This window comes from Rattus rattus, chromosome 14, assembly GCF_011064425.1.
Source record: "Rattus rattus isolate New Zealand chromosome 14, Rrattus_CSIRO_v1, whole genome shotgun sequence".
NCBI lineage: Eukaryota > Metazoa > Chordata > Mammalia > Rodentia > Muridae > Rattus > Rattus rattus.
The window spans coordinates 37,762,325-38,042,127 of record NC_046167.1 but is presented as its reverse complement, the minus strand read 5'-3'; the positions used below and the strand labels follow the sequence as shown (position 1 = coordinate 38,042,127).

The following is a 279,803-nucleotide window of genomic DNA, read 5'->3' as shown; positions in this document are numbered from 1 at the left end:
TTCATGTTCAGTGTTCTCCCAACGAATTATGTGGTTACCTGCATATTGCTGTTGTGTTGACATAAAAGTCATGGACCCAGGAGGTTGCATAACTGCCTTTTTGCATCATAAATTGCCCAGATTCCTATAATCTTCTTCAACTGATTCAGTCTATTGATGGAACCTGAGTCTCAGGATGCTACTCACATCTACCCAACACTACTATGAAGGAGTCTACTGTGTCTGCGGCTCACAGCCTACTTTATCATTGCTTTCTCTGGAAGAGCAGTTTTAAACCAAAGACAAATGTTCCGTGGAAAGCAGTGTGGCTATACCATTTACATCAAGTGACACAATTACAGTTATTTTCTACAATAGATAGTCGAAGGATGGGGAGTAAGAATGACAAGCCAGTGGCATAGAGTAAACATGAGTTAAACAGATGAACTCATAAATCTTTAAGGAAATCATCACAATCCTAAGGAAGCAATGGATATCTTAATATTTTGTGTGTTTTTTGATTGACTATCACTAAAAGATAAAATACGGGGTACATCAATGTGCACACACTCTGTGTCTTTCTGTCCCCCTTTTCCCCAGTGGAGATCAGAGAAATCTGGCTTTAAATTATGAGTGCTTCTTCAAACAAACAATCTCGGTTGTGAGATCAACTCTCTAATCTGTGAACTGTGGCCCATAATTGTTATCTATCTCAGAGGACTGTTAGAGGATCAGGGGTTGCTTGATGTGTAGTACAGGATACAGTACTATAGTGCTTTCCCATGCTTCCCATGGAAAAGAATGGAAGTCACGTGTGTGTGTGTGTGTGTGTGTGTGTGTGTGTGTGTGTGTGTGTGTGATCTATTCTTTTTAAGCTATAGTCAAGGGCCTATAACAGGACTCTCCAGGGCTTGTTTGCACTTGCTGTTACTAACTCGCTAAGCATACACAGTTCTAGGAGACAGAACACTGTCTGTTCATCTTACAGAGGGAAGCTGTGCTGTGCTGCAGGGAGTCTGGAACCTGAGGTTTCACTCCATCGCCTTTTCCTCTCTAGAGTTCTGGTAGCATTCAGGAGACAGTCCGAGGATCAGAAAGCATACTACTGTGAAATACAGGCACAAAGCTGAGCCCAGAGAGTATGAGTCATGTTAGACATTTGTTCATTGCCTCAAAAATGTCAAAACCAAATGAACTCAAAATCTGGTAGCCTTTAAGAGCAGATACAGTGATTTTAATTGCCTACGGCTCCTCCTATACCCACTGTCCTAAAAAATGTCATTACCACAGAGTCTGAACCAAGTTTAGGAATGTGTTTTTAGAGTCTTGTTACCAACTGTCACCAAAATGCCATGACAATTGTCATGTTGTTTCATACCAATACTTTCAACATTACTAAATGAAAATAAAGACTGACAAAAGTAGACTTCTGATTTTTAAAAAATATTTATTGTCTCTAATATGAAATACAAGGCACAGAATCCAACAATAAAGAAGGCTCTTCAGGTTGTCTAGAGCGGAGGCTTTCAGAGAGTTGGCTGCTTCAAGAGCAACAAATGCCGTGGGTAAAACCTGCAGCCTATGTGTACCAGAGCTTTGCTACTTTGGGCTTCTGGGGGAGGGGACTGCTGGAGAGGATGGAATCAGGAAGGAGGTGAGCTCAGTTAGAGAGAAGTTGCTGAAATCGCTTACAAATGTGAGAAAAATGTTTGCACAATACAGAATGCTGTGCATGTGACTTTACAGAAGTCAAAGCCAGCAAGAGAAGGCAGCTGGACCCCCATAAGGCACCTTTATGACGATAAAAATCAACGGACTTGCTGGTCCACCGTTTATTTCCTTAGGATCTCTTCTTATTGCCACAGGCAGCTGTTCTTCTAAGCAGAAAGAAGCTGATGATGGCCAAGTAGAGCACGCTCTTGAGGAGCAGGAGCAGGTAAGTATAGTAGGCAGAGGTGCCCGTGAACTGGAGCTGCAGCACATCTGAAAGAGTTCTTTCAATTAGCTCCATCTGCCCTTCCGGTGGCATAGCGTGTTAGCAAGGAGGGGGCAGTAGGTACTAACTCTGATGACTTACAGTGAGTAGCAACTCTCCTCATCCAAACCTGAAACTCACCATTCACCAAAGAACCACATATAGGGAGATTGAACTTGGAAAGCAGTTTGTCTAAACCCATCAGTGCCCAAAGCTAGTGAGTAACTAGATGACTTTAAAAACCTAAGCTTAGCTTTTATCATACTTTCTTTGGTGGTTAAAAATAAGAGACACATGGGTAAATGAATTTTTTTGTTAATATAGGTTAGGCTATACCCATCTTTAATTCACTTATGCTTGAATTGGCAGTTCACTATGTTGCTGAGATGTCCGTGTAGTGACACACTAGTTGTAAATATCAGTCTATTCTGTAACATGCAGACATTCTGATACTTTTACATTAATTCATGGCAGCTCAGTACTCTTATACTCAAAAGAGAAAGCACTGTAATGTCACACAAAAGCAAACATATACTAAAACCTACCATCTTTATCTTGCCAGCAAGTTGTAGGTTGGGTACTCACAGCAACTAAAAGAAATAGGAATAAGAATTCGTTCATTAACATGCACATTGTTTGACAGTTCTCTGTGTGCTTGTGAATATGCATATACCTACATATAAATGAATACTTATGTGTCTTCACATAGACAGATGTGTATTAAAACATGAGCCTCATAGTTAAATAATTATTTAGTTATAGAAATTAGTATCATTATATGTAACTCAGTTATGTCACTCACATGCTATATTTCTGTATACAGAGAAGTAGAAATTCAAAAGAGTTTTTTCCATTTTTACCCTAAAAGATATATAATAGAGTGTCTAAAACAATCCTCATAGAAGAGCAGCCACATCTTTCCAAAACAAGGATCCTCCCAAAGCAACTATGCAGAGTTCAGTGACCATTGAAGACACTGGGATTTCAGAGGAGAAACGCAGACAGTGAACAGCGAGAAGCTCACACGTTTCATATCTGTTTATTCCTCGCAGGTTCAGAAGGCTCCTGGAGCCTCGGGACTATTGTTCATTACGAGCAGTTGTGGCATACAGCGAACTACAAGTCTATCAGGCCCTCTGCCTGGCTGTGCATCTGTGTACCGCACTGAACTAAGGGAATTCCGTGGGATCTTGCATCTGAGTTATTCTGAGTACTTTTGATAGATTATGCATTGTTCACTGTACAACCCCCTCCATGTTGGGACACTGACTAATCCTGGTCTACCCCACACAGCCCTACCTGTGATATCACAGAAAGGGCTTTCCAAAATGCAGAGATGACAAGAGATGCATTAATTATGAAGACATCACCATGCTTGCATCCATCCACTATCCTCACTCCATCTTTAATAAATGTTCTCTCTGACAGTGATATACATAGCAATAAAATTCTGAAAGTGTCAAGGTTGCTAGGTCCACTGCATTTTGTAACAGGGTTTGACTCTCTCATTTGAATATTTGGTTAGCTAAGGCATCCGCTTCTATGGCATCAGGTTCTGGAGGTTGAACTTTGTACACAGTGAGACTAAAGGGCTTTGCTTGCGTGGCTGAGCATTCCTAATTATGGCATCCAAGGTGGAACCTCAAGGTTCGCATTTATCATGCACTCAGTTGCTTGTTGTTTTAATGCATCATTTATTTTTAATTCAATTAACAATTCCAGAGAGAGAGAGATGGGGGTGTGTGTCATTAGATGTGGATATTTTGGATAATGACACTATAGCCTAGAAAGTTTTAGCAAAAAATCTTAACTTTTCTCCCAAAGCCTCTGCCAGCTTAGTATCATAGTAAAATAAATGCAACGACCCCATTAAATGTCACATTAATTTTATTGATACATTATAGAAAAGGATTGGGTATTTTCAAACACATTTTCTAGAAGACTATATTTCAGAGTATATATGCACATACCTTTCTTTATTGAAGGAAAGAAAATCTCTTGGTCTGCTCCTCCTTTGTTGTTCTCGTGTTTGACAATACATCTGTGCTCTTTACCCATTGACCCTTCAGGGACAGTAAGCCAGCTAAACTTCATGTATGTGTCGTTAGTCTTCAGCGTCTCCCCTTCCTGGGAGTCCAGGACCGCATTGCTGTCCTTTTCTTTCCAGTACACCCTTATGACATCGGGGAAGAACTTTTCAAGGAGGCAAAGGTATGTCCCAGTCTTGTGGAGATTTGTTTCAGCAGAAGAAGGAAGAAAAATGGTGGGCTTGGGGGAAATGTCTGCATTAAAGCTTTTGTCTGTAAGGGAAAATAGAAAGTTAATAAAGATAAAAATGATAGCAGGTACTATCATTGAGATAGAGTCTCATAGGGTTCAGGTGAGAATTAAACTTGTGACTGTGGACTGCCTGAGCTACTCGTTCTTCTGCATAAAGTGCTAAAATTACAGATTAAATCAGACACACACCACTAAATCCAGTCACTCAAAATAATATTACATGTCTGACAAAACACGTCTTCTGAAAACAGCATTCTACCCATGAAGGGTACCACTGTTTAAAATTATTTTTCATTCTAAGCTGTGTTTTAAATTTATCTTTCCTTCAAAATTGTGATTTCCATATGGCTTCCTCATATATCTTAGTTTTAAGTAACCCACATCTTTCCTTCTTCTCTCCTTTATCCCCTTGCTCACTTTCATTTTTCATTTCTGGGTTGTAAGATGGTGGTTCCCTATGGAATCTTTTTATCCATTGTTTTCAATCTTCTGTTTTGTTCCCATCCACATATCCACGATCTGCCCCAGTGCCCCACTTCTGTATTTTCATCTATGTTGCACTGAACTCCCTGCCTTAATGCGCCACCACCCATGGTTCATTTCTAGTTGTGACCTCTGAGGAACCAGAGGTTCACAGACTCCATCTTAGAGAACCCGAGCCAAGAATGAACTGGAGTTAACCAACAGGCCCGTGCCTAGCACTAGTTTCCAGGTTAGTCTCTACAATCCTGCTCTTGGTACTTCACTTCCTAACAACCACCAATAAGGAGGAAAGCAAAAGTTAAGTTCATGGTTTGGTTCCCAACACCAGCCAATTATTTTAAGGGGCAACAAAATTTCATAATAACCTCCTAATCAGACATGTGCCAGGCCAGAAACCTTCTGGCTTGTTTGCTCACCTCCATAAATGCTTGTCTGAAACTAGGCTTGGGGCTTCATGTTTGTGTCCGGCTGCATCAAGCTTGAGCTTGAACAAAAAGAACCTACTATGATTACATGAGAATGAGCCCCGTAGTGGTCCTTTGGGCTCAGGAACAGGTGCAACAGCCTCCATGAATACTCCACATTAAGAAGTACATTATGATAGAGAAAATGTGACACATGTGTTTTCTTTTAATCGCTAAATAAAATTCCTTAATGGATATGTGCAAAAACTAATATTACATAAACACAAATGGTTAAGAACAATTTATTTCTTTACATACCTTTATTTTCTCATAGAGAATCATGATTCGTGCTGGGTGGATAGATGGGAGGGTAAGGAGACCAAGTTGCTTTTATGGTCAATGTATAGAGGAAACTCTCATATCATTTCTAACATGCTTCACTGTCACCCTGTTACTTTGTTCTATGGCTATGCCATTTAGTGCAATCCACTGTTAATTTAGCTGACTCTACAATGAGCTCTGCATTTCTATAGCTCAGGGAAATAGATGTCAGTAAGTAGCTTTTATTTCTTCTTTGTAACTGTATACAGTCAATTATATAATGGAATTATCCCGCCATGTGTCTGTTGTGCTTTGGACTATGTGCCCATTGCTCTATTCACAACATCACCTTTGGTTTTTACATGATCGTGCTGTTCTCATGGCCTCATCTGTCTTACTAGGCACTGAGCACAAAGTTTCCCATGTCCTCTGGGAGTGAGTGGAGAAGCCAGAGTTCAAAGCGCTGACTTGTTCAGAGTGTACTTGAAAAGAAAAGGGAAGGTGCCTGTCTATTGAGTCTATCAACTTCTTGACTATAGTAATAAATCCCACGTCAATGTCAAATGATTTAATACGACCTTCCATACATGATATAAATGTTTAAAGGAAGTCCAGATGTCTGCAAACATTGCTAGGATGTTTGCACAGTGCTCTTACAGCATTTCTAATTACAATCTCTGGAAAGTGTTTCAGAAAGTCCTTCTCACAGCCCTCTTCTTTCTAAACATTATCACCCTCACCTCACCATAGCCAACTTTGCCTTCCCCCAACTACCTTTAAAATACATCCCTTCAGTAACCACCCATGATGACCCACTTCATTCCTACACCAAAGATGAAGGAAGAGCACAACGATTCAAATTATATCAAATCTAATATATTAGCTAGTGTCCCTGGTTCTTCAGATTCCAGAGACATGATGGTCGGGAATTCTTACAAGAATAGAAACTTGATCCTGACCTAACTGATTCATAATAAGTTCAGCAACGAGTAAGCCGAAAAACTTCTAAGTTTTAGCTGCTTTATTTTTTTTTTACAAAACATACATTTTATTGTAAACCAATTCAACCTCAGTACATCAATGAAATGAAAATGAAACAAGATGAGAAAATTAATTAAGAGAAATAAAAATGTAGAGGTTATTACTGTTGTCAACATGACTGCTAATAATTGCAATTTATTTTCTATGACTTGTGCTTGAATAAAACATTGTTATTTATGGGTAAAAGCTTTGCTATTAATCATAGAATTGGAGGGTGTGGATTGTAATTAAATCTAGGTCAAATAAGGAGAGAAATGGTGTTTCTTACCCACCAAGCTACAGTCTACTTTGCAATAGTATACCGGGGTTCCCAAATCTACCATCGCACGAAGCCTGATGCTCTCAGGATAGCAAAAGGAGATACAGTCGTCTAGAGTGCGTAGCAGTGCATGAACACTGCGTTTCTGCTGTCCAAAACAGTGGCTGTGCTCCCAATCGGCACTGTAACACATGAGATTGCATCTTTTACCTAAAGTTCTGGTACTTGGCTTCAGTCAGCTCACACCGAACTATTCTTCACCTGGTGGCTTGGCTCTTTCTTGAAAACTGAGTGAAGTAGTATCACAGGGCTGGTTCTCGAAGACATCTCAGGACACTGCTGTCTGCCTGACCTCATAGGCTGAGTCCTGATGTACATGTGAGGTCAAATGTTATGATTTAGTGCTAGTGTAGGTGGGCTCGCTTTATGGCCACTTCTTTGCATTTCTCAAAATAAATGTTAGAAATAACGTCCACTCAAAACCTACTTTCCTTCCAAAGAATATATGCTTTGAGACCTTTTCTTCAATTTTCTTTAGCTCTCTGTGAATATGGTGTATGTATAAGGGAGCCTGCAAAGTTCCTGTGTGGGGATTCAGGAACACACACCTCACATGCCCCTGTGGCAGTCAGAGGACAGCCTCGCTCCTGTCCTCAATTACACTTTGTTTCAGACAAGATCTTTTTGCCATTTACCAGTCCATATTCTAATGTTGCAGGCCTGTGACCTCTAGAGCTTTCCCTGCCTCAGTATTCCGCCCTACCTTAGTAAAACCTGTGGGTACTGCAGTGCGTGACTTTACACTGACTGAGAATTCAAACCTGAAGTCACCTCCCCAGGTACTTCTCTAACTTTACAAGGGGAAAGTTTTCACATTCGAAAGTTGCCGAGGTTCATTATGCAGGTGCTGAACTACGTTTTAGTTTAACCTCTGAACATAAAACTTGGTGCTTCTAGCGCTGAAGCCTCTTCAGTTACTCTCCACTCCCTGCTTATGTCTCCCATACCAAAATAGAAAGCACAGACTCCTTAGTTGCAGACAGTAGCCTGACCTCTCTGGACATCACGGTTAAACCAGGAATAATTTCAAAGGTTCTGAGACTGGAGCTTGCAGCACCTGCCCTCCCGTCTCCCTCCCTGCTTTACTCTGCAGAATACAGAGAAAATGTTCCTGTAAATATAAACTTTGTGCCAGGGTCAAGCGCTTAGATGAACTAGCATATAATCCACAGTACCTGAAATTTATCTTGTGAACATGTAAAAAACAGACAATATTTTGTTACTATTTATATGACTACATAAAATTGACTCTGTGGAGACAAAACTCAAACAAAGTCTAAGTGTAATCATGACTCTAAGGACTGAACATACTCTGCCTTGAAACTTGGGTCATGTTCATGTAGGTTGATAAGTCTTATTTTACTTTCTCCAGGATTTTCCAGAAGTTAATATAGTTATTCCCTTAAACAGTTGTCATTTATAGATCAGTCCTTAGCCTAGAATATAATTTAGAGTTAATTGAAATTTCCTTTTCATAAAGAAATAAAAGCAGTAACCATGTATCTAGGTATAACTACTAATAATTAGACAATGAAGGTGTTATAAAAAGTCAAATTAAAGAAATCAAATGTAATAATAGTCAAATGAAGATGTAAATTCATGAATAGTCTTTTTTTTTGTGGACACTGGACAGAAGTAGTTTGGAAAAACTACAAATTCCAACTGAAAATCTTCCAGATAATATTTCAAGACTCAGAGTGACGCAAATTGTGACTAATCACAATCTACCCAATATGAAGTTAAACAAATAAAACATGGCTTTATTCATGTTCTACTGTAATTTGCTGTGAATTATGATCAAAACTAATAATAAGGATTTCATTTTGGAGAATGTAGCACTAAGTTATATTTAAAAATACATATAAGTGTCATCATCAAAACTCAATTTTTGAGGACTCACACTTAAAATAACTTTTACAGCAGTATCTCGAAGCAAAGATTTACCCCAATAATCTATGCACATGATCCTCAAAATGACTCCCACTTCCTCTTTGCATTCTAAACACAGAGCTTCAATGTTTTCTGGAGGGAAAACTATTACAAAGTAGTTTTTGTTGTCATATCTAGAAATATATCCCGAAAAATGACTAAGAATATTGTAGTCAGATACAGTAGATAATAGTAGATTTCTATTTTTCTACAACCATATATGTACTTTTTATCACTGGAATGAAGCAGAAAAAAGTTACTTACCAGCAGGAATTACTATGAGTTTAGTTCCTTCTGCAAATACTTTGCTCCAGCCCGAGCTATCACAGTGTTCACAGCTTCTACAAAAATCTGAAGCTTTTCCAGACATTTGTGCCAAGACAAACAGGCTAAAATTTGTCCTCATAAACTGATCTTCTGGGTTCCTTAAAAAGCCATTGCATAGAAATTGTGTGGTATCTGATACTTTGGAACCTTCGTCACAAATAAGCTCATACAGTGTTCTTCCTGGAGGTAGTAATAATTGAAAAGCACCAACAGAAAATAAAGGGAGTTCAGTTGGAAAAGAAGTGAGTTGGGCTAACAAACTATTAAGTTTGTTGGGTTTACAAACTGTTTTTTCCAAGTAATTAGATAAAATATTCTAAGAATTGCTTTGTTTTTAATTTCCAGGAGTTCGGTTGTGTTGAAACTGTTCAGTGTTTACATCAAAGGAATGTGGTTTTTTTTTTTTTTTGTTCTCACAAGCACCAATGTTTCTTCTTTATATGTTCAAAAAGCTGCCATTATTAGTTGATATCAAGAACCATTATTTTATCCATGTCAATGAAAAAATGTAATATGTCATGGCTTATTAGAATAAAGAAAGTTATGTAAAAACCATATGTGCAAAGTGTTGTAAAGTTTGATTGGTTAACTTATTGGCTGATTAAAAATAGTATTTTAACTGATAATTTTAATATTCTACTACTTAGGACACTTTCTTACCCTTTGTACTTTACACAGGCAGGATGTGTTCTCAGTTTCTGGTGTCCACTGTTAGTCCTTGTTCCAAAGCTAGGAGTGGAATTATTAGAAGTCTTAAGATTTGTCTAAATTTATAGAATTATAAACTAATTTAAAATGCAAAAGAGTAACTACAGCAAAATAGCTCAGTAGGTAAAGGAACTTACTGACAAATGGAGGACTCTATTTTGATTTCTGAAACACACATGGTGGAAGAAGACACCCAGCTCTGTTAGTTGTCTTTCTCTCTCTGCATGCTTGCTGTGGCATGTGTACATTCACACCACACACACACACACACACACACACACACACACACACACATGTGAATACATAAAATAAAATGTAAATTTTAATGAGATAAAATGTTTCATTGCATTTATAAAAAATAGTGGCATATGTATCTTGGCAGTAACCAGCAGCTCTTATTGGACTTAAGATCCTCAACAAGAAGTATACCATGCCCGGCACGTAAACCTACTTTAGGGCTAGTGAGGTCATGTTTGTTTGCACAGAGTCTCCAACTACTAATGTATTAAACCAGCATAATTCCTAACAACAATCTATAAATATTTGTCCTTATACCTACAGATAAGTATAGTCTTTAGTCCTCATCAAGGAAAGTTCTCTTTGTAACACTTGGAAAAATTACAGAAACTGTAACCAATCAAAAAGCAGAGTTGTGGAACACAATCCCAAACATTACATCTATAAAAGACTCCCACACATATAACCTAAGGAACATTATAGAAGAGAGGGAAGAAAGATTCTAAGATCCAGAGGGTACGTTCATTTGCTGTGATAATATGTCTACAACACCAGAAGCTCTACACAAAAAGTCTTACCAACATGACTACCCACATGTGAGCTGAACAAGAATCAACTCAATGAACAGACCAAACTGGTAAGGGAACAGCCCACATGGTCTCAACCCTACACAAAGAACTACAGAAAAGTGTGTTAAGCTGGGAGTGAGAGAGGTGGTCCTCTTTAGGGACATCAATTGACTGTTCAATTCCAAACAATCAGCTCTGAAAAGATATATACAAGTACTATTGTATGGACAGAAAAAGTTATACTTAGAAATATATATGTACATACAATACATATATGAATGTAATAACAATTAATGACAAAAGAGGACATAAATTTGCAGAAGAGCAGAGAAGAGTATAAGAGAGTTTGAAGGAAAGAAAGGGCAGGGTGAAATGTAATTAAAATACAATCTCAAAAATAAACAGAAAGAAAACAGAAAAAAATAAGAACTATATGAAAACACAGTATCAAGTTTATGAATTGTCTGCTAAAATCTGAGTTCACAAAGAAACACAATTATAGAGAAAAGCTACAATTCTCAGGAATCCAGTATATGCTAGCTACAATTTCGATCTGAACTACTGTAGTAGTTTACCTTTTTCATTCTTAAGTGAGAGTGCTACAATTTGGATAAATAATATTATAGAGTCTGTGAGGATTCATGAACATTAAATAACAAAAGTCTCAGCTAGGACTGTTGTCCATAATCTTAGTTAATTAGGAGACTCAGGCTGGAGTATTACTAATTTAAATCCACCATAGGAAAGAGTGGGTTCTTAGTGAGTTTGGACAATCTATTGAGACCCTGCCTCAAAAATTAAAGATAAAGAGAGGGCTATGAGTTTGGCTTCCTGGTATAACACTTACATATGGCTCTGGATTCATTACAAGTACTGTAGATGCAAGAATCAGAAAGTAGTGAAACAAATTTTTCATAGAAATTGTCGAACAATATGTAGGTGATCAAAATATTAATTATAGATCAAAGTGTAGTGAAAACTATAAAACCAGTCAAGGAAGAAATTAGAGAAGACAGTTGAAGGTGGAAAGACTTTGTTTGTAGATAAGCAGAATAAATCTTGTTTTAATGGCTACATTGTTAAAAGTAATCTAAGGAACTGAAGAAATGGCTAGGTAGTTAAAATCACTGACAGCTTTTTCAGAGGACCTGGGTATAATGGAACTCCAGTTCCAGGAGATCCAATGTCATCTTCTGGCCTCATGGGCACCAGGAATGCAAAAAGTGCACATAAATATATTCAAGCAAAACACTTATTCACATAACATTTAAAATAAATGCAAAATAAATGTTTATAAAACGATGCACGTGTTATATGTCTACAACACCAGAAGCTCTACACAAAAAGTCTTACCAACATGACTACCCACATGTGAGCTGAACAAGAATCAACTCAATGAACAGACCAAACTGGTAAGGGAACAGCCCACATGGTCTCAACCCTACACAAAAAACTACAGAAAAGTGTGTTAAGTTGGGAGTGCCCATAAAAATTCCAGATACATTCTTCAGAGAAGCAAAAAAAAGTCATTAAATTTATATGGAACCACAAAAGGCATTAAACAGCAAAGTAGCCTAAGCAATAAGAGCAATTTTGAAAGAATTATAACACTTTATATTAAACAAAACTCTAGACAAATACAGGAACAAAAATCCCCACTGTGGTACCAGCACATAGATTAGACATGTAGAACAAAGAAATAGAATAGAGGATCTAGAAATAAATTCATTCAGCACAACTATGGTTCTTAATAAAAGCGAATAGACAATATCTACTTATTAAGTGGCCCTGGTGAAAGTAGGTACTCTACATAGAAGCCTGAAATTACAGTCTCATTTTTCATCTTCTACAAAAGAATTCATCTAAAGTGGGTTGAATGTAGAAAAATGCAAATTGATCCATTCTTTTTTCTTCTTTTTTTTTCGGAGCTAGGGACTGAACCCAGGGCCTTGCGCGTGCTAGGCAAGTGCTCTACCGCTGAGCTAAATCCCCAACCCAAATTGATCCATTCTTATCTCCTGTACAAGCTCAAGTCCAAATGGATCAAGGACCTCCATATAAAACCAGATACACTGGAACTAATTGAAGAGAAAGTGGGGAAGAGCCTTGAACACATAGGCAGAAGGGGAAATTCCTGAACAGAACACCAGTGGCTTATACTCTAAGATCATCAATTGACAAATGGGACCTCATAAAATTGCAAAGCTTCTGTAAGGCAAAGAACACTATCAATAGGACAAAATGGCAACCAAAAGATTGGGAAAAGATCTTTACCAATCCTACATCTAAAAGAGGGCTAATATCTGATATATACAAAGAACTCAAGAAGTTAGACTCCAAAGAACCAAAAAACCCTCTTAAAAATGGGGTACAGAACTAAATAAAGAATTCTCATCAGAAGATTATCCAATGACTTCAAAGTACCTAAATAAATGCTCAGCATCCTTATTCATCAGGGAAATGCAAATCAAAACAACCCTGAGATTCCACCTCACACCAGTCAGAATGATTAAGATCAAAACTCAGGTGATAGCAGATGCAGGCGAGAATGTGGAGGAAGAGGAACACTCCTCCATTGTTGATGGGATTGCCGAGTGTACAACCACTCTGGAAATCAGTCTCAAGGTTCCTCAGAAAATTGGACATTCTACCTGAGGACCCAGCTATACCACTCCTGGGCATATACCCAAAAGATGCTCCAACATACAACAAAGACACATGCTCCACTATGTTCAAAGCAGACTTATTTATAATAACCAGAAGCTGGAAACAACCCGGACATCCTTCAACAGAGGAATGGATACAGAAAATGTGGTACATTTACACAATGTAGTACTACTCAGGTATAAAAACAGCGACTTCAGGAAATTCTTAGGCAAACAGATAAAACTAGAAAATATCATCCTGAGTGAGGTCACCCAGTCATAAAAGAACACATATGGTATGTTCTCACTGATAAGTGGATATTAGCCCAAAATCTTTGAAAACCTAAGATACAATCCACAGACCATATGCAGGTCAAGAAGAAGGAAGACCAAAATGCGGATGCTTCAGTAGAGATGTACCCACACATGGGTTTTGTTGAGAAAACTTAAGATCTAGATGACATATAATAATATATCTTCCTGATTATCATGAAAGGGAAGGAAGAGTCATGTGCTCAGGTATTTTATGTTCTTTTCTCAAAGGGGTGCCTGCCATCCTAAGCTGATACTTAGTTTTTCAGTGTTGTGAATAAAATTGCTTCATTTTTCACTTCTCTGAGTCTCAAGTATAAGTGAAAACCATAGTTTCTCACAAACACCTCAACTCTGGACATAGAAAATAACTTCCTCTAGAAGATTCTAAATAGCTCAGGGAACAAAAGCATGTTTGTATTAATGTGTTTGCATTGAATTAATTAAAAAGCTTATTAGAGAAAGAACAACCAACAGAGTGAAGAAACAGCCTTACAAATCGGATAAAGTCTCTGTCAATATTCATCTGACAAAGGATTAGTATCTAGATTATATAAAGATTTCAAAAGTTGAATATCAGAAACACACACTTCCTAGTCCAATAAAAAATGGTCAATAAAATGCAGCTATTTCTTAAATAATGTTTAAATGGCCAATAAATAGTTGAAAATGTGATCAAAATCTTCAGTCAACAGAGAAGCAGAAATGAAAATCGCATCCCTTCCTAGTGAGAATGGTTTCTATTAACAGAATCAACAAATTTAAAAAATGATGGCAGGGGTAATTGTAAGGAGCCATTATGGAACAGTATAGCCATTTCAAAGGTCAGCATAAGAAAGAGTTCATCAAAAAAATAAAGTAGAATTTCAATATTATCCAACCATTCTACTTCTGTATTAGTACTCCCAAAGATTCAAAATCAGCTTATTATGGAGATATCTGCACATTTGAGGCATTGCAAGACTAGGCAATATCATAAATATGGGATCAATTTTGATGAATGGATAAAGAAATTTTTGATGTACATACACATCAATCAAAAACTTCCATAAGTTATATGTTTCATAAGAAAGAGAAGTGATTGGAGATAATCATTTTAAGTGGAATAAGTCACTCTCACAAAGACTAATCTAGCATGTTCCATTTTCCTCATTGGTAGAAGTGATGAGGAAAAAAATGGCCTGAAACTAAATATGAGAATAGTGAAAATGGAGAAGAGAAATTGAGGTTAGGGGAGGGGTAGAAAGAAAGAATAACAGAAGCCAGGGGCAATGGCTCAAAATTATAATCCTATCAGCCAGGAAGTAGAGGTAGGAGCATGAGGAGTTCAAAGCCATCCTCAACTTTGTAAGTGTGACAGTGAAATCCCTTTGAACAATTAATATACCACAAAGGCAATATAGCATTTCAGAATTGAATTATAATCATTGGCTGTATGTCTATTATTAGCCAACAATTATCCACTAGAAATATTTAGAAAAATCTAACTTCCACTTAAGATAAGTTCAAAACTAAATTGAAAATGGCAGTTCTGAATATACAAGAAAGAATATGTTGAAGCATATTGTATTCCATTCCCTAGGTTTAAAAATTCCATAGATCCTCCTAGCCATCATGAATTGTGTATTTAAGAAATTTAGTGTGGGATATTAAAATTGACAGTATTTTCAAATGAATGTTTCTAAGAGAAAAGTCAAGCAGGAGTTACTGGAGGCTCTATGGAGAAAAGTGGTATAATTACCCCAGAGTAAAAATTCCTAAGTAGGGAGGACACAACTTGGAGGTGAAAGAAAGGAATCAGAGTCAGTTGCTGCCAACAGTGAGGATTAGCAAGTGGCTGGGGTGAACGCTGAGAGGCTTAGCAGTGTTTGAAAGTCATCATATAGAAAGTTAAATGATTCCCTCAGAACATTGAAATAGATGGCCAAGAAGCATTTAGTCCAAAAGTGGAGCATCAGATGGAGTGCTTCTATTCTCAGTGATATGGCCTTGAATGCATTCAGTTCTGAAGGATCAAGTGTCCTCATCCAAGATGATGAGATCCACATTGCAGGACTTAGTGAGGTTTAAATAAAATGATGTTTCTAGAATAGACATCCAATACAGTAAGTGCTCAGAAATGATTTCTCTAACTAGTGATATGAAACTTGAGGCACAGAGCATTTTAATATTTTTACATTTATTTATTTAGTGTGTGTGTGTGTCTGTGTGTGTGTGTGTGTGTGTGTGTGTTTTCATGTAGCGCTCAGAGGACAACTTTTGCAGATCAGTCTGTGGATCCGAAGGGCTAAACTCAGATCAACAGGCTTGGTAACAAGATCCTTCACTTCCTAAGCCATCTTGCCAGTCTGATTTACATTTTAATAAAGCACAAAAACATCTTAGACTTGGTGCTTCAGTAGCTTTCCTTCTGACCTTGCTTTATTACACATACGCACATGCACACATACCCCCATACATACATATTCATCATTCATCCAGGCCTTGGGATGGCTAGTGAAGACAACTTAGATCCTAGTTCAAAGCAAGGGCTGAATAAATAAATATGCAAATAAGGTGTAAATGAAGCATCATAAAACTCAAGTTTTAATGTGATTGTGTAAAACTTTGTATTGCTTTGCAAGTTTGAAAATGACAACTTTCATAGTTGAGAATATTCAGACAAATTTGTTTTCTGATGAAAGTAATACCATACTTCAAGGTTTGGTTGCCTTCTTTTTTTTATTGGATTTTTTAAATTTACATTTCAAATGTTGTCACTTTTCTCAGTTTCTCAGTCTATAAACCCCTCCCCCGCTTCTATGAGGGGGTTCTCCCACCCACCCACCCAATCGTTCCTGTCTCCCCGCCTTGACATTCCTCTGTCCTGAGTGGTCCAGCCTTGGCAGGACCAAGGGCTTCTCCTCCCATTGGTGCCCAACAAGGTCATCCTCTGCTATATATGAGGCTGGAGCCATGGGTCTGTCCATGTGTATTCTTTGGATGGTGGTTTAGTCCCTGTGAGTTCTGGTTGGTTGGTATTGTTGTTCTTATGGGGATGCAAGCTCCTTCAGCTCCTTCAAGACTTTCTTTAACTCCTCCAATAGTAACCTTTTTTTTTACATTGAGTAATTTTCTAGAAATTATCAATTGTAATACTATTATATTTGAGTAATTTGCAGAGATTTCCAATAAGAAAACAAATAAGTATAACATTATCTTAAGAAAAACAAGCATTGGTCTGTGCCTGGAACTGAACTGAATCTGTCACACAGCTCCCTGCACCCAAATCCCATGGAGGAGAGAGCTGGACCTTCAGAAGTGCAGATATCCTGAGAACTCAGAGAGGACTACTCTTTGCCCACATTCCTGACCCAAGAGGAAATCACCTAGTTTGATCTGTGCCCCCTGGGCACAAGGACCTAGGAGCAGTCAGGGGCAGGATCCTTCTGGTTCCTGCCTGCACCAAGAGCTGGAAGCCAGTCACCAGGAGCACCTACACACCTGAGAGCAGAGCTCTCTGGTCCCAGAACCAGTTGAAAGAAAACAGAAAAACAGGTCTACAGGAGTGCTGACAGACAGGCCTACAGGAGGGTCAAGCCACTGTCATAGACAGTAAGGCAAGCTAGCACCAGAGACAACCTGATGACGAGAGGCAGGCGCAGGAACCTAAGCAACAGATACCAAGACTACTTGGCAGCATCGGAGCTCAATTTTCCCACCAAAGCAAATACTGGATATCCAAACACACCAGAAAAGCAAGATTTGGATTTAAAATCATGTTTTATGATGATGATGGAGGACTTTAAGGAGCACATAAATAACTCCCTTAAAGAAATACAGGACAACACAAGTAAACAAGAAGCACTTAAAGTGAAAACACAAAAATCCCTTAAAGAATTACAGGAAAACACAACCAAACAGGTAAAGGAATTGAACAAAACCATCCAGAATTTAAAAATGGAAATAGAAACAATAAAGAAAGCACAAAGGGAGACAACCCTAGAGATAGAAAATGTAGAGAAGAGATCAGGAGTCATAGATGCAAGCATCACCAACAGAACACAAGAGTTAGAAGAGAGAATGTCAGGGGCAGAAGATACCATAGTAAACATCAACACAACCACCAAAGATAATGAAAACTGCAAAAAAAATCCTAGCCCAAAACATCTAGGAAATCCAGGACACAATGAGAAGATCAAACCTAAGGATAATAGGTATAGAAATGAGTGAAGACTCCCAACTTAAAGGGCCAGTAAATATCTTCAATAAATTACAGACGAAAACTTCCCTAACCTAAAGAAAGAGATTTCCATAAACATTCAAGAAGCCTACAGAACTCCAAATAGATTGGACCAGAAAAGAAATTCTTCCCATCACATAATCATAGTCAAAAGAACAAATGCACAATACAAAGATTACAAATACTGCATATTAAAAGCAGTAAGGGAAAAAGGTCAAGTAACATATAAAGGCAGATCTATAGGAATTACAGCAAACATCTCACCAGAGACTATGAAAGCCAGAAGATCCTTGGGAGATGTCACACAGACCCTAAGAGAACACAAATGCTAGCCCAGGTTACTATATCCAGCAAAACTCTCAATTAACACAAATAGAGAAATAAAAATATTCCATGACAAAACCACAATATCTTTACACAATATCTTTTTATAAATCCAGGCCTACAAAGGATAGTAGATGGAAAACTCCAACAGAAGGATGGAAACTATATCCTAGAAAAAGCACGAAAGTAAACTCCTTGTAATGAAATCAAACATAATTCCACCTCTAAATAAGAAAATAACAGGAAGCAACAATCACTATTCCTTAATATCTCTCAATATCAATGAACTCAATTCCCAAATAAAAATACATACACTAGCAGACTGGATACATAAAGAGGACCCAGAATTTTGCTACCTACAGGAAACACATCTCACAGACAAAGACAGACACTACCTCAGAGTGAAAGACTGAAAAACAACTTTCCAAGCAAATGATTGGAAGAAACAAGCTGGAGTAGCCATTCTAATATCAAATAAAATCGACTTTCAACCAAAAGTCATCAAAAAAGATAAGGAATGACACTTTATATTCAGCAAAAGAAAAATCCACCAAGATGAACTATCAATCCTAAATATCTGTGCTCCAAATACAAGGGCCCCTACATACATAAAAGAAACCTTACTAAAGCTCAAAGCACACATTGCACCTTACACAATAATAGTAGGAGATTTCAACACCTCACTCTCATCAATGGACAGATCATGAAAGCAGAAATTAAACAGAGACATAGAGAGACAAACAGAAGTTATGAACCAAATGGACTTAACAGATTTTTATAGAACATTCCATCCTAAAACAAAAGGATATACCCTCTTCTCACCACCTCATGGTACCTTCTCCAAAATTGACCATATAATCAGTCATAAAACAGGCCTCAACAGATATAGAACGATAGAAATAATCCCATGCATCCTATTGAAGAGATAAATTTCAAAAAGTCAGTCACAAACAAAGTCCTGACATGCCTGAGAGAATTTGAGATAGGGCTCACCAGCCCCGGCTATCAGCCCCCAAGGACACTGGCTATCTGGAGCCACTCCCTCCCCTTCCTTCACTCCCTAAAGATGAGTCATCCCCCTGCTGAGTGAAATAAGTCACCTACCCACATTGCTGAGATGCGAGATTACACGTATTCTTTGCTGATGTAACTCCGCACCAAAAGTAACTGTGCACCATTTGAATCAGCCAATTATGTATAACCGCGCGAAGTCCCCTGGCTTTCCCTATATAAACCCCTGCCTTTAGATGCTCGAGGTCGGCTCCTCTATCTCCTGCGTGAGATACGTGTCGGCCCGAGATCTCGTTAATAAAGCTACCTCCTGTTGTTACATCAAGATCGGCTACTCGTGTTTCCTGGGGCACACCATCCCGAGACTGGAGCGAGAGTCTCCCCAAATTTGGGGTTCTTTCTCTATCAGATCACCATTATCTAAGGCTGGTCTTCAATAACAACAATAAGGAAAGAACACCCACATATACATAGAAGTTGAACAATGCTTTATTCAATGATAACTTGATCAAGGAAGAAATAAAGGAAGAAATTAAAGACGTCTGAGAAATTAATGAAAATGAAGGTACAACATACCCAAACTTATGGGACACAGTGAAAGCTGTGAGGAAAACTCATAGCTTTGAGTGCCTGCAGAAAGAAACAGGAAAGAGCATATATCAGCAGCCTGACAGCACATCTAAGAGCTCTAGAACAAAAAGAAGCAAATATACCCAAGAGGAGTAGAAAGCAGGAAATAATCAAACTCAGGGCTATAATCAACCAAGTAGAAACAAATTGGACTATACAGAGAATGAATAAAACCAGGAGCTGGTTCTTTGAGAAAATCAGTTAACTAGATAAACCCTCAGCCAGCCTAACCAGAGGGTACAGAGAGTGTGTCCAAATTAACAAAATCAGAAATGAAAATGGAGACAAAGCTACAGAAAAGGAGGAAATTCAAAAAATCATCAGATCCTACTACAAAAGCCTATATTCAACAAAACTGGAAAATCTGGAGGGAATGGACAATTTTCTAAACAAGAACCAGGTACTGAAGTTAAATCAAGAACAGATAAACCATCTAAACAACCACATAACTCCTAAAGAAATAGAAGCAGTTATTAAAAATCTCCCAACTAAAAAGAGCCCAGGTCCAGATGGGTTCAATGCAGAATTCTATCAGACCTCATACCAATACTGTCCAAACTATTCCACAAAATAGAAACAGATAGAGCACTACCCAATTCCTTCTATGAAGCAACAATTACTCTTATACCTAAACCACACAAAGACCCAACAGAGAAAGAGAACTTCAGACCAATTTATTTTATGAATATCAACATAAAAATACTCAACAAAATTCTCTCAAAGGGAATCCAACAACACATTAAAACGATCATCGATCATGATCAAGTAGGCTTCATCCTAGTTATGCAAGGATGGTTCAATATTTGGAAATCTATCAACATAATAAATCTATCAACTATATAAACAAATTCAAAAGAAAAAAAAACACATGATCATTTCATTAGATGCTGAGAAAGCATTTGACAAAATTCAACAGCTGTTCATGATAAAAGTCCTAGAAAGACCAGGAAATCGAGGCCCATACCTAAACATAGTAAAAGCAATATACAGTAAACCAGTAGCTATCATTAAACTAAATGGAGAGAAACTTGAAGCAATCCCACTATTTATTCAATCTCCCTACTTATTCAATATAGTACTTGAAGTCCTAGCCAGAGCAATCAGACAACAAAAGGAGGTCAAAGGGATACACAATGGAAAGGAAGAAGTCAAAATATCACTATTTGTAGATGATACGATAGTATAATTAAGTGATCCTAAAAGTTCCACCAGAGAACTACTAGGCGATAAACAACTTCAGCAAACTGACTGGGTATAAAATTTACTCAAACAAATCAGTAGCCTTCCTCTTCTCAAAGGATAAACAGGCTGAAAAAGAAATTAGGGAAATGACACCATCCCCAATAGTCCCAAATAACATAAAATACCTGTGTGGGACTCTAACCAAGTAAATGAAAGATGTGTATGACAAGAACTTCAAGTCTCTGAAGAAAGAAATTGAAGATCTCAGAAGATGGAAAGACCTCCCATGCTCATGGATTGACAGGACTAATATAGGAAAAATGGCCATTTTGCCAAAAACAATCAATAGATTCAATGCAATCCCCATTAAAATTCCAACTCAATTCTTCATGGAGATAGAAAGAGAAACTTGCAAATTCATTTGGTATAACAAAAACAAAACAAAACAAAAAAACCCAAAAAATAAAAAAACAAAAAACAGGATATGGAAAACTATCCTTATCAGTAAAAGACCTTCTGGGGGAATCACTATCCCTGACCTCAAACAGTATTACAGAGCAATAGTGATAAAAAAAAAACTGTATGGTATTGGTACAGGGACAGGCAGGTAGATCAGTGGAATAGAAATGAAGACCCAGAAATGAACCCACAAACCTGTGGTCACTTGATCTTTGACAAAGGAGCTAAAACCATCCAATGGAAAAAAGAGCATTTTCAACAAATAGTGCTGGTTCAACTGGAGGTCAGCATGTAGAAGAATGCAGATCGATCCATTCTTATCACCCTGTACAAAGCTTAAGTCCAAGTGGATCAAGGACCTCCACATCAAACCAGATACACTCAAACTAATAGAAGAAAAAATGGTGAAGAGTCTCAATCACATGTGCACTGGGGAAAATTTCATGAACAAAACACCAATAGCTTATGCTCTAAGTTCAAGAATTGACAAATGGGACCTCATAAAACTGCAAATCTTCTGTAAGCAAAGGACACTCTCATAAGGACAAAATGGCAACCACCAGATTGGGAAAAGATCTTTACCAATCCTACATCTGATAGAGGGCTAATATCTAAAATATACAAAGAACTCAAGAAGTTAGACCCCAGAGAGCCAAATAACCCTAATAAAAAATGAGGTACAGAGCTAAACAAAGAATTATCAGCAGAGGAATATAGAATGATTGAGAAGTACCTAAAGAAATGTTCAACAGCCTCAGTCATCAGGGAAATGCAAATCAAAACAACCCTGAGATTCCACCTTAGTCAGAATGGCTAAATTCAAAAAACTCAGGTGACACCAGATGCAGGTGAGGATGTGGAGGAAGAGGAACACTCCTCCATTGTTGGTGGGATTGTAAAATGGTACAACCACTCTGGAAATCAGTCTGGATGTTCCTCAGAAAATTGGACATTGAACTACTTGAGGACCCAGTTATACCACTCCTGGGCATATACCCAAATGATGCTCCAACATACAACAAAGACACAGGACCCCCTTTGGGGGAATAAGAGAAAGGACTGAAAGTACTAAACCCAATAAGAACAACAATGCCAACCAACCAGAACTTCCAGGGACTAAACCACTACCCAAAGACTATACATGGACAGACCCAGGGCTCCAACTGCATATATAGCAGAGGTTGGCCTTGTTGTGCGCTAATGGAAGGAGAAGCCCCTGGTCCCGCCAAGGTTGCACCCCCAGTGTAAGGGAATGTTGGAGGGTTGGAAGGAGAGGTAGATATGGAAAGGAACACTCTCATAGAAGTATGGGAGTGGGAGTGCATAGGGGTCTTATAGACAGGAAACCTGGAAAGGGGATAACGTTTGAAATGTAAATAATGAAATATCCAAGAAAAAAAAAAGAATAACAAGCCTAATATCTTACATGCTCGATTTATTAGTACTTTTCAATAACTCACATTCTCAGACTCTGAGTTTGCAACCCCACTTAGTATAGGGGTTATGTATACTTATGTAAGAGCAGACGTGTTCCTATGCAGAAGAGCAAGCCATGGGTGTGTTCATGGTTCTTTTCTTCAACACATACTCAAGGGCACTGTTAGAAAGTACACAGGGCACAGCTCTTGAAGCTGGTGAGTCCCCTTAGTGATTTTACCACTGTTCTTTTTGCATTTTATTAGCTAGTGGGTGAGGGCTTTGTTCATATTGAACATGTAACATGCCACTGCAAATGTTACAGAAACTTCTTAGTCTATGGAATTCTCACAGCAAGCAAGGCAGATGGAGCCCCTGGCTCCATTTGGCACATATGAATTATTTGTCTGTATTGAATAAGAATGTGTGATACACATTTCTGTGGAAATTTATACTCAGCTCAGCTATAAAATTTTCATTCTTTGTGTTCTAGAATGATCTGTCTGGATTGTAGACTCTTAGTAGTGAACAGGAAGAAAATCCACAGGGAATCTGGCAGTAACTATCATTCATACATTTACTTTTAAAGTACATCTATGCATTTTAATGACCAAGAGAAGTCACGTGGGACACAGAATTGGAGGTTTCAAAGTGAGTTGGGATTTGAGTTCAAGACTGAAGACTGCAGACCCTGTTCATTCAATTGCTTCACACTATCCTGGAGGAATGGGGAGACTGGTGTGGGTCAAGCCAGCTTTGGATTTATGCCTGGTGGGTATTAGGATCTGCATATGAAATGAACATCTACAATACTGAGTGATCACACAGATTGCCACAGTGAACAGAACTAGAGGGCTGCGGATACATTAGCTACAAAGCCATGCTACGGTCCATGTTATTGTGACTCAAGCACACATTAGGGTCGCCACAGATACTGAGTAATGTGTGGTTTTTAAATGAGATGAGACTTGAGTTTTATACCATGAAGAAATAACAAGGGTTGAAAATGCATATGTTTGCCTTGATTTTAATATTATATATTGTATGATTTTTTTAAAAAATCACATACTACTGGATATTTACACATTTGGGTTGCATATATCAGTTAAAGAATAAATGTAAATGAAAAATATTGTTGAGAAAAATTTTGTAAACTCCTTAAAATTTATGAAAATCAGGGATTAATATGCATGGGATTTCATGTATTTCTTCTAAAAATTATTTTAGCATTTCCTTAATTTCTAGTGATAGTTCTGCTAGTTTTCTGTAGAATTAGAAATATATGTAATGATTGAACGTGAGCTGTATTTACTTAGAATGCCATATTAATTCTCACTCTTCAGGGATTTAAGGGTCTGCTGTTCATATTATAGACAAGAAGAACGTGAGAGAGTGGGCAGACACAGGAAATACGTAAGAAGAGAACCCAGGAAAACTGAATCTTGATGAACTTGAGAGTCGACACATATACATACTTGATTTCCATTTTTCCCAATTATACAATTATACTGCAACATCCATGGTAAACAGATGTTTTGTCTTTGCCATCTGAGTCAAACTTATGTGGTTACTACTCTCATGGCTGCTTATTACCTGGCAGTGTAGACATAAGGAGGCCAGGGTTAGAGGAGACTTGAGTTGCCTCACCAGACCCACAAAGCTTTGGGTCATGATTCTATCCTAAGTGCCACCACAGTTTCATGCACGTCAGACCTTGGTCTAGCTGTGGTTGACTTTCTAACAGGTAAACCACAGTTAACGAAGTCCTGTCACTTTTCAAATCCCACATTATAGGAAAGTTCAGAGGAGTTGGGTCAGGGCTGGAGAGATGTCTCAGTGCTTAGAAGTCCTTACTGATCATGACGGGCGATGGATATATATATATTATATATATAATATATTATTATATATATATATACACACACTAGTGCCCAGTCAAGCTGCTTATACCTATCTGTAACTCTATCTCCTATCTCTAGGGACTTAGAAATCCTCTCTGGCCTCCACAGGACACACACACACACACATGCATACATACACACACACACACACACACACACACACACACACACACCATACATACAAACATACACACATACACACATAAATAAAAACAAAATGAATATTTTAAAAAGCAGAGTCGAATCTTCTCATGTTAGTTTTTCACTAGAGGAGACAAAACTTGTATGAGCTAAAAAAACAAACAAACAAACAAACAAAAAACCGCAAAAACATGTTGTCCTCTTCACAACACATCAACATTATTGCCGTAGAGAGCATGGGAACCAAGGGTTTGAGAAAAATGTTTGGACACTGGAGTTAGACTAGAACTGGAATCAGTTGATTTGACGGATGTGGAGACATCTGCAGCAAAGCATTTGCCTAGAGCACAGTTGCATATGTCTGGTGGCTGCTGTTCTCATTCTCTGGCAACACGACATCGGTTCACAGGTGTTGGACACAGTCAACATCTCTGTAACAAGCCACATGTCAGGCTAGGCCCATGGCCCTAGGTACCAGGATTATATGGCTTCACAGTGTACAGTAGGAAATGTAAACCTTTTATCAGGGTCCTTCCAAACCTGGCAAAGACTTATGTAAATATACAACAGACTCATGAAGAAGCTGTTCTCTGTGCCCTTCACACTCTACTTAGGCCACAGTCGCTCTTTCAGGTGTTAAGACTTCAGAACCAAGAGCAAGTTTCAGGAGAGAAGATGGATAAGTAGCCATGGGAGACTAGTGTGGAGATGAGAAGAGAGGAATTCATCTGTCGTCTATTCCCATCTCCCTTTCATCTGTGTGGCAGAGTCAGACATGGGTTATGTCGGCCAGCCACATTAGGAGTCTAATGGCATAGGGAAACCAAGGATATTTGTTCCATCGTCCCTTTGAATTAACTGTAGTCTTGCTAAAAGAAGTTTATCTTAGGAGTGACCATAAGAAAAGCAGGGAAAGGGAGTGGATGGAGATGGGAACCGTGTTGTAGTTACCTCTCTAGGTCACTGGCTTGGGACAAGTCACTTGTATTTCTGGGCTCCAGCTTCCTCCTTTGAATTGATATCTCTGAGCAAACGGAGTCCTCAGGACCCACCCCACCCCAACACCTGTGGACCCATGCATGAGAACACTGAGGGCTCTCAGTGGTTTCAGGACTGAGGGCACCCAAGGGGACAGGACGGTTTTCTTACAGGTTCCTCCAGATGCTGAGGCACTGTGAGATCCCAGCAGGCACAGTAGTATGTGGCTTCATCTGATGTGACAACATTGTTAATTATCAGGTAAAAGGTACCGTCATCCTTCTCATCGATTTCCAAGCGGGAGTGGGGTTTGTCTTGTTTGTATGTTTTGGCTGAGCCATAGAAGATTCGTTTCAAGGGCTCCCCTTCTTTCAGTTTGTACCAGTGCACAATGGTGTTCTGAAGGGGGACCCCAGAGAGCTTACAACTTATGTGCACTGTCTTGTTTGGTCTTCGAGTAAAGGACAGTTGATCCTGAGATATCCAGGAGTCTCCATCTGAAAAGCATGGACGAGAAATCAGAGATTTTCAAATCACTTTTTTTCCAGTTGGCTCAGTACACAAAAGCAATGAGAGGGAACGGGAAGCAAAATTAACTTACAAACACAAGCCAAAGACATAAGAAAAACCCAGGGGGCTGGCATTTCCAGTGGCTTTGGGGTGAGCAGCAGAGACAATGAACTGGATGTGAGCTACAGCGGATTAATATGCAGCCCTAGCTCTGTGGCGAAGAGCCAGGGGAGGAGGGCAAGACTTATTTCTGAGCTGTCGAAGTTCCTGCTGATTGAGCTGTGCCTCGGGGTGGTTTTTATCATGTTTCTGGTGCAAAGGAACTGCCGGGTACCAGAAGACAACCTTCATCAAGACACCTGCTGCAGGAGCAGACACCTTTCCCACTGGGAGCTGTTCTCCCAAACCTCTACCCCTTTTCACTTAAGCATCATTCCAGTGAGCCCTCTCCTTGACATCTTTTTCACTCCATAAGTTTAAAACCATTTCCAGGTTTGTTTGGGTTTTTTTTGTAAATATTGTGGGCGATCTCATGACGTGGAAGAAAAGTATCACTACTCTATATAGTAGAGAGAGAGACTCTCCACTGTCTTTTAAGTATGCACAATTGATACTCTAGTAGTCTGTTTTGGCTTGATTACTTTATAATAACAAGAGGAGTAATTAAAGATGTTATAGTCTTCTGTTGTGAATGAAATTCTGTTGAGGAAAACAGCATCCTTTGAATCATTCATAATTAACCTATAAGAATTAAAGTTTTGCTTTAATGTTATTGGGAGAACAAGACATGATTTCCTGAGTTTGGGAATGTTTTTATGTGAGCTGAGAGCTCACTGAAGTGACGGTCTTACAATGACTGAGATTGGTCATTTATAATGCTGCAAACTACCAAAGGAGATTCAAGGAGTCCTTAGCGTCCTGAGCACTTAGTGTTACTGTGGCTCTGAGCTGAGAATCTCTGCTTACCCTCCTCTCCTCAGTGTGTTCCTGAAGAAAACGGAATCCAGATCTATCTCTTTCAAAAGGCTTTGGGCTTTCCGTCCTGTACTCACTTGCTCAGTTATGAAGTCCATCCGCTTTCCTGAGCACTGTATTTAGGCCCCCTTTCAAGGAAGTTCTCCATAGGTAGGGAGGCAAAGACCATCAGGAGCACTGGTGAGAGATGGCCCAGGGATGGGGAGAGAAGAGGTTATGAGCTCTTGGTGAGGGAGACACTGCATTGGAACCCTGGACTTCGGGTGAGCTCAAGCTCAGAGCACATACAGCATAAGAATGCTCAGTAATCTTGGTCATATCTCTCTGGGGAGTGGGTGGAGGGAGGTAATTGTGTGTACAGGTGGGATCAGCCTGAATGACTTGCTTCTGTTGAGGAAGAGTGGTCTAGTTATAGTGGGAGGTGTAAAGGGGAGTCTTGGGGAGCCTCCTGTGGAGGGTTTTTGTTTGTTAACAGTGCAGCATCTCGATAGAGTGTATCCCAACATGCACAGTAATATGTTCCCATGTCATCTTCTGTCACTTGGTGTATTCTGAGGACTGAAGGCAAGTCATTCTGCCAAGTCCTTGCCTCAAATCTTTCCTCACTAAAACCTTTCTCATAGACAGTATTTTCACTAGACGAACTACATAGCATTCTTTGGAGAGGCTGGCCTGGTTTCTGTCGGTACCAGTGTATATATGTATTGGGCTTCAGAGCACTTGTTTTTATTTGGCATTTGAGAAACGCTGTATTTCCTTTTCTCTTGATGACATATGACACCAGAGGTGATGTGAGAATGCTTCCTCCTAAGTCTGAAAGATAACAAAAGCTAAAGCTTTGGAAAACTTTCAAAATTGTAAATTTTGAATTTCATTAAAACAGCACACACTTGGTGTACAATTCAAATCACTGGGTTTTGTGGGTTCCCCTCTCCCCTCCATGTGCATTTAGGGATTCAGCATCATAGTATAATTTGTTGGCTCAAATTGAACAGCTGTGTGATCATCCTCCCTGTGAATGTGGTGTGACCTAACTGTCCCTGTGTTTCTGTTGCCTCTATTTCCTTGAGTGAAGGACATATACTCACAAATCCTGAGGAAGGCCAGAGTGAAGATTTGCAGAAGCCACATTCTGTCTCCCTTGTCCATAAGAGGCACTGAATGTAAATTTACCCAGGACCAGAATAAATTAAAGACTAGAACAGGAAGAGGAAGTGGGAGTCTACAGAACGAAGAGCAGGGCATGGTGTTTCACCAATAGCTTCCTGTGGAAAGTGGTTTACCTAACTTGGTTATCAACAGATGTCTTCATTGTCCCTGTGAAAGCTGTTTATGAATTGTTGATTTAGATAAGCAGGTTCTTGTCCTGTTAGCATGTCTCCATTGTATGTGTCAGTGAAGTACGGAAATACTCCACATGCAGAGTATGTGCCCTTCTCAAGCCCAGTGAATCATGATTTCAGCTTCAGGTTGACGTGTTTAACTTGCACTTATGAGAGAGAGGGTTTTTTGTTCCTTTCTAGTCAGAAATGATTGTCTTGTGGAAAGATTAACATTCTTTATCAGGTTACTCCTAAAATACAAACAGACTCAATGATGCATGAGAGGAAGACAAACTGACAAGAGGGAAAAAGAGAAAGGAAGAAGGAGAGAAAGAGTCATAAATAGTAAAAAGAGGGGTGAGGTGGAGAAGAGATGGGAGGAGAGAAGAGGAGGAAAAGAAGAGAGGAGGGGAGAGGTGAGAGGAGGAAAGGAGGAGAGGAGAGGAGAGGGAGGAGGGAGGGAGGGAGGGGAGGGAGGGTGAGAGGAAGAGGAGAGAGGGACTGAAAATATTTTCTCCAGCATGCATCATGGGAGCTACTCATTGCTCATTATTGCCCTGGTATATTATCTGGTATTTCTGAGCACGGGTCTGAGACGTGGGGAGAACTTTGTTAGTTATGATCAGCGTTGTCTTCTAGGTAATCTAGATAAAGGAAATGCCTTTCTAATTCTACTTTTGAATGCTACCATTAAATGGGCACATTAGTGTGGCACTCTCAGGCCTATTCCTCCTTATTACAAATGTGTATATGTCTGATAGTGGTCATTTTAAAGCACAAAAGGAGAAGATAAGACACTCACCTTTGCACCATGGGCGGTGGTTCTGAGTAACATAGTAACATGAGCCCAGAGGCCAGACCTGGATAGAGATGTCATCATGTAAGATTGCTTAATCCCAATACTCCTTGGGAAAATATCGAACCTGAACGATGGACATGAACCATCTGTGATACAATCTCTTTCTCGAAATGTTACAAATCTCCTTGTCAGGGAGTGCAGTTGTGGGTGCAGAGTCTGATTGGGGTGTGAGGAGTTGGTTGCAATGGCAATGATGTTGGTTCCACTCCCCTCCAATTGATTTCTGCCATTTCCCATTAGCACTGTGAAGCTATTGATAAGAGGACAGCATTTTGTGCCCAAAGCAAAAACTAATCTTCTTATGGATTAATTGTGAATATAAATCTCAAGTTAGTGAAGGAAACTTGTTTTCTAGGAAATAAGGTAGCTCCTGAAAATTTGCACTGATTTTCTAATTAATCTTACAAAGAAAGTAAAAAATACATATATGTGGGTAGCACACTACACTGTACATGCATTGGTCAGAAAGTTTCTGTGCATTGAGCTACAGAGAAAACAGGTAACAATCTACTATTTCTATCAAGAAGTCAAAGGAGACACCAGATTAGCTGTTACATGCAAATGGGACCAGCTTCTAGTTGTCCTGAGCTGTGGCCTGGTTCATTCCTTGAACAGCCTGGCACTTAGACTTCTGTGACTCAGGTTTAAGTATCCCAGATGTCCTTGGGAAATGAGATTCAGACTCAGTAACACTAGACTAAGACTTGATGGTTTTTTTTTTTGTTCTTGTTTTTTGCATGCCCAATGAGGTTCTGGAAATCACATGATGATGATGACAAGGACTCAGATTATGAATCAAAATAATAACAATAACATTTTCTGGTATGTACTATCACCAATGTGATCAGCTCCAGTGGGTGAGTATTAGTCAAATGCAAGGCCTACATACATGTAAAAATATTGTCTACTATTTAATATGGTCCTTGCCACAGTTCCTTCAAGTTAGTTTTATGATATGTATTTGAAGTTTAGAGAGTGGGTCAAAGACAGGTGAGGCAATTTACCCAAAGTTAAACAACTAATGTGGGAAGGTTGGAATTATAACAGAGAGCCATTAAGAAAATAGTGGCACACAGAGAAATAAATTAAATTAGCTGTCATAAGTGCCATTCATCAGTTAGCAACCACTGGGAGCAACACACACATCTATTGTATGTATTTACTTCTGACAGGCTTGATGCATTCCAAGTTTTGGGATCATAGGTACAGAAGCCATCATGCCAGGTTTATTGTAATACCATGGAGGGAATCCAGGGCCTTGTACTGGGCAAGCATTCTACCAACTGAGCTACATACAGACTTAGCTGTAACACATATATTCTTTTAAAGTGCCAAGTAATAACTGCCTTAGGCTGTGTGAGCGTCAGTTACAACTACTCACCTTGGCTGCTCACTGTAACTTCATCCTTAGGTGGATACAGGTAACTGGAAGCTATATCTGGACCAACCTTTATTTACAGAACAGGTTTATGGGCCCAGACACAGTCTGTGACTCTTCTGCTGTTCAGGGACTGTCACCATTATAGTGTTCATGCCACTTTATCCTCTTTTGGTTTTGTGCATAGAACTATAGAGTGCTGAAATGGATGAGTGTGAAAACATAGGTAGAAAAATATACTCAAAGTGTATCATGCATATGATTATATTATATGAATAATTTCAGCACTAAATACATCAGCATGTTAGATCTATTACATGTAAATTTGCAGTTTATCACGGAAGTTTTCCCTCAGCAGCTGTAAAATCTGTGGCAGCATGAGGAATGTTGTAAATCACATATTTTTCCACAATTATTTTCTAAACTTTCTATTTATTCACTTTTGTCAATAAATATGTTCATTTATCTCAAAGCTTATAATATAAATCACCTCTGTAGCCAACACAGTCCTAGTATCTTGTAGTAGGCTTTCTAATCCAAGGCATGAGACTCCAATGCTACCTCTCCTATGAACCTTTGGAGGTCTCCAGACAAAGGCTAGGGAACTGCCAAGGTCACAAGGTTGAGACTTTTACAAAGTTTTGGTTTCTTTTTCTTCTGTCTGTGGCAATATACACTTAGAGTGGGTGTTTTAAACTACTAGGGAGTTTATATTGGGGCTAGAATGAGAAGGGCGGCAGAAAGGGGGGGGCTACAGAGAAATAGGATCACATGAGTGCAGCCTGCACGTACACACACATGAGCATTGACGAATACAAGTGGTTTTCCCCCTGTTTTCCTTCCCTTGGCCTCTAAGGGCCATTCCTTCTACTACTACAAAGTACTGAATGTTTTCCATTTTGTTAACAATTCTCTAAAGACTGTTTAATAATCACATGTAATTTTGTCACTTTAGATCCACAGGTAAGGTACCCCCTTCTCTCTTCTGCATCACCTCACATCCATCAAGTTTGCATCCCAGGAGTCTATCAGAAAGTTCAGACTGTGGCACTTTGCACTGTTCTTTTGAGAATCGAGGGGAATAATCTACACCAAGCACTTAGCTCAAAGAGAAGAAGCTTAATCCAAGCCTTTTGTCCACTTCTTTCTAGACGGGTCCTTCTCCTTAGACTGTCTGTTTTTCCACAGCCTCTGCACACATTAGGTGAGATGCAATGTCCGCTGAGATTTGGGTGACCTCCTTGTACTCATTGTAGAGCAGCGTGTTCAGAAGCCACTATACACATAAGTACACTGTACAGTATAAGTACAGTGTGTGGCACTGGGGGCTAGGTCTGTCCCTGGGGAGATGCTTAGAGCACCTAAGTGTTCTCTCATTCAACTGTCAGTGACGTCTCTGTTTAATCATTTGACCTGATCCTTAGAAGAAATGGATCATGAGCACACTGTAGATATTTCAGAGACTGTAGGTAAGCTGCACAAATGATTAGTGTACTATGACATGCTATATTGTTAATTTCGTCGGTATAAAAATATTCTACAGGGAGAATTTTTCCTCACTAGAGTTTAGGAAGGTGGCCCCTAAATGTTTATGTTTTTACATTTAACGTTTTGTCCCAGCATCCATCTTTTAAATGTTCCCAATCGTCCAAATAGAAATGAGAAAATAAACACATAAAATAGTTGTCAATATTTTTTTTTTTTTGCTTTTCCAACTCATGAGTGATAGTTATTATCTCTGTTGGTGCAAAGAGCAGGTGCTATTTTTCTTTTCAAGTCACTGAAGTTCTTATGTGGGTTTTTCATTCTTTGATTTTACAGAACTCTCCAGTACTGACTTAAAGTGCTTTCCCAGAGCAGATCGTGTTGGTCCCAGCTTTGTCCTGGGTGGCACTTTGCTGCATCTCACATGCAGGATTCTGTTTTGCTGTCATATCAGGAAGGAGAGGATCGTCTCTTATAGCCATTTTTTCCTAGAAAGATCTTAGGATACTAATAATAGGCATCAAAAATTTTAATTTGCCAGACTTTCCAACCTCTGAAAGTTCCTGATGGTCATGAATAAAATTCATTATCTCTGAAATAGTTAAACCCCTTTTTTGACACATAACTCTCTTGTCTTCCTTATAAACTTAGGTATGGGTAACTTCTGTACAGTTAAGAAAGAACCCAATCGTGCAGTGAGGCTGCCATCCCGTGTTGAACTCGTCCCCGATGTTCTCATTCAGCAGGAAACAGTGCCAAGCCAGCCTTCGATGACAATAGAGTCCCTGAGGCTTCACTTGGCTAGAAGCCACATCGTTGCATGGAAAACGCTGTGAGTGTTGTAAGGAGTGATTCAGGCTGTCCCAGGCTCAGGTGGTATCCCCAGCTGAACAGCAGCTGGCTGCCCATGCTGAGAAGGATGTGGGCTGGAACACCAGCTGGGGGGATGGTTCTTGTGGAGGCTATTCTGGAAGCTCAAATGCCGTGCGTTAGCCGTAGGAACAGTAGTAGATAGCTTCGTCTTCTTCCTCCAAGGAATATATTGTCAATATCGATGTAGAAGCACTAGAATTTTTACTTGCCTTCATTTTTTTGTACTTCTTATTTAAGAAAGTCTCGGTAGGAGTTGCGAGGACATATAATAGAAACTCTAAACCTTGGTTTGGTTTCTGCCGGTACCAGTGTATGGCTACACTTTGAAAGCTTTCAACAAAAACCTTACAGGATATTTCAGCAGTCTCATCTCTGGCTCTGGATATTGATATTTCAGGTTGCTCCAACTTCCCATGTCCAACTGCAAGCAAAAGAGAAACACACCCATGAATTATTAGCAGGGGAAGAAACACCAGTCTGGTCTGACTTCCTTCTCTGCTGCACATGGACCGGACAGGGGCAACTCACAGGTCAAGAGGCATGAAAATATGACTACTTTCAGGAGTGGATTCCCATCTGCCAGGCTGGCTTTCCAGGGAAGATGTAAAGGAAAGAGGGCTTGTGAGCCAGGGTTCTTCATGGTCTGCTGTAGTTATGAGCAGTTCTGAGTTTCCTGGCCAACACAAGTTGGTCAGATCAGTGCGTAAGTTGTGGCTGTTCTTCTCGGGTGGGGCAGCATGAGTACAGTCTCCTCATCTTTTCCTCTTCCATTGCTCACTGCATAGAGGCTGTTCTGAGTATGCTATGAAAACACACTTACTATACTCTTTCCACGTCTAAACTTCCATGATTTGCTGTTCGTTTAGGTCTGAGGAAACAAACAAACAAACAAACAAACAACTGATCTTAATGACAAATTGGTCTTTGAAATGGTTTGCTGACATTACTTAACGTGCCATGAGCACTAGATACTTTGTATATATTTTTTAATCAGTTGGGTATTACTAAATAAATTGTTCTTGGGGGGGATCAACTCATTTATACATCTAGTCTCTTCAAGAGTGAATCAGATGACAGTTACTGGGGGATGTAGGATAGACCAGCTGTGGAAGTTAGATTTTTTTCTCTGAGTAATGGGACTTTCCACGAGCAAACAACAGGGCAGTAGTATGTTTGATGAAATATGTAATGAGAACCTTAGGGTTAGCTTAGTATCTTATATTATTTACGTATACTTTTTCTATAGTCTTTCAGGGTAGGTCTTGTGAGCATATCTGTTTGACAAATAATATCATTAAAATAGTTTGATTTTTTTGTACTTATTTGTATTCATTAATAGAAATAAGGCTGTTTGGTATCATTTATACTTGTGGATGTATACACATAACTTTAAGTAAGATACACATAATTGACTTTAAATTTTATTCTGATTTTCCAATTGTGTTTATATCTATATGAAATCATTTTTAAGAACTAATGGCAATTAAATGCCCTCCTATAGATCACAATCTTGTAGAACACAGGCTGAGGTAATTAATCTTTCTCTGGTTTGATTTCTACACGTGTACCTTTCCTCTCTCTATTTTTTGGAAATGTTAGGAGATTTATAATGCTGCGTTAAACAAACACATTGCATTAAACGCTCAGATACATCTGCCCTATACATCATAAGTGTGCAATGATGTCATTAATTCTTATCAAACAACAGAAGATAACATTACTGATCATTTTTTGCAAAACTACAATATCTCATTTAAGAACAAGTACAATTTTAAAATGTATATCAAAGAAATTAAAATACCTATTTCTTTAGAAATAATTACTTTTTAAATAGAGATAGGGGGAAATGGATGAGTCACATGTCCATGTTTATTTCATATGTTTAATCATATGTTATATGTCCTGTGTTTGCCTACCTTGCAAATTCCTCAAATAAACCAACAAATGGCCGGTCCTTGACACAAGGAAGAACAAGAATGAATATATTGATGTAAATTTGAAGATTAATTAGGATGAAAAGTAGGTACAGAAAACAAAGTCATGTTACTTCTTAAAGACAACTATGAACACTGTTGTTAAAAATAAAAAAGACAAGGATTCTGAGTTGTTTTATATGAAAAAATTTAATTTAGGATTTGTTGGCATATTATTTATTCTATAAAACACATAATTATTCAAATCCTGAGCATTGCTTTGATAGCAATAAATAAAATAAAAGTATCAATAAAATAAAATAAATACAGCATCAAAAATTTACACTATGGTATGTCTCTTCTATGGAATAGAAACAATTATTTGATTCCTTTATGCCCCCCAGAAATGAAACTGTTTATAATAATAGCCCAAAAGAGCCACACTAGATGAATCTCTACCCTGATCTATCATGGATCCTTGCCTGGACAAATGCCTGGACTGATTAGTAATTCACTCATTTTCTGAGTCTGATACATTTGACAAGAAAAGAAGAATAGATATTTAGGAACTGATGTATACAAAGGATTGAGAACACCAGTAGAGAACCTACACATAGGATTAGCTATCCTCTCACAAGTTCTTTCTTGTTGTTGACAAGCATGCAAGAATGTGCGTTCACCAATGGCTGAAGTGGTCTCAGTTGTCTTTTGATAACAGCATCCTAAAAGATTTCCCTACTCCATCCAATGCCCTTTAAAGAGTCTTCTTCCATTGTAATATGCTGCAAATATCCTAGCATTCACTTCCAGAATTTTTATGTGTGGCCTTATGGTTTAGTTCAGAAAACAGGGATTTTTATCTTTGCTTGTTTGTTTCAAGTGTCCAAACTTTAATTTCATCAAACAGATCAAAAGTAGTTATGCTTCTGTCAGATGTCTGACTATATTGATCTATTGAACAAGTTAGATTCTAAGCAAATATTAAATGCATTGTATAATATGAGAGCTGATGGAAGCTGAAAATCACCTATGTTTCTTCTCAGCGCCTCTACCAAGAGTCAGTGTTGTTGGAAACCCATGGGAACTGAAACACTGGATCTTGCTTTTTTTCACTGAGATAATCAGACAATACTTAATACATTTAATGTCTAAACAAAGTCAGCAGGAAATTATGCTGACCCAGAAAGTTGGGGCCCCAGTTCCTGGACTCTGTGGGGCACAGTCGATAGCCATCAGACCCCCTTTCTGGTTTCCCTTGTTAGAAGTGCTGCAGGTGGGGATTGAGGCTGAGCAGGGCTCAGGGCTGGACTAGGCTGCCCTCGGTCAGGAAGGAAGTGGTTGCAGACACGCTGAGGGGGTATGTGCTCATTACTATAGCTCTAATCCAGGAGGCTCCTGGGACCAGCATGTCATCACATCTTGCTATTCCATGAAATTTGTATTAAGGATCAAAGAAGGGGGAGGGTTTTACGTGCCTCACATTTGTTGCTCTTTACTGTAAATGACCTTGGATAGTGGATAACCTGCAGAGAAAATAATGCTTCCTTTCTATAATGTAATATGTTCACTCGGTTTACTTGTATTCAATTTCTACTTCAAACAAAAGAAAAGTGTTATGAGAAATATAAAAATTACAAAAACACCAAACATCATATAAAAGTATCCTTCAACCAATCTTAGGAACAGAGGCTCAAACCCACTGACTGAATAGCAGATGAACATGTGCATGGGCTCCATGTCAAAGGGGAGCATGAGGCACAGGGTACCTGCAGGAGAAGGTGTCAAGCCAGGATAAAGGAATAGGGTTTAGGGAGAAAATAGAAACACCCAGAACATCCAGTCCCAAGTGTGCTAACAGGTCAGTTTTGCCTGGTTCTCTATGAAACCAAACATTTGTTAGACAGATTTTATAAAAGTTGCTACCTTGCCTGGTCTTTGAAAGTTTGAGCATGGGTCCTTCATCAACATTATTATTATATGGATTCCAAGATTTACTAAGACATGTTTGAAACATGTGTATTTGTTCAAAGTTTCTGAACATTTTACTAACTTCTTACAGATTTGTAGTTACTAGTACAGGGTATAGGGAAGGAGCTTTGAAGTCTGTGGTGTTTAGCTGGAAGTTATGGCAATTACCCAGTAGACCCAACAACATGACTTCTCCTTCTGTGACAACTAATATTTCTGTGTTGCCAGTGTCTCCTGGAGATGACCCCCAGCTGAGAATCACTGTTTTAGCCATGTGTTTAGGAACAGGTACATGCTAGCATAATTGTCTTTATCCTTAGCTGAGATGGGGACAAAGGGAGACTCCCGATGAACAACCGGCATGCAAAATTTCCCTCTTATCACTGCCATACTTCAATCTTTTCACCACCTCTCTCTTTGAGAAGAGGTTGCACAATAATTCAGTCGCTTTGCGTATAGCACTGATGTTAGTGGACAGGCTGTCTTCTCCTATTGTATCCATATCCTACTTTCTGTTAGCTATGTTGAGATCACTTGAACATTCTATAAGTCAAATCCAATTCTTTCTGCTTCTGCTGAGTTCATGACATTTCTATATTTAGGAATTGGATAATTCTTTGCAGATCATGTTGGAGATAACAAATAAAATCTTAAAAAGTCAGTACAAATTGTTGATTGTTTAAAAGTTCTGAACATTTTCTATATGTTGATTCATTTCACCTGAGTGATGAAATCAAGGAGAAAGATAATCCCAGAGGGAATGATGAATCTCAGACCTTTTTTTTTTTTTAATACCAAGTCACATGCATGAAGTGACTGTGTCCTGCTTCTCAGATGTGGCCTGACCTTAAAAACTAAATAAAAACGCCTTCTGCCTCTGGTTAAGGAAGGGGAATAGCAGGACACACAGCAACTCAGCAGCTCATAGTGTTTCCATCTCATACCTCCTTCCTCTCTCCTGCTGAAGAGCGGCCACTCAGCTATTGTGGGAGGCTGAGATAGATTTGAGGTATGCTCATTCATTCCTTTGGGGGAAAGAAATCCTTACAAACTATAGTTCTTAGAGTCTTGGGGCATAATAAATCTCTCTATAGATAACTGCTACATAAGCACTGAATTCAAATTCATTTGTATGATCTCATGTCACTTGGAAGAGCACAGCCCAAGGCGGCGGGTAATGAAACAAATCACACGATGGCTAAAACCATCATCTATTTTACCCCAAAGTGTTTGCAGGAGAGGATGTGGGGGTTAGTTAATTCCTTCACTTCCGCTCATCACTTTGCAATCAAAACAATAAAGTTCTCAGTTCAAACTGAGCTCAAATACCAGTTACCGAGTGGCATAAGAACTCAAATTGCTAACTCTAAAACATCTAGAAAATTGAGAACAATAATAGGTATCTTTCACATTTACATTTTATCTTTAATAATATTTTGATTAACTTTAAACTTTAGTGTGCTAAAGTTGTGCTCTTTAAGTAGATACAATAGTTGGCATATTTACAGGTAAAAATTTCCTTATTTATTATCCAAACAAGCAATACTATGGATGTTGTGAGGGAAAAATCAGTTTATTCAAAAGATAATGCATGAGAGAACACGGAGTCTTCAGGGAGTTTTTATTCTACCATTTCTCAGACTCTAGATAATGGAAAGTCACTGGCTGTGCCATCTCCCTGTACCACACTTACACACATGCATCACTATAACTGGTTTCCTAAAATTCTCTCCTAAGTAAATATCCTGTGACAAACATCAATCCTAAGCAAGCTTCTGTATTCTAAACTGCCAAGTGCAGCCCCTAGGAGAATTGGAAGTATTATATTTCCAGCCAGGGTTCTTCGTCAAGGTTTAGAAATGTTTTGTCTGTAGAAATGTCCAGGGGTAATCTTAGAAGCCATGGTACCACTGGCCAGAGGGAAATTGGATTGTAATCCGATAAAGATAAGGCCTGGACTCCAGAATTTCCTTTTCAGAGTAGAGGTCAGAGGGAAGAAGTGAGGTGGGAATTGGTCTGCACTAGGAAGAACTGCAAGCTAATTTTTCAGTGCAGATGAGGGCGGGGCTGAATCACTGTGGGAGCCCAGGTGGCACAGTAATACAGAGCAGAATCGGATTCCTCCACATTCCGAAGTACAAATTTATAACTCCTGTCCGTGCCTTCATAAACATGGTATTTCTCAGGATCGAGTCTGGAATCCACTACAGTTGTGGAACTGATGGAGTTATAGTAGAGAAGGTGCTGTGGGTCCTGCCCTTTCTGGAATCGGTACCAGTGGATGTAATTGTCGTTTCCGTGAATATCACAAGTGATTATGACAGAGGACCCCACTGGCCTGGTGATTGACATGATTCTTTCTTCCAAGTAGGAGGATGTTTGTCTGCCTACAGTGGTAACAGCAACAGAGAATCATAGGTTAGCAATTCATCAGCATGGCTCCCACTGACAAATGAAATTTCATGGGTATCTAAGCCATATACTTACCAGCAGGCAAGAAAGCTAGAAGTAAGGTCAGAGTCCACAGCATGCCTTGTGCTCTGTGAACTGTGTAAGTCTAGGTGCAGCAAGACAAGACAAGACAAGACAAAACAACCCAATAACCCTCTTAGACACTAATCCCTAATCTTGTGATTCAAAGCCGTTCTTGCTGACTGAATGACAGATTTAAGCTGAAGCCTCTCTTCGAATCAACCAGCTGTCCAATGGGAGGGGTGGGTGTCTGGGAACAGCCACGCCTCTCAGGTTATCTGTGTGTATTTGGCACCCTCTTGAGGTGACTGAGAGTAGACACTTCTCAGAGAAGGGAGCAAACGAGGAGAGACTGGAGCAAGCTCAGTACAGGTACATTTGGAGGCCAGGCTATATGGGTGACATTGCCTGCCATAGTGTGTGGAAAGTTCCCACAACTCAGAGTATCCATATGTGAACGTTGCTGTGGTCCTGTCCTGAAAAGTCTTCTTTATGATTGTCCTGAACCAACGTCAGTCACACATGTGAGTGGACTTTTGAGCTATTGCCAGCATCAAACCTGTTAAGTCTTGATTTTACTATATTAAAAGAAATTAGGATCAATGTTGCATTTAACCCTCTCCTAAAGGAGAAGGTGTGTGTGTGTGTGTGTGTGTGTGTGTGTGTGTGTGTGTAAGAGAGAGAGAGAGTGACAGACAGACAGACAGACAGACAGACAGAGACAGAGACAGAGACAGAGAGAGTTATAAATCAACTTGTTAAAAACCTTTTGCTGGACATGGTGAGTGTGAGTGTAATCCTATTTCCAGGAAGGTTGATACAGATGTTTTCCAAGTGAGAGACAAGCTTGGGCTACATAGTAAATCCAAGGTTATTCTAGGAACCTAGTAAGATACTGCTAGAGCACATGCCTAATATGTACACAACACTGGATCTAACACCAGTACTGACAAAAAAAACGGTAAAAGTCTTGTGAAGCCAGAGAAATGGCTCAGTGGTTAGGAGCACCACCTACTCTTTCAGAGGAACCAAATTCATCAGCACCTATGTTAAAAGTAGCTTGCAGCTGTCTGCAACTCCAGTTAGAGAGAATAAAATGCAGAATCTTTCACAATGTGGTACACATGCATACATTTGGGCACACATAATCATGGCACACATAAACATAAAATAAATATTTTAAAAACTCATGATCAAAAGTAGGACAATGTCTATTCTGGTCACTTTTTGGCCTCTATTAGGTAATTCACTTTCCAGTACAATGGCAGGTAGCCATCAGAATGCTTGTGACCAGTTGTTTTGTTTCTGGCCACAGATTCAAAGTACAAGGATGTGAAGCTGCCCTAGAAGCAGCTCTGGAATCAGAGGCCTTTGTTGGGAGTGCGAGTACATACCTAGGATAACCGTTCAGGTTCTCACAAGTTCTCTCATAGAGCCTGAAAGGACCTTGCTAGGTTATAAACCTCAGAGTTAAAACTAAGGAAGGGGAAATTCCTATCAATCAGAGTGAAAGGAATTTCCTTTACCATGTAGCCCAGGCAAGCAGAGCAAGCTAGAGATAGCCCTTAGCCAGGTGCCATGTCATGTGACCCAGCAAAAGGGTGGGCATCAAGCCTGAGATGGTTCTTGCCCATTGCCACACTGGACGATCATAGCATTCCTGAGATGACCCCAGATACCCCGAGGCCCTGGCACTACCAGTAAGGGAGAGGTGGAGAAGTGGGAGAGAAAGGGAAGTAGAAGTGTGTGTGCACAAGGAGGAGAGGTGCATTTGGAGACTCAAGGGTAGTGAGGAGCAGCCTGATTTGAGTAGACAGTGATGCCACCTAAGGCCATGGTGAGGTCCTGATCCATGCTGCCACCAAGGGCCATGTCTGGCTCTATGGTCCTTCAGTAGCAGAAGTCTGTTATGCCCAAAGGCCAGGAAGCTGTCTGTGCTACTGCCTGGGCGCATCCTAATGTCTAGGGACTGGGCAGAACCGGCCTCACTCCTCACGTCTGCATCGCAGCAGAGCTGGCCTGCCTCTTGCTAGCTGCAGCACTCAGGAGAGTCACCCATACCTTTCCCATGAAGCATGGCATAGCTAGCCCTGGTTGTGGGAGTTGCAGGTGAGCCAGCACTGAGGATTTGAGAGTAGAGACTCTGGGAAGCCACTTGCCATTCTCCTGCCTTGAGGTGGTGTGGGAATGGGAGAGATGCTGCCACCACTACCTGTGCTGGCAGAACTGGCCCTGAGGTCATGAGAGTGGGAGAGCTGTCCCAGGCCCTTGCCTGTTGCAGTAAGGGAAAGTGGGCCCTGCACCTCTCCTGGGAAGCACAATAGAGCTGGTTCTGGTGGCATGGGCATGGGTGGAGAGCTGGCACGCTGTTCTGTTTAGCAACCATCCAGAACTTTCAAATGCACCATCTATCAACATCTGGAGTGAGTGCACAAAGCTGCAGGATCTCCATGACACCAGGACAACAACAGGATATCTGAGAAAAGTTCCAGTGAGGATTTATGTATAGCAGAAGCCAGAAGCCCCAAACCAGACCAATGACTCATTGCAATAAACATTTGCAAATAAAGAGATGTGGACAAAGAGCTGCACTGTGTGATACTCTGTGACACACTACAGCTTCTACAGTGAGATTTTCTCTTTCTTTTGTGGACAAGGCTGCAAGCAGAGAGGATGGATACTAAAGAACAAAAAGATGAATGGGATTGGGGTGCATGATGTTAAATTCACAAAGAACCAATAAAAAGTTAAATATAAAAATAAACCCTTCCAGGTTAGAAGTGCCAAAGTGGGATTTTCAGGTTTTGAGAAACACAGGTGTCAGGCAACTGCTTCAATGAGTGTGGGACTAATCGTGAGTCATGACTAAAGGTCACTGCCACCACTGTGTTCCTTCTCTTTATGTAAATTAAGCTACTCATAAAATAAAGGTTAAAAAAAATCAGAAAAGAAAGCCATTCCACCAGAACCATAAGACCAACAGCAATGGAGGAAGGCAACACCAGAGTTATGACAGAAACATCAATAGAACACAGTGGAAAATCCATAAAGTGATCCATGCATATACATGTGGGGACATTCAGATGAGGGAGAAAATACCGCTCATTTTTTCAGTGCTCTTTTGGGGAATTATATTGTTAAATTTCTACCTTAACTTGTACAAAAATATTTAATATAATAAAATTGCTCTGTAATACAGCTTGAAGTCAAGAATGATGGTTCCTCCATGAGTTCTTATTTTTGAGAATGGTTTTAGCTATCCTGGGGTTTTTGCTATTCCAGCTGAAAAATAGAATTGCTTTTTCTATCTCTGTGAAGAAGTGAGTTAGATTTTTGATAGAGATTACATTAAATCTGTAGATTGCTTTTGGTAATATGACCATTTTTTTCTATGTTAATCCTGCTGATTCATGAACATAGGAGATCTTTTCATCTTCTGAGGTCTTCTATTTCTTTCTTCAGAGTCTTGAACTTCTTGTCATACAGACCTTTCACTTGCTTGGTTAGAGTCACACCAAGGTATTTTCTATTATTTGTGACTATTGTAAAGAGTGTCATTTCCCTAATTTCTTTCTCAGCCTGTTTATCCTTTGAGTAGAGGAAGGCTACTGATTTGTTGGAGTTAATTTTATATCCAGTCATTTTGCTAAAGTTGTTTATAAGGTTTAGAAGTTCTATGGTAGAATTTTTGGTGAGAAAAATCCTTTGCCAGCTGCATGTTTGACAGAAGATTTACAACCAGAACATATGAGGGACAAAAATGTTCATCCAAAAATGCAGAGTTATTTAAAGGTATTGAATAGTGGTATACTACTTGGATGGATAATGCTACTCTTAGAAGTCATAAGGTATTAGCTGAAAGTCATCATATAAAACGTATGGTACCTTTCTGTGTTACTGGTCAGGAAGTCCCCAATGTCCCAGACAGTGTAGCACCCTGTCATTGCTTTTATTTATTCACCATAAGTAGATGGTAAGATGCTTTTATGAAGACATTACATACTTTGGTTGCACATTGAGAATGTGCTGGTTAATTCTTACAATGCTTGAATACTCTATTCATGTTGCTATGAAAGAATTGTCATTAATGGTTGTATTAGTTACTTTTATACTTCTGTGATAAAACCATCTGATCAAGGTAGTTAATAGAATAAAGAGTTTATTTGACTTACTGTTCCAACAGGGTAACAGTTAATGATGGCAGAGCAGAGACATGGCAACTGGAGCCTGAGGCTGAGAGATTCTATCTTGAATCTCAAACAGGAAGCAGGCTCCAGGCCTGGAAATGGCAATGGACACTTGAACCTCAAAGCCTGCCCCCAATACTTCCTTGAGCAAAGCCACATCTCCTAAACTTACTCAAACAGTTCAGTCAACTAGGGACCAAGTATTCAAATGCCAGAATTATGAAGGGCATGTTATTCATACCACTACATTGCCCTGCCTGACACCCATACTCTTGTGGCCATACCACAATGCAAAATCCATTTAATCCCATGTGAAAAGTTCCCATAGCCTGTTACAGTCTCAACACTGCTTAAAATTTCAAAGTCCAGTGTTGGCCCTGAGACTAAAAACAATCTCTTAACCATAACCCCCTTTAGCAACCATTCCACAGTCAAAAGCTCTGACCTAGAATTGTTCCTGTCGGAAGAAACTGCAGGGACAAAAATGGAGAAGACCCTGAGAGAAAGGAGGTCCAGTGACAGGCCCAAATTGGGATCTTGCTCAAGGGAGTCCCTGGGGCATGATACTATTACTGATCCTCTGCTGTGCTTGCAGACAGATGTTTAGCATGGCTGCCCTCTGAGAGGCCCAACAAGCAAATGAAAGAATCACATGCAGATACTAGCACCCAACCAATGGACAGAAAGCTAAGGACCCCTGTGGTTAAATTGGGGGAAAGCTAGAAGAAGCTGAGGAGGAGGGAGGTTCCATGGGAAGACCAGCAGTTTCAATTGACCTGGACCCCAGAGATCTCTCAGACACTGAGCCACCAACCAGGCAGCATACACCAGCTGAGATGAGGCCCCCGACACTTATACAGCAGAGGGCTGCCTGGTCTGGACTCAGTGAGAGAAGATACACCTAACCCTCAAGAGACTTGAGGCCTCAGGGAGAGGGGAGGTCTTGTGGCATGAGTTGGAGGGATGAGAGTGGGGAGAGAATGTATGGGAATGGGGAATTGAGACGGGAGAGGGCGACCGGGAGGGGATGAAGACTGGACTGTAAAATAGAATTAAAGAATAAAAAAAGAAAAAAGAAAACAACTACTACTACTATTACTACTACTACTACTACTACTACTACTACTACTACTACTACTACTACTACTATTATTGTAGTTGTAGTTGTAGTACAACCACCACCACAGGCTACTGTTAACATACTGTGGCATAGACCATACAATTCCATTCCAAAAGGAAGAAATACAGGCATAGAAAGGAAATTCTGTATTAAAGCAAGACAGAAAGACAAGAGGGAAAATACCACATAAGGTAGCTTCATTTTTATGTCAGAGGACTTAAGTGGCTGCACTCTTCCAGGTTTGCTGCCCGTAATATACTTTCTGTCTCAAGGTGCTTCTACTTTTTGTGTGCAGCTTGCCTTGACAGGCATCTCACTGCTCTGGCATCTCCAACATCTTGAGATTTCCAACACCATTCAGGTTTTTATTCCACAGCTTACATCATGTCCTCTCAGGGCCTCCATACAGGGACTCCCCTGCCACGTGTTGCCTGGCCTCAGTAGCTCTCCACAACCATGGAGGAAGATCTCATGACCTTTAACTCATGCATCTTTGCTCATGGATAGCACTCAAGTTTGGCTGCCAGTGTGGTGTAGATATTCACCGCCTTGAACCACGCTTGCAGTCTGCTTTGTTTGTTGTTGCTTTCAGAAACTGGAAAGGAACAACAAAAGAAAAAACTCCCTTTCACAAACTAGAAGCTTATCTGGTTGGGGTCTTGCCCTGAGAACATTTCTTCTCTGTTCTACTACAGATCAAATCTTTCCATAATGACCCTAATCTCCTTAGCATTGGTAGCCTCTCTGCTAACACGAACCTTGTCTGTGACATTAACCTTGTCCCTGCATACTTCACACTTTGTATTTCTGTCTGCTCCAATTGCTCATTTGCTTTGTAGACCGCCATATGTTTGATTAATAACAACCATGTGCAGAGTCAATATTAGGCTGTCAGCTGTCACGAAATCTTCTCTGTCAAGAAAATTAGTCTATTACTTTTAAATTTAGATTCAGGTCAGTTCTTAGGACATGGATATATATATCCTAAGCCATATATCTTTTATTTAAAGGGTTTATTTATTTATTCTATGTATATGAGTACACTGTAGCTGTCCTTAGACACACCAGAAGAGGGCATCAGATTCCATACAGATGGTTGTGGGCCACTATGTGGTTGCTGGGAATTGAACTCAGGACCTTTGGAAGAGCAGTCAGTGCTCTTAACCACTGAGCTATCTCTTCAACCCATAGCCATATATCTTTAACCAAATTATTATACCAACATTTTCTAGCCCAGCTGCCAATATTTCCGCCCTCAGAAACCTCTTGAGCTGAGCCTCTACATTCCACATAGCCTTCAGCACTCTTGTCTTCCAAGCTGCAACTAAGATGGCCCATTAATCTCTACTTATAAGGTTCATGTGCTTTTCTAGTCCAAGGTTCCAAAGTCTTCAACATTTCTTTAAATCAACAGTATGACCAAGTTTGTTACAACAATAGTTCACTCTCTGTTCTAACTTCTACATTATTTAGTTTTCTAATAGTATGATAAAACAGTATGACCAAGGTAATTTACAGAAGAGTTTATTTGAATTTGTGGTACCAGAAAGATAAGAGCCCATGATGGCAGAGGAAAGGACTGACAGATGGAGCTGAAAGCTAAGAAAGCCTGTACTTGAATGCTACACTGACTGGGGTCCAAATATTCAAATGCCCAAGACCATAGGGCAATTTCATTCAAATCATTCTCCAGTTGAGAATCCTGTGAGTTAAAATACTAACTCATAAGATGGAATATATGCAGTGTCACAATAATGGGATGGCTGATATGGGGATAACCAACCGCTTTCTGATTGGATGTGAGTTCTAATCCATAGGTGGGAATTAATGATTGGCTAGTTTTATGTCAACTTTTTATAAGCTAGAATCATGGAAGAAGAGGGAGGGGGGCCTCAGTTGAGAAAATGCCTATATACAAGTTGTAGGGTGGTTTTTTTTTTTTTTTTTAAATTCGTAACTGATGGGAGAAGCCATAGCTGGTTGTTGTTTGTGCCATCCCTGGGCTGGTCTTAGGTGCTATAGAAAGCATGCTGAACAAACCAGAGGGAGCAAGCCAGTAACCAGCACCTATCTATAGCCTCTGTATCAGCTCTTGCCTTCAGGTTCCACTTGAGTTTCTGCCTTGACTTCCTTCAGTGATAGACCATGAAGTGGAAGTATAAGCCAAATCAGTCCTTTCTCCACAATTTGCTTTTGATCATGATGTTTCATCATAGCAATAGTAATCCAGACTAAATCAGAAGAACAAATCCTGGTCAAAAGCCCTTAGCAAGGATGATCATAGGTCCAAGCAGGAAAATTACTAAATAGACATGGTATCAAGCTGTCATTGACATACTTATACTTTTATTCGTAAATTAGTGCTGCTCTCATTATTGTTTAAACAAGCTCTGTTTGCAGTGCATGATGGTTAATGCAGGTAACTTGTCAAGGTTAAAAAAATGACATTTGAGTCCATAGCCATAAACAGGATGTTGATATGATGTTCTCCAAAACATGACGTGCTAGAAGAGGAAGAATAAGGAACGTTAAGAGACAGGTAGAAGAGAATACTGTGAAATGTTGTTTTCTGGACATGACATGGTCATTGTACTCATGCATTCGTAGCAGTTGTGGTTTCCTGACAAGATCTATACTAGATAGGTCCAGAAATATTCTAACTATGTATAGAAGAGGAACTCATGAGACACATCATTCTAAGGAGCTATTGGCACTTAGGTTGATAGGGGATGGTGAGACTTATTTGAAATGACATAACTATTTGTAACTTAATTGTGTTCTACTAAATAACTCCCAACTGGTATTCATGAAAGAAAACCTAGTTAATCTCAGTGGGTCTCAAACAAGAAAAAAACGACATGGAAATAGAAGGGAGATATCTTGAGATGAAGAAGGAGTTAAACAGCTTTATGAGGGGTCTAAGCCAAGGTTATGGGTTGCAGAAATGATCTCATATATTGTATAGACATATAAAATTGTTAACAATTAAATAAAACTTAGTTTAAAAAGATAAAACTAGATAGGGGAATCAAGGCTACTAATGGAGTAGTAGAGGCATAAAAAGAGAGTGTTCATGAGTGAGGTAATAGCAAAAGTTTACCTCATAATAGTACGAGGAACTAAAAATAAAACGAAACAACAATAAACAAGATAAAATCATTTTAAAAAGGCAAACCTTCCACAACTTCTAATCATAAAAAGCAAAACAAACCAAAGAGATACTATTGTTTACTTTATTATTACCATTTCATATGTAAAATATACTGTTTTGAGTATATTTTAACTTGTTTCTATGCAATAAAGCAATTGATTTTTGCACACACACAAAATAACTAAGTGAATAAAATTCTTTTAAAAATAGTTTGACTTTTCCCACACATAAAACTGTAAATGTAAAGCCCTCATGCTCCACTGTAAAAGACTAAAATGATAAAATCCAAATACCTCAGAATGAAAACACAAATTCCAGATTTAAGTAGACAGACTATGAACTATAAAAATAAGATTTATTTAAGTAGATTTATTTAAGTATTATAAATACATAGCATTAAAATATTGAATAGAGCTAGAAGACATATGGTGAATAGCAGAGGAAAGAAATCTATGACAGAAGTTTGTCTTGTCTTAATGTTTTGAATTTCCCTTATATTTATGCTTTGGAACTGAGTCTTACCATTAGCCCAGATCGGCATCAAGTTTCCTCTTCTCTTGCTCATTCTCCATATTGCAGAAATGTACCATCATAGCACTATGCTCAACTAACTTTGAATTTGATCCTTGTAATATTCTATCTACAAATGACCAAAAGGAAAAACTAGTACTATCAAAAAATAATATACAAACTCAAAGAAATGAAGCTGCATATGTATTGAAGGAATATAACTGATAAACAAAACAGAAAAGACAGAATTCTATATTTTAAAAAAGCTTTTTATTGGTTCTTTGTGAATTTCACATCATGCATCATAGTCCATTCATCTACAAACATCCTCATATCTTCTCCCTGCCCTTTAAATAAGATAAAATAACAAAACAAAGCAAAACAAAATCGCACTGAGGAAGCTACAGTTTGTCACATTGTATCATACAGTGTACTATTTGTCCATACATCTTAAATTGCAAGTGTTCATTGCAATGAGAAATCTGTCTGCTTTGAGGCCTCTGGCTTCTGCTAAAATATCAGTATAGAGTCTACACCAGGACTCCTCTGAGCTAACCTATTGTTGCCCTATGTCATGGAGATCCTGCAGCTTTGGATCTTAGGTACTGTCCCCTTCACATACTTCAGCAGTTCATAGATGTGGCAGATGTTGGGGTGGGCCAACTTCAAGCCTTGAATCTGAGCTTGAGGGGTAGTCAGCCTGTCAGCTCTCCAACGCTTGTACCACCAGTGTGAGCTCTCCAGCAGTGCCCTGGCTAGCTCACCCAGTGCTGCATCTGGCAAGGGGCAGGGTCAGCTTGCCTAAGTGTGAGAGCCAGTAAGTTGTGGGGCAGCACTAACATGACCTCAGGAGGCAGCACAGGACACTTAGATCTGTTTGGTCAGTGTCAGCACAGTCCCTGACATCATCAAGATCTCAAGCAGTATCCCAGAACACTGACATCTGGATAGCCTTTGGTAGCAACAAGGGTCACAGATATCTGGGTACAACAGAACCATGGACCCAGACATGGCCCTTGGTAGCATCCCAGTCCAAGACATCACCATGGCCTCAGGAGGTTGAGCAGCCTCCTCATATCTGCCTGTTCCTTACTGCCTTCCATTCTCCTGTTCTACCGTGCTCCTCAGTGTATGAACTTCACATTCTCTGATCTCTCCACTGCAATCCACCTTTCCCAGCTCTCCATCACATGATCAGCATAGTGGCTCCAGAGGCAGGTGTTTGGTGTTTTTCAGCTGGTCCAGTGGGAGTGGAGCTGGGCACGAATTCTACTTTTAAAAGTAGTTCTCTGAGCTCTGAGGGGAGTTCCCGTTTATGGCTGAATGTTCAAAGGTCTCTCACTATTATCTGGCTCTGAGTCTTTGTATTTGTTCCCATCTGCAGGAGGAAGCTTCTCTGATGATGGCTAAATAAGACAGTAATCTATGAGTAGAGTAGAATATTAGTAGGAGTCGTTTTAGTACAATCATTTTGTTGTTATGCACTTTGGTTTCTATGAGTAAGAATCAAGAATTTAATGAAGGGATGTCTGAAAGTTATAAAGAATCATATTGCCAGTCATCTACCTAAACCAACCAACCAACAGAGACAAACAAACAAAAATACTTTACAATACTATGTCTGTGTACATACATAGCTTAAGTGAAATTCATCTAGGGCCACAATGCTCCCTCTAAGAGCTAAAGACCATGTAACCAAGTCTCCAAGACCAGGCACAAGAAACCCTCTTTTGACTTGCTGCTTGGGGTTGTTCAAGAGACTCCCCAGGCATTACAGGCTGCTGTCATTGCTCTTGGTTGGCTTCTCCAAAGGTGGATAGTAACTCATGTTGCTGAAGATCCACGCAACCTCGAATGCAAGGTTCAGAGGCCACTGATCAGGAACTGACCTGAAAGCTTTCAGAAGTCTTCCTGAAAGCTTCCAAGGAAAGAACAAACAGCCCTGTCCAGCTATGATACCTATGAACCAGAGCAATGACCAGTATGGTACAATACCTGAGGGTAAAGTGGTGATGTTCATGCCCTGGTGGTACAACTCTAATTGGACGTAAGGACCACTGAACAAGAGAGAAATTATGCCAGGTACTAGAAATGTAGCCAGTTACACAGAGGGAGTGAAGTCCTATATCTTGGAAAAGAAGCACAATTACTGCTTTACTAAACCAGCACACTCCCTAAACATATTATAATTACTTGTCTTTTATACACAGGTAAATGCAGTTCCCACCTCTCATCAAGGAAACTTCTCTTTGCAACAGAGAACATTACAGAAAACCATAAGCAGTCAAAGTACAGGATGATGGAGTCTATCCCAATGAATACAGATAGAAAATAGCACACATCTATGGCCCAGGGATCAGTGTAGAAGACGGAGTGGAAAGATTGTCAGAGTCAGAAGCATGGGAAGATTGTGTCTCCTAGGAATATCAGAAGCTACTCCCATAAGTCTTACCACCATGGGCTGAACAAGAACAGCAGTAAGAGGCCTCAGTCCTACACAAAGTACCTTAGGCAACTAGGGAGTCTGAGAGTGGGAGGAAGAGTCTTCCCCAGGGAAGGGCACACTATCAGCACCAGATGATTATTACCAGATGCTGGTTATCAGCACCAGATGGCCACCGCTGAAAACGGACGTGTAGGTAGCATTATCCAACTTTAGGAGGTTACATTTAGGAATATATGTGTATACACAATGATCGGTTAAAAAAGAGGTCATTCATTTGAGAGAAAGGAGGAGGCCTATGGAAGTGTTTGGAAAGAAGAAAGGAAAGGGAAGAGAAAAGGGGGAAATTAAGAATGCAAATATTAAATATTTCAATTTTAGTAAAAATATATAAAATATAATTTAAATTACATATCTTTCAATACTTATTTTTAGTTATCTACAGGGTGGGGGTGGAGCACCTGAAAAGTAATAGCAATCCAGGAATCATGTTCACTTCTGGCATTTACACTGGAATATTCAAAAAACATTTCTTACTAAAACTTCTAGCACTAATTCAGAAATGGGTGACCCCAAGACTGGGACACCAGTACACAAGAAGAAAACTAGAGCATCTAGTTACCTGAGATCAAAGAAGCCCTCAGACCACCAGGATCGTGCCAATAGCAGAGATGCCAACGGCCTTGGCTTCTACTTTCCTTCCTGCCAACTCCCTTTCTTCTCCTCCAGAATCCTCAGATTTTTTTCTTCTAGGTTGGAAGAAATTGTAGCTTTGGTCTGTGAATGTTAAGTTCTTATAACTAGGCTCAAGCACATTTTTAATCAATCAAAATAAGAATCATTACCATGAAGGTGGTTTTGCCAATGAGAAATAAATGTTTATTTCTGTAGTGTAAGAATCTGCCATTTAGAACTGATAGGACTTGTGGAAAATATTTCTTGCATTCTGCTGGTTATAAAAGCACGTTCCTGACAGAATGTCTAGATGCTTAAGGAAGTGGTCATCCGCTAATTAGAAGTCAGGTGAATGTGGTAGGATGTGGCAATCTGTAATTCAGTTCTTTCAGCCTTCGAAGCGTTAGCTGTGCAATGGGTGGTTTTTGTCTGGTGCTGTGCAGAATTGGGCACTTTCTGTTGACTGACGCTGCCTGCACCAAGCTTTTCTGTGCATCTCATTGATTTGCTGAATATACATTTTGTTTGTGATTATTTCACGGGGATTCAGAAAGGACCATCAGCAGACTGTCAAATGGTGACCTCGACCTCTTTTTTGGTGCAAATCTGGGTTTAGGAAGTGCTTTGGACCTTTTTCTTGTCCAAACACTGAATGTGTCTGTTGTCACAGACAGTCCACTTTTTACCTCATTTCACCATCCAGTCAAGAAATGGCTTGTTGCTACATAGAATAGAAGATGGAAATTTAAAAATTTTTATTTTTACTTCAGTTAGTTCAGGCGATGTTCATTTGTCTAACTTCTTCGACTTTCTTAGTGTGCTTCCCCTACCTAACAACCATTGGAGGGTTCCTGCCCATTCTGTAGTCACAAGACGACGAGCTTCCACGATTGTTCTTAGTTGACCACTGCCGCTAATCTTCTTTAAGGTACTGTGTCCTCTGAAAAACTTCTTGAAAAATAGTTGGACTGTAGGTTTGTAGTTCCCCGTGCAAATAAGTTATTGATACTGTGAGTCATCTCCTCTGCTTTATAATTCATTCTGAATGATTTAAGTTCACTTCACTTTTGCTTTCTGCCTAATATTTCTACACTGTAAAGTACTGTCAAACACATTGCAAGCACTAAGTCACTGGTAGGGAAAAAAGAGAAAGAAATATGCATAAGATGATGTGTGACGTAGTGGTATAGTCACATCTATTATTATCTCAGGCTGATCAGGCTCGGCAGGGCCTTTCCCACAACAAAGAATTTGCTGTTGCCTGGGCATAGTTTTCATTCACATCATCACACATATTGTGTCTGAAATCCCCTGTGAAGGAGGATGGTGGTAGTGAATGACTCAGCACAGAAGAGAAGCACATGGAGGTCACCTTTCTGTGTTCTGCCTTGAGTAAATACCGTGTGTCTGCCAGGATCTGTGGGCCCAAAAGAAGAGTCTGTGCTTTCTCAAATGCAGCTTCTGAGCCCTCGTGGTGTGAACCCATAGTCTAAGAATTCATCCCCACCCCACCTCAGCAAAGACAAGTGAATCTCATGCAGCTTTCCAGGTCCTGGAAGCCCAGAAGTTCACTAGGTTCCCACATCCCCTCCCAATGTTACAACTGCTGCAGAGAGAGGAGACTCAAGTTGCTTGAAAGTTGTGCAGAGAGCTCAACAGAGGTAGTTTTGGGCATCACTTCTTGTGGGTCTCCTTGGTCTCTGTCTTATAATCTCTACTGTTTGATTTGTGCCTTTGTCTTTTCTCCCTCTCTCAGTCTGTGTCCATCTCTTGCACCAACACTTTTCTGTCTTATTATTTAGCTCTTTTTATCTCTCTGTCTTTCTGTCATGGTCTTTCTTCATTATAGTTCATTCGTATAAGTCATGGTCTCCATTGTTTCCTATTGCCGTCTCTGTCCCCCGTGCCCTCTAGTCCTCTTTCAACCCCCTTGTACTACTGCTTTCAAATTTCAGCCATGTCTCTGAAGTGCCTCCTTTGTGGTAACTTTTCTCTCCTCTCTGTTCCTCTGGCAGCTACCTTTGTATTGGTGGCTGAGAGTCTGGCAAGATCAGTCTGACAGGCCCAAATATTCCAAATAGATGTATGTCTTCTGCCTTTTCTGGTAATTGTACAGGCCATATATCGACAGACCTGAATCCTCACCATGATAGAATTGTAACAATTGCAGGTTATAGCAAATGTGTTAATTTCCTATTCTATTTCAGCCTGTATGAGATGCTACCTAACAATGATACAGAAATTAGTCTATTTATCATGAATTATTATAATTATTGCATTCTCCAAGGTTTTATGACCTGTAAATAGTTGTCAGATCTCCCTGCATTATGTTTTAGGCATAGTGAGGTCATTAATGTCCATAGCTAGCTCCTGGAACCATGTACACAGGATTAAGAGCACTCATCACGGAGTCTGAAACATCACAGACATTTAGTATGCATGTGCAGGGGGGGGTGTCATCAGAATATATTTTAGAATTAGGAGATTATTATAAGGGTATCAAGGAAGCTAAATTGTGTGTTACCACCAAAGGAGATGAAAAGAAACTAGCATTAACAGACCTTTAACATTGCCAGCCAGGGACAGGTCATGGATAGGAACAGTGACTCTAAAACCTTTACTGACCTAGAAGACTGAATCAGGAGTTAATAGTGAAGGAGACAGGACTCAGAGGACGTAAACAGGGGACGATGGTTCATGTCCATGTGCCTGTGTAGCTCTTACTGCCTGCAGGTTCTCAGGCTGCACAAGCATCTCTCACCAGTGTGGGCAATCTGTCAGGCATCATGCCACGGAAATTGGCTGCACCCTAGAAGCTTCAGCCAATGGTCACTGTATACAAATGTGCATGAGGCTGTCAGGAAGTTGCCAAGGACCAGCCATGGCTTGGAGAGGGGTTCTTAGGAAGAGCTGTCTGGGAGCACTGGGGAAAAAAGACTTGAAGTCAAATCGTGGGTCCAAGCTGGCAGCCTATGTTCTGCTGGAAATGGCTTTTCACCTTGCTTTCTCTCTAATCTGCTTTCTCTGGAGAGCTCCAGACAGCTCTCTATGTTCTGCTTGAGACAGTTGGCTAATCAGGTTTTTTTTTGTTTGTTTGTTTGTTTGTTTTTTGTTTTTTTGGCTATTCTAAAGATTTTATTTATTTTATCATTTTATGTGAGTACACTGATGCTGTCTTCAGACACACCAGAAGAGGGCACAAGACCTCATTGTAGATATGGTTGCTGGGAATTGAACTCAGGACCTCTGGAAGAACAGCCAGTGATCTTAGCTGCTAAGCCATGTATTCTAAAATATTCTCTGCATAACTTATTTCCTGCAGGTCATAAGCCCAGTCTTTTTATTTTACATATAATTCAGTCCAGGTTTCCTTTTCATTATCCTATGAATCAGCATATCATGACCTCAGCCCCTTAATTCTTAGGAGACAGCAAGCACACATTTTCTTTTAACAATGCAAAAGGATTTAGAGAGCTGCCTGCAGGTTAAGCATAGGTGGTGAGCTAGGTAGGTGGGATCCTGTCCTAAAATTACCATTTTTACCACACCTGGGCCTAACTTTGCTGTGTCCCAGGCTGACCTTGAACTCAGGAATCTGCCTGCCTTATTAATGCAGCTGCCTTTGTTCCTTTAGATTCATGAAGCCCCTCATATAGTTTATATTGTGTCCTTATTCTTTGTGTAGTTGAGGAATTACATATTTCTGAACTCATATTTTTAGACTCCTTTCCCACAGCCTTAAGGGCTGTCCTGAAGGTCTTAGTACATACAATTTTTTGCTGAGAGATTAATCACACCTTTGCCCAGATTATCATTTAGTCATTAACAGAGAGGACATTAATAGAGAGGACATTCCAGTGAAATGTGTAATATGGACATAATGTGAAATATGCATTTTATTATACAAACAAGCCTTAGGCCCGGGCAGCCATCAACACTCTTGGAGGGGGACATCCACTGGTCCTGTCACAGAGGCAGGAACCATGTCATTTTGTCCCCACCAAGGCCATGCTAGACCTGGCAAGAAAGCCATCAGTTATGATCAAACCCGGCCTCAGGTCCATGGCTGCCATACTACACAGTCAGTCTGAGGGGCTCATCTGGAAAGCACCGCTGAAGTATGATCCATATACAGTGCACTGGGCAGAGAGACTTCTCAAGATGGAGCTTCTGGAAGGGCACCTTTAGAGAGCCTGGCTGAGAGCCTACAACTTTGAACAGAATAGCTTTGAAGAAGGCAGAATGCCAGTCAAGCCAAGTGCTGTCATTTGGAGGAGTGTGTTCTTGGGAAGGTCACTGTCGTGGGCAATAATAACTCTTCCCCACGTGTCCCTACCATGCTGTGCTGGGAACTGCAACAACATATTGGTGTAGATAGGTTAGCTTTAAGGACCATTTAAACTTTTATAATGTTCTAATTTTAATAATAAAAATTCTTCAAGAGAGATAAAAACTGCACTTGACAGGTGAGAGAATTGGAATGTAAGAAGCATTACCTGCTTGAGGTCACTTTAGACACAAAGAAGCTGGGACTAAACTAGTCCAGGAAGTTCCCAAGAAGAAGCCACTGTCATTTAACATACGAGGAACGTTGTGTAGACAAATTTCTATCCCAGACTAGACAGTGTAAGGGAATAATGTGAAGAGAATATCTGAAGCTAGAAAACAACTCAGATGTCACTAAAGCACGCAGGGTGTCCTCAGATCAGTTAGTCGATTATCGGGGCTGAAAAACATGGTAGGCATTTCCTCCAACACGGCAATAGTTAAGGGCACTTTTTGAAAAATTAATTCTTGATGCATAAAATGATAATGAACACCCTTTAGGACATAGTTAGCCTTTTCCTAGGAAGAATAGAGAAGGTATCACTTGTTCCATTTTTTTTTTTTTCTGATGAAATTCTGGCTTGGAAAAATGAAGGAAGTCATGTATGTCACTCAGCTCTCAGGGAGTACACTAGGATTTGAGAAGGGGGGCTGGAGAGATGGCTCCATGGTCAATCACTTGCCACACGTGTGAGGTCCACAGTTTACATCCCCAGCACCCCAGTGAAGCTGGGTGCAGCATGTATCGTATCCAGAACTCCAGTGCTGACACGGCAAGAGCGGAGGCAGAGACGGACTCTCCTGAAGCTTTAGCCTTGTGTACGTGAAGAGGAACAACAAAGGGACTTTGTCTCAAAAACACTCAAGGTTGTCATTAATTTACTGTACACTGTGGCAAGCATGTGTCTACAGTCACACAAACATGCGCAAGCATACAAACAACACACACACACACACACACACACACACACCCCAAATTTTAAAATTAAAAACAAATAAAAAAGAAGTTGAAAGAGCCACTTAGTCCACTGCCTGTGCCATGAGTAAACTAGTTGGCTGAGTCAAATTAATTATCTTTGCTAGAATGCCACATTTCAAACAAGGAAACATGGTGGTGATCTACTTTTTCTAACTGTTCAACTGTGTGCTTCCTGCTTGTAAGATAGTTTGCTCTATTTTTTCCACTGATTTCTGGCGCCCCTCCTGGCCATGGCAGGCATAGCAACACACTGTGTTGCCATATTAAGGTTCCAGAAAATGGCAAGTTCTAACAGCAGTCCTCATTTAGGACTGGAAAAGGCTGAGAAGCAACACAGGCCCTAATCCTCCCGTGGTGCATACCATGGGCTTAGTTAGGACAGTCCCCTTTGCAATCTCTGCTTTCAAAACTTCAAACGTGCGAGAAATGGCTGTTGTTTGTTTTCTTCCAGATTTAGTATTTTGTGACTCTGGTTTGAATAGATGGTCCATACACTGAGGGGAAAAAAGGGTGCATTAAGTTGAAAAAGGGAAGAGTTAACATTTTAATTTTGATTCAACAAAGTGGGTATTGCTTTTATTCTCTTGATTAGACACAAAGTAGGATTGTTAAGAAAACTATATGGGATGCAGAGTGTTAGCTGCCTGGTCACTGCTTAAGGTGGGCAATCCCAGCAGACTTGATTTAGACCAATAGAATGGCAATGCTCAAATCTCCCCAAGGAAAGATCAGATTCTTGAGCTTGCAGTCGTAACTCGAATGCTTGTGGACCTACTTGGACCCACCATGAATATACACAGACACAACTAGAACACACCGGAGAAGCCGAGGCATGCTGATCCTTACTGGTGTTTGATTCTAGCTACATAGACACTGAACGAGAAGATTCCTCAAGTAAAAGTGTGGAACTGGTTTGGAGTACTCAGAATGGGTCATCTCTTGGCATTGTCTCAGGGGGATTCAACCTTGTTTACCATTTTAAACATTTTAATGATTGAATTTTACCTATACCTGGATGGCATGGAGGTTGCCTATGATTTGAGTAAGGTCTTGTCTTCTAAAAGCAAGCTTGTAACCATTCTCTTGTGTTCTATGACTGAGCTATGAAAGGCTCTGGTCAGGTTTTTACCATTCTCTAGTGTTCATATTACTGAGATATGAAAGACTCTGGTCAGTGGCCAAATCCAGTGCCCTTCATTGTCATTGTCACCATTCCAGGTTATTTCAATCACCTCAAGAAAAGAGAAGTGAGACAGATCCCCAAGATGAGTGCCCAGGGGTCAGAGCCACCAAAGTGCTCTTTGACAGATATTGGACACAGATTTTCCCTGAGAAAGGAAAAAGTCATGTTTTCTACAACCACCGAAGCAAAGGAACAATTCCTTTCACCCTGGTCTCAGTCTGTGAGCTGAGTCCACTCTCTGTGGCTGAGGATTATGGGTTGTGTAAGTCTCAAGGCTTAATGACCAGACATGTTGGGCCACACCTGAGGGTCCAGCTACTTGGGAGGCTGAGATAGGAGATGTCAAGTCCAAGGCCTGCCTGGCTTTGAAACTGAGTTTACGTCAATCATATGCAGCTTAAGATTTCCACAAATAAGTGACTAGGCTGGGCAATATCTCAGTGGTCACATGTTGCCTAGCATGACAGATTTTAATCCCAATTACTGAAAAAGAATAAAATTTTTTAAAATATAAGGTTTGGAGTCCGTTATCCAGAAATGTCATTGGTATCTTGTGGAGTTACTGGTATTGCTTTAGGTTATAGATCTCCTGTTTTTTCATCATATTTCTGAATGATGCTGTGCTATCATTACTAATCCATGCCAGTAATATAGCATAATTTTACTTATCAGTTAACTGCTGTCCTTGTTGTCTCTTCTCCATTCCTATATCTTCCTGTGCTCCCACTGTAATACATTTGATGTATGTCTTTAAAGCCTGTCAGCTGTGAAAATGGTATAGTGCTTTGTAAGTCATGTATTTTACCTCCATGAGCAGCATCCTCTTCCCACTGACTAGATGCCTAGTTCAGTTCTCCAATCTGCTTCTCTTGCTCCACAGCTGGCCCTGCTGGGTATTCATGCAGCTTCCCAGGGTTACAGTATTGGCTGTCACTATGCTTGCTATGATGTGACTGTCATGGGCCTCCTTACAGAAGGTCAGCACTTACTGGGAACTCTGTCCTAGAGTTGCTGATTAGGAAGAACACACACATGTGTAAACACACACACACACACACACACACACACACACACACACACACACACGTACTTATACAAAGTACTGAGAGTACTTTTCTTGGTAGAAATTTTAATATTTGCTGGTATAAGTGGGATCTCATTGTTTACCAGAATGTGATCTGGTGATTAGGATACTGGTATGTGCAATTCATGTTTCTAACAAATGTCTGGCTGTTTATGTCCCTAACGTATAGGACAAAAGGAAGTGCCATAGCAGAGCGTTAGAGGAGACAGTCCTCTGAGGGTACACATAGCCTGGTACTGCTGTTTACTGGTTAAATGACCTTGCTTAATTTTCCTGTTTGCGAGGCGTGATATTAATGAGAACATAGTTTTGTGTAGATCCAGTGATTTCGAACTCAGGTTTTAGAGTCTGGCAAAAACAAACATCATATTCATTATCCATGTTAATTAATAAAAATAAATACATAAACAAATCTAAGCAAGGGGCCCTAGAAATAAACTATTGCAAGGATAATTTTTGAATTCGTTCTTGGGTGAGTATTTTGTCTGTTATCTGTCAATCCTTTGTGAGTTTTGGACATAAGAAAACATAAAGCCACTCTGCCATCTACATGCTTTATTAAATAAACATTTAACCTTTTCATTTTTTCTGGCTATACACGTGATATGCTTTGGAGTTTTATTTAAAATAAACTGCATTGTGACAAGATTAGTTGATATTGCTTTTATTTTTGATCTCAGAGATCCTGGAGTGCTGTACTTGGGATGCCTCTGCACTTTTGGGCACGAGTTGGTTGGTGCTGTGCCTCCTTTTCCCTCACACATAAACAGCAGGTAGATGGAGAATATGAAGGTTGGGTGAGACTATATCCCTTAGTGTGGGGAAAAAAAGGCTGAGAGTGCTCATGCACACTCTACAAGGAGTAAGCAGTCTGAGACAGGGTTTTGTTTTTTTTGTTTTGTTTTTTTTTTGTTTGTTTTTCTTTTTTCTTTTTTTCAGAGCTGGGGACCGAACCCAGGGCCTTGGGCATGCTAGGCAAGCGCTCTACCACTGAGCTAAATCCCCAACCCCTGAGTAAGCAGTCTGAAGGGTGACAGCGCAGGATTGCACAGGTGAGAGCCTGTTAATTCAGAGGGAGACAGAAGCTGTGCTCTGAGGTGGTAGGGGAAGAGTACAGGCAAACAGAAAAGGGGACATTTGGCATTCTAGGAGAGGTTGTAGCAGAGCGAGCTAAGATAGAGTGTGTGCTGGTTTAGTAGTATAGGGTGGGGCAGTGGGGCGATTCATATGAGCGAAACCACAGGGACATGCTAGTAAAGATGGGAACCTTTGAGGGCCAAGCAATGTTACTGTGATTCCAGTGACATACAGTATCCAGAAACACGCATTGCTGTCACTGGTAGAAGAAGCAATGGCAGGAAGGGGTGCTGATGTGCTAGCATTGGTGTGCACAGAAATGAGTTGAGGAGAGGGGCGAGCTGGGAAGGCAGGAACAGCAAAATCACCTCTGGCTAGAGGGGCATGCATGCCCGCAGGACTCAGAAATAAACACCAGAACGCAGGATGGTAAGACATTTGGAGGGATGAGACATCAGTGGTTGTGTGTTCTTGGGAAATGGAGCACAAAGGAAACTCCAAATTCAGCAAGTCCAGGACTGGGGCTTGTGCTTGGTACCAGGGGAAAGCCTTGTAGAATCATTCTCCAAAAGTCATAGGAATTCACACTGAGAAGGAGATTGACAACTGTTTAATGAACATGCAGATGTGTGGACTTGGAAGCAACAACAGGACCTTCTCCAGGGACAGTCCTCAGACAGCAGAAATACAAATGGAAGGACATTGCTATCTCCCTCGTTAGTGCTCTACTCCCAGTTCCCTCAGAAAGAAGGAAAACAAGCACAGAAAACAAGAAAAAAACCAGAGAAAGAGGAAAGCAAAGGGAATTTGTATCCTGGAATCTTAGGGAGAGTGTGAAAATGATGGATCGTGTTTCCATATGCCGTAGAAATCACACAGTCGCTAATGGGGAACACGTGGCAATGTGAGAGTTCTATAATATTTATTGATAGGAGGAGAGGATAGAAAAGAGTCACCTTGTGGGTAAGTGTTTAAGGACAAGGTTCTCTCACAGAGGGTTTATAGTGCTTTGTGATGTCCAAGGATGCATGTCTCAAGAGCTAAATACATACACACCCATAAGTGCTGCAGGGAGGCAAAATCAAGCTTACAACTACATGTAGCCTTCAAGAATCAGACAACCTGAGTGTTTGACCTGAGATCGTAAGGGTCATGGGACTATTTGGATTTTAGGAAACTAGTACAAAGTTTGTTTCCTTTGAAAAGCTTTAGGGTCTTTCAGTTTGCATAGACTTAAGAGTTGTATCACAATTACCTTTTAAACTGTAAAAGTCATTACAGTCTTGAGAAAGTATAACTAATGACTCACAAACTATTTGGGGAGACTATTCTGAATGTTTGGTGCTTTTGAATCGGTTCAGCCTCTTGCTGTGCTAGGATACAGAGAACTGGTAGTCTCAGCCAAATTAGTTTCAGCCTAATATTGTAGGTTAAGAAAAATCTCAAATAATGACTGAGCCAGGAAAAAGACTGTCTCTAAGCTGAACAAAACTACATGGTTCTCGGTTGTCTTTGCCAAGAGACTGCCACTGTCTTCTTCATGAAGCTTCTAAATGTCTGTTTACTTGAGGTTCAGGAAGAGGTTCCATTCTGGGAAGACAATAGCTACCATGACATGTAGAACAGTATGATGCACCCCGTACCAAGTTATGGCACATAGTGATTATAAGAATTTTTTCTCAGCTCTATTTAAAAATTTTAGTTGAGCTTTTCAGAAAAGACTAGTAGAGACCTAGGATGGTCATTCTGTTGACTGGTGTATTTCTATAGCTTCAAGGTGTGCAGTCATGCCTTTGTGTGGAATAAAGCATTGGCCCTTAGTCACCATCAAATTCTTCATTTCTCATGTGCTTGGCATTTCCCCAAGGTCAGGTGTTTTCTTTATTGGAGCATCTGAATGGAATGCAGAATCATGATAAGATCTCTCTAATGACCCATTCATGGCTTCTATATGATTTTAAAGAGCATCAGAACAACGAGTCTTCATACTCTATCCGACAGATGCCATCATCATGGACTTCTTGTTGACTTCAAAGCCTCCCTAGCTTTGAGAGAGAAAAATCTTGTTCATAATGGGAAAGCAGAATAGTGCATGGGGCTTTGCTATGCAAGGGCATAGTCTACCCTGAGTCATCTGATTCTTGTATTTAGTACTTCAAAACCAAAGAAGTGTTTTAAAAATAGGACTAAATGATTAAAAGCATGCTGTCCTGGATGAATTTAGTAGGTCACTGAAGTACATTTGTCTAGGAAGCTCAGGGCAAAATTCACTTGAGCCACATCCTGTCTGTCTTACCGATAGGTCCTGTGACAGCCACTATGGGGAGGATCCCAGTGGAATTTCAGAGTAACTTCTCCTGAAGATGTGGCAATTAGCTTTGCACAGTTTAGGTACACCTTATTATTAAAATCATTTGTGCAGCTGGGATGCAGATACATTGTCTAGCATTGGCAAGGGTCAGAGTTTAATACCAAACACTGCAAACAACAACAAAACCAAAGGCCCTGATTGGTTCCGTCACTTTTCAACAGTCCATATGCTTTCCTGTTGGGAATGAGGTTCTTTTTAAGGGTCACCTCGCTGCACTTTGCTTAGTTCCCTGGCATGCTGCTGGACAGTGGTATTTTATTTTCTTGCAGGAGACCATCATTCACAATGACTAAGCCTTCTTTTAAATTAGCCCTTGGGGAAACAGTGGTCAACAATAGAAATTTCCCTATTGCCGCTTAAGAAACCTAAAACCCAGTGATTCGTCAGGAGAATTTGAAACACAAATAAGAAATGCATTCACATATAGTCTTGATCTGCATACACGGTATCACCGTACACAGAGCTATACTAGTAGACATTTCTTAAGATGAGGCATGCTTGTATGATACGTTCTCCTCTCACTACAATGGCTCTACGGATTCTTTTCTCTCCACTCAGAGCTCCTTCTTTATGTACTTACAAACATAAAATGCCAGAAAGAAAAGTGACTAAAAATGAAGCTGTCATGAGGCTGATTATGCATCATATGGTTGCCAGTGATTCATAGACTGAGTGTCCACAGCCAGCAATAGAAGGAGGTCTCCCCATAGCTGTTATTTGCGCTCTAGTAATTGCTGGTTCCCAGGAAGCACCAGTAACCAGCAATGACTGGGATGGAGGGGTGGGGAAGTGAGGCAGGGCCACGGAGCACAACCCAGAGGTGGAGCAAGCACACATCTGCACAAATAACAACTCCAGCATAAATTGCTCCAAAGTAACTTGTCCCACTGGAACAAGATTTCAAGAAGAAAATAACCACTCTTGAAAAAGAACTTGTAACTTGGAGATTACCAAAGATTTATTTGGAATGACACAGCACTGAGAACACAACTGTTACAGATGGTTTGTGGTACAGCACACATCACCTCGTTCATTTTAGAATGATCTGTGAAGATGAGTTGCATAAATAGAATGTGGAAGTATATAGGAGCTTTTGTAAATAGGTTCTTTAGCCCCCTCATCCAGCCAATCATATAAAGGCAGAAATGATGACTGCATAGTTGCTGGTCCATGGATTTACTGGACTGAGCAGCTGGGCAGCTATACAACCAGGCCCTGCTCTTTCCAAAGGGGCAGCAGCGTAGACACTGTATCTGTTATATCATCCTGAAAACTGCACACAACACACACAGACACTGTCAACTAACTGTTTTGGCAATGGGATGAGTGGTTTTGCCTCAAGGCAAAACTGCAGCTGTAATGTCGACGAATAAGAGCAATGCGTGTATCAATGACGAAGGCGAAGAGCTACAGTGGAAAGGGAAGGAATCAGCTATGTATATGTAGCCATCTGCATACACATAGGTCCAGCAGGCATGGGAACTAGCTTGTGCGACTGTGTGTCCGTATAGATGTATATAGAGGTGATTGGAAAAGACTGTTAAGAACGTTTGCAGCTGTTCAGTTTTAAACGCAGTAAACTTGAAAGGAAAAGAGAGCACGTGCTCACTCACATCGGGCAAGGGAGTAAGATAATGTCTTACTACAGGATAACTCATCACATCTGCAGGGCAACCACTCAACACCACACACTTGATGCAAAGAAGTCAAAGTCTGGTCTGGAGAAAGCTACTTTAGACTTGGTGGGAGGGGAATCAAGTACCAGTGTCCACGGTTAGACAAAGCACAAACAGACCTCTACTGAACACAGGGAACAGAGTAAGGACTCTTTCCTTAATTTGTTTTTTCCCCTCTTATAGCTTTTGCATACATGCTCTATTGATCGGTCTTCTCAAGCCTCATCTGGCACCTGTCTGTCAGTCATTAAGAGTGTAGTAGCAAAAGTGAACTCCTCTGCATTTCATGAAGGTTTAAAAACCCAGTCACATGACCCTTTTGCAACATCTGCAGCCCTACTCCAGGCGTCGTGTGAAGTTCTCTGGAAAGAGGCCTTTGTATGTGGCCAGGTCTCTGTACTGAAGCCAGTCTGACTCCTTCACCCCCACCAACCAGCCTGCATCCTGCAAGACAAGAACAATGTTTCAGAGTCCTGCAAACTTCAGAGTACACAGAGCTAAGAACTTACACAATAACCCATTCTGCTAGTACTGTGACCTCAGGATGCCACACTACTATAAAACACTGTAAATTTTGGTCATTTAAACATTATTTTTAAAGAGAAATAATTTGAGTCATGTATTATCATACATACTTAACTGAAGGTAAATTTTAACATTCTAATTTTCTATATGGCCTATTTAATTAGCATTATCTGAGTTATAAGTTGTTAAGGAAAAGAGATTTTACATGAAAATATGGTAAGCAAGGAATCCAACCATCTTGTGGTTCACAGTGGACTAAGGAGTGAGAGAACAATTCTTGCTGGCAGGGAGGGTCAAACACTTTAAGTTGTTAAGTTAGAAAATAATGCTGACATGGCCACCAAATGTCTGGTGCTATTTTCTTATAGGAAAGAAAGCACTGCCCCAGAGCTCACACCACATATCCCCAATAAACACTCAGTAGAGAGCTCCCTACTACTGAATGCTGGACAAGTGTTGCTGACACTGCTGTTGCTGCTCTTGCTGATATCTGATGTTTCTCGTCCATGTGGATTACAGGGATGGTTGAGGCTGTGGGGTTCTTGCTGGAGACACATGTTCTTTCTAAATGAGCTTTGGTTTTTCATAGGTTCCGCCATTTAGCCATAGAAAGGCCAGAGAATTATGGGTGACTCTGATGGCCACCTACAGAATGGGAGACTACTGCAATAACTGAGAATTACAGGCTGCTCTTTGCCCTCTGGAGGGGGTAACATGCACAGGCATGTACTACATGGAAAACAGTGAGAAATGACTATCTTTATTATGTTAACCAAGGCAGGAAAGGCAGACACTTACAAAGAGGGATGGTCAGATTTAATCTGAACCAGTCCTCCATGAAACTCAAGTACATCTGATAAAAAAGAGGTCTCAAAAATTAAATAAAAGGCTGGATGTATCCCCTTTGATATCATCAGACACTATAAACTGATGATTCTTAAAAAGACAAGAAATATGAGCACTTAGACAGGCCAATTTTGGAGAGACAGAAAAAAAAAACTCACAAAAATAGTCAAGGAAAAATTGCCCTAATAAACTGACTGATAATAGTCTGGCTGATGAGGAAAGGTGCCGTCCTTCAAATTACGATATCACCTATGTGAAGGACAGTTATATCTATATGAAGGACAGATAAGTAAACAGTCCCCAAGCCTCTAGTGTGCACAGGGAAGGTCAGTTCCCCTCCCACAGGATTCTATTTAGAGTGAGTCAAAATCTAATGAGACCAAATAGAGCGAGGCATTTTTAAATCATTTCAACGGAGAACAAAAGATAAGAAGCGACATCCACAAAGCCATAATGAAGATATATTCTAACACATTACTCTGAAATACAACTTTAACTGGAAAGTGGAGGATATTAGGCGATATAAATCTTTAGCTAAGGAAAATTAAAGTTGAACTGCTTAAAATATGTGGTAGAGAAGAATTTCCAGTTTTGAATATGGTGGAACAGTTTGTACTGGATAAATGCCTCTGCCTAGAATAAGCACTCAGACAACTATGCATGTGTATGTGCATAAATGAATCTATACATTAGCAACTGTTTGTGGTGAAATATGATTATAAAATGTAGTCTATATAAAGTGGAATGGATATAAATCAGGTGCAGAGCTAGCTGAAGGCACCAAGACAAAAAGCAAACAGAATATTTAACCCTTGAGTGTAGGGAATCACTGTGGGTGAGAAGAGGCTAATACAGTCTTTCCCCAAGAGTTGTCCTCACTCTTGTATGCTGCAGGAGCATAGAATTTGAAGACACAAGAGCAGCTATATACTAGTGGACAGGAAAGTTCTAGAAAGAGGAATCCCCCAAATATACAGAGGCACTTTCCTTTAATCCTGGGCTGCACCTATAAATGATACTTCAAGAACTAGGGGAGAAACAATAGTAAAATACCTGAGAACAGCAAGAGAGTTCCAGCACTGCCAGTAGAGGGGGAGTTTGGAGTTTATATTCTGAGTGGGGCTGCAGAAGCGACTCAGGGGTTAAGAGTGGGAACACGTGTGAGCATTTCAGGTCTAAGCATTTGAGTGGCTCTTAGAACCCACATCAGATGGCCCACGACCACCTGCAATTCAGGCCAGGACATTTGACACCCAGCTCACATCCCCACACAGCCACATATGCATACATGAAGCTTAAAATAAAAATAAATATTAAAAATAATGCAAATCAAGTTAGGAGAATAGGCAAAACTACACTATAGGCTTTCTATAGACAACTCCCCTAAAAACACCTTATGGTTTAGAGGTAGAAATATCACCCTAGGAAAAAGAACTTATGAAAAGTGTGCAGGCAAATATTCTAAGAAAATGCAGAACAAACAATTTTCCACAAATTTAGGGTAATAAGTTAGTAACTTAAGTGCCTGTTGGAACAAAAATAAATAACCTTTAGATATAGAAAACAGACTCCAGCTCCCTATAGTGTAGTGTTCATTCACTGCATCCAGTATAAATAGAAATGTTACCAGACCCAAGGGCAATATTAGTAAACTATGTCCTATGGACAAAAGGCAATGGATAGGAATATGCCCTTAAGTCCTACAGATGTCCAAATATTTGGAATCCGTTAGAAATACTGAGTCAGCTAGAAATACTGAATCCGTTAGTTAGAAATACTGAATCAGTTATTATAAGTTCATTCAAATATCTAAGTTGAAAGACAGTGATTATGAGACAGTAGAGGGGAAATCTTAGCAAGGAAATGGACACTAAATAGAAGGATGACAGAGGAGTGGCAGAAAGAATGTGCAGTGTGCTGGGATGGCTGCTGCATAAACTTAAAAAACACAGAGCAACAGAGGAATTCTTATAAATTCCCCATCCGGACTATCACGGTGAAATATATATCAATTTAAAAAGTCAGGCTGTCAGGCATTAACTTTGAACATAATAGATTAGAAATTCAGAAACAGAGAAGAAAAAGAAGGAGGAAGAAAAGAATTAAAGAGAGAGCAGTTGATAGTTTTCCATACACTGAAAAATACAATGTTGTGAGTCAAAGAAGCAAAATGAATCCCAAGTAGGAAATCACACACCCCACACACACACCACCCACCCACCCACCCACACACACACACACACACACACACACACACACATATCATAGTTAAACTCATCTGTTACATTGAAGGACCCTAGTTTTTACTGAAGTGTAAGAGCTATTAAGAGCCTGGTAGAAAGTAGGTAGGTTATGGCGTTCCTGTGAAGGACTCTAAGGGTTTTCACCAGTTTTACACCCACTGCCTCAGGTCAAGATTAGATTAAATACCAGCTTCCTGCCTCAGGTCAAGATTAGACTAAATACCAGCTTCCTGCCTCAGGTCAAGGCTAGGCCAAGTTCCATTCTCCACTCACAGTTCTTGGGAGGAGCAGGGACATTCTCGAAAAACCACAGAATGTACTGACTAATAGTCACCTGACCCTCTGGTCCCAGATAGAGTTTGAATGCATGTCATATGCTTGCTAGCCAATAGATTCAAAGGTCAATATGTTTAGCCAATAAGTTTAAACTATAACCTTGTTGATGTAACCTGTACCCCTAAAAGGTATAAAAACTGTTTGTTATAGTCATTTGGGGTCACTTTCCAGGCGTTGCCATGAGGGGCTTATTGAAGGTCGACCCTGACGCACCAGAAAATAAACCTCTTTCATTTGCTCGTTTGCATCGAACTCTGTTCTCGTGTCTCACTTTGGGGCCGGGGAGTCTCCCAGTAGTTAAGACTCACTTTGAGCCTTATAGTAGCAGCATGTTAGAAAACAGAAATGCTACAGGAAGTCACTTGTCCAGCTGACCCTCAACATGTTCAATATGGCTGAACACACCTTCCAGTCTTTACGTTACCTGGTCGGCTTCTGAGTCTGAGGGCACCACGAGCACCACATCACCCCTTTGTAGGGTAAGTTCATCAGAGTTCGCTGCCTCGAAGTCATGCAGAGTTTCCACCTGCAACATATTTAAAAGGAATTAGTTAATTTCAGAAAGAGGCTGAGTGTGCTGACTCTGCCTGTAACCCTGGCACCCAGGAGTCTGGCAGGACACTAGTCATGACTTCAAGCCAGCTTGGGCTCACTATTACGCTCCAGACAAGCAAGGGCTGTAGGCTACACAGTGAGACCCTGCCTCAAAATAAAGAGAAGGAAGGAAGGAAGGAAGGAAGGAAGGAAGGAAGGAAGGAAGGAAGGAAGGAAAGGGGAACATCATAGCTCCCAATAAGATCACGCAGACACTGCTAGAAGCTTTCTCCTAGTACATAAAGGATGAAGATATGTATTGCAATCCTGCCATGCATGGGGTGTGGTTTGCTGCGGACATTCTTTGTGGCTTCGGGTAGTAAGAGGCATGGAAAACAGCAAGACAAGGGCTGTAGTGGTGGGTCACTGGGGTAATGCCTTCAAAAGAATTAATGGGTTTCTCATAGGACCCTGGTTTATTCTCCAAAAAGAAAATGAAAGAGTGAGATTTTCCTTACTCTGGCTTTCTGTGTCATGTTACCATTTCTTCTCACAAGATAGCATCTGCATGCAGCCAGAGCAGAGCCAGGGGCAGTGCTCTTTGAACTTCCCACTGTAGGCTAAATGGATTATTTGTCTTTCTAAAGACCTAGAATCCAGCATTTTCATATCATAATATAAATTTAATATCATAAAATAGGCAAATATAAATCTCAAGGGGAGGAGAAACACCCTTGCTTCTTACTGACCTATACAAGGCCATTTGTATTTGTATTTATTAATTCAGTGCAATATACAGTAGCTGAACTTTAGGCTGTTAGTTTTCATTAGCTATTTATTGCTACTGATGACTGTTTAAGTTGAACTAAACATGCTAGGCTAAAAAGCTGTTTTAAATAATGAAAAACAAGACAAACCACCATTCGCATGTTATATAAGAATTAATATTTAATTAAACAAATGGCTTTTTAAAAATACATTTTCATCCTTTTCTATCTTACCACATTATACCACAGCAGCCTGCTTTTCCTTTGCACTAATTTTTTTTTCAGATTTATATTATGGGAAAAGCATAAAGGCTAACATACAATACCACATCCCTCAGCTAGAGGGACTCTCTACTCCTGGCCAGTTTTATTTTTCCTATGTTGATTCCTTAAAAACACCTGCACATTCAAGATGAAGCAGCCAACCTTTAAAACATGCATTTTCTGTGTACAATAAAAACTATCAGAGCTATAACTGACTGTTATCCAAAAATTAATTCATGCATGAGAGCAGAAGGCCAGGGAAGGGTTGAGAAGGGCACCGTGGGTCACACTGCAGTGAGTGGAAAGCTAAGCATGGGTCCGTCATGTCTCAGCCTTGCCTAGCACAATTTCCTGATTTTATGTGCACTGCTTAAACAACTAACCAGGATTTTAACCCCAACATTAACACACCCTCCAGTACAAAGTGGCAATTTCCCTCTAAAGGAGAGACAGAGAATGGATCAATCCCATTCTTATGAACACAAATTATTTATACGTACCTATACTTAACCTACACCTACACACACATACACACACACACACACACACACACACACACACACACACACACACACACACACACACTTTAAAATAAAAATGGGTATCCAGGCAAGGTGGTCTGTGCCCATCACCCAGATGTCTGGGAGGCTAGAGCAGAAGCTCACAAGGTAAAGACCTGCCTATCAAACTTAGCAAGGCCCTATCTCTAAATTAAAAAGGACAAAAGTTTGCAGCAAAGTGGCAGGATGCTAGCTTAGCATGCACAAAGCTCTGAGTTTGCACTCAGGACAGCAAAACAAAGAACCAACGAAGCCAAAACAAGGGCTGTTCTGAAATACACTATCATGTTATACAAACAAGGCTGTTCTGAAATACACTATCATGTTATACAATGCTTACAAGGGCTGCTCTGAAATACACTATCATGTTATACAGTGCTTACAATGTCTAGTCAGGTTCTTCTGGGGACCTTATCTGCCACAACCCTGGGCTGTAAATGGCTTTTCTGGGCAATTATTGTTGTTGTTGGGCAATTGTTGTTGTTTTGTTGACCAGTAAGGAGGCTTTATTTAGTTCCTGGCCAGAACTTTTTTCTTCCCAGGAATGGAGGCTTATCTTTCTTCCTTTTCACAGAGGGCCCTTAGTGTCTTTAGACACTTGTTTTCGGACTTTTTGTTGGTCCCTCACTCTGCATTTGGACTGCATGACTCTGTTTCCTGTCTGTTTGACAATTCCTAATGAAACATTTTGTGGAGTATGTTTGACTTGAAAGGCCTGGTCTAAGCCAGGCTACACAGACTCAGCTCTGCAGGAGGCATGGGAAGGTATTACTGTACATCTTGCTTGCCCAAAACATGGACTTGGGGGCATTTTCCTGGGAGATGTCAGGGTAAAGAAAAAGCAGATGTGAGAAACAAGAGACAAAACGATGACAACGGTGACAATGACAACAGAACCCACACACTGGAAAACCAGAAAGTGGTGCAAAGAAAACTAAAACAACAATGACCCTGAAGTGACAATACAAAGACCTTGTAGAGAAAGCCAGGAGGCAGTTCCTGAGTGGCATCCCCTGCAGACAGCGAAGCATCCACAGCACCTGCTGGTGCAGGCGTAGCAGCCTGAGAATCCAGAGGCGTGGGCTCTGTGGCCAGTTCCTGCTTCTCACCCGCTGGGCCCTGGGGAGCCACGTCCTCAGTGGCCTCCCTTGTTTCAGTACCCGTAGTGGTTTCTTGGTGTTCTTCTCCTTCATGGTTGGAGGCTGGCTCGATAACAACAGAAGGGATGACCTTTTCCTGGTGGGTAGAGAAGTGGACAGTGTCACGACCTGGGAAAGGACAGGTGTGTGTGTTTGTTCTTAGGTCAGTCTCTTCTCCCCGCCACCCACACTTTCTCTATCCCACTAACCCGCAGTTCCAAGCCCACTAAGTTTGCAGACTGTGGACCTAGTCCTGACTTTTTCACTATCTCTCTTGAGTACTAAACACTTAGTGAGAATCCTATCTCGATCCTTGAGCAGTCACACTCCTGAAAAATGGAGGATTCTATGAGCAATTCCACAGTGGTGGAGGGTCTGCCCAGAGGGGGTAAGAGGCTGTCCTGAAAAGAAAATACAAGGGAGGACTTCCTGTTGCTGTCACACTTTTCGATGGCTGTTCATGATTGTCCGTGGGGCCTGGCATGTGCTGTTTTTGACTGCTGCAGGAGAAACCAGAACCAGTTCTTACTTCCTGTGTATGCTCATCTGTTTCCTTGAAAACTAGGATTAGCATCGATGAGAGAAGCCCTCTAGGGAATCTGCAATGCTCTAACAATGATCAACATGAAATAGTAACAATAGTAACTCAGAGTCACTACTTACATTGAGTTCCCAGCAAGGGCTGGCCCTGGGCTAAGCCTTTGGGGGACAATTATAACTCAAATAGCTCTATCATTTTTATCGAAATCTTCCTTCCTCTCTCTATTGTGGATTTTCTCATTGTGGTGATCTGAATAAAAATGGCCCCCATAGACTCATAAAGAGTGTCATTATGTGGCCTTGGAGCAAGTGTGTCACTGTGGGAAATGTGTCACTCAGAGGTTTCAGAAGCAGGCATAGTGGTGCACTGTCTCTTTCTGCTGCTTGTGGACCCAGAAGTAGAAGTCTCCTCCTCCAGCACCATGCCTGTTGCATGGTACCATGCTTCCCACCATAGCTGTAATGAACTAAACCTCAGAACTAGAAGCCAATTGAATGCTTTCCTTTATAAGAAGAGTAGTTGTGGCCATGATATCTTTTCACAGCAATAGAAACCCAAAGACACTCCTCATCTGTGCTTCATTTCCTCTATCATGATTGAAACTTCTTCCTCCTTTTCTGTGCTTTGGCCACAGGTGTAGGAAGTCCATTCCATACACAGATAGCTACTGTCCAAGCCAGCAGAAAAGACCCCACTAAATAGCACTCTTATTAGAAATCTCTCAAGGAACCCTTACCTGATGAGCACCAGCTTCAAGCTCTGCTGCTTGAGGGCTCTCACTGCTTGCAAGCTCAGTGCTTTCCACATCGATTTTGGCTCCCTCAGGACTTTCGCCTTCTCCAGCAGGTAGGGCTGCCTTCTCTGCCTCTGCTTCCTCCTCTGGGGACCCCTCAGTTCCCACAGTCTCACCAGCATCAGTTCCAGGAGGGATCTGTAAGGTGGAGAGGGAAAATCACTATGCCCGTGTCTCCTGAGCCTCTACAAGGCCTCAGGCCCACTCCACTATTCTTCCCCAACTGCTAAAGCCCCCAGCACTGAGCTGCTTTGTCAGAAACAAAATCCCAGAAGTCAGAGGCAACAGAAACTGCTTGGAGCTCACTCTTCCTCAGAGCATCCTCAGAGCAGAATGCTATGGATTCTGCATCCCTTGGCTTTCCCTTCAGCCAGGTATGGTGGATGGCATTGGAACAGGTGACATATACCATTCTTTAGAGGATTTTGCTAAGTGATGGGTGGATCTTTCTCAAGAAGCTATCTTTTGTTGTTGTTGTTGTGTGAAAGCAGACAACAGTGGATTGAGCATTAGGGAGCACCTGTTAAAACACCGAAGAGAACTGGGTTCCTTGAGGCCTGGCTCATGGAGGAACACCACAGTGGGATGACATCCCATCAAGCAGTCAGAATCAGGATGCCTGCACTTTGTGATGGTCTCCACATCTGTGTGGATGAGGCTTCATAGCTGAATCACCTTCAGGGAATGGGAATGACAGTGGGGTTTTCCCCAAAGAACACTAGAGGATGAGGGGAAATGGCTTCAAAATCCAATACACATCAGCAATATATAAATGTCCATGGAGCATCTGCTGGCTAGGAAAATGGCAAATCAGACTTTGGGTCTTTACTAAGGGAAGCAAAATTGATAAAAGTTTTCAGTAGTATTTAGAATGTGTGCTGATGAAATAAAGGAGGCACCATTATGTTTTAAATTTGGACAAAATGGTTGAGTCTAGCCTTTATTAGGACTCTAACAATATCAGCATAGCAGACCTGATTCCAGAGGGTAGGAAAAAGAGGACTATTGAGAAAGAGTGTTAAGAACAAGTTTACCAGCTCTGAAAAATAGAAAAAAGAAAAAAAAAAGAACAAGTTTATATAGTATACCCAGGACATTCTGATGGGGTTAACATCAGCTGGTGCTTTCCTTTCCTGAATCAACTCTCTGCTGTTCACTATGCATTCAGGAGAGCACTGGCTCTCAATCCCGACTTCTAAAGTGGTGGAGAGTAGCGCTTATGGGCATCACAAATGTGGTATGGAATGTGAAGTCACACTCATCACAATATTTTCTAAGGGCTCTCTTCTTCCTCAAAGTCACAGCTACTATAGTTCTTAAAATAATCTTCCATATGTGGCTAGAGAGATGGCTCAGTAGTTAAGAGCACTGACTGCTCTTCCAGAAGACTCGGATTCAATTCCCAGCACCCAAATAGCAGCTTACAACTGTCTGTAGCTCCAAGATCTGACACCCTCACACAGATATACAAGCAGAAAAAACACCAAAGTACATAAAAATAATTAAAAATTATAAAAATATTTTATGAAGCACTTTTTCTAAATATCAAATTTTACTTTGTGGGTAAATATTATTTGGCACATCATGAAATGTCACTCATATTTGTAGAAACATCCATGTCTCATGAAAGAATCTTCTACTATGCAAATGCAGCCAGTTGTCCCTTTTTCTTTATTCTTACACTGTTACTAAGTACATGGACTCAAAAATGATCCTGTTGTATGAACAGTAGCTGATACTAATTGAAATGGATTTTAAATGCTGATAGCTAATTAAAATGAGTTAAAGGTTTTATGAAGATCTTTGTTTCAGTGAATGACTGAAAAGTCCAAGAACAAGAATAAATTTAAAATATAAATTATACTTCCCATTTTAAGTAAACAGTGATGTTCTTTATAGATGTTGTCACTGTTGTCAAAAAAAAGTACAATTAGTAACAACCTAGGAATTCATCTCAATCTTCGGAAGAAGAGAGAGCACTTGCTCATTGATTTAGGTGTTGGTAAAATCAGCAATTTTAGTCTGGGATGGGGCTCAGTGGTACAGTGCTCCCAGCTGAGGCCCTAGTTTTAGTGCCAGGTATTGTAATAAAAGGAAGAGAAGACTGGCGGGAGGGAGGGAATAGACTTTCACTAGGATATTGAGACCTAGCAAGTTTTCTTCCACACTGGAACTGTTCATACATATGACATGAATGAAGTGAGTCATGGACTTGAATGGGGTAGACAAACTGTCTAGCCATAAATCTGTTATTTTTGCTTTTCATTTGCCTTGAAAAAGAGTTAAACCTATGACCAATCCAATGATTTCAATAGTTCAATATCTTGGGGGTTGGGGATTTAGCTCAGTGGTAGAGCGCTTGCCTAGCAAGCGCAAGGCCCTGGGTTCAGTCCTCAGCTCCAGAAAAAAAAAAATAGTTCAATATCTTTGAACAAGATGGACTCTAAATACATGCTGACAGAATGGCAAACCAGTCACATATGCACGCAGACAGACAGATAGACAGACACATAATACTATAGATTAAAAAGCATGCATTTGCATTTCATAACATGTACCTCCACTTACATAAATTTTTTCATGCATATATGTTCTGAGCAGCACATATCATTCATTAGTAATTGGTATTGTTTTAAGTGAATTAATGTTACTTCTTTAGAAGAAAGTATATTAATTTTATGGCATATTGATGGGATTGCCAAAGGTAATTTTATGTTTTGTTTTAAGATTTGTTCTATTTTACTAATATATATGTGTGATTGTGTCTTTATGTGTACATGTGTGCAGATTTCCGTGGAGGTCAGAAAAGGGCATCAGGTCTCCTGGACCTGGAATTACAGGTGGATGTGAGGCACCCAACCGGGTGCTAGAAACTGAACTGGAGTCCTTTGGAAAGACGACGAGCACTGTTGACCACCTAGCCATCTCAACAGAAAGACCACAGCAAATCGTAAAACTCATCTGATGCAAACAGCATCATTAGCTTATGCATGATAAGTTTCTGTCTGTCTGTCTGTGGGCTGTATCCTATTTTACTATTGCAGGATATACACATTATAGTTCTCCTTTGACTGAGTGATAAGAACAGGGTTTGACAGAATCTTCTGGTTCTGGCTCCAACATTGCAGTGACACCAGCCACCAGCAGATGGCTCTGTCACATGAAAGGAACCTAATAAGAGGATGGCAAGTAAAAGTCAACCAACCAGACCCTCCAGAGCTCCAGGGACTAAACCACCAACTGTTGGAAGACTCCTCCATACTCAGTCATCAATCATTGTACGCTCTGCCATTGCTTCAGTCACGTCTATGATTTCCCTTATGGAACAGCCTCCGGGTCGTAGCTGAAATTTCTAAAATACAGCACTCGGGAAACTTAGATGGTCTTTGTCAGAATTCCCTTATGTCATCAATGCTGATTACAATAGAGAACTGATAGAATGTTTTTTATGGTGTTTTAGTGGTTTTTGGTTTCTCAATCCATCTGCATGTGCTTAGTTGTTTTATTTACACCATCTCTGGCATAAATGACATAATGATAAGTGAAGTCTACAAGAAGTATACATTGCACATTCTAAATACGTGACACAATCTGGTAACTGCAGGATGGCTTATGCTGGAGTCATGTATGGCAATGTTCCTGATGTTTGCTTCATAAAAACAGCTGATGGAAAGACCACTGAGCTCCAGGCTTTCTAGTTTATTCTGATTCTAAAGAACAATAACCCTGATGCACAGACAGACGACTCCTGCCGTTTTCATTCTATGTCCACCCTGTAGCTTGGGTAAGAAACCAGCTTTGACTGTGAATGTAGCATTCTGTAGGTGCTGTCACAGAAGTTTTGCGTTTATTGCATATTAGTCTGTTAATATTTCTATTGTAGCTTATTCTCATTTCCTAGGAGTTAACTATGATGAAAAGAGCTCAAGGAGTTTGCTCGAGTAGTGAACAGGTTTGGAACAGACTGTCCAAATTCTGTGCTTTTGTCAAACTAATATGCACCCAAGGTCTGTAGCAATCTTTAGAACTTGAGCACAGCCTACACGCATCCATTGTTAGCTCTCAAGCCACCAGTGTTTGAAGAGCATGCTAAGCATGCTTTCAAGCAGTTGATATGCATCCTTATGCACTTGGAGTCAGACATGCTGCCATTGTGCCATGAAGTCACCCCTTATACAGTTGGAATACCATACTTTAAGTAACTTTTCCTATTTTCTGTACTATTTTGGAACTAGCAACCATATCACAAAGTCTCTTCTCATCAATAGCAAATTTTGCAACAAATAGAAATCAAGACGAGGTTAGTTGGTGTCCTAGTTGGTTTTAATTAACTTGACATAGCTTAGAAGAAAGCCATAATTGAGAAATTGCCTGGATCAGATTGGCCTTTTGACATGTCTGTGGAGGCACTGTCTTGATTGTTAATTGATGAAGGAGGAATGAGTCTACTGTGGGCAGCACCATTCCCTAAACAGATGGTCCTAGACTGCATAAGAAAGGTTGCTAAGCATAAGGTTGAACAAATAGGCTATCAGGCAGTGTTCCTTCATGGCTTCTGCCTCAAGGTTCTGCCTACTCTGACTTCCCTCAATGACAGACTGTGATATGGAAAGTGAAGTCAAATAAATCCTTTTCTTCTTTAAGTCATTTTGGTCACAACAATAGAATGAAACTAGAACATCTAGGTAGAACTTTCTATATTACTTTTGACAATTATCTTCTAGATTTCACTATTTAGAAAGTTATATAGAGAATATGAAAGTGCAAAAGGCCTTGGGATCTTTGCCTAGATTTCTCCATTCCAGTACAAATAAGAATATTTCAGTTATGTTCATCAGCTAAGTATTTATGTCATCCCAAAGATAGAAGTTCCCTGGAGTTCTGTGTTCTCATTGTCCAGATGAAGAAATGAGAAGGATCGAAGGAGTGCTGAAGGCAGGGCTAGAGGTGGACTGTTAGTTCCCCTGGGAGCTGCCTGTGTAACCTTACAGAGGAAATTACTACAGGGATAGAAGCAGTGGGAGTCCCAACTATAGACTGCTGCTGCTCTTATCTCACTGTCCCTAAATGATGCTGTAGCTGAAGCTCTTGACAGACTGAATGCTATGACATTTTATGAATTATAAATTTAAATGGATTAAAATTAAAGACTAAATATTTTCTTCAGGATTTATTTTAAAGAGAAAGGCATGAGGCAACTCAGGTCTTCAAGAGACCATTATAATCCCATAGAAAAGATTCTGGTACTTTGGCATAGGATGGCAGTTGGTATATCCCTTCACAAAATGATATTGAAAACTCTGCCCATCACAGCCTTCCTGTAGCAAGACCAAGGGGAGACTGTCACCCCAGAAGCTCATATCCTATGGCCATTTCTGTTGAAGCAGTACCTGGTACTGCAAATCTGGCTCACACATTCATGCATTTCCTTCCAAAGTTACAGGGTTTTCCCATCCTCAATCGCATCTCACTTAGCTTTCAAGCTGCTACTCTAGTCTTCCCTGCAGTCCCATCAGAAGCCCTAAGCAGCTGGGTTCTAGTCCAACTCAACCAACTGCTACACTGTTACTATGGCAATAACTGTTTGAATTAACTCCACATCTTCCTTGAAAAATCATCTCAAAAGATGACAAAGTTAATGAATTTTTGTTGTTGTCAATTTGGCTTTAAGTGCAGGGCACAGTATGAACTAATGATACTTTGTGGCATTAGATGTTTCTGCAAGAATAAGTGCTGAAGGCGCTGTCCCATTCTCTGAATGTCCTACCCCTGTTCTCCCACCCTTCCTTCACAGGGGTACAAATGACCCTCTCCGCATTCCGCCCTTGTAGGAATCCATGCTGCCAGTTTCTTTTTTGGTTCCTTTCTGCCCAGGACTGCATGAGTTTCCTCAAGTGGGGGCTGCTAGGCCTTCCCTCACTTCCTCTGGGAACCAGACTTGTGCCCTGCCCTTCTTGAGCAGAGCTCCTCTTGCTGCTCCATTGGTCTAGGAGTGGGGCTCTTAGTCCCTTTGCCTTCCCCATATTACAAACCAACACTTTATACATATATATATATATATATATATATATGTGTGTGTGTGTGTGTGTGTTTTTATGTATATATATATATATTACACATATATATTATGCATAGTGTGTATGTATGTATGTATGTATGTATGTATGTATGTATGTATGTATGTATATATGGCTCACAGGAATAGTCCAGGGTAAAAAAGACTGGGTATTACTGCTTTGGGTGTAGCCATGTATTTGACTTTACTTGGTAGGAGGGCAGGACATGAAGAAAAGTCAAAGGTTGTAAAAACAAAAAAAAATTTCCATTACTGATTTATCTGCAAAGTGACTAGAAGTAGATGTAGCTTTTGAAGGAAAGGTAAATCTTGTACTTGCTTAGAAATGGACCCATTAGTAAACAGTGGTTTGGAAAGTAATCATAGTAGGTATCTTCAATGGTTCTTGCCAAGTTTGTAAGAGAGATTTATACTTAACTATATTTAACAGTGTTTGTTATTGAACCTGAGCTTCGCCATGAAGTGCAAACACGATAATACTGAGTTATAACTTCAGCCCCGAGGTTGTTTTAAAAAGTAGTGTCTTTGCAAATCTGGCATTGTGACATGTGCCTGGAATTCCAGCATTTAGAGAGTTGAGATAGGAAGACACTTGAGCTACATAAGTAAGTGACAAGCCAACCTACACACTGACTCTGACTGGAAACACTGGAAATAACAGGAACAGCAGATGGCACCTATGTGGGCTTTGGATCAGGAGGATAACAGAGTTGAGGGGAAGGAGCCAAGCACAGCCAGAGACAAGACTGGGCTGAAAATCACTGGAGTATTCTCATGTTCTGTGAACAAATCTCCCAGCCCTGACTTTGTCAAGGACCATGTACACATCTCAGAGTAGCCTGGGGTGTGAGAGGTGGCAGTGTGTGACCTGAAGCTCGAGGAGCTGTCAGCTGAGCATCACACTAGGAAGAGCCACTGTCATCCCTGTGGACTGACGCCTATGTGCAGGTGAGGGCAGGCGCGAGATAAGGCAAGGCCGGTGATTGGGTAGTGAAAAAGAGAGGTGGGGCTGAGTTTTTGAAAGGTGGAGAGAGAGAGAGAGAGAGAGAGAGAGAGAGAGAGAGAGAGAGAGAGAGAGAGAGAGAGAGAGAGAAGAGTAGAAGAAGACCAGATGGAAGAGGAGAAGGATGGCCTACCTCATGTGGCTTTAAATCACCACAGGTAGCTATGATTATCTTATAAGGGGTGGATTACTACAGGATAATTTCTTATCTAGGTGGGCAGTTTATATCAATGTCAATTGGCTCTGAGTTTATTGTGTGGACATTTTGTGGGGTGAGAATTTACTGATATAATCCGACTGATTAATTGCAAGCATCTAGAGTTTTGATTTTACCAGGTTGATGGGAATTTGAAGAGTTTGGAGCAAGAAAGCCATGAGATAGGCAGTTTCTGTATGGGACTGGTGTATCAGCGACCTGCCTTGGGAACTAGATGAATGGCCACTAATGGGGCTAGTGATGGTGGTGAGATCACAGCAGGGCCGGGAGAGTAGCTGGTGGTAGCTGGGATGGAAACTGGGAACTTAGAGAATTGGGTTGAGAAGTTTTGAGAGCTCTGGGCCAGAGAGTCTGCTGGGTCTGGCTGACTGAGGTGACAATACCCTGCAGATACCGTGTGGCCCGACTGTGCTGGCAATAGCTTGTGTTGGTGTTTTGTTTCATAAAATTTAGTACTACACATCCCTCTAACTTCATAGCTTTGGAACAGTTGTGGCTTTAGTGAGTAGACTACTCTGGAGTGATCTGTCGCCTTGACCACCTCGCAAACACAAGGTGGAAATAGCCATAAAAGAGTGCTTCACTACAGTGCAGGGATTTGAAAGCCCTTACATTTTAAAGCATTCCGTTGTAGAGTTTTAAAAGCAGAAGAACTTTATTAGGTGCAACTTCTTAAGAGATGAAAAACAGCCACAGAAGGTAGAATTATTTCCCCTACACAAACTTCTTATAGCCAAGGAGCTCATTCTCTGCATACCCATTTTAGGGCATAGCTGCCACATCCCCTTTAGCAACTGCTTTACAGTCAAAACAATGGATGGGTGCGGACACACACTGCTTTGGGAAAGCATTTTGAACAAGAGTGTCTGTTTCATTTTGATTTTTAAGTTACACCTCAAGGACATTTCTTAAGTCTAAGAATGAGTTGGGGAAAGTCCTGATGTAAGACAGAGATTTCAGCCTGTCTGGGGTCTACTGTCCTTCACTGAAGCTTCTCTTTACAGCAAACGGAGCCCCTCATGGAAAAACACAAGTGGATACCACGCAGAGATGAAACAGTTGTGGGGAGCCCTGACCCAGTAGATACACTTAAAGCACAGCTCCTGCAGATATATCTTGGGGAACAATGAGTAGAAAGGGGAAATAAGGATTGTAAGAACCAGAATACCAGGATGACTGCCATGAGACTGTCTTATCTAGAAATGAATATGTAGATAAAACCTAAATAGATAATACTAATAGATATGTTAAGTGCAATGGAGAAAATATCAAGGGTTCCCATTCATAAACAAAGAACTATAGGTGAGATCTGAGATCCGAGAGAGGGAGAATTAGCTTCTCCCTGGGATGAGTCCCTTTGGCTATTTGATACAAATGCTCAGCATTCAAACCATATATACACAAATAGAAACAGACTCAGCAGGTCTTACTTAAGTATTTTTGCATAAACATATACATATATACAATGATAATAATTAAAGGAAAAGGCTATTAATTTGAGTAGGGAAATTGGAAAAAGAAAGATTGGAGAAAGGATACATGAGAGGCACTGGAGGAAGGAAAGGAAAAGGGATGAATGATGTAATTACATTTTACTTAAAGTAAATTAAAAATTATTTGCAAGTCAGGCTTGACGGCACATGCCTTTAATTCTAGGATTCAAGAGGCAAAGCAGGTAGATCTCTGTGAGTTCAAGGCCAGCCTAGTCTTGAGTTCCAGGACAGTCAAGGACAGAGAAACGCTGTCTTAGAAAACAAACAAAACAAAACAAAAACAACAAAAAAGATACAAGAAAGAAATCTGCTTGCATAAGTATAAAATTTGGGATGAGTGAGATGGTGGGTAGTCTTGACAATTTGAGAAGGGATCATGGAGAACCATCATTTGAACCTGTGCTTAGAGCATTGACTTGTCTCCTTCATATCTCAACTCTGCCGCTCAAAGTCAATGCTTCAATGAGGATTTGCACTGGGGGCGGGATCAATGAAGTATATAAGCATGGATGCAGAAGAAGTTTTCTGACAGCTAAAATGGGAATTTGATGTGAACATTTCAGAATCAAACCATTTTTTTTTAAAAATTTAAATCATCATCCCTTTACCTTCTTGGTGTTGGCCACATTCATCTCAAAATCAATCATATCTTTAGCTAGAACAGTGGGTCAAGAATATGAGTTGTATTTTTTTCCTTCTTCTATATTTGTGTGTGTGCATGCATGAGTGAATGTATGTGTCCATGTGTGTTTGTGGAGGCCAGAGTTCAGATATTTGCTTTCCACTTTGGTTTTTGAAACAGAATTGCTAACTGAACCTGGATCTTTCTGATTGGCTAAACTGTCCTGCCAAATTCTTGAAATTCAGTTTCTGTCTCCAGGGCTTGGATTATATACATGTACCCACCATAGTTGACTTTTGGTGTGGGTCCTGTGATCTGAACTCAGGCCCACATACTTGTATAGCATGCCACCCACTGAGCCATCTCCTCAGCCTCTGGTCTTCATGCTAAGTAATGGCACAGGTTACTACATTTGCACAGAGCCCACCAATAAATTTGGAGAGACTGGAAGTTCAAACAAGGAACAGACACTTCTAGAAGGGATTCAGCTTAATGAACACATTTCTTATTTTTCTACAGGACATAGTCCCTCTCTGTATTTTCATATGGACAATATTAAAGCTTTATTAATTTCCTTTTAAATTTTTGTTTAAGTATTTATTTAGTCTTAATTTATGTGTATATGTTTTGCCTGCATACATGTATGGACACTGCCTGGATGCCAAGTATATGCGGAGGCCACAGAAGGGCGATAGAGTTCCTGGAACTGTAGTTAATGATAGTTATAAGCAACTTTTTTGGTATTATGGCCTGAACCCGGGTCCTGTACAAGAACAGCAAATTGACTGTGGACCATTGAGCCATCTCCTCAGCCTCAGTTTTTTAAAAATTAGAATTAATTGGTATTTTCTATTTCTACGATAATCTACATTTACTTTTTCATTTTATTAATAATTCTATTATTTTCATTATTTATTGATGATGTAGTAATAAGTTGTTGAGTTGGTAGATAACCTATGATTTTATACATAAAGGAACCAATTAACATATAATATAACCTTCATTTCTGCAGTACATAGTCCAGAAAATAGGATTTTTGGCAAAGCAGAAACTGATTTTCTATTTCCATATATTCTGTGAAGACTGTGGCAAACAATAACATTCTTAGGAGCCATTTTCAATTCTCTACACATTCATGGGCATTTTGCTATCCATGAGCTTGTTTACTGTTGGCATTTATTGCTTTTTGTAGTGTGGGCACAGCCATAGCAACCAGAAATGGCCAAAGCCGTAAAGCTAGCACAGTGGTTGGAAACAGTTTCAGAAAATCTGAAGCAAACGCTGCGACCGCTGTCAACTCTCACTTTTAAATTTTGGTCTCTGAATGTTGCATTTTTGAGGAATTTCTGCATTATGATTCTTTTTATGTCTCTTCCTAAGAAAACCATGGCTGAGTCCTTTTAGAAAAGTCGTAAACTTACTATCTCTTCTGCATTTAGGGAAATAACTTTATCTGGTCCTATTTGGAAGTAGTCCTTATGCCCTGCAGATTGTGATAAGCACAGATGAGGCTATGATTCTAGGAATCTTCTCAGGGTATCTGCCTCCAAGCAACTGGAACAGTATAATCGGGACAGGATAAACATAGAGATACTTGACAAGTTCTCACTGGCCAGGAGAATTGGCAACAGATTCATGACTGCCTTTTACAATATGCTTACAGCTCTCTGAAGATGTGGTTTAAAGATAGGGGATCTTCCAGGGTACACACCTGGAGTAATAGAACCCAGTAAATAAGACAGATTAACTAAAACAACGCACATGATGTAACAATATAGTAAAAAAGTTAGGTATTAGGATTTGCTAATTCATAAAAAGACCGATTCAGATCTTTTCAGTTTGTCTGGGGTGTTTTAAAACTTCAAATACTGCCAGCTGAAAAAGCAAACTGTATATAATGAATGCTTGCTTTAGTGGATGCATTCTTTAGATTCATTGAATTGGAGTTATAAAGACAACAATAAAAATAAAATCTGTTCTATTCGTATTTTCTAATTGTGACTAAACTTGTAACCATGAATATGTAATGAAAAAACAAACACATGTTCAGAGACGAAATGATGTAATCGTTACTTCTTAGATAATCGTTAGTCTATCTTTGTTCTCTGAAACCTGTATAAATAAAGAAGCCGATTGCTCTAAGATCCCCCTGACCACTGCCCCTGACTCAATCCTTATCTCCTCTCACTGCTCAACCCAGCAGCAGACACCCTGCAGGTCTTCCTCTTGGCTGTGTGCATCGTGGTAAAAGCAAGTATCTGAGAAGTTGGGTGGATCTCTAACCCAGCACAAAAGGTATCCTTAAGGTCCCTTATAGTTGCAAAGCCTGTATAGACTGGATTTATAAATATTTATAGATTCACAGGTCTAAAATATGTACCATTGGTTCAATATTGGGCCATCACCAACTTATAAAAGTAAAACCATATATGGCAGGCAAGCATAGAAGACAAGATAGTAACCATGGACATCCATATGGTTTTGAGTTATGCAGTCCCTCCCCCCAACTTTTAATAATATACAGCCTAGTTGCATCACCTGCACCAAAAAGTCAGAACCCCCTTAAACTCCCATATGCAGCCAGTTACATGTGTTTCCATTTCTGAACAATGGTATAAGTTCCCCCACCCCTGGTAACAAATTATACAGCTGCTACTCAAGCAGCTAAAGGAAACCTAGTTAGGTATGAAGACTCAAAGATGATGACATAACCTAATCAATGCGCTCGAAGGCTGCTCCAACTATGCCCCCCAGTAGCCAGCCATCCTCTTGGGCTCTATAGGAGGAAGCATAATGGGGACCCTTGGGTATATTCCCTCATGTGTCCTGCTATCCGTCTTGTCAGTGTATCTCTCCTTAATCTGAACTATTACTTTGCTACAAAGTAATTTATCTTGTTTCTTTTGCAGGTCTGTATGAAACCTCACTTTCTATTGTTTTTGATAAGAGGCCAAGGACCTGGAAACACTCTGTCCAGACATGACTTCCAGTAGCACATAGACATGAACAACAAAGTTATTTCAGGCTATATGATCCCTAATTACAGGGATTTCCCACTGTCTCAGGTGGAACACGGAAATAGGTCTGATTCTCTCCACTTTGGTATAGTCTCAAAAATAATAATGATGATGATGTCAGGGAAATGTTCAGGTCAGCTAAAGCCTGGATAGGAAGTGATACAAAGGATCATGGGAGAAGCTTGTAGGAAGCAGCAGAGTGAATAGAGGGGGAAGGGGATAGTGCTCTCACCACGGCCTCCTCCTTTGGCTCCTCCATCTCTAGCCCAAGGTCCAGCCCAGCAGTAGGTGCAGCAGCAGTGGCGGGAGGCTCCTCTGCCTGGGGCTCTGTAGGTAGAGCCTGCTCAGTTTCAGCCTTGGGTTATTTGGGGGTAAGGAGAAAAGAAGACTCAACATATGAATAGGTGACACTGCAGAACTCTGGACAATCCAGAATCCCATCATCACTCAGAACAGGCAGCCAGCTCCACTAAGTCTATTCTAGAAAAATGAATTCTCTCATCTAGTGTCATGGGCCCTTAAGGAACTGAAGAGTCATAGAGTGGAATTGTGTTGAGTTTCTTCTGAACAGGCTCCAGAGCAGTTTCCTTCAAAGCTGTACCTACCACTACATTCACCTGTGACAGTTTGTCTTCATGCCACTGTGCATTGTATTAGAGAACCTGAAATGACTCTTCTGTTGCATGGAGAGAGAGAAGAGAGGGGGAAGGGGGAGGGAGGGAGGGAGAGAGAGGGGGGGAAGAAGGGGGAGGGAGGGGGGGAGGAGGAGAGAGAGGGGGAGGGAGGAAAGGAGGGAGGGAGGGAAGGAGAAGGGGGACAGAGAGAGAAGAGAGAGAAGAGAGAGAGGAGAGGAGAGAAGAGAGAGAGGAGAGAGAGAGAGAGAGAGAGAGAGAGAGAGAGAGAGAGAGGGAGAGAGAGAGAGAGAGAGAGAATATCAAAGAGAATATCTCTAGAAGGTCCAACATTTGCCAGGTGAAAGGAGAAAGAGTCTATAGATCACATAGTTCTGTGATCCTTTGGTGTATAAATATGTACGTGCACCAAATATATCATTCTAGTTGGGAGAGCAGGCTCAGCAACCTGGCTACTTCGTAAATTGCAGAATGTTTGAGGTTTTGGTTCACTCCCTTCTTTTTGACTTCCATCAAGAAAAGGTAGCAATCAACTGAGTGCTTGAAGAATTATAAGGCAGCTTTCTCCATGGTTTTAATTAGACTTTATACTGTGGGGGCAAAATAAGATGCTGTTGTTCCCATGAGACTGCTATATACAGCCAGCCTACAATACCCCTTATAACACTGAATCAGGTCTCTAGTATCTCTTAGTTCAAAACCTTCTGCTTTTCCTGTCTACTTAATTAATGCAGTACATAATGAATTTTACATAAAAGCAGTGGGGACATTGTTCTAAAGCTGATGAGAAGTCAAGAGAAGATTTTATGCACAACTCATATAAAATATCAAAACATTGTACATTTTTAACAATGCAAAGATAACTGAAAATGCAGAACAATGTTTGGATCATTGCCTTGGATTTCTAGAAATCTGGGGAAAGTCTGGATCTATATTTAAATAAGAACAATGAGGGTGGTTTTAGACATGAGTCTAAATGTATCTATCTGTTAAAATCAAAAAGTGCACCTACAGCATGGAGTGAACAGACATAGGATTGGAATTTTCTCACCAGCACACATGTTCACTGAGTTCTAACAACTGTGACTGGGACTTAAGTCCTAGAGAAAAGTGCAGCTTACTAGTAATGAGCAAGTATGAAACACCATATAAAGCCCACTACTGAAATTAGTGTTATAGGCCTGTCTTTTATTCCTTCCGAGATATGAAAATATAAATATTTTCTTACGATATACCAATGAAGTTCAATGTTTAAGCAACACCTTATGGAAAAATATGAAGTCCTATTATGTGAATTGGGCTCTGCTTCCACTGTTTCTGTTGTTGTGCTTATAAGGTATCTGCCTTGACAGATGTTAGTGAACTGATAACATGCTATGTTTACTTGTGGGCTCTAGAAAATGATTCTTTCTTCAGAATGAAAATTTGTCAGAATAAAGTCGACTGTGTGATCTTGGATCACATATTCTGAAAACCCTCAGTGCTGAGACTAAGCCATGTCAATAAAGAGGCAGAGAAGGGCTGGGAGAGTTGAGAGTCTATTCATAAGCCAGCATGGGACTTGCCTTCTAGGACTGCCTTTTCGGGCTTAGCAAGGCTATTCAGTACAAACTCAGAGGATTGGTGACAGCTAAGGAACAAGATCTGAAGGCTTAAAACAGTTTCAACTGGTACATAGTGATGTTCTGTGGGTCATGAGACATGGACCAGGAGATATGAGCTGAATGCCAGCTTCAATGCCTTTTGTCCAGGTAGTCAATGAGTCCAATGTTGTGGCTTCTGCTATTCCTGAGATGCTACACGATATCAACATACTGGTAGTTATAGTTTTCAGTTCCAGTGCATGGTGATTGCCTACCGCCTTGTAGCAAGAACCTTAGTTACAAGTGCAATGCTGAGCAGGACAAGTTGTGATCCTCAGCAGAGAAGTATGAGGTTTGCTCAGGAGAATATGTGTAGAGAGGACTAGAGGGAAAGCATGGAAGTTCACATGACCAACACAACTAACATAGCATCTGTAGAGATTCTCAAGGCTCTAAAAGGTCATGGTTCTGAGCTTGGACTTTCTATGCTGAGGTAGTGCTATGCGTTTAAGCATGACCAATAGTTTTTCTTCTCTTCCTGAATTTCAGAGTTTTCCATAACCATTCACAACTGATAATTTTAAAAAAAGAAACCACACCATCCAAGTTTTATCATCAAGGCTGAGAATAACCAATATGAGAATGGGCATAATAAGCATCTCTGGTTTTGTTATTAATACCATACCCTTAAAAAAAGACAGAGATTCTGTTCTCCATTGGATGTGCAAAAAGCACAAAAACACGATAATACATTGACAAGGTATCAGAATATTGCAAAAATTAATGTTTAGACAAGAATTTCAGAATTTCTTATTCAAACGTAAACATGTATCTTACGGGGAAACACCAATCCAATGCCTGTTTCATGCCATAGGATAGGCGCACTTTTTGATTTTAAGAAGGAGATACAATTAGACTCATGTCTAAAGCCACCCTCATTGTTCTTATTTAAATAAAGATCAAGACTTTCCCCAGATTTCTAGAAATCCAAGGCAATGATCCAAACATTGTTCTGCAATTTCAGTTATCTTTGCATTTTTAAAATATGCAATATTTCCAATGTTTTTATATGAATTATGTATCAACCTCCTCTTGGCTCCTCTTCAACTTCAAAAGTCCTTCATAGTACAGACTCAGCTGGCCAGAGGAGAGCAATGCTAACAACCTCTTCAACCCTCAGCAAGTGCCGGCCCTCTCTCCTGCAGCAGGGTAAGCACACAGTGACATCTCTCAAGGTCTCTTCAATCAGCTTGATTAGGAAACTGCTGAAAGGCTTCCCGTAGGAATTGTCATTCCCACCTCCCAAGAATCTCCTCTAGTCTCCAGAGTAACTCTTTCCTACTCATGCCACGGTGCTTCACTAGCTGGCCTGTAAATGCTTCTCTCTAGAACTTATAAGATGAAGAGATGAGATGAGAAGTTAGTAGCTCTAAGCTCAAGGAAAAAGGCAATATGTTAGTCAAAACAAATTCTTGAGATAAATTCATTTTTAATCCTTTAGCTTAAGTTATAGCCACATAGAGACCTGTGACTTTGATCGGTTCATTGTGTTCCACTGAGGGTCATAAGTATCACAAGAAGCTGGTCCCTGTTGGTGTCACTGTGCCAGAAATAAACAAGCTCAAAGTCAGATTCTACGAATATGTTCTCATTTTTCTGAAAAAAGGGGAAGCTGTAAAAATCACATTATGTATATTAAAGTTCCAGACAGGCTAGTGTAGCCAACTAATTTTCAACTGTACCATGATAACTGTCCCCAAATATGGTCATATCAATTTTCCAAGCTACCTACCATATTCTGATCTGTCTGCATCGTGAATAATGAAGTATCCTGGGGCTGAAAAGAGAAAGAAAATGGGCCATTTAAAAAAGCCATCTAAACTCGTAACCACCAGTTGTATCAACAAATACATTTTAACGTTTTTGAAAGTTCCCTTTCAAATTATTAAAACAATACCAAGTAAGTGTTAGCATGAGTTATTCTAAACATAAATCTACACTAGCAGAGCGCTCCAGGAAACACTGCTTTCCTGGACAGAGCCTGAGTGTGGTTTGTGATCCTCAGATGCCTTTTCCCCCTGGAGAATCTCCAAACCTATCACTGCATGTGATGTGGCTCACCTGGACATTCTAGAAGGAGCGCTTAAAAATCATCAGCTCTAAGAAACTTAGCTCCTTTTTTCCAACGGCTGAGTCTCAAGTATCTTTTGGATCGGAGTCACTTCTAAGAACTAGTGGAACAAGTGGCATAGCACTATGGAGCACTTAATGTGCTAGGTCTGGGTTAAGTGCACTGACACACAACTCATTTCATCACAACAATGCTATTTCCATTACTCAACTTGTAAGTAGGGAGGTCCAATTTTGTGCTGATGCTCTTAATCCTTTTGCTGGATAGGTGACATAAAACCCACACAGAAACGACGTACAACACTCTCAGCTGGGAGCTCTCTAAGAAAACAGAATCTCCTTACCTGAGTGAAATCATTAAATGAACCTCCAGAAGCCTAAAAGAAATGGAAAGCAGGTGTGACTTTTTTCAACAATTCCACAGGATGAGTGAATATTCATTAGACAAGCAGGAAAGAAACTACTACCACACACCAATTTAAAAATAATACAACAGGCTGCTTTGTTCAGAAAGTGCTCAGGAGCTACAAAGAACCATGCTGCATTATTATAAATAGGCTGACCAAAAAAAAAAAAAAAAAAAAGCAGATGGACACGCTTCAGTGTTTCCACCAACCCTGACCTTCTAAATGATGACAAGGTGACTCTAGCAAAAACCATGGGGGTTGATATCTCTTTTCGGTCACTGATACGCATCACTGTGATAAACAGCAAGAGTCGAGAGCTTTAGTGGGACTGGGTAAAGCATTTCATGTGTTTTTACTGAGCAGAGCCACATTAGTGATAGTCTCTGCTGCTCATGGTTTAGCACATTTGGTATCTGAAACAAAAATGAAAATAAAAGGGGGGGTGGAGGGAGACAGAGAGAGGGTAGGGGGAGGGAGAGAGAGAGAGAGAGAGAGACTCAGGAAGTGGGATGGCAAAAAGGACTCCACTAATTCCCAGCACAATCATTATTTAGATTTTTTTTTTTTGGTCAACCTGTTTGTGTTTGGTTTACATAGGTTTCAAGAGGTACATATGTCAAGGAGATCAATGATGGAAAATGAAGTTGGTGAGAGACATAAGGAAAAGCAGAGCCCAAGGACGTCTGGCTAGTCTAAGCTACATTCTAGGGTATGTACCTCATCTTTATCAGCCTCTATCTCTTGGTACAACAATCCATATCTCTGGTTAGCAATTTCATCTTCAGATAAATCTGAGTTGTTGATGTCATTGTCTCGGGAACTATCAGGACTCTCCACGCTAGTGTTCCAGGATGCTCCCTGACCCAATGGTCTAGTTGTCTCCCGACTTTGATCCAAGCTGCTATCACTGATATGTTTCCCACATACATCAGCTGGTAAGTTCTCCTCCAGTCCTTTCTCATTTCCTACCAAATGTTCCCAGCATCTATGTAAACCTTCTATATCTCTGATATACCAGTGGCTATTAGATTCCTGCCATTTGGCAAATGTGCTTGTTTGGCCATCTGGAATATCAGAGCCTTCCACTATATCTACACTATTGATTCCTGACTCCAAGTCTGATTGCCAGACTTGACCTGGCTCTGTTCCCTTAGAATCTGTCCTTTCAGTTCTCGGAAATTTAATGAAATGACTAAAATTTCTGGTCATTTCTTTTTTAGTTAAATCCCATTCCCCAGTGCAGGAATCTTTAACAATAGACACGGGGTCAGTCTGGATAGGCAGGTTACTGATCCCTGTGTGATTGGCAGGTGTAGCTCCAGAGTCTTCTACCTTTTTATGATTAATTATTACTTGAGTCTTATCAGATAACTCTTGGATTCTGTCATCAAATTTATCTGTCACATGTACTCTTCCCATGTCCTTTTCTAATAGATAACCTTCCTCAAAGTCATTTTCATAGCTTTTTAGTTTTTCTTTACATATCATCTTTAGATCATTCCAACTTTCCACTTCACTACTTTCATGTGTCTCCTGCCCTTGCTCTGCTAGGTTTTTCAGATCATTTAGTGTTGTATTTCCTAGACTGTCACATACTTTCTCCTCAAATCCCTCAGGACCTTCTATTGCCTTGATATCAATACCTCCAGTGTCTACCCTTCGGTATGCCTCCGCACATCCCCACATAAGATCTTCTACCTTCTGTTTCTGTTTTATTTCTCCATCTGATATTTTAGCTTCTTCATGACCTTCTTTGAGCAGGTCAACTTTTCCGATGGCTGGTATCTCTGAGTCAAGTAATGCATATGGCTGGTCCGTCTCCATGCACGTAGGAATAGTAACTCCAGCCCCGGGAACAGGCTCTGAGGACAGCTGCTCATTTCTAGCTGGAGGGGAATCCTCACCCTGACCAGCTAGAGTAGAACAGTCAGCAGAAGAAAGCATTCCAGTGGATAATCTCATGTCTCGCTCTGCTTCAGAGAGACATACAATGTCTTCTCGAGACTCACTTGGCGTCATCTCCTGGCTGACACTGTCTGTCCTAGCATGAGGGCCCCAAGTAAATGCACCTACATCAGTTTCATATCTTTGAATCTCTTCAGCCAAACCACTGTCAGGAGTTTCCTCCATGATGAGGTTACACATAGAAAGACTTTTTGAAGAGTCAGTCTTTAAATATGCAGAAAAGCAAAGGGGAAAAAAATGAAACAGACCATGAGATATTTGATGAGAAACATACAGCTCTTCAGTAGTGTAGTACCAGTTAAATAAAAACAGAAAGTATGAGTTAATTGGCTTACAATCAAGTCTAGGACTAGCAATGTCATGGGAGAAAAGTCATTCAACAAAAAAGACCACACGTACAATGATATTAAATATCCTTAAAATAAAGAATGTTATGAAAATTAACTTACCGGTTGTACCAAATCAGTGCTTGTCTGTAAGGTGGGGAGGAGAGAAAAGAATAAAAAATGAAAAGACACATCAGGCAATGTTGAAGTCTCACACTATCTAGTGACAGCATTCTTTAGAGTGCTGTGGCTTTTACTGTCCAGGAATTACATTTTACAATTCATTTTGTGATAGGAATGATTTTGTTCTGAAAATTATTTAATGCTTCCTGTGGAAGAGGCACAAATGAGCCCATGTCATTTTTCACTATCAATGAGGATGTACCATGGCTAGTTCACAATTTCTGCCTTAGGAAACCAAGAAGTGAACATGCTTATCCAAATGAGTATGTGAATATGAGAACACCAGGATGCTATCAAACACAGAGGTCAAGAAATGACTCCATGCTGCATGTTCTATACGAGTATCAGAGCAAAATCTCCCCAAACTCATTCTTCACTAGGCTCTATCTTTGAGGAATATTCTGGATGGAGAATGAATTTGTAAAAACGACACTGATGAGCTTGAATATTCTCTTGTCAGTCTGCCCTCAACCTAGAAGCCGATTTCTGCCCACAAGAAAAGTACTGTGTAAAGTAGATCAGACTAAGAATCATGGACAGTATTCCCAGAAAGCTAATATTTCATGCATTTTTGTTAGGATTACTATTCCTAGCAAGTCTGGCCTCTATAGCATTGAAAAGCTCCTTCTAGAAGGTATCTTTGCCCTTATCTCAGTTCTTTTAGAGAGGTAAAAACGTGCTATAGTTATAATTAAAGTATAATATTCAGGAATAACTAAGATTAATATTGTTTCCATAATCAGTAATAAAAGTAACACAAAGTTGAGGTTAGAATTCTAGTTCCCTGAGTATCAACCCATCTTCACCTTTTTATAAATACACAAATAAAACTAATCAAGTGTAAATTACGAATTCAGTGTAAAAATGTCTTAGTCATGTATAGCTTCAACCAAAACTGTTAGTTTTGCTTTTGATCTGTTTCAAGGATCCTAAAAAGTGAAATATAAACTCTAGGGAAGTTTTTAAAGACTTAGACCCTGCCCCAAGGAATGCTGGGCTTTCCATGGGTGTCATCAGTCTCCTAATTTTGCAATACAGATGAATACCACCAAGCTCTACTCATCTCTCTCTCTCCCAGGTCTAAATTCTGAAAATATTCAACCTTGCACATCAGGTCAGCTTTATAAAGTAACGCCATAATCATAGCTACCTTTTGTTTATACATACTATATACTAGGATAAATGCCAGGCACCTATTTCATTAAATTCTTAAACAACCCTCTGAAGTATATGTCATTACCTTTATTTTATAAATGTGAAAAGCTGAGTCTTAGAGAATTTTAGAAATTGATCAAATTTACAAGATTATAAGTATTAGTGTTTAAACTCAACTCCACAGCTACCTAGCTCAAATTATATGTTTCTACCAAAAATATAATGATATTAAAGTTCCCATTGCCTTTCATTTTTTCATCCATACTCTGTGTTTTGATGCAGTTTAAGAGTACCATATGCATGCATGCCTTCCACTATGACAGCTCTTTAGGTCTTCAATCCCCACGGGAATACACAAAGAGCACAATGCCATTGTCTTGATCACTATTAGTTCAGCAATGTGGGACACTGACATACATTTCTCTATTACGTTTTTCAGATTTGGGAAATGCTCCAAACTTTCAGGTATTTTTTCTAGGGGAATACATTATCATTAAATAGATGGGTTTTCTTTTTCCTCACAGGTGAAAAAATATATTAAAGTTTCCAAATTTTTATAGATTAAAATATGTGGAACTAGTTCTCAGATGCCTTACCGTCCACAAGTCCCAGGGCAATGTCTGAAAGCAAACAAAAGAAACACTCTGAGTGAAAGTCCACACAGTTAGTGGTAAACATAAAGAAGCTAGGGATAGCAGCACTTTTCCCTGCCTCCACCCTTGCTTATAGAAACACCCCACTTCTGTTACCAATTTTGGTGGACACTTGTCACATGTGGCTATTGGGAACTTGAAATGTACTAGTCTAATAGAATCAAGACTTAAATTTGATATAGTTTTACTTAATTTGAGTTTAGCCACATGTAGATGCTGTGATAACAGCAGGGATCTAGCCAATCTGCCTTTGGCTCTTGAGGAAAGCTGGCTGGGTCCTGAATGTGCTGTATGATGAGTGTGATATCCAAATACACATGCCATCAAAGTAAGAATGTTTTCTAGCACTAGGGTCATCATATCATTGAGAAAATACAGATCTCAATCATTAACTAATATGCTTGCCTCTCTCTACTACCTCAAAAGCATGTATTATGACTACTTTGATAGCAAATAGAGCCTTTAAAATGCCATTCTCCAATATGTTGGATTAGAGAACATGCAAATTAATTGGCAGTCATGAACATTAATAGGTACCCATCAAAGTCTATTAACAACATGCCTGACATGAACTTTCTGATATTTTAATTACAAGGCTCACTGATCTATGGAGGACTTTGGATGGTTAGAGCAGCTTGCCCTGAGGGTGAGGACAGTGAGACAGCCTTCCTTTCTCCCAGACACTGAGAGTTGCTGCTAAAGCCACATTGCCTCAGTGACTCATTCACCCACTTGTTTTGATTCAGTAAAGGTAAACAGAAGACTAGGAAGACATTTATTTCAAATGAGTTTCTAGAGGCTACCGCTGTCTTCTATAGATGCTGTCCCATAGAAAGCCAGGTCCTGTGGTGCTGACTGATATTCCTTACTCTCTCTGGCCTTCTAACTTCATCTCTATGTAGCTTAGATATCTGTTTGCTTATCACCATTCGAAGAACAGGGAAGATAGGACAGAACGGCTCCTTTAAAAAGCACACATATTTGTATCTGCAGATGCCTCGGTGTCTGAAATGCATTTTCTGTGTTTTTGACTATCTTGATGGTCTCTCTATAGCCTCTTGCTAAGAAGAGGTAGTGAAAAACAAGTATAATATAATACAAGTCTCTGTATGGTGCAGACAGCAGCAACACTTTCTCCAAAGGAGGACGCAATGCTAACACTGGATTCATCTCTCCTTGGGAAAAGGAAAGGCTCTGCACGCTTGTGTGGACGCTGCAGAGATCATGAGATAAGCTGGTCCCTGGCACCTAGAATATCAGCTGACAAATGGGACCCAGTGGTAGGTAAAGGAGGTACCTTTGAGGGGAAGGGAAAGGGCATCTCCGAACCTAACAGACTCATGTAGTCTCCTTCAACCTGCCTTCTTCCTTAGAAAATGGACCGCTCTGTTAGGGCCACCAGAAAGCCAGAATTGCTTCCTCCTTGGCAGGGTCACAGGGACACATAGCCTGTCCTAATTGTGATTTGTGTACATTCTGAATCTCCAAGGACAGTTTAGAGACAGCCTACTAAGAGATCCTCTTTATTTACAAAGCACCAGTAAAGTTAATTACATTTGATTATTAAATTAGTATTTCTCCCATTTACAAAGAGCAGACCTTCAGAAGGCACATCACCCTAGCAAAGCACAGACTAGCAAGAAAACTGTCTGCACAGAGCAGTGTGCACTCCTCAGGAGTCAGCTATAATGATTCACATCATCAGGACTAGAAATTCAAGTCAGTTCTTAATTCCCAGTTGAATTTTAGTTCTAATTTGCACTATATTCTATAGCCTTGGATTTTCTCAAAGTTAAGTGTGAGTGCGCCTCCTGCCCCCATACCTAATGTCAACAGTACTGATTTGTGTTTTGTTCTGAGGCTCTGTAACCGAGGGTCGCTGACTTTTTGTCCTCCTCTTACATCTTCCTGAGTAATGAGTGGGATTTCAGGTACATACCACCACATTTCATTCCTCAATATTGTGTTGATTTTCTTCCACTTAAAGCAACAATTATATACTAACCACACCAAAAGCCTCATCCCTACATCCTTGGGTGTACACACCCCAGGCAGGCATCCTAACAGATCCTAAGGAGAATCTTATTACAGTGGCTACCAGAACGGGGAGAGAGCGAGGGAGAGATGAGCAAGAGTAAGCACAAGAAGCAAGGCACTCCACATCCACCTGTGGTCAGCACCAGAGCATTGCTCTGCTGGGGGACACTAGTATAGCTTCAAGCTCAGAACCATCCAGACTGCAAGTACATTTCTGTGGGGCGTGGTCTGGCAGTTATCCAAATAATCCTTGACCTCTAAAACATGAGGAAATGAGTAGGAAACTTGAAACTAAAAGAACTGTTTAGGGAAGCTGTAAGGAGTGTTATCAGAAGCCACACTCTTTGAGTGCCAGTGAGGCACTGATAACCACTCCAAAAGACATGGTTCTGAGGGAAACAGCTCTGTGACAAGAGAAAGTTAATGGCAAGGAGAAGAGTAAAATATTTCCTACAAATAGGAAATATTTGTCAACCAAACAGAAAAGCAGAAAGGCACAGAGATCTCCTGTTAACTAACTACGCACACTCATTAATGTTTATCGTCCCTAAACACCTGAGCTCACTCTATACCTGAGACATGGGTGAGTGGGTCGCTGCAGCAGAACCTGCTGGGGTCACATCAGGTTTGAAAGGGTCAAAGTCCAAATCCAGCAAAGTCTCCTCCTTCTTCACCTCCAGGACTTCATTCTGTTAAAACAGATGAATAGACATTTGTGGAAAGAGCCAGGTAGAAGGTCTCACTGAGATGGCCAAGCCATGCCAGCTCTTCATCCAATGCAGTGATAGAGTCTAGCCACACATAGCTCATGGCCCTGGATGACATCCCATCATTTCCCATCGAGGGGGAGTATTGGAATGCCGCACAGATAAAAAGATTCTCCCTTTTAGTTATCTTAAACAATGTAAATCAGAAAATTAAACAGATTAAAAAATTCCACATGACTACAAAAGTAACAAAAAAAAGATACTAAGATTTAAACTCAGTAGCATAACCATTGCTGCAGTGTATGTCTATGATGCTAAAACCTAGGAAGGAACTGATGCATGCTGCTGCCCACCTCATGTCCATCCCTCATCCTCCCGATGGTCTCCAAGAGTGCACTGAATACGAAATGTGCCCCAGATGCACTTGTATGTGAATACCTGGTCCCTACCTCCTGGCACTTTTTTTTAAGATTACAGAAACTTTATGTAGAAGTGTTGCAAGGAAATTTTGATATTGCATAGTCTACTCCCTTCCTATCCTCTCACTTCTTCCTAACTGTGGACTCAATGTGACCAGACACCTTGTATTCCTGCTACCATTCCATCCATATCATGATGAATTGACCCTCAAACAACAAACTGAAATGCATTCTGAAGTCAAGGTGCTTTTCATCAGGAATTATGACTCAATTTCTTGATTGAATTATTATATTATTCATTCCACCACTCTGTGTGTGTGTGTTTGTGTGTGCGTGTGTGTGTGTGTGTGTGTTTGTGTGTGCACGCGTGCCTTTGTGTAGAATAGTAAAAGGGGAGAAAACAGAGAGTTCTGAGCCAGCCAGTATTTGCTACAACATGACCCCTCCAACCTTTACTTGTAAAGCAGGTAAGCAACTATGACACAGGATGGAAGTCTATTACGATACTGTAAGGCTGTGTTCAACATTGACATCTGTGCACCAGTCATAATGGGAAACAGGGAAACAGCATGGATTGAAGTTGGATTAACCTGAGCTCAAGCTACAAAGTAAAGGTCAGAGCTGAGACAAGGTCTCCATAAATTATACCACAGTGACAGGAATGAAGGCAGTAACACACATCCAAATAACATGTTTTTGATATTTGGTATGTTTCATTTTTGAACATTTGGTCATGTAGAAATCGAAAGTTTATATCAATGGGCAGTGCACTATATAAAATTGAAGTGTTTGAAGAAAGATTTTGAAGGGCAGAAAAATTTTTTATTACTGGTCAAAGAAACAAACTTCAGAATCTAGAAAGGCGAGAACAGCTGAGAAGGTGCGGAAGGCAGTACGTAAACATTCCACATTCGTTATGTAGGAAAGCAGCATATCTATCAGGCTGTGGTCTCGCTTTTCAAGTGAATAATGCATTCTTATAATCCAAGTTCAAACTTTACATTTACTAGGTTATTTTTAATATTTAGAGATAGATTTTAATTGTATTGGTGTACACTATCTTTAAATGGAAGCATTTTCCGTCAGACAAACTTAAAAATATATTTTACTTCACTATGTGTCCCTGTGGCTGTGTTTTTTTCATGATGTATTTTCATTGTTTGGAGTGAAGGTTTTCATAATAATTTTTTAAGTCAATCATGCTTGACCATATTTACTCCAAACATATTCTCTCATTCCCTCCTAGTACGGTTTCTTTTGCTAGACAATTTTTCTCCCATAATTTTATATAATATTGCCACTACTGCTTCTCCTTGTGTCATATATATGCATATATATGCCCCAATATTAGTCTTTAGCTTTCTATTTTTCAGCAGAATTATTTCTCATAATAGGTTTTAAATTACATATACATTGCTCTCTCCAAAACACTTGTTTTTTAAAACTTTAAATCTTAATATCATAATTATGTTCTCTGTAAAGAGGGGACATGTACCTGGAAGGGGAAAGTGGTAGGAGGGGTCAGGGAAGAGTTGAAGAGAGAATGTTGTAGATGGGTATCATCAGAATATGTTATATAAATGTGTGGAAAGGAATAGAAAATATATACTTTACAATCTAACAGTGTCCCATGCAGAATTTGAGAAACTGTTTGCCTACAAAAGTATCACGTTTCCAACATAGCCATTTATTAGAAAAAAAGAGGTAATGCAAAGCAAATTGCTTTCATTGGATGCAAACTTGTTAATCAGACCTCAAAGCCCATATAATGGGAGAGTTAGGCAACACCAGGAAAACAGCTCTTATCCATTGTACTGGTGGGTTCTTAGCTGTATATACAAGTCAAAACTTAGTAGTATGTACATTTTAAATATGTGCACCTTAAATATATGCATTTTAAATATGTGTGTATGTTAACACACAGTATATTGACCAATGAAGAACCACCGTAGCAAGAGTTATCTAGCATGACACAGCCTTACAATGCAATCATCCTGTTGTTTATCACGATAGGATCAAGTAAAACTGACATGAGATCATCGTTTTATATTTGTAGTAAAATATTCAATTAAAAAATTTAAATTTTCAAAACCACATTTTGTTTCACTGTTTAAAGAAAATACTATGTATTATACAATGGCTAAAATATTGCTTCTTGGAAATGGAATTATACTTCCTAATTTTTATCTTGTGCTTTGTTTAATTTTACATTCTTTTTGTGTTAATTATATGTCATTTTCAGCATGTAAAGCCTTCAAAGTAATATGAGGTAGCGCATATTGGAATTTACAGCTACAGCAACAGTACATTTAGATATAAAACATGTACTTCAAAACTAGACCTCATAACTTCATATGTGTACATACACAGTGTTGAATTATAACAGTATTTTAATGAGACAGATCAGTGAGGGGATTGGTATTACTTCTAGAGATTGTTTTCCCTCTTTGTTCTTTCAACACATTTTAAGGATGTTTATTATATCTCAAGTATTTGCATGCTTCTAGAACTCTTTAATGAGCCAGAGGATGTCAAATGGGAAGCTTAAGGGAGAGAAGATAAAGCTTCTAGGAGCAATGCCAATTAGGAACAATTTTTTATGAATATAAATAGCAAAAACAATAAAATAGTTGATAATTTCTAACAATGAGCAAAGTTGTAGCATTTCATCAATACATATGAGGAAGTTGTGGCTGGAGAAATGTAATTTAAGACTGGAAACATGTGAGGAGTATGTTACAGATGGACTGTAGTTAACCTGAACACTGACATTAACTACAGTACACTGACAGGATTTAAATATTTACAATCTCATAATGGAGCAATTTTACTCAAAAATAATGTTGTCAAGTGCTTTCCCCACAACATTTATTATAGAAAGATTTTAAAGAGTAACATAACTCTGGCCCCTTTTATCTATAAACTGACTGACCATCTTCCTCCTATTTTAACATTTGCTACACTTGGAAGCCTGCAGTGTCCTGGCAAGACAGCACACAATAAGCCCAACATTCTACACAACAGATTCCCTAGTTATTTTGTTTTTGTTTTCTTGGAAGCCAGTTGAACAGAGTCATTCTGAGCTCAGCATCATGGCACTGAGGCAAGGTCTTCAACATGCTATAACTAAGTATGAAAGTCAACAGAGATAGAGAAGGCAAGGAAGATGGATGATGGCTGCTTTGCTTAGAATGAGCTTTTGTGATGACCAGTGGATTGACAGAGACCTAAACTGATTGTGTGATGAGGTCTTCCTATGGGAAGGCGACTGCTGAGTAAATTGCTTCCTATGACTAATATGACCTTTAACTGATGTAATCCCATGAAGATTGATATCAGAACGTCACTGACATGTCCATTTCAAGAAATTAAACATTGTGTGTGGGAAGCAAAACAAACAAACAAACAATAAACAAAATAAAACAAAAAACTTGCTCTGGGCCAAGAATCCAGAAGGAAGTCTCTGGTGACAGAGAACGATGGATTTGAAATTATGTTCTCAAGGTAAATTAGAAAGCACTTTAATCCATTTTCTGAAGATAAATGAGGGGAAGAGGGCTAGAATCCTATATGGGTGTACCTAGATATTGTGTGTATCTATGTGATTGCTTTATTTTTGTTATGAACTATTAAGATCTTACTACATGCATGGAATGGTTTCCCAGGGATATATAATTTAAATCTTCATTTCTTAAAATATATCACCAAACCTATTTATCAAGAACAAGGTCTGGAACCATTAGAGAAGGTAGCTTATGGAAAGATAAATTGGGGCTTTTTATTGTAGCACTTCTTAGAACCTTGAGCATGCTAGCATGAGCTATTACAAAGAGAAACTGGATAGAGATACTCTTCTCATATGACCCCCTCCACCTGAATGCCTATTTTCACAGTATGAGATTAGTGTATGTTAGGAATGCACATTGTTATTCTGTTCAAAATAGCCACAGATACTTGTGTAATATTGTCATGACACAAATATGGAAGTAACCCACCACTTTTTAAAAGCTGGACTTAAGGCACACTCCTCAAGATGAAAACCACCCTAATACTCCTGAAGTGCTTAAGTACCTGAGGCTAGATAGGTCATGGGCCCTACGGGGCAAACACACTACTATTATTCAGTTAAAAGAAAACAATTAAATGCCTCTTAATGACATATCTGGTAAACCCATAGATAAGTGTCTCACTCAACTCTCATCAGAGATGCTTTTCCTGTGGTGATTGCAACTAACACAGACCCACAAGTGGGCAATGAACAGAGAATAAGGGACTTTGGGCCACTCAATCACACAGCATGTCATTATTTAACCCCTCCTCGTTGCTCAGGCATCTAACTATGAGAAAGAGAAGGTAAAAGATTGAAAAAGCCAGAAGTTGTTGTAGATGGTCACAAGGAAGCAGTATGTTCTAGACACCACAGAACTTATATATATGTGAACTCACAGACACTGTGATAGTGTACACAGGATGATTTAAAGCACTTAAATCACTGGGAGAAGGGAGATGCAAAAATCACCTCTAATACAGAAGCTATCTATAATTGATGCCTGCTGGGAAAGAGAAAATGAGTTTTCTCTAATGGAGTGTCACTGGCTGTATCAATAACTCTATTGGAAGGCCTATGCTCACAAGTAGTTGGGCAACACAAAACAGACTCCGTGTTTTGTGTTTGTGTGCAGGGGTGAGCAGGGGCATTTTTTTGTCTTACTATTTGTTGTTTGTTTTGACTTTTGTTGAGGTGTGCTACATGCTACCAGAGGAGAATGTAACTACCAATCCACCCAGCTGTGAACCCTGAAATCGATAGTAACAACTGCTTATCAAGACATGGTCACTGTCACTAGAGTAGTATGAATATCATGGGCATAAAGAATCCCTTTTTGATTGGATTTAAGGCAAGTTAAAAACCCATTCCTGGTACCATTGTTGGGCCAAGAGCCTGAGGACGAACCGGTCAGAGAGGCAACAGGAAAGCTACTACTATTATTCTCCTAAATGGGTGTAGATTACACCAAGTCCTGGTGACATCATTATGTCTACAAACTGAGGCATCTCTCAGCTTTCATCAGACATACATCTGTAGATAGCATTTAACATAGAGACTCACAACTAGCCAAAGTATACAGAATTAGAAATTAACTGTGTAATGCTCAACTCTAATAAGCCATCTATATCACAACCCTCCTTTTTCCAATGGGGATCATTGTGGAAGAGGTGAACAGACAGATTATAAGAGCCAGTGGTGGTAGGAGACTACGAGGAAACTGTTTTCTGGACGCAACTGGGCAGTTTCACATATGAACTGACAATAGTTTAGACAACATACATAATACCTGTAGGAGTCCAAGCCAGACAAGATACCAACATGGAAGGGGGGTGTGTGTACAAAGTCACACACATTACTTGAGGCGCTGACTATAATTGAGCTTCAGTTTTGCAGAGAGTATTGGTTTTCTTTATTGATATGATATTTGGTAGATTAATCACACTTTAGTGGAAGGATACACACCTAAGAATATATGGACAGTACAAATTGAGTCTAATTAGGGAAGAGGAGGAGGAGGAGGAGGAGGAGAAGGAGGAGGAGGAGGAGGAGAAGGAGGAGGAGGGCGAAACACGAAGGACAAACAGAATGAGAAGTTGTCCTCAGTGTCAATGACTTAGGTAGATAGTGAAGGGTGTGGATCTTGGAGGAATTAGGTAAAGGTGAATATTATCAAAATATATAGTATTAAATTCTCAAAGAATTAATCAAATATTAAAACACAATAAAGGATTTATGCACAAGATTATAAGTTCTTGGGAGAAAATATTTGGAAAAAATGAACTTGTCTTTTAGCAGTTTTATTTTTGTGAACAAAACTTTGGGAAAACAGGAAAAGTATTTTCACATGCCATGCATGGTGTGCCTATGAGCATGAAAAAGCATTCCCACAGAAAATTCTGGGCTATATCTAATTAAAGTTTGGCCATTAGAGGGCTCTGCAAGCTTAGTGGATTTCTGTTTTCAGTTCCAGGGACACAACAGTGAAAGCGTTGCTGCGAGGCGATTTTCCATCAGACAGGTTAGATTTTGCTTCTTACATTTGCAGCATCTGGCCAGGATTAACACAAAAGTGTTTTTCTTTCTCATTAAGTGCGTTATAAAAATAGCCACTGTGGCCATAAATGATCTTCTAAGTGTAGGATGACTCACTTAGCAAAAATCCAAGGCAACCTGGAAAGGATCATTCTGCAGTAATGTAGGGGAAACCTTTTAGATAATTCTCAGTTTTCCAGTTTTCAATACTTAATGATTACTATCTCATTTCTCATCAAGAATTGGTATCTTTCCTCTCTTAACCATTCATCTTTGCACTGCCCAAAACATTATTATTCAGATTTTATAATCCATTAGCTTATGCCTTAATATACAGTCTGTTCAATGCATCTAATATTATAAGCACCTAACACACATGTCCAAAAATTTTAAATGAAACATTTGAAATCAGAATCTTTTAAGTGGGACAGTTATAAATGGGCCATCATTACACAGCCTTGGACTGGCTGGACATCTCTACACACAGAAGCTGTTAATTCATTGTGACAGCCAGTTCACCATCACTGATCTGAACCATGTAGACTTCCAACTGTTCAAAATAGTAGTTCTCAGAATTAGGTCCCAAGACCAAGGACTGCTGCAGATACATTAAGTGACATAAAATCTCGCAGCTGCAGAAGAGAACAAACAACTGAGGAAATTGTTAAAGGACTGCAGAGAAGACAGGTTCTGCCTATTTTAAATAAAACTAGATTTTTCTCCACTCAAAACCCCAAAATGACAAACCAAAATATAAATCCCATTTCACTTCTCTGCACATCTTGGTGTGAAACCAGGAGTCATTTGGTGAATTAGAAGCATTGGATTTCACACTCTGTGATCCAGTTATTGGAGGCAGGGGACCTCTCAGGTAAAAACACAACACACAACACACACACACACACACACACATGCACACACACACGCGCACACACACACACACACACACACACACACACACACACACACACACACACATACACACGCACACACGCACCCCAAATGAACAAGACCAGAATTCCTCTTCTTTCTCTCCTTTAAACTAAAAGAAAGCAGATTAAATGACAAGGAACATCTCTGGTGGGTAGTAATTTCAAATTCAGCTGACAGACTAACAAATATGGCACAAAATCCATCAGTTACGCCCCAGTAGAGCAGTTCCATGAGATCCTACAGAAATGGTACATAACTCAGGTGAGCAGCTCTACCTGTAAACTATGAGGTTTCTACCTTGTTCCCTTCCTCTAGCCAACTGTTTTCTGTCTCTAGCATTCAACAGTAGTAGGGTGAGTTAAGGCTCCCAGAAGTACTTACAGACTCTCCTGGCATCTGTAATTTTCAAAAGTACCTTGATTCTCCCTCTCCCCACCATGAGGGTCCTTGTAACTGAGCCAGAAAACTTGAAATAAAAACACTTAAAAAGAAAGAACACTTCTGGACCTCATCTTTACTTCGGAACTACTCTGTGCGCCACTTAAGTAGTCTCATCTCCTAGGCAGGGTGTCCTCAGCTAAGTACACAGGCTTCTAGAGGTCTAAAGTTCCCACTTATGATGTAACTGAGAGGATGCTATTGGTGGACACAGGTTAAAGCAACTGAACAAGGACAAGCCATCCTAAAATATCCTCAGTGCAAATGTTAATGTGGAAATAAAACTAGGAAATGACTCTGGCTAGTAGAAAAGGTGCAGGCTGATAAAATCTGGAAATTGAAATTTAGCCAAGAGTCAGGGGTTAGTATATCCAGTTGGTATGATAGTAATGTCCAGTGCTTTAGTTACGATAATATTGTGACATAAAACTGAAGTTACTACATTAAGACTGCATAACCACACAACTTGAATTTTAAAATGTGAAACTGACAAATCCTCAAGGACATGGTAGAAAAATTAAAAGAAAATAGGCCAGAGTGCATGCAAGGTTTTGTCACAGTGGTAGGATGACAGCAACTCCTCTTCATTGTATATTTTTCAACATACTTTCACATATATGTATATATATATATTCAATAAATATTAGAATTTTCAAATCCTATACATCTTACATTTAACAATCCTTTGATTACAAAGCAATGAAGCAAGCACAAGTGATAAAATTTTATTAATGGCTCTGATATCTACAGCTGACCTGAGAGTCCCACCCACCATGGCACTTTGATAGTCATTCAGCTGTCCTGAGCACTCACCTGGGAAGGTGTTGTCACATTGATTTCTGGTACAAAGTTGTCCTCAAAGAAATTAATGATGTTCTCCTGCTGTAGTTCCTTTGTTGGGGTGACTTTAGGCAGAGGTGGGACAGGAGGCCCTTTCCTTGTCTGGGAAGCATTAAATACAAACATAGTAGCCTTTGAGGAAGTGTTAGATGAGCACAGCTATGCAAGCAGACTGACATCTAACTGAAACTGATCTGTACAAAGGTGTAAGCCTACTCGATTCAAGTCAAGAATGCTGTCCCCTTGGGTGCCTCTCCAAACACTGACAGGCACTGGTCTAATTGGAAGAAGTCAGGTCACTTGATTAGAGTCCATACATCTTAATTTAAGCAATGCCCCAAACTGCAAGACCTATGATCTCACCCGGAAGCCATTCTTTCTCTCAGCTCATCTACCATTGATTTCTCTCATAAGAAAACAAATGGAATTTCAAAACAAAAATCAAGCCAGCTGGGTTTTTTGTTTTGTTTTGTTTTGTTTTCTTCTTCATTTGTTTTCCCCAACTGAGTCAATGAGGTCAACCAAAGACAGTTCCCACTTCTCTTTCCACTCAGGAATTTTAAACATTAGAATCTACTACACTTATTCCCTTACAATGTTGCAGCTTCAGCCATATTCATAAAGCTTATACTGGACCATGAATGTTAAATGTAGCTACAGAAATATTATGTTCACACAATGCAGGGAAATCAAAAGTGGTGGGATCTTCTCTTTAGTTCATTTTGCCTGGTCATTACTTGGCTTTCACTGAGTGGCCATTCATGTGTAACACAATTTGGGGGATGAAATGTCTCCTAACATCCCAGTTCTGTGTGGTCATTGACTCCAATGGAGCACTGAAAAGAAGATTCAGTTCAGGAGGAATGTAGAATGAATGGAGTTTTGTAGATATGGTTTTTCTTTTTCAAAGCGAATAGCTGCTCAGAGCATGGGGCAACCCAGCAAATGCTCCATCACTGAACAGACTCCTTCAGCCTCTGAATGGCAGGAGAGTCTAGGAGCAAGTGAAGGTAAAGATGAGTGTAGTCCAGGCCAAGAAGGTGGGGATGGGGCTAGAACACCCAAAAGAATAAAAAACTGAGTATAGGAGGAAACACAAAAATCAAATAAAAAAAGCAGACAATAGCAATAATAATATCACTGTCTCATGCCTTAGTCTTGTCATAGAAACTTTCTATAATGCTTAGTCACCACAAGAGAATCCCAAAGAAAGTCACTTCCCCATGAATTCTTCCATGCCCCTGATGCACACAACATACCTGTGAAGGAGATCTGGGTCGCACTGGGGCAGGAGATGCAGGTGCTAATGTGTGGTTGGGACTAGCCGTTGGGCTGGGTAGGGGTGAAGCCTCCTCTGGGGGTGATGGTGTCTTTGCAATGCGAAGAGGACCCGAATCACTGGATAGACACAGAGGGTTGAGCAAGAAGCCTTCTGAGAAGCAGGATTCTTAAAACCCAATATTCTTTACCCCAGAGAAATCCTGAAGCTTAATGTCACTGTTATTTCATTCCCCCACTTCCAGGTTATTTCTAGCTGTTAGAAGTAGTAATGAATGTTGGAAACTGTCACCACTGATTGCTCCCTGTGAAGTACGGTCAAGCATGCTTGGTTTTAGATATGTAAATAATGAGGTGTAAATAGGTTAAAAAGAAAGAAAAACTGCAGTGCTTTACGACAGTTGCATTTATATCTTAGTATAAAATCTTGTTCTTGCCACATGCCAAATCAGCTCCACATCCCAACATAAGGCATAGTAAGAAAACCAGCTTCACTTCTGCTCTACAGCAGAGTCATGTCACCCCACAATCATAGAAAGTTACCCAGAAAGCTGTGACTTTTAATTACAAAGGCAACTTGGGAGAGAGTTCATAAATCTTTCTCAGGAGTGCTTTTTGAATTATGTTTAGAGAGTTACAAAATACTTCTTTGTGTACTTTATGAAACAATGACTGACTCAGACACCTTCAGGGCACCAGCAGACCACATGACAGGTGAGATTCCACAACTTCCTAAGAAGCCATCATGTTCTAGGCACCTTGCCAGATGCTTGGGAACAGCTTAACATGATGACTCAGATGGCACATCCTACTCTCTAAGAACATCTAAAGACAACAGCAGACGGAGCAGAGTCTGTGACCTAAATAAGAGTACAGACACAGCAGCATGATCTACACATTCAGGAGCTAAGGGAGCCACATTCTTTTAAAGACACTCTACATGATTGCGGCTCTTAGCCAGCAATCATGACCTCGGACTAGAAACAGCCCAATCTATACTCTATTCTAAAGACTGCCCGCAGAGCTAACTCACCACCTCGCTCTGCAGAGAATGTTTTTAAAAAGGAATAAAAATAAGAGACATTTGTCAAGTGGCTGTAACCCGACTTCTTGCTTTAACTGATTATGAAACTGGTATTTGCAAATGCTTCTGTTGACTTCATTTCCATGTGAAGCCACTCTTAACGCGCCTTAGTTTTACAATATCCAAAAGGTAATTTGAGTATTCTTATTATTCTCTTAGTCTTAGCTCAACAATGTAAAAAAACAATGTTGGAGCCCTAATCCTGTTCTTTTCTTAGATTCCTTTAGGTCACACCCTTCCCCTGGAGAGAAAAGGCACTCTGGCTTCCCTGGCAGCTATAGCAGAGGCTGTAGTTATAGGTAGGTACTCTAAAGAGAAGTCCATGATCAAAACAGTCATCATCAGACGCTGACATGCGGAAAGGTTGGAAACTGCATATGTCAATGGATGAGTCTGTACATACATTCCTATAAGTGTTTATAATGATTGGCATTAAAAACTACAAGTGTAGAGTCTCAGAACTGACCATCACCTTAGGAATAATTTTATTCCATTGGACCCTACTTTTTCTATAGATATTTAAACGGGTTCTTTAATTACAAAGGTTATTGGACTTGAATAAGGAAAACAAAGCAAATTGACCTTAAAGGCATGTAACTGAAACCTGGGGCTTCTGACTGCTCAAGGCTTGTTAGGTGAGATAAAATCATAGGAGAAAGTAAGCATGCAGTCAAACCAAGGTAAACAGCTCAGCTGTGCCACGGGGCCCTCGGTCTCTGACTGGCCCATTCATAACAACATGCCATGGAACACTAACAAAGCCATGTTGCAGGGCAAATGGCAAAGCAGAGGTAGAGAGAGGGTGGGCGGAGAGATCTCTTCCACTCTTTTCCTTTCTTTAGTAGTGAACAATGAGCACAAAGCTGGAGGGGTTTTCTCTATTGCAGATGAAGTAACAAGGAGAAATGATGACTATCCCAACTGTTGCTCTTTGGTTCCATGTTCATCAGAAGCAGCTACTCACTTCTGCTGTGACCATTAGCATCTTGAGGTGAATGAAGGCAAGAAGTAAATGTAAGAGCCAAAAACCTAAGTTTGGGATCACTGTCCAGGTGGAAGGGCTCCTTTTAGATTTTTACAAGGTGACTAGAATAGTACAATGTGGTCTCCAGGCTCTAGAAAGTTCAATACATAGGATATCACTTGCACATGCAGCTCAGAGGACCAGTGGCGTACCTGGGAGCTCCTTGAATGCTGAAGGCCTTGTCAGCGTGCTGATCACCAAGTTTCGTCATCACTTCATAAAGCTTGTGGCAAAGCTAAGAAGACAGAAGCCTGTTAAACACAGGATATTCTGGTGGCCACCCATGTTTTTCTCCCCACGAATGAACTTGTTTAGTGAGAAGCTACAACTCTTCTGGGAATTAGATTGGTCTTGAAATTCCACATACCACATTTAAAATCTACACCCAAGTTGAAATAACTTTATACAGTGAAAAGAACGTGCTACTTGCTGGATCAATCAGATATGTATTCAATAGGACATGAAGCAGAAATGACAAGGTGATTATCTTAAATCTATTAACAAATAGTCCTATGATTGTCCTGGTGAACTAAGGTAATAGAGAACACCATTACTGCTGCTTATCTAAATAAGTTGAGACCAGGTATATATATTTAAAATTCCAACTTTTCAACTAACGGAGGAGGAAATAAAATAGTGGGGCTGTAAAAAAATCTTTAAAACTAGTGCAAATAGTTCAGAGAGTAGTAACACAGTACCGCTACAACATCCGTGTAAAAGGGTAAAGCTAGTTGGCAATTTTATACAATGCCCTTTGCATTACTTTCCGTAAGAGCAACAGTCACCATTACTCACCACTGCGATTTCCTTGTGAAACTTGGCCTCAAGGCTGGAGACGTTTTTGAAAGTATTGACATAAAACCCAACTCGTCTACCAAGGGGAAACACAAATAAAAGAGAGAGCTGTTAGCAAAAGTAGTTTTTAATGGCCCTGAAACAAATTAAGACTATGTTTCTAATATATAACTTTGAAAAATATTGAATTCAACAGCATCCTAGAGGAAACCTGACTTTTCTCCACTGTTCAGCACACGAGCTGCTCATTGGCAACATCTCAAACACATTTGTAAGGGGAAGCTATGGGAAGGGCACTGGGACATGTAGCAAATTCCGTCTGTCTTTATCGCAGTTCCCTAAGAGTAAGCACAAAAGCCAAACAGAGATTTAGCCAGGATAAATTCTTTCTCCACATAAGAGTATCTGGACACTATTTTACTTAATTCTTTTTCATTTAGTTGGGTAACAACTAGTTTAATTCATTTTATTGTTTCAATGGCATTCTCAAAAATAACTGAAGAATCCTGATTATTCAACTAGATCTGAACTCTCAGAAAAACAAACAAACAAACAAACAAAGAAAAAAACTAAGTATATAGCTTTATAGTTTGTTTTAATATACTGAAAAACAATAATAAACATTTCTCATTATCAGAAAAAAATAAAACCTCCACAAAAGCACAAAAACAGAAATCAAAATAAATAATCATAAGACCAATAAGACAAAAAATGTCCAAACAAAACAAAATGAGATAAAAAGTCTACAAAATACATCAAGTTTGTTTTGTTTCCCAACTACTCCTGGGCCTGAGGCCTGGCCTTAAATGTTATATATACCAAGTGGGACTCCATTGAAGAAAACTACTTTTTTTTCATTGCTAGCCAGTATCAGTTGCTTCTTGATTAGGGGCAGGAGCTCATGTCCCCTGCCCCTTCTCAGGGCTGGGATGTCATCTGTCCTGAGTGCTTGCAGATCCTATGCATGCTACCATAGGCTCTGTGAGTTCGTATGTGCATCAGTCCCGTTGTGTCTGGAGGACTCTGTTTTCTTTGAGTCACCCATCACCTCTGGCTTTTACAATCCATATAGCTCCTATTCCACATAGATCTCTAAGCCTTCAGAGGAGGAAGACTTTGATGAAGACACTGCATTTATAACCAGATACACCAAATTCTCTCACCCTGCACATTAGATCATTATTTCCTTATTTCAGGCAACAGAATCTACTGGGTACCGACCATTTCAAGCCAGAATCATGTAATACAGTCCTCAGCCCTGTCTGACTAGTCCTATCAACATCTTCACCATTCATCCTACACATTCTCTGGCTAAATACTTACCCACACCCACCTGCCACTGACAATGCTGTCTTCTGAAGGTGACAAGAGTTATTTTCCAATATTTCCCTTATTCTATCTGCTATGTCTGTGGCATGATTCCCCATGCCCATCCTAAAATCAATATTTTCAAACCAGAGACATCCACAGTGCTGTCCTCTCATGTTCCATGAGGTCACCAGTGCCTGCCATGGAGCCCCTGGTCCTTCCACCCATTGATCCCTCTCTGGAAGTTCGGTCAAGGTGAAATATCCTAAGTTCTTGTGCATTTGGTCTTCCTATTATAATGGGGATTCCTGGAACACATTCAACAATGGAGTGTCCTCTGTTCTCAGCTTCTTGAGGTTCTATTTTCTTTGAGGGCCCTGATAGAGCTATCATTATTTCTTCTTAGGTTTTTCTGCGGGGCCTCCTGACACTGTACACTGCTTCATATTGCCACTCAGACATGGCCATTGACACCTCCTATACTTCCTTTCCTTCTTTTTCAGTTACAGGCATAGTGAACTTACTTTATTACTTAATAAACTTTTTAATGCATCTTCAAACACATCACACATGAGATGGAACTCAGTACATTTCAAAACCTTCATTTTCATTATGTACTAAGTCCTCATCTCTAAAGTTACCCTGGGCACTCAGCAAGGCCAGTCTCAATTACATTATTTTTGCATGACATTTTACTTTTGTTTCTTTTTATCCTTCAATGTAGGCTGTAAGAAAACAAAAACGTTCAGTATAAGGTCTATAGCACATCAAAGAAGCTAGACACACAATGGGCGGCCAATAAATACTTGACAAATAAGTGAATATAACCTCTGCTCTCTGTCCTGCTTTCTCCCCACACTTCCCTCCTTTGAGTTCTCTTTTCTATCACCTTCGTGCCATATCACATTAATAAGCTTCTAAGAACCGGAGCTGGAGAAATGTCTCAGGGGTTAAGAGCACTAGATGCTCTTTCAGGAGACCTCAGTTTAGTTCACACCATTCATGTGGCAGCTCCCAACCACCATAAACTCCCCAGTTCCAGGGTACTTGACCTTCTCTTCTGCGTTTCATTGGTACCAGGCATGCATGTGATACCCAGAAACATATGTAGGCAAAATACCCATACACATAAAATAAGACAAAAATTCGAAATTAAAACCTCTCCAATTCTCACACCCTTGTTGGTGGACTCATTAGCTTGGAATATTTGTTAACCAAATACTGACTGCAAAAAATTCTACTTAAGCATTCCCTATGGAATCCCCCTTCTTTATAGTAATTTTATCACCATTTTCTATGAATCATAAGTTTGGTTAAAATGTAAATATAGGTCAGGAGGTAAAGTACCTATATGTGAGGCATGAATGAGACTCTAATCTCCATCAAATCCCCCAGAGTAGAAAATAAGTCACAGTTTTCTGCAATCTATATCTCCTTCTATGCAGTAATGTATGTGTGTATGTGCGCATGTGTGCATGTGTGTATGTGCATGTGATGACCAGAGGTAGATTGATGTCTCACCACATTCTTTGAGACAAGTCTCTCACTGATCATGCAGCTCACCAATTGGCTAGACTGACAGCTGCTGAGCTCCAGTGAGCCATCTGGATCCTCTGGTCTCTGGTACTTTTGAGCAGATGTGTGGCACCACACCCAGCTCTACTTGGCACTGAAGATCTGACATCGGGTTATAATGCTTGCATGGCAAGAACTTCACTGACTGAGTCTTCTTCCCAGACCTTGCTTCTTTCCTTTGTTCATCTACATGTTTGAAATAGGATTTTCTTTGCACGAAAACAAAAGATAATAAAAGAACCAAGGAGGAAAGGACCAACTAAAGATGAACATCAAGCTTAGTATCATCCACCCTTTAGATTCAAAGACGCAAACTGGGTGAATGGAAAAGGGTTCACCATGTAAAGAGTAAACAACAGAGTCCTGGAGTGGGTATCAGAGAGACACTTTTTAAGAGAAATAAAAGAGGATGCTTTATAGCTCGACATGGTGTGCACACTGCAATCCCAGAGCTTGGGAGGTAAAGGCAAGAGGGTAGTAATTCATAATAATCTTTTGCTACAAAGTGGGTAAACAGACAGCCTGGGCTATATGAGGTGCCATCTCAAAGTAAGCAAACTAAAACATAGGACATTTTATAGAGATAATATCCTCAATAATACGCACATCTAAAAATGAGTAAAATATATATTTTTTAAAAGCTGACAGATTGAAGAGAAAAATGGGTCTGAAAATAGCGGCTGTCAATAAGGCAGCTTCATTGATAAATTAGGCAGAGAACAGCGAAGAGAGGACCTGATGAACAGTACAGCACAACTGGACACAATTAATAATTTCTGAAGGGCTAAGATGACTTTGATGCAGGAATTCAAGCATCCATCACTGAGTACATGTTCCCTACTGCATATCCAGTCCTGTGCATTTCCCCACAGGAGACACTGAAGATTAAAAGTACTGACTTCAATTTCAGGCTTGAGCAATGTAAATGTGAAAAGAACTATGTGCTTGTGAAAAATCATGAGTGTGTGCTATTTCAGTTAAATCCTTTAACTTAGATACAAGCAGCAGGAAGTTAAGCCTGCAGATATGTTTAATCTCTTTGGGGCCACCGGCTATTTAGAAGTAGGGGGGGAGATTAACTAAAAGTAATACAGCATATCAAGCAGAGTTATATTTGAATGGCTGGCGACACGGAACTGCTAATGAGGACTGAAACCATAAGGCATCACTGCTTCCAGCAACTCCATGGTTCTAGCACAGAGCAGTAAAAACAGAATAAACTACATAAATCTCACTCAAGATCATAGACTCATGGAATACCTGTAAGTAAGAGCAGCATTTGATGTCTGAAATAGTGCTATAACTCAGGTGAAACATCCGAAGAACAATGTTAGAAGGTAAAGATGTGGTCTTAGGATACTGGAAATCCAACCAAGAGCTGAAGGGGTCTTGTTGTAAGTTTTATAACAGGAGAAATTCTCCTAGTGCCTCTGGTTATAATTCTCCACTTGAGAAACTTAACAAGGTTTAAACAGCTGCCAGACACTCATGGCTTCTTAATTAAAATGAGATACAATGAAATAAATACAAATATTTTTCCTCAGTCTCCACAGCCACGCCTCAAGTGGCTGCTCAGCAGGCCTATGTAGCAAGTGGCTTCCATATTAGAAACCACAAGTACAGAACTTCTGAATACAACAGAAGTGTGACAGACCCAGAAGAAAGCAGAGACAAGGAAAGTGACTTAAAAGAAAGCCACTCCTCTTGAACTGCTGAAAGGCGCAGCCTGGAGCAGAAGCACGCTTACCTTGACCATAGTGATGGTAATTCTTCTTGTAAGTCAACATTGAACTCTTCAAACACTTTCTGTGCTTTCTGAAACTCCTCTTCTGCCTAGAAATGACACACAACACATTACACATGAGAGATCCATTTCTGTATATAAAGGCATTACTCCATATTGAAGAGAACGAACCTTATTGTATCCTGAGAAGCTTTTTGAGGAGAGATATTTGTTGAAATCCACACCATTTTGTAATTAAATGGGCAACAGAAAGAACTTGAAATTTGTTTTTTTTATTTTTTTTTTATTTTTTTGGTTCTTTTTTTCGGAGCTGGGGACCGAACCCAGGGCCTTGCGCTTGCTAGGCAAGCGCTCTACCACTGAGCTAAATCCCCAACCCCAGAACTTGAAATTTGTAAGGCTTGAAAAGTAAGTTATAATCAAGCTATGAAGTTCTCATATGTCATGCTCGGGGATTGAGAAATTTTTCCCAATCGGATCCATTAAGAGACATAGGCAATAGGGAACCTGATCTAGAGATGCCATGTTGGAAGGTGATTTAGCAGTGATATGTGATAGGAAAGACAAACTAAGCCTGGGATCTAAGGGAATTGTGGCTAGCTGGCCTCATTTAGCTGCCATCTGCAGACTGCTGACATACACAACTGTGGTGGCTTGAGAGATAACCCCATAGTCTCTCTCAGGCATTTGATTACTTGGTCCCTGATTAGTGATGATTTCTGTGTAGGCTTGGAGGGTGTAGCCTTGATGGAGAAAGTGTGTCACTGGGAGCTTTGAGAGCTTAAAGCCTTGCTCAATTTTCTGTTTGATCTCTGTCTTTCCTGCTTTCGAACTAAGGAATGAGCTCCCAGATTCCTGATTGCCATCCCTGCCTGCTGCCATAATTCCCCCTTGTGATGGTGATGGACTCCTAACCCTCAAAACGCTAAGCCTCAAACAAGCCTAGGCACGGTGGTTTTTTTTTTTTTTTTCTTTTTTGTTGAAATTTTTTATTAGATATATTTCTTTATTTACATTTCAAATGGTATTCCATTTCCAGGTTTCCTGTCCATAAGCCCACATCCCCACCCCTCCCCCACATGGTTGTTCCCCCCATCTACTTCCCTTACTGTCCCCCCCAACATTCCCCTGCACTGGGAGTCTAACCTTGGCAGGACCAAGAGCTTCCTTTTCCACTTCTAGGCACGGTGTTTTATCACAGAGTTTAAACAGTAACTACATTTTTCTCTGGGCATTACAGTGTTGGCATCTCACCTAAATCTATATTTTATCAGTATTTTCCAACAATATAGAAAGAAGTGCAAAAACACTCCTTGGTTTCTTTGATCTTGCAACACTGCAAGAGGCTTGAAGTTATTCTGGTCACAATGTGTCAGTAAAGTTCATTCATGTGATCGCAATTCTAATAACAAAGAAAAAATGTATTTTTAATTAAAGTGACTTAGAAAGGTATGATTTAGTTTGAATTCTGTCCTAATTGGAGTCTTTCTTTAAAAGGGGAACATGGAATTTTTAAATGTTATATGCCTTAAGATTCAGAGTGTGAGTCCATCCCTGGATGGATCCAGCCCTACCTTAGAGATCCGACTCTCATCCTTCCTTTTGGAACTCTGCAGAGCCTCCAGGTGATGGCGGGCACTGTCATAATCCACGAGCTTCCTGCTGCGCTTAGCGATGCGATTCTGCCAACATGGAAAACACATGAACTGGAGAGGTGGTGTCAGTCTCTGACTGCCAAAAGTCAAAGGTCAAATGCTTTCTGTGATGAAAGTAGCTGAGGACTGTAAAAGAACCATTGTATTTACAATGTATTTATGTGCCTGTGTGAGCACAGTTAAAGAATAATCTACAGGAGTGTGTTCTCTCCTTCTAGCCTAGCATGAGGATTTCTGAAATGAACTCACATGGGTTATCAGGCTTGGTGGCAAGCACCCTTACCTTCTGAGCCATTTTATTGCCATGGAAGGTGAGGATTTTAAAACAAGATGGGGGTGAGCATGGATAAGAGTAGGGAGAAGACTGTTAGAAATCAGAATAAAGCTTCTAGACCATTGTGCTACAACAGACCAAACAGCACCCCTTCTGACAATAAAGAGGCCGATTACAAGCCACTAATAGCATGTTTCCACCAATTACTGAGAAAGCCCTGCAGTTGCTTTGGGGGAGCAGGCAAACTGGACTCTCCATTAGCATCTACTCTGATTCTTAATGTGCTGCAGTCTGCAGATAGAAAGCTATATTAGGTTTTGTTTTATGACTAAATAGCAGTTTATGATTATAATATGATTATAATATAATATGATTATAATAGCAGTTCCCTAAGACAGATTTACTGTCCGAGAAATCTGGTAGACCCAGTATATCACGGTCCTTTATGTATTAGAATCTCTAGAGCTAATGTGTCACTTTGAAAATGCTGGTGTTCAGAACACAGGGATACTGCTGATGGGATGGCTCATTCCCATGGCCACCTCATTAAGGAATTTTCACAGCCTTGGTCAGAAATCCCAAACCACTAGGTATGGATCAAGCGTTTGATCAGAACTGCACTTTGATCAACCAGGACTATCTTCATTTGCATGACTCCTACTTGCATAGGGATCATATAGCTAGTAATTATGTGCACAGTAGCCCACAGTAAGCTCCCAGAAAGGTGTAGTAGCCAACACAGGCCGTTTTCCTTTATATGGAGCAAGTCATTTTTCAGGTAGCTGCACATATGGGCTCAATCTAACCATCAAAGGGCGTTTTCAGGATGGAGCCCTCAACAAGCTCCAGGGGCCATTTCTCCAGCCCTTGAAAAAGTTGGTAATGTAAATGAACTTATTGTCCTCGAACTTCAGCTCCTATTTGTATCCTATCTATGTGTTTCTCTAGATTGGATGGAGAGAGAGAGAGAGAGAGAGAGAGAGAGAGAGAGAGAGAGAGAGAGAAGAGAGAGAGAGAGAGAGAGAGAGAGAGAGAGAGAGACTGACATACTGACGGACTGATTCTAGGCTAAAGCTCTGGCAAGTAAAGTGAGTAAAGTGACACCCTAAGATTTGTGCCCCTCCGCTTCAGAGGTCAAACTATTTAAACAATGGACCTAAAAAAATTAAAATTTAACCTAAATTTAACACCTGGGGAAGGACAACTAGAGCTCTAGCACTAGTCAAAGGAGGAACTGGCCTCATGGAAAGAGATTTCACACAGTTCAGCACCTCATTCCACAGCTAAACCAACTTATACATGCTTCCTGGCTTTTGTGTCTTACATTCTAGAAGGTTTAACCACCAGTTCAGGAAAGACTGAAGGCTGTTTCCTCTTTATAGTAATGCACAAACTGTTCATAAATCCACTGTTTTTTCTTTTAATCAACTCCTACTTCTTTGTTTCTTTGAAAACACAGGGACTGCGAGCATCAAGTTTGTGAACCTAAGTGCTCAGTTACCAAAGTACAGATTCGAGAAACTCATAAACCCAGAAGGAAAAAAATACTGACTTGCAAAAACCTAGACCTGTCATAGGCGGTTGTTAAGATAATTAATAACAAAAAACAAAGGAGGGGCAAATGGAGGGAACATGACCAATACAGTAATACCTGTATGAAAATGAGAACATAACCCACTATTTTATATGCTGACATAAGTAGTAATTTAAGACGGAGAGCTGAAACCCAGTCCCGAGGAGGAGTGACTTCAGGACCGAGACCAGAGGTAAGACCAACTTTTCTGCTCCAAGTGACCTGCCTGATGGACTTAGGACACAGAAAGGCAAAATTCCTCTGGGATCAGACATTTCCAGTTTCTAGCTGGTGACCAAACCTTGCTGATACCATCCCACAGCTCCCTGCTCCCAAACTCCATGGGAGACAGAGCTGATCACCCAGACGTGTGGGCACTCCTGAGACTGCAGGGCAGGAGAGACCGCCAGTACTGCCCACCCTTGCCCAATTCCCTGGCCCAAGAGGAAACTGTATAGGACCTCTGGGAACCAGAAGATAGAGGCACTAAAGCTGCAGAAGCCCTGTAGTCCAGATTGCGCCCGGATCTAAAGGGACCTAGTCAAACAGTTCCCTGCACTCAAATCCCGTGGTAGGGAGAGCTAGACCTTCAGAGGGGCAGACACACCTGGGAAACTGGAGGAGATGACTCTCTGCCCAGATTTCTGACTCTAAAGGAAAATGCCTAACACCATCTGGGCCCCCTATGCACAGGGACCCCGGAGAAGGAGGGTCAGGCCCTTCTGGTTACTGCCCTCAAGGAGAGCTGAAACCTAGATCCAAGGAGCAACTTCAGAACCAAGACCAGAGGTAAGACCAACTTTTCTGCTCAAAGTGACCTGCCTGGTAGACTCAGGACAGACACCCACAGGAACAGCTGAAAGCCAGTAGACAGGAACGACTACACGCCTGAAAGCAGAACACCCTGTTCCCATAACTGGCTGAAAGAAAACAGGAAAACAGGTCTACAGCACTAGGCCTGACACACAGGCCTAGAGGATGGTCTAGCCACTATCAGAAATAGCAGAACAAGGTAACACCAGAGACAACTTGATGGCGAGAGGCAAGCACAGGAAACCAAGCAACAGAAACCAAGACTACATGGTATCATCGGAGCCCAATTCTCCCACCAAAGCAAACACTGAATATCCAAACACACCAGAAAAGCAAGATCTAGATTTAAAATCATATTTGATCATGATGCTGGAGGACTTCAAGAAAGACATGAAGAACTCCCTTAGAGAAACGCAGGAAAACATAAATAAACAAGTAGAAGCCCTTAGAGAGGAAACACAAATATCACTGAAAGAATTCCAGGAAAACACAATCAAACAGGTGAAGGAATTGAAAAAATGGAAATAGAAACAATAAGGAAAGCACAAAGGGAGGAACTCTGGATATAGAAAACCAAAGGAAGAGACAAGGAACCGTAGATACAAGCATCACCAACAGAATACAAGAGATAGAAGAGAGAATCTCAGGAGCAGAAGATCCCATAGAAATCATTGACACAACTGTCAAAGATAATGGAAAATGGAAAAAGCTACTGGTCCAAAACATACAGGAAATCCAGGACTCAATGAGAAGATCAAACCTAAGGATAATGGGTATAGAAGAGAGTGAAGACTCCAAACTCAAAGGGGCAGTAAATATTTTCAGCAAAATCATAAAGGAAACTTCCCTAACCTAAAGAAAGAGATGCCCATAAACACACAAGAAACCTACAGAACTCCAAAAAGATTAGACCAGAAAAGAAACTCCTCCTGTCACATAACAGTCAACATACCAAATGCACAAAAAAAAGAAAAAAGAAAGAAAGAGAAAGAGAGAGAGAGAGAGAGAGAGAGAGAGAGAGAGAGAGAAAGAAAGAATATTAAAAGCAGTAAGGGAAAAAGGTCAAGTAACATATAAAGGCAGACCTATCAGAATTACACCAGACTTCTCACCAGAGACTATGAAAGCCAGAAGATCCTGGACTGATGTCATACAGACCCTAAGAGAACACAAATGCCAGCTTTACTGTATCCAGCAAAGCTCTCAATATAGATGGAGAAACCAAGATATTCCATGACAAAACCAAATTTACAAAATATCTTTCTACAAATCCAGCCCTACAAAGAATAATAAATGGTAAAGCCCAACACAAGGAGGCAAGCTATACCCTAGAAAAAGCAAGAAACTAATCGTCTTGGCAACAAAACAACGAGAAGAGAAGCACACAAACATAATCTCACATCCAAATATTCCTTAATATCTCTCAACATGAGAGGACTTAACTTCCCAAAAAAATACACATATTAAAAAACTGGATACGCAATGAGGACCCAGCATTTTGCTGCCTACAGGAAACACGCCTCAGAGACAAAGACAGACACTACCTCAGAGTAAAAGGCTGGAAAACAACTTTCCAAGCAAACGGTCTGAAGAAGCAAGCTGGAGCAGCCATTCTAATATCGAATAAAATCAATTTTCAACCAAAGTCATCAAAAAGATAAGGAAGGACACTTCATATTCATCAAAGGAAAAATCCACCAAGATGAACTCTCAATCCTAAATATCTATGCTCCAAATAAAAGGGCACCTACATACATAAAAGAAACTTACTAAAGCTCAAAGCACACATTGCACCTCACACAATAATAGTAGGAGATATCAACACCCCACTCTCATCAATGGACAGATCATGGAAACAGAAATTAAATAGAGACATAGACAGACTAAGAGAAGTCATGAATCAAATGGACTTAACAGATATTTATAGAACATTCTATCCTAAAACAAAAGGATATACCCTCTTCTTACCACCTCATGGTACTTTCTCCAAAATTGATCATACAATCAGGCATAAAACAGGCTTCAACAGATACAGAAAGATAGGAATAATCCCATGCGTCCTATCAGACCACCACAGGCTAAAGCTGGTCTTCAATAACAATAAGGGAAGAATGCCCACATATACGTGGAAGTTGAACATGCTCTACTCAATGATAACCTGGTCAAGGAAGAATTAAAGAAAGAAATTAAAGACTTCTTAGAATTTAATGAAAATGAAGGTACAACATACCCAAACTTATGGGACACAATGAAAGCTGTACTAAGAGGAAAACTCATAGCTCTGAGTGCCTGCAGAAAGAAACAGGAGAGAGCATATATCAGCAGCTTGACAGCACACCTAAAAGCTCTAGAACAAAAAGAAGCAAACACACCCAGGAGAAGTAGAAGGCAGGAAATAATCAAACTCAGAGCTGAAGTCAGCCAAGTAGAAACAAAAAGGACCATAGAAAGAATCAACAGAACCAAAAGCTGGGTCTTTGAGAAAATCAACAAAATAGATAAACCCTTAGCCATACTACCCAGAGGACACAGAGAGTGTGTCCAAATTAACAAAATCAGAAATGAAAAGAGAGACATAACAACAGAATCAGAGGAAATTCAAAAAAATCATCAGATCTTACTATAAAAGCTTATATTCAACAAAACTTGAAAATCTGCAGGAAATGGACAATTTCCTAGAGAGATACTGGGTACCGAAGTTAAATCAGTAACAGATAAACCATTTAAACAACCCCATAACTCCTAAAGAAATAGAAGCAGTCATTAAAAGTCTCCCAACCAAAAAGATCCCAGGTCCAGAAGGGTTCAGTGCAGAATTCTATCAGACCTTCATAGAAGACCCCATACCAATACTATCCAAACTATTCCATGAAATTGAAACAGATGGAGCACTACCGAATTCCTTCTATGAAGCCACAATTACTCTTATACCTAAACCACACAAAGACCCAACAAAGAAAGAGAACTTCAGACCAATTTCCCTTATGAATATCAACACAAAGATAATAAGTAAAATTCTTGCAAACCAAATCCAAGAGCACATCAAAACAATCTTCCATCATGATCACATTGACTTCATTCCAGATATGCAGGGATGGTTTAATATACAGAAAACCATCAACGTAATCCATTATATAAAGAAACTGAAAGATAAAAACCACATGATCATTTCTTTAGATGCTGAGAAAGCATTTGACAAAATTCAAAACCCCTTCATAATAAAATTCCTGGAAAGAACAGGAATTCAAGGCCCATACCTAATCATAGTAAAAGCCATATACAGAAAACCAGTAGCTAACATTAAAGTAACTGGAGAGAAACTTGAAGCAATCCCACAAAAATCAGGGACTAGACAAGGCTGCCCACTCTCTCCCTACTTATTCAATATAGTTCTTGAAGTCCTAGCCAGAGCAATCAGACAGCAAAAGGAGATCAAAGGGATACAGATCGGAAAGGAAGAAGTCAAAATATCACTATTTGCAGATGATACCATAGTATAGTTAAGTGATCCCAAAAGTTCCACCAGAGAACTAATAAACCTGATAAACACCTTCAACAAAGTGGCTGGGTATAAAATTAACTCAAATAAATCAGTCGCCTTCCTCTACACAAAAGGGAAACAAGCCGAGAAAGAAATTAGGGAAACGACACCCTTCATAATAGACCCAAATAATATAAAATACCTCGGTGTGACTTTAACCAAGCAAGTGAAAGATCTGTATGATAAGAACTTCAAGCCTCTGAAGAAAAAAATTGAAGAAGATGTCAAAAGATGGAAAGATCTCCCATGCTCATGGATTGGCAGGATTAATATAATAAAAATGGCCATTTTACCAAAAGCGATCTACAGATTCAATGCAATCCCCATCAAAATTCCAACCCAATTCTTCAGAGAGTTAGACAGAACAATTTGCAAATTCATCTGGAATTACAAAAAAACCCAGGATAGCTAAAACTATCCTCAACAATAAAAGGACTTCTGGGGGAATCACTATCCCTGTACTCAAGCAGTATTACAGAGCAATAGTGATAAAAACTGTGAGGTATTAGTACAGAGACAGGCAGATAGACCAGTGGAATAGAACTGAAGACCCAGAAATGAACCAACACACCTATGGTCAGTTGATTTTTTGACAAAGGAGCCAAAACCATCCAATGGAAAAAAGATAGCATTTTCAGCAAATGGTGCTGACTCAACTGGAGGTCAGCATGTAGAAGAATGTAGATCAATCCATTCTTATCACCCTGAACAAAGCTTAAGTCCAAGTGGATCAAGGACCTCCACATCAAATCAGATACACTCAAACTAATAGAAGAAAAAGTGGGGAAGAATCTCGAACACATGGGCACTGGAGAAAATTTCCTGAACAAAACACCAATGTCTTATACTCTTAGATCAAGAATTGACAAATGGGATCTCATAAAACAGCAAAGCTTCTGTAAGGCAAAGGACACTGTTGATAGGACAAAACGGCAACCAACAGATTGGGAAAAGATCTTTACCAATCCTACAACTGAAAGAGGGCTTATATCCAAAATATACAAAGAACTCAAGAAGTTAGATGGCAGGGAGACAAATAACCCTATTAAAAAATGGGGTTCAGAGCTAAACAAAGAATTCACAGCTGAGGAATGCCGAATGGCTGAGAAACACCTAAAGAAATTTTCAACATCTTTAGTCATAAGGGAGATGCAAATCAAAACAACCCTGAGATTCCACCTCACACCAGTCAGAATGGCTAAGATCAAAAACTGTGGCAACAGCAGATGCTGACGAGAATGTAGAGAAAGCCGACTGGTATAACCATTCTGGAAATCAGTCTGGAGGTTCCTCAGAAAATTGGACATTGAACTACCTGAGCTATACCACTCTTGGCCATATATCCAAAAGATACCCCAACATATAACAAAGACACATGCTCCACTATGTTCATAGCAGCCTTATTTATAATAGCCAGAAGCTGGAAAGAATCCAGATGCCCTTCAACAGAGGAATGGATACAGAATATGTGGTACATCTACACAATGGAATATTACTCTGCTATCAAAAACAATGACTTTAAGAAATTCATAGGCAAATGGAAGGAACAGGAAAATATCATCGTGAGTGAAGTAACCCAATCACAGAAAAACACACATGGTATGCACTCATTGATAAGTGGCTATTAGCCCAAATTCTTGAATTACCCTAAATTCACAGAACACATGAAACTCAAGACGGATGACCAAAATGTGGATGCTTCACTCCTTCTTTAAAAGGGGAACAAGAATACACTTGGAAGGGGATAGGGAGGCAAAGTTTAGAACAAAGACTGAAGGAACGCCCTTTCAGAACCTGCCCCACATGTGGCCCATACATATACAGCCACCAAAAAGATAAGATGGATGAAGCAAAGAAATGCAGGCTGACAGGAACCAGATGTAGATATCTCCTGAGAGACACAGCCAGAATATAGCAAATAGGCGAATGCCAGCAGCAAACCACTGAACTGAGAACGGGACCCCCGTTGAAGGAATCAGAGAAAGGTCTGAAAGATCTTTAAGGGGCTTGAGACCCCATGAATCCGCTCGGCGTTCTACAGTGTGGATATGGTAAGGATTCGTCCCATTTTATTCAGAGGGACCTGGAATTTGCCTAGAACTGTTCACCATGTCTGAGCCTAACTGGAGCAGGAATAGAGGAGGTGAGAGAAGCTGCACACAAGAACAAAGCTGACCCTGGGGAGTGGGAGGGTGGGTGTGGTGAGCATCTGCCAGAGGCAGCCTCCTTCCAACGTGCACCTTCTGAGTGCTCTCCTACCTAACTTCCTGTCAACCTTGCCCTGCTCTTGGAACGCTGTTAACAATGCTCTTCCAGTGCCTGCACAGACTCTGCTCATAATTCAACATAACTTCTCCACAAGCCACTGACACTCATGACAGATAGATTTAGAAGGTTATTCTAAATGAGCAGCTTCAACTCTTCATATTCATTTCAATGATATTTTTCTGTTGCTACCATTTCCACATGGCCAGGAAATACTTAAAGACACTCTGAGTAGCTTTATGGTGGTCACTGAGCTAGCCTAGGCAAGGGAAAACGAATCTCTTCTGCAAGACCAGCAACCTCTTGTGTCCGCAAAGTGATAAAGCCCATTATTTCTAAGCTACAGAAGCTTGTGTAGCACTCCCCACCTCAGGACGGTTCTGTAGGGATGTGCCTCGGCCCCGGGGACATCTTTAATATCTTCCGAATAGCAAATCATTAGTTTTTGAAGATAGCATTGGTCTTTGAAAATTGCTGAAATTCAGTTACTATCATGCTTCAGAAGGAGGAGGAAGAGTACAGTGTAATCTGGTTTTTGTTTGAAAAATAGGTGGGGTGAATCTTGTGAAGCTTTGCCCTCTGGAACTGGCAAGGCCCTCACAGAAGGTAGTTTACTAGGGTGGAACTAAATATTGTAAAATCTGTCATTCACTTGACACAGATAGTTTTGTGCTATAAAAACAAGTCAATCATATTCCTTTTCTATATGACATTTTGGAAGTTTGGAGCAATAAATAAATAAATAATTAAATAAACAAATACTCACTCAAAGATTCATAAAAACAGAGTTAACTCAGATTAACTTTTTCATACAACACAATTCTAATTAGGTACCCAATGCTAAACTTAAATAAGTCACTTTTAAGTAATAGTAATAAACTTAATTGAAATTCCTCACCACCTTACATTTCTGTTGTTTAGAAAATAATTCACTATTTAATATTCTCTAGCAACCCCAATTTGGAATTCAACTGGGTACACTGAAGTAAATATATGCTTAGTTATTCATGCATGAGTGCCAACTTAGAATCTAAACTATATTTTATAATAATTCTTCACAGCTGTAAGCCTGCCCAGGTTGATGACATGTGTGTTCTTATCATAATATTGATTTTAGATGTCAGCACGACACAATGGGAATCACAACATGGACTGCCCTGCTGGTCACAGCTCAAATGTCAAACATCATCCTCATGAATGGTACTTCACAGCCTTCTGTGATAGTCTGTGGTAAGTGCTTGGAAATTTGTTGAGGTTTTAAATGCATGTGTCTGTTGATCTTATTGGGAGTCAAGGAAGTCAATTTTGGTCCATGCTTTGAAAATTGTCCACTAAGTTCATCTTACCCATAGTGTTCCTTCCCATCAAAACTCCTCTTCATTACATAGTCACTAATCATCATTTTATGACCATAGGGAGTCAACTCCTACTTCTAAATCGGACTCATTGAATACATGTAAGACTTCAATATAGCTATTCTTCCCTCTCCAAGTTGTCTCTTTCCTGAGATACACAAGATATTTCCTTAATTATTTGTCATCTTGCTGTTTTCTAATCTTCTGCCTTGGATGACAATTTTGTCAATTTAGCTTAAGAGTAAAGGAAAGGGGAAAGGAGGTTGATTCAGCCTCTTCACATGACACATGGAAAGCCTTAAAGTGCATTTGCCTTCAGAGTAGCATGAGGAAGCCCTTGATCCTGCTGCTATTAAATATCTACACATGCTGCTACTGGAGGATCACCCTGTGTGTGACCGCAACTCTATGCCTCAAGAAAGGGGCTCCTTGGGAAAAGTTCTACTGAGTATCGCATCAGTTTGACTTCAAATGAATTGAAATGACAGTCTATGCATCTTTGCTTTGTAATTATACACTTTTAGGAAACACAAGCAATAAAATAACTGCCTCTCAGTAATACACTGGATTTTTTTTTCTTCTGAAATTCAGGTGCCTCAGGTTGTCTACTTATCTAGTCAACCCCATCCTTCCATAGTTAAGTCACACTATGAAAACACAACAGAGTTAGATGAGTTGCAGGTTGATTTAAGTTTTCAGGTGGGAGAATACTATTTTCTTTGTTCTCTTCTGACATTCAGATCCTGCACTTTTGGAGATTAAACTATCGTGCAATAGAGGTAACATCAGAGCACGGAGGAATGAAGCCTGGTTTCTGTTTCTCTCATGGATACACTGATTCAGACTACAAATCAATTCTCTTGTAAACAACAGATATTAGATGAAAGGCATCTGCATAAGCAGCAAGTGCAATGACAAGCTGAGTTTGGAACGCACTTTACAAGTCTGCAGCCACTTGACATAGTTCCGCTGCCTGTCACAGCCCGGCATGTGGCTGCTATGCCCTGACTCCCAGATCTTACTTGAGTAGAGACTCTTAGTCCTTCTATCTGACTTTGAACTTTTGCGTGATATCCGTAGGCTGGCTCAGTCTTAAAAGAGTATTGGCACACTAAATACTCTTAAACACACTGAAAAGCGAGTGAAATCCTGGATGACACTTGATTCTACAACAGAATTAGCCACCACCACTGTCTCTCTAAGCTTAGCACACACAAGGCTTTTTAAAAGTCCAGACTCCTTCTTCTTTGGAAAGATAAAGTTCGACAAAGTGGTCCCACTTTTAGACCTGGGGAAGCCCTTGTGCAGGGGGTCTAGCTCTCTCTAGATATTTGGAGATGTCACAGAGCAGATGGATTTGGATAACACAAAATATATTCAGTCATAAAACCATGAAATCTAATGTGAAGCTTCACAGCTTCCATTTCAAATGCCAATTTTAAGTGTAAATAAGTTTATTAAGTTTTACAGACTTTGGGTCTGGATAAATATGAGGTGTAGTAGTTTTGTTCATTGGCAAGGATTTTTTTTAATAAAGTTAATTTTAAAAGAATAGGAAGTGAGCTGTACAGGTTTCTCAAAATCAGACTGGAATGACTATTAGGATTAATCCAAAAAGAGACCATCAAGATAAGCACATCAGAAACCAATGAAATTGGGGATAAGAAATTCTCCAGAACCAAAGGTGACCCAAAATAGAGCAAGCACATTAGAATATAGCCGGCACCTTACTGTGCACAGTCAGAGCCCATACTGCCTGAAATCACCACCACTGAGCCTCTGTTTATCAACACACAGTCTGTTTCTATCACCATCGCTCATCCCTCATCTAATCACTTACTCTGAATCATGAGGACCTAGTAAATTCTAGTAGTAAATCCTCGACTCTAATGTTTGCTGATAGTCAGGTGGCTGTTCTGTCAGATGCCTGCACAGAGACTCTAAGAAAATGAGAACACAGGGAAGACATCTCTAGTGCCTATATTAACATGGCGATCCATCATTCCGATTTGTTTCATTGATGGCCAACAAGGGGAATATATTTGGAGAGATCCACTTAAGTTCCTACCCAGTAGTCCAGAAATCCCAAATGCTCTTTTTTCATAGTCTGTGGGGGTAGAAAAGCTAGTCCTCCCTTGCGTGCTAATGTGGTGACGCCATTTCATTTCACTGTGGGAACAAGGCCAGAGCATTTCCTATAGGTAGTTTCCTGGTATTTGTTCATGATTACGCAGAAGGCCAGGGAACAATGGATTTGTGCAAGATGTCACAGGTGCCCACTGGTGCTGGTTCATAATCTCCTTACCCTGCTAGAAAGCCAACATACCCTGACTCCGTTTTGATCACAGAAGCAAAAACGCTATTGCTGCACATTTGTTGCATACAGATGTTTGTTCAAACACAGCTTTGGCTACAATGACAGTTCTAGAGCTACAATATTCAACCATTCACTTCTTTACCCTCGCAGGGGAGGTAAGCGCCAAAGCCATTGCTTTAAACATAATTCTTTCACATCCTAAAAGGCTCATAATTTGATTTTAATCTGAAAATTTAAAGGCCAGCAAAATGTCCAGGTGCATTGTGACCACATGTGAAACTAACCGCAAATAGTGAAATATCAGATTTCTCCTTACATTCACAGTTCAGTTTCTCTACTCCCTCTGACCGTCATTTATTCAAATGAAAATTGCCTCATACTACATATAAAAAGACTTTAGGTATTTGATTTCTGATTTTGTATCTACAGGTTCGAAAAGACTTAATAAAGAAAGAAGCATTGAAGTGTTCACTAAGAGGAGCACTTTGATTTCTGTGGCTGGATGTTATTTCAGGATGGCAGATGAAAAATCCATGCTTAAATAAATGAAAAGTTATAAATGTCTTTCATTTCAACTTGAGAGCTTTTAATTCCCTTCTCTTGCTCTGATTTTAATAACTGCATGAGACCATTCAATTATTTCCTTCACACATGGAGAATGAAATACCTTTATGTCAGGAAACTGGCCCAGGTACGTGTCCAGTGTCAGCAAGGACCCATCCACTAGCTTTTGATGGAAGTCTTCCCACAGCACATCACACTTCTGAAAGAGAAACAGAGACAGTGACTCCATAATTCCAGACACATTTCATTAAACTGCTAAAATATCTAAAATCATAACATGTAGAAAGCCATACTTCCTGACATATTAGAAGAGATGATATGGACTAATTAGGATTCTATCAAACTTCAAGGCAATCTGGTCAGTGTTCTCATTGACAATATAAGCTAAGAGCTTGGCTTGTTTGAGTACATTACTGATTCTGAGTTATGAGGAGTGCAGAGGCTCTAACAGGTTCCCAAGTCACAGTAGATGGGTGTTGGTGTGACAAGATTAAGAATTCCTGTGAACAGCTAACTTATCTTCAACAATTAATAAAATTAGAGCCATCCCAGAAAGAACAAATGACAAAACACAGCTTAAATATCATTTAAAGAATTAAGAGAAAATTCTATTATACTGGGAGGCTATCACTATGAGGTATATAGTGGATTAAAAAACATATCTCTGGTATTTGTCATGTCATACTTGGGCTGTCACTCCAACATTTCTTTAAGTGAGTGGTAAATCTTGATCTTGTTTGGAAAGCAAACCGGTGCAATCTAACTTAGAGGTAGGGACAGTGACCCACATCAATAATCTCTTTACTTGGGAAACAGAGCTATGAAGACCAAGGCCTGCTTTAGCTGGACAGTAGGTCTGAGTCCAGTTTAGGCTGCCTGATAGCATTTCCAAAAACAAGGAAGCTTTATTTGCATTTTGTTTCCTTTTTTGACCTATAAAAACTAAATTCTAGTTATTATAATGGCCAATTTAAAAATCTTAAGCAAACAAAATAATTTAAATCCATCAAATAAAAAAGGCTCATCATCTGTTGTGAGTAGAAACTGAACATGTAATGATCGGTTGCTCTATTGTCCAAAGGATGATGTTTGAAGCTGGAACTGTGGGTTCAGAGGTCCTGGAATCCACGGGGACTAATGCAGCATAGCAGCCATTTCACTAAAGTGTCAGTGTCAATAGTACCATTGCCATGGACAAAATGGAATCATACAATGTTCTGAGGATAGGAGCACACTTTCCATTATTCTTTAAATTTTCCTTGCTTGTGATGAATTTTGAGAATATATTATTAGTCAGAAATGTACAAAGTAAGATAAACGTTTAACAACATGTTGTTGAAATACGATGTCTTCATACAGGAAAAATGTCAGATGACAAAAATACTTGGTAACTGCATTAAAAAGTAATATGTGGGAACAACCTCACCTAATCCACATCCTGAAAGATTTTGGAAGCTAGAATATATCTAACAAGAGCCCTTCCCACAGATAAATCCATTTTCCTTTCAGTTCTAATAATGTCATGGATATCAGGGTGTCAGCACTGCCAAGCAACGGCCAGAGACTCACTATGGTTGCCCTTTTGAGGCTGCAGAGATATGCAGCTCCTGAATTAACTTCCCCTGGGCTTTGGCTGCATCATCTAACTCAGATCTTCTGTTCCTAGAGGAGCTTTACTGACTCACCTGAGGAGCTGACATGACAAACAATTGCTCTCGCTTCAACAAAGATCTTGGAGGGGAGATAATTTTTGCCTAGAAGCACTCACCCATCAATGACCAGGACATGTTCTGAGCACTGGTGAGAGGACCTTATAATTGTTATTACTCCAGTCTTTTATATGGGAATGACTCCCTCGAGGATAAAAGAGCGGCCTGAGGTTACATGGCTGTTCTTGCTATTTGTTCTACTCCACTTTCCACAAGGTGGTGATACTCATTTGCTCTCTTACTGGAAGCTGGGTGGCCTAGGGCCACGGTCTTCAATTCATGTGTGGAGATATTTCCAAGTCCAAGCCTGTCATAAAGTTCAGCAGAGTTTAGTGACTGGACTAGCTGTGCTACAGAGGGATGGGTGAACTTATGAGCTTGTGTTTCTGCATTCCAGGAGGGCTGATTAAAAGGGAGAAGGAGAAAAGGGGGTGAAATTGCTGCATGAAAATCAAGTTGATAAAAAGACTCTGCCACATATAGCTGGTACAACCTATGCTATGTAAGAGACATGAACGAGTCACTGTCATTGTGAGGAAAAGCAATCTTTAACCCCAACTTCAAGTGGTTTTAAAATCACCTTCCCTCACACTACGAGTTGGTGATGGCCTAGGCAGTAGAACTCCAGGCTGCTTTTTTAGTATCTCTTCTTGATTTGTGATTCATGCCCTGAGGTGGAGAAGTGGAATGTGGGCTAAGTAGTAGAAGTCTTCTGGAAGCCACTCAGGGACTCCTAGAAGTTGCCATCCAGCTCTTACCTCACCAACCATCTTTACATCTTCCCGTCCATACCAATCTGGCTCGTAGACTTCATGTAGTGACTCGGTAAGCTTCATTGAGGCCTCCTGCATACCTGGCAATGGAGAAAACCAGTTCCGGTTATATGGAATAGGGAGGCATGGCTGTCTTATGCCCCGCTTTGCTAAGTGGCACATAAAAAACTGTGATGGAACACCTACGTCTTTCCTGGAGACACTCCTAACCTTACATTCGTTCTCATGATACACCTTTTTAGTAACTGACACAATGGTAGCAAATCACTGGGTCTCAGAAAACGTCAACAGTGTCATCATCTAAGAACTGCAACAACAGTGTGCTCTGGTTGCCTGTTAAAGGGGACCTAACAAATAGTTAGGACACGAAAATAGTAGGCAACATTGCAGAGTTCTAAAAGCAAAATTAAGCTTGGATCAATGTAAGAAATATAGCACTTTTGAAGCAGGTAGAAACAGTATAAATAGGACTTTCATATGTGTCAGCTGAAAGTGGTTTAATGATTTAAATAGTAAAATTGTTGAAAGTGGTTACAATTCAAGAGGAACTTTCTTCCTAAGATAAGGAGTAAAATGTATTTATCTCTTAAAATTGTAAATACAGTTTTGGATAAGGCCTTTTAGACAGTTTTGACTTCATCAGCCTATGGCTCTTAATTTTCTTTGCACATTGGTAGGTGGCAAACATGGTTATTAATAGTCATGGTGCGAAGCTTCTATGAGCAGCTGAGGTATAAAGCACGGCTAGGACTTTGCTAACACTACCCCCTTTTCCTCCTCCTGACATGGCCAGACCCATCAAAGCATAGAGAATAAGATGCAGATGCTGGGTCTACATGGAGGTGCCTGTAAATGACACTAGAAATATAGGCAAACAATAGGTGGAAGACCCCACATGGCCACGTTAATGTCTAAGCCTTTATCGCTAAGAAGCTGATATAGGGTAATGCAGTAAAGCAAGGATTGAAATCATTTATAAACTGAAAACAACCACATGATTGATGGGCAGACAGTAAGCAGTTTTGGATTCAGCAAGGAGCTGAACTATAATCCCAATGACAAGGCTCCTGGTATTTTCTTTAATCTCTGCCTGCAACTGAAAAAATTATTAGTAGCTAAGAAATAGGCACTAGACAAGTTGGGGGATGCCACTGTCAGTCAAATGACCTTTGTGGTGAAAAACAAAACTGGCCTCAAACAAAATTTACTCAATGATGCTAAAAACACAATATTACAGCCATGTTTCTCTTAGTGACTGTCCAATGTATGGCATATACACGGAGAATTTGGAAAAAAACATTTTAACATAGAAATGGGTTCCAAGAAGTTGACCCCATACGTACCAGGTGGATTGAGACTCAAATGAAAAAGGGGTGGACTTCCTTGTAAAGTACACAAAAAGTTTGGGGTATTTTACAGCTGGGAAATATTTCCACTTGAATGTGCCTCTCAAAGTTTATGTTTTAGAACCTTAATTATCAGTACAGTGAAGTCTTCAAGCAGAGACTGTCAGAATGCCTTCAAGAATGGATTAATGCTACTATTGAGCAAGCAGGCTCATATCCAAGAGGGCAGAGCATTCTAGAGAATGAGCTCCTTGCTTTTTCTCCTTTGTCCAGGGAATGGTTATGCTGTAGAGTGGCAGAGCTTTCCAGATGTGGGACTTCTCATCTTGAAATTCCCAAACTCCAGATGAGCCAATTAAGTTTCTATTCTTTATAAATTACCTAAAAGCACAAAACCAAACTAAAACAAAGTACTTATTCTGATTACAGAATACAACACAAATATCTAAAGTCCAGTTTCCTTACAAAGTAATTTTTTTCCCTTAGAAGAGAATTCATGCTGAAAGCTACTGCTGGCAGTTAACATCTAATACATGATATAAGATTAGTCATTTATAAGCTTGTATATCACCACAGAGTACCATATATAGGAGGAATATTCAGTTTCTATGAGATAGGAGCCTCTATTAAAAATGTTGGGCTTTCTCCAAGGTATTTAGTAAAATAGATTTCCATTTGAAGCCAAGTTCATGAGCTTCCTTTCATCCTCTGAGACTAATGGTAGATATTGCATTCCAATATAAGTATTCTTTGCTTGCATAGCCTTGAAATAAACATTTTAGTTAAAACTAATAGAGCTTGTATAGAACAAGAAGCAACCACTCCAATAAGCCTGGAGAAATATTGTCACTGGAGTCACACTACATTGGGTAGCAGTGTGCTACAAGAGGAATAGACCATGTAACAAAACCCCAGGCCCAGGTAAAGAAACCTCCCTTCCTATTGTTGGTCAGGAGTGTTCAGAACTCCCAAAACAATGTCGGCCACTGCCATTTTCATTGGCTCCCTCCCAGAACTTGAAGGTAAAATTCTATTTCTGAAGACACACCACACACTCCAGACACTGGACTTGAAGGAATCAAGCTGGACTGACCTTGGAGGCTCCTCCCTGAGGATTAACTAGCTCTCACAGTATTATAAAGGCCATTCAAGCAGACAAGGAAGAAAACAATCAATAATCCTCCCCAAATATAAAGCCTATAAAGCCCAGTAATGACAAGTGGGATGAGATATCCCCCGGGGAACAATAATAACACTTTTACCTTAGGGGCTACCAACTGTGATCTAATTGGACTTAAGGCTGCTAAAGGGGAGGGAATTCATGCTTGGGACTATACACATAGCGAGCTACCAGATGCTGGAGGAGCAATGGACCCTAGTAGATGGAAAACCTAAAACTGCCAAGTTTTTAAATCAATATGGCTTCTAACTATATTCTAAAGACTTATTCTTATACCCACAGCATCTGATCACTCAGCAAAAGAAGCTTATTTTATGCAGTAGACAGATGCTACTACAGAGATGCGAAGATGGTCAAAATGTAGAGAAGTGGCCACAGAAAAACAAACTCCAAGTGGCACAACTTCTAGACCTGAGGTTCAGTGAATGCCATAGGAGAGAGGGCAGAGAGTGTAAGAGCCAGGACAAAGGTACTAGTTTTGAGATAGCGTTTGTGAATTCAGACAGTGACTCAATGCTTCTCCCAAAATTGCCTCAGCTTCCACAAGCCTCTGGGGCTGATCTCGTCTCTTTGTACTGCTGCTGAAATGGTGCTGTGAGGTTGTGAGCACTGCACTACCATCAATTTGCCAGCATTCTTGATAAAACAGAAACTGGCCTCAAGTGAAATGTCTTCACAAGGCTAATTATGACCTATGTAATGCATGCATGAGCCTTGTGTTTAACTGTGTTTTCCAATCCAAAATGTGTTCCCATGAGCATGACTTATTCTTCTTAACACTGAGAAGAGCAGCCATCTGGGATATCCTGCCTACACCACTGAATGTCTGAAGAACACAGTGTCGTAGGCAGCTCTGAGTAGCACTCTGAGAAGCTCACCAGGCATCTGCTTAAACATTCATCATTCCAGTTTTTCACCAAAGTAACATCAACACAGAACACCGTGCAACATAACTAGCTAATACCATCAAATCAGCAGAAACCAAGGAGGGTCAAGCTCATATGATCGCTTCTCCATCAGAGAGATGTGGCCACCAGAAGTAGGCGGGTGCTGCTTTCATGAGCCACCCAGGTTCTTCAATGAACTATTGCCTCACTTAAGGAGCTTTCTTTCTCTATTATACTAAAGAAAAGAATTATACCAGTCTTTTCCTGCAGAATTCTCTATATTAATGAGATAATAGAGAGCAAATTATACACAATTATACAGAAGGAGAATCCTGTGTCATTGTCTCTTTAACCATTCTTTAGTGAGTCTTGAAGATGGCATTTTCATGTCACAGCCCTCAGAAGTTCTTTGTTACTTTCTGATTTTGCAGTGCTGGGGACTGGACCTAGGAATGGGTAGTCAACTACACAAATGACTGTTCCACCACCAAACTATGTCACCCTAACCCTGTTTACATTTTCATTTTGAGACAATTTCACTAAGTTGATCAGGGTAGCTTTGAACTTATCATCTTCCTGCCTCAGCTTCCCCTGTTTTATTTTTCTCTACCTAATTTTTTTCCTCAAATATTTTGTTCAGAGGAAGAGGGAGAGAGGGAGAGGGAGAGAGAGAGGAAGAGAGGGAGAGGGAGAACAAACAAACCTTTCTCTACTTAGTTTACTTACTAGGTTCTTTATATCTTAGTTCAATTGCATTGAATAAATTGTCAAAGTATGGTAGTTTTAAATACATATTTATACAATCAAATCTCTTGTTCTTGGTTTACATCTTTTGGGGTATCTTGTAAAGACCTAATTCATTCGAAAAATAGAGACTAAATATTTTGTGTTTTAATCTGATTTTGAAAAATTTTGCATGTAAATATTTAACTGGTTATTTGAATTAAGCAGTAGTGAAATGTAAAATCGGGCCTTCAATGTTTGGAGAATTTCCATAACACTCCTTATAGATACTTCATCCTGCTGCCACAGGTCTTGAGATCTGAGGTCTAATCCGCGGAATATCACATCTGCTGATGCTCTTGGCTCTGACTCAGAGAAGGCCTGGTGATCAATGGAGAGCAGCTTTGCTGAGCACACCCCACCACCCATTCCTCTCTCTTCCCCCTTCCACTAGCCTCTTAGTTTGCGTGACAAAGATTAGAAACCAATGCAAAGGTCTAGCTATTTCCATCTAGGAAACAATCTAGCACATTGGCAGGACTTTATAAATAATGTGTGTGGGGGAGGGGCGTTTTGTTGTTGTTGTTTTGGTTTTGTTCTTGCAAGTCACAGGCTTGTGTTCCCTGCCCAACTGCAACCAGCTTGTGCTGCAACTTCTTTCTCCCCATATTGAGAGATCTTAAGTGGGTCTGTGAGAATTGTACTCTTGGGACCTAACTCCCCAGGCTGCAGCTTTGCTTTAGTAAATCTCTAACACACTCAGTCTAACGAGCCTTCCTAGAAATCTCTGGCATGTGGGTGGTATTTATTCTTAGTTTGCAACAGAAGGGCAGATGTATATTTGTCCTTGTGTATTCTGATTATCATTTCAATGGAAATTGGAGGTGGGTGGAATAAAACACCTGTGTTCAAGTACCCTACTTGCCAGAAACCCAAGTGGCTTCCTCATTAACACTCACTCCTGTCTCCTACAAATTCTAAGAACAGCTTCGCTTAGAAGCAGGTTATAAACAACACGCATTCACATTACCTTTGATTGCCGCTAAATATCCTCGCAGTTCTCGTTGAAGTCTGGTACCCTCTGCCTGAAAAACATACAAATACAGATATGCTAAACATCCTGTCTATGTTTTGCATACAAATATCTAAGAAGCAATAAGATTTGGTTATCATTTCCAGAACCTTATTATTGCAAAAAATATAAATATGCAAGCACAATCTGAACAAGATAATATGCCCATCTATCTTGGTACTTATAAAGGTGCTAGTCAGAAGAAGAAAGAAAAATAAGATTTTGCTAAGAATAGAAAATGGGGTCCAGCAGGCAAACTCCTGTGTATTTACAAGTCACTGCTTTTTAAATTTAGATGCCAGGAAATAATGACACAGATTTTATCCCCTGTGTTTACCATGCTGCCGGCTGCTGTGGGTCTGTCTGGCAGCCTGCTGGAAGGTAAATGCTAAAGCACAATGCTCTGCACAAAGCTTAGTCTTGTGATAATGCCACAAAGGTGCAAAAACAAACTGTTCCACCTTGTGTTTAATGGGAACAATGTGGCACTCATATTTGCTTAACAAAGTAATCCAATGATTATGCCTATGATTATAAGTCATTCTCCAACACAAAGCCTAAAGTATCTAAGCAAACTATATCATACACAAATGGCATTTGGTCCTAAACAGCCATTCAAAACACTCAGAGACATGTAAGAACTCTGAAATATCATAAAAACACAAAGATTATTTTTAATCTTTGTGACCAATACAAAGAAACTCTGACAAGAATAATTTACCCGAAGAGTATGTTGGATTCAAGGTGCATCCTACAGAGCAGCAATGGAGTACAGAGTCACATTGTTTCTGTAAAAGCTATGTACGGAGCACAGAGGGAAAGTGTATACTTGAATTAAGCTCAGACTAGTTTTGCTACTTTGTATACTGCTAACATCACATAAGGGTTGAAGGTTATTGTATTTACTTAAACACATACATTTCAATCAGAGTAGTTCCATTCAGGATGGGAGAAGGAAATCCTCAAGTTTTAAATAAGTGGCTGTCCTCTTAGTGTATTGAAATGGTGTAAAATAAACACTCTAGGGTTCTCTTGACTCAATGAGCCATTTAGGACCACAGTGAAGAAAAACTGTAAAAAGCTAGGGAATGATGGGTGAAATTCTAAAGCGAGAGAGTACAGTAGCAAAGCTTTCCACAGAGACGCTAAAGATAGGGGATTCCATGTATGAAGTAAGGTGGAGAGTGAAGAGCCTCCAGAAATGCCACAGCCTTCAGGACTGCTAAGGCAATATCTCAGGAAAAGGACTTTTCCCACTCAAATCTAAATCTGAAGACAGTGGGTCATCCCCTGCCTGATCACCCTTTCACTTTCTACAGAGGCCATATCTCATAATCAACCCTGATACAAAAGCACTTAATGGAAAACTCCATCAGCAATCCTAAATTTTAATTTGTGATTGCATCGAGTCATGCCCTGATCTCTCCCTTACAGGAACAGAAAGCCTAGGTTTGATAAATGTATCCATGTTGTATATGCTTCAGATGCTTTGTTCACTATCCTTGTGTTTAAGAAAATGTTACCTTAAAATGGGCCCTGAGAGCGGGAGCACTCATTGTGGTGGTTTAGATATACCAGAGTGAGAAAGTGAGAGTTCTGAACATAAAAAAGAAGAGTAGTTTGGTGAAGTCACATGACCTTAGGAAATATGAAGTTATTGTTGTTAATCTTCTACCATGTCTCATCTATAAACATGTAGATTATAGGTGTGTACTATAGGAAAAACAATATACACAGGTTTGATATAATTTGTGGCTTCAGAAAAGTTGATCAGTATTCTTCTCAGAAAAGAAAGTATTGTATATGAAAGATGTAAAATATATATTTGGATGATTATATTATTGCCAATCTTTCCTAATCATTTTAATAGGAATAGGACTTCCGGTTAAAACATCAGACTTGGCTTCTCTTAGGCCATGGAATGTGAGTAGAAATGCCATGAAGCAGTAAGATGGGCGCCATCATACATCCCTGAATGTCTTTTCTGTGCTCTGAGATCCACAGTGTAGGACATCAGGCAGGGGTGGGAGAGCTGCTTGCCTGCACTGGATCCCAGAGAGAGAAGAAATGCAATACAGCTACTTTTTGCATTTCCAAAAGTTAGAACCATTTCTGTAGAAAGTCATGGTGATAGTGCGACCTCAGCGGAATGCAGTCAAACTGCCCAATTGAATGAGTCACAGAGAGCACAGACCGCTGACCAGTAGTGAAGGCAGAGATACAATAACAAAAGATCCCGTGGAGCTGCTAAGCAGAAAAGCATCGCTGGGATTCACAGAAATCCAGCAAAGAAAACCAACTGGAAATGTTAAAGCAGATGGTTAGAAGATAATGGACACTTTGACAACAGAAAAAGATGGTTTGTCCTTACAGAGAAGCCAGGTTACCCATCCCTAATTCCAGAGATTAGATTTAGAGAATCAGATCTAAATTCAGACAGTCTACTCTCTTGGAAAGATTTAGATTCCAAATGACCTGAAGCTAAAGTCTCGAACCAGCAAAGTAGAGAATCTGGGTCACTGTCAGTGGCTTCTCAGGAGCACATACAGAAGAAAAACATGCTTGCAGTCCTTAGGCCAGACCCGCACAGATAGATACCTTTGGTTTTTAGAGCGTGGCTGTGCTCTTCCTGGTTCTTTACAACAGTTCAGGGTCACAAAGATAAGAGAATCCCCCCTTTAGACTAAGATGCTTCGCCCTCAGCATCTCATGCAAATAATATGCAGAGTCAGCTTGGGCGGCCATAAGTTACCAAGATGGCTCGGTGCACATGAAATAGCACGAGTACCACAGCAGGAGAGATCATTCACTTCGCAAACATACATAGAACAAAGTGTGCCAAATACAGTCCACAATAAGCCACTGTCTTTCCTTTGAAAACAAGAAAGAAATTAAATTATTCATGCTCAACTCCATACACTGGATTCATCTTGCCAACAAGAAATGATTATTTTTTTTAATGAAGTGAGATTCTAAGAGGAAATTGTTTTTTAATGTAACAGTGAGGAAAAGTTCAGGCTGTACAATACTAGCTTAAATAGATGAGTTCAATTTAAGCAGAAAATGGAGCTTTAAATTACTTTCTTCTTTCCCAATTATTAAAATGTTTAATTTCCCCCACAAGGGCTTGTAAATCTTTTGGTAACAACCCCATTGAGCTCCATATAAAATTCTACCTAATTCCACAATATAAAGGCTTTGCAGGAAAATTCTTCACCTCCAGCATATGATAGGGCAGCGTCTTTTGCTGTCGATATTTCTCTCCATCATTGTGGGTGAACATAGATGATTGTAATACATCCTTACTATATGTATGTATGCTCCCTTCCTATTCATCTGTACCATGTGCCAGGATTCCTGTCACAGGTTATGTGTGTGGTCTAGCAGAATTGTCCGATGTTTCTAAGGCTTGCTTGTCGCTGGCTTATAATAGAAGAGCAGAGAGGCTCAGCCCCTTTTCTGTGGTCCTTTTCTGCTCTGTAATGGTCTGGTCAATGGCTTTCCTTTCCCTCTCTCTGTGTCTGCACTCCCCTTCTCCACACACGTTTTTCCTGTAACACAGCAGCACCTACTCTCTGGAAAATAATTTCCCTTTATTTGTTTCCAATGCACTGTGCTTTCTGGTGTATGTTTTCCTCATTCATTTTTAATGATTTCTCCAGTTTCTCCAATGTTACTGGTGCATCTCCACAGAACCCAGACCTCAATACAGTTCTCCTCAATTTAAGTTGAAAAAAGCTTATCCTGCTATTCAGATTTCACTGATCCTGAAGCCAGTCTGAATTCCTCTTAGGACTGTTATTGAACTCAATCATAAATTTTGTATTCTATGTGTGTAGAAAATATATTTAACTCCTCATACCTGTGGTACTACATGCCTTTACTTTTCCTAACTAGTTTTTTTTTTTCAATTTTCAACAAATGGTATTACGCTATTATTTCACCTTTTGATCACAGTTTCTTCAGGGATCATGGAAACAGGGGAGAAAAGAAAGCTATTATTATAATTAAGTCATATAAATCTCTTAGCAAAAATTCTTTTTCAAACAAGACCTAAGGAGGATTTGCTACCTACAAAGGCCCTTATCTTACCAAACACTATATTATTGCAGGAAAGTTCCAATGTTGGTAAGAAGTTATTTTCTTCTTTCAATTGAATCCTTTATCAATTTGTCAGTAGCTGCCTGCTATTTCTCAAGCCAAGCTGGTTCCCCACTTTAGAGCCTAAGGGAGTTGGGATTCTTTTTCTTCCACATTAAAACTCTTTCACACTCTTCCAGCACAGGGAAGAAGGAGGCACTCCCTCAGGTTGCCTTCTCCTCAGATCTCCTGGAAAACATGTGACGATTTCATAATAGAGGTTGCAAAACTTAGCAGGCACATACAAAGTTCATATGGATTAGAAGATCTCTGCCTTGCTGAGACTTATGGCATCTTGCTTCTTTCTCCTGTGTGCAGCTTTCATCAACACACTCCCTAAGGATCAGTTTGAAGTTAAAAATCAAATTAAGAGAGAAACACTGCACATTAGCAATAAGTATTTCAAAGATCTTTATTAGTACAAAGAAGTCACATTTCATGTTTAGTTTAATGTTTTCAAGTTATTATTCAACATGCTAGTTTAGAAGAACAAAAGCTCATTGATAATTTGCATTAATAATCTGTCAAGAAGTGCAGCATTGTGCGCAGTGACCCAGACAACCCAGGCTTCAAAACAGTTGCATCTGTAAGGGTCTTCAGAACCATGGATAATTGCCACAGTCCAGGAAGCACTGTCTATGAAGTCATCATCTATGAAGCACCTAACAAGCAGTAGCACCTCTGCTCAAACATTAAAAGACATTGTCTATGAAATACCAAACAAGCATGAATAAATGATACTGAAGGGAAACTCCATGATACACTCTGGCAGTGACAGGTGGCTTTCTATGAAGTGACATAAGAGGAGCTGCCATACATTTTGATAGACTTCTAGGTCTTTGGCTTCGGAACCAGGTCTCCATTAAGGTGTAATAAATAGCATTTGAAAATTAACATTGAAGAATCAAAAATACCCGAGAACCTAATCATAGTAAATACCCTAGGAGTCAACAAAGAACAATTTTATTAGCTTCATTTTTTCTCAGTTAGTTCTTTCTAGGATAAATAAGCCATATTTTAGGTATTGAGTTAATAAGATTATGAACAAAATGCATAGAGTTAATGATAGTGTAGGACACTAGTTAGTGCTAGATGATTTTAAGAACTACTTTTACATACTATATTTTGCATTGGGCATGACACCCATGGGCAGGGGATGTGAGTCTTTATCTCTCATTAACATTAGAAAACTGGACATAAGAGAAAGAGAAAAAGGGGGGGAGAAGGAGGAGGAGGACAAAGAGAAGAAGAAGAAGAAGAAGGAAGAGGAGGGGAGAGGGGAGAAGGGGGAGGAGGGGGAAGACAAAGAAAAGAAAAAATAAGAAGAAGAGGAGGAGGAGGAGGAGGAGGAGGAGGAGGAGGAGGAGGAGGAGGAAAACCAGACACGACAAATGTTATTAGTGAAGTTATGCAAGACAGGAAATTACCTTAAGGTTTCAGGAACTTGATATCTGTTTCAAATACAGTAGCATAGAATTAATGTCTGAAATGTGGTAATGTAATAACTGAATTCTCTACTCAGGTACCTTTTGCTACAAAAGTAGAAACATCTTTTTTCAAGTAGACCCTCTGTAAGAACAAGGCAATGTTCAACTCGGGGACAAAGATTGTGAGGGTCCAAGATGAGAAGCCAGACAAATATGAGTCTCGAATCCCTCAGGCACTGCTTGAACTAGAGAGGAACTCAGATCTCAAGGCACATAGTTATGGGAGCTTAACCTCACCTTGGCTGTGGAAACTGAAGTTGGTGATGATTTGGAAGTTCTCATAATTTTTGTACACGGTTGTCAACAAAAAATCATTCCAGAAAGTCCAAATCCAGCCATTGTGAATTAGAAAAAAGTTCAGTGGGAAACATGTAGTCTTCTGTGCACAAAGGATTCTGCCTAAGCCAACTCAGAAACAGACATAAACAAACAAACAAACAAAACAAAACAACCTCACTGTGGTGCTTGATGCTTTCCCAAAATTGTGGGCAAGCAGATTCATGTAAAATTAGAGGGCAGAAAGTTATAAAGATTCATTTAGACAGAGTACCTAACACACCATGGAGGGCAAGGTTGAAGCTATTTGTGATGTGTACAAGTTGATATGTATACTGCACATATAAAAATTTAGGTGTCATTAAGTCATCTCTCTAATTAAGAATCTGTAAGCTTGGGATCTGTATGCACACAGCCCACACTCCAGTTACATCTTGACTTGCCAGTTACTCTGACACATCCAGGAACACAGGGTCATAGAATCACAGAATCACAGGGTCACAGGAAGGACAGGGTCCAGACAGAGTCAGGGAGACTAGATAACACCAGAGATAACCAGATGGTGAGAGACAAACACAAGAACATAAGCAACAGAAGTCAATTGGATTGGCAATATCAGAACCCAGTTGTCCCATCACAGCAAGTCCTGGATACCCCAATATACTTATAAAGCAAGATTCAGATGTAAATTCTCATTTCACGAAGATGATAGAGGACTTTAAAAAGGACACAAAAAAAACCTCCCTTAAAGAAATACAGGAGAACAAAAGTAAATAAGTAGAAGCCCTTAAAGAGAAAACACATAAATCACTTTAAAAAATACAGGAGAATACAATCAAACAGGTGGAGGAATTGAACAAAACCATCCAGGATCTAAAAATGGAAATAGAAACATTAAAGAAAACACAAAGGGGAGAGCCCTAGAGATGAAAAACTGGATCTTCTGGAAATGGAACAGGAGTCACAGAAGCAAGTATTACCGCTAGAACGTAAGAGAGAGATGGAAGAAAGAATCCCAGTGGTAGAAGGCATTGCATCAACACAGCAGGCAAGGAAAGTACAACGCTCCTCTCTCAAAACGTGTAAGAAATCCAGGACACAGTGAGAAGACCAAACCTGAGAATAATAGGTATAGAAGGGAGTGAAGATTCCCAAACCAAAGGGCCAGCAAACATCTCCAACAGAATTACAGAAGAAAACGTCCTTAACCTAAAGAAAGAAATGCCCATAAATATATAAAAAGCCGACAAAACACGGAACACATGGGACCAGAAAAGAAATTCCTCTCATCACATAATAATTAAAACACCAAATGCACAGAACTAAGAAAGAATATTGAAACCAGTAAGAGAAAAAGGTCAAGTATCATATAAAGGCAGGCATCAGAATTACACGAGACTTCTCACAAGAGACTCTAAAAGCCAGAAGATCCTGGGCAGATATCATACAGAACCTAAAGGAACAAAAATGTGAGCCCAGCCTTTTCAGCCAGCAAAACTCACAATTACCATAGATGGAGAAGCCAAGGTATTCCAAGACAAAACTAAATTTAAACAATATCTTTAAACTAATCCATCCCTACAGAGGATAATTGAAGGAAAAGTACAATACAAGGTGGGAAACTACACACAAGAAAGGCAACATCAGTGGGCTACATTCCCCCAATAAAAAGACATAGGCTAGCAGACTGGATAGGTAAACAGGATCCAGTATTTTTCTGCATACAGGAACCACACCTCAGTGACAAAGACAAACAGTACCTCAGAGTAAAAGGCTGGAAAAGATATTCCAAGCAAATGGTCCCAAGAAACAAGCTGGAGTAACCATTCTAATATCCAACAAAATAGACTTTCACCCAAAAGTTATCAAAAAAGATGGGCAAAGACACTTATCAAAGGGAAAATCCAACAAGATGAACTCTCAGTTCTGAACATCTATGCCCCAACTGCAAGGGCATCCACATTTGTAAAAGGAATGTTACTGAAGCTCAAAGGAAATAGAAGCAGTCATTAGAATTTCGCCCAATAATAGTAGGAGATTCAACATCACACTTTCACCAATGAACATATCATGGAAAAATAAATTAATAGACACAAAGAAACTAAAAGTAGTTATGAACCAAATGGATTTAACTTATATCTACAGAACATTTCACCCTAAAACAAAAGGATATACGTTCATCTCAGCATCTCATTGTACATTCTTAAAAATTGACCATATACTCTGACACAAAACAAACATCAACAGATACGAGAACATTGAATTAATCCCATGTATCCAACTGAACCACTACGGACTAAGGTTGGTCTTCAATAGCAACAAAAACAACAGAAAGCTAAACCCATGGAACTTAAACAACTATCTTATATAACTTAGTCAGGGGGAAAAAAAAGAAATAAAAAACACTTTAGGATGCGATGAAAATGAAGATACAACATATCCAAAATTGTTGAACACAGTGAAAGCAGTGTTAAGAGGAAAACTAATAGCCCTGAGTGCTTCCATAAAGAAATTGGAGATATCATACACGAGCAGCTTAACAGCTCATCAGAAAGCTCTAGAACAACAAGAAGCAAATACAACCAAGAGGAGTAGATGGCAGGAAATAATCAAACTCAGCACTGAAATCAACCAAGTAGAAACAAAAAGAACTATACAAAGAATCAACAAATTTAGGAGCTGTTTCTTTGAGAAAAATCAACAAGATACATAAGCAGACTAACCAGAGGGCACAGACACAGTATCCAAAATAACAAAATCAGAAACAACTGAGAAAATTAAAAAAATAATCAGATCCTACTACAAAAGTCTATACTCAACAAAACTGGAAAACCTGGATGAAATGGGCAATTTTCTAGACAGATACCAGGTACCAAAGTTAAATCAGGATCAAATAAACCATCTAAACCGCTCCATAACCCCAAAGGAAATAGAAGCAGTCATTAGAAGTCTCCCAACCAAAAAAAGCCCAGGGTCAGATGGTTTTAGTGTAGAATTCTATCAGACCTTCAAAGAAGAAATAGTTCCAATACTTCTCAAACTATTGTATAAAATAGAAACAGAAGGAAAACTCCCCAATTCTATGAAGCCACAGTTACACTGATATCTAATCCATAAAAAGACCCTCAAAAAAGAGAACTACATATCAATTTCACCTAAAAATATCAATGTAAAAATACTCAATAAAATTCTCTCAAACTGAATCCAAGATATATCAAAATGATAATCCACCATGAACAAGTAGGCTTCACCCTAGGAAGGCATGGATGGCTCAATGTACGGAAATCTATCAATGTAATCATCTATATAAACAAACTCATAGCGGGGGAGGGGGGGACATATGATCATCTCAACTAGATGCGGAAAAAGCCTTTGACAAAATACAACACCTATTCATATTGAAAGTATTTGAAAAATCAGGAATTCAAAGTTCATACCTAAATATAATGAAAGCAATATACTGCAAACGAATTGCCAACATAAAACTAAATGGAGAGAAACTCAAAGCAATACCATTAAAATCAGGAAGAAGACAACAAGGTTATTCATATTTCCAGGCAGAACAATTAGACAACAAAAGGAGATCAAAGGAATACAAATTGGGAAGGAGGAAGTCAAGATAACACTATCTGCAGATATGATACTATATGTAAATGACCCCCAAAATTCTACCAGAGTGCTCCTACAGCTCACAAACACCTTCAGCAAAGTGGCTGGGTATAAAATTAACTCTAACAAACCAGTAGCCTTCCTCTACACAAAAGATAATAGGACTGAGAAAGAAATTAGGGAAACAACACCCTTCACAAGAGTCACAAATAACATAAAATATCTTGGTATGACTCTAACCGAGCAAGTGAAAGATCTGTATGACAAGAACTTCAAATCCCTGAAGAAAGAAATCAATGAAGAATTTAGAATCTGGAAAGACCTCCTATGCTCATGGACTGGCAAGATTAATATAGTTAAAATGGACATCTTGCCAAAAGCAATCTGTAGATTCAATGCAATCTCCATCAAAATTCCAACTCAACTTGTCATAGAGTTATAAAGAGCAATTCTCAAATTCATTTGGATTAACAAAAAACTCAGGATGGTGAAATTATTCTCAACAATAAAAGACCTTCTGGAGGATTCATCATACCTGATCTCAAGCAATACAGCAATAGTAATAAATAGTGATTAAAAATTGCATGGTACAGCAACAGACAAGTGAATCAATGGAACAGACATGAAAATCCCCAGAAATAAAACCACATACATATGGTCACTTGATCTTTGACAAAAAAGCTAAAAATATCCAGTGGGAAAAAAGACAGCATTTTCAACAAATGATGCTGGCTCAACTGGCAGTAAGCATGTAGAAGAATGCAAATCAATCCATTCCTATCTCCTTGTACAAAGCTCAAATCCACATGGATCAAGGACTGTCACATAAAACAACACACGCTGAATTGAATGGAAGAGAAAGTGAAGAAGAGCCTCGAATACCTGAGCACAGAGAAAATTTTCATGAATAGAACACCAGTGGCCTATTCTCTAAGATCAACAATCGAAAAATGGGAACATATAAAATTGAAAACTTCTGTAAGGCAAGCAAACAAACAAAAAAAAAAAACACTGTCAAAAAAGACAAAAAGGCAACCCACAGATTGAGAAAAGATTTTTACTAACCCTACATCCAATAGAGGGCTAATATCTAAAATACACAAAGAACTCAAGAAATTAGACTCAAGAGAACCAAACAACCCTATTAACAAATGGGGTAAAGAGATAAACAGACAATTCTCAACTGAGGAATCTCAAATGGCTGAGAAGCATGTAAGGACATGTTCAGAATCCTTAGTCATCAGGGAAATGCAAATCAAAACAAACCTGAGATTCCACCGCACACCAGTCAGAATGGCTAAGATCAAAAAATGTAGATGACAGCAGATGCTGGTGAGGATGTGGAGAAGGAGGAACACTCCTCCATTGCTTGTAGGACTGCAAGCTGGTACAACTACTCTAGAAATCAGTCTGGAGTTTCCTCAGAAAATTGGACATAGTACTACGTGAGGACCCAGCCATACCACTCCTAGACATATAACCCAAAGATGCTCCAACAGGTAACAAGGACGCATGTACCACTATGTTCATAGCAGCCTTATTTATAATAGCCAGAAGCTGGAAAGAACCCAGATGCCCTTCAACAGAGGAATGGAGACAGAAAATATGGTACATGTACACAATGGAGTGCTACTCAGCTATCAAAAAACAATGATTTCATGAAATTCTAAAACAAATGGATGGAACTAGAAAATATCATCGTAAGTGAGGTAACCCAATCACAAAGGAACCCACATGGTATGTACTCACTGACAAGTGGATATTAGGGAAAAAGCTGGGAATATCCATGATAAAAGTTAAGACCAAGTCAAGAAAAAGGAAGATCAAAGATCAAAGGTGCCTCAGTCCTACTTTGAGGAGGAAACAAAATAGTCACAGGAGGTTGAGAACAGCAGGGAATTGGGAGGAATAAAGGCGGGAGAGAGGAAAAAAGTGTGCAGGGTTAGGTGTGCGAGGAGATGGGAAAGACGTACAGAGGGTCAGGAAATTGAACAGAGATGTGAAGCAATGGTGGATGAAAAATGGGGTTTGTCACCAGAAATTTCCAGAAGTCAGAGAAGCAAGAGGCTCTGAGGACCCAATAGGGATGCTATTAGCTGAAATACCCAACAAAGGGAATCTGTAAAGACCAAATCTAGAGGTTAGGCATGCCGCCGGTTGAGGGATGGTGCCCCCACCACCTTCACAAAATTTCAACCCAGAATTGTTCCTGTCTAATGGAAATGCAGGGAAAAGGAATGGAGCAGACACTGAGGGAGGGGCCGTCCAGGGACTACCCCACCTGGGATTCCATCTGTGTGCAACCACCAAACCCAGACACTTGCTGATGCTGGGAAGTGCTCATTGACAGGAACCTGATGTAGATGTCTCCTGAGAGATTCTGTTAGAGCCTCAAAGATGCAGGCGTAGATGCTTGCAGCCAAACAGTGGACTAAGCACAGAAACCCCAATGGAGAAGTTGGGGGAAGGACTGAAAGAGTTGAAGGGGTTTGCAAACCCATGGGAGGAACTACAGTATCAACCAACCAGACCTCCCAGAGCTCCCAGGAACTAAACCACCAACCAAAGAATACACACGGAGGGACCCATGGCTCCAGATGTATATGTAGCAGAGGATGGCCTTGTCTGGCATCAATGGGAGTGGAAGCCCTGGGACCTGTGAAGGCTTGATGCTCTAGAGTAGGGGAATGATAAGGTAGTGGAGCGGGAGTGAGTGGGTGGGTTGGGGAGGACCCTCATGAAGGCAGGAGGGAGGAGTGGGGGCTTTTTGGGGTATGGTGGGGTAACCAGGAGGAGGATAGCATTTGAAATGTAAATAAACAAAATAACCCCATAGAATAATAATCTGCAAACTCATAGTTAGAAAAGGGCCTTTGTTTGATGCCCACAGTAATATCAGCTACACAACACCTCAGAAGACAAAACTTACAATGTGATTTCAGAAGATTAAACTCCACCATCTCATGCAGTATGAGTTTGGTAACCCAACTCACTGATAAGCAGATATTAGCCCAAAAGCCAAGAATACCCAAGATACAATTCACAAACCACATGAAGCTCAAGAAGAAGGAAGACCAAAGTATGGATGCTTCAGACCTTATTTGAAAGGGGGAACAAAATATTCATAGGAGGAGATCTGGAGACAAAGTTTGGAGCAAAGACTGGAGGAATGGCCATCCAGAAACTGCCCTACCTGGGGATCTATCCCATATACATACAGCCACTAAACCCGGACAATATTGCTGGTGCCAAGAAGTGCATGCTGACAGGAGTCTGATATAGCTGTCAGCTGAGAGGCTCTGCCAGAGCCTTACAAATACAGAGGCAGATGCTAGAAGCAAACCATTGAACTGAGAACAGGGTCCCCAGTGGAGGACTTAAAGAAAGGACCAAAGGAACTGCAACCCCATAAGAAGAATAACAATATCAACCAACCAGACCCAACAGAGTTCCCAGGCATTAAACCACCATCCCAAGAGAACACAGGAACAGACGGACCTATGGCTCCATCCGCATATATAGTAGAGGAAGGCCTTGTTGGGCATCAATGAGAGGAGATGCCCTTCATCCTGTCAAGGCTTGATGTTCCAGTGTAGGGGAATGTCAGGGCGGGAAGGTGGGGTGGAATGGGTGGGTGGTTGAGGGATCACCATCTAGAAGCAGGGATGGGGGTAGCATAGCAGGTTTCTGGACGGGAAACCAGGAAATGAGATAACATTTAAAATGTAAATAAATAAAAGCCATTAAAGAAAAAACAGAACCCAGTTATATTTTTATAAACATTTTTCTAATGGTGTAGATATTCTTTTGGTAAATACTAATATTAATGCAGAGTATATAAGGCAGACAAGAAGCCAGAGTGGTATTGGAAATCATAGTTCTCAATCTATGGGGATGTAAGGATGATCATGGAACAGAAAATGACAGCAAAGAAAATTTCTTTTATAACTGTATCTACTATTTTTGGACTAATTTCTAGTTTCACTAGTCATGAACTTAAAGAATACATAAAGTCAGAAGTAAAATTAAACACTTTTTGTGCCTGTAGGCAAAAGATAGAAAAGTAATTAAGAATCTTTTGCATGATTTTTCCATTAATTTCTGCTAGGCCAATTAACTTGAGTCTATACCATGTGTATTAAGAACTTGCATAGGAGTTGGGGATTTAGCTCAGTGGTAGAGCGCTTGCCTAGCAAGCACAAGGCCCTGGGTTCGGTCCCCAGCTCCGAAAAAAAGAAAAAAAGATAAAAAAGAAAGAACTTGCATAAAAGCTAACCATGAAGTCTCCACAGCTGCCACTGCAATAACCTGCAAAATGTGACCAGCTGCCCTTAGGCCATTGAGTTTGTAAGTTATTACCCTGGCTTTACTATGCACACGCATGTTTGGGGAAGAGAGAGTGGGATACTTGACTTGTAAGGTGTACTAGGCCATCATTTAAACATCTTTTCATCACTCCTTAAATATCTAGAGCACAATATTGAATAGATCAGGAAAGGAGTGGGTGAAATTAAAGGAAACTCAGCAGAAGCCCCACCCCAGCAATAGTTCACCTTACTTCCTGCTCAGTGACCTTAATGGCAGTACATGAATGGCAGCTCTACCTATCACATCCTTTCATGACTAAATTGAACAGACTTGAAAGCTCTATAAAAACGACTACTGTGTCAAGGTAAGGAAATGCATTAATGAGGAGGAGGAAAGTGACTTGACTGTCATTACTCCAGTCACAACAGAATATCTGAAAAGTTCTTGGTGCTGCCACTTATAAAAGCTGCATTGTGAGCTATTTTCTAAGTGTTTCTATTAAAAATATCATAGCATGGGGCCCTAACCAACAGAAGTGCAGTTCCTCACAGGTCTCTAGATCAGGATGCAAAGATCCCAAGCTATTACATGTTTGGTCTCTCATTTGCGTAGAAAAAGTTGACCTTAGAGAATCCTCACCACATGCACGTACTCCTGTAGTCTATGCCTCTTGTCTTAATACCACTGGTAATATTGGTTTAGGACTCACCCACATGACCTCATTTAACCTAATCAACAACTATAAAGATATCATCCCAAAATACAGGCGCATCCCTAGGTCCTGAAGGTTAACATCAACATATAGATTTGGGGGAAACAAATTTCAATTCATGACTCAACAAAGTTCTCAATAAAAGCCATAAACATGGCAATATAATTATAAAGTACGATGTTATTAGATTGTTCCTTTATTACCAGAACTGTCCCAAGTATCACAGCTCTGCTATTTCCCAACAACTCCAAAAGATGGCTGTTGAGTTTTAGAGTTTTAGAAAACTAATAGGTAGGTTTTCCCTTTTAGAAATGAGAAATTAAACACAGAGGCAGAAAACTTGCCTTCTCATAATGTCAGAAGCTACATCCATGAAGTCTAACCAACATGACTGTCTAAATGTGAGCTGATCAAGGATAACACCAATGGAAATGTCAAAGTAGATAGGGAAAAGCCCATGAGGCCACAACTTTACACAAAGAACTACAACAACCAAGAAATACTGAGAGTGGGAGAGTCTTCTTCAGGATAGAGAACTCTAATTAGTTATCTAATACTAAATGGGAAGCCTGAAAACAAACATACAAGTAACATCATACAGACTGAGCAAGCTACTTAAGATGTACATATACATAAACATATGCATATGCACATATACATATACATATACATATACATATATAACAAAACCATGACCTTGCAAAAGAGCAAGGAAAGGTATATGGAAGAGTTTAGAGGGAAGAAAAGGAAGGCAGAATTATAATTATATTATAGTCTCAAGCATTATTAAAAGTAAAAATAAATATGTAAAATATTATCTCTGTCCTCATAGCTATGCAATCTTGAGCAAGTCACTTAGTCTCTCTAATTTTATTTTCCAAAATGAAGGTGACCACAAGACTTACTTTCTTGAAAAAGAACAGAGGCTGAGCAGTGAGGTCCATGAAAGTCTCAGTAGAATGTGCTTGGAATGTTTCATGCGAGAGGCATATGCTGTATGTCACTATCACTAATCTGTTCCATGCTTTCCAAATGTTCAACTACGCCAAGAGAGAATGTTTCAATGAGGAATGGAACTAAGATGGTTCAGTGTGTTAAAAGTAGTAATCTGGCAAGCCTGCCAACACAAGTTTGACCCCTGGAATCCACACAGACTCAGCGACATATATCCATAATCCCCAGAGTATTGTGGGCTAGGAGAGAGAGAGAGAGAGAGAGAGAGAGAGAGAGAGAGAGAGAGACAGGAGGACGGAGAGGGAGAGACAGAGACAGAGACAGGAGAATCATCTGGAAGTTTACAGGACAAATACCCTGGAGTTCAAAGTTTAGCAACAGACCCAGCCTCAGCAAGGTGAGAGGCATGAAACACCATACACATGTTGTCACCATGGACCTCCCCTCCATAATTAAAAAGTTAATGCACTAAATTTGGCTCCAACCTTGATGCAGAAGAATATCTTCACAGGGAACACACCAAATTTCCCAAACAATTTCTTTGGGAATTTATAATGTGTTCTTGTTCATTTGCACTTGTGAGTATCAAATACATAATCAAGCTATTCAGAAACTTTTTTATGGTTTTAAATATTGGAGTAATAAAGAGTCCAGAGGCACATAGGAACAATTTACACAGGTGAACAGGAAAAAGTTTAACAACAGATATGGGAGACATAAAACTGATCGGAAAATTTACTGACTGTGAAAACTAGAAAGCATGAATATTAACAGCAGAAGAATAATTAAGCTAATCCCAAAATGAAAGTTTTGTAACATATCTTTAGTTTTCTCATGTATATAGCAAAATGACAATCATGGGTCACTGTGGTAATCAAGTAGATACTTTACTTACAGTTTATAATTTGGAAAGCTCTTGTTGAAGAACATTTCAAAAACAAACACCTTCATATTTTATCTGTGGTAATCCGGTGGGGCTTATAAACTTAAAACTCACAAGACTTCTTAGGAGACACACAATCGGGTATAGGTTCAAATTCAAATACAAATACAATGAAGGAGCCACTGTATCTACTGTTACTATGAAAAACCAGACTATGATTCCATCACAGGATGACTTGTTAGAGATACATTTCAAATGTATGACTCAATTGAAAGGCAGAGGAGAATGCAAGAATCAACATTTTTAAGGACCCCCAGCTGATGATTGCTGGACACTTCCTTTATTGTTCATTACAGCTATGATTGTGTGGGAACTTGGTATGTGGGCTGTATCTAGTGCACAGCCCTACACTTAAACATGTGCCTTGGTCTAGGTTCAGACAATTGCCATAGGAGATTCCAGGTAACACATTTTTCAATTAGCATGTTACTCTAATGACAAGACTTAGAATGGAATTGTAGATAGACTCATAAAAGACACAGTCCATAAAACAGTCAAATGACTGTAATCTGAAATAAACTAGAGCTTCTTTATATAGACTTACAATCATCTCAGATGGTCAATCCCTAGGTATCCATGAGAAAGATGCCTATTTCTCTGATGCCATTCCAGCATGACAGAGTCAGGAGTCATTTAGAGAGAAGTTTCTCAATTAGGTAATGAACTTTTCTCTCAGAAGAAAAGATAGATACCAAAGAATGAGAAACAATCCTCTTCATTGTCATGGTCGATACAGGTAGGTGACAGATAATTGAAGAGAAGTAACAGAATGGGGTATGACAGAATAGGGTGTATCAAAAGAAGTCTTTAGAGCATAACATGAAGAGTCTTTCCAGGAACCATCTCTTCAGCTGGGAACAGGCACCACAAGAAACCATAGCAGCAATGTTAAAAATGTTGGTAGTCCTACTGACAGAAATTTCAGTTCATTTTAAAGCTTTTGATTTATGTAAGATAGAAGGGGGATAGGGTAATCCATTGCTAATAAGGTAGACACATATGAGTAAGGAGACTAGAGATATTCAGTTATCTAACAAGTATGACCAGCTTCTTTTGTCATTAGGCATTATAGATGGCCGTGGCATGGACATGAAGCAGGTCAACTACTCATATCACATGTATCCACTCTTTGCTCTCTCATAGGAACCAAAGTGACTGACAACCTTGATGAGTTAAATTTTTTAAGGACTGTAAATCAAGAGTCTGTAAATAAAACACACACACACACACACACACACACACACACACACACACACACACACACACGCACGCACACACACACAAAAGCATGCATGTGCCTGTACATGCACAGACACATACTAGATTGCAAAACAAACTGCTGTGGCCTACCTAGAGAACTCATGGCCCTCCTGGCCTTTCCAGGCCCTTCCCAACACATCTCTTTTACCTCCTTCAGACCAGGAGCCCAACTCACGCTGGTAAGCCCATTCACCCCTGCAGAGAAAATCTTTGCTCAGAACTTAGCAAGCAACTTTCTTTGCTATGACTATGTATAATGAATACATCTCGACTGTTCAAAGACTATCATAGCAAGTTACAGTGAGTTCCATGACACTTAGTATATCATTTTCAGTAATATCTCTTGCACTCTCACTGGGCTTGGAGAGTCCAGCTCTGAGAGGTGTTTACCTATAGGGAAGTTATTCTCTACCTACTACCTGAGAACTGTCCGGCTCTTCTCAAGTCAACTACCGCACTTGTATATGCCATCCTCCCTCCTTCCTTCTCCTCCCACTCGGGTGCCAATCGACTGACCATCTTTATGATGAAGCAACACATTTCCCTTTGAGAAGATTCCATTGTCACCTATATTCATCATCTTAAACAATATTTTTTCTTTTCTTTCTTTCTCAGCTGGACTCATGATGCGCACTATAGCTCTGCTAAGAAGCAGACCTTGAGAACTGATTTCCTCACGTCTCCCAGCATCATACACAGACTCAATTTGTCCCTCACTCACCTATGTTTCCATACTGTTGACTTTTTTGAGAAGGCAATATATTCTACCCACTTATTAAACTTTGATTTGTCATGAGATGTAAGATCTTTAGTAGCAGCAATTTTACCTGTCTTTTACTTATAGTTTCCTAATGACCTAGTTCAGCTCCTGGCAGAAAAAAGAAATACCAAGTGGATGCTTAAATACTTGCCCAATACTGTTCTAATTATGCCTTCACATGATGTCACCTATCAAATGATCTATAAAAAATCTTGAAAGCTGATTTGAGATGTTGTAATGTCTAAATGTTGTAACCTTTTGTGGACCAAGTTGACGCTGAAGACAATAGAGCTCCTGCTGAAACTAAAGTAGAGGATCCTATGGGAACCTTCCAGATGCAGACAGATGCTGACACCCTTACAGGATAAAATAGGACAACCAGTCTGCACCTTAATAACTAGTATAAATTCAGGCAAAAAGATGCACAATTCTCTCAGAAATACCAATGTAGAAAACACATGCTTTGCAATACACTATTCTTGGAGAAATTAATGAGCTTCTACAGAAACATAAAACATTTTTCTTAATAATGTTATTTAAATTGAGAACTTTACTTATCTGCACATATATGTATATACACACATATAGAATCAAATGCAATCATATCTACCTGACATTTATTTCCTCTTTCTAATTTGCCCCATGACCTCCAATACTTTTCCCTCAGAACTTCATATCTCCTTTTTACCTAATTTTTTAATAATCTACTAAGTTCAAAAGAAAATGATGCCATTATGTTCATGTGGCATTTGTATATATTGGGGGAAGAGTACCACCCATAGTATAAGAAAACTACCAGTTGCCACATCCTAAAAACACACAAAACCACTACCACTATCACTACCACCACCACCACCACCACCACCACCACCACCAACAACAACAACAACAACACACACACACACACACACACACACACACACACACACGCACACACGAAGGATTTTCAATTGCCCAGCCAATTAATAACTGCCAATGGCTTCTGTGTAAGGAGTGGGGCTGGAGAACACTTCTTCCATCTGTGCTAGAATTTGGGCCAGCATTATCATGTGCAGGCCACCACAGCTCCTGTGAGCTCATGACTGCAATAGCCATGCCATGGCCCCGAACCATCTCACAGCAATATCCCCATCTAGGGGAGGACCTGATACTAAAATCTGGTTCCCTAATTGGCTCCTGATTGTGTCAATAAAGAAGGTAATAGCTGGTGGTTTGGCCAAGCTAGTTGAGAGGGCCGGTGGAGTGAAGATAGCAGCTCCCAGATTTCCTGGGTTGGGGGATGGTTACAATCTACTTGGAGCAAGAGGAACCAGGAGAGGTCAGAGTGGGTGCTGAGGCACAGGACAAGGAGGTAGAAAGGTGTGTTTATAAAATTACACACAACACCCCCATCCTCCAGCTCTTTCTTACCTTCTATCTCCTCTTCCACATGCCCCCTGCGTGGTGGTGTTGGGGATGTTTAATAGAGAGCTGATTTAGGGATGAACATTCAGTTCTCTTGTTCTCTTGTTCTCCTCATTTGGAAAAATTATCTATCTCTGCATTGACCACTGCTTACCCAATGCAGTTTTTAATGCTAAAAAGTAAAGAACAGATCTAGAACTCAGTGACAGGAGAAACGTTTTTGTTGCATAGATAAAATGACTTAAATAAATATATAATGATATGTAAGGCTCTTTGAAGAGGGAATATAGTATGCACCAGCAGATCTTTTTTGGGACTCATAGTTGTCAGCTGAGCCTAAACCATGTAGACATCCTCCTATGGGTATTTTGCTGAAAAAGTTAGAATGAAGAAAGAAAACAGTTAGTGACGGCAAAGAGAGAAACTGATGGTGAATGCACAAAACAAGAAACATAGGCTCAATAGGCAAGTCAAAACTGGGATGCACTTATTAAATACCTGGCATTGGATGGGAGCCACAGAGAGTTTCTTTAAGTGACCGAGACTGGGAATCTTTCTTTAGAAGTATGACAATCTAACAGACATTAATACACAGATAAATAGTTGTCATGTAAAAGAGTGGAAAAATAATATATTAATGAAGTGAACAGAGGAGCACACTCTGAAAGGTCTGGGAAACATCAGGTCAACAGTAGCTTAGGAAGAGGTGTTTTAAAAAGTGGGACTTCCATGTGGACATGGAGGACCAGAGGAGAGTAGGCAGTCACAAGGGGTCAGGTGCACTGGAGGATGTAGAAAGAACTTGAGGACAAATGGTCTAGTCCCCAAGGGACCCTGCAGACATACTGACTACAACCTGTTCACTGCTCCAGCATCCTTTCTTCACTTGATTACAGCAGAGTGTCTGGACTCAAATGTCTCTCTATCATGATCCCTAAAGAGAAAAGGCTTTGCTCATCTGGTGGCTGATGAGTTCTACCAAATACAAGAAGGGTAACTGGAATTTAATCTCTGGGTTTGGCCAAAGACAATTTTAGTGTTCTGAATGAGAGTCCAAATGAAGGCAAGACCGAACAATTAAAATTTGTTCCAAGTCACATGGACAGACACACATTTAGGAGGAAGTCAAGGGACCAACATGAGAAGAGAGGTTAGACAATTTCTGTTTTAAAATATATTCAGGTAGCGAAATTTCTGGTAGAGAAGATTCTGAAAAAGTACAAAGTAAATGGAGCACATTCCTCCACATGTCATGTCTTCCCTTACTAGCCTTCCGTAGATGAAAAGCCATCAATTCCATGGTTTCTTGTTTCCCCAAACCACTGACTGCTCGTTCTGTGTGGGAGATGTTCTTTGGCCATAACTTTCTGAAGAAGCTTTTCTTATGCATTTTTGCTGAAATGTCATCAGAAGTCAGTACTGAAACACTGAACAGCCCATTGCATTGTGGGCACGGAGATAACCCTGATCCAGTGTAAACCTGGGAGTTGCTGGAGGTTGTCAACCAACAGGTTGCAACCTGAACATCAGCCATTTTGTTACATCCTTGTAGCATTCTGCTAAGTAAACATCACAGATTTGGAAGCAAGCTGTTTCATATCTATTGACAGCTGTGGTATGACAGAGCCCTGCTATGCAATATTTACACTACTTAGCTATTTTATTTTTTTTTCATTGGATATTTTTTATTTACATTTCAAATGTTATTCCCTTTCCTGGTTTTTCATGCATAAGTCCCCTATCCCATCCCCCTACCCCTTCTTCTATGAGGGCATTCCCCTTCCCAACCACCCCACTTCCCACCCTGATATTCCCCTACACTGGGGGGTTCAGTCTTGGCAGGACCAAGGGATTCTCCTCCCATTGGTGCCCAACAAGGCCATTCTTTGCTACAAATGCAGCTGAAGCCATGGGTCTGTCCATGTATATACTTTGGGTAGTGGTTTATTCCTTGGGAGCTCTGGTTTGTTGGTATTGTTCTTATGAGGTTGCAATCCCCTTCATCTCCTTCAAATCTTTCTCTAACTCCTCCAATGGGGACCCCATTCTCAGTTCAATGGTTTGCTGCTAGCATTCGCTTCTGTATTTGTCATTCTTTGGCTGAGCCTCTCAGGAGAGAGCTATATCAGGTTCCTGTCAGCATGCACTTCCTGTCTTCATCAATATTGTCTGGGTTTGGTAGCTGTATATATATGGGCTGGATCCCCAGGAGAGGCAGGCTCTCAATGGTCATTCCTTCAGTCTCTGCTCCAAACTTTGTCTCCATATCTTCTCCTATGAATATTTTTATTCCACCTTTTTTTTTTTAAATTCCACCTTTTAAGAAGGACTGAAGCATCTGCACTTTGGCTGTCCTTATTCTTGAGCTTCCTGTGGTCTGTGGATTGTATCTTGGGTAATTCATGCTTTTGGGCTAATATCAACTTATCAGTGAATGTGTGGTTTTTTGTTTGGGTTACCTCACTCAGGATGACATTTTCTAGTTCCATCCATTTGCCTATGAATTTCATTAAGTTGTTGTTTTTCTACATCCCATGACTGTAAACAAATTATTTCTTTTCTCAACATGACCTGGAATAATGCTCACTACAGTAATGTACTCCAAGTAGAGAACAGAACAAAGCATGTTCTATAAATAACAAACCTGTAATTTGTACAACAGCTCAACTGGCTTGAGAGAGCCCTCATCCCAGCAGTTGGGTGCTACTCTGATTTCTCTTACGGGTCATGATGGAACAGGGTAATTACAGTCAACTCAAGCACGTTGTAGAATTTGGTGCTTCACTTCTCTGAGGAATTTCCTTCTAAAAATTAGGTGGATGACTGGTTATAAATGAGCGTTTTGGGACCTATGTCACTATATTGTAGACATAAAAGACATCTCAAGAAGGAATCTCAGTCTTAAAGACCAAGAACAATGTTTCATTGTGTAAGGCAGCAGTTCTCAACCCGTGGGTTTTGTCCACTTCAGCAAACATCTATCTCCAAAAATATTTCCCTTATGATTCATAACAGCAACAAAATTACAGTTATGAAGTAGCAACAAAAATAATGGTATGGTTGAGGGTCACCACAACATGAGAAACTATGTTAGAGTCAGAGCCTCAGGAAGGTTGAGAACCTCTGCTGAGGCTTAATACAGACTTTGCATTTTCAGTAATTCATCTAACCCTTAAAGTTCAAAAGCCAACTACCTCAATCACAGTGGTTAACATAGTTAAAGGCCCTGTCACCAAAGTCATGATGTTCACCTAATGGGATTCCACAAGTGTGTGAAGAAGTGACTCACGGCTTTCATGCTTGGCTCTTACCATATTAACTGTTAACTTTTTAAGACAATAATAATAATTACAATTCAGTATAATTGGGTATATAATAAAGCTTTTACACTCAATATAATGTAGCCATGGGTAAACTTTGAACCACAGGACCTTTTTATAATCTTCATTATAAAACTGAATCAGTTTCTAGTTAATAACCAAGATATTCCTCCATTGCAAAGCCAGCATTAGCAGGAGTAAAGAGAACCAAGAGTAAGCATTAGAGGAAGTTAATGAAGACACTGTACTATAAACAGGGGACTCTCAGCTGGTGAGCTGAGTAGCCAGGGGTTCACGGCCAACATCTCTTGGGAGTGGAAAGGAGGAGAAGGGACAGTGTATGAACATCCAACAATACCTAGGCATGAGGTACTACTGTGCACTAGTATCAGAAGAACTGTTACAAAAATAAAGTTGCACAAAGAAATATTTACATAAAGATTACTGGGTAACAACTGTCAAAGGAGGTACTACTGGAGCATTTCCTCTTGTTTTCTACAAGAGTTTGTAAGTTTGATGTTAATTCTCCTTTAAGAATCTTCCTCTCCTAAACAACATGGAGTTAGATGTTTCTTTATCAAACATTAAATCACAAATTCACTTTCTCTAATGTTTACATTTGTGTTGCCAATCCTGTCTTAGTGGCTGTGAGGAAATTGGCCCACTGTGTTGCAGTATTCGCTTACTGTATTTTAACTGACTACCAGTTCTAAAATGAGAATCTTTCTCTCTCAGACTGGTGATTTGTGTCTATTTGTTGTAACTCTTGCTGAGAGATTTATCAATTCTATTGATTCGTGTTTCCAAGACCCGGTTTTGTTTTGTTTCATGTACCATTTCACTGCTTTCCGACTCTGAGAATTATTGATTTCTCTTCTTATCCTTTTTATGTTCTTAGTCTTCCTTGCTTCAGGCTTATTTAGCACTTCTAATTTCTTGATATAAAAACTAGATTAGCAATCTGTGATTGTGTCATTCACAAGAAGGTTCTAGTGTATTCATTCAGTTTACTAAGTTTCCCTTCCAGCAAGGTTCCAACTCCTTGCAGAGAATATGTTTCCCTCCATCTAAAGATGGTTTAATAATGTATCTGATTCTCCAAATGCTTTTAATATTTTAATTATTAATTTTTAATAATTTTAATATTAGGCTATTAATATCCAATAGCCTAAATTTAGAGTGCTAGTGCTGACTAAAATTTCCCTTTCTAAACCATAGGACCTAGAAAACCATTCATTAAATTAATTGTCACTAAAATGAAAGCACTAGTGCATCTGTAGTTTAGCAGATGTCCAACTCTGTTGGCATGACAACTGCATGGCCTTGGGAGCTCTATCACTGAACTTGGCATCATGCACATTACAGACAAGTCCTTTCCACTGTTTGATTTTGGAAAGATAATGCAAAGCATGACCAGCAAACCCTTTCCATATGTCATGATGCTAAAACTAGCCACTGTCCATAATGTTAGAAGGCTAAAATACTAACCAGAGAAGACAGCAGAAAACACTGTATGAATGTATCAGTTTTGTCAATGTACAGGTCCTCCTTGTACTGTCCCTGGATGAATATCATTGATGTTACTTAGGGGCACATCAGAAATAAAGGCTATCCCCTAGGATTTATCTCAGGGATCTATACTGTTGTGCTAAGGCCTTCTTGATGGTTCTGAATATGCTAAATTCTGAAGACACTGCTCCGGTAAGCATACAATTCAACAAATAATCCTCCAGACAGGAGGATTTGTGTCAGACTGGGACTGACTAGGCTAAGATTTAGAACGAGATCATTATGCACAGCTGACCTGATGAACACACATTTACTCAAAGTAGTGGCTAGCTCAGAAAGAAAAGGTCACGGTTCATATTTAATGAAATATGAATGTACCAACATATTCACAGTATGACTGTTTTTTCTTGGGACAGTGTTCCAAAGGAATGTACTAGTGTATCTTACCATAATAAAACAGTAAGTTTACACTCATATGTCAGGGCAATGTACTTTTTATTCATGTGCCTTTCAAAATGAATTTTCTCATTTTTTCTTCTGAATCACTGATACACACCTTCCAAGTTCTTTGACTATGTTGTAAAAGTGTCTTCACCGATAGACATAATAAACATCACTTTCATCCCAGAATTCCTCTGGGAATACAGTCAAGCATCAGCAAGTATTGTTCTACTTCAGAGCAAGACTTCAAGTCTCTGAGAGAAAAGTGGCAAAGCAGAATCTGTGGCTCAGGAAAACTAGGAGCCTACAGGAGCCCTGGGTTTGCAACCTCAGCAGAAAAGAACCTAAGGTCCCAGAAATTCTTCTTCTTGGTGTCCACAGGTTGACTATCGCTAATCAGAAGAACTAAAGTCTGACAGACACTAAAATGGAACGTTTTTTAAAGTTTTGAGTTCAGAAGTAGTTCAGATTTTGAATTTTCAGATAAATTCTGTCCAACAAATAAAATCTATACAAATATTCCCCAATTTAAACATCTTGAGGTCGTGAAACACATCTGATCCTGAGCATTTCACCAAAATTGGCACCCTGAAGAGCGCTGAGAAGGAAGCAGGAAGGACTCCTACCACGGCCCTTCTCAGAGGAGATGGATACGCATGAATCACAGATCTCTCTTCCAACACTGCCGTGGGACCTGGCCTGGACGAATGTGCTCACATCCCCACCATCAAGATGTGATCTGATAGGTGCAGCTCTGGGTCCAGCCAAGCCACCCGGCCTTTCATTATAGCCAGCCAATTTGCCAAAGGTGAGAGCTTCTTAGCAGGAAGAGTGCATTTGTCAGGCAGGAAACAGAAAGGTCAAGCTCCCTCCTCCCAGAACCTTTTCTGCACTTATTAAGGGATCTGTCAGCAGGAAGCCAGGTGAACTGAAAATAATTGGTGCCCATACCAATTCTGCCACTTATTAGAAACTCTAATAAAAGAGAAAAATCAGAAAAGGTGGCAGGGGGGAAGGGGCACTTCAGGCAAGGAGGAATTAACATCAGATTTTGTTGCTTCCTGCTGGATTAGTTCTCATCAAGGAAAATTCTGAATCCTTCATAGGAGACATCACTGATTCTATTTGCTGTTCTATCCTCATTTCTCTTTCCTCTTCATGTTAATTAATCAGGTTGAAATCTGGGTCACAAAACTACAGTTGGAAATCCAACAGACTAATAGGGCCATGCATACAAATCCTTCACATAAAACCAGTCTCACATAAACTACGTTTTAGGAAAAGACATTTGAGATTTTTTTTTTAAAGTTTGTAGTTGGAATAAACTAAATCTAAGTTTCAAACCAGAGTTCAAGGACAGACCTCATGCCACCTATATTCCAACATAGACTAGTAAGGAAATTACCAGCAAGAATGCTTATTTCACAAAAGTAGAATTTTGAAACATCTAAAATTTTGATTCGATTTGTTGTATACTATCAATCATATCATTGATGATTGGAAAACATATTTTTTGGGAAACCATGAACTCTAGGTTGTCTAGGCTAGATAATGACCTTGGATTCTGTTTCAAGCAATGAGTCACCATGATATAACATTAATTATTCTAGACCCTGTAGAGGTGACCATTGTCTTGGTAGGTCATTCTTACTAAGTTAGTATTTGCACATAAACATCACACCTTTCCCAGCATATGCAACATATGTGAATTGTTCACTCTGTTAGTCAGATTATTTCTAACCATTGTGACCAAATACTTGAGAAGGAAAAAGTTTTTAAATAAGTATTTATTTGGGCTCACTGTTTCAAAGGTTAAGTACATGGCTGGCTGACTTCAATGTTTCTATGGTATGTTGAGGCAGAATGACAGGTGGAGAAACTAAATTTCTCACCTCATGGAGAGCAGAAACCACAGAAGAGTGTCTGAACATTAGATAAAGGCTTATATCTCCCTTCGTTCTCTCTAGGGTCCCTATCAATTTGCTGGTTTCACTCACATCCATGAAGCTTCTTTCCTGCATAATCTCTTAGGAAATAGCCCCAAAACAGAGGCTTGTTCTACTATTCTAGGTGCTTGCCAGTCCAATCAAGTTGACAGTTAAGATTAACCATTGCAATGCCCCACACATGGTAAAAGAAACTCATTCTCTGTAAAGCAAAATTTTCAGGCCCCAAATATAGTTCTCATGAAAACTCAATGAATCCCTCTATTGGCTACACATCCCTCTTTCTGTCTTTCTCTGCCTCTAAAACACATAGAAGAACAAGGCACCCATGTCTCCATTCAGTGGTATAAACTGCAAAGAACCCGTTCTGATTCTAATAGGTAACACTAAGAAAATATGCAAAAAATATATTATATTTTTATGTAAAAATAGTTTCAAAATAAAGCCAATAGGACTCTCAAAGACTCCTTGAGAAACTGTATGTTTCTATCTCCCTAACCCTGGGAATACACATGTGTATCATCATGTCCTACAATTGATAATGTATGATAAGAATCAGACTCACACCCACTTGCTTCTGAGGTAAGCACTTTACTGATTGATCTATCTCCCCAACCCAAGAGTGTATGGTCTTGAAGCATGTATTGACTGAGATCATTTGATAGACATGTTTAATTAACTCTCTAGGATTCTTTAGCACATGGAGTTCCAAGGAGTTCCATGGAGTATCCTTCAGCTTATTCATTTGCAACGCAAAGGTCCAGGGTGCATAATATCCTGAAACTATGCTCCAAACTTACTGCCTGCAACCCCTGCCCGTCTTCTTGTCTTCTGCAGAATATCAAGTATCATCTTCACATTGGGTTAGTCACCTTTGTATTACCAGAGACACAGGATCACAGACTAAGGACAGTATAAAGACTTGGGATTTATTTTAGCTCATAGTTCTTGGCTAATGACAGGCTTATTTGCAGAGATCTGAAGCAGCTCAGAGTCAGAAGGAGTCATCACAGGTCAGAAAGCATGTAGTATCTCTCTGCTTTCTATCCTTCTTCTTCTGAAGCTGCCCAAATGGCTTTTATAATCCTAACCACTTCTGACAGGCCTTGCCTCTAAATACTGTAGTAGTAGATTAAATAGGGACCTCCTTAAGTGGGGATTAATTTCCAACACATGAGCTTTGGGAATCATCCAAACCACACCAACTTTGAAAACAAAGTTCTTCCACTGCAGCAACTAAAAAGTGGTACTCACCTCTTGCCTCTTGAAGTTCTGGACATATTCTTCAAACTGTTCATCTTTTGTTTCATCTGCCTTTCCCAGCTTCTGGAGGACCTAGTTTGTGAATGAAACAAAATGCTTCGATTTAACAATTATTGTGGAACAGGACCATATGCTTGTTCAGTGGAGACTACCGTCTTTCTGGAGGGTTCTGAGCAGAACTTGTTCTCGGCACTGCTACCTTTTCTGTTGTGGGAGTGTGCTTGCTAACTTTGGAGCTAAATAGACTTAAATTTTAGTCACAGATCCATCACCCACAGGCTGTGTGAGTTTTAATCAGGGTTCATGCAGCATGGCATTTGCTTGCTTACATATGCATTCCCTTAGGAGGCTGTGCATAACTTTAAAACTTAAGTTAAGCTTTACTTGTCATTTTGTCCCCAGAAGCTACCAAAATGCATGATGAATCATGGGTAACCAGCTATGTGCTATTCAGTGAAGCAAGGATATGTGGCTGAAGTATGCATCTAGGGATGATATTCAATTCTCTTGGCCATATTTGGATGGATACTACCTTTAATTGAATAACCATTCCAAGTGCCATGGGTATAGAAATATTGTACAAGCCCACGGTAATGATTGGCTACCCGGAAATAAAAAGCAAATGAATCAGGAGGCAGTGCTTATCCTACAAACATCTGGCAGTCTAGGAGAATTCTAGAAAAACAATTAGGAGATGGTGTATTATAAGCAATACAAGGATATTATAGTGTTGTGACAATATTTTGTAGAGCTCAGGGCTTCAGAGAAGAATCTGTAGAGGTGGTTTTTCATCTGCTATTAGAGACTGCAATGTACAGAAATGTAGCAGCATTCGTTCCAGGCCTCGAGGGGGTCTAAGCAAATTCACAAGAAGAAATATTATGTCTGGAGCACAGTACATGATGCCAAGGGAAGCATTTTTTTAAAGACAAAAAAGAAGCCATCTGAAGATGAAGCAGACAGAGCTGTGTGCTACAGTAGAGTTTGGTAGTTGATGTTCAGTGGTCTTCTAGCTCATTTTTTAAACTCTGACTTGCTCAAGGACGGGGAAACTATAAACACTGCCTCCTAGAAATTCACCTTGTGACATCCTGTGGCATTATCAAATGTTATTTTTTTTTAAAAAAGAACTCTACTACAGAGATCCACATTCATCAAGACACACAGAATTAATGCCTGTGGGGAGCTCAGTTCCAATTCAGAATCTTACTACATTTTCGTTATTATTATTATTATTGTTTCAGAGATAAAGAGAAGCAACAAAGGCCACACTTGCAACAATAGCAAACGTGAATAACCAAGTGAGCCCCAGGTTCTTGTCTTCTCCCTTGTTTTCTTTCTAAGCCTCACAATTTTAAGGAAGGAGATTTTGGTATTTACTGCTGCTTTACTCATTTTTGCTTTTCATTAAAAAAAAAATGTTTTAAAGAAAAGTCTACCAAATTACCTTTAACTACCCAAACATACACACGTATACAAATACACAAAGTCTAACGATGATGAGAGAAGGCAACTGTCATGGACCACACAGCATTCCCCTAGATCTCAAAGTCCACACACCCAACTCCCCTTCAGATACTCTATATCATAGGACCGGCTGAGACACCTTTAACTCCTCATCTGCTGACAACAACGTGAGGTGAGGAGTGCTACCATTCTCTTCTGAACAAGAGGAGCTGCCACATTCTGAGCTCTACAACCTTCTAGAGGAGTGAATAGAAACTTCTGTCCTGCGCATAAGAAAAGAATACTACAAATATATTATACACCCACTACAAGCCTAAAATCACAGACGACCAATTACCTTTACTCTCTTCCTCATGACAGCCTTGTGTGGCACCTATTTTAACTATGTAACACCTGAAGAATTAGGATCACACAGCTGGGTAAGTGGCGTGTTGGAAACTTCTAGGAAGTTTCTGAAGTCCAGTGTCTCTATCACCACCAGTGTGGTCTTTTCCTTCTCAGAGGAAACAGGTAAGACCCATTCATTAAATCTAATATTATTTTCATGGACAAAATATATTAAGGCCACTGGGTTCAAAGAAATGTGTCTTATGGGCTGCATGACTGTAAAAGTCAGAAGATTGTGCACGGACTCCTGCTTGAGGCTCTTCACTGAAATTTCAGACCTTGGTTCCTCGTATTTCCTGTCTGAACAATGATATGGTATAAGTGAGATGAGATCAGAGAACAACCATGAAACAGTTTCTACATGTAAAAAGAGTTTCCAACCTGACAGTGTCATTGAGAATGATACAGCATATAGAACTCTGAGTTGCACTGGTCCTCCAGTGCTGACTGCCTTTGCCTTTGTCTCCACAGAGGGCATCTAGGAAGGGAGGAGGGGTGGGGAAGCTAACCTTTCCAAGAACATTTTTCACTCCAGTGGCCACATTGAGAATTTGGTGCATTCTCTTTCAATTGACCCTTAAAACAGCCTACTCATCCCTGATCTAAAGATGAATAAACAAAAAATGAATGTTTGTGCAAAATCACTTCCTTTGTAAGTAGCATAACCCATTCACTATGGTGCCTTTCCCACAAAGATTGCATTACCTCAGGGCTTTGACATTGTACAATGGAGACTTAGAATATCGATACTGAAATATCAAGGGAAAACTTGACTGGCTTTCAGATTTAATGGGCACCCAAGAGAGGTTGTCATAGCAGGTATTGAATTATTTGCCTTTCTTTCAAGGTCTCTCAGTAGAGCTCCACTATGGATTCCTAATTCATCATGAACCAAATCTGAAACTTTTGTGATGGGTGGCAAAGTTGACATGGCCTCTGATACTATGGATAAAAGAAGAAAAGTTCGTTATATAGGCTGTCACGTTGTAATGCCACAACATAGAGACCCACTCTACATATGACCTTAGAACAGTTACTAAAGGCTTGCAGTTTTTCCCTTTTATTGAAAAAAGATTTTTTTCTCATATAATATATTCTGATTATTCTTTCTCTTCAATCTCTCCCAGTTCCTCCCTTATTCACCTCCTATCCAGATCTTCCCCCTTTCTGTCTCTCATTAAAAAACCAAAAGTTTTCTAAGAAATAACACTAAACTAAAATAAAATAAAGAACTGTCACATCAGACTAGGACATTACAGAAGAAAGAAAAAGCCCAAGAAAAAAGAGCAAGAAAGGGATAGAAATGCAGAAACTCACTCATTTGCACACCCAGGGATCTCATAAAAACACAAAACTGGACATCCTAATATATGCACAAATTGCATACATATTTTAATATATTAAAATTTGAAAATATAAAAAATTAAGCCCTGATACAAAATTGTGAGACGAGGAAGTTCTAAAGATGCCATTAAGTTCCTTCTCCGTTGCCCATCCACTGCTGGGAACTCTGTCTACCGTGAAAGGACTTTTCCCCAGTAAGACTCCTTTTCATTGGCAGGTAATTATCAATTGAAGATAGGTTCAGGGTAAGGAATGGGGACATGTGCAACCTATAACTTAAGATCTAGCTGAATTTTTGTATCTCTAACGTTTCTTTAGTGAACACTTCATCCCTATCTTGGCATTTCCTGACACTTTCAACGTAGAAAATCCTCTCTCCTATCATACAATCATGATGCTTCCTAAATCCTCCATGAATCTTTCCTAGTTCAAGTGGGATTGTCACCACTTAACTTCTTCCCATTTACCATAGTAACAAAAGTGCTGTTATGAGCTTCTAGTTATTTCTGTAATAACTACTCATTTGATTGAGCTTTATTGTGTCTCAGGTTCTTTTTCAAGGACTAAAATGTGATTCTCATGACAACCTTATGGCATATACTACCAAGTTCGTAGTGAAGAAAATTGAACAGTGAGAAGGCACAAAGTTTGTATGAGGAGATTATTATCTAAGAGAGAATGCTGGTCCTATCTACACCCTTGTTTTGAAAGTATCAAACATCTATCCATTGAATTTCTCTTCCATGTTATATTTATCTTATCGTCCAAAGATCAGGTCTCCTTAGTAGTCCATATTCTCCACAACCTTCTTAATGCCCGTGTGTCACTAAGTCAATCAAGAAAAATACAGGGACTAATTCACGATTTTCATTATAATTTGTTATAGTTTGGATCGATTTCTGTCCTGGCTGGGTCTTGTCAATGACTTGACACAAACCTACACATATTTGGGAAGAGAGAATGATAACTGAAAAAAATATGTCCATAAAAAGGCCTACAGCAAGTTTGTTAGGAATTTCCTTAATTAGTAATTTGTATGGATGGGCCCAGCTCACTGTGGATAATACTATCATTTGACTGTTGGACATAGGTTGTATAAGAACATTTGTGTTTAGGGATTTAATTTCATCCATATTGATACTTTCCTATTTGAAAACAAAGGCATTTTCACTGTTAAACTTTGTTCTTGTTTTTTAAATGACAAATCATAGATACAAAGTCCAACATGTACTGTCCCTCAGTGATTCTTCATTCTCCCCAGAACTGCACTATTTCCCCCAGGCTCGCTGAGCCTGTTCCAATTTAAAAAAAAAAAAAATCAAATTAAAAGTCAAAGGGAGAGGCAAAGCAAGAACACAACAACTTAGAGTGTTCTGTGGTAAGCCCTCTCTTTTTCCCCTCCAACAATGATCTCATGAGACTGAGTTGCAAGCCCTCTCCCAGAAGGATGATACTTATATTCTTTGCTAGGGAAATTACTCCCGCATAATGTGGCCAAGCACATTACCTAAGGATTTAGAACTGTGGCTTCCACACTTTCTCCATGATATAAAGGCAAATTCTAATCAAGTTTTATGTTCGCAAAGTGGAAGGCAAATTCAGTACCGAATGCAGCTGTGGGTGGGAAATAACAGTTCTGTTTAATGTTTTAAATTAGAAACGGGGCAGTGAGTTGGCACCTTAAAAAAAAAATGACATTTGAAGTCAGAGGGAAAAAACTTGCAATCTTCATTTTCCCATGGAAATGGCTTAGGTTAATTAAAGGAAAAGATCAAAGTGGGGTCCAGCCATGCTGATGTCTGAGCCGCAGGAGCAACACCAGTCTTGTGAGTCAGAAGCGGAGAAGCTGATAAGGGCAAATGGTGCAGACCGCAAATAGCTGCAGAAGGAAGGGGATGTGGGATGTCAAGGACAGGTGCCCAGGCCAAGCTTGACACTGAGGCCAGAGTTATATATTTTTAAAAGAACTGGGATGTATTGACCCCTGGACATTTTAGAAGAGTGTATATATGGTGAACGAAGGTGACAACTAGACAAATTTCACGTCCTGTTGATTCGTGCTTTCTCTGTCCGGACTCTGAACGTCAATGGGAGAACTATAATGTTAAATTGTTTCTGTTTGTGTAATGAGGCACCGTCTCATCATACTTTCTACCTTCACCAAAATAAAAAGGATGTAGTATTATAGGAATATTTTCTATCATTGAGATGGCTAAGGTAAATGACTGAAAAATCATGTGTAATCAGAGTAAACACCAGGCAATTTAACTTTTTATTGATGGGTTTCTAATCAGGTATCAAGTTCATAATTTTACACTCTTCTATTCACCATGATCTTGAAAAGATGACTAGATTGTGAAATTATCCTCTCCTGTGTCTGTTATTTTTCTGTTTCTAAAATAAAATACTGTGACCAAAACAACCTAGAAGGAAGTGTTTATTTTGGCTTACAGTTCCAGGATGTTAGAGTCTATCATGGTAGAAAGGCATGGCAACCAACAGGGACAATGCCAGAGCAGGAAGCTGAGAGGTCACATCCTCAGCCACAGACTTGAAGCACAGAAACAAATTAGAAGTAGAATAAGGTTCTATTCTCTAAACACAACCCAGGTTTTCAGAAACCTGAGCCCATGGGGAGCTCAGTCAAACCAACAATACCCTGGCTGATTCTTAGCTCAGAACTACTTTCTTAAAAAACTTCATACTTCCAACTATCAATACTAGGGTGCAATGTACGCCAGTCTACAGTGAAAGCTTGACAGTTATCTCCTGAGGCTGCGAGATAGTCTTTCCTCACCAGCAGCCTTGTTTGTTTCTTGTTTTATTTTATGTTTTTAAGAAGCAGTCAATGTCTCCCATGGGAGGGCTGTATAATATGAGGCAGCATAACAAACTGGCAAAGAGTATACTGGTTCCAGTTGCACAATTCGCATCCCAGACCTGCTATCAGGCTCAGCTGAACGAGGTTCTTCATTTTTCCACTGAATTCTTTTTACCTGCAATGAGGCATAGTACCACTGAGAGCGGACATCCAAAGATCTGCTGCTGAAACACATGTTAACGTTTATTCAATGATTGCCAATCAGTGCTCAGAAATACTAGTTGCTAGAATTGTTGACACCCTAACAGACAGAATCCTAAACAATACTTCCTGATGAAGACAGATAAACCTACAAGAAGAAGCAAACCTAATCATCAGCCCTTTAATAAAGACATCAACAAAAAGGCAAGGCAACTATCTTCCCCGAAGAATGGATACTGACCAGGACCCCTCTCTCTCTACAAAGGGTTTTAGGTTTTACATCTATTAGTAGAGTACAAAAATCTGGGAAGGTCTTAGGACCACAGCTACTATGCTATGTTTTTATGCTAGGAAAACAATCATGGCTTCCATCACGAGAGGAACTGCTCCTTTAAATTTTAAGAGACTTTCCAGGTACAGTGAAAAGAAGGTAAGTAAAACTCACACAAAACTGGACTCCACTTTTGAGGGATGAATTGCCCATGCAAGGACTTTAACTCTTCAAAGTCTATTTCCTTGTTTATAAAAAATGGGCTAAACACCAACTCTGGAAAGAATGCCTTAATTAGCATGCAATGTGTCAAATGCCACCATGATAGCTTTTTTAAAAAATATTTATTTATTTATTTATTTATTTATTTATTTATTTATTTATTTATTATACATAAGGACACTGTAGCTGTCTTCAGACATACCAGAAGAGGGCATTCAATCTCATTACAGATGGTTGTGAGCCACCATGTGGTTGCTGGGATTTGAACTCAGGACCTCTGGAAGAGCAGTCAGTGCTCTTAACCTCTGAGCCACCTCCCCAGCTCCCACCATGATAGTTTTGAACAAAGTATATATTCACGGTTCTGCTCCCCACTAGCACTGTTCCCCTTTTGTACCCTCTTCTTCGGATGCCTTTCCACACCCCATCCTCCCTCCTCATCAAATATTCCACTCTCCTCTATCTCTTTCTATATTTTAAGATTATATATATATATATATATATGCAAATACACTATAGGCTATGTGGGAGCCACATATGAATTAGAACCTGTCTGTCTGTCTGCTTGTTTATTTTTGTTTTTGTCTTTCTGCAATTCCAGGAAAGTTAAAGAATACAAGCAAACTCACCACCTAGACTCTGAAAATATTTAACAAAGGTAGAACCTCTTATTGATTTAATAACTTTACTTTAAATTCCAATATGAAAGAGTTACAGGGCCTGTGCCTGGGGCTGACCCTATGCCACAGCTCTCTGTTCCCAGGTCTGCTGGGAGAAAGCTAGATTCTCAGAAATGCTGAGAATTCTGAGAGCACAGGTGAGACCACCACTTCTGCTCACAGTTTTGGCCCAAGAGGAATCTGCCTGGAGCCCTCTGGACACAGGAACCTAGGAACAGTCTGGGACAGGGTCCTTCTGTGCCCAGAGCTGACCCTGTGACATAGCTCTCTGTACCCAGATCCCACCCAGAAAAAGCTGGTCTCCAAGAATGCTGACACACCTGAGAGCAGAGGTAAGACCATCACTTCTGCTACAAGGGACCCACCTGCCATTGGTGCCCAATAAGGCCATCCTCTGCTACATATGCAGCTGGAGTCATGGGTCTGTCCATGTGTACTCTTTGGATGGTGGTTTAGTCCCTGGGAGCTCGGATTGGTATTGTTGTTTTATGGGGTTGCCAACCCCTTCAGCTCCTTCAATCCTTTCTCTAAGTTCTCCAATGGGGACCCCATTCTCAGTTCAATGGTTGGCTGCAAGCATTGGCCTCTGTATTTGTCATGCTCTGGCAGAGCCTCTCAGGAGCAGCTATATCTGGCTCCTCTCAGCATGTACTTCTTGCATTAGAACCTTATGTTTTAACACCTTGGAGGTCTCAAGCACAGCAAATCACAACAAAGAACAAATTTCGGTTGCTCTTATTCTGTGTTCATGGGGAAATCAAATTGTACACTAGGTTGTTGTTAAGAACAGAGGATAGGTAATAGAACTCAAAAGAGAAAACTTAAGGGCTTGGCCAGATTCCTGAAACAAAACCACTCAGACTGTATTCTCCTGTGATGGTGACTCAGAGACACCAGGTACACTCACTGCACACCTCATGGGAGGAAATGGAAAGGAATACTTCATCTCCTGTGAAAAGTTAGAGAAACTTGCTTTTGAAAGCATTGGTTCTTTTTCTTCCAATTCCTGCATTTCTGCTAAAACTGTAATTTACAATAAGTAACATCTGATCAGTCAGAACATTGAGAACACTTAAGTCTCATTCCTGTGACATCAGGATGAACTCAAAGAAGCAAAACACATTCAAATCTTATCACCTAGTGGCATGATTTACTGTCAACCTGACAAAATCCAGAATCATTTGGAAAATAGTTCTGGGTGTGCCTATGGGGGTGACCTCCATTGTGTTCATTAATGTGGGAAGATCTATCATAATTGAGTGGGACCACTGTCTGGCTGGGATGCTAGATTGTTTGAGAGGAGTAAGGGAGCTTCTCAGGAGCATACATTCAATCCTCTGTGCTCCTGATTGTGGCTGGGATGTGTGGTGAGCAGCTTTAAGCTCCTGCACCCTTGACCTCTCCACCTTGATTGGCAGTACACTTGAACTGTATCCCTTAGCTTGCATGTGGCATGGTATTTTACCATATCAGTAGGACAAGAAACTAAGCCAAAGCTTTTCCATGAATAAAGTAGTCACCTTAGTGAATGTGTTATTGCATTCTTTATTTGATTAGTTCTTTTATTCCCTTTATCTTTCCTCCTCTGATGCCACTCACCAAACCAGAAGTATCCACTGTAAATGGAGAATCTAGTTCTCTAAGCCCTAAACAACTCACAGTTTAACTAAAAGTCTATAGACAAATTGTCTGTGCACGGAAGTTTGGGATTCTTGCTCTGTATTACAAAGTCAATGTCTCGTGAAGCCTTAAGTAAATCAAAGAATTGAAGCCATTGTTCTGGACACTTTATGCAAATGCAAAAAGAGATCATAAATTGGTGGTCTTGAAGCTGTCATAGAGTGCACCTTGGATATTGGCTACTTAAATGAACATATAATCTGTATGGGGTGTTTCCCCATTCTCTAAAAGCAGAAGGCTGACAAGTCCCAAATGGTTTAGGTGTTCTGGATGGTTGACTCAGCTCTGTTTTGTTGTAGTTCAATTTGCATTTTAATGAGACTATTACATTTAGATTTTTAGAAAAAGATGTTTCTGCAAACCTCTCTAGAGGAAGGGGAATCACTTTGTTACTTACATTTTGGTTCTGAATATACAAATTAACCTCAAATTTCAGGTTTAAAGGTATTCACATAAATGAAACAGCAACATGAGTGAAGTTTTCCCTAGCCATGATCCAAAGTGATAAATAATCTCTGGCTTGTTCAACTCCCTTGATGACTGAGTCTGCTCCTTCATGCGGAAATAACTGAAAGCAGATGAGCTGCATCTGGCTTTAGGTTTCGGAAAGGATATTTCAAGCAACTCAGAGTGCAAGCAGGGGATTGCAGCATTGAGTGAGCATAGCTGTAAATTAGAGAGAATCTGCATGTCAAATGAAGACATTTTTACACAAAATAAGATATGGGCTTTCTTTCAATAGCTCGCAGGAAGGATATAGCGTCACTATCATGGCACTAATCCATGCTTCTTCATTGGAAACCAAGAAGAGTCAACAACCAAATACCTACTAGTTCTTAGCTGTGAGCAAGGTATTGTGTTTGTTCTGTTCAGAGAGACTGAAAATATTGAGTGATCATGGCTCCTTATGACCTACAATTGTAAATGCAGGATTTCCATCACACTGTTGACTTCTCTTTTCTCTCCCTGCTTCAGTTTAGGATTCTGAGATGCAGTTTGCATAAAATAGACAGTAAAGATGTTATATTATTATGCTTTGGAAAATGTTCAGAGATAGCAGAGAATGGTTTCATTTTGTAAAAATCTCTCTTTGTAGAGAATAAAGGGGAAAAACATCGCCAGGAGAGGCTGAGAATCTGGAATCTCTCCACATTCTGCCCATGGATATAAAACTCCAAGCACTCTTGGGGGAGGGGGTAAGGAAGGTGGTGGACAGAAAACAAAGGAGAGAAGTTGGAAGGACATGACCACACATGACCAGTCACCTTATGAAATGCTAAACTTTCTCACTGCAGAGAGGAAATACTCAGTAAAATTGACAGAGGGGAGAAATGGTTTACTTTGGCTCCCAGTTCAAGGGTACAATCCATCATGGCAGAGAAGTCATGATGGCAGGCAGAAGTAGTTGATCACATTGCATCTGGAGTCAGGAAGCAGAAGGAAATGGATGCTGCTGCCTGGCTCCTTCTCTCCTCTTTACTTAGTGGAGGACCTCTAACTCATGCAATATGGTTGTCTGCATTAAGACTGTGTCCTCCTACACCTCAGGTAACCTCATCTAGAAAGTCCCTCACAGACATGTCCAGAGATTTGTTCCCAGGGTGATCCTAAACCATGTCACTTGAATCAACCTTCAGAGAAACAGACAAGTGAAAGAAGAAGAAGAAAAAAGGTTGTGTACTTATGTAGTCGTGTGTGCATATTTGCAAATGCAGTGTTTGTTTGTGAACATGGGTGGGATAAACTTTTTTGAGGTGCCATCACCTTATTTGGCAGCCAGCATTGAGTGGTCTGTGCTGTGAGTCTTGGGGATACTCCGTGCATGGCTCTGCCTCTTTTCTGCTGCTCTCAGGGACTAGGCCTCAGTTTTCTCTTGTAGACTTTCTATGTGCTAGCCCATGCTGGGGTGGAGAAAGGGGTGAGAGGTCTGAGTAAAGGCTGATTTGAAGCCCAAAACAAAACAAAACAAACAAACAAACAAAAAAAAAAAACCTTTTTCCTAATATTAAGGGCCAGGATTACACAACTAGTTGGAAAGGCAAAATATAAAGTTCATCATTAACCTAAATTATGCTACTGGATGACTTCGCACTATTTTAATATATAAACATGGTCTGAAGTTTCAAAAATGAGATACAGAGTGTATTGTTTTGGTTTATTTTAGAGCATTTTAAATAGATCACTAGAAATGTACATGAAGATTTCCTGTATTACAGACCCAGACCTAGCCCAGAGAATCCTTATAATTCTGAAGCAGAACTTTCAGAAGGGCTGCCATCAAGATCAACAGGCTGCATTCAAGCACAGGGCACATGGACAGACCATTCTGAAGAACCATGCATTGCTCCCATTTGTCAGACATTGACATAAACATATTCCCAAGTAGTCATTGTCTTAATTAAAATGGCTAGCCTGAATAATTTCCGGTGTGTCACCTCTCAAAACGATGAGCTAATAACTGAATATCTTGCTTTAGCCAAGTACCACCTTTCTCTCTTAGGGTAAATCACGGAGCCACAATGAGTCTGTTATCCTCGTCTGTTTTCCAATGTATTTCTCACACAGGATCCCCAGCCCTCTATTATAATCTCTATATTATAATTCCTCCATGTGAATGTCAAATAAATGTGATACATACATCCACATCACTAACTTCTGTATGTGAATAATTCAGCAAAAACCAATTCAGAAAGGGGAGAGAACTTTGGAGATGCTTCAGAGCGCAGTTCTGCCCACAATAACTGAGGTTTCTCACATCTTCCATTGTTCTCTTATCATGAAGGAGACAAGAAGCAACCCACTAAGACCAGCTGCATACAATGGGTACCTTGAGACCTTGGAGGGCTCCAATCCCCTCTCCTGCCAGTGTCCCGGAACTAATCCAGTGCAGTTATTCCTCCTGAGACCTGGCTTTAGCTTCTGGTGGCCAGCGGAGAAGTAGGTACTGAGTTACGAGGCATGTCCGGCCCTTCACAACTGTCCCTCCTTTGTTCTAGTAAAATACGGTGCCATCTCTGTTCCTATTTCTATGTCCCAATTGTGAGGCCAGGCTTAGTGTGAAGCACTATTTGCAGTTTTAAAGTAAGCATGCAAACACATTTATATACTGGAAGAATGTGATTTCTCAGAGGAGGGTGACAGGGCTCAGCAAGACATTTGAATACACACTGAAGAGTGTGCCATGTAAGTGCATATTTAATCGGCTGCGAGTTCTGAAGTCCCATTTGAAAAACAAGCTTACTACCCTAGAAGGACATCCGACAGCAGCGCAGAATAAAGCCCTTCAAACTCTCCTCCTGACCCTCTAGCAGGGCTGACAGGGTCATCTGTGCTTTCAGTCTTTAATTTCTATGAGATCCCTGAACTTGAGCTGATTTAAGCATAAGCCTGGTGATGTTTAGAGAAAGGCATTCTGGGAGTGACAAACTCAGAGACACTTCCTCCAACTCCACGGACTGGAACAGTTCTCCAAGCTGCACCACAGTTGTGAGAATACTGACCATCATAGCGAGGCTGTAAATCAGATAGATTGCATTCTTCAAGCACCACTAAACTCAAAAAGGTCTGTTTCTGTAATGTTCTGGAGGCATTAGTTACCTCCAAAGCTAGCCTAGGCCCGTTTGAGATGCATCACAATCCATTTTCTATACTTTTAACTCACCCATCTGGTTGACATTTCCTATGAGGAGATGAACAAGCTGCATGCCAAATATTGATATCTATCACATTTAGGCCTCAGACTTGTGTCAACCATGACTACTGATGGCCTCCAATGTTCAGGAAATAGCAGAGTAAATCTGAGATTCAATAGCTCCAAGGGCATCCCAGGCTTTCCGCCGTCTAAATGAATAGCTTTCAGGAGAATTCGCAGTCACTAGGTATAGAAACTTAAAAATAAATAAACAGGCTTTGGTGTGAGGGCATAATTTGAGTCCTTCATTCTGGGTTAAAATTTGGAAGCATATCTAAATTTCTTAGAAATGTGTACACTCATAGTCCCAGCAATTTTCTTCCCATGGACACACCCAGAAACTAATCAAAGGCATCATTATAAGAATTCTTATTTTAAATTATCTATGATAACAAAACCCCAGAGACAAACTAAATATTCTCAAATTGGGATTTCTGACCTCTCTATTTAACTCATGGTAAGAGAGAAATCAAAAACCACCTCCACCCAAAAATTTTAGGAAAAAAATATACTTAGCAGTTTTTCAATGTTCAAGAAATCTGGGAATTACAGGCCAATGAGAATGGTCTCAGAAGCTCCACCTGGAAGACAGCTTTCACCGTTTGGAAAGCTCCCTTTATAGACCTGATCAGTGATAGCCTTACTAACCCAGACTGGGGAGCACCCCAGAACTCCTGTGTCCTCTTCTCCACACCCCAACCTCAGGCTGGAACTCTAGAAGATTACATTTTCAGAGTCATGATGGATGAAAACAATATCTGTTCCCAGAGGGAAGCACAGGAAAAAATTGCCTCTTTTGACGTTGCTCTTGGGGAAACAGAATGAAACCTGGGGGTGGAAAACACAGCCTGGCTTCACTGTGTGTAAAGTGACTGCACAGCCCTCCCATCTGTGTAGGCAACAGGCTGGCCTCAAGCTAAGCAGTTCATTTTATGCAACACTGAGTGATGGAGCCTCAGGTCCTGGACTTAACAAACACATACCAGCCATCTACTAGAGCAGGGGAGGCATTCGCTTGTATTTCTTTGTATAGAAAAGTTATAACTCTAAGAAAATTATATAAAAAATTTTAAAAGATAGATGATAGATTATAGGAAGATAGGACAATGAGTTAGATGATCTATAGATAGATAATAGATAGATGATTGAAGATGATAGATGACTGATAATAGATAGATAGATAGACAGACAGACAGACAGATGATAAATAGATGATAGACAGAAAGATAGACAGGCAGACAGACAGATCGATAAATAGATTGATCAATCTTTAGATTTGAAGCCCATGAAGCAAATACATTACCAGAGATTATGAACAGCAGGGATTGAATTACACAATTTCCCATTGTTCACATAATTTGGGTGTTTTCCAAATGTTCTAAATTTTACATATGTTTTGGAAACTGCACAAAATATTAGACAAAGCTTAACCTTTAAAAATATACCTGATCTATAATAAAACATCTGCCATGATTCCCGGCGTGGTCTGAGTTCCCTAATGTAAACATTATCAGAAGCAAAGATGTGAGCTTTGCATAGCTTTTCCTTCCTTTGTTTCTACTGTGGTTAAATACCTGCTGGGTAGGAAAACCCACAAGGAAGAAGCACAATTACAGATAAATACAAAGGAGCCCTGGTCTCCTGAGTGCACAGCTCGGATAGAGATCCTAAAATGTATAAAGCCCACCTCTGACTGATGGATCCACACCAGACTTAGGGCATCACCCCAGGGAGTACCTCACTCAGTCTTGGCAAGCAGCTGAGAAGGATTTGTACAGGGAATGAGTCAGAGCCTTTGTGTGGACGCACAGGAATGACTCGCAGGCAGAGGGGATGAAAAGGGCACTTTAGGTCAATGGGAAGCACCTTCTCTCCACCTCCCTGTGCTTCATCCTGGATTCCCTTCTGGACTTTGCCCTCGTAATCAGTATCACTTGATTATGACTGACATAGTGGCTTCCTCACTTGCTGTGTCTGTCTTCACTCTGTTAGAAATTTGATGAGCTATGGAACAACCAGTGCTCAGTATTTACTGAGTAAAAAATGAAAGATACAGAGAAAGATATAGAAACATTAGGTCAGAAGATTTCTATTTCCAGAGTATAGATCATGACAGATCACCAAACGAGATGGGAAGGAGATAGCACCCAAACAAGGAATAGCCCTTGAGATGTGACAGTATAGGAAAGCCACATAAGGGGTGGGATACAAGAAGGATGAAGAGACTGAGATAGCTGTAGTCACAGCAGGCAAGGGAGAAAGACGGGCTGAAGCAGGATGCCCACACACACATGGCATATACATGTATGCCACAGCTGCTCAACTCACCTGCAATTCTACAAAGAAACACAGCTGTGGTAGGCAATACTGTTCCTATACTTGCATGCTAGGCTCCCCTTTAAGAACATGGGACAAATCTATAAACATTTCAGAGGTGTTTTCTTTGTACAATTTATATATTGTGAGATATAATAAAAATAACTTCAAGTAGTGTTTAGTGCCATGAAGTAAAATAAAGAAAAGGATAAAATAGAAAGATCCTCATAGCGTTTAAGAAGGAAACCCGCAGGAGACCATGGGGTTCTTGAGATTATCAACATCCTCCTTATTAATATCCTCGAAGGGGTAAAGAGTGCGTCTGTGAGATGCCCAGTGAAAGTATATTCAGCAAGAACCCACAACAGATGGCCCTGGCCTGGGAAGATTTCCATAGAGCACAGCTCGGGTTGTGAATGACAGGTGAGGGTGTGAGGCTGCCATATGACAGCTGCCCTTGCATAGTCCAGACATAATAAATGCAAGTGGGATATACCTGGTAAAATGATTGACTGATAGTCTGAGCAGAAGGCTGACTTTCGACAATTTAGTTCTGCACAGAGAGGTCTGTTTTTAAGTTCGTGACTTGGCTTACTCAGAGGACTGGAACTTTTCCATACCAAATGAGTTCTCTTCAGAGCCAAACTCTCCTCAGACTCAATCTAAAGGGTCACTGAAAACACTTAGTTAATGCTGTGTTTAACCTGCTGTGTAACAGACAGAGAAGGGTGGTGTGAAGGGTGGTTAATAGGTAATAGGGTGGCTGAGGAGAACGTGAAGAATATTTTCTTTTAAATGGAGGTTTGTAGGCTGAGACCTAAAACAATCAGTTATATAACCATTTTCACATCTTGAAAGAAACTGTGTTTTCAAGGGTGCTTGTGCCTGCTTGGCGGTAATCCTGTGACATTTCATAGGTGCAGAGAACTCAGTGATGGAGAGAGGTCAGCCCCGGGGCAAGGAGTAGCTGGGCTGGAGAAAGCAAGCCAATGCTCACAGCTTCTGTATTCAGTCCTTCCACACTCAACAGCTGCTCTTGTTTCCCCTTCCTTTATCCTAGGGAATGGGGCAGAAATACAGGAATTCCGAATTCAAGAAAAGTTTATTTAATGAAGTACTAAAGCCAGAGAGGACTTGCCCTTTCTGGGTTCGTGCTGTTAAATATATAATCCATGTGTTTGCCTTCTTGGATTTCTGCAGGCACAATAGTCAAACTTGGCAAGCTCTCAGCATTTTGTCATTCAGCCTGTAGGCATCCATCCTACTGCAATCACAGTCAGCTACAACATCACATTTCTCCAACTCATGTTTTGATTGTGATGAGCACACAACACCACCTGCCTGACTTAATTACATGAGGTGAATATCGATGAAGGACAAAGATGGAAATCTAACTTTTAGGTAGAAAACAGGATACTGGCTTCCACAGGATGTTCTGAAAGCAAGACAGCCTTTTGTTCTCAGATGCACTCTGTCCCCAGTGGAATGAGCCAGGGATCTAGGCAGTGTGCTGTGTCAGCCTTCACTGACAATAGGCTTGCGTACACAGTTAAGTCCTGGATTGTGTCATATAGAAACTGATGGGAAGTCCACTATGCCCTGCTAACGAATGGGGTCTCCAGTTTTAACAACTGTACTTACTGGAGTTTACAATATGCTCTCTTTTATTTAAGCCACACAGACAACTAAGAAACTAGGTACCATCCTACCTAGCTCATGGATGAGGAAGAAAAAGCTTATGGGTGTTGGTAAATAGTTATTGAAGCTATTTCTAGAAACCCATGTCCATGCTCTTAGCAGATTCCTGCTCTGCAATGTTGACCTTCTGGATTACCTAGATGAAGGAGGGACATGGCTGCTGGGACAGCTATAGCACACGGTCCTACCTAAGCTACAGTAAGTCTGAGGCATAAGGATAATACAACAAGGGGGTGTAACCAAAGACATCCTTGTTTCACCTAGAATGCTGTTAGCCAGGGTGTTGAAATTACAGATCAAAAGGGGCTGCAAAAATCTTTAATGTCCTGTATTCATGCAGCTTTGCTATGTGACCACGAAACTGCAAAGCTCCTCTCATGGAGAAGGGCAGACTGTTTCTGCATGCCTTCGGTTTCAATTTTAACTGTGATGTGCTGCATTTGGAGCATGTAAGGAATGATGCAAAAGTAAGATTTGAAAAGACTTTACTCAAAGTATATTTGCTTTAACTTGATAATTCAACACCCACCGCAATCCCAATCTGGACAAACTGAGGTAGTCTGCTGGGTGATAAGGCACTTGCAGCAAAGTCACTCCCCTGCTCCAGCTGATAACAAATCAACCACTGGTCAAGTCAGTGTGGCCATCCTACAGCAGTCATCCCCAGCAGAAGCACCTCAGACCCCAAGAATTCCTCACCTGACCTGTGGAATTGAGAAGTGAAAAATGTTTGCTGTTTTCTGGGGTAGTTCTTTATCCCACAAGCTAATTGGCACAGAATTGAGGAGGACTTGCTCTGACATCCTTACAGTGCTATCAGTATGCTAAGCCATGTGTCCACCTTAGTCTAAAGTCACACTAGGATATGATATTCCGTTTTGTTTTGTTTTGGTTTTTTTTGTATTTTCTTTTTTTTCCCCCATCTTTATTAACTTGGGTATTCCTTATTTACATTTCTATTGTTATTTCCCTTCCCGGTTTCCGGGCCAACATCCCCCTAACCCCTCCCCCTCCCTTTCTCTCCCCATCCTCCCCCCATTACCACCCTCTCCCCAACAATCACATTCACTGGGGGTTCAATCTTGGCAGGACCAAGGGCTTCCCCTTCCACTGGTGCTCTTACTAGGATATTCATTGCTACCTATGAGGTTGGAGCCTAGAGTCAGTCCATGTATAGTCTTTGGGTAGTGGCTTAGTCCCTGGAAGCTCTGGTTGGTTGGCATTGTTGTTCATATGGGGTCTCAAGCCCCTTCAAGCTCTTTTTCAGTCCTTTCTAAGATTCCTTCAACGGGGTCCCGTTCTCAGTTCAGTGGTTTAATGATGGCATTCGCCATGATATTCCTTATGAGAATCTGACACCCCTGGAGGCAGCAGTCTGAAATTGTGGCTATTCCTGTGTCTAGGACAGGAGGATCATAGATTCAAGACATGCCTGGCTGCACAGTGAGGCAAGCGTAAACTAGACAACCTAGTGAGCTCCTGTTTAAAATTAAAACAGTAAACTAGGGATATAGTTGAGAGGTGGTAGAATACCTGCATAGCATGCATCCTGCTGTAGGTTTAATCCCCACTGTGCTGGACAATGCTGGAGTGCTGGGCAGTAGGGGTTAGAAAGAGGAGACTGAGATCTTTTTGAACTAATCATGCTTAGGGAAATAGGAAAACAAACCCAGAGAGTCTCATGATTGCCATGTGGGTCACAAAAAAGAGTAGGACTTCTGAATCACATGAAGGGAGGCACCAAGCACTGGATGTTTATGTCCCTCCAAAATTCCAAGTTGAAATCTAATCCTCAGGCCTGTGGCGTTCAAGGTGGGAAGAGAAAACTAGTTTTAGAAGCAGCAGAAGCTCCCTACAACAAAGAGACAGAAGAGCTTGCCTATGTCTGTAAGGACACAGCAAGGAAGCAGCCACCTGCAAGCCAGGAAAAGGCTCCACACAAGACATAGAAACTACCAGGGCTTCTCTTATATGCATGAGAAATAAATATTTCTTGTTTAATTCACATCTTGTATGGGATCTTGTTTTCTCTGTTCTAGCTAAGACAGAAGGTTCTCCGCAAAAAGTAGGCCTTGGGCTGAGAAGCCAGGAGAACATAGGAGAGGCAAGTGAAGTGGGTGGGGGCTGAGGTGGGAAAGGGAGAGTCCCCTCACGGGTGGTAAGGCAGATTTAGAATAGATAAATAAAACAAACCAGGAAGGCAAGCACAGAGCAGTCTCTGCTAATTCTCTTAAATAGGAGAGAATGTGGAAATATTTTTAATGCTTTCCAAGAAGTCCTGATGTTCAAAAAGAAAGTCATTACGAATTGTCAGGCTGTGCCAGTCAACTGCTTGATGAGTGCAGTTGTGCTAATTGCTCTGTGGTTTCCTTTCCTAATTAAAGCAATTAATTTTCAACCAGATCTTAAACTGGGTGTTGCCATTTATAATAATGTATTAGCATCAAGATGGACTCTCAAGCTCATGCATATACTATATCATCTCCTGGCAAGGCAGAGACAGGGAGAACGAGCCTCTTGTTCTCTATCACTGTGAAACTAGCAGACAAGGCACTAGGTAAGCACTCCTAAAGAGTGAGGTGACATTAAGATTTAGTCGGAACTGCTGAGACAATGTTGAGGTGACTACGAGAGCCAGGGAAGAGAAGGAACGTGGCTTGGAGAAAGGAGGAGGAGCTTCTACTGTTAGTACGTCCCATTACTAGAATGCTGCAACCAAACGAATAAACTAAGAAGGATAAACCACAAGAATAAATCATCCAATGGAGCACGTCTGCATGTCTGCTAAGAGAGAGAATTTAGATAGAGACAGAATTTAGACACATTACTCTCAGTTCCATCGTACCTGACCGTTCTTACATAAGCATAACCATTAATCTGATTTCAGTAGATGTACATTAAACTACACGCACACCCATGTGGGGAAAGAATTGTTAAGTGCCTTGTATTTATCTACCTAATTTTAATGTTTATCTTTCAAAATTTAAATATATTTTCTGAAGAAATTTTAAAAGGTGTTTTTCAGACCTGGCCATATACATCTGCAAATTAAAAATTAAGTGATGAATGAATGAATGAATGAATGAATGAATGAATAAATGGTGAAAGAATGATTAGGATGCATGGTTCACCAGGAACACACAAGTATTCTAAAAGAATCAACCAATCTCTGCTTAGGGGGAGTATCCTTCTAAATTATTCTAAATCACTTTTTCATTCATTTATTTCAATCATTTATTCTCAATAGTATTTGAATGGCATACACAATTTAATTGAGCAATTATTTGAAACTAATTTAATACCTGTACCCAGCTATCCCCAACCGCCGCAGGCTATTGCTATTGTTCTTGATTGCTCAACATAGCTAGACAATCAGACCACTCCCTTGCTGACAAACTCTTGGGTATGGTTGCCAATACTTTACAATGATAAGATAATGTCCCAGAATATTCTTCATAACAGTTTTCTGGTTGCTTTTATGCACTATTCCCAGCATTTAAAAGTCAGTATGCAATGGAGGCCAAATATCTCCCCAAATTATTAAGCAGGTGTGAAATCAGGAGCATTAAGCAGAGTTCAAAGGTTTTCTAGCCCATGACTTTGATACCTGTGATCTACTATCTACATCTGTGGGGCTTCAATGGGGATTGAGAGATAGAATCTCCGTGATTCCTCAAGGAGACCATATAGCCTGTGGCCTGATGCTTGGGATGATAGCTTCTGTATCCCTTATCCAACTCCCTTGGCATTAGAAATACTTAGTTTTCAAATTGCTCTTTCTACTGTGAAGTATTTGCATAGGTATAATCTGGCATCTTGAGGATAATACCCAAATCTGGCAATAAAGTTTACTTATATTTCATACATAACTTATGCACACAGCACAAAGTCATAATTTAATAATAATAATATTTTAATAATTTTGTGCACAAAACAAAACATATTGTAGAATTTCTACTTCTGGTGTCATATTAGTTCCAAATGTTTCAAGTAATATTTCATAGTTAAGATTTTGGAGTAATGGATATACAATCTGTAACATAGGAGAAACAAATCTATTGAAGAGCTTTAAAAGCAACCAGAAAGGCCTGGAGTGTCTAAAGTCAACATGGACTCACAGGGATGCAGGGAACAAAGCTCACAAGAGAAGGGCACAGGGTATGTAGAACTGGACTCTAGGGTCTCGAGGCTGAAAATGATGAGGGATTGGCCATACATCAGTGCTGGCATTAAGAAGCAGGAGCAGAACAACCAAGCTGGCAGCCTGTTTTAGATGCCAGAGGAATGGAAACTTGGATACTCTGCTCACTGGGTTACCTAATAGAATTTGACACTGTGTGTCTCCTTTCCAATACTCTCCTATACTGCCTGTGTGACAAGTCACTCCCTTTCAATTAAGAATGTTATTTGAGAGTTGGGATGGCAAAGAAACACTAACAACTTAAAAACGTAAGTCTTAGCTATAAAGTATATTATGGGAGAAAAGTCTTTTCTCACTGTGATGAATTTATTCTGGTAAATGATTATCTGAAAACATGGTTTAGCTGATTTAGCATGATTTTATTTAGGGATTCAATCCATGCTACCTTTTGTTCATGGTCTGTGCTGTCTAATCTGGGAAACAGAAGCACTATATTGTTAGGATGGTCACGTTAAAGTACTTCAGCCTAGGTTGAGCAGTTAAAGGTTAAAGTTGAGACTCAGGCACTGTCAGATTATCTCCTCAAGGTCCTCTTTCACTGGCTTGGAGACAGCCCCTTCTTGTTGCCTCTTTACATGGACTTTGTTTATGTGTGTTTCTTTCTTTGTCCTAATGTCGTCACTTATAATGGCATCAATCAGAATAGATCGAGGCCCTCACTAGTAGCCTCTTTTAAAAACTATTTTTCCTTTTTTATTGTTTGAGAATTACATACAACTATTGAAGTGTTTTGATCAAATCCACTTCTTTCATCCTCCTACAATGCTTCCCTTCCCCTATCACATGACTTTTCCTTCCCAACCTCATGTCCTCTTTTTTTGTTGTATAAATCAACTAAGTCCACTTAGTGCTGCCTGAATGTGCATGGGCGTAGCAGTAGCAAGTGAATCTGCTCTAAACTCCCCAGCAGAGGCTGCAGACTTACTTCTCGTTACTGCACCAATGTTGTAGATTCTCAAAAGAAACACACACACACACACACACACACACACACAGAGAGAGAGAGAGAGAGAGAGAGAGAGAGAGAGAGAGAGAGAGAGAGAGAGAGAGACTTTTATTTTAATATGTTTTAAACAGCACAATAGCCTGGCTATGCTCAAATTCCACATTGCTAATGCCTCCTCTCCAATACTTCTGAATTATTGCTTACTAAAATCTAAATTCTATCTTTGCTATCCTAGACCCAAACTGGGGGAGGAGACCTTTGGGGTCACTCTACCCCTGCTTAAGTGGCTATACACTTTCTCTTCTCCAGCTCTCAAGCCTGACCTTTCTGTTTCTTCCATATGGTGGCTCGGCCTCTCCCTCTCTCTCCTGCTTCCTTACCTGGGAACCTCAATTCCCACCTCTGTCTCCTTGTCCTGCCATTGGCCTCTGGAAACTTTATTTACCAATTAGAGCCAACTGTGGGCAGGGGCCCTCAGTATCTGACAGGCAGATATGCAGGTTCCTGTGTGATTTTTGGGGAGATGAAATAACTAACACAAATAACATTAGAACCCATCTACAACACATGGATAGAAACATGGGTAGCCTTTCATTGGCTTCATTCCAAACGGAAATTGTTCTCCCTTTCACCACATTCCTTTGTTACCAAAAGCTCTTCAGGGAAGGAGTAGAACTTCATGAAATCCTCTGCCAGTGATGCTACAATTTCGTCCAGCTTGAACACAGTCAGATCTTACCCAGGTAGTCATATGCCCTGAGCTCATGCGCTGAAGTGGTCCAATCATGTCTAGAAAATACTGTTTTACTACAGAGATTCACTACTTCAGGCTCTTACACTCTTCTGCCCCTCCCCCACAGTCATTCCTGAGCCTTAGAGAAGAGGAAATACGATATAAATGTTCAGTTTAGAGATGAGTACTACATGGTTGTATCTGTATCTTGATCAGTTGGGCATCTCTGCATTAACTGCCAACTACTGAAAAACAAAGCTTAATGACTGTGGTTAAAAGACACGATAATGTATGCACATAAGGATAAAAACTTAGGTGGCAATTCATTACCATGGCCATTTAGCAGAATAAGAGTATAAACCCTAGGGCCTATCACCTCATTTAAGTAGTTCTTACTTTTGATCCAGTTAATAATACCAAGCATGGGTTCAAGCTTGTGGACTTGGATGTAACTCAAAGTAGAAAGTGTTGGTTGCCTCATTACTGGTGCCACTATTGCCATAGTAGGCAAACCTTACCAGCCCAGTTTTATTGTAGCTAGTGGGACTAGTCACTGGATAATACTGTTACTTTCTCCCTTGGTATCATGCAAGAATGAAGCTTCCAGATCAGGACCATGGTTTTATGATTCAAATATGTGGTGTTTTCAGTAATAGGACTTTACCATAAAGTTCTAGAGGGTAACCAATAACAATGGCTATAGTCTGTAATATCCAGGGGTCAGGGGATCTATGGATATCAATGACCGATAATTCTGAAAGAGGTAAACATATTTGGGTTTTATTGGATAGCCTATAGTATCTTTGTCCTCAGCCATCCCCCAGTATAGGGTAAGTTCTAAAGAAATAAATAAATAAACTCCATTTATTTATTTATTTATTTATTTATTTATTTATTTATTTTTTATTTTTTTATTTTTTTAGTATAGAATAGTGTTTATTCAGGGAATGGGGAGGGGAGTTAAGATGGTAGTAGGGCAGAGAAAGAGAGAGATGTAGAAGAGTAGAGGCCGGCATGAGCATGTAGAAGCGGGGAGGGGAATGGGAAGAGAAGGAACAAAGACATATCTGTATTTGCATATATGCATGCAAATTTTAGAAAGCTTCTATAGCAGTAAGTCTCCACATGATATTTTTAAAGGTCTTGAGTATGTCTTCCCTTCCCATACTCCTGCCTCTACCTGGCCCTCTCCTCTTTCACCCCATTTAACTTTTCAGTTCCATTATTACCCTGTCCCCTTCATATCACCCAAGTTCTACACCCTTCTCCTGAAATCCCCTCACAAGACTCCTTAGTAGGCCTTGACTTCTGTGGGCACTCTAAAGGCATGTATGTAAAAAGAAGGGTCAGGGTCCACCCTGGTGACCACGTGTGTTCTCCGCAGGCTCACATGAACACATCAGTGTTGCAGTAATTTTAAAAGGAATTCTACCGTCCACACTAGTGCTGGGCTCAGGTGGGCCACATGGCATCTGTTAGTTTCTTTTTTTCTGGACCATTTTATTTTATTTATTTATTTTATTGTTTTTTATTTACATTGCAAATGTTATCCCCTTCCCCAGTTTCCCCATCCATAAACCCCCTATCCCATCCCCCCTCCTCCTTCTTCTACCTCAAAGAGCAAAGCATTTCAACCCAACTCACAATCTCTTGCTGCCGCCACCTACTCTGAGCGGTGCAGCAGCCTCCCTCTTGGAACTCTATCATTTAATTCCCAAAATGGGTGGCCACCTCGCCAGTTCCATACAGAGTCTGCCTATCTCACTGCTTTCTTGCTGTAGACTCTGCTCACATTGTCAGCATCCACCCACTGTGGTTACAGTCACAACTCGTAACCTGTTAAAATCAAAAACTCAATAATTTAGCAATCTTTTTTATATTTTTTATATTTTAAGAAAGCTTCTAATTTAGCAATCAGATTTATATCTTAAATTCTCGTCCCACAAAACATCCACACAATAAACTCACAACCAATTAATAATGATATAAACTGCCCAGCTAGATAAGACAAATTATCCTATAAAACTCCATCCCTTATGAAATATTCATAACTACCTGTGGCCATTTAAGGCCACACAGATCTGAGTCCTCCTTCTCTGCCTCTATCTTGTTTCTTCTCTATCTCCTCTCCCCTGCCTTACAACAACTCTGTCCCTGCCTTACTTTTTCACTGCCCAATCCCAGGCCTCACTTTATCTTGTGCCTCTCTTCACCTGCATAAAGACAACAATCTACGCATCAGGATGAACAGAGACCCTTCTCGCTTAGCAGAAAACCTGCTATTAAAGCTTCTTCCTACATTTCCACACTTGCTCTGTTTGTTTCGTGAGTGGTGCTGCTGCTGCAGCTCAGCTAAGTTCTGAAGCCCGCCTGCTAGCTTGCCTGTTTGTTTGTTTGTTTGTTTGTTTGTTTGCTTCTGGGTCTTGTATAGAATTTTGTATTTACTACACTTAAAAAATTGAAACAAAATAAAATTCTGATGCTTTGGGGAAGAGCACAATGAGACAAGCTAAAGTAGCTGCCCAGTTAAGAAGGGGCACAAATCTTTTTAAAATTTATTAGCATTTTAAAATATACAAAAGTAGAATTACTATAATGATATATTACTATCCATAAGCCTTCACACTCTTCAAGGGTATGTGCTCACACAGAAACAGTGGTTCTCAGACAAGTGACACTAACCAAGCTGCCAACTGCCATAAATCTGTATATGTTGTGTACACTGTATTATACTTCTATCTCAAATTGTCGACCAGAGTGTTTTATAAAGAAACAAATGGGGTCTTGTATTCTCATCATCCCCTACCCTTGATGTCAGTAGACTAGAAGTTGCCTACACTGTCTTCCATAAGCAAATAGGCCTCAGTCTCAGATTCATCCTCTTGCCTTCCCATTCCTCTGCACGCCCCTCTGCATATCCTAGAGTCGGTTCTCTCTCTCCTCCTTCTCTCTTTCATTTGAAGTCTTTATGGGACTTCTGAATTTACCATCACAGCAACCGTTCTAACCTCCTACTAAGAGTAATGCTGTAACAATAGGGGAGACAAAGCTTCTTGTGCCTGTCTGGCCACGCACTAATGTGCATGTGCATTAAGGCTTTACTGTATTATCTCATTTTACTATCTAAACTGTAACTATTCGATAAATATGTAAGATATATAATTTTAAATTTTCTGGTAGATATATTAAATTGAGTTAAAAATAGTAACAATGTATTTCTAAAATACTGTCATTTCATCTATAATCGATACAGGAATGATTGATGAGACATTTAGATTGTGTTAGATACTCAGTTTTCCAAGCCTGGCATATATTTATATTTACAGCATGTCTCTTCAACTAACTATACTCCATGTGTTCAAGAGACAGAGCTATTGGCTGTCATGCTGAAACCACAGTTCTAGACAATAGATGTCAAGGATGCTGTCATGATGTTATGCAAAACTTGTACTTAAGAAGTCTCAGGCTTACACACCAGAGCCATTATGAGCCTCAAATCCAAATCTAAATAGTCTAAGCACAGCTAGTAGACATATTGTCCTTTCTTTTTAAAATTATTAGTTAATTTTTTTATGGACATGTATGTTGCTTCCCATGAAAAGAGGCCAGAAGATGACGTCCGTCAACCCTCTATGACAGATGTCTGTAAGCATCGTGTGAGTGCTTAGAACTAAGGTTGTGTGCTGTAAGAGTATGTGCTCTTAACCACTGGGCCATCTCTCCAGCCTACTTAGAGACGCTTCTTTTAACATTTAATGTCATTTAAAGATCTAAGCTTTATCTACTTTGCCTCCAAGAATGATCTCTATAATATTAAAATTATAATTTTACTACCTAAGATAATAATCTGGAAACCAAAGATGTTCTCACCATCACACCTTCAAAGGTGGGTTCCTCAAACCAGTGAAGCATTTATACACAGATAACATAGTTATCTGAAGTCGCATGCTCTTTAAAAACTAGCAGTGTTAGCTAGCATTTGCTTTGTACGTCTATCTACCTGTACCATGCACACTCTATTCATGTAACTGTACATTTCTATCTGAAGGAAACAAATGTCATCTCACATTATATAAATTGTGAAAGCACTTGATATAAGGTCTTGCACCTAGTACAGAAAAAAATTAATCTATAACATACAGACAAATGTAGGTAGAGCACAGCTTCTTCCTCTTGCTTATAAATGGGTACAGCTTGCAAAAAATATGGAAAACTTTAAAAACTATATTTGTGAAGAGTTAGAATCAGAAAGTAAAAAGCAAAACAAACTGAGTTCAAGATTGGAAAGGACCAAGAAATTGTGGGGGAGATTCTGAGCAGCGCTGTGAGGAGGTTGATCAGGCAAGAACGAGACTGGGGAAATGCATAGCTAGATATTTTGAAGTATTATTTATATGTTCTTTGTTTATTAATTTAGAGATGGAAGCAATTGTCATGAACAAGAAAATGAAAATGTTCCAATTATGTCAAATTTGTCAGGTCACAAGTTTCTTGGAAATAATCTACTGCAACAAATGAATTAGGTTTCTTCAATCTAAATGGTAATTCTCCATGACAGCACAGATTTACAACTTCTGCTCAATACGAGAGAACATTCAAGCAGCCTTGAAATTACCGCCGTGAATGCTGGGAGTCCGAGGTCTGCCACCCCAAACCCATAGCCAGGCTCAGCTTCAATCCCGAAGCAATCTTTGGATGAAGAAATAATGCCCCTAAATGCATTTTAAACTGCACCTTGGAAGTGTTGATCCTGCTTTACCATCTGAAGGCATGGCAGCCCTCAAGCACCTTCCCTTCCTCTGTTTAAGTTATAAGACGATACATTGCCATCCAAAATCCAGGTGGATCAGCAGTGTGAAACAGAGCCATTTGAATGTTTAGAGCATAGGTAGCTATAAGTTTGGACAGGTCTAGAAGCTAAGGGAAATGGTGAGATATGACGATAATTCACAAACATAAAAAACAAGCTATTCCTCTGACTGAATAGAATAGAAGCAGGGACCCCTGGCACTTGGCAGAAGCTGGTACCCAAAGGGGTCTATTGGAAATTGCTCTACATATAGCCCCCAAGATGAAATAGATGGAGAAGCACCCTGGTTTCTCCCTTCCATCCAACTTCTAGATTCCCATCAGTCCCTCTTTTAGCCAATCACAGTTGGAAGACAACTGACAACAGTCTGGGATTTGAAGCTGCAGAGCCTAAGGCCCATCCTACCTATAGGGCAGAGAAGGAAAGAGCTGGTAGCTGCGGGTAAATGGACACGGCATGAACACCACAGCACCTGTCTTCACTCTGATGACTCACTTCCTGGCAGCCTGCTTTGATGTGACGCTGATGCTAACTGCCCAGACCAAGAGAATGAAATACACCATGCTTATCTTTATTGACAAAGTGGCTTCAGAATGGTCCTCACTACATAGACTCTTCCCTCATTTGTAGGGGGATGGTGCTGGGATTGAACCTGGGGGGTTGCATGTAGTAGAAAACTGTTCTGCTATGAAGCTGTACATTCCCAGCTCTTGTCATTGTCCTTTTTATTTTTAGACAATGCCTCCCTAAGCTGCTAAATCTGAGCGTGAACTTGCTCTGTAGCCTGTGCTGGTACTGTATTTACAACTCGCATGCTTTGGTCTCCTGATCTGTTTGGATTATAGGATATGACACTAGGTTTTAGCAGATTATATTTTTTTAGAGACTTTGAAGAGAAATTTTTCTTCTGTTCCAAGTACTGGAACTATTTCCCATCTACTTAGATAGAAGAACTGTTGGTGCTTTGGTCACTGGATTGCACAATCACTTGGCTTCCATATTTCATGCTCAAGCACAGCTGGACTAAAGCTCAGGCAAAACCTTCCATTTCTTTATAGCTCAGGCAAGATCCTCCATTTCTTTTGCTTTTCATGTTTGCTGGTTTGTACTTTGTATCATTGCAACCTTACTTAAATAGTTCATGGAATGTGCAGGGAAGAAATACACACATATGTACACACACCTGTAAACAACCATAAGTCATGTGCATATGTCATTTTGAACAGATGAACAACAATGAAATAATGAAACACCAATCCAATGCACAAGTTCTGCTATCATACAAAGCTAGTTTAATGTCTAATAAGTCTACACATGCCAGATAGGTTCAGTTGTTCATTGTTTTTTCATTTATTTTGTAATATAAATGTTGGTACTTTGTTTTATTGACTTACGCAAAATAGACTTTTAATGTTTATGTAATCAAATGACTAATTTCTTTATGATTTTCTGCACTCATTATGTATACAGGGAAAGTTTCTCACTCTGAATATCAAATACATAGTTTATATTTCTTAATAATATTTTATGGTTTCATTAAATTAAAAAATAAATACTTCAGGGTACAACTAACAGCGAACAGCCATAAGGAACTTGGTTTGTGCCAGTTCCTCTCTTAAATTATAGTTCTAAATAGGAGTTTATGTAACAACTCACTCATTTGTCAAAAGTATCCTAAAAAAGCATCCACCATTAATGCCATGCCCATTTTATACAAAAGAAAATAAAGCCTTACAGAGATGGATAAACTCAACCAAAACCTCTAACCCAGGAAATGGTGGAACAGGCATTTGAATCTGTTGTTTAGATTCTTTTTGCTCAAACTCAGCCCCATATCTTTTTGTTAATTAACTATTTTATTTATTTACATTCCAGTTATTGTCCCCCTCTGAGTCCCCCCTCCCACAGTTCCTCATCCCATTCCTCCTCCCCTTTGCTTCTGAGAGGTTGCCCCCGTCAGCAGGCCTCCTCCTTCCCTGGGGCCTCAAATCTCTAAGTGCATCTTCTCCCAATGAGGCCAGACCAGGCAGACTTCTGCTACATATGTGCCAGGGGCCTCAGATCAGCCCACGTATGCCCCTATTCGGTGGCTCGGTCTCTGGGAGCTCCCTGAGTTAGTTGAGACCGATGGTCTTCCTGTGGGGTTGCCCTCCCCTTCAGCTTCTTCAATCTTTCTCCTAGTTCAACCTTAGGGGTCCCTGACTTCGGTCCAATGGTTGAATGTAAGTCTCTGCATCTGTCTCAGTCAGCTGCTAGTAGGGACACTCAGAGGACAGCCATGCCAGGTTCTAGTCTGTAAGGACATTATAGCATCGGTAATACTTTAAGGCTTTGGTGCCCTCCTGTGAGATGGATTCCAAGTTGGACCAGCCACTGGACCACCTTGCCCTCAGTCTCTTCTCCATTTTTGTCTCTACAGTTCTTTTAAGCAGGAACGATTCTGGGTCAGATTTTGCCTGTGGGTTAGTAACCCATTCCCTTCACTTGAGACCCTATCTATCTACTGCAGGTGGACTCTTCAAGCTCCCGCTCCCCAGTGTTGTCAGACACACATCTGAACTTGTCTGGATGTTGACAGTAAATTATGGCAAAGGCTGATGTGTTCTTCCCTGCTTAGCAATCTTTCTGATTCATCTTGCTTTCACACAGTCAGTGATTTGACCTTTACTACTTATAAGACTCGTTTTTCCTGGCGTCTGTCTCATAGGTGCCAGATGACAGCGATGCAGCAGAGGTGTGACATCCCCATCACATACTACAGATACAGTAACTAAGAAAATGAAACGATGAATCAAAATCCCAAACAGCAGGCTCTGGGCCTGTGCCATCTGGACGGCAGCCCAAGAATTAGCCTTTCCTGTGGCCCACTAAGCACAGGAGCCTCAGACACAAATGTACACTCACAAGAACGCTGCAAATTTCCGCTACGCCATTCCTCTCTCATTAAGATTTCTCAAATGACAAGATTAAGGAAGCTGAGCTGTGACTCACGATTGCAGCTGATGCTCATATAGTCTTTGCCACTACGAATTTTAAAAGCAGCTGGATTGACAGCAATGGATAACCCCACTAGAATATAGACTGGATGCCAATGATACTTTCCTGCTATAGGACTCTGAGTGAACGTCTTTTCTCTATTTCTTCCATGCTTTCCAAGTGTGTCATCTGTTCTCATGCAAATAAGAATCATGATTAAAACAGTTAACAGGCTGGAACAGTAAACATGTTCTTAAATTCCAGTTTCCTATCCACATCCTTTATCTGTAAATATGCATCCAGTCCCAAATCCCTACAGGGTTAGAAGAAGTGAGAGATGTTTAGTCCTAGTTGTAAAGCCTGGGTCGTTCTATTTAAACAGACAATATATAGCCAATTCGTATCTGTGTATGGAAATGTTGACGTTTAATATGATTAGCACTGCTCCAAATAGACAGTGGACACATAACACCGATGCTAGGATTTGAAGGACAGTCTTCAAAAGCTAACCGGATGCTTGCCCATCATACCTGTCTTATATCTGGTCCACTTCTCACCTGGACTCTGTTCTTATAGGACACTCACATTGCATGAAAGCCAAACAGAGGAGGAGGTTGATCTGCCAATCCCAGAAATGATATGGGGATGTGTTGTGATAAATGTTTAAAACAGCCTCTGTCCTTGTTATTGCCAGCATTGTCGAGCCATATGGCATTAGGGGTACAATCATCTCAGAGATGGCCGGTTCTAGGGCATCATGTTATGCTACCCACAGCTATTCTCTGTCCCCAGTGGTCTCTTCACCCCTGTTACTAGCTGCATGCTGTGGCAGCCCTCTCCCGGCTGGCTCTCTACTGAGAACTCTGCTTACATTCCCTGCAACCTGGTAAAATCAGGACTCTAGAGATCCCAGCAGTGACTAGTCTCCCAAGGCTCTGAGTCCTGCTCTGGTACCAGTGGTAGCTGTCCTATTGCAGCTCTCTGTTGCAGACTCTGCCCACACTCCCAGCAACAGCTCCCTAATGGTTATAGCATCAGCTCCCAGCAACCCGTTAAAATCAAAATTCCAGATACTTGTAGTTTAACAATCAGACTTATCTTCGTAATTTATCTCAGTAAATTTACATTCCACAAAACGTCCACACTATAAACTCAGAGCCAATTGATAAGGATATAAACCACCCACCTAAATAAGGTAAATTGACCTATAAAACTCCATCCCTTAAGAAATATTCATAACTACCTGTGGCCATTTAAGGCCACATGGATCTGGGTAGTCCTTCTCTGCCTCATCTTGGTTCCTCAACTCTTCTCTCTCTCTCTCTCTCTCTCTCTCTCTCTCTCTCTCTCTCTCTCTCTCTCTCTCTCTCTTCTTACAAAAAGAGTCCCGCCTTACTTTTACTGTCCAATTACAGGTCTTGCCTTCTTGCCTTAACTTGTGCCAGCCTGTGTATAGGCATCAACCTTTGGTCCTTTCCCACCTGAAACTGTAGCTTTGGTTACTTTGCCCAATTGACCCTCTTGTAAGTCACTTTCCCTATTTACACACACTTTAACTATCTAGGCTAGACTGATAATGAGGTTTCTTAACCTGTAGAGTGGTGGTGGTGTGTAGGAACAAGAGTGACAAAATTAAGAACGAAAACCTACCTTCACAATAAGCCTTTCAATTGGCAATCCAGTGCCAGAGAACTCAAACATTCTGAAGGAAAAATCTAACTAAAACCATTAAACAAATAACCACCAAACAAAAAAATTCCCTAACACTGAGCTCTGTATCTCACGTCTGTAATTTCTTTTTATTGGTTCCTTTAATTCATCTCCCCAGAGAAAAACTAATTCTTTCTTCACATGACAGCCCTTCAAGAGTTCAATTTAATATCCTCAGATATTGAATTATGGCCATTTCCCTATGATGTTTTGCTGTTCTGTCTTTGTTACTTTTTCCTGTTTTCATATTTATCCACCTGAGGATAGCTAGAACAAATCATCAGAGGCCTTCCAGGAAATCATTAGCAGTGCAAACCGGAAGCCCAGACAGCCACTGTCTGGAGCTAATTTATCAAGTCTATGAAGACAGAGTTCTAAAGACAAAAGAAGAGTATGTGAAGGGCTGTGAATTGTTCTTTTTTAGTTTTTATTCTTTAAAACAAAGAATAAGAAAACACGACGATATCCTCAGCCACAAGACCCTTTATTTATCTAACACAAGGAATATCTTCTGAACAGATCTTTACAAATCTAGATAACTGTTATATGCTTTGGGGCTCAACATGTCTTAGCATTTCCTCATGTCTGAAATATACAATCATAATGGAACTGTAATATTTACCTGGCATGTTTGCTTTAAGAAATGAGATACTTTGACACATCTAAGGCCTTAGTGTAGTCCAGGAGAGCCAAGTGGTTACTTTCATTCCTTAAAGAACTCTTGTGTGGAGTGCAACCATCCTATAATTACAAAGCAATTCTACAGAATAGGAGGGAAGTTGTGAATACATATGTAGTAGCACAAATAGGTGGGGACTTCTGCTTTTAGTGTAAGATGTTATAAAATGTTATTGTTTTAAAACGTTGCTAATGAATTCATACCCAACACTAATTTTATAGATGTAAAAGGGAACTAAGTCACACATGCCTGCCATGACTCTTGGCCTACAGATTTCCAAACTTCATACATACTAAGTAATTGTTTCTCTCTCAGCATGCCTTCCCTCTTCTGCCCAGCTCTTTCCTGTCAGGTTCAGGATTTCATAGCACTCTATCCTTCTCCTTGTGCAGATGCTGAGAGACTGAATATGCAGGAAATTATAATCCCCTAAGTGCAAAGTAACACAGTTACCTTCTGTTTATATGCTACATTCTATTGTAAACTTGATTAGAATATCTCGACCATAAAAACCTCTGGGATATTAAGCTCCCTTATGGCAAAACATCACTTCTTAAATTTTCTCCTGAGATCTGGGACTTAAGACACTTAACGCACATACTGTACAACACAATGAATAGCTTTGGAACAAATTAGAGCAAGGGGATGAGAGGAGGAAGGGGGAGGAGAAAACGAAAGAAAATAAAGGAAGGGAAACTGAGGGAAGGGATATGAATAGATGGGTGAATGAATGAATCATAATGCCAGGCACCTCTTCAGAGCTAGCCCTGTAGCCCTTGATTGGCAAGTGCCAAATTCTTAACATTGAAGGGAAACACAATTATACTACGAGTGACAACAGACACAACTACACTGTCTTTGGTAATTAATGGGACAAATGGATGAAGATCAACTGCAGACAGTACTGCTTGGAACTGTAGAAGCCTGGTAACCTCCAGGTGATGCCTTTCAAGTAGTCCTCAATTCCTTCAAGGAGAGAAAAATAATAACAAACACAGAGACAGAAGAATACCATACATAACCCAATCTGCCTTGAGTCATTAAAGCATGCTGAGCTGACTGCTGATAAAACAAAACAAACAAACAAACAAACAAACAAAGAAAAACAAGTGTTTATTTCTCTACCTTATTCCTAAAAGGCAGGCACTCAAAACTATATGGGGATGAACAAATAGGAACGCTAGACTTACAAGTAATAAGTCATGCAATATGTGGGGTATTTATGTGAAAACAAATTCCCAAGGACTTTTAGTTCATGTAAGTTCAATCTTTACATTATTATATTCTAAATGAGAATGTATTTAAATAGTTACTAAATCATTTAAAATTTAAAAAGTCTATATGTCAACATGAATAAGACTTTGTGATATTTTGTGGCATTCAGCTTCTTAGAAGACAGATGGGTTGTCTACTCTCTGTGTTCAATGTGTTGAGACATCAGGTATGCAGACCATGGAGAACCATATTGTAGCTTGTAGAAGATGAGTGCAGCAGAATAAGTAACATTCTACTGTCCTTGTGCTGTCTTCTCAAGTCTCTGAAAGGGCTTTGGGCTAAACGATGAGTTCCTGGACCATATTTTGAGAACAGTAACTCTAAATCGAGTAAGGAAAAATGAAATGACCTTTGGAAACCTAGCAATGTAAAAGATATCAGTTTCCACCATCGATCCAGCCTCACTCACCATGGTGAAATTTCACAAGCACAGTACACTCAGTGGTAGGAATACAGAAACATAAGCACCTAGACACAGCTTAAGGATGCATCACGATATATTTTTATGAGAAGACTGACCCAACACACATGGCTAGGCACTTTACAATTACTCCCTCTCACTTACTTCCTATCACCATTCTCTCTTCCGAGAGCATCCACCCTCAAATTGAGTATGGGAACAAGTAGATTAGAATCCATCCCATAATTCCTAGGGTTCAGAATATGTGATCCATGAAGTTTATTTCCATCTGAGTGACAGCTACAATGATTGGGCTGTACTGTGTTGGTACGACTGAATTTTTACAAGATAATTGTCTTCAAATATAAGAAACTAAAGGATAAATGTCTTAAAATCGAAGAAGCTTCTGGTTAAGAGCTCCGCTTTCTAATTATGAGTTGGGACAGATCTCTAGGTGAGAAATGGATAATCAAAACTGGAAAGTATTTTTACCTGTGGCCCAGAAAGCAGGAAATCTGTTCCTAGACCTGCTAGCTAAGTTCTTTACTCACCAAATCTCTTTTGCAAATGACATCTAGGGAAAGGGTAGAGAAGACAGATGCAATATGAGATCAGTCCCTCGCTTACTAAGACACAGTTATGTAAAAATCTCCATTCTTGGAATCTTCACAATGCCACATTAACTTCTGCTGCTGTTCTCATTCATTTACAGACTGATTGGAGCATTGCTCCAACTCTAAGCACAAAAACACATTCTTCCTGGTTTGGAAAAGAATAACAATATTACAAGATTTTTTTTATTGTTTCTCTCTCTCTCTCTCTCTCTCTCTCTCTCTCTCTCTCTCTCTCTCTCTCTCTCTTCCCCCTTCCTCCCACCCTCCCTCCTTGCCCACCTCTCTCTCTGTCTCTCTCTGTCTCTGTCTCTCTCTGTGTTTCTGTCTCTGTGTTTCTCTCTCTCTCTCTCTCTCTCTCTCTCTCTCTCTCTCTGTAGGTGGCCAGGAAAAAAAACTGTTAAAATATTTTGTACATATAAATAGTAAAGACTCATATTCTCAAAGTCCCATAATGAGATGCTGCAAGACTAAAAGGCTCTATATTTCTATAAATGTATGAAATCCCACATTTTCTATCTCCTCCACAGAGAATTCAAATGTACAAAAACCACAAGAATAACAACAGCAACAACAATAACAAGAGCAACAGCAGGCCATGGTAAAGCATAAACTCCATCACTTCCTGAGAACTTTTCTCTTAACATCATCTATGTTTCTAAAACATCTACTAATACTGTGCAATCCTACCATTCATACTGTATATTGTATGATATCAATTCTGAGGTTACCCAACACAGTGGATACTGGACATGATTTCCCAGATTGATGGGCCAGATGTATAAATGGGCTCTTCCCTCTCCACCAGTGGCCTAAAGAATTGAGGACATGTCTGATAGTTAATCTTGTTACATTTTTTTGATATGCTTAAAGACCTAAAATAATTCACTCGCATTCATTCAGCGATTTGATGACTATTCACTAAGGGTTTAGGCTATAGCAGGTGCACCCAAATATTTGAAGAATGGTAGAATAAGAAGAAGAATGACAGAGGAGGAAAAGCAGTTGCCTGGAAGAGTTTTCCATTTACGGCTAGACAACAAACATTTTTTTAATAATTAATGAAATATTATTAGATGGCTTAAAAGGTACAGCAAAATATATAAAGCAAGAAATATGGGGAGTGACATTGAGTAAGCTATGATCTAAGAGGAGATTGAGAGATGGTTTCATTTGCAAAAATCACCACTGACAATGATCTAAGGCTTGGACCATTGAACATCACTGGAGGAGAATATACTGTAAGTACAAACACTCAGAAAGGCCATAGGGTAGTAGGGTGGTTACATGAGAAACTAACAGAAGGAAAGTTGGGAGAAGGGGGCTGAGAAGACTCGGGGAACAAAAGCACACACTGCTTTTGCAAGGACTGAATTTGGTTTAGAACACCCATGTTACATGACTTGCAGCCGCCTATAACTCCAGATATATATATATATATATATATATATATATATATATTATCACATCTGATCTGTGTGGTTACATGCATTCACATACCCAGATACAAATATATATACATCTAAATACAAAAATATTTAATGTCTTACAAAAAGATAGATAAGGGACGGAAGGAGCAAGCCAGGTAGGGATTAGAGGTTCACTTGAATGCTCTGGTTCAGGGGACATATTATAATATGAAAACCTGATGAAGGATTTGGAAAGCCACTTCCCTTTTCAAGAGAAATGATCTGACTGCTGTTTGAAGAAGACATTCATTCTGGGCCTGATGGAGGCATGAAGGGCTGAGATATGCATACCTAGAGTTGGAAGCGCTGATGGACACCCATGGGAAGAAGTCAAGTGAGCCGTTCCAGAGTTCAAAGTTTAAAAACACTCTGTGGAGTATCTGCATATAAATATTATTTTAAAAGTTGAGATTGGATTATGTATATATCAAGAAAATTGTGAAGAAAAGATACCCAAGAACTGCTAAGTGGTATGGCTAGGAAGAAAACTTAAGTAGGTCAAGTCAAAAGACAACAAGGGAAACTGGTGTGTGCACAAACACATGCGTGTGTGTGTGTGTGTGTGTGTGTGTGTATGTGTGTATACATGTGAGCATGTGCAATTATCAAAGTATGATGCAGACATCCTTGGAGACAAAAACCTTTGCACAATTCCACAGCTTTCAGGCTATCTGTGCCCTCTTTTCTGAGGCATATAGAATACAATTTTCCAGAGAACCTACAATGTATGATCATATCCTCTACTTATACCTACTGGCATACGTGTCTACATAGTCTCATATGTGGACTGTGCTAGTATTTTGACAAAATAGACTCCATTCACATAAGTGCATCTGCTGATCAATAGCCTAACGTTCCCACTTACTACCTATTCCAGAGGGTGGGATTCCTCTGGGTTTCAAATGTACATCTAAGAAAAAAAAATTTTCTTTCTCTCAAACATACTTAATCTTATTCTCTACCTGTGCCTGTGCACATGTGCATGTGCCTGTGCGTGTGCCTGTGCACGTGCCTGTGCATGTGTGTGTGTTTTGGCATGTCAAGTCCAGGTGCTTACTACATCCAGGACAGCTCTAGAGAAGCAACCTTCAGATGCTCCAATCTCCTCTTACAGACACAGACGCTTCTACTGGACTTGTTCCTTCTGATCTATCCACAGACAGTTCCATAGATCATGGACAACGAGGAAATAGCCAACTCTCTTAAGACTGGACTGATATCTCTACACCCACTTTCCTCGGTTCTCTAGAGACATATCACCCCAAAGTCGGCAGGAAGTAGTTAAAGATCATGATGACCCTATTCCTGCTCTGTCATCACCTCTTTCTAATTTTTTCCTTTTTTAATTAAACCAAAACGGAAGAATGTTAGCATTCTGTCTAAGCTCTGTCCCACAGTTGCTTGGCTAGCCAGGTATGCTTGACTCACTGTAAAAGGACCTGCTTGGCCACTCCTCTCTCTCTCTCTTGCTCTCTCTAGCTTTTGCTCTTGCCTTCTTACTCCTACTTGCTTCCCATCCCCTTACCCCCTCTCTCTCTCCAAATGCTGATGGCCGGCCTCTATTCTATTCATTCATTCTCTCTCTCTCTCTCTCTCTCTCTCTCTCTCTCTCTCTCTCTCTCTCTCTCTTCTTTCTTTCTGCCTCTATTACCCTCTCAATTCCCCTCCCCATTCCCTGAATAAACTCTATTCTATTCTATACCATGTGTGGCTGGTCCCTCAAGGGTAAGGGATGCCTTAGCATGGACCTGCAGAGGCACCCTCTTCCCCAATACATTATCACACCTCCATAGAATGTATACGCCCTCTCTTTATCTTTTTGTAAACACAACAGACTCTTTCTGTTTTGATATCTAACTTAGAAGACAAGAATGTATATTGGCCAACATTCTCTGAGAGATTCATTGTTTTTTAAGAATGTAATAGGAACTTAAAAGAATATTTGAAAACTTTGTACTATTTAGTTTTATTTCTACTTCACGAAAGTTAAGAGTCATCTGGGAAGAGGACTTTCTATTAAGACAATACCTCTGGGGTTGGGGATTTAGCTCAGTGGTAGAGCGCTTGCCTAGCAAGCGCAAGGCCCTGGGTTCAATCCCCAGCTCTGTAAAAAAAGGAAAAAAACAAACAAACAAACAAACAAAAAAAGACAATACCTCTGTCGGACTGCCTATGGGAAAGTCTGTGAGGGCATTTTATTCCTCTTCTCCTGAGTGTCTTTTTTTTTCAGGGTTTGAATTGACTTTATTATTCTGTAAATGTGAACTTTACAAAGCGTTTTACAATTACTGATGACATCTTTTGCCATGGATTTCCACGTCTGAAACAGCTCTGAGCACCGGCTCACAGCTCTTGAGTTTCCCTGTCAGCTTGCAGACATTACTGTGGGGTTTTTTTTATTGCTGTTGTTGTTGTTTTTTTTATTTTTTGTTGTTTGTTTGTTGTTATTGATACAATGTTTTCAGCCATGGCTACAAAGTAACAGTCTTGTCACTACAGGGCCACAGCACAGAGAGAGGAGGATGCTGGAGAGTCAAAAAATAAAACAAAACAAAAACAAACAAACAAACAAAACCCCAAAAAACAAAAACAAAGCCTCCTCCTCCCTTAAACAAAAGAAAACCAGGAAATGGTGTCTGCTGTAGCTCAGTGGTACTGTGAAGGCCTCCTTAGAGGTAGGGGAGCAACTGACTTTATTATTTTCTAACAGCCATGAATTATGATGCTACTTTAACCCCTAGACAATGCCTTCAAAACAACCCTCTTCCTGCAGTCCTTTTTTGCAAACATCCCACTGAAGGGATAAATGTTCTCCTTGCACCCTGAGCCACCCAAAATGTTCAAGTCAAAAATATTTACACATTTTATACTGAGTTCTCTTTTTGTCCACTAAAAATAGTATTGCAAATTTTGGCTTCTTTTGACATAAAAATCACAAAATTGCAAAATGCTTGCAATAAGGCGGCCGATGGGACACAAGCAGAGGCTATTCAATCAGACTGTTTTAGATCCCGCATCCTTTTCCTTCTCTAGGAAAACAAAGCAAACAAAAGTGAACACCTTTGCCATTTTTGAAACACTTCATGTTGAGCCCTTCTTCCAGCTGCACGGGCTGGGCTGCCTGACATGCAGAACCACACAGCAGCAGCACCATTCCAAGTGGGTAAAGCTGAGATGTCGCAGGCTTGTGCCATTCCAATTTGGGATCCACAGCAAGCAGATTCTAACAGGGTCTTTCGAGATTTCTGCTGGCTGATGGGACACCTGCCCTTCCCACGCCAGCTAAGAATCATCATCTTTAGGGAGCCCAAGCAGGGCACAGTGGGGCAGACCAAGGCATGGGGTAGCACTAGGCTTAGGAAGTTGCTGCTATTGAACCAGGTAGCACCAGGCACCCCACAGTCCCTTAGAGGGAACTGAACCTGTCAATCCCTCACAGGCCCTTTCTTCTGCCTTCCTCCAGGTTCTAAGTAAACACCACACAGCTAGTTTTCCTCGAGGCCCACACCTTCAGTCACACCATGAAGGACCCCTCAGAGTCTCTCAGTTACCTTTCACACATCCACATTCAAGGGCAAAGTAAGACACCGAATCAGATGTTAGCTGAAGCAACTGGTATAGAAAACAATACAGACTTCAAGTACTGCGACAGCCGGGCAGACAGGCAGCCCCTCCCAGCTCACACTATCAGCCCTGTCTCTGGTCCCTTGTCCTGGACCTGCCGTCTTAATTTATTTTGTTTAAATATCTTCATCATCTTTTCCCCTACCTCAACTTTTCCCAGATCACAGTCACCTTCCTGTCCATTCAAATATGTTTTTCTCTCTTTCTCTACATTCGTGGTAGATGTTGGGAGTGCGGCTCACAGTGGGCATCATTGTCTCTGAGCAAAGCATGCTGAGCAAGCCACACCCCCAAATAATAAGAATAAGAAGAAGAATAAGCAGCATTCTTCCGTGGTCTCTGCTTCAGTTCCTGCCTTATATTTCTGCCCTGCCATCTCTGATGATGGATTACAACCTGTAAGCCAAATAACCTCTGTCCTCTCCAAGTGTTTTTTGTCTGTTCGTTTGTTTGTTTTTGTTTTATTTTGTCATATGTTCTATCACAACAACAGGAATTTATTTAAGACAAACTTATAGAGAGACAAAAAATAGATTGATAAATAGAATATAGAAAAACAGATGATTGGTAGAAAGTGGATAGTGTTAAACTGATAAGGCACTGAACGAGAAACTGGATGTCTTGCTCCTTCCTGTAGTGATTCTTCTCCCAGGTCCACTGCCTGGAATCCTAAGTCACTCCCATTCATGTCTTATACTTTTAGTCAACTATGAGCTTTAGACAGCACAGCAGTCCCAAGAGCTGGCATGTTCTCTCAGGGATATACAGATAACAGGCAAGGCTTGAGTCAAGAGCAGGCTCCCTGCATTGACCTTGTGAGTTTGAAAGATTGTGTTCTGAAACAATCTTATTTATACAGATTGAATTGTAAAATGCACTGACTACCCAGTGCAGCATGATTAGATCTGCAGATTCAAATTCTTATTATTTTACCTAGAATTTTGTCTAAGGGGAAATTTAGCTCAGAATGATTCTGTATACTCGGCAACAACCAATGTATTGAAAATTACATGTTTTATTACTGATGGGAATAGAGAACTGTTGTAATAAAAAATGTCCCGGCTAAAAGAATCACCACTGTCTTATTTATTCATTCTCAAGAATGAAAATCCTTCATGCTATTTTTTACTCACAATATTTTGTGAGACCAAAAATGTATTTCTATATTGCAAACCTATCTGCTAACCAAATAAATTCATAAGGCTGTTTAATTCTCTAAACAGCAATTAAGTATTTCATGAGTTTGTGAGTCAAATAAAATAAGTTATATCCTCCAATAAAGTAACACAAAGCTTAGAAAATATGATAGATGTTCCATAAATGGTAAACTTTAGCTTTTTTATAATTTTAGTAATTGAGTATAAGCCACACATTTTAAATAGTTGAAAGGAAACACTAATATTAAGATACTCACAGTTGGACAAAGCAGTATAAAACTGTTAATTCTAATGTCTGCAAGACTGAAACAGGAGAAATGCTGCAAGTTCAAGGTCAATCTGGACTAGGGCTACCAGAATATAAACTCTGTCTAAAGACAATAGCAAAGAAGTCACTCACAGTACGCAGGAGGCATAACAAAGTATTTATGGGGTACTATGTAGATATGATTTCCAGCTCTCATTTCACAGGAAGCTTTCTTACGACATCAGGTGCTTCTCCAGTTCTCATCTACTGAGGTGCATTTGCAGACAACAGGAATACTCGGCAAACAGAGCCCCCTTCTGCCCTAGAATGCTTAGAACCCTAAACTAAGGTGCAGTGCAGAAGGATTAAAGCACCAGGGGTCATTACTGAGTGCCACTCCATGGCAGCAGATGAGAAACAACCCAGGAGAGTAGCCCAAAAGAATTTCCCATAAGGAAGGGAGGGGGAGGGGGATGTTTGCCCGAAACCGAAAGGAATAACACACTGAAAAAGATGTCAAAAATATACACTAAAGAAAAGGCAGGGGCTGGAGAGATGGCTCAGTGGTTAAGAGCACCGACTGCTCTTCCAGAGGTCCTGAGTTCAAATCCCAGCAACCACTTGAAAATCTGTAAAGATCTGATGCTGGTGTCTGAAGACAGAGAAATATACACATATAATAAATAAATAAAAAAAAAAAAAAAAAAAAAAAAAAAAGAAAAGGCAGCATTTTCCACAAATGCCTCTGAGGAAACTGTATATCCACTGTAAAAAGAAGTAATAAAATAAAATAAAATTAAAAAAAAAAAAAAAAGAATTTCATCCCACCATCCTTGCTCTCATGTCCTCAAGCTGAGCCCTGCTCTGTAATAACAAAAAGAAACAAAAATGCTGATGTGTTTGGGATTTAGCATTTCATCCCCATCTACCTTAACCCTTGAAAAACACTTGACTGCAACCAGTTTATTCTATGTACATTGTATTTTTCATATATAAGGTGACTGAGAGAATATTGGGCATATTTGGTATGTTTGAATCCACTTTAGTCAATGTCTGTCTGATACTGGTATCGTGGTATCTCAGAGGACTATAGTTTCTTCAAGTTAACAACTGTGTCATTTTTTAGATGACCCTAGGTGGTCTTTGATAGCTTGTTTAGAGAATATCATGATACTCAATTTATTTTATACATTTTCTTGTACATATGAGATAAGTTACTTCTCCAAGGATCTCTGACATCAAGACATTTTTAGCAGGAATTTGTTCCTTTTCATGGAGAAAGAACAGCTGTACAGTTATCATTGCCTCTAAGCTCTCTAATAGACTGGAATCATTCTATATGTAGTAGTCATGAAGTTTCTTAGTGATTCACTTCTACTTAGCATCTTCCCTGGAAGCTTCCATTTAATAATACCAGCCCTAAGAAAATGTCTCCCAAATCGGTTACTCAGAAAAACTTACAGTTCCCAAAGTACACACTCTTCATTCTCTGGTGGATAATTCTTGCATGTAACCTTGAGTCAGGGAATGTGGGAGAAACGAAAATGGGCCTGCTATAACCTGGAAGGCTGGTTCCTGAGGAGGAAAATGGGAACACAACACTCAGCCTTTGTGGAAACTTTCCCTGTGTGCTACTCTCTTGGGCATACATCCTGATTCCATCACCACTTCAGCAGAAACCTGAGCAGATGGAGCTGTACTCTCACGACTCCTACCTAAATAAAACTACCATTATGTAAAAATATGGGCTTGACTCCAATGAGCAAGGGCACCTGTACATTTTGGCCAAATACCTACCTTCTCCAAGTCCTTCAAGTTTTAAACTAAGTTTTCTGGACCTTTACAAGTGCGAACTACAAAGCCCTTTTCTGAATTCTCCACAGCAACCAAGAAAAATAGCAGTTTTGAACTTGAAGAGATAGCAAGCTACATCTAAATCCTTAAGCTTCAAGGTCAATGATACATAACCCCAAGAATAATAGTCTACAGTAATTATTATATTGGTGTCAGCAACTCCGTGGGCAGACAGCAATCTCATCCTTAAATCATGATGAGAATTCTGAGAGTTTGTGAAGCTGTGCTCCATATACAGTTAATAGGCAATTTGTACCTAGTACTACCTGAATCCAAGGTAAGAAACATTTACTTCAAGGAAACAGCAAGTACACACAGGATAGGACAGCCCACATGGCCACTAACTTTCATTGTCAGTGGGATACATTACCGTCAATTTATTAACTTTGGCAAAACCCTCACAGGACCTCTTGCTAAGTGAGAGGATTCAGGTACAGTGATAACAAATGCCAAGGTTACCTCTGAATAAGATCCTAATAACATGCTTCTAGCTTCAGGATATCATATACATGGGTCTTTGGGAAAATAGTACAGCAAATGATCTTTCTGCCAGGCTCTGCAATTTGCTTTACCCATCACAAACCCAAAGTTAGCCTAAGCTTTTAATGCATGGGTCTATTAGATAGGCTGGCAGTCTACTCTGCCAGTGGACTCTTCTTGCCTAATGGGCTATTTAAATTTAGCAAGGCCTATTTTTGAAACATCTTAACCTTCAGTAATGTTTCAGCCCTGATTACCTCTCCTGGTAGGAACGTTAAATATAAATGTATGCATATCTTTGGTGACAAGGTGATTCAATTGACATAATCCTTAACCAAGAGGACAGTGAGGTGCAGCACCTCCGAGATACTTTTCCTAAGCATCATCTCCTTGCAATGAGACACTTTCCTTTCATCTCTAATGAATGGAACTTTCAGCCCTTTTGCTATTTTATATAATCTCTAATATAAATTGTAGACTACACAAAATATTATGCCACCTATAATAATGACATGATGTGTTAAATAACACACAAATGATGGCTTTATGAAGTTATGCAGGAGCTAAAATATGCTTAATGTTTATAAATATTTTAAAAGGTTGTTAGCATCCCCTAATTGTGTAAATGTCAAATTTTCCAGCATTCACATAAATAGAAACAGCAGGAGAAATCCACACACGCTCACTCCCAACTTCAGGATTCCCAACACTTCATCATCTTACATCACACATTCATCATACTCTCATCAACATTATTATTTTCTATTTATAGTCCTTTTGAGACAAGGTAGGCTAGGCTGATCTTACCAACTACATGTCTCTGCTTCTAGAAGGCAGGAAAGCAACCCCGCACTTGGCCTTGTCAGACTTTGAAGGATATGCTCCAACCTGAGTCACATTACGATTTCATTGGTGTCTGAAATTTTGTATTTTAAGAGCAGAATATAAAATGGCAATGATTTTTTCAGATGCTTCCATCACAGAGAATCTCAAATCGTGAGCATCTGCTCCCATTTCAAAACTACTCTAGACAGTCTTCCCTGCTGCAAACTAGGGTATGGACATGCTAATCACTAGTGAGTCAGCCCTAAGCAGAATGAACTCATCTTTACTCTTCCATGTACCAGATTTTTGTAAAAATACAAGATGGGGGTGAGAGGAGATGTCTGAAACAAAAGCGGTACATAAATAAAAGCAGAAGGCACTAGCCAGGCCCAGAAAGAGACACTCAGTCCACATTCTACTGCACCAAAGACTAGACAGGTGACAGGTCCTCCTTCTGTGTTTAATTATAACTATTTTCTGCTGACCCACTGTCATAGATTCTGTACTAAGCATTTCACACATCTTCTCTTTAATATGCATCAATATAGTCACTTTTTTTATTCTTAAATAAAAGAAAGTAAAGAAAGGGAGACTTTGAGAGTTTTTTGGTTTTTAGCCAAACCTAGGGTAAAAGTCTAGTCGTCGAGACCTAAAGGTACAAATTCTCCTTTTGACAAGCTTTAGTCCCAAGTAAAGCTTGGGACTAAAGACACACTACACACACACACACACACACACACACACACACACACACACAGAGAGAGAGAGAGAGAGAGAGAGAGAGAGAGAGAGAGAGAGAGAGAGAGAGAGAATATAATTATTCTAATCATTGGATGTATGATATCTGGTTTAAATCTTGTTTTATACAGAGATCATATAGCTAAAGTCATGCCAGTCTGTTTGTACAACTCTACACCCTGTACTACAGATACAGGAAACTTTGAAAGCCGGTGTTTCCTAAGGCAGGTAAGACAGGAGGTTGAGCCATTGGGACTGTTTAGTGTCAACATAGGCCATTCTTGACATCTAACTAGAAGTGCTTCAGAGACTGGCAGCCCAAATTTCCTGAATTGTCAGTGGTGTTTAAGTCTGAGTAAGAAGAGACATTCTGATATTTAAATAACACTGTGTGCTAAAATCAACTGACAGGGGATTTGGGGAGATTTTGACAGTTAACTAATGAAAGCTTGCAAATGAGAAAGCACTACATTATAGTCTTAAATGTCTATGGGAGGCTGAGAAATGCAAAATGAGGTCCTCTGAACTTAATGCTTAAAAGAAAATATTTAATTACCTGGAGCCCTCAGGACAAGGGAAGCCAGGAGCAGTCTGGGACAGGATTCTACCAATTTCCCCTGCGCCTAGAGCTGACTCTGTGCCACAGCTCTCTGTACCCATCTCCCACTGGGAGAAAGCTGGTCTCCAGGAGTTCCGACACACAGGCTTACAGGAGGGTCAAGCCACTGTCAGAAACAGCAAGATGAGCTAACACCAGAGATAAGCAGATGGCGAGAGGCAAGGGCAAAAATAACAGGAACCTAAGCAACAGAAACCAAGGCCACTGGGCATCATCAGAATCCAGTTTCCCCACCACAGCAAGCCGTAGATACACCAACACAAAGGCAAAACAAGATTTTGATTTAAAACCAGAACTCATGATGATGTTAGAAGTCTTTAAGAAAGACATAAATAACTCTCATTAAAGAAATACAGGACAACAAGGGTAAACAGGTATAAGCTCTTAAAGAGAAAACACAAAAATCCCTCAAAGAATTACAGGAAAACACAATCAAACAGGTGAAGGAATTGAACAAGATCATCCAGGATCTAAAAACGGAAATAGAAACAATAAAGAAATCATGAAGGGAGACAATCCTGGAAATAGAAAACCTAGGAAATAGATCAGGAGTCATAGATGCAGCATTACCAACAAAATACAAGAGATAGAAGAGAGAACATCAGGGGTTGAAGATAACATAGAAAACATTGACACAATAGTCAAAGAAAGTGCAACAATCAAAAAGCTCCTACCCAAAAACATCCAGGAAATTCAGGACACAATGAAAAGATTAAACCTAAGGAAAATAGGCATAGAAGAGAGTGAAGATTCCCAAATTAAAGGGTCAGTAAATATCTTCAAAAAAATTATAGAAGAAAACTTCCCTAACATAAAGAAAGAGGTACCCATAAACATAAAAGAAGTCGACAGAGCTCCAAATACATTGGAACAGAAAAGAAATCCCTCCCATCACATAAGAGCTAAAATGCCAAATGCACAAAACAAAGAAAGAATATTAAAAGCAGTAAGGGAAAAAAGTCAAGTAACATATAAAGGCAGACCTATCAGAATTGCACCAGACTTCTCACCAGAGACTACGAAAGCCAGAAGATCCTGGGCAGATGACATACAGACACTAAGAAAACACAAAAGCCAGCCCAGGTTACTACATCCAGTAAAACTCAACATAGATGAAGAAACCAAGATATTCTGTGACAAAACCAGATTTACACAATATCTTTCCACAAATCCAGCCCTACAAAAAAAATAATAGATGGAAAATTCCAACACAAGGAATTGAAACTACACCCTAGAAAAAGCAAGAAAATAATCTCCTTGCAACAAACCCAAAAGAAGAGAGCCACACACACATAATTCCAACTCATACAACAAAAATAACAGGAAACAACAATCACTATTCCTTAATATCTCTTAACCCCAATGGACTCAATTCCCCAATAAAAAGACATAGACTAACAAACTAGATACCTAAACAGAACCCAGCATTTTGCTGCATACAGGAAACACACCTCAGAGACAAAGACAGACACTACCTCAGAGTAAAAGACTTGAAAACAACTTTCCAACCAAATGGTCCGAAGAAACAAGCTGGAGTAGTCATTCTAATATTAAATAAAATCGACTTTCACTCAAAGGTTATCAAAAATATAAGAAAGGACACATCATATTCACCAAAGGAAAAATCTACCAAGATGTACTCTCAATCATGAATATCTATGCTCCAAATGCAAGGGCACCTACATTCATAAAAGAAACCTTACTAAAGTTCAAAGCACACATTGTACCTCACACAATTATAGTGGGAGATTTCAACACCCCACTCTCATCAATGGACAGATCATGGAAACAGAAACTAAACAGAGACATAGAAAAACTATAAGTTATGAACCAAATGGATACAACAGATATCTATAGAACATTTCATCCTAAACAAAACAATATACCTTTTTCTCAGCACCTTGTGGTACCTTCTCCAAAACTGACAATATAATTGGTCACAAAACAGGCCTCAACAGATACAAGAAGATTGAAATAACCACATATATCCTATCGGATCACTATGGATGGTCTTCAATAACAACAAAAAAGACAGAAAGCCTACATATATATGGAAGTTGAAAAATGCTCTACTCAGTGAGTGGTCAAAGAAGGAATAAAGAAAGAAAATAAAGACTTTTTAAATTTTAATGAAAATGAAGACACAACATACCCAAACTTTTGGGACACAATGAAAGTTGTGCTAAAAGGGAAACCCAAAGCTCTGAGTGCCTCCCAAAAAGAAACTGGAGAAAGCATACACTAGCAGCTTGACAGCACACCTTGAACGCTCTAAAACAAAAAGAAGTAAGTACACCTAAGAGGAGTAGAAGGCAGGAAATAACAAAACTCAGGGCTGAAATCAATGAAGTAGAAACAAAAAGGACTATACAAAAAAAAAAAAAATCAACAAAACAAGAAGCTGTTTTTTTGAAAAAATCAACAAGATAGATAAACCCTAAGCCAGACTAGCCAGAGGGCTCAGAGGGTATCTAAATTAACAAAAACACAAATGAAAGGGAGACATAACAAAAGAAACTGAGGAAGTTCAAAAGATCACCAGATACTAATAACAAAGCGAATACTCAACACAACTGGAAAACCTGGAGGAAATGAACAATTTTCTAGACAAATGCCAAATACCAGGTACCAAAGTTAAATCAGGATCAAATAAAGTACCTAAACAGCCCCATAACTCCTAAAGAAATAAAAGCAATTATTAAAAGTCTCCCAACCAAAAAAAGCCCAGGACCAGATGGGTTTAGTGGAGAATTTTATCAGAACTTCATAGAAGACCTAATGCCAACACTGTCCAAATTATTCCACAAAATAGAAATAGAAGGGATACTACCCAATTCTTTGTATGAAGCCACAATTATGCTTTTACCTAGACCAAACAAAGAAAGAACTTCAGAACAATTTCCCATATGAACATATATGCAAAAATACTCAATAAGATTCTAGCAAACTGAATCCAACAACATCAAAATGATCATCCATCATGATCAAGTAAGCTTCATCCCAGGGATGCAGGGATGGTTTAATGTACGAAAATCCATCAATGTAATCCACTATATAAACAAACTCAGAGGAAAAAAAAAACAAAACACGATCATCTCATTAGATGCATTTGACAAAATTCAACATCCCTTCGTGTTAAAAGTCTTGAAAAGATGAGGAATTCAAGGACCATATCTAAAAATAGTAAAGGCAATATAGAGCAAATCAGTAGCCAACATCAAACTAAATGGAGAGAAACTTGAAGCAATCCCACTAAAATCAGGGACTAAACAAGGCTGCCTACATCCCTACCAATTCAATGTAATACAAAACATCTTAGTCAGAGCAATCAAACAACAAAAGGAGGCCAAAGAGAAAGACAGAAGTCAAAATATCACTATTTGCAGGTGATTTGATAGTATACTTAAGTGACCCCAAAAATTCCATCAGAGAACTCCTAAACTTGATAAACAACTTCAACAAAGTGGCTGGATATAAAATTAACTCATACAAAGCACTAGCCTTCTTCTACTCAAAGGATAAACACTGAGAAAGAAGTTAGGGAAACAACACCCTTCACAATAGTCACAAATAATATAAAATACCTTGATGTGACTCTAACCAAGCAAGTGAAAGATCTGTATGAGAAGAACTTCAAGTCTCTGAAGAAAGAAATTGAAGATCTCAGACGATGGAAAGACCTCCCATGCTCATGGATAGGCAGGATTAATATTGTAAAAATGGCCATTTTGCCAAGAGCAATGTACAGATTCAATGCAATCCCCATCAAAATTCCAACTCAATTCTTCATAGAGTTAGAAAGAGCAATTTGCAAATTCATTTGGAATAACAAAAAAACCCAGGATAGTGAAAACTATTCTCAACAATAAAGAAATTTCTGGGGGAATCACCATCTCTAACCTCCAGCTGTATTAAAGAGCAATAGTGATAAAAATGCCTGGTATTGGTACAGAAACAGGCAGGTATATCAATGGAATAGAACTGAAGCCCCAGAAATGAACCCACACACCTGTGGTCACTTGATCTTTGACGAAGGAGCTAAAACCATACAGTGGAAAAAAAGACAGCATTTTCAACAAGTGGTGTTGGTCCAACTGGAGGTCAGCATGTAGAAGAATGCAAATCAATCCATTCTTTTTGCCCTGTACAAAGCTTAAGTCCAAGTGGATCTTGGACCTCCACATAAAACCAGATACACTCAAAACTAATAGAAGAAAATGTTGGGAAGTGCCTCAAACAAATGAGCACTGAGAAAAATATCCTTAACAGAACACCAATGGCTTATACTTTAAAGTCAAGCATCGACAAATGGGACTTCATAAAATTGCAAAGCTTCTGTAAGGCAAAGGACACTGTCAATAGGGCAAAACAGCATCCCACAGATTGGGAAAAGATCTTTACCAATCTTACATCCTATAGAGGGCTAATATCCAATATATACAAAGAATTCAACAAGTTAGACTGCAGAGAATTAAATAACCCTATTTAAAAATGGGTTATAGAGCTAACAAAGAATCCTCACTGGGGAATATCAAATGGCTGAGAAGCTCCTAAAGAAATGTTCAACACCCTTAGTCACCAGGGAAAAGCGAATCAAAACAACCCTGAGATTCCACCTCACACCATTCAGAATGGCTAAGATAAGAAACTCTGGTGACAGCAGATGCTGTCAAGGATGTGGAGAAAGAGGAACACTCCTCCATTGTTGGTGTGATTGCAAGCTGGTACAACTACTCTGGAAATCAGTCTTGTGTTTCCTCAGAAACTTGGACATCGGAAGACAGTAGACAGTAGGACCTGAAGGGCCAGCTATACCACTCCTGGGCATATACCCAAAAGATTCTCCAACATATAACAAGGACACATGCTTCACTATGTTCATAACAGCCTTAGTTATAATAGCTAGAAGCTGGAAAGAACCCATATGTCCCTCAACAGAGGAATAGATACAAAAAATGTGGTACATTTACACAGTGGAGTACTGCTACGCTATTAAAAACAATGACTCATGAAATTCTTTGGCAAATGGATGGAATTAGAAAATATCATCCTGAGTGAGGTAACCAACCACAAAAAAACACACATGGAATACACTAACTGGTAAGTGGATAGTAGCCCAAAAACTCAGAGTACCCAAGATACAATCCACAGATCACATGAAGCTCAAGAAGAAGGATGAACAACAAAAGTGTGGATGCTTCAGTCTTTAGAAGGGAGAACAAAAATATTCATAGGAGGAAATACAAAAACAAAGTTTGGAGCAGAGATTGAAAGAAAGGCCAGGTAGAGACTGCCCCACCTTGGGATTTGCCAAACAGCCAGACAATATACAGCCACCAAAACCCAGACAATACTGCTAATGCCAAGAAGTGGATGCTGACCAGAGCCTGATATAGCTGTCTCCCGAGAGGCTCTGCCAGAGCATGACAAATACAGAGTGGATCCTTTCAGCCAACCATTGAACTGAGAATGGGGTATTCAATGGAGGAGTTAGAGAAAGAACTGAAGGAGCTGAAGAGGTTTGCAACCCCATAAGAACCAACCAGAGTTCCCAGGGACTAAACCATCATCCAAAGAGTACACATGGACAGACCCATGGCTCCAGCTTCATATGTAGCACAGGATGGCCTTGTTGGGCACCAGTGTGAGGAGAAGCCCTTGGTTGTGACAAGTCTGGACAACCCAATATAGGGAAATATCAGAGTGGGGAGGTGGGAAGGGGTGAGTAGATGGTTGGGGGAACACCCTCATAGAAGGGGTAGAGGGTGGGATGGGGGTTTATGGTCAGAAAACTTGGAAAGGGGTAACATTTGAAATGTCAATGTATACTCCTTACTCCATGTTTTCTCTCTCAGTGAACTCATTTAAGTCAATGAACGGGACAATAATTTTTTTTTTAATGTCAACTCTGAACATCATGTTAGTAGCAATATATCAAAGCAAACTTATCAAGTTGCAAACTTGTTTCCTTAGAGTACACACATCCTACTCATATCCTTGACTGTGTTCTGTTCCCCCAGCATCTCCTATCCATGGAGGATAAGATGGCTAATTTTCTTTTTTTTCTTTTTAAACATAGCTCTCAAACAATTATGAAAAAAATATTTTCAGAAAACTTGCTTCCCACCGTAACTGCAAGATTGTGGTAATACTAAAATGCATCAATTAACACATTAGAGATGACCAAGATGTGTCCATACTACATTAAGCAACGAACACAAAATCTTTCTCTAGTTTTACCAAGAGCAAATTCAAATTTTGATTCTGTACTTCCCTCCCAACAACATCCATCTGTAGGTAGTCCGTGGCTACTGGACTGTTGGCTGTGTATCTGTCGTGTGTTTCTGATTTATCTGTCCTTGTTACCCATGTCTATCCTGTGTTTGTGCTTTTTTCTAGCAAAGAAGGACTTTGCTTTGGATTTATTGTACAGTGCAGAAGACAGGAAATAGTAAAGAAATGAAAAGTTTTTATAGAGATCTTTAAGCAGATTTTACAGGGAACAAGTTACTTTACTGACCCAGAATAATACTCAGAACCTCAAACAAATGTTATCAATCTATATCCACATGTTACTTCCAAAATTGATATAGATATTTGTTTTATTTAAGGTTATTTCAACATGCTTTGGGGGGAGGGTCAGCAAATGAATACTGCTTCATACATACATATACATTATTCTTTGTCATTCTCTGTCAAGGACACAGCAGAGCATGTAGCTTTCTATTACACCTAGTTTAGATTGTAAATTCAGATTACATAGAAAAATCCAAGGTAAGTAAAGTTGGTTAGATTGTTCTCTTAAAAGCGAGTTAAATAGGCTAAGTACACAGTAGGACAGCAGGTTAAGCAGGTAATCTTAAATGATCTCAAGGCATATTATCAACTTGGTAGCAGTGTCTGAAAAAACAGTTCATTCTCTTTGAAGACAAGTGACCACACTACACTAATAGATATTTTTCAGAGACTGTAGCTATAATAGTTAAAATTCAGTGGTTGAGTTTTAGAATTAGGAGTCCAAACATGCTTTTCTGCAACCTCTCCTACTCCCTAAAGCACCAGAGTTTTACTAGTCAATTAAATAAGATTAGCAAGAGATAAAACCTAGTTCCCAATTATAAGGATATCCATAAGAATCCGTATTATTTACAATAGAAAGCACCGTAATTTGGGCTATTATTCAAATTCTAATTTTGATGAATAAATGCATTATTAGCACAGTTTAACCACCAAACATTAAAAGTAACTGAGATTCGAGTCATACGAGATGCATGTGAAATGGCTGATCTTTCTGGAATAAATATGGCCAACAGATCTCTTGGTTAGATGTGATTCAGCTTCCTTAACACCCACCAAATCTTTGGCACTTATGGTTTCTGGGAGGAGCATAATTATCTCATGTGTAGGAAAATGCTAACACATACATATATACAGAGAGAGAGAGAGAGAGAGAGAGAGAGAGATGAGATGTGATAGGAAATGAGGCCAAGGAGGGCAGGAGGGTCAAGATGATAAGGCCAATAGGACTTGGTAAGAACAGTGGCATTACAACACAAATAGAGAGCCACTGGAGTGATCTGAAGAGAGGCCCGACATGCTGGAATCTTTCAGGCTGGTGGTTATGTGGAGGAGGTCAAAGAGAGACGCAGGGAGCCACACTGGGGGACCATTTCCATAAACAAGTGATAGGTCAGTGGTCTGGTGCAGTAGCATGAGGATCAGTCAAATTCGAAGCAGTCTGTGGAAACAGAACTTTGATGGTTTATTGATGACTAGATGTAGGGCAAGAAAGAAAGGATCTAGGGTGTCCAGGTTTCTGCCAAGAAGTAAAATGCACATGCTCCCAGTGGATCCCAAGTCCCTGACAAATAGAGTTCTGAGAGCCCTAAATCACTTTCTTCAATCTCACAAACACTTCCTTTCATGCCTGGCTCTGTAGACAGAAAGTCTGCTGTAGACAAAAGAGAATTTCAGTGGCCAGTGAGGTTCAAACATAAATGGAAGCTGTGTGTGTGTGTGTGTGCGCGTGCGTGCGTGCGTGCGTGCGTGCGTGCGTGCGTGCGTGTGTGTGCGTGTATGTGTGTGTGTGTATGTTTATGTGTATGTGTGTGTGTGTATGTGTATGAGAGAGAGACAGAGAGACAGAAAGACAGAGAGAGACAGAGAGACAAAGACAGAGAGCAAGAATTCCCACAGAGGAATTTAGGTCAGATATAAATTAGGGTGTCCAGAAAGCTCAACTTTAGCTTGGACATGAGTAAGTGCTAAAGAGCAGCTACATCAGTGTAAGACTTGAAAACAACAGAGGAGGAAGAAGAGAATGAAGAAGAGGAGGAAGAGGAAAAGGAAGAGGAGGAGGAAGGATTTATTGGCCTGTTGGAAAAAGCAGGTGAGTCCATAGATGGAAGCTTGGTCATATTCAGCTTCCAGCAGGCATCAGCAGGGAACACTCTAGTCTCCCCAGTCAGTTCCAGCCCCAAGTGGGCCACACAGTACCAACCCTTTAGCTTTAAAACTGAAGAATTCTGAGAAGGCTGAAAAAGCAGCCACAGAGAAGATGCATGGGCAATAGGCTAAAATTCTCCATGTTGCACGGAGATGGTAGAGCACAGTAAGAGAGAAGAGGTCATTGTCCGTACCACTGTTAGTGGCTTTTACTGATGTTATAAAATAACTGAGAAATAACTTAAAGTGGGGGAAGAAAATGGTGAGCAGTTTTATATGCCAATGAACTCCATCCATTTTAGGTTATGGGCAAGCCAGAAACATGGTGGCGGAAAGTCTTAATCTCATGGTAACCAGGAAGAAGGGAAAGACTGACTCAGAAACATCTGGAAGTACACTCTTCAAAGATACACACTAAAGGAAGTGCTATTTCCAGACAAGGCCCTTAGCATCCTTTCAGTTTAGGGGTTGGTTGGTTGGTTAGTTGGTTGGTTGGTTGGTTGGTTGTTTTGAGACAAATATCTTACTATGTAGCCCAGGCTGGCCAAAAACTATCAACTTTGCCTCCCCAGAGCTAGGATCACAAATGTACACCAAAATTTCCAGATACTATGCCCGAACTTGTAATAGCATATTTAACCACAAACTCTTCATTGGGTTTATCGATTGCTGCAAATAGCACCCTCATGATCAAATCAGTTCTCACCAGAGGCTCCAAGCTGGGACCAATCCTTCAACATGAGATGATTTATAGGACCTTCATAGCCAACCCATAACAAAGCCCAGTCTTACATTTAAACCCCACACAAAACACTTGCTCAGAATTGTGTTCATGCTTCAGTTTTAGAATTCAGTATTTGTGTGATGCAATCAAGCATGAACAAATAAATCCGAAACTGGTCAGTGGAGTGAAAGGCAGCATGAATTCCATTCTCTCTTTATTCAGTTTTCAAACCAGAAACTCAAGATTGCCTTCAGCCATGATTCTTACTTACTCCCCATGCTACCTCCTAACAACTCTACCACACAAAGACTGCTGGATTCTCTTTCCAGTCAATTCACCCACACATTCATCTCTGACTGAATCCCACTTCCCTCTCACACTGACTCCCCACATAAGAAGTAAAGAAGTTCCCAGACACTCAGATCTCAGAACCCTGTGGTTTTAGTGGCTTCCACTGACTTCAGGACAAAGACTTGTGCTCCCTAGCTCACATGCACACACACACACACACACACACACACACACACACACACATACACACACACAGTCATCATACCATTTAGATCATTTCTCTATATCTCACTTCACTTTGAATTTTAAAATATCAGTTTTGAGCTGTGCCCAAGCAGTATGCTTGTCAACCATGGGAGAAGAGGGAAAAGGAAGAAGGATGTGTTCACTGAGCTCTTTATGCACACTGAATATGAAGTGGATTGCTAAACATGATTTAGCTAGGGTGTCGAACTCAGTGTTGGAAGCCCTCAGGGCCAGACCCTTGTCCAGGAAACAATGATCAGGGGTATATTTAAAAAAAACCAGCCATCAGGGATGGTTACCTTTCTCAGATACCGTGCTTTCAGACACATGGGCATTACATTTGGTGATGGTTCACTTCTTCGAGATGTGGATCTGCTAGTAGACAGGGAACATAAACTTGGCTCCTCATAGGTCTTCAGCCCCATGGTCCTTATTATGGAACTTGCTGTGGTTGGACATGATGACTGGGCCATGTGAACCTTAACAACTATACACTGGGGATTTCCAAAAGCACCCTGTACACTGGTCTGGAGCCTATCAGCACAGGATGGCACCTTGTTGATGAGCGTGACGTGGAAAGAGTGGCCTTTTCTTGAACGTGAAGGCTATCTTTACCACAACTCTTCACCATATATTTGTTAACACAAATAAAGGAAGCAGCTATCACTTCTGAGGAGGAGAGTTGCTCATATTGTCTGACACCATGGGGCTACACAGAGGGAAGTCATCAACTTTTCTTTTTTTTCCAAGTCATGTGGCTCTTGGTGTCAGGGCCACCTCATCAGACGGGAGTTGGAACTTTTGCTTGCCCTTACAATATCAGCAGCACCAGGTGTCATGGAAGCTGATGAGGAATAGAGGACCATTAGTACCCCAGGGGGAAAGAGGTTACTCTCCAGTTTAGTACAATAAGCCCTGTGAGCTTCAGATGGTGATGGTAGGCAAATAGCTCAGTCAGTCACATGTCAGCACACAAGCATCAGCACCTAAGTTTGAGCCTAGTGCTTGCTGGGAGAGGTGCCTGGGGCTTTTAATCCCTGTGCTGGGAAGGCAGACAGTGGGTTTCACTTGCCAGCCAGTACCTAGCTAAGCATTGAGCTCCAGGTCACAATGAGTCATCCTATGGAGAGGTCCTGAGAAAACTACCAAGGATCAACTCTGGACCATACACACATGAGAACACAGACACACACACACACACACACACACACACACACACACACACACACACACACACACCTTTTTTTTGTTATCCTAGTGCTCCTTATGGAATTGTAAATAATCACAACACCCACCCTACAGTAATTCATACAGAAGAGTCATCACACAGTCATTTAATAGTTCACCAGCATGAAAATTAGCTAAACAATTAACATCTATCAAATATTTCTCCCAGAAGACAGAGGAAAAGAAGCTCTTACGAATCTTTAGCCTCTGGAGGCTGTGCACTAGGGAAGGCTCTGACTCAGCTCTACACCCTGAAGTTCAAGGTAAAGCACATGTGGTTTTGTGTAATCACATGAATAATTTGATTAAAACATATGTGTTGATATAATTCAATATTGAGATTACTTAAACAGAACCAGATATATTTGTCATGTTTAGGTAACTTCTCATTTTTAGTTGTTTTCCACAAAGGAAGTTAACTTAACACAACATAAGAGAAGGTAGAAACTGCTTCTACCAAATACTGAGAATATGCATAGAAAGCAATATTATTTCCAATGACCCGAAACCATCATTAAAACTCATTCTTCTAGACCCTGTAGAACTCAGGACTGCCAGAGGTTGAGTCATCTCACAAAATGTAAGCATCCGTGTCCTTTAGCCTTGTCTACAGGAAACATAGTCTCATTCGGTATTAAAGGAATGAAACCTTGTGGTCTTTTGAGATCAAACACCTTCTTCAGTACCTGGCTCCAGTGACGCCCAGGCGCTCAGTTCCCTCAGATATGTACACATTAATCTTCAATCCACCTCCTGATGGGACCTAACGGGAAGCTGCCATTTTTTCTGAAAAATAGGTTACTAAACAAACGAACCTTCAGCTTTATGTCTCAATCCTCCATAGTTTTGTGCTGATCTGAGTCCTTAAGATTGTAATATTTCACACCTGACAAAATGAGAGCACCTGCCCTTCACTAAGCCTTTCTCTGGTATGATATGTTGTGCTTTCATTGCTCAAAGTCTGGTAAGGCAACAACTGCTTTCAGTAACCAAAATTCTCCAGTTAAATTAAGCTTGTGTTTTGATTTTGATTAATAGTTTGGTCATCCTCATTCTCATTTCTTATTTTCTTTACATGTGGTCCTGGGTTTACCCTCTTCTAGTCATCCAAGAATGACATGTATTCAATGAATCTTTTGAAGAATTCTTTTCAATACCATGGTACTATGTGGCTTTATCCCTTGGTTGGTATGATTAACTTGATTATTTCTTATCTCCTTTGCCATTTTCTTTTTTTTTAAATATGAGATAAGGATATTTTATTTATTCCTGTAGCAACAAGCATGAACATTAAGCCAGGGTTTTAACATACATTTTCATCACCATAGTATATTTCCCAATAAAGGGATAGAGACTATTACAATCTTCAGACTGGCCTGTGTTACTCCTTATCTTTTTTTATTGGACATTTTATGTATTTACATTTCAAATTTTATTCCCTTTCCAGGTTCCCCCTCCAGAACCCCTCTATCTTATGCCCCCTCCCCCTGCTTCTATGAGGGTACTCCCCCTCTCACCTACCCACTCCCACCTCACTGCCCTGGCATTCCCCTACACTGGGGAATCAAGAACCTACACAGGACCAAGGGCCTCTCTTCCCATTGATGCCCAACAAGGCCATCCTCTGCTACATATGTGGCTGGAGCCATGGGTCCCTCCATGTGTATTCTTTGGTTGGTGGTTTAATCCCTGGGAGCTCTGTGGGGTCTAGTTGGTTGATACTGTTCTTCCTGTGGGGTTGGAAACCCCCTCAGCTACCTCAGTCCTTTCTCTAACTCCTCTGTTGGGGGTCCCCGTGCTCAGTCCAATGGTTGGCTGTGAGCATTTTCCTCTGTATTTGTCAGACTGTGGCAGTGCCTCTCAGGAGACAGCTATAACATGCTCCAGTCAGCAAGCACTTGTTGGCATTTGCAATAGTGTCTGGGTTTGGTGTCTTTATATGGGATGAATCCCCAGATGGGGCAGTCTGTGGATGGTTCTTCCTTCAGGCTCTGCTCCATACTTTGTCTCCGTATTTCCTAGACAGGAGCCATTCTGGGTTAAAAACTTGGAGATGAGTGGGTGGCCCCATTCTCTAAACAGGGGCCTTGCATAATCTCTAGATATGGTTTCTACAGACTCCCCCTCCCCTTTGTTGGTCATTTGAGCTAATCTCATCCCTGTTGCATCCTGGGAAGACTCTTGCTTTCCTGGCATCTGGGACTTGCTGGTGGCTACTCCCAGTTCTCCATCCCCCAAAGCTACACACCTCTGTTCAAATTCCTGACCCTCTGTATATCATATCCTCTCATATCATGCCTCCCTTTTCCCCCTCCTCTCTTCCTCACATGTCCCTCCCACCTCTACATCCTGTGAGTATTTTGTTCACCCTTCTTAGAAGGACTGAAACAGTCACATATTGGACGTCCTTCTTGAGATTCATGTGATCTATTATTTGTAGGTTGGGTATTCTGAGCTTTTAGGTAATCCTCATCAAAATTCCCACTCAATTCTTCATAGAGTTTTAAAAAAAGCAATTTGCAAATTCATTTGGAATAACAAAAATCCCAGGATAGGGAGAATTATTCTCAACAATAAAAGAACTTCTGGGGCAATCACCATCTCTGACCTCAAGCTATATTACAGAGCAATAGTGACAAAAACTGTATGGTATTGGTACAGAGACAGGCAGGTAGATCAATGAAATAAAATTGAAGACCCAGAAATGAACCCACACACCTTTGGTCACTTGATCTTTGACAAAGGAACTAAAACCATCCAGTGGAAAAAAGACAGCATTTTCAACAAATGGTGCTGGTTCAACTGGAGGTCAGCATATAGAAGAATGCAAATCAATCCATTTTTATCTCCTTGTGGAAAATTAAGTCCAAGTGGATCAAAGACCTCCACACGAAACCAGATACATTCAAACTAATAAAAGAGAAACTGGGGAAGAGTCTCAAACACATGGGCATAGGGGAAATTTTTCTGAACAGAACACCAATGGCTTATACTCTAAGATCAAGATTTGACTTCATAAAATTGCAAAGCTTCTGTAAGGCAAAAAACCCTGTCAATAGGACAAAATAGCATCCAACAGATTGGGAAAGATCTTTACCAATCCTACATCTGATAGAGGGTTAATATTCAGTATATGCAAAGAACTCAAGAAGTTAGACTCCAGAGAACCAAATAACCCTATTAAAAATGGGGTATAGAGCTAAACAAAGAATTCTCAACTGAGGAATATCAAATTCCCAAGAAGCACCTAAAGAAACGTTCAACAACCTTAGTCATCAGGGAAATGCAAATCAAAACAACCCTAAGATTCTACTTCACACCAATCAGAATGACTAAGATCAAAAACTCAGGTGACAACATATGCTTGCAAGGATGTGAAGAAAACGAACACTCCTCCATGGTTGGCGGGATTGCAAGATGGTACAACCACTCTGGAAATAAGTCTGGAGGTTCCTCAGAAAATTGGACATAATACTACCTGAGGACTCAGCTATACCTCTCCTGGGCATATACCCAAAAGATGTTCCAACATATAACAAGGACACATGCCCCACTATGTTCATATTAGCCTTATTTATAATAATCAGAAGCTGGAAAGAACCCAGATACCCTTCAACAGAAGAATGGATACAGAAAATGTGGTACATTTATACAATGCAGTACTACTCAGCTATTAAAAACAATGACTTCATGAAATTCTTAGGCAAATGGTTGGAACTAGAAAATATCATGCTGAGTGAGGTAAGCCAATCACAAAAGAACTCACATGGTAGCACTCACTGATACGTGGATACTTGCCACTTTCTTATACTTTACTAGATTCTTGTAGAGATTCCTCATGCTCCAGAAGCACAAGGTTTCTTGCACATAGAACATTCATATTCCATACTATGTACTGTCTGCTGTGGCAGGAGTTCATTTCCAGTCATGTGTATATATAGTTTGGATTTCCCTTCTATGAAATAAAGTCCTTAACAGAATTCCTTATAACTTTTCAAGGAGTCAAGCTGTGGTAAATCTTGTGAATTTCTTCTATTTCTGTTAATTTTGGAGAGAGAATATAACTTGTGTGATTTCTGCTTTTACATATATTGTGAGATAATCATTACAGCTTAATACAGGGCTATCCATGTGAATATTCCTGAAGCACTGGGGAAAGCATAAATTCTGAATTCCAAGGATAAAATAAATCAATATTTATCAAAATAAACCTGTATATCTTCCAATTAATATATGAATGTGTATCAATTTGATGATATGCCCATATGCATAAAATTATATAGCGTTAATACCAACTAAATTTGAAACATTTTAAATGTTATTTAATTTTTAATTTTTGGAAATATTACTTGATAGAAGCATCATTAAGAGATTAGTAGATCTGACATAAAAAAATGAGAGTTCCTATTTTTAACACTATTTATTCCAACATTCTACTAATATAAACTTCTTCCATAAATTAGCATTATCAATGTAGTACCAGCTACTCCAGATGCTGAGCCTGGAAAACCACCACTGCAGGGCATGCCTGGTCTACAGACTCAAGGCTAGACATGGTAACTTAGTGAGAGCCTGCCTCAAAATAAAAGCACAGGAGTTAGACATAAGGGTAGAGCACACGTCTGGCATTTTGAGAACCTTGATGTAAACTTCCTCCTTTATTCTAAAAATGTCCTTTTTTTCTTGTACTATATTTTTTGATAAAATTATTGAGCTAAAAGTTACAAGGATTTTGAAGGGTGATACCTTTTCCAAGAGGTAACAGCTGTTTTATGCTCCCTTTTTCAATAGTTTACTGGAGCAAAACAACAACAGCAACAACAAACTCCAATATAGAGGACCTTTTAATAGAAATCAATCTGAACCTTTCATGCCATCTGTTGCAAATGATTTTATTGTTTTAAGAGGCATAGAAGCTATTTAGAAGCTATCACTGATCCATTTCTCTGCTAAAACACTGATAGTTCATTGACTTCTTAGTTAAGGAGATTTTGACATAATACGGAAATAAGCTACGCTGGCAAAGCAGGCACAGTGCTTATTTTTTAATAGATCTCTACAAAGTTAATATGAAGTTTCCATGTAATAAGAGTAGATCATTATTTTGTTGTCTTTATGTTTATTGAAGTCATTATAATAAACATAACAAAATATTTACTTTTCATTTTTGTCTTACCTAGTCTGATTTTGTGTGTCTGGGTAGTGCTGTGAGTTAAACCTGGCACTCAGTAGAAATTAAACGAGGAGATAAATGCTATGCCCCCAGTCTCCCCAATATCATTTGCACATCTGTTCTGTGTGGAAGGTCTTCTTGTTTATAGAGTTAAGATTTAAACAACTCATTATTTCTTTCAATCAAGCATTTTTCATGTGATTTACTATTTATGGACATTTTCACAAGTTTTCCTTTGTCATAGCAATATTTTTGCAACGAGTCTGTCACTTTTCCTGGATTTAATATTCAAATATAAACTGACAATGGATTCCTGAACTATCCTGCCATAGTTTTAATCATGTACATTATATTTCATTCAGTAAAAGCAGAGAATCTACCTGATAGCACAAACATACCCAAAGATGACATACTTTCACTTTTATCTCTCTTCTTCTAGAATCTGTATGAGATTGAGTTAGGGGCTACTTTAAAATATCTGGTCGTTTCCTCTGAAAGGGTAGTACATCCATCACTCTCCATATTCTGAAATTTTCATAGTATCACTGGCTTAAAGCTATGGTTCCTCATATGTACTATTTTATGATGCCCAGGATTAACTAAACTCTATATGTTCTTATTGTTATTATGGATGGCATATTTTCACCATCTGCTTAATATAAGCTACATAAGAATCTGTAGCTTTGTGATCTCGGGAAAGCAACTCACCCAGTGCAGTACTGGCCTCACAAGCTGAGAACCCTTGCTCAATCCACAATTCCCATTTAAAAGCTAAACTTAATATTGTGCACCTACAACATATCAGTGCATAGTTATGGACATACCTTACTCCAAACCAGACTTCTAGTGCCACAACTCTTTTGTGACTTCTGCCTCCCACCTATCGTCATAAGAATTCCTATGATTACCAGGAGGCCACCAGAATGCCCAGATCATGACCCTATCTCAAGATTCTTACTCAAAATGCCAAGTCACTCTGGCCAAGTAAGGTAGATTGACAGGTCACAGAGGTTAGGATGCAGATATCTATTGCAATGTTCATCCTGCCTTCCACAGTATCCAAGTCCTAGACAGGATACATTGAGGATATGTTCCTGCCCAAGCCATCCTCTGAAGCACAGAACTATAAGGAAACACGCATGCAAACTGGGGATGATTAGTAAAATAATCACTGGCTTTAAGGATTAGTAAAATAATCACTGGTTTTGCTACCTCAAAAGCAAAAAGGCTGAAGAGTGCATGATATAAAAATTAGGTAACAGGATATAGAGAGTCCTCGATTGGCTCTACAGATAGATAATGACATTGGGTCAAGTTTTTGGTTTTTGAAAGACTGTACTTTTCTACAATGCCTAAAATTAGTACAAAACAAAAAGTCAATACAATGTAAGACAGAAAATATAAAAGTCACACTAAAAGACAGAATTTTGAAGCAACGAAGAAAAATGCTGTAAGGAGTTTTGAAACACTTTTCTATTCTTCTAATCTTATTTAAAATAGTTTCTTCCTGCTGCCTAAATATTCATGTTAACTAGGCATGAGTTACAGATATATAATGACTTAATATATAATATACTTAAGTACTGGCCTAAAACCAAGACAGTGCACAAGGGTTATGGGTGACCCATAACCACTAGAAAAGCAAGATTTCCATAGAGCCCTTGAAAGCCAGCATACCAAAGGTTTGTAAAATCTCTACTGGTGCTTTTCTTTCATTGCTTCATTCGCAGCCATGAGTATGCTCAGGCAGAAGAGGCTTGCCTCTAGTGTCCTGTGCTGTGGTAAAAAGAAGGTCTCGTTGGACCCGAATGAGACCAATGAAATCACCAATGCCAACTCCTGTCAGCAGATCAGGAAGCTGATCAAAGATGGGCTGATCATCAGAAGCCTGTGACTGTCCATTCCTGGGCTCGATGTTGGAAAAACATCTTGGCCCAACAGACTGGCAGGTACTTGGGAACAGGGAAGAGGAAGAGTACTGCCAATGCTTGGATGCCCGAGAAAGTGACCTGGATGAGAGGAATAACGATCACGGACCGGCTTCTCAGGAGATACGGGGAATCTGAGAAGATTGACTGCCATATATATCACAGCCTGTACCTGAAGGTCAAAGGGAATGTATTCAAAAATAAGCGGATTCTCATGGAGCAGATCCACCAACAGAAGGCAGACAAGGCCCAGAGAAGCTACTGGCTGACAAGGCTGAGGCTCGCAGGTCTAAGACCAAAGAAGCACAAAAGCACTGGGAAGAGCGCCTCCAGGCCAAGAAGGAAGAGATCATCCAGACTCTGTCCAAGGAGGAAGAGACCAAGAAATAAAGCTTCCCTCATGTCTGTACACAGTGGCCTGGCTGTGGCCTCACATGGACCAGAGATTAAAATAAAACAAGACTAAAAAAAAAATCTCGGTTTTGGCCAGACTCCAGGGCCGGCGGATCCCTGCCCTCAGCAGCTCTCTGCTCCCAGGCCCCCTGGAGGGGAGTTCTCGCCGCCTGGTCAGGCGGGCACTCCTGAGGCAGCAGAGCGGAGGAGACCACCAACGCTGCCCACCCCTGCCCACATCCCTGGCCCAGGAGGAAACTGTTAACGGCCTCTGGGTACCCGTAGAGGAGGGCCCAGGAGCAGCAGGTCCACCGCGTCTGAGACACCGCACCTGAAGGGACCGACCGGATAAACAGTTCTCTGCACCCAAATCCCGTGGGAGGGAGAGCTAAACCTTCAGAGAGGCAGACACGCCTGGGAAACCAGAAGAGACTGCACGCTGCACACAGTACTGACCCCAGAGGAAAACAAAAGCTATCTGGAACCCTGGTGCACGGAACCTCCCGGAAGGGGCGGCGCAGATCTTCCTGGTTGCTGCCGCCGCGGAGAGCCCTTGGGCAGCACCCCGCGAGCAAACTTCAGCCTCGGGTCCACAGGTAAGACCAACTTTTCTGCTGCAAACGACCTGCCTGGTGAACTCAAGACACAGGTCCACAGGAACAGCTGAAGACCTGTAGAGAGGAAAAACTACACGCCCGAAAGCAGAACACTCTGTCCCCATAACTGGCAGAAAGAAAACAGGAAAACAGGTCTACAGCACTCCTGACACACAGGCTTATAGGACAGTTTAGCCACTGTCAGAAATAGCAGAACAAAGTAACACTAGAGATAATCTGATGGCGAGAGGCAAGCGCAGGAACCCAAGCAACAGAAACCAAGACTACCTGGCACCATCGGAGCCCAATTCTCCCATCAAAACAAACATGGAATATCCAAACACACCAGAAAAGCAAGATCTAGATTCAAAATCATATTTGATCATGATGCTGGAGGACTTCAAGAAAGACGTGAAGAACTCCCTTAGAGAACAAGTAGAAGCCTACAGAGAGGAATCGCAAAAATGCCTGAAAGAATTCCAGGAAAACATAAATAAACAAGTAGAAGCCCATAGAGAGGAGACACAAAAATCCCTGAAAGAATTCCAGGAAAACACAATCAAACAGTTGAAGGAATTAAAAATGGGAATAGAAGCAATCAAGAAAGAACACATGGAAACAACCCTGGATATAGAAAACCAAAAGAAGAGACAAGGAGCTGTAGATACAAGCTTCACCAACAGAATACAAGAGATGGAAGAGAGAATCTCAGGAGCAGAAGATTCCATAGAAATCATTGACTCAACTGTCAAAGATAATGTAAAAAGCGGAAAAGCTACTGGTCCAAAACATACAGGAAATCCAGGACTCAATGAGAAGATCAAACCTAAGGATAATAGGTATAGAAGAGAGTGAAGACTCCCAGCTCAAAGGACCAGTAAATATCTTCAACAAAATCATAGAAGAAAACTTCCCTAACCTAAAAAAAGAGATACCCATAGGCATACAAGAAGCCTACAGAACTCCAAATAGATTGGACCAGAAAAGAAACACCTCCCGTCACATAATAGTCAAAACACCAAACGCACAAAATAAAGAAAGAATATTAAAAGCAGTAAGGGAAAAAGGTCAAGTAACATATAAAAGGCAGACCCATCAGAATCACACCAGACTTTTCGCCAGAAACTATGAAGGCCAGAAGATCCTGGACTGATGTCATACAGACCCTAAGAGAACACAAATGCCAGCCCAGGTTACTGTATCCTGCAAAACTCTCAATCAACATAGATGGAGAAACCAAGATATTCCATGACAAAACCAAATTTACACAATATCTTTCTACAAATCCAGCACTACAAAGGATAATAAATGGTAAGCCCAACATAAGGAGGCAAGCTATATCCTAGAAGAAGCAAGAAACTAATCGTCTTGGCAACAAAACAAAGAGAAGAAAAGCACACAAACATAACCTCACATCCAAATATGAATACAACCGGAAGCAATAATCACTATTCCTTAATATCTCTCAACATCAATGGCCTCAACTCTCCAATAAAAAGACATAGATTAACAAACTGGATACGCAATGAGGACCCTGCATTCTGCTGCCTACAGGAAACACACCTCAGAGACAAAGACAGACACTACCTCAGAGTGAAAGGCTGGAAAACAACTTTCCAAGCAAATGGTCAGAAGAAGCAAGCTGGAGTAGCCATTCTAATATCAGATAAAATCAATTTTCAACTAAAAGTCATCAAAAAAGATAAGGAAGGACACTTCATATTCATCAAAGGAAAAATCCACCAAGATGAACTCTCAATCCTAAATATCTATGCCCCAAATACAAGGGCACCTACATACGTAAAAAGAAACCTTTACTAAAGCTCAAAACACACATTGGACCTCACACGATAATTGTGGGAGATTTCCACACCCCACTCTCATCAATGGACAGATCATGGAAAAGAAATTAAACAGAGATGTAGACAGACTAAGAGAAGTCATGAGCCAAATGGACTTAACGGATATTTATAGAACATTCTATCCTAAAGTAAAAGGATATACCTTCTTCTCAGCTCCTCATGGCACTTTCTCCAAAATTGACCATATAATTGGTCAAAAAACGGGCCTCAACAGGTACAGAAAGATAGAAATAATCCCATGCGTGCTATCAGACCACCACGGCCTAAAACTGGTCTTCAATAACAATAAGGGAAGAATGCCCACATATACGTGGAAATTGAACAATGCTCTACTCAATGATAACCTGGTCAAGGAAGAATTAAAGAAAGAAATTAAAAACTTTTTAGAATTTAATGAAAATGAAGGTACAACATACCCAAACTTATGAGACACAATGAAAGCTGTGCTAAGAGGAAAACTCATAGCGCTGAGTGCCTGTAGAAAGAAACAGGAAAGAGCATATGTCAGCAGCTTGACAGCACACCTAAAAGCTCTAGAACAAAAAGAAGCAAATACACCCAGGAGGAGTAGAAGGCAGGAAATAATCAAACTCAGAGCCGAAATCAACCAAGTAGAAACAAAAAGGACCATAGAAAGAATCAACAGAACCAAAAGTTGGTTCTTTGAGAAAATCAACAAGATAGATAAACCCTTAGCCAGACTAACGAGAGGACACAGAGAGTGTGTCCAAATTAACAAAATCAGAAATGAAAAGGAGACATAACTACAGATTCAGAGGAAATTCAAAAAATCATCAGATCTTACTATAAAAGCCTATATTCAACAAAACTTGAAAATCTGCAGGAAATGGACAATTTCTAGACAGATACCAGGTACCAGTTAAATCAAGAACAGATAAACCAGTTAAACAATCCCATAACTCCTAAGGAAATAGAAGAAGTCATTAAAGGTCTCCCAACCAAAAAGAGCCCAGGTCCAGACGGGTTTAGTGCAGAATTCTATCAGACCTTCATAGAAGACCTCGTACCAATATTATCCAAACTATTCCACAAAATTGAAACAGATGGAGCACTACCGAATTCCTTCTTTGAAGCCACAATTACTCTTATACCTAAACCACACAAAGACCCAACAAAGAAAGAGAACTTCAGACCAATTTCCCTTATGAATATCGATGCAAAAATACTCAATAAAATTCTGGCAAACCGAATCCAAGAACACATCAAAACAATCATCCACCATGATCAAGTAGGCTTCATCCCAGGCATGCAGGGATGGTTTAATATACAGAAAACCATCAACGTGATCCATTATATAAACAAACTGAAAGAGCAAAACCACATGATCATTTCATTAGATGCTGAGAAAGCATTTGACAAAATTCAACACCCCTTCATGATAAAAAGTCCTGGAAAGAATAGGAATTCAAGGCCCATACCTAAACATAGTAAAAGCCATATACAGCAAACCAGTTGCTAACATTAAACTAAATGGAGAGAAACTTGAAGCAATCCCACTAAAATCAGGGACTAGACAAGGCTGCCCACTCTCTCCCTACTTATTCAATATAGTTCTTGAAGTTCTAGCCAGAGCAATCAGACAACAAAAGGAGGTCAAGGGGATACAGATCGGAAAAGAAGAAGTCAAAATATCACTATTTGCAGATGATATGATAGTATATTTAAGTGATCCCAAAAGTTCCACCAGAGAACTACTAAAGCTGATAAACAACTTCATCAAAGTGGCTGGGTATAAAATTAACTCAAATAAATCAGTAGCCTTCCTCTACACAAAAGAGAAAGAAGCCGAGAAAGAAATTAGGGAAACGACACCCTTCATAATAGATCCAAATAATATAAAGTACCTCGGTGTGACTTTAACCAAGCAAGGGAAAGATCTGTACAATAAGAACTTCAAGACTCTGAAGAAAGAAATTGAAGAAGATCTCAGGAGATGGAAAGATCTCCCACGCTCATGGATTGGCAGGATTAATATAGTAAAATGGCCATTCTACCAAAAAGCGATCTACAGATTCAATGCAATCCCATCAAAATACCAATCCAATTCTTCAAAGAGTTAGACAGAACAATTTGCAAATTCATCTGAATAACAAAAACCCAGGATAGCTAAAACTATCCTCAACAATAAAAAGGACTTCAGGGGGAATCACTATCCCAGAAATCAAGCAGTATTACAGAGCAATAGTGATAAAAACTGCATGGTATTGGTACAGAGACAGACAGATAGACCAATGGAACAGAATTGAAGACCCAGAAATGAACCCACACACCTATGGGCACTTGATTTTTTTGACAAAGGAGCCAAAACCATCCAATGGAAAAAGATAGCATTTTCAGCAAATGGTGCTGGTTCAACTGGAGGTCAACATGTAGAAGAATGCAGATCGATCCATGCTTATCACCCTGTACAAAGCTTAAGTCCAAGTGGATAAAGGACCTCCACATCAAACCAGATACACTCAAACTAATAGAAGAAAAACTAGGGAGGCATTTGGAACACATGGGCACTGGAAAAAATTTCCTGAACAAAACACCAATGGCTTATGCTCTACGATCAAGAATCGACAAATGGGATCTCATAAAACTGCAAAGCTTCTGTAAGGCAAAGGACACTGTGGTTAGGACAAAACGGCAACCAACAGATTGGGAAAAGATCTTTACCAATCCTACAACAGATAGAGGGCTTATATCCAAAATATACAAAGAACTCAAGAAGTTAGACCGCAGGGAGACAAATAACCCTATTAAAAAATGGGGATCAGAGCTAAACAAAGAATTCACAGCTGAGGAATACCGAATGCCCGAGAAACACCTAAAGAAATGTTCAACATCGTTAGTCATAAGGAAATGCAAATCAAAACAACCCTGAGATTTCACCTCCACCAGTGAGAATGGCTAAGATCAAAAACTCAGGTGACAGCAAATGCTGGCGAGGATGTGGAGAAAGGGGAACACTCCTCCATTGTTGGTGGGGTTGCAGACTGCTACAACCATTCTGGAAATCAGTCTGGAGGTTCCTCAGAAAATTGGACATTGAACTGCCTGAGGATCCAGCTATACCTCTCCTGGGCATATACCCAAAAGATGCCCCAACATATAAAAAAGACACGTGCTCCACTATGTTCATCGCAGCCTTATTTATAATAGCCAGAAGCTGGAAAGAACCCAGATGCCCTTCAATAGAGGAATGGATACAGAAAATGTGGTACATCTACACAATGGAATATTACTCAGCTATCAAAAACAATGACTTTATGAAATTCGTAGGCAAATGGTTGGAACTGGAAAATATCATCCTGAGTGAGCTAACCCAATCACAGAAAGACATACATGGTATGTACTCATTGATAAGTGGCTATTAGCCCAAATGCTCGAATTACCCTAGATGCCTAGAACAAATGAAACTCCAGACGGATGATCAAAATGTGAATGCATATTGATCCTGAGAGTCACAGCCAGAATACAGCAAATACAGAGGCGTATGCCAGCAGGAAACCACTGAACTGAGAACAGGACCCCCGTTGGAGGAATCAGAGAAAGAACTGGAAGAGCTTGAAGGAGCTCGAGACCCCATATGTACAGCAATGCCAACCAAACAGAGCTTCCAGGGACTAAGCCACTAACCAAAGACTATACATGGACTGACCCTGGACTCTGACCTCATAGGTAGCAATGAATATCCTAGTAAGAGCACCAGTGGAAGGGGAAGCCCTGGGTCCTGCTAAGACTGAACCCCCAGTGAACTAGACTGTTGGGGAGAGGGAAGCAAGGGGGGAGGGTTGGGAGGGGAACACCCATAAGGAAGGGGAGGGGGGAGGGGGATGTTTGCCCGGAAACCGGGAAAGGGAATAACACTCGAAATGTATATAAGAAATACTCAAGTTAATAATAAAAAAAAAAATCTCTATTGGTGCCAGCCATACATAGTAACAAGTCTCCTTGCCCATGACCCTGGCACATACCTGATGCGGCCCCAATTCTGATACTGTTTCTCACTCCCAGAGAATACAGTGCTCCCAAACACCACTGATTTGTATCCAGGCCCTACTCTCACTCAGGAAACAAACTTAAGAAGTGAGATACGAGTTTGACAAACCTAACAGAATTTGGGAGTGTGTGAGCAGTGGAATCTTTCTTCAGTGGAAAAAACTGGGATCATTTAGCAGGAAAAAGTAGCCCAGTGGGAAAATAATTTATCTACTGACTAAGGTATTGAAGGAATTTCCAGAATGATGAGGGCTGGACTGATCAACTGAGGCTTTCCATGAGCCAACTCAATGAGACCCTTCTACAAAACAAGGACAGAGCTGATAATGACCTGGGGACAAGGCCCTGGGGAGATGTGGCTTCAGATTAGGAGAACCTAAGGTTTCTCACCCCAGTTGCTTGTGCTTATCAGTCCCAAGGCCACAGTGTGCTCGCTCTGTAATGTTCTTGAGACACCCCGTGTTCCCCCTGTGCAACATTGTTTGATTAGCTTCCTGCTAACTTGGTTCCATTTTATAATAGTTTCTGCTGACTCTGTCCCATTTCTTCCCTGAAAATTATTCATGTACATAAGATACTATATTTCCTAATATGCTTGCTTCGCATAATAAAGAGTATTGTGAAAAACATCCAGACCTTGAGTTTTCTTATCCTTTCTGTCTTCTTTCTCTTTATCTTCTGATATCCTGTTCTGCTCTCTCAGGATCTTGTCACTGAAGAACAATATGCTGGCACAAGTCACCAGAAAGCTTGAACAATAGTCAAATAAGGATGCCTATCTTTCCGAGATCGCTCAATGTGGCTATAAGCTGGGACCACTACTGCATAGTATAACTGGGCCTCATTAACTAGAACACACAACCTTGCTGAATGAAAAAGGATATATTTTACACTTCCTCCCTTAAAAAAGTGCCTAAAAATTAAGTAAGTAAATAGATAAGACAAAAAAGTCTACAAAGATTATGACTAGTCACAAATCTACAGGCAACCAAATTTTGTGTACCAAATGATGCGACAGAGATCTTGACAGGGCTGGAGAGATGGTTTATTGATTAAGTGCTTTTGCTACAGTTGCAGAGGTCCCAGATTTAGTTCCCAGAACCCACATACAGGGTCACAACCACCTGCAACTTGAATTCCAGAGTCGACAGCTACCTCTTCTGTCTCCCACAGGCACTAAACATTCACATGCTACAACACATACATATAGGCAAACACACACAAACACACACACACACACACACACACACACACACACACACACACACAAAGCGGGGTGGGGGAATCTTTTTAAAAGATATTATGACAAGGACATGAACAAAGGGAAGGGCAGTGTGGCCTCCAGTACCATAGCCATGAGTCTCTTGTAACCACGTCACCCTGACTGAGTCTGTGGATTGAGTTGCCTTATGATCTCCTTTTAAAGTAAAACAAGAAGACACATAGGAGACAGAACAGCCAGTGATTACACATTCCCCTCATCTGGTGCAGAGCTTCTGGGCTTGTGGGTCTTCCTGGGTCGTTCTAGGAATCCTACCTGTAGTGTGTGACCTTTCAACCTTGGGAATCCTATCTGTAGTTAGTGGCCCTTGAAAATCACTCCTCTTCCTGCCCTCAACTTCCTCAGGAGAAATATTTTACTGATTCAAGCAATTGAGGTCCCTTCAAAGTCCTCTCTTCTTCTCACACAGCACATAGGAATAGCCTGCCTTCTTGAGTACCTCTTTCTGTGTAAAGGGGAAAGGCCAGGTAGTCACACCAGCTTGGCAATGTATTTCCCATTCTACTGGAAACTGGCAAAGGGCAGCAGGATTCATTTGAAGCTGTTGAAGAGGATTACATGCAAATTTTCAGTGACAGAGACAAAGGTTGGCCCTGATGTCTGATGGGGTGAGTGCCTTTCTGGCTAACGGGTACTACTTCCAATAGAACTCTACACCAAGGCCAAGCTGAGGTGCAGGACAAAGCGGGATACACTCAGTGCAGAAAGACTGATGGAAAGAACCAAAGAGGAATGCAGATTAAAGTCTGGGTAGGAAAGAAGGCTTCTAGGGTGTCCAGCTGCCATGATAGATAAAGAATAAAATAAAAACAACAACAAAAACCCAGCATCTCTAGAACATTCTTGTCTGTATCATACAAAATACTATCCCTTTGATTTCATTGATTTCATTTATCAAGGCTTTATAAGTTTACTGCAGCAGATCACATGTTATATGTTATTCCCCAAAAGAACTTAAAGACTGTCTGATTAGTATTTCTTCTCATTGTGGTATCTTAATTCAATAATCAGTTAGTGCACACAATGATATCCCAAGTGCCTGCAGCGTATGTTGGTAGGAATAAATCTAATCATACAAGTCAAGCACCATTTCTTACAGGTACAATCCCAATCCTCACAAGTAGATGGTGTCGACAATCATATTATGCCTACACTACACACAAACAAAAAAGGAAAGCAGGGGTATCAAGTAACTTGTGTGACCTTACACAGCAAATAAATGAGAAAACGGGGCTATAGTCTAGGTCATTCTGCTCTGGCCTCTATGATTTGTTAATTCCTTCTTTTATTTTTGAGATTATAATATAATTATATCATTTTCCCTCTAAATCCTCCCATACTGCTCCTTGATCTTGCTCTTCCCTGGGAAGACTATTTTCCCCATTCTCAGCATTCTTTAGGTGTCCATAGTTCTTGTGATAGCCTCTAGCCTTTATATTGTGAGTTCTATTATCTGCTGTTATTTGATTGGTTAGTTGTTTGTCATGTTTTTGGTGGTAGTTTTTTTGATTTTGCTTTTGAGGCAGAATCGTAAGTAGTCTAGGCTAGTCTTAAACCCTCTATAGGACCAAGGATGACCTTAAACTCTGTTCCTCCTCTTTCTGATTTCCAAATGCTGGTATTTCAGGGTTATACCACTACATCTTGCTTATATAGTGCTAGGCATGAAGTATAGGGTCATAGAAATGCTAGGCAAACACTTTATTAACTGAGCTACATCCTCAGTCCTTTGGAGGAGTTTTGGTTCTAGTTTAATTGTTTTTCTTTGCTTTTTCTTGGGTTTGTACAGAAATTCAATATAAAGTTCACCCTTCTTAGGTGCGATCTGATGGCACTCAGGACATCCCTTGTGTGACCTTCATCAATGTCTACATCAGAGTGTTTCATCACCCCAAAGGAACCCTTATTCATCATGAAGCAAATCTTTATTCCCCCACAAGTAACTGTTAACCCTTAATCTGCCATCTCTCTCTGTGAAGTTCCATTTATGATATTTCCTAGAAGCAGAATTATACAATACATGGTTTTTGTGTCTAAGGTCTTTCCTTCCCAGTTTTACTTAGCATAGCTTTCTCCGTTTACCCATGCTACTAGTTTACAGAATCATTTATTTTTAAGGTTAAGTCATATTTCATTATATGATAGCCACATTAATTACCCATTGCTCAATGTCTAGACTTTGGGAGAATTCCACCTTTGAGGATTATGAACAGTAGTCCTGTGAACACTTGAGTACAGCATCAGTTGACGCATATGAGCACACTTACAGCATTCCATGTATCAATACAAAATCTTGGGATGCACACAGTCTTCTCTGTAAAGTGGCACAGTGTGTACATATAACCTACACACCTATCCCTCGTGTGTACTTCAAGCCATGTCTAAGTCACTTATAGCAGTGCAATGCAGTGGCATACAAGCTTCTCTTAGGGAGCAATGACCTGCTGGCATATGTCTTATTTGCTGAATGCAGGTATGTGGAACCCACAGACAGAAAGGAGAGATAATACATCATTTTGTTACACAATTATTTTCAATTCCTTTGAAATTGCCCATACTAGTAATCACTTCACTCCCCACTCTTCAAAAAAACTGACTTTTGTGACAACCATCAATCTCCCAGGAATCCAAAAAGGCAGAGAAAGTATATGCTTATGGAGATAGTTACTAAGATCTAAATTACATGAATTGAAGCTTTTCCCAACTTCATCAGTTCCTAAAGATCCCTGTGGTTGTTTGAATGATACTTAAACACACACACACACACACACACACACACACACACACACACACACACACACACACACACACACGTGTATTCATGTATTTAGTCACTCGGTCTACAATTGGTGGTGCTGTTAGGGAAGGTTATGGAACCTGTAGGATGTGGAGCTTTGCTGGACTGAATGGGGCACTGGGGTGGGGAAGGAACACTTTGAATTTGACCTTTGAAACTTAGCTGCATTTCTTGTCCTCTCTTGTTTCCTGTGTATGGATGAAAATGTGATCAGCCAGCTTTCTGCTCCTGCTGCCTCATCTTCCGTCCCTGTAGCCATGCCTTCTGCACCATGATGGACTCTATCCACTATAAGCCAGAATAAACCCTCTCTCCTTAAGTTTTCTTTTGTATTTTATCCCAGCAACAGAAAAGTAGCTTATCCGATCCCCAAAAACCTTGATTGCACCCACAATCAAGCCATTTAACCAGCCCTTATGGTCACCACAATTTCTTAATCATAAAATACCTTTTAAATAAATTTCCACAACAGAATTTGCAAATGTTAAAAACATACCTAAATGTGCGTTTAAACATTAATGACATTATAATTTGGGAATGTGTGTAGGTTGATGTCATTATGCAGGTGAAGGCAGGTATAAGATAGAACAAGGCCTGTCATTGGACGAGAAGGAAGCATGGGTGGGAGAAAAGTTTTAGAGAGGGAGGAGACCTGAGCGAAAGGAGAGCAGCAGAAGAAGCAACATGGAGGCAGACGTAAACAATCCTCATCATGCATCTCTACATAGATACAGGCTGTTATGCCTATTCTTAAGGGATGGATGTGTACAGGATTCTGCTCTAGATGAGCAAACTGTATCTTATCTAGGTGGGTGGTTTATACCCTTATCAATTGGATGTACGTTAGTGGTTTGGATGTATTATACATTGAATAATTAACATATAGACCTGATTGTTGGGTTTGTTGAGTCTTGTTTTCACTGGGTTGTTGCGAGCGTGAGCAGAGTCCATGACAGGAAGCCATGCTAGGCTATAGAATGTGTGGGGCTAGTGTGGCGTGGGGCCATGCTAGCACGACCCGCAGAATGCGATATGAGTCTCAGGCGTGGTAACAACCAGCCAAAGGGACAGTGTGTCAGTGTGTGAAAGCAGCTGACAGAAAAACAGCAAGACACACAGATCCGTGCAGATGGGAACTCTCTCAGGAACCGGTTATGCACTTTTTTAAATTATGCCACAACAAATGTGAGGTGTGAGGCTGCCAGGAAGGAGACCGCCATGAGTAGAGAATAAGAAGCCCCCAGAAGCATGGTAGACCACAGAAAGGAGGTGGATGATGTGGGTGATGGAGAGATATGTGGAGAGTTTGGTTCTGTAATTGGAGAAGAGGCCACTTTCTGCTAAGTCATCTGTTTTATGACCAGGCAATAGCATGAAAGTAAAGAGAGTCTAGAAGTAGTGAGATGAACACCCGGAACTCTGTACAACTTTCTAGTAATTGATTTTCTTGGAATTTCACAGATCGCTGAAGTCAGTAAACATAGAATCTAAGATTTCTAATACCCAGACTTTGCCAGTTGGACTTTGGTGTTGTAAACACTAAACCCATTGCAAATTCCATGTATCAAATCTTTGCAAAGTAGTTATAAGATAGAGCTTTTTCCCCTCTCTTCCTCCCTTAGTATACCTAAGGGATCCCTTAGATGACAAAGTTTGTAAGTGACCTTTTTACAGCTTTCCTAAAGTCCCTTGTGAGAGCTGCCGAGGGAGCCCAGGAGTTCTGCTCCATGGACAGCTGTCCAAGTACTGCCTCGCTATGGCTCCCGGGTGTGCTGACTGCCCTCTCTCTATTTGCCTGTTCCTGGTGCTTTTTGAAGAAGCTGTGAGAACAATACCACCTGTCTGTTGTTTAGACAAAGTAACTAACTGCCTGGCAAAGGCTTGGCTTCAGCTATGTCTCCTCACAGAGTAACTCCTTGTGCTTCCATTACATAACTTTGCAGCATACTTACTATCCTGACCACCTCCCTACAACATCTCCCAAACTTGAAAGAGAAAAGGAGAATTATTTTACATGTCCATATGTATTAGTGTCCTAGCGATGTGATAAGAAGCCATAACCAGGGTAACTTATAAAGGGAAGAGTTTAACTGGGCTTACAGGTCTGGGGTTTGGTTAACCCTTTGATGGCAGAGTGAGGACATGGCAGCAGGCAAATGGAGCACAAGCTGAGACATTACATGTTGATCCATAAGCAGGGAGCATAGAGCATATTGGCAATAACACAAGTGTTTTGAATTCCCCAAGCTTGCTCTGAGTGACACACTTCTTCATCACTCCCAAACAGTTCCACCATCTGAGAACCAAGTATTCAAACATGTGAGCCCATAGGGGTTCGTTCAAACATGACATCATCCAATCCTCCAATATGCTGATATCACTGCCATTACAGACACCGCTTATCAACCCTAACATCCTACAGAAGAACCAGAAGTAAGGTCTCAGGGAAAAAAGAGTGAGTGGGAAAAGGGCCTCTGTGTGACAAGGAACATTCCATGCACAATACACATAAATGTCTTGGTAGCTCATCTCTTTAAACCATATGACCAGAATGAATCAGCAGTTGGATACAGGCCACTATAGTGACTTTCAACCTGTCCATTTCCCCTTGTGAAATCAACGCTTGAAATGAAGTTTCTAAAGAAAAGGTGACAAAGGAGATATGTGTTTTCTAAGCAAAACCAGCCATTCCAATGAACTGTGGGCTTTTTGTTACTATATTAACTACTTTACTAAAGCAAGAACTTAAAGCTTAAAAACCAAGGAGCTCTTGGCCTCTCCCCGACTGGCTAAAAGAGTAAGATGCTGGTGAGAAAGCAGAGCATTGCACTGCAAGCCTCAGAGGGACGGGTGGCTGAAATTAGCTCAGCTCTGAATTCAGGGTTGTCTCGAATAGCGATATTCTCAGCACCCATCAATACAATGAAAGGCGTGTTCGCAACACACACAGGACTCACACACAGCTGACTCTGTATGAAAAGGCCAACATCATCCATGGAGACGTTCTTTTCTTTGTTTTACTATACTACTGGAAAAGGTCCTTGATGCACCTTGACAGCCATGTGTTAGGACTCCTCTGATCTTCCAGTTGATCTAGAAATCCACTAGCTCGGGAGGTTTATGTCAATGCTGCTGCACTGTGATGTACTTGAGGTCATCACTAACACTCTATGAGAACAGTGAGTGAGAGATCTGTTTCCAACTATGGCCCATCCTCAAACCTGTCTTCTCCAAGGACACTGAGAAAAAAGCCAGAAGACGTGCATCTAAAGCTAATTTCATCTCAACTTCAAAAAACTAAAAATCTATTTTAAGAAAATTTGGATTGCACTGTATGAAGTACATGCACACAAACACACACACACACACACACACACACACACATTTCAGGGTTACAATTGCGGGTTGCATTTATATTCTTAGAAACCCATTTCTAAAAATAACACTTTAGTTTTAGTTCCCATCAAAAAATAGACCAATAATCATCAGTTCATTCATTCCATAAGCATCTCCTAAAACTCACTATATTCAAATGTAGTGAAAGGAATAAAGAGCATTGCGTGAAAGAAATCCAGAGACTCTCATAAAAGACAAGTGAAAGGCCATGCAAAGCAGGGTAGTTCCACTGAAATACAAGCCTGCCGAGATTAGAGTCTGCCAGAACTCTGTGATTTGAAAAACAGCCCCTCCTTGCACCGAGAACATGTTCTAACATATAAGCATGGCACAAACTTTTGACTTTTATTGTATATTAACATTTCCAATATTCTCTAAAGCTAAGTGCTTTCTAGAACTTACAAATGAGCACCCATTGCAGGATCTAAGCAACTTTCCAAAAAACAATGAATTCAAATATCTAAAACCCAGTGATCCTCTAGTAAGATTGCTTTTTTGTTTTATTTAACACCATCATTGTGAAAAGGCTACTAGAATTGCAAAGACGTATTTGGAGCTTGAATACAGGACAGAGATGAAATACTATAAGATGTATCCAAGTCCTTACCTGGAGTCTCAACAACTTTTTTTCTCAGAAGTAAATGCTGGTACATACAGAACTTCCAGAGAAATAGGAACGGGGTGGGTGTCTTTCTTTCTACAGCTGGATGTGTCTTTCCAGGAGAGAGAATCAATGATTCTCAGAAGCTTCTGTGGCTTCTTCCACCTATGGCTGAGGCAGAAGCTCACATGCCTATGTGTGAGATTGTGAAGTGCTGCAGATGCTCTCAGGACCAGGAAGTCAGAGGAGCTCATCAGCACACCTGGGACTGAAGTAAAATGTGTGTTGGGTGCAAGGAGTTCTCAGTTCAAACATGGTGCCTCCCCATCTGGCCCAAATAGATAGGTGCAGAATATACTTACAGTTTCCTTTTACCATCTACCCTAAAGGAAGGTTTAAGATATATAAATATAGCATACACGTGTCACCTTGGGAAAAACATTGACATCCAAACAAATTAAAATAGCTAGCATTTAAATCTGTAGAAGTACCAAAACCTGTGCCAATCTTTGAAACATTAGCTCCATTCTAACCGCAGGATCCGAACTGCATCACATTCTGTATTTTAAGGGACAGCTGTGGTTTAGAAAGTCTTGACCACCCCATAACTAGGAAGTAAGAAAGTTGAGATTCGCATTCCAAAGCTTCCCCTACTGATAATCTAAACTGCTTCCAGATAGTCAGTGTCCTCTCAACCCATCACCACAGTATATAACTTATCTTTTACCAAAGCTTCCCTTTCTGTAGAGTGGTAGTCATTCTAATTAACCCCCGACAAAGTGTTCAGCTCCTCCCATTGTAATCAGACCCTGTACAGGTGGGTCATTCACATAGAAATAGGACCCGGAGGTCAGATGTCAACATCATCCATTGACAGACTGTTGTTATCAAACAAAACTACCTTCATTTTAAAGGGATGTAATATCTAAAAAATAAAATAAAATAAAATTCATATTAGTTACTCTTCTATTGCTGTGATAGAGTACTAGCACGGAGGCAATTCATAGAGGGAAGGCTTTATTTGGGCATATGTTCCCAGAGGTTAAGACTCTGTAATGGTGAAGAAGCATGGCAATGGGCAGGCATGATGACGACAGCAGCAAGCTGAGAGCTCACACCTTAACCCAAAGGCAAGAAGCAAAGAGCAGGCAAGGAACTATGGGAAGCTGTTGAAAGCTCAAAGACTTCTTCCTTCCACCAGCAAGGCCACACCTCCTAAATTCATCCAAACAGTTCCACTGCAGACTAAGTATTAAAACATCTGAGTCTCTGGAGGACATTTTCATTCAAACTAACACAGAGGAACAGAGCGTCTAGACACCTTTTAAGTATTTTATCATCTGCTTCTTGTCTCCTATTCTGAAGTGAAGGTTTCTCCACTGTGCCTGAGTCATTTTTCCACCCTCCTTAAAGAACTCCACTTTCAACATACTGTCTCAAGTAGAGGTTGTAAAATTCAGTTAAAAATAAGCCACTACTAAGCATATATAGGACTCACACAGTGTTCTAATGACTTTGAAAGTATCTGCTTTTTTGCAGAAAACTGTTCTTTGTCATTCTGTCAAGGCACACACATCCATGCTTGGCTCGATTCTTTTCAGTTTATGAGGTTGTTTTTGATGGCACATATTTCTCTTACTTTTTTGGTATTCAGTTTGAGATAAGCTGTTTCAATTTTATATGATGATATCTTATAATAAATTAAATTACTTCAGATATTTTTTTTATACAAATCATCCTTTGAGACTCTAAGAATCCAAACTACAATTCCTCCTTCTCAGATACCATAAGACTCTCATGCAACAAAAATCAGATTGTCATAAAAGTTAGTCTTGCATAGAACAACCTAGCATATCAAGAAAAAAGGCATCCATAAAGTAAAAGGAGTGTGGCTGAGTATCCCTAAACATAATATATACACACACACACACACAGAATACATAGACAACTAACTGACATATAAAGGCTCTAAGGTGAAAGTGACTTCCTCAAAATGCAGAGTAGAAGCAAGAGGGTTTATACACATGCACCCCCATCCCCAGAACCAACTGCAACCATCTAGAGACAACTACCAGCCCAGAAGGTTGGGGTTATAATTCATCATCAACCTGGTAGGCAGAAGGTCCCGAGTGCAACCCCCAGCCCTCAAGAAAAAAAATCACCACATGGAATATTCTACAATAACTGAAACCTTTCAGCACTTGGAATTTTTTCAATGATTTGGATTTGTTGTTGTTGTTGTTGCTGCTGCTGCTGCTGCTGTTGTTTTGTTTTTTACCTTGACACATGCTACAGTTAAGTGGGAAGAGGATCATCAATTGAGAAAACACGTCTACTAGATTGGCCTATTGGAAAGTCTGGAGAACATTTTCTTGATTAATGATTTATGAAAGAGAGGCCAGCACACAGGCTATGGCATCCTTGGGTTGGTTGTCCTGAGTTATGTTAGGAAGCAGGCTGAGAAAGCCATGGAGAACAAATCAATAAGCAGCACTTTTCCTCCGTGGCTTCTACCTCAGTGTCTGCATCCAGGTTACTGCCTTGAGGTCCTGTCCTGAGTTCTTCAGAGATAGAGTGTTCCTGACCATAAAGGAAAATAAAACCTGGAAGCCCTAGCCTCTAAAGCCCTTCCTCATGGGGTTAACGCTGCTTCCTCCCATGCATGACAGTGCTACAAGGTCTGTGTGAGAAACATATAAGGGAGTGAAGAAGAGAGCCTTTCCAAGGACTAAAGAAGAGGTGAGGGAAAAGTCACAATTATTCCATCTCCTCTTTGAAGAGAGGATCATGTCAGGATTAGAGGAGAGCTATGTCTTTATGTCCTACTGAACACCACAGAAAGATCTCATCTTGGATGGCCTCAGCATAGGGACACACCTGTGTAACTGTGGCTGCAGAGTGTAACCAGATAAAGAAGACCTGGTTTACCTTCCCCAAGCTGCCCTATACTCATGTGGTGAAGACACGAGTACTTGACGGCCAAGCTGGGAAACCTGACACATTAGAAGATGGCTCCAGTTGCCATAGCAGTAGCCACATGGGCTTTTGCATCAGATTCCATTTGTTCAGCCAGGTGACTCTCAGTGACCCAGTGTGAGGCTATAATGTCATGACATTGGGCCTTGGCTAAGTCCAGAAATGCAGATAATGAATTAGAATGCCATGGTCAAGTGAAGAAAAAGCCACCACTCGTGGGGTGCCCAGTGAACAGGGAACAAAAATATAGCAGAATAAATGATCCTTACCTTTATGGACTGTTTGTAGCACAATCTTCCTGATCCTCACCCATCTGGACAACACCTACACAACTCCTCTACATAAGGGTGATGCAGCAGGAATTAAAAAGTGACCACTCTCCTACCACCTAATTAAAATACAAGTCTGTGGGGAGACATGTCCCTATGAATGCACATACATAAAATATAGAGAAAATGACATATCTGACAGATTAATGAGAACTTTGGGTAAAGGATAGCAGAAGACTTGGTTCAAAATATCTAACTTATAACTAAAAGACAGACTTCACAATTTTATCAGAGTGTAAATTCGATATACCACTTTGGGCAATACCTCCAAAAGCTAAACTGTGTCCACCCTAAAGATGTATTCAAAACATACTGCTGTGACTGACTGTGTCCTCCTCAGGTGCTTTGAATAGATATGGCCCCCACAGACTCATGTGTTTGAATACTTGGCCTACAGGGAGTGGCAGTGTTAGGAGGTGTGGCCTTGGAGGAAGTGTGTCACTGAGAGCAGGCTTTGATGTCTCCTATGCTCAAGCTCTACCCAGTGTGGAATCCAGTTTCTCCTTGCTGCTTGTAGATCAACCAAGATGTAGAACTCTTGGCTTCCCCAGCAACATGTCTGCCTTGCTTCTAGAAAAGATGATAACGGACTGAACCTCTGAACCTCAATGAAATGTTTTCTTGTAAGAGTTGCCCTGGTCATGGTGTCTCTTCACAGCAGTGACATTCTATCTAAGATGCCTCCTAAAACTCTTTGGGTAGAGAGTGGTTCCCAGTGGACTGATGGGGAGGTGGTGGCACCTCTAAAAGATGGCTCCTATTAAAGGTAATATAAATACATCACTGGGGATCCTTGTGCACTGTCTATTGTGACAAAACAACATATGAAAAGCAACTTGGAGAAGAAAGTTTATTTCTTCTCACAGCTCACAGTCCATCATAAGAGGGAACTGACACAGAAACAGAAGCGGGGTCTATGGAAGAGTACTGCTAATGGGATTTCTCTTCATGGTTTGCTCATCTTGCTTTTTCGTACAGTCCCAAAACCTGCCCAGGGGTAAAACACCCACAGCAAGCTGGATCCGCACAAGAAAATGCTCCACAGGTGTGCCCATGGTACAATCTGATAGAGGTAGTTATATTCCCTTTTCCTGGATAACCATGGCTTGTGGCAACTTGATAAAAACCTAACCCACACGCTGAAGTACCACTTTTGGAAAAAAAATTAGATTTCTTATAGAAATCTAGTTAGTTCCCAAGACAGTAGGTTTATAATTGGAATGAAAGAATAAAATAATTAGAAATAAATTTAATAAGTACAAGATTTGTATACCAAAGGCTATTGTTTATTGCCACAAAAAATGAAGTAAATAAATGAAGAAACATTCTATGTTTGTGGAATGAAGGTCCAAATATAATAATCTTTCTTCATTTCTTATATTCATTCAAAGTAGTCTTTATTCAAAACTTCCATCTGACTTTTGAAGCAATTGTCAACTTGTTCCCAACACTGTTAGCCTTGCAAAGCACCTAAGGGAGCTGATACAGTTGAAAAAGAACAGTGTGGGTGAAGCTAATTGTGCAGTTTCAATGTTTAATGTAACATCATAAGGCAGCATGATACAGTTTTAGGAAAAGGATGGACACCAGGACTTGACCAATGTTAAGTCATTTATCCTCATGTATCCTCAGTCAGCTGCTGGTAATAAAGGTGCTTATACAATATGTTTGGGGAACTGATAATTTTTATGACAAATGATTCTGAGGAAATTAGACATATATGTGCCTCAAAAACACAAAATAAAATATGAAAATAATCAGACCCCTCACACTTAGGTCCAAACTTAATCCATAGGGCACTGTATACCTGGTTTAAGGCTACAACTACAAATTAAATTGAAGAACAGCTTTGTGACCTGGGACTAAGCAAAGACTTTTTAGACAAGACACTAATGACACAAGTTACAAATAAAATTACAAAGTCACCGTATTAACATATAAAACTTGGTCCTTCAAATGACACTAAGTAAATAAAAAGGCAAGATTTGTAAGACAAGTACTTTCTAAAGGAATTCTATGGGAAATGTATAAATAATTTTGGACATTAGAAGCCAAGGCTGGCCTCTAACAAGCTCTGTAGATGAGAGTGACCATGAGTTCTTGCTCTTTTGCCTGCATCCCATTCTGGCATCAGTGGCAGGCACTACCAGGCCTAGCTTTGCACAATTCTTACATTGAGACATGTGAGTTATTAGTCAGATAAATAGTACTGTATTTAAAGTAACTAGGCAAAATTCACAGAGGCAAAGTAAAGTAGATACCATCAGTCTCAATAGACTTTATCCATGCAAAAAAAATTTTAATAATAATCGAAGTTTCCCAGAAATAAAAACAACCTGAACCTAGATTGCCTCACTGGTGAATTCTTCCAACATTTGTAAAATAAAATTAACAATAATCTTTTGAACTCTTATAAAAACACAAAAAAGAAGAGAACACATTCCTATTCTCTCAAGCCTTCACTGCCTAGATCAAAGTCAACAAAAGCATGATGAGAAGTGCGAATCAATGTCTGCTGTGAATAGTGGACACAAGCCTTCAAGAAAACAATGTTTCCTGGAAAATGGAGAATCTCCTAGTAGATCCAAATCTTCCTCTGAGTTTTGATCACTTCCTGTCTTCACTTCGAGCAATTTTATTATTTTTTCAGACCATAACAAAATGGACATGATAAAAGTAATTGTAAATATTTTTCAAACTCACTCATCTATTGTTAACTTAAAAAAAAAAAGCAATGGTTTATTAGCCAGAATTTCATCTTCCTATGTCTGCTGAAATTGCTGCATCAATGAGGACAGCTATAAATAAAAACCATTCTGTGTAGAGTCAGATTACACAGACTACATAATGCTATGCAAGCATCCACACATGTACCTTATACCCAGTAAGGAAGCCATTTGGTGTTTGACATACTTCCAGAAGTAACTGGAAGCCAATTTGGCTTCCAGAAAACTGAATGGTGTCTTTGACATTTAGGTAGACTTTTTGAAGAATATGGATATTCTAAAGCACCCTATGGGGGGGCACTGTTTACCCCAGTTCTCTCTCCTACATTGGAGGCAAGCTTACCTAGCATCCATATTAGAACACTACAAGCTCATAAATAAGAAGCTGAAACCAAACACCCAACCCAAAAGCACTGTGCTGTGCAAGAAAACCACCAAAGGAACTTTCTTAAATTATGTATGCTTGAGTCTTATTTAATAGATTCTAATTTGGGAAACTGGAATCTGGGTCTGGGAATCTGGGCAACCCTAGCCACACTACATGAAGTAGTTGGTTTTCAGGTTCTTCCTCTATGTTTAAGGAGCAATTATGAACCAATGTGGATTCCCTGGAGGGCTCTGAGATGGATGCCATATGTTTCCACTCACAGTTCAAGAACACTATCTATTCCAGTGGACACAAGCGTATTTGTGAAGGATAAAAGGTAAATCTGGAATCTCTTCCCTCATTGACCAGAGAGACTGGGAAAGTAGACCTTGTACTATAGAATCTGTAGGTTAGAGAATCGGCACATTCCATAGCAATGTGTCAAATTCTGAGGAACTTTCGATCAAAGGCATCACTTTGTTCTTCAACATTGCAGGCCTTACTATCAAGAATGAGGAGAGTCTGCAAGGCTTGGTCCATCTGTGCAGTTAAGAGTTTGCACCCATTATACAGTATGGTTGAGAAGATTACTTCAACTAGACTCTCCTCCCAACCTGTAAATCAGTTCATGTTGACTATTCATAGATCCAGGACCGCTGCCTACCAACAAGCAAGGCAATGTCCACAAGAAACAAAGTGGTACCATCCTTGACTATGTTCATCCCCCAACACGCTCCTTTTTCTCTTCTACATGAATGTGCCAAAATAATTGCATATGCACACATGCATAAACAGCTAAATAACTGTGAGGATTTCAAATGTGATCAAACCTTTTAGAGACAAAATAGTTTTTCTATATGTGTAACACTTGAAAATTTTATGATTCACTTTATTTTGAATGTCTGGTAGTTTAATCAAAGCTGGTTGAGTTGGAGCTTACTGCTTGGTACAAAGGAGTTTTGCACTACTACTAATTCAAAGGATGAGTCATCTCTGACCCAGTGTCTTGACTGTGCGCCCCTAAAGAGCCCATATTTGCTGAAATCTGATTGCATTAAGACCAACTGTTACTACGTTTGGAACGTGTTAATTGGGTCTCTTTTGCATAGTTAAGTATCTAAATGGTGGAAGCTGTCATTACAAGGCCAATATTTACAGCTGACTCTATATTCTATATTACAGTTCTTATTTATGCTCAATGAATACAGACAAAGAGCAAGACACATGGAGTATTTCCTGAGTTTTACATTTCTCTCATTCCTACCCATACTCTACAGGCATAAAGCCTTCAGTGTATCCTAAAGGTCTTAGCTTAATATCAATCTTCTTCTTAGAAGGGTTTCCAAACCTCTGCTTCTAGGTTAGTTCCCTGCATAGCAAACTATATTTTCCCTTGTGGAAAATTGTTTTCATGGCTTCTTATGCAGTTTCTTATATGTATAAAGTTGCAGGTTCCTTCAACTCCTGCTGTTCTGTGTGTATGCAGAGGACAATTTAGTTGACAGCTTTCTTTCATGCATAAGCATAACCTATAGAAAGTCCATGTCCAGATCAACCCCATAACCAAATGAATGTCGCAGTAAGAGGAAATTATGTTCAATAATGCAGTATTATTATGTCCAAAATTCATATCTATACCAAAACTTAAAAAGTCTCTATTCTTTAAAATACAAAATCATCTGACATCTCAAAAAATAAATGGCCTGATAAAACTTGCTTTATGCAGTTACCATAAACATTTAATTTATAAATATTATTAAATAATAATTATAAATAACATTTATATTAATAAATATAAACTAAATTTATTATTGTTAACTTTATTGTTATTAGTATATTATTATTCAAGATAGGTCTGTATCTGGCAAGTGCCTTTCACACATTAGATTCTTAATAAATCTCCAAGTGAAGTAAAAACATTGGCCATGTTTCCTGGGCAAGAGAATAAGCACTGATTGTACCAACCTAGCATCCTGTACTGGACAGGGGTGAGATGCCATGACGGGGTGCATTTATTCAAATGCCATGAGCATTTCATTAACTTAAAAGACACTTTAAGATAGGAAAAGCATAAATGTTTACTAATATGTGCCATTATCTTATATTCAAGTTTCTCCAGTCATAAATTAGGCTTTCAACTAACTAACTCCACCAGAATAGGATAGAAATGACTGAAATGTTGGGTTTCTGATTTTTGTACATCTGTCCTACATAGTGTCAAGGTAATCACGGCCGCTAGGTGCTTAGGGAAGAAAGACTCTGGCTTCATGCAGCTTTCCAAATCAGAGCCTTTACTGTGTGCAGGAAGTACAACTTCAGCTAAGGAGAATACTTAAATTTAGATTGTGAATCAATAAGAATGCAGTCTTAGCATTTTCATGTTGAAAGGCAGCCTGCTAGTGTATTCTCAGTAGTTGCAATGATTAGCACTTTAATTCTGCATGATACCATATGTATGTATATGTTTATATGTATAGCATTATAATCTTTCATAAGTATTATTGAACACTCTGAGGACAGCATTTTCGTCCTGCAATGTTCACCATTATTAAGAATGTTAAGAAACCTATACTTATGACATAGGAAGATTTATATTTTCATTCCCTATACAGAAATCTTTCAGCACACTAACTTTGTTAGGAGTTCTACTCAGATAATCTCTGTTATAAAAGTCTAGAAAATTCTAATGTCATTTGAATGATTACATAGAAAATTCTTTAATGAGTGTTAAAAATACTTAATTTAAAAAATATGTTCTCGGGGCTGGAGAGATGGCTCAGAGGTTAAGAGCACTGACTGCTCTTCCAGAGGTCCTCAGTTCAAATCCCAGCAACCACATGGTGGCTCACAACCATCTGACAGCTACAGTGTACTTATAAGTAAGTCTTTAAAAAACAAAAAACAAAACAACAAAACAAAATTTTAAAAAATAGGTTCTCATACCTAGTCTCTCCTTTTCAATGTACTTCAAAGTATTCTTTTATGTAAAACTTAATGACATGTATCTGTGCATGTGTGTGTGTGTGTGTGTGTATGTATATACATATGGACACAAAAATATTTGATTATACATATAACCAAATTAGGTATGTACTTTGCATGTGTGTGTATATATATACATACATACATATATATGTGTGTGTGTATATATATATATATATATATATATATATATATATATATTCATAGCTCCCCCAAATAAGTCATGTTACAAAACATAATGGTCACAACCACTACTGTTTAAACATGATTTCCTGTGGTCTTAATTCTCAAATCTACTCATGCTGGAGAAGAAAGATGCATGAACACATGACTTTGTGGAAACAAAATGGGAGGAACCCTCACTCCAATAGAAATGTCATATTAACTATTATTTTTCATTTTCACAATTTTTGAATTCAACCAGAGGGGATGCGATTGCCTTAGTAGAGGATGGCCTGATTTGTGATTCTATAAAAGAATGCCTGAAAGTTTATAACTTATAATGAACTGGCCAGAGTCTTCACTTCTTCCCCTATTATCAGGGTAGCAGAAGGCTGCGGGTGGGGAGGACACCACAGGCAGCTGCAAGTCCTAGTTAATTGGCATCCATCCATCCCTGAGGCTGTGTTTCTCATGACCTAAGCTCCTCCCATTAGACCCCTCCTCACAATTCTGCTGTCTGAGAATTACATTTTCAATATATGCTTTTTGGCGAACAGCACGTCCCGGAAGGAGATAAAAGTTTGAAGTAGGTAACATCAGGGCCTTCAAGAAATCATGAAGTGTTCCACAAATCGAGTATTCTTAGTGTCCCCAAACATAGTCACAACCAGATAAGCTATTCTTCTGCAGAAAAGACTCCTAGACTCACAGAAAGAATATTCTAGGCAAACAAACACACAGACATATGCACACGTACCGGTAAAAGATTTTGTTCGCACCTAATAATAAACCCAAATGTCACCATCAACAAAAGAAGAATTCTCAGAAAGCCCACATGCCACATTAGTAGGCATGTGCTAGGAGACAACATTTTTTTTTCATTTCATTCAATTGACACTGGAAAAAAAAACACATGAGTCTATCAATATCTGATTGACTTATCAAAATGGAAATCCTACACAGTTCAACCTAATAATTATAAAGTTTCTATCATGGACAGGACACATAAAAATGATATCTTCACAGAAGAACTGAACAAACAGCAAAATTCTTACAATTTCACAAAAATCAGAGGAAAGGTGATATTTAAGGCTCCCTTAAGGTGATGTGTTTAGTGCTTGGCATGGTATCATAATCAAGGGAGAAAATAATAACAAAATATTATGAATATCTTTACATAAAAAAGCTTCTGTAAAACAAGAAAAATACAAGCCATACAAAGGGAAGCAACAGACTAAATAGACAAGTTCCTAAAGGAAATAAACAAATTACCATAAAGTGAGGAAAAGTCTCTCTTAAGAGAATCAACACCAAGGGAATTAAGCTTGAACACAAAAAGACAAAGAACTAGAAAAACAAGAAGACAGATCAGTCAGGGTCTAGAATGACATAACCCATTCAGCAACTTGATCTGGGGGCACATTCGGATATCCACATACAGACCCTCGGCAGCTGAATTGATCAGACTTTGTTATAGCATATGATGGGTAATAAAGAGGTGAGTGTGATGGCTCGCATGCTTATCTCTCACTTTCAAATGTGTATGGACAGTGAGGTCCATAAATAGCTGTAGAAATGTCATTTTAAGAAATCTTGTGGTTAGTAAGAATTGCCACTACAGATCAGAGCTAGAGGTTGGAGAGGACAGGAAAAGACATGGTTAAGTATTTCTTACTAATATTTGATTTTTTAAAGTAATGGGTCTGTTAATTTGATGAGAATTTTTAAATATTAAATGGTTAATGATTAAATATGTGGATGACCCTCAGACAGCCTCCTAGAGCTCCCTCAGTAGCACCCTTTATTCTGCCAGCCCAGTACCTACTTTCTTCTGCACTCGGAACTCTTTTTCTTCTTCCACTTTGAGTTCACACAGTTCAAGGACTCGCAGTCCCCAGTTATTCTAGCAATGGCTTATGACTCGAGCCTTAGACTTTAGTTATGGGAAATTTTCTCCTTTAGAGATAGATGCAAGATCCACTGAGGTCAGGGAGTGTTACCACCCAAAGATTCTTTGGAACTCTGAAGGAAAGAAATGTGCTTTCCTGGAGCCACTAAGAGGAGGATGTAGAAAGACAGCCAAACCCTGACTCCATGGAGGCCTCAGGTTTGTCCGGTCTTAATGGAAAGAAGGTACTATGGGAGAGCAGGGGGCAAGCCCTGCACTGCTCAAATGGAAAATAGATTTGCTATGAGTTAATTGTGTCATCAACCTGTTCCTACTCTACAAATGGGAGTAGTGAAGGGACTTGGTTAATTAGATGATTTAATATGTATAATACACATATATATGCATATAATTATATATGTGTAAGGATGCATAAGCATATAGTTTAATGCATATAAATTAATATAGTAAAAAACACTCAAATGTCTATGCAAAGTTCAAATATAAGTTATTATCTAGTTTTACTATAAGTGGTTAATTTCCTCTTTTCTTTAAGTCAGTTTGAGTTTTCTGACAATTGGCAGTATCCTGACTTACCCACCTCAAAGAAAAGCCTCGAAACCGACTTGATAGATTTATGCATCCTGACATACACATAAATACTCATTATCATAAAGAGACCTCTTAAAAGTAAGTGAAAAGGTAGAAAAATGTTTTAAGCCTTAAAATTAGTAGCATGCTTGCCCTTACATACAACAAGATAAACACTGTGAAAAGGGGGTAATAACATAAAATCTCACAAAGTGAAAATGAAGGGTAATGTCACAGTTCCGTTCTCAAAGTGTAAGCAAAAGGCATTAATAATAAACTACTTTTCCCAGTGATACATATAAATGTTATTACTTGGTGTTGGCTAGTGTCCCATGGACTGATGGAGAAAGAAGTATAAATAGGAAGCAATTCAGCCATAATAAAAAAAATGCATATTTTTAGAAATTGACCTAAGGTCATAATTAAGACTTTGCACAAACATTCTTCTTAGTTTTACTGGCTTGCATTTATATGAAGAAACAACTGAGAAATGAATATACAAAAGTGGAATTCATTCAAGTCTATATGCCCCAATATTATGTTCAGTCATGTATGTGATGATATAAAATATTACATGGATGAAAGATGGTTCATAATTATGAAATGAAATTAATAGCTTTCCCAACTGCACAGTGCACGCCTGTTCAGTTGTATAGACATGTGCGTAAGTATGTGGAATGCCTAGTAGACTAAATGCCAGATGATAGTAATCACTCTGCTCTCTATCTTAGCCAAGAGGCTAAGAACTAAAGAGTAAAATCTCTAAAAAGTAGGACTACGAGATTCCTAATCTGTTGGATTTAGTTCCTGCTCACATGTAAATTTGTTTCTTCTTCCAATGAACTTTAACTAACTTTTAATAGAGAAAAACATACTTTTTAAATTTGTAGAAAGTTGTAAGTCATCTTTAAGAGTAATTACAGTAAGGCACTTGCGACCAAACTGTGCTCAAGCCATTGAGTAGAACAGAGCTAAGAAGAGAGTCAACCTTCTTTAACAAAATGTGCTTTATCAGAGCAAGGAGCAAAGGGTCTGGCGAACATGTCTGCCATTCAATTAGTGAAATGGGGTGTATGCATTGGGAGGAAGAGAGCGAAGAAGCAAGACGAGGGGGTCAATTGGGAAATTCCAACAAGTACATCTACCAGATGGGCTTTGCTGGGCAGCTACATCCTCTCCTGCCAATCATAGCCCTGTGCTGCCCAGGTTCAAAGGGGGACAGAACCCTTACTCTCAGACCCTTTGGTGTCTTAAGTCCCTTCTGCAGTACAACAAGCACAACAGATAAGCAATGGTCTCAGGGAAGAAAATAAGAGACATGAAGCCCTGTAAAAGGAACCAGTTATAGAAGAGTGGACACCATCCACAACTGCTAGCATAATATACATTTGACCTTAAGCATGAAGAAATGGGTTTTCAACAGCCCATACAGAGCAGAATGCTCTGTCAGAAACATAACAGTTCCCTTCATTTGTTTGGACCATATTAACAGCTGGTGACCTAGATTAATATGTGAAAAAGCAGACCATATCACAAAATTACTTCACAGATGGAAAGCCGAGTAGGCGAAAAGCCACAGACGAGAGATTTAATGATTATTTTGGGGGGAGGGGAACTACAAGTGGGTGAAATAAAATGTGGAAAATGACGATAAAGTCTTATCCAAATCTTGTGTTTGGCAAACAGCTGATATCTGGCTATTATCTGTAAAGCATCCAGAGTTGCTTGGCTAATTCAGCTTCGGAGGGAGTGGCAGGAGGAGGAACCTGGAGTTCAGGATGAGCTTGAGTAGATATTAAAAGCAATACAATCCTCTTACAGTGCTGGGAAGGTGCATGTGTGCGGGGAGGGAGGACTACATACAGCCACTGAGCCTGGCAGAGTTCGTGCTCCTGGGCTCAGCCTTTGGGGCAACTCAAACTTCTAAAGAGGGTAAGTGCTGTCAGAATGAGGAACCAGGAAAATCTGATTTCCAGAAAGAAGAGAAAACAACAGACATCCTCATCCCAGGGACAGAAATTAATGTCAATATGAAGCAAATGCAGCTCAATTTACCACTCGCCCAGATTTATTTTCAAATACAATGTTCAAGCTCCAACACAAACGTCCTTTGCTCAGGACAAACGAAGACCTCATAGGGATCAGATATAGTAATCAGGAAAGCTAGGAAGCTCAGTGCCTGTAAAATGCACACACACACACACACACACACACACACACACACACACACACACACACACGCACACAGGATTGTACAGAGCTGGACTAGTTATGGATCGCATCCCTCCTGAAGAGACAAAAATTACAATAGCTAATTTACTCCTGGGCTTGCAAAACACTGTGAACTCAGTGCCTCTGATAGGAGTAGGTTTTGTTTTGCTGATTCTTAAGCAGAGAAACAAGCATTTTGTGTAGAGATGTGCAGAAAACTCTGAGTCGAGGTTGTTTATTTTTGACCTTCCAGAGGGCATTGGCTTCAAAATGACACCGATACTTAGGAAGAAATGTGCATTCTCTGGAACTCCAGTTCACCGCTGTACTAAGGTGTTGGTTGTTTATTATTCATCCCATTGGTCCACGCACATCTGGGGTGTCTTCTTTGCTTAAGTCGTTCGTTTCGACCAACCTCACTCAAATAACCACAACACCCCCACCCATGAAGAGATGCGACAATCTCCCTCCCAGATCTGCGGTCGTGGACGCCTGAGCTGCTAGCGGGAGAGCTAATACTCAAGAGGTGCGGGCGGGGAGAGATGGAGGCGACCAAGGACCGCGACCGCTTGGGGTGCAGCCAGAGAGCAGCTGCACCTGCCACCCCGTGGTCCCGGGAGGCGTGCCCAGGAGAGTGGCCACCCTGGGCGGGCTCTGGGAGTCTGGAGCACTTAGTGCCCGGGGGATAAGGAGGGAGAGAAGAGGTCCGCGGGTTCCCGGTATACCCACTGCAGGGCCGTGGCCATGCTACCTAAATGGATCCTGCACAGCTGCAATCACTGGGAGCAGAGACCGGGACTCCTCCACCCGGCGCTTGCTCCACTTCGCAGTGCGCCGCACCTGAACCCGCGGCCCTGCAGCGCAAGGCCAGCACTGCCATCGGCTCCCGCACCGCCTCGCGCCACCTGCCTCGCAGCCCGCAACCCTCTGCTGACCTTTTCCTGTGCCCGGTTGAGCCGCTTTTGCACGTTTTTGGCGAAGATGCCCGTCTTGATGTCGGCCATGGCTGCTGCGGTCTGCAGAGCTGGAAGAGCAGAGCGCGCAGCGAGCCGGCAGCGGCGCGGAGGAGCCCAGGAAGAGGAGGAGGAGGAGCGGGAGGAGGAGCAGTTGAGGCGTGAGGAGCAGAGGAGGCAACGGGTGAGGGAGGGGCGCGGCGACAGGACCGGCTTAAAGAGATAGAGCGGAGATGCGGCCGCTAGGGGTGACACCGCCAGTAGTGAGGTGCATGGAAAGAGAGGAAAGAAGCCAAATGCCAAGTATCAGGAAGTGATAAAGATGGTAGACTTCCCTTAATCCCAGGACCTGAAGACAGCTGGAGGTGGGGGTGGGAGTGGGGGCAGAGATAACAGGAGGTTTGCAGCAAGGACAGTCTGAGGGATCTATTCTGCTCCCTGCCCCCCCCCCCAATTAAAGAACATAGTCATGTGGGAGGAGTCGGCAAGGCTCTAAAACACCAAATGACTGCCCCCTAAAAATACCTTGAGTGCAGAAGAAATGAGTACATCCACCTTCCAGAGGTTCAAACCTGTGTGTGTGTGTGTGTGTGTGTGTGTGTGTGTGTGTGTGTGTGTGTGTGTTGGTTGGGAGGGGGGGGTGGGGATGTGACTGGAAATTCCCTGCAGGGCAGCTTGCAAGAGAGAAGGGATAGACAGACCACCGTGACATGTATTTAAATTTGAATATGAGGCTTGGGAGTGGGAAAGCCCATGTTCAGAACGGTCAGCTTCTACACACAAGTGCTGCCCTATGCCAGCTCTCAGATTCCTGTGCTACAAACACTCTGGAGCAACAGTTTTCCCAACAAATAGTAAATGAGACTAGCAGTCGGGACTTTCAGATCTCCAGGTCTATTGAGGCCTCCTTAAAAACCTTCTGCCAGTTGTGTTTGTTGGTTTTTGGTTTGTTTGTTTGTTTGTTTGTTTTGTTTTGAGAAAAAGTCTCTCTCTGTACTTGCTAAGTCAACTGTTGCAAGCAAGAAAGGTAGAGAGGGGAGTTGTAGTTAGTATAACAAAAGTTATATTTTTTTATTGTGTTGAGAGTCAACACACAAAGTTCACACTAAATTCCTAACTATGATCCTAAGCCTATCTCCCCATGGTTGCTCATCTGTGTCACAAATCTTAGCTAAAGGGCAGGTCCAGTCTCTGTAGTCTCTGGTTCAACCCTGAGCTGACTCTCCAGCCACAGGACAGATCAGAGTCTCTCTTGTTCAAAGCAGAGCCTTGCTCTTGGTTTCTGTTATATTCCATCCAATGGGCATCATCTAGGCCTGTGCCAGGTTACCTTGAGTGAGTGGTGTCACTGGGTTCTGCTTATCAGGTGCAGCCTTGGGTGTAGTGGGGTTTGTGACTAAGCTGTTTTTACATGTCTAAAAGGCTTTTTTTTTTTTTTTTTTTTTTTTTGGTCCTATGCTCATTACAATGGCTGTCCTGGAACTTGCTATGTAGACCAGGCTGACCTTGAACTCACACAGATCTGCCTTCCTCTGCAGATGGTTGGTATTAAAGATGCTGCCTTTTGACAGTCGTAACAGAAAGGTGGTCCTCTGTGCACCCGGCAAAGACTAGTCAGAAAAGGGGCTCCAGGGGCCTCTGACAATGGGCAAAGTCTTCATTTTTAGGTTCATTTAGGGTTTCATGAGTACAGAAAGAGAGGTGGCATCCAATAATTGCAAGACAGAGGTTGTGCAGGGACCAAAATTGGTGAATATCCTGCTTCTTCTCTAAAGCTACTTAGGTGGTCCCTCCCCTGAAACCAGTCTTCTGTGAACTCTAGTCCCAGTGTCTTGGTTTTGGAATGATGCTATTGCTGCTGGAACGCATAAGACGTGATGTGAGACCAGTGTGCCAGATGAAGGACTCAGCCTTGAGAGCTAGACAGGCTTTATACTCAGTGGAACCCTCTATAACCAAATAGTAAACTCAACCACCCGATATTAAAAACAAACAAACAATGGATCTGAAGAGGCCGTATGGAAATGGAAGGGTTTTGAGTGCATTTGAGAGGGAAACATGAGTGTCCCAATTATTCAACCTTCTCCTTGGCTGAATATACTCTCTCTCTCTCTCTCTCTCTCTCTCTCTCTCTCTCTCTCTCTCTCTCTCTCTCTCTGTGTGTGTGTGTGTGTGTGTGTGTCTGTCTGTCTGTCTCTGTCTCTCTGTCTCTGTCTCTCTCTCTGTTTCTCTCTCTCTCTCTTTCTCTCACACACACACCACACACACACAGAAGAGCTAGCCAGTGGATCACAGTCCAGAATACAAAATGGTAAATAGACACCATTGTTTCATACACAGTAAGTACCTCAAATAGCTAATCTGTTACCTGACTTTTCCTCAGGATTATCTGTTCAATTTGACTGGTAATGAATTGAGTCCCAGGACACAAGACTCTTGATGCTTACATTGGGAAGCACTGGGCAAAGCAAGAAGGGTTGACCCCCTGTTTGGAGCATTCCACATGCATAGAAGTTTACTGTATAGAGATATAAGGGGAAAGCTGATTTTTTTTTTTTTTTTTTTTTTTTTTTTTTTGCCTTGGTCAACATTCAGTGACAAAGACAACTCAGAAAGCTGAGTTTTTATTCAGTTCTCTCTAGTGAAAGAAGAGCGCTTGAGAACCTCAGCTCTGCCCTGAGTTACTGACTGAGAATACAACCTTAACAATGACAGAAAAGACCAGGATGCACTGGAGTTTATAAGTTTATGGTCACTCTTACAGTATCAGTGCCTGCAAGCTCTTTGCTCTGGCAGTGAGCTGACCTCAACTCCCTCTGTAGATAACAATGCTCTCTTCTTATAAACAGGGAAGAGTCATTTCTACTGTGAGCTGACTTTTCTCAAAGCTCTCAGTGCTCAACAGAACCACCCTTTGTCTCTCTTGCAACTGAATTCTTGGACTTCAGCATATATGACCTGAAATAAAATGTCAAATTATTAACAGTTCTTATTATCTGAGTGCCCAATTCTAGCGCTGTACTAGGACTCTTGTAATTTCCTGGTAATTTTAATCGAAAGGCATGTTGTTGTAAAAATATAAAAAATAAAAGAAGTATGATTTTCTTTTATCCCACTAGGTCCGTCACCTCAATGCCCCAAGGTATCTACTGGATATCTTAATTCTCAGTCAGCAAAGCCTCTCACCTGCTTTGCTCCATCCCATATCACACTGCCGAAGGCCTCTCTCTGAGCCGTCAGCAATCTCTCTGCCTATCTAGTTCCCAAGGCAGGTTTCCATGCCAGAAACACACATCCCAACTCCGTGGTGGCCCAGACCAGCCGCCCCACACTCCGTTACACTTAAATCTACACATGAAAGAACACACAACACAATAACCTTTGACCCAATTGATAAAATATAATTGCCCACCTAAATATACAAAGCCCAATACACATCCATCCCTTAAAACCATTTGTAACAACCTGTAAAGGTACAGTGTGGAATCTTAACGTTACCCGCCATATTCTCCTGCCATGGCTTCTCCCTCCTGTCTCTTCTTCCTTTCTGTTCTAATCTCCTTCTCTTCCTTCAAACTTCTCTCCCGCCCATCCTTCCTTCTCTTCCAATGACAGGCCTCCTTGTATCTTGTACCTGCCCCTCACCTGTATTTTACAAACTCAATGGGGAGAAGGTGCTAGTGAAGTCACCTGAGTCCTCAGTAGAGACTAGGCAGCTGTCCTGGGGCAGTGGAATTAGCATAAAAATACAGATAACTCCAGGGCAAACCACAACAAAGGCATGCTGAGTATTTTAAACAGTTGTTAGGTGCAAACTCATCACAGTTTACCAATTTTGAGGTAGATAACTTCCTATTTGCAAGTTACCATGGGGCTCATTCTAGGCACTCTGGAATGCTGACCAAACACTTTAGTTGGTACTTAGGATTTGTAAAGAGTTATTGAAAAGCCCACTAGACTGGGTCATGAGCTGATGTCAGGCATCATGAATGAGATCAGAAACACTCCTTAAGAAGATTGAGCCTGGGATTCCTGGATTGTTTTCCAGTTTCACATTAAAACTCTACCTCTGACCCTGCCTCCTCTGTCACTCCCTGTAGGTTTGGTGCTTCTGCCTGTGGGAGAACAGTTCTGGAATGTCACTGGGGGCTTCCCTTACCACAGGAGGTATCTGTCAGCGGGACCAGAGCGTTGATACATTTCTTGGTCTTCAGTGGTCCCTCTCCTGGACACCACAATGGCAGGTGCTTAGACCATTATTGGTACAGATTGGGAGTCAGCCCAGTTTACAGTGGCCAACCTTGCCTCCAAGTTAGGAAGACAGAGAGCTTTGACGCCTTTTCTGATTTGCCTCTGGGACTTTCTCCTGCCTCTCTGACCTTTTTCTTCTACAGTTGCATTTATATTTAAGCATTGTATCTGGTCCACTGGGGTTTTGTGGTTCTTCTGCAAGATGATTGAGTCCTCAGAGGCGGGATGTAAAATAAGGGATGTGAGCATGTCACTGGCTCTCCCTGGGTTCTGAGACTCCTGACAGCTTTTGTTGGTGCACCAGCTCTTTTTCTGGTGTGAAGTTACTCATGTCACAGACTTTGAAATGGGAGTTTGTAGGGAAAGTATACTAGTTAGATCCTGCTCTAGGAAATCTGAGCAGCAAGCCCTGGAGTGCCTCATCTTGGTTGGAGCACTCACACCGTACACTATGAGTCTGACTCCACAAGGACAGCACCACTCTTTGTTGGGTTACTTGCAGTGCTGCTGCTACTTTTCTTAAGTACTTATTTTTTCCATTTTCTTTACTCATATCCCCCCTCCTTGTTTCTCCTCTACACTTCTGATACCCGACACCTGACTCCTCTACACTTCATCTGGATGAAGAGCTGATGTAGTCCCTCTTTCAGCTGTGTGCTGTTAATAGCTATTGTACAAGGTTCCATGCGTCATTGAGGTAGGGCCTATATTTTAATACTGTCCCTAATGTTTCATTTTTATACCTTTGCTTTCATCTTATTCCTTGTAATTTTAGATACTAGATTATAGTTTAGCCATTACTGACTTTTCTTTTTTGAAATAGGATACATTTTCTTACACAGCTGATTTTTTTAGTTTTTTTCTTTTTTTCAGAGCTGGGGACCGAACCCAGGGCCTTGCACTTGCTAGGCAAGCGCTCTACCACTGAGCCAAATCCCCAACCCTACACAGCTGATTTTTAAGAATGAGACAAGTTTCAGACCTCATGGCTGTTCTCTGTTTTATAGGTACCATTTTTCTAGTCCAGACAACTGAGAAAAACTGTAGATCATCTGGAGATCTTGCCTGCACAACTGTAGAATGGGGGCTGTTTCTTAGGTCATAAGTCCAGTTGGGCTCTAACAGGCAAAGGTCTTTGTGAGTGCAGATCTGAAAGATAGTATAGTGTGTATTAAAATGTTAATTGCTATAAAAAGTTAAAGGACTTTAGTACAACAAATAAAAGTTATTTTTTGTAAAATAAAACAAAACAACACAATTTATAAACCCGGCTTTCCAGAAGTGTATCAATGTTTACAAAGTAGATAAATCTAATCTACCAAATATTATAATGCAGGCAAAAGAAATCTTCAAACTATGTGCAAAGGTGCAGCATGGTAGACTTCCCATAATGCTACTAGAACAAAGAAAAGTATATAGTCCAGGTTTCATGTCTTCAACATTTTATGATGCATAGTGGTGGGTTTTTTTTCATAATCTTGAGACTTAAATATTCTAATGATATTGGGCATCTTGTTGTAGAGGGTGTTGAATGTCCAGAACCAGCCTTTGCTCCACAGATGTCACCAGTGCCTTTCTCGGAACCACAGAACTCCCTATAGCAGGTGCAAAGCAATGCCACAGGGGCTCAGTGGTTTCGTGTAATATTTGACTGGTGAGACTGTGCTTTTATGCATACAGTCTTCATTCTGACACAACTGGGCAGAAGATAGAATTCCATACCCAATCTTTATTTCTGATTCATGTTTCTCCCTTCTAAATTGGATGATGACTCAAAATGTGGATTATGGCCAAAATCAGTCCAGAATTACAGTTATCACAATTCATTTTACATATATTTAATAGCATGGACATTTGTCTGTTCCTCATTTATAAAGTTTCATCAGTTTTACCAAGACCCTTAGGGAAGGAAATACCTAGATGTACTTTGCCTAAATTTAGCTGTTTGTCAATACTTAATAATGGTTATAATTCTGTATTTGTTGTGATTTGATTAACTACTTTCTAATTACTGACTTTTTGATGTCCTTTTATAGGTAGTTACAATGATATTCTATCTACTTCCTCAGACAAGCATAACAAGAATTTTCATCTCATTCAAGTTATGGTTATCTCTTGTACTTGCTTTCTTGTTTGAAGTCTAATTTTGTCACAAATATCAAATGAAAGTGGAAGTAAATTTAGGATGTTGTGAACAATATCTGGCAAATTCCAGTTATAACTGATCAAACACAGTTTCATAGTAATTGTCTTAGCTAGAGTTTTACTGTCATGATCAGACACCATGACCAAGGCAACTCTTATAAAGACATTTAACTGAGGCTGGCTTACAGGTTCAGAGGTTCAGTCCATTATCATCAAGACGGAACATGGCAGCATACAGACAGGCAAGGTACAAGAGAAGCTGAGATTTCTAAATTTAGCATAATACTGGCTTCTAGGTAGCTAGGATGAGGATCTTAAAAACCACACTCACAGTGACACACCTACTCCAACAGGGCTACACCTTTTAATAGTGCCATTCCCTGGGCTGAGCATATACAAACCATCACATTCCACTCCCTGGCCCCAATAGGATTGTACAAACATAGCATAATGCAAAACCTATTTTGTCAAACTTCAAAGGTCCTCATAGTCTATAGCAGTCTCAACAATGTTAAAAGTTCAAAGTCTCTTCGGAGAGTCATCTAATCACTTAACTGTAATCCCCAAAGCAAGACAGGAAGCTAGCTGAGCAAACTCCAATCTCTGCGCCTCTGTCTGGTGTCAAAGCTGTCTTCAGATCTCCAACTCCTTTTTCATCTTTGTTGACTGCAACAAACTTCTTTTTCCTGGGCTGGTTCCATTCCCTGTTAGCAGCTTTCCTCAACAGATATCCCATGGCTTTGACATCTCGAACATCTTGGAGTTTGCAAGGCAACTTCAATGTTACAGTTTCTTGTTTCAATGTCTGGGATTCATACATGATCTTCTGGACTCCTCCAAAAGGCTCATGTCACTTTTCCAACTCTGCCCTCTGTAGAACTCTAACTTCAGGTTGATCCACTTCACTGGTGCTGCAGTTTTTGGTGATCATCCCATGGTACTGACATCTCCAATAACTGGGATCTTCTGCTGCAACAAGGTTTCACCAATAGCCTCTCATAGGCTCTCTTCATGGTGCCAAACTTTAAATCCTTTGCATGACCCCTTCAGCCCTGGGCCATCAATTGCAACTGAGACTGCACCTTCACCAATGGCCTTCCATGGCCTCTCGCAATGCCAAGCGTCAGCTGCTCTTCATGACCCCTTCATGCCTTCAAAACTAGTACTGCCCGGGTGACTCTTACACATTACCAAGCACAGTTGCAGTATGGGATACAACCTTGGCTACCTCTGGAACACAGCTTCTTTGTGTTCTCAGAAAACACTTCCCAGATTTCGCCTCAGTGATGCTGGTCTCTTCTTAATCAACGCTAATTTCTTAGCTCCAGTTGACCAACATCAATTGTCCCAGTAGTCCCTTCTATTCTTGACTCTAAAGCCAGAGTCACATGGCTGAAGCTCCTGAGTTCTGCTGCTTGCTGGGGCTAGAACATGAGTCACCCCTTATTTTATTACCAGCTTTGTGTTTCCAACTTCCTCACTGCCTAAGCTTGATTGTCCTGGAACTTGATCTATAGATCGACCTTGAGCTAATAAATCTGCATGGCTCTGTCTCCTAGGATTAGAAGAGTGTACCACCACACCTGGACTTAAGTTTTTTTTCACCTAGAACTTGTTTTGTCCCAGGCTGACCTTGAGCTCAGAGATCTGCTTGGCTTTATCTCCTGCCATTAAAGGTGTGAACCACCATGCCTGGATCTAAACTCAGCTGGGTAGGATCTTGCTCCAAAGTCCCTTAATCTGTTATCTCCTAGAAAATAGGATTCAGTTTCATTTTACCTTCTGGTGCCCCTTTGTTGTGGTAATTATTAAATAACGGGAGCTTGTATCCTGTTCTAGTGCCATCATATCTGCAGGGTATTCTCATCTCATCGGCAGCTGCTTCTAGTGTGGAACCACATCACATCACCTCCAGCTATCCTCTAGCCTGGCCGTCTCTCGGCCCCCATTGCTAACTATCCTCTCCTAATAGTCTGCCAGCCTGGAACTCTCTGGTCCCAACTACCTGGTAAAATCAGGACACTAGAGGCCCAGCAACAGCTGGCCTATAGCTGCTCGCTGTTGAGGACTCTGCCCACACTCCCAGCAACCACCCCCTGGTAGTTATAGTATAAACTGCCAACAACCCTTTAAAATCAAGACTATAATTCAGCAATCAGATTCTATGTTAATTCTCAACCACTATATGTTCACACAATAAATGCACAACCAGCTGATAAAGATATAAACCGCCTGCCTAGATAAGATAAATTAACCTATAGATATCCATCCCTTAAGAAATATTCATACCTACCTGTGGCCATCTAACGCCACTCAGATCGGGATCATCCTTCTCTGCCTCCATCTTGGTTCCTCTTCTTTTCCCCTTCTCTCCTGCCTTACAAAAACTTTGTCCCCACCTTATTTTTTATTGCCTAATCATGGGCCTTGACCTAACTTGTGCTAGCCCTCACCTACATATAGACATCAACCTACACCCCATTAATACTTGAATCATGTATTTTGTGTTTTTCCTTTCTAAGCTTGCTACATTCATTCAAAATGCTTTTTATGAGACTTAACCAGAGAACAAAGTCTCCGATAGACTTTCCTTGAGACTTTCTTTGTTAATGCAATTAATATAAATCTCTTTAACTTAGCCTTAGTTAGACTCTTCAGATAAGGGCAAAAAGCCACCACATTCTTCAACAAAATACCACAAAAACAGTCTCTACACCACATACTGAAATTCTTCTCCTGTGAAACTGCTTGGGCCCCGTCTTCACAGTTTACATTACCACAGTAACAAAGTCTTCCATATTCCTACTAGGAAGGTGCATTAAGCCCCACTTAACAAATTCCTGCTTTCCAAATCCAAAGTTCCAAAATCCACTTTCTTCCAAACAAAAGCATGGTCAGGCCTATCACAGAAATATCCTATTCCCGCTACCATCTTCTGTCTTAGGGTTTTATTGCTGTGAACAGACCCCATGACCAAGGCAACTCTTATATGGACATTTAATTGGAGCTGGTTTACAGATTCAGAGGTTCAGTCCATTATCATCAATATAGAACATGGCAGCATTCAGGCAGGCATGGTGCAGAAGGAGCTGAGAGTTCTACATCTTCATCTGATAGCTTCTAGTAGAATACTGGCTTCCAGGTAGCTAGGATGAGGGTCTTAAAGACCACACTCACAGTGACACACCCACTCCAACAGGGCCACACCTTCTAATAGCCGCTCCATGGGCTGAGTATATATAACTCATCACAATAATCTTCAAATTAGACCAACCACCTATAGTTTGATCCTATGTTATATTCTAATTCAATATTACCTGCATCACTATGTTTCTCTCCTTTTCTAATTTTCATGTCTGCAAATCATTTCTTAGCTATATTCATAATGAAAGCTATATTGACTTAAGAAAGACAAATGCTGAAAGCCAAGATTTGCTTTTGACAGATAGTCATTGGTCATTGAAGGAAACCCTCTATTAAACTTCCCAATAACTCCAATGTACTTCAATACTGTGTTTGATGTGTTGTGCAACACAGATCCCCTTCCTCAGACAAGTTACTTAAATATCACTCAATATACCATAAGCCAAATGAGAGTGAGGGAATTAAATGAAATCAAAATTTAATTGGCCACAACTCTTTTTGAGGGACTATGAGCTCTTTTGGGTACTTTATATTACTTTCTCCACAAATAAGCTATAAAAATCCCATGCACATATACAGCAGAGGACTGCCGGGTCTGGTTGCAGTCAGAGAAGATGTACTTAACCTTCAAGAGGCCCCAGGGAGTTTTGAGGTCTGGTGGAGTGGGGTGGGGGACATCCTCATGGAGATGGGGGAGCAGGAAGGAGGTATGGGATGGGGAACAATCAGAGGGTGAACTGGGAGGGGAATAAAATCTGGGGTGTAAATAAAAAGACTAAATAAAATTAAATATATATATATATATATATATATATATATATATATATATATATATATATACAGTGTGAGGAAAGGGCACATTTGTGCTCCTGAGGGCCCTTCTTACTTGTTTGCACAGTTGACTAGGAATCTTTTTCTAGCTTGAGTAAGTTTCAGTGTTTAACATCACACTATCCATTTAAACATCTTTAAAATATTTAATTTTCCACACACCAATGCTCATCAACTTAGGCTGGAATTACATACTAATAAGCTCATCTTAGGTACTTAATACCAGCAGTCAAAATGTACTTCATAGAGCTAACCTACCAAACATCACAGTTTAGTGTCATGGTAACTGTAGAAGGTAGGTTCTTTCTCCTCAGAGGGGATGAATGGTAGTCAACTCGCTGAGAATATGCTTATTTCCAGAGAGACTCATAGCACTCTGGGAAAAGATCCAAATTCCAAGTCTAAACTAGAGTTCCTACTGAGTGCATATTTCATGCCACCTTTAAGTCAAAACTCAGTCTTTTAGTCAAATTTTGTAAATCAGGCACTGCTCAGGTTGCCAAGACTTTAATTTGTGAAATTATTTTTGATTAGATTTACCCACGTCTGCCAGGAGGTTGGGTTGCATGCCTTTCATACCAGCCCTCAGGAGTCAGAGGAAGGTAGATTTCTGAGACCAAACCCAGCCTGGTTTACACACCAAGTTCCAAGACAGGACTACACAGAAAATTCCTATTTAGAAATAAGTAACAATTAAATTTACTCATGTCTGTATTTTTGGAAGAATGTACAATTGTGCAATTGGTAACTGTAGAGGGTTGGTTCTTTCTCCTCAGAGGGGATGAATGGTAGTCCTCTCACTGCCAATATGCATATTTCCAGAGAGACTCATAGCAAGTATCATCACTCTGGGAAAAGATCCAAATTCCAAGTCCAAACTAGAGTTCCTACTGAGTGCATATTTCATACCATCTTTAAGTCAAAACTCAGTCTTTAAGTCAAATTTTGTAAATCAGGCACCGCTCATGTTGCCTCACAATGCGCACTCACCTTGGACTATGTGTTTACTCCCTAAACTGCTGACTTCTGCCTACCATCCCCTTTTCCAACACCATGACCCTTCCAAAGATCCTCATGGAGCTCTTGGGTCTGTGGCCACAGGTAGAGCAGAGGCCGTGCTTTCATCACAGTATTCCTCAACACAGTGTCCCTCATTCTGAGCTCTCACTTCAGCCAAAGGTGTTGAGGCCATCTCATCTAGATTCCGAAGGCCTGGACTACTTATTGCTTTCTTTGGTTTTGTTTGTTCGTTTGTTTGTTGTTATTGTGGTTGTTACTTTGATTTTTGTTTGTTTGTTTTTAATATTACAAAGACATGCTTTTTTTCCTTAGTAGTCTCTTCCTATTCCAGAGGCTACACTATGTTCCAACTCCTCTGTAATGACCTCAGTCTTCTCTTGAACCTCCAGAACCTGTTTGTAGCATTAGCACCATGGCAGTCATTGGGGTTGGGTGAAGAAGAGAGGAGTCCATCTTGATGACACCCAATTTTGTTGATGGACCAACATTGAAGCTCAGATTTCCAGAGCCTTCAGAGGACAATCTAATAATCAATGGTTATAGACAGATGCATGTTTCCTAGGCAGGATTATTTACAAATGGTACTTTGGCAGGCAAAAATATTTGGATATAGGATTGGTACACACATAAGAGATATATTTAAATGAGTTCATGGTAGAGGAAGGTAAGTCTCAAATGTGACTGATGTCCAGATAAGCAAAGCCACAGAGACATACATACACTGAGAAGTCAGGCAGAGGGGAGAAAGCTTCATAATGACAGAAGACAGGACTGGAGTTGGTCTGCTTCCTGAAGAACTCTATGGCTTGTTAACCACCACAGAGGCAAAGAGTGTTCCTAGCCTCACTAACAAATCAGTGCTACACATGTGACCTTCAAAACTGTGGGAGAACAAGTTTTTAGTTTTGATTGTGAGCCTAGCCTTTAATGGCTGAGCCATCTCTCCAGCCCCACCTTTTATTTTTAAACCCACTGAGTAGGCATTACTTTGATATGACAGACTCCAGAGACTTATATAGTATTCAAGTATTTTCCTCAAAATAGCAGATCAGAAAATTAGCTCTCAGTCCCAAAAGCATACATCATTTTTTCTAGAATAAGGTTTCCGGTATAGTGAAGGATCTGTATTCCTCTGTAGCTTTCTTCTGAAACTGTGGTTTTTGTTTATTTATTTTTGAAGTGTGTTGTTTGATTAAACATTGATTAATCAAGAATGTTGGTCCTAATCAAATGGAAAAGAAAAAAGAAAAAAAACCAATATCTCTGGAGAGAGCCAATTTCCAGGTAGGTCCTCTGAAAAAGACTCTGAGAGGGGCCTTCAGGACAAGCTGGTGAGGGAGCAATGAGTCAGTGAAGAGAAAGGGGAGTGTGTTGGGCAGAGGAAGTGCAAGAGGTCTGACGATGACACTGACAGCACTGTCTACACTGTGACAATGGGACCAAGAAGCATCTGGACCTAAGCTGAGTGTTCACATAGTTCCTGTATCTGCTGCAGAGCCCATGCTGAGGGGGCTGACAGGCAGAGGCTGCTGGGGACAGGTGCAGAATCCTCTCGTCAGAGGTCTGTCCCCTTCTCTATGTAGCTGAGATGTAGTGCTCACAGCACATAGGAGGCATGTGCTTTACAGTTCCTACAAAACGCCATCTTTTGTCTCCTACTCATTCCATATTTTGATACCTTCTACCCAAACTGAGACGTATCTGATCTGGCTGTACTCAGAAAGTCCAGACTTTTTACATTTGAACATGGACACTAAATTTGTTCCTGCCCTGCGAGAGTTATTAGGGAATGTATCCCAAGGACTTTCCATTTATAAGAAATCTTTAGAAATATGCTTTGAGGGTACAAGAATATCCTGTTTCTTATCTAACACTCCCTATTCCAATCAAGAAAGTAAAATGTTTTGACAAAGCCCGTTTTCATCATAAAGGTTTTTTTAAAGCTCTTCAGTGTTGCAATGGTGAGCATCAGCTTTGCACTGTAGGAAGTGGGTTTCTCCTTCGCATTTACTTAGTATATTAGCTCCTCATCCACACAGAGTCTTGAATTCTTTTTTAATCTATTTTTTTGTTTACTTTGGTGCTCAAATTATCTCAGATCTGGCCAATGAGAGTAACTTTTAATTTTTAAGAACGTATATCTTCATTTTTTTGGAGCTCCTCTTTTTTGTTTTGTTTTTGTTTCTTAAAAAATTAGGTATTCCAGTCTCATATTTCCTCTACCTATGCCCTGGAATAAGTCATTACTTCATAGGCCCCTGATTTCTTCTAATGAAAAATAATGTTGGTGTCAAAGACATAGGCTCTAGGTCTGTTTATTGCTAATGAATTTCATTGCCTAGAGGTCGTCAGATAGCTGGAGTATATGCATATGTGTGTTAAATAATAAATTTGTACTGAGATTTCTAATTGAAATTCATATAAATTTCTTGCTAGACCTCATATGCAATATTTAAATCACTGGTCTACTATAACTCAGGGGTGGAACAATTTCACTAACTTCACTCATTTTATCTGTTCTATAATACCCACAAAATATTTGTAGAATATTCATATCACTGCAAGCCAAAAGCCTATTAAAGTTCTTGATTTGGCTGTAGTTTTATTTTAGTCAAAAAATCAAAGGAATACTTTTAAACCTTACTTTGGACTTGTGGAGTAAAGATACTTATAAAGCAATGGAACAAAATAAAAAACCCAAAATAAACACTCGGTGATGTGGTCAATTTGTTTGTCTTCAACAAAAAAGTCAAGGCCATTCTATATGAAAAGGACAAGCTTTTTTTAGACAGACAGTGTAGGGAAACCTAGATATACCCACACAGAAATAAAATAGGTTAGACTTTTACCCTACACAGCACATAAAAGCTAAATAAAAACAGATTAGAGATTAAGACATAAGACCTCAAACTGTTAAGTATGTAGAAGAAAACATAAGTAGAGAGCTTCATAGTGCTGGGTTTAATAAGGAAAGAGAATTAGAGTTTTATTAAAATTGAAATAATGGTGCAGCAAAGAATTTATCAGCATAGTTAAAGGGAACTGAATCTGAAAAGTATTCGCTTATTGTAGATCTATAAAAAGAAGAATAATAATATAGAGGAAATTTTTACAACTCATCAAGAACAAAATAACCCAATTAAAAATCTGAAAGGGGAGCCCTCAGAAGAACTTTGTGAGGTCAGAGACCTCACACTACTAGCTCCCTGTTTTTACGACTCAGCATTCCCTCAAAACACATCCCACAAAATCAGAGACTGCTTGTCTACCCACCTACTAACGAATAAGGGGAAACCTTAAGAAATAACAACTAATGCTTGAAATCCTTATGTACAAGTCCGAATGCAAAAGCACATGGGTAACACGAAAAAACATGATAATTTATCTCCTCCAAATGCTACTAGTCTCAGAGAAAGGACCCAAATGAGAATCTGTATAATGTTTCAGACAAAGAATTCAAAAAATGATTTTTACATTTGCTAAAAACAAAATAATTAGAAAACAGCTGGATGAAATAAGGAAGTAAATTCAAGATATTAAAGTGGTATTAGAATATTGAAGAAAATGTAAACACTGGAAGAATTGATACATTCAGTAAAACTCATTGATAATTTTTAAATGTATGAATAGAACATTCTAGGATTTTGGGACACTAGGAAATCTACAAAGTGTGGGCATAGAAAAGTAAGAACTCCATATCAGAAGAATAGAAAATATTTTCAACAAAACTATATCACAAAGTTTCCCAAATCTGGAGAAAAAGGGAGCTATCCAGACAGAAGAGGCAAGCAGAAAATTGAAACAGACAAGAAACCTCCCACAGCACAGATAAACTCTACACACACAGAACGAACAATAGGCATTGATAGCTGCAAGAGAGGAACACCAGGCACATGAGCAGGCCAAGCACACTACACCAGTTTAAGACCAAGAAGGGTCTGCAAGTTCTAAAGAACCACAGCTGTCATCTTAGACTACCATATCTATCAAAAATAAATGTCATGCTTGCAAGAGAAACAAAACCACTCTACAATGTATCAGAGAAAGTAACAAGGAAAATAACTTGGTGGGTATACCTTAGGGATTTCATATACAAAAGCAAAGCATTCCCAAAACCGGTAGACAAAAGGAAATAGTAAAATTATTCCAGAAGTAAATTAAATAGAAACAACAAAAAATATAGCACCAATAGTAAAAAATATAAAATTGATCTTTGTGGAAAGATATATAAGACCATTAAATGCAAAGCCAACTAAAGAAAGAAACCAGAAGAAAAAGACTCAAATCAAAAAATTGAAAATGAAAAGGGATCCATTATAGCACTCACCAGTGGAATCATAAAGTCATAACAATACCATTAATATACACTCAACTACATTGGAAATCAAAAGAAATAGATGAAGTTTTAGATATATGTAAAATGGCAAAATTAAAACAAAATGAAATATGTAATTTAAATTGATCTGTAGCAAAAGAAGGACTTTGGAAACAGTACCAGAAAAAAAATTTCCCTACCAAGAAAAATTCAAATGGACTCACTGGTGGATTTTACCCGACATTCACAGATATACCAATACTTCTCCAAATTTCCTATGAGACAGGAAAAAAATAATACCAAAATTAGTTTACAAAACTAAAAATACTCCAAATCTAAATCTAGAAATATAAAGAAAACAAAAACTGTACAGTAATCTCCTTGACGAACATATGTATAAATGTTCTTTACAAAAGCTTTACAAACCCAATACAGGAACACATCAACAAAATCATTTATAATTTGAAGTTGTTCTGATTCCACAGATGTAGACATGGTTTAATGTATGAAAATGAGTGAATTTAATATAGCTCATAAATTTACCCAGAGAAAAAGTCACATGATCATCTCAATAGATTTATAAGTGCAGAAAAACTTAAAGCATCTCCACTAAGACTTGGAACAAGACAAGGTGTTCACTTTCTCCTGTCTTAATCAGTCTAGTACTAGAAGTCTTAACTAGAACAGTAAGGCAAGAGAAACTAATCAAAACAATAAAGCTGGGGAAGGGAGATGTCAAAGTGTACTTATTTATTGATGTGACCTACAAATTAGAGATGATAAAGTCTCCAGGGGAATCCTGTTAAAGCTAGCACTTTCAACAGAGTGTGAGGATACAAACAACTCTTAAACTCAGTAACAATAACAAACACACTGTTGAAGAAATAAAAGAAAAATACATAAATAAATCTAATGACAGAAGTGAAAGACTTGAGAGAAAAATAAAGTAGGTAATAAAAGATGGAAAGACCTCCAATGCTCATAATTTGGAAGACTCAGTGTGGTAAAAATAGCTCTTACTAAAAGCAATCTACAGAGCCAATTTAATCTAATCAAAATTCCAATGATATTCTTCACAGAATTTAAAATTACATAAATTGATCTGGAAACACAAAAAATCTTGGATAGGAAAAGCAATTGAGCCAAATATAAATATAAATTTATATTCATAATAATATATAATTATAACAACTAAATATTATTGTCATTAATATAACATTGTATATAATAATTATTTATTATTGTTGTTCTTTTAAACTTTGGTTGGTTCTTTATGAATTTCACATCATGTACCCCAATCCTACTTCTCTCACCCATGTCTCATACCCCGCCCTCCATCCTTGCAATTTGCCCATCAACAGAGAGAAAATTCTTGTTGTGAAGCTGAAGTGTGTCACAGTGTGTCCCACTTTGTATCTTTTTGACCACACTTCCTTGCTTGCAAATGTTCATTGCAATGACTCATTGGTCTAGAACTAGACCTCAGGATTCTGCTACTCTGTCAAAACTGGAACTTCACTGGGACTCCTCTTGGATATCCTGTCGTTGCCCTAGGTTATGGAGATCCTGTAGTTTTGGATGTGTAGAACCAGCCCCTTCAGGCAGCCAAGCAGTTCATCTATAGGGTAGATGTTGAGGTGGATTAATTCAAAGCCCTGGACCTGGGCTTGAGAGGTATCTGAGATGGTCAACCTGCCAGCCTTCATGTCCTTAGGGACAGCTCTGAAACCCCTACGACTAGGACCAGCTCTACTCTTCTGCCTAGGTGAGGAGCAGGTCCTGCTTCTCCCAGTGTTGCAGCTGGTGAGAGACATGGCCAATTCTCCCACTCTCATGACCTTGGGGAAGCTCTCCCATCTGCCATAGATGATGAAGGACAAGGGACGGGAGGAGAGCGTCTCTTTTCCTGCTCTTATGTCCTTGGGGCTAGCTCTTCTATCTGCTATAGGTGGCAGAGGATAAGAGAACGGCATTTCTCCTTCACCCATACCCAGGATAGCATTCCTAGCAATCCAAAATCCTGAGTCAGCTCTCCTATGCTGCCCAGGTGAGGTGCAGGGCCTACTCTCCTGAATGCTGCAGCTGGTAAAGAGCAAGGACCTCCTGATCTCATGAGCACAGGGTCAAGTTTCCCACCCTTCACAGGTGGTAAGGGGGGAGGGGGGAGGGTATTTATCTCTCATCCACACCCATAGATGGGAGATGAGTATTAGGGCCAGCTATCCCATGCTTGCATCCTCCAGGCCAGCTCATCTACCAGCAATGCAGGAAGGGGGAAGGCAGTTGTTCTCCCAAGTACTGCATCTGGTTAGGGGAAGGGTCAGCTCTCCTGCTGTCATGCCTCTAGGACCAGCTCTCCCATTATGCCCAGGTGAGGGGTGAGGCCAATTCTGCACAACCTCAAATATCAGCCTGTCCCAGGATGGTAACACAGGCCAGAGATATCCTCTTAGCCGTTGGAGGTAAGAGACCCCTGCTGCTCCAGAGCCACAGACCCAGACATGATGCCTGCAGCAGCACACCTTACCATGGACCCCACCATGATCCCAGATGGCATCACTGCCTACTCACATCAGGCTATTCCTCGCTACCCCTGAGACTCTAGTTCAGCCTCTCTTCATCGTGTCCACATCCTTCTGTTTCTCTTTCTTTTCCAATTCCCAATCATGGACTTGCTCCTCTTAGTGGTGCTGAGTATCTCTGAGTGTCTGGGGTCACCTCAGGAGTGGTCTCAAGAACACTATACCCTGCTCATGCGTTATGGCACAGGGCTAGTGTCTTCCCCTTGAGCATGGTCTTCCCCACAAGGCCTGAGTAGCACCAGACTGGTGTGCATTTCGAGCTAGTTCCCTGTTTGAGCCCTGTGGTATCAGCCTGGTGGTTGTCTTGGGCTTGTTCCTCACCTTGACTTCCCAAGTAGCCAGCCATCTGTCTCAGGCTCACTCCTGCTGGGGCCCCAGAGTCTCAGGCAGGGTTTTTCTAGTCTGCAGCTTGCTTCCTGTCCTGGGAACCTGTCCAGGCCTACCTGGTACAGGACTTGTGGTCATCTCAGGCACCCTCTCTGTCTGGGCCCCTAGTGCAGGGCTGGTGGTGGTCTCAGGTTCACATGGTCATAGGCCAGAACACTGAGCATAGACATAGCCTCTTTCCACTCTGCCACATACTTTTGCACATTTGACACGCAGCCACACCTGTAATGCCTCTAGGGGTAAGCATTTGTTGTTGTTGTTGTTGTTAATCTTGATTTAATGCTATACTCACTATTAAGATATCAAGATACTGATCCTTAGCAGCAGAAACAGCATGGCATTGGTATCATGAAAACAGATGTGTATATAAATTTAACATAATAAAAGATCTGACTGGCTGCTCTTACAGATATCCTGAGTTCAATTCCTAGCATCCACATGGTGGCTCACAACCATCTGTAATGAGATCTGGTGCCCTCTTCTGGCCTCCAGGCATATAGGCCGGCAGGACACTATACATAATAAATAAAAGATCTGCATGTAAACCCATGCAGCTACAGCCACCTGATGTTTAGGGGCAGGGGGATGCCGAAAACACTCATTGGAGAAAAACATCCTCCTTAATAAATTATATTGGAAAAACTGAAAAATCTACATGTAGAAGAATAAAATTAGATCCCTGTCTTTCATCCTGTTGAAAATAATAAATAAGTCCTCCTAGAGGCCCAATCAGCAGCTGACTGAAACAGGTGCAGATACTTACCCCCTACCATTGGACTAAAGTTGGGGACCCTTGTGGTTGAATTAGGGAAAGGTTGGAAGAAGCTGAGGAGGAGGGCAACCCCATAGGAAGACCAGCAATCTCAACTAGCCCAGACCCTTGGGAGTTCCCACACACTGAGCCACCAACCAGGCAGCATACAGAAGCTGGTCTGAGGTCCCCCTGACACATATATAGCAGAGGACTGCCTGGTCTGGCCTCAGTGGGAGAAAATGCACCTAACCTTCGAGAGATTTGAGGCTCCAGGGAGTGGGGAGGCCTGATGGGAGGAGGAAACATCCTCTCGAAAACAGGGGGTGGGGAGGAATAGGATGAGGAACTGTGGGAGGGGACAATGACTGGATTATAAAAAACAAAGTAATTAAAAAAATAAAGAAGTCTTAAGAAGAGTTAAGAAATAAATATATTCTATGTTTATAAAATGGAAAGGAAATTGATGACAGAGGTCACTTGGACCCTATATAACTTTGTTTCAATTATCAACATGTAAATAATGATGTGCTCAGTAATGGTTGTAATTTATATATAATATATTTATATATAATATATAATATGATTACAATATATATATGTATATATATATCCTTTTAAGAAAGTTCAAAATAAAACAGATTTAGAGAAGGAGAGGACTGAAGGACAGAATGCTAGGTGACATATTATAGAAGAAATGTTAGAAGATTCTTTAAAACAGAGTAAAGAATCTTTAGGACAATCCAACCTGGAAACTACAATAACAGAAAACAAATAGTTTCGGACTTAAAGAAGTCACAACGGCTTGAGGAATTAGAATGGCAACCCATAGAGATGCAATATGTTGAGTTACAAATGCAGATCCTACCTAATTAACAATACGCATCCAGTAGAGTATATGGTTCATTTTATAGAGCTTGGAGAATTAAAACATGTACATACATTAATGCAGCAGATAATTGATACACGTTAAGAACTGCTAGAGGCTTCTGCCTTAAATTCTGTAAAGGATGATTCTGAGACTGCACATTTATTGGAGGTGACGCCTTTTCAGATTAAAGTTGATGCTTTGACATGTGTATCCACTAGAATACAACTTGTAAAACAT

General features: G+C 40.1%; 1 protein-coding gene, 1 non-coding gene, 1 pseudogene and 2 gene segments (V, D, J or C); 1 reads left to right on the top strand and 4 right to left on the bottom strand.

Moving 5' to 3' along the window:
- Positions 1 to 1,409: 1,409 nt before the first annotated feature.
- Positions 1,410 to 33,952, bottom strand: LOC116883921. The segment is given in 6 exon segments: positions 1,410 to 1,962; positions 2,500 to 2,544; positions 3,925 to 4,254; positions 8,996 to 9,058; positions 33,317 to 33,616; positions 33,724 to 33,952. Coding segments are annotated over 6 exon segments (993 nt in total).
- Positions 33,953 to 39,122: 5,170 nt separating this feature from the next.
- Positions 39,123 to 39,656, bottom strand: LOC116883194. The segment is given in 2 exon segments: positions 39,123 to 39,463; positions 39,564 to 39,656. Coding segments are annotated over 2 exon segments (384 nt in total).
- A 23,931-nt stretch (positions 39,657 to 63,587) lies between these two features.
- On the bottom strand, positions 63,588 to 259,397 carry Amph (amphiphysin). The gene is made up of 21 exons (XM_032884708.1): positions 259,252 to 259,397; positions 164,975 to 165,055; positions 136,610 to 136,664; positions 131,429 to 131,523; positions 129,065 to 129,160; positions 116,179 to 116,286; positions 114,608 to 114,693; positions 109,978 to 110,053; positions 109,335 to 109,417; positions 107,056 to 107,194; positions 105,770 to 105,898; positions 96,950 to 97,066; positions 94,284 to 94,307; positions 92,473 to 92,496; positions 89,996 to 90,028; positions 89,314 to 89,358; positions 85,539 to 85,661; positions 72,822 to 73,016; positions 71,378 to 71,641; positions 68,705 to 68,806; positions 63,588 to 64,774 (listed from the first exon to the last, which is right to left on the bottom strand). Exons 1-21 carry the CDS (start codon positions 259,318 to 259,320, stop codon positions 64,667 to 64,669), a joined length of 2,052 nt encoding a protein of 683 aa, XP_032740599.1. The 5' UTR covers positions 259,321 to 259,397; the 3' UTR covers positions 63,588 to 64,666.
- On the top strand, positions 228,954 to 229,539 carry LOC116883536 (annotated as a pseudogene).
- An 18,660-nt stretch (positions 259,398 to 278,057) lies between the features above and the next one.
- LOC116884092 lies at positions 278,058 to 278,188 on the bottom strand. Its single transcript, XR_004385831.1, has one exon. It is a non-coding gene; the product is annotated as a small nucleolar RNA SNORA17 (small nucleolar RNA).
- Between the last annotated feature and the right edge of the window lie 1,615 nt (positions 278,189 to 279,803).

Bases quoted from the DNA above. Each gene is read 5' to 3' on its own strand.
- Amph (XM_032884708.1), bottom strand. From the start codon at position 259,320: ATGGCCGACATCAAGACGGGCATCTTCGCCAAAAACGTGCAAAAGCGG. The intron at 109,418-109,977 runs GTGAGTAATGGT...CTGTCTTCTTAG, and splicing joins TTCACAAGGAAATCGCAGTG to CTTTGCCACAAGCTTTATGA. The intron at 90,029-92,472 runs GTAAGTTAATTT...CATTTCTTTTAG, and splicing joins GCACTGATTTGGTACAACCG to GCTTCTGGAGGTTCATTTAA.